Raw genomic sequence first — 236,767 nt, forward strand, 5'->3', positions numbered from 1 at the left:
TACTGCAGGATGGTCCATGAGGGCACTGTCTCTGCTGTAACCACCCTCACATTTCCAGGTAAGCCTCACTCATGCAAGGATGTGTTTGCTCCCTGACACTTCCCTCAATCACAGGGAATGGGCTACATGTTCACAAAATCATCGAATGGTTTGGGTTGGAAGGAACCTTAAAGATCATCCACTTCCAACCCCCGACACAGGCAGGGACACCTTTCCACTAGACCAGGTTGCTCAAAACCCCATCCAACCTGGCCCTGAACACTGCCAGGAATGGGGCAGCCACAGCTTCTCTGGGCAACCTGTGCCAGTGTTTCATGACGCTTGTCATGAGAAATTTCTTCCTTATATCTGGTCTGATGTTGGAGAACAAAGGAAAAAAAAATAACATCACAACCCAAAATGTGATGGTGTTGAACACTCACCACCCTGCCGTTTCCACATGCTCGCATCACCCAAGCAAAACTTTGACAAGGAAAAGAAACTGTGCCTATCCCATTTATAGAGAGGATGGTGGACGGAGATGCTAAAGCAACACACAGCAGAGCTGGAGCAAGCGCATTTCCTACACAGCACTTCCATCCCTTAGGTCCCTGGTGGGTGAGAGATGGTCATCCTTCTGTAGAAGTCCAGGCAGTGAAGGCAATGACACTGCATAGGGTCCTACTTTTACCAAGAGAAAGTAGGGATGGGACAAGGGGAAATGGCTCTAAACTGAAAGAGGGGAGATTTAGATTGGATACTAGGAACAAGTTCTTCCCTGTGAGGGTGGTGAGGCCCTGGCACAGATTGCCCAGAGAAGCTGTGGCTGCCCCATCCCTGGCAGTGTTCAAGGCCAGGTTGGACGGGGCTTGGAGCAACCTGCTCTAGTGGAAGGTGTCCCTTGCCCATGGCAGGAGGCTGGAACTGGATGAGCTGTAAGGTCCAACCCAAACCATTTTGTGATTCCACGATTTTCCATACCCTCAATGTATGGATGCTTGGCACAGGGATAGATTTCGCCTGGCAGAGCAGTGCTATCGCTCCAGTGGAGCGCTGTGTACATGGCCCCGAGCCCCGCGGGACGGCGGGTCACCGGGGTGAACCAGCTGGGGAGCCGCGGCGCGAAGCAGCGCTGAGTTAATACCTCCGGCAGAGCCGGGCGCGGTGTTCCGCCGGCGCGGACCGCCGCGCAGGACGCATGGAGAAAGGGGAGGACGAGGCTCCGCACCGCATGGCGGCGCCTGCAAGCAGCGCGCGGCTCTTCCGCGGCCGCGGATGGAACACGGTGGGGTGGGGCGGGGCGGGGCGGGGGGCGCCCTTGTGCGCGCTCCTGCGCGGGCGGGTGACGCCACAAAGCGCCCCGCCCCGCCGCGCCGCCCCACGTGCGCGCCGCCCCGCCGCGGCAGTGCGCAGCCGGCGGCCCCGCAGGCAGGTGGGAGCGCGGCGGGCGGCAGGGCCCCCGCCCCGGCCGGCCCCCGCCCCGGCCCCGCCATGGGCGCCAGCCCGCGCCGGCCGCCGCTGGCACCGCGACCCGCCGCCTGAGGCAGCCCCGCGGCGCGGCGGATCCGGCCCCGGCCGCCACCATGGGGGCCGCCGCGGCGTGCCCGAGCGCCGCCGTGTTCGCCGGCTTCCTCACGGTGAGTGGAGCGGGGGTGCCGTGCCCCTCCGTCCCTGCGCGCTCCGCGAGTGCAGAGGTGCCGCCGGCGCAAGATCCGCGTATCCGCGGGGTGGGGACGTGCTGCAGTGCGGGACTGCCGCCCGCCCTTCTGCTCGAGAGAGTGTGTGGGGAGTACTGCCTGGCTGGGGGGGGGGCAGGTGGGCAGGGGTGTGTTTTGGGGGTATGCAGGTATTTGGATGTCACCGTCTCTCATTCAGGGGCCCGTACGGTGTGGGTGCTCCCCTGTGCTATCTCTGGGGGATGCTGCCATCCCCAGCCCTGCGGCGAGCACTGGCTGGGTGCGACATCCGCTGCTCCATCCTCGCCGTCCCCTGCAGCATCCTTCCCGCAGCCTTCACCCAGGGCTGCGCCCCACCTTGAAGTCTGAGCAGCTCCGTGTTTTGCCCCCGTGTCCCGCTCCCACTGTTTGGCGCTGGGCTGGGATCCATCCATCCATCCCCTCCTAGCTGCTTTTCTCCACCTTTTGGACAGGCAACAGAATTCACAGCTGCAAACTGCAGGCGTTTGTCCTCACTTAACATAAGAATATTTTCCGGCAGGTTCGCCTCCAGGTTTACCTGCCCGGGTAGGGCCCTTCCCAGTCAAGCGTTTTATGGCTATGTCCTGTTTCTTTGGGAAGAGATGGTAATTCAGTGTGTCAGGCACACGCCGCAGCTGCTGTGGCTGGGTTGTGTAACCGGGGAGTGCACTTGCTCTTGAACTCAAGGTGGATCTTAGCAAGCTGGTGCTGGCTTGACAGGAATCTGTGTAAACAGAAAATAATCTAAAGCTGCGAGAGCATTAGGTGGGAAACAGCCTCCTTGCTTTGAAGGCAAAGGGTTCAGTCGTGGAGCAGCCAGGGTCCGTGCACCATGCTGGCTGGGTGCTCCTGACTGCTGGTTTCCTGCTGGGAGAGGCGAGTGCTGCTGTGTGTCTGGAAGATGAGATGCTGATGGGGACCTTGAGATATAGAGCTCCGGCTGGAGTCCTGGAGGTCAGTCGGGAATGGCTGGTATGGAGGGAAGGGTGGGAGAGTAGCGGGGGAAGTGTGACACAACGGTGTAGGGAAATACAACGGCAATTTTGCAGAATGAATCTGAGACTGAGCAGGCAAGCACAAATGTTGTTTGTGCATGGGTGTACTCAAACCTCTGTGTGTGCTGATGGGATGAGCAAGCGGGCTGTAAGGCAAAACTCCCGTTCGCTCGTGAGCTGGCAGGATGCTCCCATAGCCACCAGTCAGGGGTTTCTTCATCCAGCATCTTCATCTTCAGGATTTTGGGCAATCTCCGTTGTCCTTAGAAGGAATTAATGTCTTTCCAGCCTGATGGAAGTGTTTAAATCAGTAGTTGGTGGGTCTCGTACTGGTGCAGCAAACCTGAATCCGCTTGGCCGCTTGTTTTTTGAGCAATAGCAGCTCAGCAGAGATTGCATAAGTCTGGTGTTGGTCATGGTTTCCCTCACTTGGTGAACGCTTCAGGCTCCCGCTAGCTGCTGTAAGGTAGTTTTCACCATTTCTCTCCATGCCCTTGCCTCAAACTAGTGCGGTGTCACCTTGCTTTGACTGGGGGCTTTTGGGAGCCTGAGGGATTTCATCAGCTTGGAGCACAGCTGTGGCTGCCAGGGGTGCTTTTGAGCCTTGGTCTGCACTGGCTGCAGGGAATAGCTGCTGGGTTTTCCTTCATGGGGACCAGATGTGCTGCTGGTGCTGCTGTTTTGGCAAGTTTGGCTGCTTGAGTTTCGAGATGTAGTAAAGGGACTGCTGAGCAGGGTAAGCCCTGGACTTTTGGTTTCATAAACCCCAAACCAGCTGAAATCGCTGGTTTGCATTGCAAGAAGTAGAAACTTGCTTTGCTCTTCAATACTCTCCTCACGGGCAACTTTTTTGGAGTAACTTGATCCTTTCTACAGTGAGCAAGGCAGGAGGTGGGCTGCTTCTGCCTGCAAAGTTACCATAAAACTTCCAGAACAGTTCATTTGTCTTTCTAGGTTTGGTTTTCAGTTTTTGTCTCTTCTCTTAATGTCACAAGTGACTTCCTGGTGCTGATTAGCAGGGGGTGCAGGCAACCTTCAGGAAGGGTGGCAGGCTGTGCAGCCTATACCTGACCTGTGCCAAGGCATTCCCATGGAGCCTGCTGCCATTTCTACCAAAATCTGCTGGGTTTGCTTGGAAATGGTTCCTAGAGCATCAATTTAGCACTCTTGGTGCTTCTCCTGCTCTTCTCTGCCGGGGGTGCCCTGTGTTTAGCTGCTCGGGTTTCTTTCTTTTCTCTTTCTTTCTTTCTTTTATTTTTCAGGTTTATGGCTGCCTCTCTGCAGGGCTGGCAGCAGGGTGGCACTGTACACAACCCAAATCTATGACTGTCTCGAGGTGTCACCCTGTTTCAAGACACAGATATCTGTTGATCCACTAACTTTCTGCTGGTGTTTTGACTCACTAAGCAGGTTCGGGTCTCAAATGAGCTGTTGCATTCCCAGCCACATCCCCCATTTGTGTGCCCAGGAAGCTTGTAGCCCCCTAAAAGCTATTTACTGTGTGAATTGCCCACTGGGTCTCTCCTGCAGCATGCAGTTATTTAAGAGGGTAATGGAGGCATGGTGTAGATGTGACCATTGAGATAGGGTCATCAAGCTGGATGATGGCAAGGTGGGTCATGCCCACATCTGCTGTGGGGTGCTGCTGGCTTGAGAGTTTGTTTGCAGTGTTTGAACATGAAGATGCCCTTGTTTGAGCCATTTCCCTGACCGAGCCTGATCTGCTTTCCTCGTGCCATAAAACGTCCATGTGTTGGAATAGGTTGAAATGGGTGGGAAGTGTCTTTGCCAGTGTGGTGCAGGGTGTTGGTGCTGAGTTGGGAATGCTTTTTGGGATCATAACAGTCCTGTCCCACTTAATCTTTTTGGCTTCAGTGTTGAGACGTGCTCCTGCATTGGGCACAGACAGCAGCACCGAAACTGCTTGAAACCAAATCTGCTTATTAGTGTTGTCTTGCACCCATTCTTTTTTTCTGTGTTTTTTCTTGTTACTCTATACACTTTATTTAGTATTGGAGTAATGAACTGAAATGCAGTGGCTGAGCAGAGCTTGCTTCATTGCTTTGCTGCTTTCACTACTGAAGCTGGGTGTATCAACCAGAAGGGTTTAGTTTTGCATACGGCTGGATAGTCCTGAGGATGAGGGACCAAACCAGCAGACACCCCTTTTTGTTACAGACATCCTCCTGCTCCTGGCCCCTTCTTTGACAGATCTGAGGGGGGCCAGCCATGAAACCTGAGCAGCTGGGGTATTTTTTAAAGGACTAGAAGTGCCGAACTGAATAAATAATAGATGCTCAGCGTTGCTTAGCCTCCCCTTGTGGGGACTTGCTGCTGTCCCTAAGCTTGCAAGCTTGTCCCTTCAGCCTGCAGCTGAAGAACTGGAGATGTGTGAAAGTTTCATTGCTGCTTTGCTTGAGATCAGGTTAAAAAAACCCAACAACCCAAAAGCGAACAAAACCAAACCTGGTGCAGGTTTGTACAGTACTGGTACAGTAGTGCACGTCCCACTGGCTTTAGTTACCCAGATGAGTGATGGCATGATGGTGAAGATGAAAAGGGAGAACAGGGGGGACTTGAGGCACATGCAAGGTTGTCTGTGGGTTTCCTGAGGTCTGGCTTAATGCAGAGGGAGAAATCAGGATCTTAGACAGCAGCATGCAGGTCATCCCCAGCAAGGCAGGAGAGCTGCTGTGTGTCCTCCCTCTCCAAACACCCTGTCTGCTTGGCACTGTCTTGGGGACAAGGATGAGTGACACAGGTAACCCCCCATACAACCTCCAGCGGCTGCATCCTGCTGAATCTGGTTTGCTAATGCAGGGTTGTGTCATGAAGATTATGGGGGGGGGCAGGGGCAGCGGGCAGGTTTCCTCAGAGCCGTCTAAGCGCTTTGTTAAATAGTGTCTTAGGGGAGGGGAGAAATAAAATACCTCCTGTAAGCCTTTGGTGCCTGCCAGGGCAGCCCTGCTTCGTAATTTGACGTGCTGTAATTAGCCTGGCCGCGGCAGGATCCCCATCAGCTCCTGCGGGCTTGCCTGCTTCTGCCTGCTCTGTAATTGCTGCCGCTTCGGGAGAAAAGCAAATAAAACACTGAAACTCAAGGTGTTTTGTGCAAATCCCGAGCTGTAACTTATTGAGCAGGTGAAACAGCAATGTGCTGTGTGTTTCCAGGAAGCAGCAGACTGCACCAGAAATGCCGCGGCGAGGCTTGCGGCTGTGCTGCGATGTGTCTTCTGCAGAGTCATGTTGTTGGGAGCCTTCTTTTGCCTTTTTTTTTTTTCTTCTGAATTTATTTTTGTTGGCTGGTGGCCCAGAATAGGTAGCAGAGCAAGAGGCGAAGGCTTGTGTAACACAGCCAAGCGATTTATGTGCCTGGCTATGCAGTTGGAAAGTGTTGGGGTCTGTGGTCTTTTTACCTTCAGTGTAGAAAGCAGCTTTGGAAATTCAAGGTAACGTTGGCTCATTCCTCTCTCCCTCTTCTAACTCAGCCTGCTGATGTTTGGAAATGTGCTTTCTATTGATGCCTGCTGTGTGAGGTTGTCAGCCTTTCTTTCGAAATGCCTTTTGTTCTTAGTATCTTATCTCTGCTGGTGTAACTGACATTAAATCTGTTAAATCTGTGGACAAGAAGTCTTTGGCAGGAAGCAGAGGTCTGACTTGGAAGATGGAGTTTCTCTTAGGGATAGAGCAGCGTCGATGCAGAGGAATTGAGGGAATAAAGCCTTGGAAATGTGAATAGGTGGAGATAAACAGATTTGTAGCCATCAGGTAGCCAAGCCCAGCTGGGTGCTGTTTAGTGTCTAAAAACTGGAGACCTTATCTGATGCAGTGAGGAACTGAGCTCCACAAAGAGCTTAAAAATAGCATCAGGTTTCTCTCCTGTTGGTAATGCATCTGATTTAAAGTGGGTTCAGATGTAGTTGGAGACTCAAAGCAGAGCATCTCACCAAACCTTACACAGGGTCTTAAAACTCATGGAAAGGCAGAGGTGCTGAGAAATAGCCCGGTAGTAGCTGCTAGCCTGGATTTTATCACTGTTCGTGTTATTTATTAAAGGTAACTATTTGGACAAGTGCAGATTAACAGATGCAGAGGAGGGAAGTTTTACAGGTCAGAGCTGCCACGGGCATGTGTTTTTGGTGTTCTTGGCAAGCGCCTGGCTTGTGCTGGAGAACCTCAGCCTTGAAATGCAAAGCTGGTCTGAATTCTCCTGAGGTGGCAGGTAGCACGTACCGCTGAAACACAATTAGCGATGTTTACCACCCTGTCAGGGTTGCAGTGTAAATGGTGCTTAGTGTCACTTAGAACCATGGTGTCAGATTTAAGGGATTATAATTGTAGCTGGTGATGTGTTTGGAGAGCGTGGTGCTACCTCTACTGGTTCTCTTCCACTCTGACCCTGCTGAGGTTGCTTCCCTGGGTGTAGTAACACTTCCAAGGTCCCAAGGCTCTGGGACATCCCCTGTGACCCTGCACGGGATTGCTGGCAGAGAGGGCTCCCATCTCATGCTGTTGCTGACTAATATCTCCTGTCTGTCTTCCAGCTGCTCATGCTCCTTGGCACCGCTGATGGTCAGTTGAAGCTGACCTCCGAGCAGAATGCCATCAGCCTTTCCCCTGGCAAGTACCGCCACCTTGACCGTGCCACCAGTCAAGAGCTGATCTGTGATAAATGTCCTGCAGGAACCTATGTGTCTAAACACTGTACAAAGAGTACCTTAAGAGAGTGCAGCCCTTGTCCAGATGGGACCTTTACTAAGCATGAGAACGGCATAGAGCGGTGCCACCCTTGTAGAAAGCCCTGTGAACTGCCGATGATTGAGAAAACTCATTGTACTGCCTTGACTGACCGCGAGTGCACTTGCCTGTCTGGTACGTTTCAGACGAACGATACCTGCGTCCCTTACACGGTGTGCCCGGTCGGCTGGGGCGTCCGTAAGAAAGGAACCGAGACGGAAGACGTTAGGTGCAAGCCGTGCCCTCGTGGTACCTTTTCTGATGTGCCTTCTAGTGTGATGAAGTGCAAAACATACACTGACTGCTTTGGGAAAAACATGGTGGTCATCAAGCCAGGGACAAAGGAGAGTGACAATGTCTGTGGTTCTCCAGCGTCTCTCCCGAACACGTCTTTGACTTCGTCCAGCACCGAAGTGGGTGAAGAGCCCTATGAAGCTCCACCCACTGCTCAGCTTCCCAAAGGTAATGTCCACCACTGAAACACAGATGTGGTTTTGGTTGTGGTATTGCGTTTCCGCCTCGGTCATGGTTGGTTTTAGGCTGTTAAAGGGCAACCTGGTTTAAATTGTGGGTGATGCTTTTGCTTCTTGGCCAGAAGGCAGCTCCAGAGTGCATGAGATTGCCCTCGCTTGTGTTAAACTACATTCAATAACATTTTCACTGGGACTGTAGTAATGATTGAACTTCTGGCCATCCTACTGTTTGAACTGAAAGGACATTACATTCCCAGCCTCATTTCCTGTCTCTGTGTTGTGCTGGCTCAAGTCTCTGTCCATTTGTGGCAAACGTGAGGTGGGATGCAGCAGGAAAACCCATAGGGGAGAGGAGCTTTGTTCTACCGGGCTCCTTCTCTGATGAATTCACTGCTTTCATGCCCATGCTTCCCTTGCTTCATTTCCCCTGTGTATTGGCGTGAATGGGAACCATTGCTAAATGAGCTGCCCAGGAGCCTAGCCTGTCCTATAACATTTTTTCTTCAGAATCTCTAAGATTTCCATTAGTTATCACTGGTGGGGAGGCCCAGGTTAAATTCCCTATTCTCTTGCTTATTTGGAAATGGTACATCATGATAGTCTTTACTGAGATGTGGCTAGTTGCGTTGGTGCTGTAGGACCCCATTTGAGGCAGTGCTCAGCATTCCCTGGGAAGGAGTTCCTTACAGTGTCTTGGATAGGGCATTCTAATTGAAAAAAATGCAACTTTTGATGGTCTGAATGCCTGAGTTGGTAAATACAATAGGGAAGTGTTGACAGTGGTAGACTTCCAGTGACTTTTCCTTGTTAGGTTTCAAAGCTTGATAGTATATTGGTGTGTCATTGGGAAAGGCCAGGAGGTGTTCCCTGAATGTTGAAGTCAACTGTAGACAATTAGGGAAAAGTTAAAGCATTTTCGCTGTTCACATCCTTGTCAGAATGTTTTGGATAACCGGCTCAGAGGCACAGTCTGGTTAGTGGTTACAGCCGCTCTGGCTCAGATGGGATGAGACGTGATCTTCAATTTCCAAAGTAAGCTCTAGTTTTTTGCCACAGCAGCCCTTCCTTTTCTCACCCTGCTTCTATCTGGCTGGGACCTGAGAGCTGTTGGTTGATAAGAAAACTCAGTAAAGATGGAAAGTAGCTCTTCGGAGGAAGTTTGGTGTCTTCTGTTGCTACAGAAACCTGTTTTGTAGTTGATGGCATCCACAGCTGCTTGCAGTGCTGATAAAGAAGCTAGTGCTTCCTTAATAAAACCCAGTAGAAGGATACTAGGCCTCCAAACTGTCCTGTATTTTTAGCCCCCAAAAAACCAAATTCCACAACAGGAGTAAAACTAATGTCTGTAAACCTAAGAAAGAAAAAACTCCCTCAGAAATACTGAATGTGGGACAAACACAGATTGACAACATGCCTTTAAGAACTCATTTTTTTAATTAGCTGCCACTAGTCTTAACCAGCAAGGGTCAATTTTACCTTGAACCTATCTCTGTAACCATACCCATCTGTTCCCAGAGTCAAACCTCAATTTCACCTCTTCCCTTTCTCGCTGTCTGGCGTTGGGTTTCTGTCTGCTGGCCAAGCAGATGCTCAGGCAGGTCTTAGACTGTGATGTGATGCCGTATCGCATCTCCGGTGCTGTGGCACTGAACTCTCTTCTCTTTTCACAGGTCTGAACTCTTCAGTTCCTGGTTTTGTCCCCTCTCCAGTGCCACACATGTCCAGCGGCATGGCGGCCAGCTACTACAATGAAACCTCAGCCAACGAGACAGATAGCGCTGGTGGGACCCTTGCTGGCTCTGGTGCCACCAGCCAGGCACAGAGCTACCGGCACAAGCAGACCAGCCAAGGGTTGGAGAAGCAGCCATCATTAGAGATGGTGGGGGGTGAGAAGTCCAGTGTCCCATACAGACCCCCCCGGCGAGGTCCACCGAATGTCCACCAGCACTTTGACATCAACGAACACTTGCCATGGATGATCGTCCTCTTCTTGCTGCTGGTCCTGGTGGTTATCGTTGTCTGCAGCGTAAGAAAGAGCTCACGGACTCTGAAGAAGGGGCCCAGGCAAGATCCCAGTGCCATTGTGGAAAAAGCTATTATGAAGAAGTCCACCACCCCGACGCAGAACAGAGAGAAGTGGATCTATTACTGCAATGGGCATGGTGAGCAGTAGTGACTGGGGGCCACGGGGGGCTGTGTCCTCTTCAGTGTCCTGTGCGGTGCTTTAGAGGGGCTGACTTCACATCCAGTGACCTGTCTTTTCTAACTTGCTGGGTCTTGTTGCAAGGACAAAGCCCATATACTGGTTCCTTTGTTTCTTCATCTTGGCTTCTCCACCTTCCTGTTCCCATGGTGTGTGTCTGCTCCTGAAGGAAGGGTTAATGGAGGCGATGATACCTACTCACTCCAGCTCCTCTCCTTCTTCCCACCATCTTTGGTAGAAAGGATGTTGAATGAAGGCTCATTTTCCTTCCCCTCTATACCTCTTTCCATTTTTCTTGTTTAGCATACTCCTTATTTTCTTGGTGACTCAGGCATGGATCTGGTTGCCTTTTGTGTCTTCCCTTTTCCCTCACCCCATCTGTTTCTGGGAGGCTGAGTCATCCTGTGCCTCTTGGCAGTGCCTGAGTTTCAGGTTCTTAGCCCTAAATCCTGACTGCTGGCCTGTGTCCCCAGCCCTTTGCCCATGCTGGAAGGTTGTTCTTAAAGGTTCTGTCACAGCTCCATGAGTGCTGTGAAGCCTTCCTGGAAGCTCTGCTTTGTGATGCTTTCTCTTCTTTTGGTGGATGACTTGCTGTCAGCTTTTGATGAGGTTTAAAGATGACCGGTTGTGGTCATTATATTGAAATTTGTAAAAATCAATGGTGGCATGTACATGAACACCAAGGAGCTGTGATCTCCCTAGTAGGATGCATGGTTCTTCCTCACAAAGCTATAGAGGCAGTTTTGCCCCCCCCCCCCTTATCCTGTGTAGACAGCACTGATGAGTCTGTACTTTAGGTTGAGGTTGCTCAACCTTAAACATCCGTTCACAGTTAACCTTTAGAAAAGCACATTTAACAAGGGGGAAGCAAATAAAGAACGGATTGAAAAAAAAGATTGGAAGATTTACAAGATAAGTCTTTGAAAGTCATCCTTGAGTGCTTAAGTACAAAGCAAAGGAGGCTTTGAGTAGGGACGTCTTATGTCATGTACTCTCTTCTCCTTCCTGTTGATTAATAGACGTGCCCTTTGTTTGCCTTCATTAGTGCATTTATGGAACCAGTAAGATCTTGTTGGAATTAGCTTTTTGACTTTTCCTGTGTTTGTGCAACTTGCCAATTTCCTTTTAAATCTTTTGAATTCTTGAGGTGAGGTTTCTTGAGGTTTTTTCCATTTGTGGTAATTTTTTCCAATAACACTTGCACCCTATTGTCTCTAAAATCTGTGGTACCCAAAGCATGGTCCATGAGGCTATGGTGAGTGATCTTCAGTGGAGTTTTAAGCATTATTAGACATCCTTATTTGTGGGCACCACCAGAAATACTACATGGCTTTGGCCATGGTTCACTGACTAAAAGCAGCAGCTTGTTGCTAACTTGTAGTAATATTTTTTTCCTCCAAGACCTAATTACATGTTGGTTGAATTTCTGACTCCTTCCTGATTTTTGGAGCATGTCAGAGCAGGGGCTGAGTTGTATAACCCATTTAAGTATAGCCCATTTAGGTATAACCCCACCTCCCAGCTCTTGTCATCCTTTGAGGGACAGCATAATTCATGGGTCATCCTGTGCTTCCCATGATCAGTCTTTGTCATCCTTTAACAGCTGAATTCAGCTAGTGCATCAGATTCACGAGATAGTTAAGTTTTTCCCGTTGTCTTGGGAAATAAGGTGGATATAACAAAGCAAAACCACACTTAGGTGATAAACTGGCCCAGTTTCTGATCAAGTCTCTCAGGTCTGGAGGCAAATTGCCCTGTTATTCTGGGTTCCTGGCCGGGCAGTTTTTCACATCCCTCCCAGTCATTCTTGCAGCAGTCACGCTGTTTCCATGTTGGCATGGGTGGCTTCATGACTTCCTCATGCCACTGAATGTCCTCAGTTGAACTTTGTGCAATGAAGGCAGACAGACAAGCACAAACCAGTTAATGCTTTGTCTTGCTTTTAGTGCAGCTCTGGTGTTGCCCACATTCTGTTGCATTTGGCAGTCCTGGGGTAGCGGTTGGATTTGGTGATCCTAAAGGTCTTTTCCAACCTAGTTTATTCTACAAGTAGCTGAAAGGGCCTTGCTTGTTAGTTCTTACTTGGTGGTTGTGCTCTGTTATGTCGGATATGGAAATTGCTCTGCTCCATGGTGGTGTATAAATCCCTCTTTGGTTTTCTTATTGAAACGTCTGGCTCTTGAAACTGTTTACTTGAAATGAGAGAAGATGTAATGCCATGGGGAAATTGACCTTTTACTTAATAACTGCCTGTACAGCTAAGATGTACTGCAGAGCTGCAGCGTCATAGCTTAGGTTTCTGCTGCTCTAGCAGTGTTTGTACCCAAGTCATGCTTCATCCTGAAGCAGTGTTTCAGGCAAGGATGAATATAGCTAGGAATAGGCTTCAGGCTATTGCAGAGAGGAAGTCTTTTCCCTCCGGTGCTGCCAGCTTGGATCCCTCCATTGTAGGCACCCAGAGCAAAGCGTCCATAATGTGAGGACCACAGCTGCTCACCACATCTTCAGGCATCAACCTGGTTTGTGGTTGCAGTAGGGGTGTGGAGGGCAAGCAGTTTGGCTTAAATCGTCTGGGGGTGAAGGCCCAGGGTCTGGTATTGGCAGTGCACCCACATCAGTATGACCTCCCTACCTGTACATTGGCTGGCCATGCCGACAAGGGGTTGGGGCACGCTTATCGTCAGGGCAAATCCTGTGTGCGTAGTTGTTGCACAAAGTCTCCCCCCAGCTTCTTCCTAGTTTGCCATCTCCTCCCTCCTAATCCTTTCGGTAAACAGCTTTAACCTTTGAAAGGGAAGACAGAGTCTGACGTAGGCACTGCAGCCTGTGCGTGGAGGAGCTGTACTTGGGTGGATGCCGTTGCAACAGCATCCCACCAGATGGACCTGCAAGGCTTTGCCTCTTTGGAGGATTGTGTTACTATTTGCTTCAAGCCCATCAGCTCTGGGTGAAGCATGGCCAGGGTGGTACTAGCACTGCTAGGTGCTGGAACAAAGACATCTTGCTGTGATTGGGCTGCTTTCCCGAAGAGGCAGATTTTAGGGTGGCAGCAGTGGCTCAAACTCTTGCCCAGTCCCTGAAGGCACTTGCTGTACTGACTTGCTTAAATAGTTGAGATAGGTGTGCAATCCTGAACAGCAGTTGTTGTCATGGGGCGTTTCACTTGTCCTCATCTCCCCGTGCACTGATGTCTCTGCCCTGTGTTCTCTCTAGTCATAGTACATGCCTTAAATAACAACCCAAACCTAAAAATAGCAGTAGCTTGGGAGGCTGGTGTTAAAACTAGACCTGTGTCCTTAACGTGGATATATTCCAGCCAGGGCAGCAAATGCTGACGATTGTCACTGGATTAAATGGCTCAGAGGTCTAGGAAGAGCTTGTGATGACTAACAGCCTGAGTTAGCAGCCAGCCTACCTCCACATGTGTCCTCATGTCCATCTGCACAGCAGGGACACGTAGATAAGCCCCAAAGTCTCATCTATACGGGGTTGAGGAGGTAGAGCAACACCAACAGTGCAGCTGTGGTTGGAGAAATTAGATCTCTTTTGCTGCTTCAGCTGGCTCTTGCATTGTAGGCATGCAGATGGGAATCCAAAGGGGAAAAGCAGTTTGCCAATGATTTCCAAAGAAATTATCGATGTGGTGCCTGAATGACGTGGTACTGGGCTGATAGTGCTCTGTGGTTTTAACCTTGTACAACTACTTTCTTTTAGAAGATCAAGAATAGCCTACGAACTCGAAATGCTTTGTTCTAAGCAATCGCTTTATTTTAGCAAATACGCATTTCCTTTTTTCAGCTCAGGGTAAGGAATTGATCTTGCAGAAACCTTTCAGTCAAAATTGAGTGTTGGAGTCTGTCTCTTGAACATCTTGGAAATGCCAAATTTGGCATCAGTCTATGCCAAACATGAAGATGTGCTTGAAATCATCTTGCAGAAATTGCTGATAGTTTGACTTTTGACTTTCACCCATTGAGTAGCAGAGGATGAAAGGCAAAGATTGTGTAAAATGTTATGGGTTTGGGTAAAATCTGTGTAGAAGGAGCTGCCTGAAGCGATGTGACAAGAGGCAAGAAGGGAGTTTGGTGATTTATTTTTTCCTGGAGTTGAAAGTCTGAAGAGCAGATCTTGGCAGCACTGGCCTGGCATGAGATTCCACTTCCCTTTAATTTTTCTTCAAGTCCTGTAATTGCACATTATTGCAGTGGGTGGTGAAAGCGAAGCGAGGAAGTCTCTTGTTAAATAATCAGAGAAATAAACTGTTCTGCAGAAGCTGTTTGCAGCTGAGATGGAGCTGAGGCTTGACTATCAGTAGAAGACCATATACTGAAAATGGCTCAGTGGGGAGTTGAGGGGTGGTGCTGGAAAGATGAGGAATGTTAGGATCTGAGGACCTTGGTTGCTCAGTTGTTGGGATGCCTGGTTGTCGGCACACTGGGAGCTAGAATCTTCTTGGTTGGCAGCTCATAGGGAATAGTCCTTGGTGTGCAGCTTGTTTGGTGTAGAACCAGGGCTAGGCTTGAGCTTGTTCTGCTCCCAAGGAAGTCATTGAGGGTGTTGAAGAGGGTGTTACCTCCTTGTACCTCAGAGAACCTGATGCTGTAGGTCTGAAGCTTCCCCTTGTGAATATAACCAATGTGTGTGTTTGGCAGTATGCATCAAGACATCTGGGTCACTGTGGGTTTGTCCTCATGTGGAATTAGATACTCATTTATGGTTAGTGTTGGAAGAGGTTTACTGCTTGATTCTTTTGCTTTTAAAACAATGGCACCTTAACTAAAAAAGCTCACATGTAACTAATCTTTTCTATAGATCACCTAATGAAGGGAAGCAAGTGCATGGAAACAACACAGCAGGGGATATTCTTTCTCAAGCCTGGTGTCCCTCACTATTCAACTTAAATAAGGAAACATGGCTGCAGGCATGGCATCTGCAGCTCCACAGGGTTACAGCTCTACAGAGCTCTACAGAGACTGGATGCTACTTGAGGACCCCTCCTTAGTGCTTGTTTTAGTAAATGAGATGAAAGCCACTTAGTGTAGTGATTTTGTTTTGTAGAGGTGGTTTTCCCTTCTATCAACTCCTGAACGGGTCACAGCTTGGTGTCAGGAGCATCACACTGGAAGGCAGGGTGAGGATGGAGGAGCTGATGTGGAAATGCACCCCTGGGGACTCTGTATCACAGTATCACAGTATCACAGTATGTTAGAGATTGGAAGGGACCTCAAAAGATCATCTAGTCCAATCCCCCTGCCGGAGCAGGAACACCTAGATGAGGTTACACAGGAATGTGTCCAGGCAGGTTTTGAATGTCTCCAGAGAAGGAGACTCCACAACCCCCCTGGGCAGCCTGTTCCAGTGTTCTGTCACCAGAACCAGTTGTCTCCTCAACACATCTGCAGAGCGTAGGGATAAGCAATGGGATTGAAAGCTTCGCCAGTCTAAGACTGTGGTGGCCTCATGGTTTTGTGCCCAGGTAGGGAAGAGATGGCCGGCAGCATCTAGTGAGGGCAGGTCCGCCCATTGCTGTTAATGTAATTTGGTAATTGCTCTTACGTCTGGAAAGGGGCAGCCCTGGGCTTGTGTGTGAATCCTAATGTTTGCACTAGCAGACAGAGCATGAGGTGAGAGCTTGTTTGTCTACCTGCCAAAACAGAGAGACAGAAGGTGTTGGTGGTCTTTGAATGTCAGCCTGTCCACCTCTGCGAAGTGAGACCTGAGCAGAAAGGGAGCTTATTAAATTGGAAAGGGCAGGTATGTACTGGGCACCATGATGAATACAGATGCTGTGATACTGCTGAGCCTTAAAACAGGAATGCTCCCTCACTGCAGCTTGTTCATCTGCCCTGGAGCTCTGCCTTTCATGCTGTGTTTGCTCCAACACAGGTATGATGCTCTGCTTTGGGGTGGGATGAAGCAACTCCTCATCTGCAGCACAAGCCTCTGCCTTGGGAGCTTTGGGCTGACATCTGATGAGTTCAAAACATCACCTGCCTCAAACTATTCAATTCTGCTCAGGTTTGCTCCAAACTCATCCTTGACCTTTTGGGAAGCTCTGTGGTTCCCAGAGGGTGTGTGCAGGAGCTGACCAAGCTTCATGGTGAAAGGGAACCTGGGGAAATGCAAATGATGGAGGCTGCTGTTCCTCTAAGAGAGGAGGAAATCTAATCATGTGCAGATCTATCATATCTCGCTTTTCAGCCTTATTGCATTAGTAGACCTGAAGACCAGTGCTTGATCATTTTCAGTGCATGTATCTCCATGAGCCATCTATCCACAGCGTGCGCAGGGCTGTGCGAAGCTGCTATGAGAAGCTGGTGTATTTGCTCCAAAATCTGCTAAAAAGCAAAATTATCCCATGGCCAAAATTCCTGGGTGGTCCTTGGATTAATTTAATAAGGGATCAGGATTTGTGGCTGCGTGTTAGGTGTAGGCCTGAGTGTCGGAAGCAGGGCAGCTCTGCTGCAGAGAGGAGTGTTGTCCTTGTAGAAAAACACACTGAGCACAGGGTTGTTTTGCCAAGCCCCGAGCACTGGTTTCTGTGCTGGGAGGGCTGTGATTTCTCACTTCAGCAGGGCTTTTACACATAACTCCTCGAATAACAAGGCAGGCTTTTTATTTTGATCCTTTCCCTTCACTGGCCAAGGCTTTGTCTGGGTTGGGGGGAAATGCAGGAGGCAAATTTAATCCTCAGGTTGGCATCCACGGATGTCTGGATATTTATATGGCTGTGGCAGTGTGCTTGCTCAGGGTTACCAGCTGTCCGAGAGGGTTATAATGGAGATTAACTCTGTGCAAGCCGTTTAAAATTTTATAATTACATAAAATACTTATGATGGACGTTCCCTTTTAAACTAAAGGAGGAGCAAGTCTGCTCTGCAGGTCCCCAGTGCCATCACGGGGACGCAGAGGGAGCATCACGTGGTAGTGGGCAGGAGCACATAGAGGTCCCAGGAGGGCTGGACCAAGGGTGCTCTTATAGAAGTGACTTTCCATGGAGGGAAAGGGAAGTCTTGTCTCCTGCTGACCGTCAGGTTCCTCGGTCTGAGACATGTTCATAACCACATGTGGCTGATCACAGATATTCCTCCACTGCCTGGTTTGGTTGAGTTGTATTCCAGAGTGTGGGAAGTCTTTGTCAGGAGTCCCTTTCCTGCCCTGCAAGATTTTTGTTTTCTTAAAAAAACCCCACAAACATCACCATTTAGTGGTTTGTTGCTCAAACAGTGGTTGCTGAGGATGTGACTCACTGGCTGCTGGGAGGGTCTGATACCAGCACTGTCCTCTGTGGAGGAAATAGCAAATTGCTAACAAGTATTCTTACATGTGTCCTTTCCTTCAGTTTGGACAAAGGCTCCTGTTAGACTTGTGAAAACACTTGTGTTGGAAGGGACCTTAAAGCTCATCTAGCTCCATTGTCAGGGACACCTTCTGCTAGACCAGGTTGCTCCAAGCCCTGTCCAACCTGGCCTTGAACACTGCCAGGGATGGGGCAGCCACAGCTTCTCTGGGCAACCTGTGCCAGGGCCTCACTGCCCTCACAGGGAAAAATGTTTGCCTAATACCAGGTGTAAATCTCCCCTCTGTCAGTTTAAAGGCATTCCGCCTTGTCCTATCCTTACATGCCCTCGTAAAACATCCCTCACCAGCTTTCCTGTAGGCTCTCTAGGTACTGGAAGCTATTCTAAGGTCTCCCCAGACGCTTCTCTTCTCCAGGCTGAACAATCCCAAATCTCAGCCTGACACCATAGCAGAGGTGCTCCAGCCCTCTTGAGCATCTTTGTGGCCTTCTCTGGACTCTCTCCAACAGGTCCACATCCTCTTTATGTTGGAGGCCCAGAGCTGGGTACAGGACTGCAGGTGGGGTCTCATGCAAGCAGGGAGTATCATCTCATTTGACCTGCTGGTCATGCAGCCCAGGATGTGGTTGGCTTTCTGAGTTGTGAATGTGCATTGTGGATTCATGCCCAATCTTTCATCCACCAGCATCCCAAGTCCTTCTTGGTACAGCTGCTCTCAATCCCTTAGTCCATCAGCTTGTGCTGATACCAGTGATTGTCCTGACCAATGTGTAGGACCTTGCACATCTTTAAAATTTTCCCCTTTTAGGATCTGGAATATATCTGGCAGGGCAGTAGCAGGGGGGGAGGGGGTACTGAGTTTCCAGCAACTGCCCTTTTTTGGTGGAGGTTGGTGACATTTTCACATTTTGGAAAGGTATTTGTGTCAGGGATTCGGGATTTCTAAGTCCTTTGGCTGAGCCGTTGTGTCTCATCAGCTGGAGTTCGGATGTGCCACATTCTGACTTGCTTGTACATGCAGTCTCTTCATTTGTGCTCAGAGGTAAAAATAGGCTGCTGTGGCTGTGTTTCGCATGAGTCAAGAGGATACTTGGAGGAGGTAGGTGGGCTGAGCTCAGGAGCAGAGCTGAGTTTGCAGTGATTTGGAGCCCTTATCTGAATGTAAGGGAGGGTTTGGCTGCATCACTGTGGTTCTCAAATTTGACTTGCATGTGCCCTTCAGCTGTGCTCTCCACCTGTGATGCTTCATCCTCAAGGTCTGTGCAAGTGTCAGAATCAAAAATCGGGATTTGTCACTGCGTGTGGCATACAAATTAATATCACCTATCTCTGGAAAACCTGTCTCAGTAGGTAGGTGGTGGAAGCTCCACGTGCTCTAGCTCAGATTGGTACTGGGATGCTGGAGGTCAGTTCCTGCAGGTTTTGTGGGTAGACTGGTGGGACTTGGCCCTACTGAAGAAGGGCTGGAGTGTGGAATCTCCAGAAATCCAGCCTTTCTGAAAACTCAGGAACCCCAGCAGATGAGCTGCTGCTAGATGAGACCATGTGTGCTACAGATCCTGGAGAACCTCCTGAGTTTTGCTTCCCAGCTGTGTAAGACAGCCTGTAAGTATCATAGAATGGTTTGGGTTGGAAAGGACCTTAAATCATCTAGTTCCACCCCCTGGCGTGGGCAGGGGCACCTTCTTCTATACCACGTTTCTCAAAGCCCTGTGCAGCCTGGCCTTGAACATTGCTAAGGATGAGGTATTCACAGCTTCCTTGTTACTCACAGCATCACTTGAATCGATGTGTTAGTAGTTTTCTCTGTGCTATATCCCTTCATTATTTATGGGATGGGAGGACCTATGGTTTGGAAGGGCTCTGTAGCCTCGAGATTTCCCCTTCAAGGTGGCAGCTCCTCAACAAGCACTCTTCTGAAAAGAACAAATGAACGTTTGGCTAGAGCTCCAGAAATGAAAATGATGATGGCTTTTTGTTTGTCAGAGGGTGGGGAGAGGAAGGAACCGAAGCTCCCCTGTGGCTAGGCTGTGGTTAGACTTTGCTGTATCTGTTGCCAGGTGCTTGGGTGTAGCATTCTGGCTTCCACTCCTCGTGAGTTTGCTTGAAGAGATGAAAAATGTAACGGCAGAAAAGAGAAATAGTCTCTTGCAGGTATTGTACATAAGCATGCCAGTGCTGCTGGTCATGGCCCTGTGCCGCACTGGCCTCCTGCCCCACTTGAGGCCAAGCGATTGCTGAAGAACTGGGTTTGTGTCCAACCTGTAAATAGCAGGGGTATGGGAAGTGAGTGAGGCTTGTTCAGAACAAGCTCATGAGAGTCATCAAAGCTCAGCCAAGTCCCGTGTGCGTGTGTGGTGACTACTTTGGTGATGTTCACGAGTGCAAGGAGTGACTGTTCTGTTCACACCAAACTGTGTACCGCAGTGAGGCAGCAGCCAGCTGAAGGAAATGGAAATGGGTAGGAAAAATCTTAAACCAGGCTCAAGGAAGTCACTGAAATAAACTGAAATGCATTTATGGGGAAGATGGGGGTGAAGATGAGCAATGTGTTTAGAGAGACCTGCCTATAGATTGTCCCTACCTCTCCAGGAAGGTCCTCCCTTCAGCGTACACTGCTGGATGTGTGTATTCAGCAGTGCTCTTTGCTTTTGCTGTCTACAGGCATCTGTCTGCTCTGGACTTGTCTCCATTTGTCTCTGTTTGCTCTGGCTGTAGACATGCCTGGTTGCGCCCATGTTCCTTTGTGTGTACATTCATCTTTGGGCTTTACATTTGCCTGTTCAGAGCATGCTGGCTTTGTCCTGGCTTGAAGGGGAGTTCTTCATGGCTCTGGGGTTATCACCACTTTAAAATATTGGGTGGTTATGTGGATTAGCCCATTCAAACATTTAGAGAAATCCAATGTTCAGATGATGGCAATTGAAATGCCATCTGCTAAGGTGCTTAAGACGTGCATGGATGTCTTGGATCCATCAGATATTGTTGTTGCCTTCTATGGGATGGCCATGGCACACACAGCTCTGCTGAAAGCAGCCATGGGGGTTTCACAGCAAGGGCTCCTGTTTAATTCCAGTGTCGGAGGCAAGCAAAAGCTGGGTGATAAATGGTGATGGTTCCCGGTGGTGGTGATGGAGAGTGTAGTGATGCCTCCTACATTAGCAGTACAGTGGTGGCAGCTCTCCCAGGCTGTTTCCATGGCCCCCAATAAAAAAAGGATGACTCAGGTTGTTCTCTGGTACTTGCCAACTCAGGGCAGCTTTAGCATCACACCGGTGTGGCTGTAACCAGCCTTGTGTGGGAAGCGTGAAGTGGGTGAATTAAAGCACTGTCCCTGCTGCGCTCAGCCATTTTACTTGGGATTGGTGGGGTTTGGAGGGCTTTGAGCTTCATCATGCAGATGAGCATGGTAGGAGAAGGTCCAAACGGTTTGGTGGCAGGGGGGACCCAGGACCAAAGGTGGAGCTGAGGTTTTTTGCTCTATGCAGTCTGGTGGGCATCTTCCCATCCCAGCGGATGCTCCAGCACTGTTACTACTCTTCAGAGTAACTTACAGGGCTTCTGGAAATATGGAGGTAGTAGGACTGTAAGCTCATTACAAGCATTAACATTTTCTTTAGTTTGAGCAGTAATACTTGGCAGTGTGCAGCCACAACTTGTCATATAATGGTTTTAAATCTTATTTTTCAAGAACAGAGGGAGCAATGGTTTTCTAACTGACTGGAGCCAAAGCTGTGCTCACGTCTGTGTCTGTTCTGTATCTCTCTGTTTTGTTTGCCCGATATTGTAGTAGTTGTGGTGAACATATGGGACTTAAATTCATTTAATAGTTGCAAGAAAATGAGTTTAAGGTTCTTATATTATTAAGGTAGACGTTTCCAAATTCGTTTTTAATGGAACATTTGTTCTCCAAAGATTATTACACGCCATTAAATCCTCTGCTGCCTGGTGCATTCTCGTGCCCTGGGATATTATTGCCAAGGGATATAACATGTTTATGGGGCCACTTTGTTGAACAATGAGATTAAATATACTGAACTTGACAATGTCGGCAGGAGCATGAGCACTCTTTCATAAATCTTGTGCAAGAACATTTGGGCATAAATATCATGCCACCGCATGAAACTGGTACAAGTCAGGTTGCGACCAGCTGAAGACTCTTCTCACCAGTACAGCAGCTGTAAATAGTGGGATTTATCAGCATGAAATACGTAGATGGGAACAGGTAGTTTATAGGCTTTTCGTTTCCTGGGAGGACTAGGTGCACCATGCAGGCATCATAAACCAGCAAATTATATTTTAATGCTTCTGTATGACTGACACACATGGGTGTAGGTGGAGCTCCCACCCAGCTCTAATGCTTCATCTCATTGCAGGGCACCACAGGGGGACTCAACCCTGCTTATCTCGTGTGTGTGTGTGTGTGTGTGTGTGTGTGTGTGTGTATATGTATATATATAATAGGCAGCATTATCTATATATCTGTATATATCACTCAAGCCAGGAAAACGTAACCCCTAAGTATGAGAGTAGAAAAAGCTCTGCAAGATTAATGCACTACTATTTATGCATTATCTAGAGATGTATCTCACTGCATTAATTGCTACCTATCTATAGATATATATAATAAGTAGTACCAGACCTGCTCATCCCTCTGCATTGCTGTCACTACCTTGGTGCACAAGCCTTGCAAAGCTTTTTCTATCCTTGTATTCAGGGTTTTATTTTGTTCCCTTGGGTGGCTGGGTGATAAAATTAAGCGTCAGCTGCATAAACCTGGCATTTTGCTGCTTTTATGTCAACAGCAGTGGAATTTGCTGGTTTAAAGGATCCAATTCAAAGCCTGAGTTGGCTTTTGGGCTTCTTGCTGACACAGGGTGTGATACCCAAAGGTGCAGGGCTTGGCTGCTGGCATGATTTGTGTTGTCTGCCCTACTTGAGCAGGACTGATGGCTAACCCAGATGCAAAGGCATCGAGTTGAGAGAAATTGGAAGCCTGGAACCTCACAACCTTGAACTGAGGATTGTTAGTCTTCATCTGAGTAATGGGAAGAGTTAACAAGACCAGGCTTAATTCCTGCTACATAAGGATATGTAAAAATATATATCTCATCTATCTGTATATATATACGGACATCACATGTATAAAGAAGGCGATACAAACTGTACAGCCTGGTACATATTTATATATACATATATTAAGATATATCAGTATATCTCTATCAGTTTGTATAGCTTATATATATATCTATATCTATCTATCTATTTGGCTGTATTAGGGCTGTGACCTGAAGGTTTGATCTAACTTGGTCTAGAAACTGTTAAATTTTAGGCCATTGGAAAAGACCTTGCCTCTGATATTCTTCATAAGCAGCTGCTTTTGCTGACACAACTGTGGTGCCTGAGGAGGGAAAGAGAAATAGTCCCTGTAGCGATGGAAGTGGTGCTGGCTTATGAAGAAACCTGAGGTGTGGTTGCTTCTCTGGAAAAAGTGAGTTTCTCTTTGCAGCTTGCCTACACCCAACCCTTCATGTGGTTGCTGGAAACAAGGTGTTGCTCAGTTTGATAGAACAGGGTTAATTAGCTATTATGGAGGAGCTATGGCATTATTTGAAGGTTTAACTCCTGGCCTCTTAGTAGTTTCAAGAATAAGCATGCTGTTTGCATTGCCCCTGAAGCTATGGGAAGTAAACCCTCACTGTCTTGACCCATCATGTCTCAAAGGCTTTTCTGAGGGAAACCCTTCTTTTGCTCTTCAGATCCCCTACCAGACCTTGCATTCACCCAATGCTTCTGTCCCATAACTGAGTCATCCGACCAGTCTGCACTGGAAACAGCTCTAAATGCGATCTGTTGTGGAAATACTTGTTTGTATAGAGATGCTTTGATGACTCACCTGTTAATCCAGCTCCCGTTTAAACTGGTGGCTGCAGTGCAGGTGTATGGGCAAGCACGTTGCCATATCCCCTGTTCCTGCAGCCATGTGGTGGCTGAGTACAAGGGGTTTTTCTGTGCCGAAGAGTGCAGGAAATTAATGTGGTTAATTTTAGTGTGTGTTTGCCTTGATTGGAGTGACCTATGGGTCTGTCACCCTTTACATGAATGGCAGGTGGTGAGGACATTGCAGGTGCTTGTCTGCAGGGCTCATTGCAGCCTGGACTCATGAACAGTCTTAAAAATAATGATAATATTAAAATCTCCAAACAAAGACCAACCAAAGAAAAACAAAGCAGGGATGGGATGGGGAGAAGCTTTGCTAAAGTTTAGGTCTGCAGTGCCAGGAGGCTGCAGACCCCTGTGCCTCACCTGTAGCTCTTCTGCCCCACAGGCATTGACATCCTGAAGCTGGTGGCAGCCCAGGTGGGGAGCCAGTGGAAGGACATCTACCAGTTCCTGTGCAACGCCAGTGAGCGTGAGGTGGCAGCTTTCTCCAATGGCTACGCGGCTGACCACGAGCGCGCCTACGCCGCTTTGCAGCACTGGACCATCCGCGGCCCCGAGGCCAGCCTGGCGCAGCTCATCAGTGCCCTCCGCCAGCACCGGCGCAATGACGTGGTGGAGAAGATCCGAGGCCTGATGGAGGACACCACACCGGTAACGATGGGCTGGGTTTTGTGTGCTCTTGTCTGATGCAGTGCATGTCTTGTCTGGCTATGGCAAGCGTGAGACCCCGACTGCATCATCAAGCTTAGCTCATAGCCAAATAGCTGGACACCATCTCCCCCTGGAGCTTCTCAGGGGCTTATAATTAAGCTTTATATTACTTTTGAGTTTTGCCAAAGTTTGCTCAAAACCTTGTCAAAGTTTTGACAAACTCTTGAGTCCCAGGTGTTGTGGTTTGCATGTAGTTTTGAAGGTCGGCAGGAGAAGCTGGTACTTGAGCCCTTATATTGGGGATGATCAACCTTAGGTGCTGGCCATTGCCCTGTCTGGAAGGTCTTGGACCGGTTGCTGTGCTAAAGCAGTATGTGGGATGTAAAAGCGTGGAAGCACCCCGGGGTGCAGACTCAGCATGGTAGCACATTGTGCACCCCGGGGTGCAGACTCAGCATGGTAGCACATTGTGTTTCTGCAAGGTTTTACTTGCTGTAACCTGTTTGCCTCCTCCCCCTGAACTGGCTGCTGCACTGTGGATGCGGGTGGTGATAGAATGGCCCTGGGAGGGATAGAGAAAGCTGTGGAAAGCAGCTTGTGCAAGGGAGGCTGAATCCCTGGAGCCTCATGCCAGTGGCTGAGCTGCACTACAGCATCCAGATTGTGAGCGGATGGGGCAGCCGACTGCTCAATGCGTGGAGCAGGCAGGGAGATTGATTTTGGGTTTTTTCTAATCTGCTGGTTGGAAAGCCTTTAATTAGTGTGAATTCCAGTCTGACTCAGTGATTTGTCTGTCCAAATGCAGACAAATCAAGGCAGTTTCTCTCTGTACCAAACCGGTTTGATCCGAGTGAGCAGGTTGACCTGTTGTTGGTGGCACTTTGTGCTGTGGAGGAAGTGAGGACTCTCATAAGCAATACAAACACATGCATGCTCCCTGTGGCTAAGGGGATGATGCCCTTGGGGTAACCAAAGCCAGCAGTGAGCATCTAATATGTGTCAGTGTGTCCTAGATGAGTTCAGGAGGGATGCACAGGTGGCTATGCTGTCCGTGGTGCCTTTGGCCCTGCTTGGCATCCCTGGGAGCAAAAAAGGGTTTCCCCGTCAGTCCCGATCTTCCTGTGTCCATAAGAAGGGAGCAACACCCCCAACTTATAAGTAAAAATTGTGTTATTAAAAGATGAAGCTCTTGGACAGCAAATACCTAAACCCAGCCAGCCTCTCTTCACCATCTCATCTGCTATCATATTCTTGCCCAAATCATTTATCTGGCATCTGACTTAAGCCTGCAAAACCTGCAGAGGCAAAGCTGCACTCTCCTGTTGTGTCCCATTCCCTCAGGCAGCCCTTTGAGCTCTGAAATCCAAATATTTACAACCCCTGATAGGAATAAGGGAATTAATGGGAGTCTCTGGAGTGTTACGGTACATTGCAGGAACATTTTCCCTCAGGTGGGGAACAGCTCCACTGAAGACTCGCCAGCTTTTTTAGCTGTGGGAGATTATGCTGGTTTTGCATCGTGCTGAATGAATTTAGGTTAAAACGAGATTAGCCTTCTGAATCGCTTTGCTGGGGTTTGTTTTCTGCAGTGAGCTCAGCAGCTGTGAGAAGGTTTCTTGGGGTGCATTTAACTTGCAGGGCTCCTGTTTCAGGATTGCTCTGGCCACGAATACTTCTCAGCCTCGAGGTTTGCAGAATCTCTCCCCTTGCAGCCAGGCTTGCTGGGCAGCAGCATGCGAGCCTGGGCGCTGTTCATTGAGCACAGGCACACCCCAAATTAGTGCTGACAACAGCAAAAATGCAGGATAGAAGGGCAAAAGAGGTTTTTCATTGCTATCCCAGGGAGCTGCAATTCTCCATTGTGAGGTTAAAACCAGAAAAAATCAGTGCACTGGGCTATGGGCTTTTTTGGGGGTGCATAACAGCATTGTGCAGATACCAAGGGGTGTCTGTGCTTGCCTGGGTTGGCCTGGAGCATTGCTGGCACAGCTGGCTGTGTTGGCTACTGTAAGTGTCCTGCCGTGAGCAATGCTTTAAGAGCTTTTTATTTATGGCTCTGCTGGCCTCGGCTGAAATATTCCAGGGGAAGCAAACAGCCTTGCTCAGGGCCTTCAGCAGCACAGCCTCAGCAAAGCTTATAAAAAAGAATAATAAATTAATAAGGCATATGTTGAAAATGGAGAGGAGAAGGCTGCAGCCCTGAGCCCAGCGAGATTTACGTCCGTAGCTAGTTGCATGCTGCAGATAATTCCATGAATCAGCAAATATATCAGGGCTAGGTCTGGTGTGAGGCTAAGCAATAGGGGTTTTGGGGGTGCCAGAGGAGAAGAGGATGTGAAAGCAGCCCCGTGTCCAGGCACGCAGCTGTTTACTTTTGGCTCCTTCCCTTCCTCTTTTCCAGTTCAAAACCCTGAAGGTCAAGAGCCTGGAGCAACATTCCCCAAATTCAGCCCCCAGCAGCTCCTGCCCATCCCCTTTGTTTCCTCTTTTGACAAAGCTGAACTGGGCTGAACAAAGTAATTAGCAGTTCATTTTGTGCTTTGTTAACTTCAAGTGTCAGCAGTGGAACAAGGGTTTTGCTGGAGTAGGCATCCTGTTTTACTCCTGGTTTGCACTAAATCATGAGTTGATTTTCAGCAAGCCAGGGTTGGGTTTGAACCAGGCTGGAGAGTGTCCAATAAGAAAAAAAATCATGATTTATGAAATAATATAAAATATAAACAATAGAAACACAAAAATATGAACTTTACAGTTTGAGGTTTCCCTGCTGTGATAGTCACATCTCCTAGGGTTCATGTTCTGTGTTTTTGTAGTACAATGGGCTTGGGAGTATAAAATGAAGCTAGAAGATGGTGGGGTCATAACAGGCTGAACTCAGTAGTGACTTAGCCTGTAGTTGACTTTGGAAACCCTTCATCACGCTTCATCATCTCTTCTGCATGGTTTGAGTTGAAAAGTGGATGAGCAAATCCACAGAAAGGAGAAGGCTTTAGAAGCTCTCATTGAGACACCGTCTTCTGCTTAGAGAAGCACTTGGCCCACGGATGGCCAGGGCTGATGGAGAAGAGCTGCTTCCTCTGTGTATGGTTGCATGTTGGTCTTGATGTCTAAACCCTCCCCAGACCCAGCGTTGCCCATCCTGGGTTGCATGGGGCTTGACTTGAGTAGCTCTTTTCCAGGGCTGCTTGTGTTGAGGGGTGCTGGCTCCACCATGGAGGTGGTGTTGAGTGCTCTTCCGAAACCTGGCCACCAAGGTGAAGGACACAGAGAGAATATTTGGGCTTTCCAACCCCAGGGTGCTGAGCACCCCTGTGCCTTTCACATCCCAGTGAAGGGCTTGCCTCCTAACTCTGCAGCGCCTTCCCACCATTGCTGCATCCTTCTACCACCTCAGTGAGACCTCGTGGCCTGGCCAAGTGGTGTTTCACCTTCCAAGGTCTGGTCTGCCCTGAAAGTGGACCCCCGAACACCACAAGCCCCATGAAGCTGCTCATCCAAACAGATCCTCCTTGTGCCTGTTGGGACTATAGCAAGAGCAGCATTGCAGAGCTGCCACCCAGCCCACCCTGCTTCATGTGCTGGGGTTCCTCCTCCTGCATCCCTTACGGAAGCATAACAGATCTAGGAATAGGGCTGGTGTCAGCCGGGTGTCATCTTTTGTCAGGGAATCCGGGAAACAGCCGCTTCAGTGCTAAATTTGTCCCCGCACATCCCAGGAGAGTGCACAGCCACCCTCTGCAGCAATAAACCTGCCACCAGCTTTTATTACTGCCTGGTTGCTGTAGGAAGTATTGCCCAAGGGAGGGTTTTTTTAATGCCTCCGACTGCTCCTTCCTAACATTAGCACAGCAGCTGCGGTTGCTGTTGACCAAGTTGATCTTTTATTGCCATACAGTAAAACGAAGCAGAAACTGGGACCAACTAGTTCAAACAGAGCTGTTGGGACCAACTGTGAAAAGAAAACAAAGCCAAGCTTATGTCATCTTGTGCCCCCTTTTCAACCTTCAGGTACCCTGAGCTGCTTTTAGAGCATCCTCCCAGATGCATTGGGATCCAAGAGGATGTCTGCTTGAGCTGCAGTCTAAAGCTACACAGGAGCATTTAGGATGCTGGGGTTCTTTTTTGGCATTGCAAACCTCTTGCTGCGGTGCTCAGAAAAAACCAAAATCAAATTGGCAGGGTGCCCTGGCTGGTCGCAGGAGGCTTCTGATGCGTCAAAGCCGCCGCGGCGCATTCAGTTTTCATGCTGGACCATCCATCTAACAGTTTCCCATGTGTCTGTCTCTGCAGGTGCAAATGCAGCCTCAGTGGCAAGCGCAGGAACCCTGCAATGATGATGGAAAGGTGAGCAATTTGGTGGCTCTGGAAAGGCAAAAGGGCTGTGGAGGGTGGTTTTGATTTCTTTTCTTGTTTTCTTTTTTCCCTGGCCAGAGCTGGGTTTCACTCGAGCACCACTGTTAATAAAAATAGGAATGGCCAAGGTGGCTTCAAGCAAATGAGTCATGGGCTATGAATAGTGTGTTTTCACACCTATTCCACAGGCTTCACCTTGCAGCAACCTTTTGCTTTCCCTGGCTTCTCAAAACCCTCATTCCCACTTGCTTTCTTCCTGTGGTTTAAATATTAACACGCATCCAAGCATCCTGTTTGCTTTGCCTCAAGCTCGCTACCGTTCAGCTATTTGGAAAGCTTTGGGCTCCCAGGATGCCTACAGTCAAATAACCTCTGGTGATTTTTTTTTCTCCTAGTGTGCTTTAGCAGCTGTTTAATTAAACTCCAAATGACTCACTTCTGGGAAGGGCTTTTCCCCTCTGCTGGGAAGGCAGAGCTGGGGCAGATGGCTGCTCCCTGCCCTCCCTGTAATTGCTTCTCAGATGTTGGGCCACTTTTTGGAAATGAGGAGGTGTGTTTGTGGCTGGATCTTAGATGAGTTTGCATGAGGAGAAACTCACCCCTAAAGCCTGTCTTATTTTTAAAGGTGAAATCAGAGTGTGTTGCTATTTAGAAAGTAGCCAGCCACTCTTCTGCTGCTTCCTTTGCTTTTCCCCCATAAATGGCAATGGGCTGATTCCCATCATTGAGCCCTATTGGAAAGGGAGCTTCAGGAGAGAGGCAGATTCTGTTATTTAAAAATTAAAGCTGACTTTTATTTTTAATATGCCTATTGCATAATATGCTGAGCTAGAACAAATCCCCCCCTGTTCGTTTTCAGTGGGGGGCGAGGAAAATAAAAACCCTTTCATACTACCAGAAACAGGCTTCAATGTTAACTTAATGTGAACTAATGGGCGTCTCAGCAGCCATGTGATTTGTGGGTGGCGAATTCCTCGACATGGATGAGGAATGTGCCGGCACATCCATGCCGACGCGGAGGTGGCTCAGCAGCTCCCTTTCCCATAGCCTTTAATCCGAATTTTGCATTTTAATCCCTGGGTAGTAAGCAAAGCATGTTAGCCGAAATAGCCTGGTCTTGCCTCTGTAAAAGGAGAAAACAGGTTGGGAGAATGGGTTGCATGTGGACAGGGCTTGCAAATCTGTTCTCTTGCAAGTCAAACAGGGATGCAGGCTTTGGGAAGAAGTTAAATATTAGGTGGTCCTTAAAGCAACCTGCTTGGGGGGGACCTGGTGACATTCAGAGGAGCCCAGACTGCCAGTCAGGGATGTGGGATGCTGCCCCAAGCCTCTCGTCACTGCAGGGAATGGGAACCAGAAAAGCTTTGCTTGAGATTTGCACCCTGAGGGATGCAGAGAGGCAGAGGAGGGTAGATAATGTTGGCTTCTGCCATGCATGTGGGAAGGAGATGCAAGAAGGAAGATGAAGAGCACCGTCAAATTAGGAAGCAGGTTCACACCAGCACCCATGTGTGCAACATGTCCCAGCAGCGCTTGCTGCTGCCGCTGTGTTTGGAACTGTGGAGCCAAACACTTGCCTGTGGCTCACATCAGGGTATCATAAAGCAAGGGCACTTGGGTGACACTGGGGTCAGTGCCAGCCCTTGCTTGTCCTTCTGGCCCTGAACTTGGAGTCTGGTGGGGTGCATTTGTCCATCACACTTTAATGGGATACTCATGGGAGCAAGGGTGAGACTGGGCAAACAAATCATTAACGTGCAGTGTGACCAGTGTAGCTGGTCATGGGAGTGTGCTGCAGTGGAGGTCTCTGAGGGTCTCACAGCTCTCACCCTGTAGCCTTGGCACTGGTTGGAGGCATGGAATCAGGCTATGCCTTGCTTTTAGCAAACAATAGCTGTGGAGCAAGATATCTGGGTGGAGCTTACCTGCTTGGGCATCATCACCTGATGCCCCAAGAGCTGAGAATGAGAAGGAAAGCCAAGTTAAAATGTTCTGCTCTGGTTCCATGTGCCAAGCTGGTGCTGCGGTTACTCCTACGAAGAGCATGGGTTATGTTGCCCTTCCTGTCTGCTGAGCACTGATGTGCCAAATGCCATCACTCATGTCCCCTTGTGTCACCTCCAGTGCCTTTCTGGGTCAGCATGACCCCTGGGAGGAGGAAGCCACCGAACATGGGGACCTTTTGCCAAGGATGGGCTGGGGTGTGTTGAAAGCCAGCATGCAGAGGAATTTAAATGCAAGCCCATTGCATACCATCCCCTGAGTTAATTTTCCTTCTCTTTCTTCTCCCCAAAGCTGGAAGCTGACAGACTGGCGCTGCCAGTGAGCCCCAGCCCGGTGAGCCCTGCGCCCAGCCCCAGCCCAAAGCCTCCTGAGGCAGCCGTCCTCACCGTGGAGCCCTCTCCTTCAGAGAAGAAATGCTTCTTCGTTGATGAAGCAGAGCCTCTCCTGCGGTGCGACTCAACCTCCAGCGGCTCCTCTGCGCTCAGCCGGACAGGCTCTTTTATTACCAAAGGTACCAAAATCAGCCCAGGGGGAAGTGGGAGGACCAAAGGGTTGCCTTGGCATGTCACATATGTTTAGCACATGCGGTAGAGCTGCCCAACATGATATCATTGAAGTAAATAACTGGGAAAACTGAGTCTCCAGGATACATTCATCACATTCTTGTTCCACACCAGGATATCCTGTTAGCAAAGACGGCAGATTTGAGAGGGGAAAACACCTTTAAAGCCCTTTAACAATTTGTGCTGACAGAAAAGTTGTAGCATCCCTGGATGTCTGGGAAGGTTCTCCTCACTTTTGGCTGTTGCGTTGCCCTGTGCTTTATTGCGTGAGATGATACCAGGAAAATGTCATTTCAAGACTGAATTAGTATTTTTCACCCTTAATCCTGCTTGCTGCAGCATGTGACTTGAGATGTAAGTCACCATTAGTCACCTCCCTTCTTCTTGAGGGGGTTTAATTTACTGCATTTAACCTGCTGCGTTTAATCTTCTTTAACTTCTGATGAAGGTGAAACACTGAGCTAAGTCAGTCTACCCAATGTACACGTGGGTGTGGAAATGAAGCTGACCCAACAAAAACAAAAGAGCAGAATTCAGCTTTTTTGGGCTCCCCTTCTGCCTTCACTTTTCTGTATTGGCCATTCAGCATTTATAAGTGCTGTGTTTGCTGTAGTGGGATCCTGGATTAGGTGCCTCAGCAGAGTGGCTTCTCCATCTTCTCCCCTCCCTGTCACTCCTCACCCTCCATCTTTTTCCTCTGTTTTCCTTGTGACATGTACCTCTTCAGAGTTAGCAACAGGAGATGGACAAGGAAAGCAAGCCCTGTTTAACGGATGTTTCTTGAAGGGTTTCTTGACCTCCGTCTCTTTTCCTCCTACAGAAAAGAAGGACACTGTCCTGCGCCAGGTGCGCTTGGACCCTTGCGACCTGCAGCCCATCTTCGATGACATGCTGCACATCCTCAACCCTGAGGAGCTCCATGTGATTGAGGAGATCCCACAGGCTGAAGACAAGCTGGACAGGCTATTTGAGATCGCTGGAGTCAAGAGCCAGGAAGCCAGCCAGACCCTCCTGGACTCTGTCTATAGCCACCTTCCTGACTTACTGTAGACTTACTGGGTCACCATGCACTCTCCAAATATCTGCTAGAGCTAGCTTGGCACTCGTTAAGACGACCGACAATACACAGGCAGGTTTTGTTGTAGAATATATGGCCAGTATTTTCATTGAGGTGTCCTTGGTTTTTGGAGGGGGGGCAGTTTGCCAGCGTTGCACCCCTCTGTTGTAACTCTATCGCTCAGTCCAAGTCTTTGCACTCTCTGCCCCCTTCCCGAGCCTCTCTTCTCCCTGTTCTTATTCCAGTCAGATCAGTTGATGCACTTTAAAAAAAGAATAATAATATTGCAGTTAACAAACTAAAAGACCATGAATCTGGTGTAATTTAACACATTGAATCGGGGATTGCTCTATAACCCGCGTCTTCTGTCAAAGCTGTCGCTCGGAGTGACTGTCTCCCACCACCTCCCTTTGCCTTGGAGCGGTAAATGGCAAACACACACAAAAAAAAACCAGTCGTGGCTGGTTACTGTCTCTTAACACAGCTAAGCTTCCCACCCGAGCTGACTTTTTTTAATGTACTATTGTATAGCTCGTATCCATTGCTGAGATTTTACTAGCACGGTTATTTATTGTATGGTTTTCACCCGGACAATGCATCACGCTCCTATAAGCTAAAGCAGAAGCGCTTTAACCGCAAAGAAGGGGTCAGCCCCACCAGTCTTCGAGGCGATGAAAAGGTCCTTTGCCTTCAGTCGAATGTAAGGAGTTGTCTTGCCTTGCTGCTTGCGGGGATGGAGGGGCCCTGAAGGGAGCCGGTGCTGGACATGGGGAGGCGAAGGCGGCTGCCAGTGTTCTGCTCTCCTCATGGTGTAAGACTTAAACCAAGCTATGCTTTTACACTCATGTCTCTTGTTTTTTATACAGACGTGGCCGATAGGTTCTCCAAAGACCTTACCTGGTCTTAATAGTCTCTTCAAATCACACTTCACTTTTTATTAAGAGAAAAGAGATTGAGGGGTGGGAGGGGGGGAAAGCTGCATCGTAAGAAGTCTGTCTGATTATATTTGCAACTCTTATGCTCTCGTAACAAACAGTCTGTACTACGCTCAGTTTGAAGAAATCGTGGTATGAGGGTGGCGTGTGCTGCCCCATGGGAAGGGGTGGGAGTGGGGGAAGAGGGGAATGAATTGAAAAATTGCCTTCCAGTGTACTAATTTATTAATAAATACTAGGTGTTTGTTACTTGACATGATTCCGCGTTAACCTCCTTAACACCTGCCTCTGCTTAGGGACACCAGGGTTGGAGCAGGGGCTGCTCAAGGTGTCCATGGAGGGGTGAAGAGGGAGATTTGGGGGTTTGAAGGTGGTGAGGGGTTTGTCCTCTGTAATTTTGAGGCCAAATGTGGCTGCTTTCTGTTGACAACACTGCCTTGAGTCCTCATGGTCTACACTGGAAATGCTTCCCCCCAAGGCAGTCCCCGCACTGAGCCGGGGTGGGGGACATGTGTTAATCCCCATAGTGATGAGCAGATAGATGGCTGATGGGGCTTCCAGGGCTGGTTTTTGCAAGCTCTCAAAGGCTTTGCAGGCACCTGGGGGGGCTGAAGTATTAATTTTCCAGGATGCAGCTGCTGTGCTGAGTCACTCCTAAGCGGAGGTCTTGCAGTCACAGCGTTTCTGTTGTCCTTTTACATTACCAGTGTCCTTAACATCTCCACTTCCAAATAACTCATCCCTTGTTATTCTGTCTATGAATGGAAATGTTAATGGGACAAATGCTTCTGGTTTATAATACTGTCATTTTGTGTACTTAGCTCCAGTGTTTTCGGTTAACTCGGGTAGTGTGTTTTCCTTCTGGCTGGCGTTGAAAATTGCTGTTACAGGACTATACATAGGTACAGGATTAAAACTTTTCAACACATGGACATATCAAATACAGTGCAAAACAGCAAGAGCCTTTACTGGGAGCACTGGGGTGGGCTTTTTCCTCACTGGCAATGCCAGATTGCAGCCACTGAAGAGCTCAATGCTTCAAGGTGCCTTCAAAGCACCATGAAGAAATTGTGAGCATGGCTCATGTTCCTGGCATACACCCGGTTGCTAAAAGCAGTATTGAGGTGCAGTCCAACACCACTCTGGCAAGTGGATTTTTTACATCCCCATATTGGGAGTGGTGGTGGTGGTTGCTGTTGATGTGCCCAGGCAAGAATTGACAAGGGGAAGGAAGGTGTGTGATCATGGGTTCAATCAATAGCTTAAGGCAAGCACAAACCACTGGCTTTAAATTATCCTTAGCAGGCTCTTGGAGTGAGTCCAGCTGGGAAACTGGGACTTTGTCCCTTATAATGATGGTTCAAGTTCTTCCAGGTACAGACATCGATTGCAAGCACCAGAGCCATTGTGCCACCCTCCCAGGGCACCAGTGTCATCATCCCACAGCTCTGCTTCCCATCCTGAAAGCTGCTCGTGCTTCTGATGGGCATTGAAGGTAAAGTGAAACAAAATGGTCCTGAGAAGAGGATTTAGCAGCCAGCTGAAGAAATCAGAGAGTCACAGAATGGCTTGGGTTGGAAGGGACCTTCGAAGGTCATCTAGTCCAACCCCCTGCAATGAGCAGGGTGATCTTCCAACTAGATCAGGTTGCCCTTCAGAACCACATCCAGCCTGCCCCCGGGTGTCTCCAGGCATGGTGCAACAACCACGTCTCCGGGCAATCTGTGTCAATGTTTTACCACCCTCATGGTGAAGAATTTCTTCCTCACATCCAGCCTCAATCTCCCCTCTTTTAGTATAAAACCATCACCCCTCACCCTATCACAACAGGCCTGGCTAAAAAGTCTCTCCCCATCTTTCTTGTAAGCTCCTTTTTAGCACTGAAAGGCCACAACAAGGTCTCTCCGGAGTCTTCTCCCTGTTGAACAACTTCAACCCTCTCAGCGTTTCCTCATAGGAGAGGTGCTGCATCCCTCTGATCATTTCTGTGGCCCTTCTCTGGATCCTCTCCAACAGGTCCATGTCTTTGCTGTACTGCGGACTCCAGAGCTGGACACAGTATTCCAGGGAGGGTCTCACCAGAGCAGAGCAAAGGGGCAGAATCACCTCCATTGACCTGCTGGCCGTGCAGCAGGCATGGTGTGGAGGCCAAGAGATTCTGAGGAGGCACAAGGAGGCATTGGTGGGTCTCCGGGCTGTGTTCAGCTCATCTTGGTGGCAGGTTGTGGGACAGGCCAAAATTTGGCTCCATCTGTGCTGTGCACACTTCCAGCATGGCTCCCTCTGCTTGCACCGGGATCCATCATTTCCCATTTCCAAGCTGTGCTCTCTAAGCAGCCCTTTGCTGTTTGCATATGTGTATTTGTGCAATATGCATATTTGCTAGGCACAAATACTGTATATGAATATATGCTACATTTTTCTATATTATGTTATATATTTTAAAATTCCTTTTATGTACGTATATATGTGTATAAATATATGTTTGTATTTTATGCATCTGGGGGTGTGCATGGGAAATGCCTGGGAGCAGCTGAGCCACACTGAACCCCACATACAGGTGGGGTATTTCCTGGCAGAGTGGGAGGTGTGAAGAGCCACAAGCCCCATGCCCCCACCCTTCCTCTGAGCCAGCTCTAAGGCCTTGAGAAAACAAACCAGGCAGGTAGGATCGATGGGTTTGTGATCTGGAGGCATAACCCTACAGAGGAGAGAGATGGTCCTTGTCCTCTTGTGTGGCTTATTTGAGGCATCATGGGCAATACACAAGCCTTGCACACTGCAGCACTGGTACAACTGTATGGGTGAGGTTTTGAGCTAAATGGGTTTAGCAAGGTTAAGCTGTGACTATAAAGACCTTTATACATGTATCTAACATGCATAAATGTGCATTTTGCATTTTATGTAAAGTATGCAGTAAAAATGTACTCCAGTGTGCACTGCAGGCGAGAGGTGGGGTGTGAAATGCACGGCTTTGCTTTGCTCCTTGTCTGGCCCTGCTTGCTCAGTTATGCTTGCTCCTTATGTGCTGTTCTCTACCTAGGGACAGACAGTATGATTGGGGATTTAGGTGCTGGGGTCGCTATCCTGGTTGGGACAACCTGTAAAACAACTGGGGGGACAGAAAGCAAAACAAGTGCAGCCCTGCTCCCCTCTTCTGCCTGCTGTGGGTATCTTGTGTTAGAGCAGAGACCGCATTTCTTCTGTAGGTCACACAAGAAAACATCAGCCGCTCTAGTCCTGCTTGCTGTGGGCCTGGACATGAAGTGTGAAGATTGCATCTCCCACCAAGATCACAGTGTTTGCTGGGACAAAACTCTCTGGAGATGCCTCCATCGTGGCCTAGCATCCTCAGGACTGGATGGCTCTGCTCTTCCCTGGTCTTTCAATTCCTCCAGTGCAAATGAGGTTTGGGATTATTTTTATTATTCTCTTTCTTTATTTGCTCCACAAATTGCAGGTGCTCCACGCAGAAGAACAAGGCACCTGGTGCACTTTCCTCCTACCCCAGCCTAATTGGAGTTTATCCTAATTGTGAACTAATTGCAATCCTCCAGGCGTGGCTGCTCACATCCTTCCTTGGAAAAGCACCCAAGTGTTCTGGGAGGTTATTCACCCCTCTTACATCAGCTATTGTCTGGCTGAATTGCGACACAGCCTGTGCGTAGGAGGAATCGTCTGTGCAGCCTTTGTGTGAATAACCTGCGGGGAGATGGGTAGCGATTGCCGCCCAAGGATGCCCGCAGGCTCGGCGCGGGATGTGGGGTTACCCAGGGGGTCTGTGCCCGTCCCGGGGCTGCGGAGCCAAGCTGTGCAGGGTGTGGGAGGGAGTCAGGTTGGCACAGGGATGGCTCATGCCAAAATCCTCCTCTGGCATTGCTGGGTCATGAGTTTCAAGTCATGAAAGCTTTGCAGCTGCTTTTCTTCTCATGGACTTTGCTCCTGTGAGTACTGCGATGGGGGAGTTTCCAGGGCAACTGGTAGGAAATAGGGAGGAAGCTGGAGGAGAAATAAGAGGAGCCATTATTTATTTGAGTACATGCCTAGTGGTGGCATCTCCCAAGGTGTTTATCAAACCAGCTTTTAGACATGGCTGCTCCTTCACCTCGTGAGCATTTACAAGGTTTGCAGTTTCCTTTGGACTGTTGTAATTTAATTTTCCCTTCCAGCTTTCCTCCCTTTCTCAAGCATTTTCTTAACCAATATAATGCAGGAAAAGGGGAAAAAAAACCCAAACAAAAATGACACCAGAAGCATCCAAATAACATTGGATCAGCTGTTGATGAAGATGCTGTCCAGCAGCTCAGGCAGTGAGTTTGTGGGATTTCCTAAACTTGCACCAACCCCCCTTCACGTTTGGGTGCTGTTACAGCCAGGCCAGGTTCTATTCTCTGTTCTTCAGGTGCCCAAATTGCCCTTGGAGTAGTTGGCGTCAAGGTCACTTAAGTGATGTTGGAGATGTTCCTCTCTGATTTGCTTTGGCTACATGATTAAACTGTAGCAATGATCAAATTAAAAATCAGAAGCTAGTCTTATGATATAACCTTTTTCCTCTAAAAATATTAGTTTATAAAATGTTGTGATCCTGTGCATTTAACTTTTTATTCTTTAAATGTCTGTTCAATATTTCTTTATTCCTTTTTTTGTGTTTCCCGGATGCTGAAGAAGAGAATCTCATGTTTCGGGCATGACTGAAGCTTTGCTACCCCCCACCCCCAATAAACTCACAAATGGTAATTTACAGACATGAATGCACAAATTATGGCACTTTCTCACTAGGCTTTTCTTCTCTGAATGCACGTGAGCCCCTAACTTGGGGACCTCACCCTTAGAACAGCTGAAGGTGGAGGAGATTAACCATATTTAGTTCTAACACTGGGAATAAGCTACCCTGCATAGGCAGGAGCTCCCTCATGGTGGTGAACAGCCCCTTCTCAAATCAGAGACCTGTCACTAATAGGGTCCGTCAGGGACTGATATTGGGCCCAACACTGTTCAATGTCTCCATAAGTGATCTGGAAGATGGGATCAAGTGTACCCTGATGAAGTTTTGAAGTCGACACTTAGTAAGGGAGAGCCACCCTGCAGGGTGACCTGGATAGGCCTGTTCTAACAAGAACCTTGTGAAGTTCAACAAGGACGAATGTAAGGTCTTTCACCCGGGTAAACACAATCCAGGAGCGCAGCACAGGCCGGGATCAACCATTCTGGGGAGTAGCTCCATAGAGAGGGACCTGGGGGTCATGGTGGACATGAGCTCAATGAGTGAACAGTGTGCTGCTGTGGCAAAGGAAGCCAACAACTTACATCAACAGGGCGTCACCAGCAGACATGTAGATGTTATTAGATAAGAGCAAGATAGCGTTTTATAAGAGTAAGATAACGTTTTATAAGAGCAAGTAGTGATAAGACAAGGGAGAATAACTTTAAACTGAAAGAGGGTAGATCTAGATTAGATATTAGGAAGAAGTTCTTTACCATAAGGGTGATGAGGCGCTGGTACAGGTTGCCCAGAGAAGCTGTGGCTGCCCCATCCCTGGCAGTGTTCAAGGCCAGGTTGGACAGGGCTTGATCTAGTGGCAGGGGGTTGGAACTGAACGATCTTTCCAACCCAAACCTTTCCATGATTCTATGATTTCTGTCAGCCATGCTTCTTGCATTGAACCCTGAGCCCTTGTAGCTTTGCAGTGCTCAGCAGAGCTGAGCCAAGACACCCTTGTGTGTCTGTGTTCCTGCAACCCCATTTCTGCTGCAAGCCCCACAAGGACCCCTTTTCTGCAATGCCAGCTTCACCTATCTGCTGTCTTTCCACTATGTATGAGATTAGTTTAGCTTTAATTTAATATGAAGGAAATGAGTTACTCTGCAAGCATGCTAATCTCAAATACATTTCTGGACACAGGACCTTTTGCCAGGACCTGTCAGGCTCAGTGGGAAATCAGGACTGTGGGCAAGACATTAATTGGCCTGACTGTTTCTGGCAGCTCAGATCTTTCCAGACTACTACTTGGCTAAAATTAGATTGATTAAATCATTGGTCTTCCAGGGTGCTTCAGTAGGCTGGTGATTGCTTTTGGTGGAAACTGCTTCTTCTCTTACACTGATAATACTAATTTATTGTAAGAATAGCTAGTTGTCTTACAGCTCTCCCAGTGAGCGGAGCTCCAGGTACGTTACAGCTGAGGCTGGCAGTGTTACTGTCATTTTACAGGTAAGGAAACTTGAATGATGGAGATAAAACTCCCCATCAGAAAAAAAATCAGAGTGAAATTCAGAGAAACCCCATCAGACCCCACACCATCCTCTCTTGAGAAGTGTATGGATAAGACTTGGGGTTTGAAGTGCTGAGCCCCAGCAAGCAGAGAGGGTTGGGGGCAGTGTTCCCAAACAATGTTTTCCATTAATTAATTTGCCAACTAAATTTTTTTTTAGCTGGAAAATAATCTATGGCCATGGTGGCTCCCTGGTTAGACCATTTGCCTTCTTCTTGTTCCAACTCACAATGTGCAGCTAGGAGGAAGTCCAGACCCAGAGCTAAGCCAATAGGCTCAATTCTTTGTTCTCTGCCCTCTACCGTTTCCCTATTCTCTCTTGCCTTATGCCCTAGGCTGTCCTGCCTCCCCAGAGCAGGGATATTTCTTCTCTCTGCCCTCTGCAAGTGCATGGCATGGCAGTGATACCCATACAGCTGTCGATGGAAGACGGACATGAAATGGGTAAGCAGAGCTGTTGGCATTGCAAGCAAAGCAATTCCATGGGGCCAGGGGATTCACAACTGGAAATCACAGCTGTCCATGGTGACAACCTTCTCATCTAGTTTCCTCAAGGGAGAGAAGGGAATTAAACCTGTTGAAATGCAACATAGCAAATAAAGATTCCGGTTGCGTAACGGCAATCAGCCTTTTCCGCTACCCCTGCTGTTGCCATCTTCTAAAGTTTCCTTTCTTAAAATGACATTTAATCCTGAAAACAGATTTCCTTTTTATTTCTCACCTCTACTTTTTTCTTTTTTTTTTTTAATGCTCTAATGGCTGTGAAATTTCCTCTAATTAAATGTACCCATGGACAGATAATCCTGTTTTGCTCTAGTGTCAATATGGTCCTTTAGCTAAATTAGATGTTTTCCCTGCCTGATGTTTGTCCTTCCTTGTCTGCCCCTTGGCTCCCTCCTGGAGGTATTTGAAGACCATGATCCCATTACCTCCTTTCTTTCTTCTTCTGGGCTCAGAAAGTCAGGTTTTCTCAGGGTTTTGACTCATGTGTGGTCATTTAGAGAGCTCCCATCCTCAAGCGTCTGCTCTCCCTCTCTGAATGTTTTTACCCCTGTAGCAGTGGTGGGGAGAAGAAGGCAAGAACTGACTCCTGAGAAATGCCACTCACCACTAGTCTCCACCTGGACATCGAGCTGTTGACCACAACTCTTTGAGTGCAGCCATCCAGCCAATTCCTTATCCACCAGGTAGTCCATCCATCAAGTCCACATCTGTCCAGTTTAGAGACAGTGATGCTGTGTGGGACACTGTCAAAGGCTTTGCGCAACTCCAGGTACATGATGCTAGTTGTTTTTCCATTATCCACCAACAGCGTGTAACCCCATTGTAGCTCTTTGCTATTTGACACAGCTCCTGGCTAGTCCCCTCTCCCTTCCCATTGTGGACATCCATGGGAGGGCCCCCATGGCTGGGAAACCCTGGTTACTTTGCAGTCTTGTCATTTATTCCTAATATCCTTGAGATGGTGAGTAAACTTAAGAGCACCAGGGCCAGCTAGTACGTTAGCTCTCATCCTCTTACACAGGGTGGCCCTGTCCAGATATGCCCCAAGGACAAGGTGATGTCCCTTACCCACCACACTCCAAGCAACACACAGGAGGCCTTTGAGAGCTCTCCTGGGCCAAAACCGTGCCAGACACAGATGCTCCAATGACCGGTGGCATTTGCAGCCAGGCTCTGGTGATGCTGTTCGTGAGCTTCGCATTATTGAAATCAGGAGCCTTCGTCATGGCCCTGCATTTGCTTATGTTTTCACTTCACTGCCATCAACCACCTTGTCTGGATTAATGCAGCCTTGCTCTCCTAAAGCTTCCTGTGACTGTGATAAATAATTTATGTAACAGGCTGAGTCAGGATTTGTTCCTGGGATAAAGTGCACAGCCTTCTGCAAAACATGCCTTGGTCTTGCTGTTAGCCTAGAAATAGGGCCACTAATGTGTGAAACATGTAGCAGTCCTGGCTTTTCTCCCTCCTGCGGTGACACAAACTGGGGATGACACTCAGGACCTGCAGCTGTTCATTTGTGCCATGGGTGTGCGGGATGAAGTGCCAAGGAGACGAATCTACAAGGTTTATTGGATCTGGGGGGGAAATAAAAGCTGGTCCAGCAGGGACCAAATCCTGGAGGATCTGTGGCAGGCTTATCCTTTGAACTCACAAGAAGCAGCTCAGTATGTCTCCAGGATACCTGAACAATTCCATGGGGGGAGGAGGGGGAGAAGCTGTTTTGATGGGAAAAATGAAAGTAACCTGGGTATTCTGCACCCCATACTGAATGTCCCCCTACTCTTTACTGTCCTTTCCCACTCCCCTTTGTTCTGCTCCACTTTCCCCTGCTCTGTGCCGTACAGTAGCGCCCCTAGAGGATCACAGTGTGGAAGGATCTGGGGTGGGAAGGGCTTGGGGTGGGGAAAGGCTGTTTTCCTGCATCCACCCCAAGGTGATGCACTCTTGTACATGATCCCCATGTATGAATAACACCCACAGTGGTTTGCTGCCATGGATGGCCACTTGGATCTCAGTCTGAGCCTGACATCCCAAGCTACAGTTGCTCTGCCCCATTCAACATGCTTCTGGAGGAACCAACCTAGGATGGCATGCCAGATTTTCAATGAATACACATGTATCTGTGGCACAGCATCTGGCTTGCATCCTAAAATAGCATTCAGCATCACTGATTTTGACACACTTGCCCCAGTGTGCAATAGCCACAGGGGACTTGACCCTCCAGTTTGGGGTTTGGACATTCAAAGGGGTGAAAATGCTTCTTCTGAAGTCAGAAAACCCTCCCTTTGGGGTTAACACCCCTAATGCTGCCCTGGCCGTTGGTGCTGCCCTGGGACTGGGGCTGCATCCGCAGGCTGGGTCCCAGTTATCTTCTCAACTGTCACCCTCTAGAGTCTCAGTATGAAGCCCATAGGACTGTGTTCCAAACTCCGTGAGTGTTTCCAAACTAGACTGATGGGTTAGTCACCATAAAAATCCAGCTCTGCCATCATACAGCGACCTGCGCTCGGTGGAGATGGACAGACCTGGGGAAGCTGCATGATGGACAAGTCACCCAGAATAATGCCTCATTTGTCTGGAGTCCCAGCAGCTCATGGGAAAGGAGCTGCACCATTAATACTGCGGCACCAACACCTGCTGATGCAGCACTGCTAATTTTAGAGCCGAGGCTCAAGCAAGCACAGCACAATTAGCATTTCTTAGATGAGCAAGAGGCAAGACTGCTGCTCAGCTCGCCCCAGGCGTCCTCCAGCATAAAGGGATGCCTACTGAGAGCTGTCCTGCCATGGTGGCAGTCCTATGGCAAACAAGCACGGATTTGCACCCTGCTGTTCTGAGGGTGATGTTTGGGCTCAGAGTCCAGCCTTTAATATTGGAGCAATAAATTGCATGTGGCTTTCAAAGGAAGGCCAAGTGCTCCTCCCTGGTAGGTCCAGCAGGAGGCAGGGAAGTGGTGAAAGCTCGACATTAATGCTTGCAGCGCCTGTGCTCTGTGTCATTCGTGTTGTTCCCTGAGGCTCTGTTAAAAAGCACAAGGTGTAATTGGAGTGCTGAAATGCCAGTGTCTCACCACCACCCATCTCTAAATGTACAGCCATTTCCTCACAGAGTGATTCGGAGAAATCTCCAGGAACTCGCCAACAAAGTTGAAGTTGACAAGCATGTATTCTTCATTGTGGAGTCAGGAGACACTGGGGATAGCTCCTCCTAGCGTGTCTCGTCCGAGCATCAACCAGGCTGTGTTTATATTGTCCTTAAACATACATATTCATTAGATTACATTCATATTCATTGAGTTACTTATACATTACATCATACTTCTAGAATTCCTCCTGCATGCACACTAAAATGTGGTAGTGGGCTTTGGGACCACTGGTGGTTATTTCTTCATCATCTTCCTCAATTTGTTTTAGGATTGCTGTCATGTCAGTAACCACCAGGCTGGTTCTGGCTGGTTCTTGTGCAATGCTTATGTTAGCCATTTCCTTATCTTTATAGTTGCTAACAAAGCCTAATGTCCTTGAAGTTACTTATTTACAACCCTATTCTTCAATCAACCCCATTCTTCAATCAACCCTATTCTTCAGAGGATACGTTTTTCTGAAGATATAAAGAAATGCTTATTTTGACCAGAGAAAGCAGCTATTTTCCTGTGCTTGCTGGTTTTCGGAGCACTCAGCAAGCTGGCATTGCCACATTCAAACTCTATTTAAGGTAATCCTCACTGCAGTGTCCAACAGACCTGCCCATCCTTGAGCTCTGAGAAACCTTCATGACCAGCACCATTAAAGCACCTGAAATTCCTTATTAAAGGCCTGGGACAGTCCCTGTGCCCCTATATATGATGCCAAACATCGCTGCGAATGATGCCAGCCTGGACATCATTCGTTTGAGGAGAGTTTGTGGAGATTAAGTGGCCTATTGAGATAGGACAAGGAGTAATGGTTTTAAACTAAAAAAGGGTAAATTAAGACTAGATATAAGGAAGAAATTTTTTATGATGAGGGTGGTGAAACACTGGCACAGGCTTCCCAGAGAAGTGGTAGATGCCCCATCCCTGGAAACATTCAAGTTCAGGTTGGGCAAGGATCTGAGTAACCATGATCTAGTTGAAGATGCCCATGGCATGCGGGGTGGATTAGAAGACCTTTAAAGGTCCCTTCCAACCCAAACTATTCCATGATTTCTGATCAATGGGTTGAATGGGACTTAGAGGATCTCCTCATGGGATGTAGGTGCTGAAGTCCCATGCCAAGGACTTGCACCCAGTATCAGCTGGGGAAATGGTACCATCAGCGGGGGAAGTACCATCAAGTATCCTGGGACACATGGTGGTTTAGAGGTCACCACTACAGAGAACAGGCTCCTTGCTTATCCCCCAGCTTGCAGGCCTGGATCCCCATGGCATTTTGCTGGGCTTTTAGGATGAGCTCAATGCCCAGCATATTGACGCATCACATCCCATGCCTGTGCATTTTCCCACTGCTTCCACCCCAGCAGCTCTCTGCAGTGTTAGAGCTGGTTAATGGGTTCAGCTGAAGAGTTTGATATTTAACCTGGTTCCAACAGCCAGGCGGAGGGAGGAGATGTGACCCAACAAGGTCTTGCTCTATTTCAGCCAGGAAAATCACGTCCTGTTCTTTGGGCAGGAAAAAACTTGGCCACAGGCATATTGCATCTTGTTGTGCACTGGAGGCATCTGCTCCTCACCCAGGCTTGTGTCACCTCATGTAACCCCTACAATGACAGGCTAAAAACTGGCACAAACCCACTGGCACAGCATCATATCGATGCACTTAGCTGCCCTGTCGGCAGTTTTAAAGGGTGACCCACATGGCTCTTGTAATTTAAAAACAACTCACCTTGTACCTGGGATTGGGCTTGCTCCATCTCACCCCAGCAACAGCTTTGGGTTTGTGCCTGCCTGCAGGTGCGACTGCACATCCCCATCACAACTGGTTTAATGAATCTGAGCAAACGAGCACAAAACCATCGAGCCGCACTGATTTTATATCACTGCCAGATTTTGCACTCAGCTTGGGAAGTGGGAGCCATGGAGATAAAATACAGCTCATTCTGTTGATGCCAGCGAGGTTTAAAATTCAGGACAAATTAATTGCATCTGTATTTTTTGATTGGTGAAGGCAATTTTGTGAAGCATTTGTTAAAGATGCCACTTAAAGAGGAATTTCCTAACTGCAGAAGTTAATAACTTTAAAACTGCTACTCAGGCTCCCTGAAAATGAGGCTTTGTACTGCAAATCTCTTTGAAGCTCATAATTCAATCCTATTTAGAAGCAAATTTCTTAGATTTAGAGCAATGAATATTTAAATGCTACCAGTTGAAACATTTTCAATTTTGAGATCATTTCAAAGCCAGGAGAGTTTATAACATTCGGCTACTCCGCAATGATTTAACGTCTGAATTGATCTGAATCTTAAGCAGCTTAAACAGCTATAAAGGGTTAGAGTAGTTTAAAGGGTTAGGGTAGTTTAAGCAGAACACCATGTTTTCAGAGCTTTGGTTGAAGAAATGGGAGTTCACAGGCTGTCAAACCGAGCAGCTCTAGATGAAGGACCTGACAAGCATCGTTAGAAAAGCTCTCTGAAGCACTCATCATGTTCTCGGCTTCCAAACCTTGTCTGCTTTACTTTTTTTCTAGGAAAAAGGAAATGAAACAAGCAGTTTTGAATGTTCACACAAAATGCAGAATATAGGCAAAATGTTTTGGAAGTGCTGTGAACATGGGTTTGTTCTGACAACAGGCTCCCTGTATTTGACACTCTTTTTTTCTTCAGTACAAACCACTTCAAAACACAGCAACGCTCTGAAAAGTGGCAAAGCAGAAAACACATGGGCTTTGTGGTGCTTGTGTTTGGCCCCTTTAATGTCAGATATGTGCAAATTAAAAATTGAAAGATGAAGCTTTTAGAAACTCTTTTGCAAGACTGTTGTGGTTTAAGCCATCTGGTAACTCAGAGGTTCTGCACAAGAATTTGGCCAGGACGATTATTTTGGATGGGAAAGAAGACCAATGGAGAAGGAAGTAATTTTTTTGGTAAGATACATTTATGCCATTCCTAGCCATAGAAAAAAGCAGCTGTGTACCATTATAATTTATTCCTCTCAACTAAAAGCCATGCATATTCCAGTATGGCTGCTCCATCTGTGCTGTTAACGCTGGACTGTGCAAAACAAACCAATTCAAGATTTATTGGATACAAGAGGGAGCTGAGGCAGAGAGAAGACTCCTTAGCTTGGTATAACACAGACAGATTAAAGCAGGGGATCTGATTCCACGTGTTTCTCCAACTGGACTGGCATAAGGACAGCGTCTGTGCTGGCCCAAGCCACCCATGCCTGTGCTGCAAAAAATAAGGTGACAAACAGTGGAGCAAAGGTGAGCCTGCAAAGGCTCTGCCCAGGGCTATCGCTGCTGCAGCTTCTTTGAACCGGTCGAAGGGGTTATAAGAACAGGACAGGACTGCTGTACTGGGTCACCCACGTTCCAGTCACCCGCAGTTCTGTCCCTGACACTCACTAGAAGATGTTTGGAAAGGCACAGGAACAGGTACTGATATTTTCTCTGCAAACCCTCCTGTCTCTGACCATTTGTGACCTGGGGTGACCCTCCATAGTTTTCTCTTCCATGACCACCTCGGCTCCTCCAGAGAGAGCAGGACGAGCCTTTGCTTCCTTGCCAGACTTTGTACCAAACACAGGCTGATATGTGTGTTTTGAGCCTGCCAACCTCAGCTGACGCCCTTATCTTTCTATTTGTTTGTTGTTTATTTGTCACTGGATGAGGCAGTGAACAGCCTGTCCTCTCCCAGTTTCATAAGCCCTACTATGCTTCCCCTCCAGCCATTTCTTTTCAAAGACAATGTGCCCTGACCTACTCATTGTAAGGAGCTGTTTAATCTTTCGTGCTTTGAACTTCTCCCCCTCTGCCCACGGTGAGCTGTGGTGCCAGATGAGGCAGGAACACATCCGTATCAGGATTATACCCTGGCAGCATTATTGGTGCAGAAAAACATCATTGCCACAGAAGAACATTATTGCCAGCCCTGACTAAATGTCCCCTCAGAGGCTATTGCCAAGGACTTCATCACAGTAGAATCCAGGCAATCACTCAACTGGAAAAATAACTCAGGTGTTGTGTAATGAGATTTGACAGAAACATAGCAGTAAATGATTTAATTACTCAGCTTATTTCAGTGATGGTGCCAGGATGGGTGCAGAGGTGCTGGGTCCCTCCAGCTGACATCAGCATCCTCCCATAGCCCAGCAGCAAGCCTGGGGCAAACCTGAGCTTGTGGCCTCCCACCTCACCATAAATATGCTATAGAATTTAATAATACTATAGAAAGTGAGTATTCTAAAAGTATAGATGATATGTATGTATATAGATACTGAGGTATTTCATACACTGAGGCCCCCAGCAGTCCTATTTCTCCTTTGATAACCTTCCTCAGCTCCATTTCTCATCTTACCCCCAAACTGCTCCTATCCCATTCCATCTTACCTCTGTACCCTCTTAAATTCCATTTTTTTCAGCTGTGAGGCAATATCATCTCTGCTCATGAGTATGATATTCCTACCAGTTCTTACTTTTCCAGTTTCTTTGGAGACATACAAAAAGACCTGTTTTGTGAAGCAGATACTCAGCATTTCCCAGGAATTAGGTCTCTTCAGCAAGTGGCAATGTATGTGTTGTCCTCAAAACCACCCAGTCCTTGCTTTAATACCAGCTGTCCTGTGACTCATTTCTCCATCACTTAGACTGATGGTTAGAGCACCAGGATGCTCTGATTGAGCAGGATTTCCACCCCCTCTGAAGCTGGCATGTGGCAGAGCCCTTTCTTTTCTTAAGCACTTTGCAAGGAAACTTCTTATATATTGTACTGAATAGGAGCATAACTTCTGCATCAGCACCATTAGGACTTCCCTGCAACGCCCAGGGCTCCTGGCTTGTGAACCAGCTCCCGGGACAAGCCACTGAAAACTTCCCACCTGACGTAAGGCACCGGACGATTGCATCATCCCAGAAGCTTTCCAGGAAGCCCGGACTCAGTCAGGAGCTCACGTTCACCTTCTCTCCCCCAGCCCATCGCTCTGATCTCTGCAGCAGTGGTCACGCTTGGGGGCCGGAGACGTCATCATGGAAAAGGGCCGGAAAACGCACGATCTGGGGGGGAATTCCTTATCACGATTCTTTTTGCTGCCCTTTTGCAAGCAGATCACCTCCAGCTTGGCTGGAGCTCTTCCCAGAGCCTTTTTGAAAGGTTTTCGCCCTCTGGAGGCTAACATTAGGAAAGCAAATGCTAGGGAACTAAAATAAAAAAGGCTCAAATCTCACATTTGCAGAAATGCAGCCCCCATGAGAATAAACCTGCAAGGAGTTGGTGAGCTTCAGAGAGCTTCTACTGAAAAGCTGTTCATGGGCAAGGACAACTCTCACATGACATTGAAATCCTCAGTGCGACCCAGAGTCATTTTGCTTAGCATCAGCCTTCTCCTTCTAAATGCAACTGTACTGAGTAATGTCCAGACCATGTTGAATCATCCCCTTGACAATTCCAGATAAAACCTGCTGATTTAGTTAATTTTACAATTATTTTATTCCCCTTTTATTCTTCCCCATCTTCGCCATAGATTGTGCATTCCAATATCTGAAGGGGGCCTATAAGGATGCTGGAGAAGGATTCTTCATCAGGGACAGTAACAACAGGACAAGGGGCAATGGGTTGAAACTTAAATAGAGTAAGTTCAAGTTAGATATAAGGTACAAGGTCTTTACTGTAAGAGTGGTGAGGCACTGGAACAGGCAGCCCAAAGAAGTGGTGAATGCTTCATCCCAGGCAGTGTTCAAGGCCAGGCTGGACAGAGCCTTGAGTGGCATGGTTTAGGGTGAGGTGTCCCTGCCCATGGCAGGGGGTTGGAACTTGATGATTTTAAGGTCCTTTCCAACCCGAACCATTCTATTATTCTATGATTCTATGGTTATGAAGTACTACATGGAGGCTAAAATGCACAACATTTCTAAATTTTAAAAATTAAATGTCTGGATATCCTTTGAAATTCCTGCAGTTTGCCCTCATCAGACACAGCTCCATTCATTTGCCTGCAATTAGAACCAGGGGATAAAACCAGCAGGGTTTTTTTTTTGTTGATGAAAAACTCTATGGGGAAAAGGGTGACACAGAAAACCTGAGCTCAGGTTTGGTTTGTGCCGGGCTTGGCCTAGCAGCATCTACCTATCTGTGTGATTTTATTTCCCTATGTCTTTCTGCTGTGACTTTGTCCCCAGTTCCCTGGGGAGCCTGATATCTGTGCAGTCCTCCTGTTTCTCTGGATTTTTCTTACAAGCCTGTAGTACATCCTCTGTCAAGCTAACACACAGCTCAGCCTCGAGAGTCTCAGAAAGAACACAAAAAGTGCTGTGCATGGAAGCACAGTGCCAAGATCCAGGCATGGGTGATCTGATTCAGTGGGCTAGAGGCAGAGATGCAGAATGTCCTCTCCCTGTCAACAAACCCATGCAAGACACATTGTATTTTGTGTGTGGTCTCTTCCAGTCAGGACTGCCTGTTTTTGCATGTCTGCCAAAACGATAGCTTGAAGCCAGATATGTGAAAGATAGCTAGCAACTAGCTCCTACTGGTGGCATAAACACCCATAGATGCTGACACAGGTTAGGAGCCTGTGTAGGAATGATGCTCCTAAACATCCTTGTAGACTTGGATCTTGTTTCTAGAAAACAAAGCACATAACAGATATGCTTCATAACCAAGGATTTTTAGATTTTCACAGCTTCAGAGGCATTTACTCGCTGCTTCTCACACCTACTGCACGTCCATCTGTGAGGAAGTTGCCCACCTGTGATCTATACACCTCAAGAGCTCAAAAAATGCCCACATTCTGCCAATATGTCGCAGGTTTACATCACACTCATGGTTGGAAAAGAAGATGTGCAACACCATGAAGCAGCCAAGTGTCCCTTTGTTTTCCTATCCAGCTTCATGCCCAGTCTTTACAAGATGCCCTCCTCCACCTCTGCAACATTCAACACTTCTGTATGGGGTCAGTTCCATCCCACAGGGCTGCTGAAGGGAAAGGCACAGCCTTTTGCAAGGGGAAAATGAGAGATTGTAAGAAAACAAAGTCCAGACAGGAGAGGGATGATGAAGAAAACCTAGATGGGATTGGCCATAGTGACTCCTTCTGCATTTGAATAGGTCTGAACTTGGGAAAAAGCCTTCTACATGGCTAACCAAAGGCAGTTGTCCTGATTTTGGCTGGCATAGAGTTAATTTTCTCCCTACTTGCTGGTGCAGTGCTGTGGTTTGGCTTTAGTCTGGGAACAATGCTGATAACACACCAATATTTCAGTTGTTGCTCAGTAGCGCTTATCCTGATCAAGGACTTTTCAGTCTTTCATGCTCTGTCAGTGCAAAGGGGCACGGAAAGCCGTGAGAGAGCAGGGACAGGACACCTGACCCAAACTAGCCAAAGGGGTATCCCATACCACAGCACGTCATGCCCGGTACAGAAACTGGAGGGAGTTGACCGGAAGGGGCCGATCACTGCTTGGTGGTGGGCTGGATATCGGTCAGAGGGTGGTGAGCAATTGTATTGTGCAACACTTGTCTTTCTTGGGTTTTATTCCTCTATTTTTGTTGTCTCCCCTTTAATAATAATTATTATTTTAATTATTATAACATTTTGTTCTATTTTAATTATTAAATTGTTCTTACCTCAACCCAGAATTCTTCCAGTTCTCCTCTCCATCCTACCAGGGTAGGGGGGAGCAAGAAGCTGTGTGGTACTTAGTTGCTGGCTGCAGTTAAACCACGACAGCAGTAAATTACTTAATGATTTCATACTGTGCTCTACAGTGGAGGTAAATACATTCTGATGGAGGAGCGGAGGTAAATGAATTGCCTTGTTGGAGTACATCTGATGTGTACTGAAGTTACCAAGTAGGATCAGAAGCAGAAGGGCACTTTCACAGTGTGTGGTCAGAGGGGTGCAGTCACAGGGATGGGCTCATTACTGCAGATTTGGGGTAGGCTTTGTCAGTGCATTACAGGGAACCCAGGAAGGCGCCAGAGCTGTTTTGAATTCTGTCTGCAGGGCTGGGATTTGTACAGCTGAACAAGTTTTAATGTGATGTTTTCCAAGGCAATAGATGTGGCAGCCCAAGTGCCGCTATTACAAAACTCCAGTCCAAGCATAGGCACATTTTAAATAAGCAATAAAGATGCAAGAGCAAGTCAGTGCAAAATAGCAATTCCACTGAAAGATCACAGAGCCATGACCAGGCACAATCCAATATTTTTATGCATGTTAAAGTAATTGGAAAGTTGCCTTTTGCTTGTTCCTCATCATATTAAAGGGCCTGCTGCTATGAGGACACGTGGAGTCATTTTTTGTTGTTGCTAGCACTCTGGACAATTACTTGGCTGGCTTTCACAGTGTGCCAGTAAACAGTTACCTGCTTGCTTACTGGAAAAACAAGGATTTCAGACCCTCTTTAGAAGATGATTTAATTTTGCACTTGGATAAGCAGGTCAGCAGCCAATGCTTGAACCAACAACAGGATCTGCCATCCCTTACCTTCTGCCTTGACCAGCACTGGTATGCAGGAACAAGGAAACCAAGGAGTGCTATCACATGGCTGTGTCCCTGCAGCGTTAGCATGTTTCCTCATGCCTGATGTGCACATGCCATGTTAGCAAAATGTGTACATTTGACTCAGCTTGGCCTACACTGAACATGAGTTGGAGCCCTAGCAAGTAAACAAAAAAGTCATTCTCCCGCTGAGTTGCCAGGAGGCTCTTCAATACCTGGGGAGGATTCAGTGGATGCCACACTACCAGGCTGCATTTGCAGCCTGCTGCTAATAAGAAAACAACATCACAGTTTAGGTCTCCTTTGGCTCACGTCAACACACATGGAGTACCAGTCCTGCAGACTGATTCTCAGCTGGCCCAGCCACAGGAGAAAGAAAGGGAAGTTCATTTTAGAAAAAGCAGCACAACTTTGCCTTGCCCAGCCTGCGGTTGCTCACGAGGAAGAATTGCGCCATGCCCCCGTGTCCCCAGTGGGTTACATCAGTGACATACCACATGACGTCCAGCACATTTCGGGAAGCAGTCAGTCCTTCAACTTAGTCCCAAAACCTGACTTTTGCCCTGCTCATGCTGATCAGTGTGTTATGCCTGGTCAAGTTATCATCCACTGGTAAGCATACAGGTTACCTCTGAAGTCATAACTGAGTTAGTAACTCCAAACACAGGCTTTCTCAGCTGGGCAGCTCTTTGCCTGTACAACAGTAAGAGGAATCAGGTCTGTGTATGAAGTGAAATCCCAAACCAGGAGGATGAAGTGGTGGTTTCCCACATGTCTAAGCTGGCTCTGACCCATCACCATTTTCTTGCTCAGTCCCTGTGTGTCCACTGTGAAAACTGAGTGAAGGCAGGTTCCTTCACAACTGCTGGGGTGCCACGGCTAATCCAGCTGCTGTCACCCCTTGGCTGGGAGCTGCAAGAGCCAATATATTTGGGTAGATGGAGTTTTTTGTGAATATCTTACCCATACCTCCCATCCTGAATAACATCTGCACATCACGTGTGCTGTTTGTCTGCCCCATGGACGGAGTATACGTGGTGAAAACACCACTTGCAGCAACAACAGGGGCAGGAGGAAAACAACGTAAGAAGGGTAGAAATGCTGATGGTGAAGCAAAGAAAAAATATAAAGGAAACTATGAAAGACACAAGGAATAAAAGAGAACCTCTGTAGAAAGCTGCAACAGAGCTCAGCAAGATGATGGCACATCTCCCTCCTGGTTCGTTAACCACTAATAGAATTTATGAGAAGAATTTGTCACACTCTTAGGAGCATTTAGAAAAATGAAAAACTAATCTGGAAAGAGTCTTACCCCCTATAAACATCTATCCTAATGAACCTTGTGCTTGTTTAGAGTGGAAATGTAAAAGGAGCCAAGTGGAAGTCAGCCAGGGTCTGGTTTGAGATGAAGCCCCTGAGATGTATAAGGCCCTGCAGTCCTTGCCTCCTACAGGTACTTAGGGCTGTATGAGGTTCCCTGAACATCTGGAATGGCCTCCAGCCACCACTTAGTGGCTGTTGATGTCCCATTTGTTGCACCTGAAGCCCGTATCTATGTCTGTGATGCCCATAAGCACCTCGGTGATGCCTGAGGCCTTCAGTGAAGAAAAGCAATGGCGCTTTCATGGGCTTTTTGGCAGGGGTGCTGCAAAATATGGGCCAGGCTCAAGGCAAGAAGAGTCATATACAGCTGTGGTGAATGCCGCAATCTAAATGGACTGAAATTGTCCTCTGTACCAGGGACAGTTCAAAATATCTTCTGGGGATCCTGGAGATGCTCACCCTTGCTTGGGGAGAGAAACTCCAGGCAATGACCTACCCAATAGAAACTGTGCCACCAAAGCCAGGACTGGGGAAACTGAGGCAGTTTCACAGAATCACAGAGTGGTTTGGGTTAGAAGGAACTTTAAAGCTCATCCAGTTCCAACCCCTTGCTACACACAGGGACACCTTCCACTAGACCAGGTTGCTTCAAGCCCCACCCAGCCTGGCCTTGAACACTGCCAGGGAAGGGGCAGCCACAGCTTCTCTGGGCAACCTGTGCCAGAGCCTCAGCACCATCATACTGGAAAATTTCTTCCTAGCATGTAACCTAAATCTGTCCTCTTTCAGTCTAAGTTTCTGTTGCATCCCTGACTCCCCCATATTGCTGAACTCCTCAAGGCCTTCATCAGTTCCTCTGGGCTTTAGGAATCTTAGATGCAAACCAGTTAAGTAATGCCCGAGTCATTTTCGATGCCCTAAGCAAAACCACCCTGATAATCCTCAGCTTCCAACACAAGATGGCAGGCTGTCCCCAAGATGAGGAGCAGCCAAGACAGTCGAAGAGGAGAGAGACTCTCCTTTCGTATCACAGAATTCAAATGCTGCTCCTTCTTGTTACCTCTTAGAGGAGGGAGGACGGGCACAAGGTTTCTGTGCGACTTGTAGTGACTTAGGGAGAGCCCTATGTGGTGAATGAAGGCTTATTGCTGTGAAAGGCTTCTTTCAAGCCTGAGCTCTCACCCAAAACAACCTACCAGCTTGGGAGGAGGGTGACTGAGGGATGCCACAGGCTGGTTATGGTGACGATGGGATGCTGCTGTGGATGCATCTCCTCTGCCTGTAAGTTAGGTACTGGCAGCACTCAGGGTTCATTTCCTTTAGTGGTTTGGTTACCGGGACTTGGGGCCAGACCTGCAGCAAACCTGCACCAGCCTTCTTGTTAGGGGAGAAATGACAGCAAGGAAAGTGCCTTTGAAGGTCTCTGGTCAGTGCAGACAAAGCCCTGGCCCAGCTGTCCAGAATTACCATAGGGCTTCACATCACTATGGTGTGGGGGAGCTACTTGCTCCCCATCGTCCAGGAATGCAGCTCCCACGTGGAGCACACAGCTCCCTGCAGAGCAGAAGCTTCCCGTGGCTCATGGAGCTTCTTGCCATGAAGTTTATTCACAGGGCAATTTACATTATATTACAGAGTGACCAAGCATGGTGAGACCATGGAAAGAGCAGTCTAATCCACCAAGTCTTACATCTACAGTAGCACTAGGTGACTGGTGTGCTACCTTTGACGCTGGTCTCAGAGCTTGGGCACACCACACTAATGGCTTGATGCTTTGTCAGCCCCATGCCCACCTGAGAGCATCCACAGTTCATTAAGCCTATTTGCATACAGCTCTATATAAAGTCATTAAAAAGTGCCAAGCGCAAGAGCAAAACTGGATGAAAGCTTCATCGGTGGGAACAATCCAAGGAAATCCCAGTGCTCGAGTTCCAGTTTGCCTCAACAGAGGGGAATTCAATTAAGGGCTGATGTGATTTGTGTTGCTCAGAGAAAAGCCAGCTGACTGGGTGTTGGACATATTTTGGCATTGAATCAGCCATAAATACCAAGGATTATTTTAAGCAGACTGAAACAAACATGCTGGACCAAGCCCATCTCCAGCTGCCAGCTGGGGAGTCAGAGTGGGCAGCAAAGGAGGCAAAATTGTACCTCACTGATGGAGGGCTGCTGTGTAACTGCTTGCAGGGATTGGCTTCCCCACACAGCCCTCTCTAGGAGGAGACCCTACAGATTTCAGGAGTTCTGGATATGTCCTTCCCTCCCTTGCAGCTTTCTCATGCTGTCCAACTCACGCACACCACTACACTGTGAGTTCTCAGAGACCTGCACACATCACTGTACTAGAGATGCACCTTCTGACTTCAAGAGCTTTTGATCTTGCAATTGCCTCCCTGGGGACACTGAGATAAGGGCAGTAACCAGTTATGATCAACCTTTGCAGAAGTGATTAGGTATCCTGTGTTATTCATTATCTTCCTGTTACCGTTTTCTTTTCTTCCTTTGAAAAAACACTGTTTGTTAAATCAACTGATTCATCCTTTGCCAACAACACACCAGAGGAGCAGTGCCCGGGCTGGTTTCCTTCTCACAGGTTTCTGGCTGGGTGGACTCAAGATGGATGGTTTCTTAGTGATCCCCCACATCTCTGCTGGGTACCTCTTAAACCCTATTAACTGCTGTCTACCCTAAGTCCTGGGGGAATCCACCATCCCCTTGAGTGCACAGGGAACTTCAGCTCTTGCATTCAAAGAGCTGCTGCACTAATAACATTAATGCGAACCTTGATCCCTAAACACAAGGGCCTGTGTGCAGCTTTGCTGCTGCATAAACACAGGCAAGCTCACGCAACTCCCACAGGGACCTTCTCTGTCCCTGGGGTCCCTTTGTGCCCCAAAGTGCTCATGGACCTGTGGCACCAGGCAAGCTCCAGTTCCTGCTCATGCTGGGAGCAGACAAGCTGCATCGAACTGCCTGCAGCTCCCCAGGAGCTACATCCATGGAGCAGGATGAGCTGGAGTTGCTGCATGATCGCGGCAAAAAGCATGGGGCAAATGAGCAGCCCTGGGTAGCAGGGAACAAGCACCACTCAGAGACTAGCACAGGTAAGATGTTCATTAACTCCCTTAATACTTCACACATTCACAGGGAATTGGAGGATCCTTCTTTAAGGAAAATTCATTTGCAGTACAAAGCAGTCCATTGGGTTGACAACACAGGGCATGTTTTCATTTGCCCAGGGATCAAAATGGAGCTGCACAGCTCCAAAAGGGGGTAATGAACTCGTTTAAAAGGATTTGTCCTTCACGTCTGAAGAAAGTCATTGGTGCTGTGCCTGAGGTCACATGAGAAGTGTCTATGTAAATCTCTTGCTTGTCTGCATGAAACAAGGACTTCTTGGTAGGACTGGCCAAAATTCCTCTCTAAATAAAATATTTAACTGGGTAAGATACCTTTTTTCTGCAGAATTTTTCTGCTGAAACCACTCAAGCAGGAAAATTCCAAGGAGTGAGTTCAGTTCACTTTTTCTTCTCCCCTGTATGACACATAAAGTCTTGAACAGAGCTAATTGTCCCTTCCCCTCGCACTCTTTGCCATGTTCCCTCCTTGTCCCCTGCTCTGTGGCATCCTGAGTGTTCCACCAGTTCCTCCATCTGCTGCTTTGCTTCATCCCACTATGCTGGCAAAAGCCAGCTCAAAACAAAACCAAACCAGACCTTCCATGAGGTTTCCTGCCAGCTCAGTCCAAAACTGTCACAGTTTTGGTAGAAATTCTAACATAAAAGTGGGCAGTCAGGCTATCATTAACCAACTGCAGCAAAAGCTAAACCTATCTTTTTCAATAGTTGGCAAAGACTGCATTTAATACTAAATAAATATTGCATTCTTGGAACCATTTCCCTTTCAAATGAGCAGGCTGGATGAAAGGCTTCCCTGGCTCTCCCAACTGCATAAAAAGACAAGATTTATTTTCTTGCTTGGCTGAGCAATGCTGGTGGACAACCATACCTCAGGTTTTCCTTCCTGCTTCTACCATGTCTGATTATCAGAAAGGATCACCTGTTTACTCAAGATAAGACAAACAGACTTTGCTCATTTGAGGTCTCTTAGAGACATCCTACGAGCATCCTTTGTAGTCTGAACCAGACAACCTGCAACCGACAGCTCTACAAGCACACAGCTCAGGCTGGCCAGATTTGCTGGTGTTTTGAGCTACATCAATGTGTGTTTTTAAGCAGAACTAATGTAAAAGCTGGGCTGTGCTCCACAGGGAGCATCTGACCAACTCTAAAACTTTGAAACAGGAGAAGGCAAAAGCTGCTCTTCCCAGAAAGCAGTGGGCACTTGTCCCATCTGACCTTGAATTTAGCCATGGGAATGGACATTGTGGCCAACAGATCTGTGTTGCCCGATGGCCCTTGGCAGTTTGAAATGAATAAATGGGTAAGCTTGGGCTGGTAGCAGCATGCAGTCCTTGATCTAAAACCCCTCAGCAGCAAGTGGCTCTACTCTGTGCTGGCTAGTGGGAGAAGGAATGATGCTTTTCCTTTGGGACACATCCTACAACAGACAGCATCAGTGGAGAGAGGTCCCACAGCAATCACAGCCCACCCATCTACCACAAGAGCACAAGCTCTGTACAGTCAGCAGTGCCAGAGGGATATGTTTAATGAGGTCTGTGCTCAAAGCACCTGCACATGCGTCTCCCAAGGTCGTGGCTTTGCTCCAGCAGCCTCCATTGTGTATCATATTGCCCCCTGCCTCATGGTGCTGGGACCATGAGGATGGTGGATTTGGATGAGCCAGAAGTTTGCTGAGCCAGCTGCTGTGCAAGGGATCTGGGGAAAGGAGATAAAACAGGGGATATGCCCCATCCATCCAACAAAGTCCCCCTACGCTGTGCCTCTTTCACCTGCTGCCAGCAGCAGCATCTCACCCCCTGGGAGACCCCTCTGAGGTGTGTCGGGTGACAGCACATGTCCCTCCACATTCCTTGCTGGGGTTAGCATAGGGCCAGTGCTTTCAAGTGTAGACTAGTCCCAAAAATTTATCTTGCCAACTTCCCTTTCGTAACAGGAAGGATAGCGGGCAAACAATAATTGCCGGAAATGTACAACTGACCCAGGCAAAGGTTTGCTCTGGATCAGCCTCGTGTGCAGATGGGAACAGGGAGAAAAGCCAGTGCTGAAAGCCTGTGGGTCTTCTTCGCGGACTTTTTGTTTGGTTTTTTTTAAGTGGGGAATATTATTTTATGACAAATTAAGTCTTGTGGAAATGTGTCTGACTCCACAAAACCATGCAGGAAGCACTGACAGGGTTATGTGTGCTGGAAACCAGTCTGCTTTCTTACTGCCTCTGAGACCTAGCCACCATCAGCGGTGCCTCCAGGGAAACTCTGCCCAGCAAAGCTCTCTCATGCTGAGGGTCCTACAGTGTCTCAGACCCCTGCTAGAGATCCAAGGCATCTTAGATCCACATCTTGGACATCTGGGACACTCAATAAGCAACAGGAACTACTTCTGGGCTTGGTGGAAGGTTCTCAATGCCTTTGGCCAGGGCAGTTTTCACCCAGTGCTCAAGTTCTGTAAAACTCTGACTACTTGAGTATTCACTAATCTTGAGTATTCATTAATCCGGCTGACTCCTAGCAAAGATGAAAGAAACCATCAACATGGATAAGGCTGTTTCAGTCCCAAGGTCATTTATCAGATAAATGGAAGTATTTTGTTTATTTCAAAACATTTTTCCTATATTTGCTTCTCTTAGAGACTCAATTAGAGATCCTTGTTTAAGGTCCCAGAGCAGGATATGATGTGATGAATTTTAGCTGGAGGGAAAGTCCAGCTTTCAACCACATCTAATCTCAGCTACTTTTCAGCTTCCATTCCTCAGTCCCTCAGACAGATTGGATACACCAAAAACTGGATGGGGGGAGAGCCTGCTATGCATCAGCCTTTCTGTAAGGATCAGTATGTTCAGTGATCTGGGACCTGAGGAGGAAGAGTCCCAGAGGAGGGTGACCACCTGCCGGTCCACGGGTCTGGTCTTCCCCTCCGTCCACCGTTGGCGCAAAACTGGTATGAGAGGAAAATCAAGCTGAATATTTGCTGTCCTTTCTGTTCAGCTGGGACTAGTGGGAAGGTCAAACCTGTGCCCAACATCAGCTGAGCTTAGTGAATGCAATCCTTAACCCAAGATCAGGGTTTATTTTCATGTACACAGTCTACCGTTGGTATTTCTTCCTTATTTTTGTGTTAACAATCAAGAGGGAACCACTTTTGTGCTGCACTAATAAAAGGGCCAGGTGTGCTGGTTAATAAACAAACCAACCAACCTTTTTTATCCAGAGATGGCATTTTCAGGTTTTGTTAACCTGACAGTTTGGTGTTGCCCTGTGCTGTGTTCCCTTGTATCTTGAAGTGTTTTGGGGATGTGCAGCAAGGGTTTTCTCTCCAGATCTGTTCTACAGGTGATATATCTGTAGTGGGCCACAATCCCACAGGTTTTCCAGTCATTTCTAGAGGTGAGATCTGAAGAGTTATTGAGAGGAAACAAGTCTGGAGCAAATCATAAAGCACACACGCAGCCCCAGATCTTTGTCTTGGCCAGGGACAGCCTGTAATCCTCATAAATGCCTCCTTGTGTGGATGATGTCTGGAGCTGGTCCAGGCTGAGTTCCTCAGGAAGGGACTGAGAAACCTGTGAAGCTGAACACGGCACTTAGTTTTGGCTAGGGAATTGCAGACTTTAAAAATCACAGGGACTTTCCAGCAAAAACTTCCAAACTGTGTTGTCAGACACAGCACCTCACACCCGTACCTGTTATACATCAGAAATACCAGTACAGTGCTGTCTCAGCACATCCAAGAGATGTGAATGAGGCCGTGCCACTACACTTATCTCACCCAAACCCTTTCAGGTTCAGTTTGCAGCTGCCCAGCAACAGCTGCATCAACTCTGCATGGGTGGCAAAGATGCCAAGCTGAGCCTAAGGGATCAGACCCAGTATGACTGTGTACTGCAGAGGCATTTCTGGCGTTGACAAATAAGAGAGCTCAGTGGACAAACAAAAGCCAAACTTTGGATTGGGGAAATGAGTTGCAAATCAAGGTTATGTCTGGCATTTGATCCTTTTGGCATCTACTCTTTTGGCCTCTAACACTGATTTTCCTTGTGAATAATTGGGGTTTTTCAGTTGCTCAGTTCTGGTTTTCTCTATTAGTCTCTTTTTCTTTCTTTTTCAACACAGTAAGCACAGAAAACTGAAGCCGTGAGTGCAACTGAGGCCCCTACCTGGGGAAAACCTTTAAGTGAGGCTGCTAGATATGATGCTCCCATATCTAGCAAGGCATAGAAGATTTGGTACTCAAATACCATCCTGTTCTACAGCATTTCACTCTTGCTTCAGCTGGATTTGAGACCCAAGGCAACTAGTCCTCCTCATGTGTAAAGGCAAGCCTGTACACTGAACTGAAGGCAAAGTGTTATGGTAGGAACAGATGCTGAGAAGGGAGGTGTTGCCTCTTTTTCCACATTGGGTCTAGGCATCTTACTGTTTTGCAGAATAACTGCATCTATACACACTGAAGCACTATGGATAGTCATTCCCTATGGATTCAAATGTCTAAGGGCAAGTACCATGGTCCTGAGAACACTAACAGGCTTTTCAAGCTTTTAAGTCCTCTCTCTCAGGTTTGCTTGCTTCTACCCAAGGTTAGCTCTGCAAAGGTGCAGCTGTGTAACCAGAGATCAGACTGCTGGGGAAAAAGCTAAGGTGTGAGAAAAGGTGGGAGACAACTCACTGCAGACCCCACCTTGGCTCAGGAACCACATTTAAATGGCTCTTTCCTTGGCCAAGCCACATCGTCCATCTCTGTGTGCCCAACCTTGTACCTTGCTAATCCCAACATCAACTTGCTGACATGACTCCCAGCTTCACCTTGGACCTGTGTCTTCACTATGGACTCATTTGCGGATGGGACTGTGGCTGAACCCAGTCACTGTGACCAGACTTGATCTGCTTTCCTTGTTCAGATGCCATGGGACTGTGCCCACCAGTGAGCACGCAGTTCTGCCTGCTCCCAGCTCCTGCCATGTGGAGCAGCAAACCTCTTCTGCTCCCTGGAGCTGGGTTTCTCCTTCACCTGTAGGCTAAGCATTTACCCAGGTGGTTGCAAGCCAAGTCCTAGGTCGCTCAGCAAGTGCCTTTCCATTGGTTTTCCTGGGAATTTGTCAGTCTTTGGAAACACGCTACTGCAAGTCAATCAGAAGCTATGCTGGAGACTTCTATGCCAACGGAAACCACTTGAAGATTCAGGGTAACGTTATGATATCTGCTGGTGGTTCCAATCTGCAGGAGAATAAATCAACTGAATTGTTCTATGGCCCATCTATCTTGAGTAAAAAGCAACTAATAGACTGATGAACACCATGGATCAGGCACAAAGCAATCACACAATCACATAGCAATGTAATAGTGCAATAATTCTACCAGGTGGTGGATGAAAGAGGAGTGCTCTTGGGAGGGGTGGGGGTGGCATTTGTCAGCATTCCCCCTGGTAGGCAGCTAAATTGTATAGATGCCTTCCACTCTACTGAGAAACAAACTGCACCCTTTCTTAATGCTGTTACATGGTAGTTTCCCCATTTCACAAGGCTGTAAGCAAACAAGGAAGTCTCTGTTATAAGATGGGAATTCAGGTGAACCACCTTTCAGTAACACTGATAAAAGTCTGCTTAAATACTCCTGCAATGGAGCCAGGGTGCCTTTCTCCACTGCTCTGGCTCCAAGCTCATCCATATCTCACACCCAAGACATTGGATTGGACTTTTCCTTCCAGAGTCTTTAGGATGCAGGAAAATTTGGGATTCTTCAATAACCTCCCACCTGCTTAGCACAGAACTGTAAAAAGATAAAGTTGTTTTATGAACCATCAAGGTAATTAATTTTTCCCCAGCTTTATTATCCAACACCTTCTACTGCAACATTTTGGGGTCCCACCATATTCCCTGTAATACCATAACAATACTCAAGCCACTGCACCTGCCCTAGACCCTACTATACTCCTTCTGTGTACTTTCTATGCCTCTGTTCCCAACTGTCACCTGTACTTCCAACAGATCTATCACTTTTCTCTCCACAGTGACCCCCGATTCCTTTCTATAATGTCCATCCCTTTCTAATATGTCAACCCTCATGTCTTTTGTCTGGCTCAGCCTGGCTGTTAGCCTGATAAAAGTCAGCAACCATTTATCTGGTCTTTGAGTAGCTGGGCATCTTTTCTAGCTGTTGATCAGCCAAACAAAACACACTTATACTTTAGGTATTTGTACTTTAACCCAGCCTCTGACAGGAAGCATACAGGTATTTATTATAACTGAGATTACATGATTGCAATATCTCACACAGAGAAACCGTGTGATCAGACTAAAAGGTGATAAAAAGGAATTAACAAACAGTGCAATATACAAAGCATACTCATGGCTAAAATAACCCCTCTTCCTCAAATTAGTTTGCTTCTCCCAGTACACACAGGCTTGTCTCAGAAGTGTCACAGTTATCTGGCCAGGGAACCTCTGTGGCAATGTTGTCTTCTCTTCGACAGCAGAAAGAGTGCTTCTTGTCCCAGAGCAAAGATGGACAGCAAAGAATTTGATTTAATAGAAAACAGGTCTGGGATCTGGATCTCTGAGTCAGGGGGAACATATATGGTAAAGATGTCTCATTCATGTCTGCAAAGGAGAGAAAAGATCTGATTCACACAGGAAAAGTGCCTTTCACAGGGAATTGTAGCAAAAACAAAGGTTTCGCTATAGCCAGAGTTTCTATTTTGCCTAGTCATTTTCTATGCAAAAGAGGAAACAGCTTACTGAATGAATGGACTATATATATCCAAATATATATATGGACTGTCTGCAAGCTGGAATTCATAAATCCTTTTTGTATTTGTTTTTCTTTGGACTCAATTACCTCTAGCTATCCATGTGGTGACTCCACAGCTCTCACGGAGGGATCTGACCTTTGCTGTCTCATGCCTGCTTGGGATTTGCAGTGAGCTAAAGGGTGTTCAGGACAGAAGCTTCTCCGAGAAGCAGCTGTATGACCAGAATGCTCTTTACCAGTAACCAGCATGATGCCTAAACATGTTCTGACTGGCTGAAAAGGTCTTTTCACTGGAAAGGGTACACAAATCCATGAACTAAATATACATACCCACTGGCAGGTACTTTGGCCAGCACACATTAAATATGTATCAGTAGGGGTTGTACAGTCCTTACTCTTCCACCTTGGGGCCTCTTACAGCTACCAGATCCCTTCTTCTTCCCCTTCATAAGCATGGAAAATACCTTGGAGGACCTGCCTATGGTATTGCACCTTAATATCATACATGACATTTGCTGTCAAAGCAAGGCTTTTAAATCCACGTCTTCCTAAGCAAGTTTGTTATCCTAACACCTACCTGTATCAGGCTTCCTTTCTCTTGTATATAAAGTGCATACTAAGTAAGTAGAGTACTAAGTGAAAGGAGCGTGAGAACATGAAAAAAGGCAGTATAGTATAGCCCATATCCCCAGTGAAGAAAAGCTCCTGGAGCTCTTTCCCTACATCTTACCCTTTGCTTCAGGAGCAGATTTTTTTTTGATCAAAATATAGCACATCCTTTCCAACCCTAACAATTCTATGATTCTACTACTTGTCTTGCTTTTTGGAACAGGAACTTTGGGTCTGTACATCTTCAATACAAAGGTTGTGTTGTTGCTATTAGAATCTCAGAATGGTTTGTGTTAGAAGGGACCTTAAAACTCATCCAGTTCCAACCCCCTGCCACGAGCAAGAGCACCTTCCACTAGACCAGGTTGCTCCAAGCCCCATTCAACCTGGCCTTGAGCCCTTCCAGGGATAGGGCAGCCACAGCCTCTCTGGGCAACCTGTGCCAGTGCCTCACCAGCCTCACAGGGAAGAATTTCTTCCTAAGATCTCATCTCAATCTACCCTCTTTAAACCTTTTGGTTTAAAGCCATTCCTTGTCCTGTCCCTAAGGCACTTGTAAAAGTCCCTCTGCAGATTTCTTGTCAGGCCCCTTAGGCACTAGAAGCTGCTGTAAGGTCTCCCCAGGGCCTTCTCTTCTCCAGGCTGAATAAGCCCAGCTCTCTCAGCCTGTTTCTGTAGGAGAGATTCTCCAGCCCCCTGAGCATCTTTTTGGCCTCCTTTGAACTTGCTTCAGCAGTTCCATGTCCTTCTTATGTTGGGGCCCCAGAGCAGGATGTAGGACTACAGGTGGGGTCTCTGAAGAGCAGAGCAGAGGGGGAGAATCACCTCCCTTGACCTGCTGGTCACTTTTCTTTTGATGCAGCCCAGGATGTGGTTGGTTTCTGGGCTGCAAGCACGCACTGCCAGCTCATGTTGAGCTTCTCAACAGCCAGCGCCCACAAGTCCTTCACCTCAGGGCTGCTTTCCACCCATTCTCTGCCCAGCCTGTATTTATTCTTGGGATTACTTCTGTTAACAACTTTGCAGATAATCAAAATATGTGATGATTCCTCAGCACACTGCATTGTAGGGAATCCTTAAGCCCCATGTTATGTAGCATACAGCTTTGCAGAGCACTCCACATACAAACACTCCTGTTTGGTAATACACCATTAAAAAGCATTTCCTTCATTGCACATTGTCAGAAGAAATGACAGGAAAATAGGCCATTGCCTGGAGCCATTCAATTTAAACAAGGTCCAGCTAACCAAGGAAGCTGCTTGAAGTTTCAGAAAGGGATGGGTGGGTTGCACTTTGTGGGTAGGGACTCAAAAATCCCTGGAGGAATTACTGAGTGTTTTCTGGTAGGGGAAATCCAACAATCGCATGAGTACAAAGGCTACCAGTTACAGGCATGTCCACTTCCTTTATTGGTTTTCACAAGAGCTCAATGAGTTCTCCATCGTTCTGCAGAAGTCCCTACTTTGGCCTGGGTCTCTGCACTGGGATTTCCTATCAGCTATGAAGGCCCTTTGTTGCCTATTGTCAAAAGTGCTTTTAGTACATGAAGCTTTATATAACCCCAGACAAAACATGTTGTTAAAACCACAGCCCACTAAAGCACCTAGATCCCTCATTTAGTAATAAAGAGCTTCAGGAAGTCTAAAGGCTGAAAGAGCTGGTTATGTATGAGGGTTGTCAAATAGCTGTATGTCTATCTAAGCCCAATAATGAAGAAAAATGTAACACCTCATGTAGGAAAGCAGCCAGATATGATATGAATGTGTCAAGTACTGAATCACACGGAAGTTTTCTTGTATGGTTGATACCTGGAATTATTAAAAACATGAAGTTTTGCTTTTAAGTTGGATTTGTCCACCTTCAGTTTCCAACATTTGATTCTTCTTTGCTTTTCTCTAGAAGATTAAATAGCTATTTAGGAGTTTGTGCCTTTTCAACACAGTGATTACTACATTATTGTAGTCATCGTTCTCCTATAATGAAATTCATACATGTGTGGTAATTAGCCTGAAAACCCCACATTTTAAACCACTGAAATCTAAAATAAACCTGGGCAATGGCAGCGTATAACTGAAGTATTCTGATTACCCAAATTAATTGTTCTATCACTGCAATGAATTCCTGGTGCTTCAGTAAAAAAAGTAATGTTCAGGGGCCTTATTCAATAAACAGTTTTAGTTGACCATTGGCTGCAGTGAGACAGCCCAGAGCATGTCATTCCTTTTGGTATAAAACCACACAGTCTGCAGCACTACTGTCAGTTCTAAATATATTACTCTAGTCAGTTGTATAATGAGACATTTCATTACTTCCTTCCTTCTCAGCATATTAGAGCAAAGCGAGTCAGGATTTTCTGTCCTGGGTATGAGCAAAGGTTAAGTCTTTGCTCTCTGCCAGGATCACCAGAACAACTGAAATATCCCTTTACTGTCCCTGGGCACGTTAGAGCACTGCAGCTTACTGACACTCCTTAATGGCAGGACAGGCTTGTGAGATAACTGCTGTATCATCCTTCTAGTGACCTGTGGCTTTTAATGATTCATTGTTGTACTGAGATGCCCCAGCCATCTTCAGAACCCTATAGTGCTCGGGGTTAAAATTAAGCCTTGTCATGCAAAGACAGAACACAGGATATAGAAAAAAAGATTATAGGACTCTTTTGATGTCCTGCAAGCCTTTCCTAATCTCTAAAACAGAATAATCCAAACCTAGGCATAGCTTGCATTTATTCATGCCTGCTCAACTATCCAAAGTTCAGACTTCTCTTGCTCCGTCCAAAATTTCTTTCTGGCCTGAGCCTCAGTCTGCACTCTGGCAAATGGAATTGTTGGATGATGCTGTTGTTAAACCATGCCTGTCAGCTCTTATCTTGAAGTCCAAGGAGCCATTCCATTTTGCATAATAATAATGACCCATTGAAGGCAACAAGGTCTTTCCACCCAGACTAGTATTCATCTCACTTCACTAGAAATTACAACAATGTAGATAACTGCTCCTAACCTAGTCTTTGAGGTTCCCATTAGTCAATAGAGAGAATAAGCATCTCTAGTCTGAACCGATCTAGATATTTTCTCCTGAGTCATTTTAGACATTTATTTAACCATTGTCTGGATTACCCACTTCTCTCCAATTCCCAGATGTGACAATCCCAGTTTTTAAATTTATCTTGATGTTGAACTGGAACAGTTCTGAAACCTTGGAAATTGCCATCGGGGTAGAAGTCATGTTCCACCAGCCACCAAACTCACCAGCAAACTGCAACGTAGATGGGAATAAAAGTCAGGAAAACAAGCCTGAGCAATAAACATAAGTGCTTTCTATATACTTTAAAAAATAATCTCTCAGGTGCTCTTGTATAAAGAAATAATCATTCTGTCACTCTAAGCAAAGCATTGCAGCAGTACTTTTGAGCAACCTGCTCTAGTGGAAGGTGTCCCTGCCCATGGCAGGGGGGTTGGAACTAGATGCTCTTAAGGTCCTTTCCAACCCTAACTATTCTATAACTATGATTTTCTTTCCTAGATGCCCCAACCATCATATTTTACTTATCCCAGACAACAGAAGGAGATGGACAGGAATAAAACTTCCAGCTCTAGCCAGACCAAAAGAAATGAAACTGAAAAGCCCACTGCAAATGAAGTGGCTGCTGTTACATGTAAAGGCTGCCATTAAATATAAGAAATATGGATGACACTCATTAATCAAAAGCACATAAAGATGGGGGACACAGCTCTCCTTCTCTGTCTCTTTCTCTCCCTCTCTGTGAAAATGAAAGTGTATGTCAGTGAGCATGTGGGTGAGATGTATTCAGCAGTGAAATGTCCATTCTTGTTTTTATAGTATGAACAGGATAAAGTAACTAAAAAGTGATCCTGAGTGGAGATACCAAGTTACTAAAATAAATTCTTTTGGTGTCCAGAAAGAAGGACACTATCAGCTGTAGAGTCCATTATCATATATACAACTTTCCATGTTAAGGCATCCTCAGAAGGATGGTTCAGATAGACTACACTCAGACCCTGAAACACAGACTAGCTGTTCTCAGCTACTTCTACGGTGGAGAAGGAGATGCTGATACTTCCAGAGACCAATACTCATCACAGATGGCATACGCCCCGTGCTAGCTGATGGGTTGATTGATGTACCACTTGCAAGTGTTATCTTGCATGAACATCAGAGGTGATGCAAAGCCATGAGAGACAAAAGAAAGAAGGCCATTTCAGTTCCTTCATTTTACCACCATAATCGGGACTCAGCTGTGGAGAACCATCTCCACCTTCCTGGGGTGCAGTCATTCGGCTAGTGCATTAAAATCCCACTCTGATTGCCCCAGTGGGAGGCAGCTGGGCCTGTACAGCACAGTTTGGGGGTTATTCCAGGCATAGATGTCCTTCTGGATGCATGAGCCTGCCCAAATTTCTTCTGCGCCTTGACAAGAATGCTTTATGCCATGGCTTCATCACTGGGGTGTTGCTGAAGACCAGCTCCCTGTGGAAAGGCTCTCCTGCATTAATTTACAGAGCATCTCAGCACCTCTTAGCATGAACGGCACCACAGCTGCAAGTCCGAGAAACACCCACACAACGGAGCTCACTGTGTATGGTGACAACTGAGGCTCTTAGAACATTTACCTTAGGAAAAAAAATAGCAATTTCTTTTAGTCCTCTGATGACCAAAAAAGTGTTTTCCTCATCTTTGCAGTTGCAGTCCCCAGCAGCACTGTTAGCACCCCCACCCAAGTGTCTCTTGCATCCATTTCCCCCACACACACACAGCAGGAAATCACTGAGAAAATATTTCCCAGGTTCCTTCCTGGCTAGAGGTCATCTCGGTGTTTCGGACCAGCAGGAATCACCATGTTCTCTGACACAACAAACGGAGAAGGAAGATCTGCCCTGCCCATCCAGCACTGCGTTTTCAGGCTTGTGTTTTTTAGCTGCAGCTCCACCCCGTGCTGGTGGAGAAGGGAGCTGTTCCCACTGATCGCAGGAAAGGGAGGTCACGGTGTTTGCTTGCTTAAATCACCACAAGCCAAAAGGTTCTCTCTCTCGTTTACTGAGAATTGCTCACAGGCTGTTTAATTTGTTCCAAAAAGAAAAGCACAACAAGAAACAAGCCCCAAGCCCAACAACCAACAGCACACACGGAAAAGCAGGTGTGTCTCCAGATCTTGGGAAAACAAAGGGCAGAGACTGAGGAAGGAGTTGACACTTAGATGGGAGGTTCCCTTCCCAGCACAGGAGGACAAGTTTGGAAGAGGCTCGGACACAAACAGTACTTGTTGTCCTACAGGTATGGATGATGCGTGTGAAATGTGACATTGGTTTCCTCGTGCGGTTCAGCTCTTCAGGGCAGGTAAAGGCTGATTGGAGAAGTTTTCGGGGACAGGTTGTGACATTGAGGTGTGAGCTATGCGTGACCGATAAACCTGCTGCAGGTTCCTACTGGGAGGCATGCGATCGGCACGTGTTTAATTTTGTGGTGACTAGTTGACAGTTCTCTGTAGGATGCTTTTGGCTTGTGAGGGTATGAATTAAGCCATTCAGATGTTGTCAAAGTGCTACTGTCTGTTAGCTTGGCTAGTGAATTTTAATAGAGGCTATGGTTAATCTAGTTTAAGCTTGGGGCTGTGGAGGTAAAGAGGGATGTACATGGAAATGCTGTGCTAATCTGGACTGCATTTATTACCTCCTAGGGCAAGCTACCTAGTTTCAGAAAAAAACCAAACAGATCAACTGCAAAAGCATTTGTATTTTTTTCACTTTGCTTTATGGCTACAGTGGCTGGGATTTGCAGTGCGGGTAACAGGCAATGTATTCTTGTCAGCTATATAAAACGGTAGGTTTGTTCCTTTTAAGAGCAATTACTTGCATTCACCTTCAGTTTTCATATTAGATGATGCCTGTTGACAAGGGAGAGGTACTTGGAGCACCCATGGCCACAGGCTGAGACACTGCTGTGTAATGTCTTTGAGTGTCACATTTATCTTGTTTCCATTCTTTTCTACCCGTGTTATGAGCTGCCTAAATGAAAGCCAGTTTTATGGTGTTATGTTTGAGTACTGAAATGCTGCTGCCAGTGCTTGTGTCAGGTGGGATGCAGGGATGCTTTCTGATGCTTCCACCTCCAACAACACCTATAATCATGAAAGTTCGGCTCCATTCAGACATGTCTGCTGCAGCAGTATCTACTGGATGCTTAAATGATTGTCATTCAGAAAAAACACAGTTGTGGTTTGACTTTGTACAACCTTGTTTCTCTCCCCATCAGTGAGAAAGTGATGCTCACCTGGGTGCATAAGGAGCTTTCAGATCTGGGGAAGAAAGGTGTTATTATTTGCATGCTGGAACTATTGTTTTCAGTGACAGTTTTATGGGAGGCAATGATCTTGTAACAGGCAAGGGAATAGCAAGGGAAGAGATGTTGGAAATTTGAAAGCCTGAGGCTGCATTTTTCCTTTCTCCATCACTTGCTGTTGCATGGCGAAAATGGCATTTCTCAACCCATAGATCATCCTGTCATCCAGAAAATTCTTCATCTGTTTCTGTCACTGAATCTGTCTTGTGATGTCTGGTAGCACTGCAGAATGAAGTGATACGTAAGGAAGTTCAGGGGCAAATTTTTAGCATCTGCATAGCAGTGACACTTGACTGAACTCAGTAATGGCTCGGCCAGCTTGGCAGGAACCTGGTGTGACTATTTGGCATTTGTCATTATTTAACTTCCCTAGATTCCTCTGAGTTTGCCTCCGGTGATCCAGGTTTAAAAACCAAACAAACAGAACATGCGCAGGCTCTGGGGAGATATCTTTGTCCTCATCTCCTTGATTATTTTTATTTTTTTAACACCTCTTAGACAGGCTTCGTGAAGCAGTTTACCAAAGTCTGAATTGGAGACGTGGGAAATTCCTCAAACTAGGCAGAGCTTCCTCTTATTGTTAAAACACAAAAGAGCAGCGCAGCCTTTACTAGAGTTCCTTTTTTAACCCATTCATCTTGATCAAGAAAGCCTCTCTGATGCTGTCACCGTTCATGGCTGCAACCCACAGTTTCCCAGAAGAAACAAGGGCTTGCAGCAGGCAGGCATTGTATCACCCATGAGGGCATCAGTAGCTTTGCGGCTATGTTTGCACATCATAAAGGAAATGTACTTGAACTTGAAACTGAAATTATTTGCTGCTGGAATTCACCTCCACCTTGTGCAGGAATCATGGCTTTTTAAGACCAAGCTACAATAGACCCAAATACCTTTCAGAAAACCATTTCCAATTTTCCAGGAAAGAGTTTCTTAGGGCTGTGATCTCAAAGAGGGGTCCCATTGTAATTTGTGAACTGATCCACTGTAATTGCATAATTAAACAGTTTATTTCTCAAATGATCCTGCTTTTGCTCAGGCTGCCCATGGGCAGTTGCCAGCCATCAAATAATTTGATCCAGCACCTGATGTGTGTGGTAAGAAAGCAGCAGCTTGTCCCCCTTACCTGTGCTCGACAGCATCCTTCATGAGGACTGAGCCAGTGCTGGGCAAAGGCAGAGACTTGGGGGCTGTGATCGTGACCCTGCAGTGGGCTGGAGGGGTTGGTTTAGGCATGAGTGTGAGATTGAAGGCACAAGGTAGGTGTTCAGGAACAGGGAGCATGGGAAAGAGCTTGCAAAAGGTGATTTGTAATGGCTTGTTTCTCTCTGACAAAGGAATGATCTGCTCTATGTCTTTTGCAGTTCTTGCAGAGCAGCTAGTTCACTGTAGCAGTTGTCTAGTAATAACAGCACTATATTTGTATGTTATAATGCTGCACCAATGGACTTTGTTAAGGAATTTTTGACTACATTTGCAGCCTTATCTGCAGGTTTGTCTGCTAAGGGTGGTGGCCTGTAAGAGAGGTTTCATTCTGACAACCACCCTATGACATGGCATGGATGTTATAACGTTAATTCACCATCTCTACTCTCAGCTCCTATCTTTCCTGCAAACTCCAGTTTATCCCTGAGGAAACCTGTAATGAGTTCCCCCCAGAGCCCTCCCCTCTCCATCATAACTCCCTTCCAAGTAAGCCAAACAAGAAGGGTGTACTGGGTCTGACTGGGATGGAGTTAACTTTCTTCATAACCGCCCCTAAGGTGCTGTGTTTGGGATTTGTGGCTGCAGCAGTGTTGCTAGTACATCAATGTTTTAGCTATTGCTGAGCAGTGCTTGCATAACATCTAGGCTTTCTTTTCTTACCACTCTGCCTCTGTAGTGAGCGGGCTGGATTCTGGGAGGGACTACAGCTGGGAAAACTGACTCCAATTCACAAATAGGCTATTTTGAACCGTGTAAGTTCATCTTCAGCAATAATAAATAAGGATGGGGACACGGTTGTCTTCCAAAATGGTCATTGCTTGGAGACTTTCTGCTTGTGGGAGGGGATTAGTGATGGCCTTCATATCACTTTTTTCTTTCTTTTTTTTTCCCTTATTAACCTCTATTTATCTCAACCCATCACTTTTCTCACTTCTTCTCATCCTATTCTCTCCCTAGTCCTGCTGGCAGGTGGGGTGCTTACCTGCAGAACAGGGTCAACTCACCACAACAGGGTATCTAACCCACCTTTTAGATGCTTTTGAATAAACAGAGGCTGGCATATAAAATAAATAAACCTGGGCTGGCAAAAACCTTTAACTGCCTTGTGTTATCTCAATCAGCTGATTTCTTTCGTTACTGTGAGGGTGGTGAGGCACTGGAACAGGTTCACCAAAGAAGTGGTAAATGCCCCACCCCTGCCTGGCAGTGTTCAAGGCCAGGTTGGACAGAGCCTTTAGTGACACGATCTAGGGTGAGGTGTCCCTGCCCATGGCAGGGGGTTGGAACCAGATGATCTTAAGGTCCTTTCCAACCCGAACCATTCTATGATTTACACAAAATAATATTTTTTTTTTTAGGAAGAACTCAAAAGATCACCAAAAATTGACCAGTCTTGGCACTGAAAGCCTTCCTTCTAGCTGAAAGGGGAGCTGTGTCTCATTTGCCTTTGAGGTATTTCTACAGCTCTTGCTCTATCAGACTATTAGTGCAAGCAGTTATGGCTTATTCCTGCCCCAGTTTGTCTCTAAACACCCTGTCCCAAAGTAGGGACAGCTAGTACCATCCTTGATTGGCAGCAAAGAACAGAAGCACAGAGATAGTGAGGGTCTGCTTACATGGGTAGCTGATGTCAACCCAAGTCCCACTTAAACCCACCTCAACAGGAGGGACAATGCAGTGGAAGGCCAGGTTTGATGATGCCCATGAGCAGCAGAGCTGTATGTGTTCACCATTTATATCTTAATATGAAACATTAATTTCCAAATGCCTTCCCCAAAAACATAATAGAGCTGTGATCTAGTATGTAATTTACTGTCCTCGGAAATTCCTCAAAACGGCAGAGCTTCCCCCAATTGTTCATATGCAGAGGAAAAACTCTACTAGAGTTCCTGCTTCGGCTCACTCCTGTGACCACGGGCTTGGCCCTCAACAACCATCAGACAAAGTGTGTAAAAACCATCTTCATTCCAAAGCTGTCCCTACGTGCCTTATGACAGGCTGTTCACAGCTTGCCCCTTGCTCCTGAGATTGTTCTACTGTTCATTCTTGGGGAAAAATTCTTTAAATTCATGCATGGGGTCCCTAAAATCCGGGGTAACTGATCCTATGGCTGAGATCCCGGAAGAGCCTGTGCATGCCTTAAGTCTCACTGGCTGTAAAGCAGGACCGACGGAACTTCCTTCCTTCCTCTCACTATCCATCCTGTTTCAAGCCTACAGCTTAAAAAATCCAATTGCTGTTCATAAACACTGGCCCTTATTTCAGAAAGGACACATAAGATGTTAGTCATAGAATCACAGAATGGTTTGTGTTGGAAGGAACCTTACAGCTCACCCAGTTCCAACCCCCTGACACAGGCAGAGACACCTTCTGCTAGACCAGGTTGCTCCAAGCCCCGTCCAACCTGGCCTTGAACACTGCCAGGGATGGGGCAGCCACAGCTTCTCTGGGCAACCTATGCCAGGGCCTCACCACCCTCACAGGGAAGAACTTCTTCCTAATTTCTAACCTAAATCTCTCTGTCAGTTTAAAGCCATTCCTCTTTGTCCTGTCATTACTTGCTCTTGTCAAATGTCTCTCTCCAGATCTCTTGTTGGCCCCTTTAGGCACTGGAAGCTGCTGTAAGGTCTCCCTGGAGCTTTCTCTTCTCCAGGCTGAACAACCTCAATTCTCTCGGCCTATCTTTATAGTGAAGGTATTCTGTGCTATTATTTCCTGGTCTTGAAATGTGCATTTTACCTGAGGCCATACTAGGATTAGGAGAAATATGTGCAACAGCAACAGGGCAGCATGACAGCCTTGTTCCATCTGTCAGGGCAGAGCTCACCTCCCTGTGCCTGAACTCCTTTTTTCCCTCTGAAAGGCAGCTTAGGCTGTGCTGCCGACAGGAAACAGCCCCTGACCCATACTGCTCTTTGAATAATTTCTGTGAATCTTGGCACTGGCATTAGTTGAGATGGGGAACAGATTCACTGGGTCTCCTATAAAAATAAGGCAGAAAGAGACCTCAGCAGGCCATCTACTCCAGCTCTACATCTCATGGCAGGTGTTTGTTTAAGCTCTCCAAGGGCACTCTGGGGCATGAGAAATGCCACTCAGCTACGCAGGGTGGTGTTGGATCGCATGAACAAACCTGCCATCAAGTGCAAGTTGTCTTCGCATTGCTGTGATTTTACACCATGTGAGCCCAACATGCAACACAGGGTTCACAAGTGTGACGTTATTTTGAACCAGGCCAAGCATCTGTCTGAAGTCTAATATTCCTTAAAGTCTTCTGAACATTAGTAAAACAAACTAGTCCCCTCTGTGCTGATGATGTTCTGTCTTGATCTTACACCTAATGCCAGTGATGAAGAGTAAAGTGTTCTGATGATTTTGAAAGCATTATAGACCAGTGTAGCTTCGAAGAAATTTAATACTGGCACTATTTAGCATTTCTGAGTTATTCTGTGCTCTGGCAGACAGATGAGTACAAAAATAGTAAGATGGAGGTAAAATCAGTGGAACAAAATATAATGATCAGGCCTGATCATTAGAGAGGGGAATTATGAGATATGGACAACAGAGACCTGCCTTCACTGATCTGGGGGATTTCCTTCCATTTAGATAATTCTTTATGCGGAGGGTGGATGCTATTTTGTACGTCTACATTTGTGTTGCTAGGTGTGACAGGCCAGGCCTTCAGGCAGGAAACTCCTGCTGTCCAGAGTGGGATTATGCAAACTCCAAACGGCTGACACCTACACAACTCGCGGTAGCTTCCTATACAGCCAGCTGCGCCTGCAGCAATAACAGGAAGAAAATCAAGAGGTTAATAAAATGAAACGAGCAGGAAGCATGCAGTCATCAGGCTTTCTAGTACTTCAGTCTATAGAAGTAACCCGTGGCTGGCCTGACTTAGGGATCTAATCCAAAACTCATTGAAGCCCATGGAAATTCCACTTCAACGGATGTTGTTAGACCTCACTCTTTACTATATTGATATGGGAGTACATGGAGAGTTCCACCTTCTCTGTACTTGGTGCTGAGCTCCAAATATCTTGCATCATTGCTGCTAGCTGTGAGATAGGCCTGCCACTAATAACTCCACATGCTCCAAAAAGGTTGAGGAGACGAAAGGAAATATCATGGCTACAACTTTTCTCTCATCCCAGCCATCAGAGGGGATCAAATGTATGCTGGTGTGTGCTTTCCCACAGCTGTTTAAAACATATGGTACTCAGCTCCATGCAAAGAGCTAGAACAGCAGAGTGGAGCTCATTGTGTTGCATTTTCTTTCTTTCTTTCCTTTTTTCTTTTCTTTTTAATTTGTTCTTTCTACAAAACTCCAATACAAAGGTCAAGCAACAGCCATTAGCTGGAGTTCAGAATCTTCACATGAAATTAAAAGCAGCTGTATTGAGTGTGATGCTCTCTTATAAACATGAACTCCATACTTGTTCCTGCCTTCTTCATACTTTATACTGATAAATACCTAATTTTAATCAGTTCATTGCAAAAATGTTTTTCTTTGTCAAGTAGAAAATTATTATTTCCCAAGCAGAGGTAAGGAAGAAATGCCAGGAAGAAGGCAAGAATTGGGTAGGGCTTTCTTTTTCCAGTGAAGTGCTGATTTTTTTTCACTTTAGCAGTGAAAAATGCCTTTTTCACTTTGGTTTCAGCGACCGCTGTTTTCAGTCTGACATATTAATGTCCCATATGGCATGGGGAGCATTTATCCCTTCACTTATGAGTGCCACAACATTCGTTTGCAGAGAAGTAGCCCACACAAAACTAAAATAGCCCCTGTAAACAGAACCTCTGCTCAATTTCTGCAGATCCCTCAGTGCACCCGCTAGCTCAGCCTCCTGCACCATCACGAAGCCGGACTAATACAGTTCCTCAAACATCACAGAGAAAGCATCTCACAGCCTGTTTATTGCCTGTTTGAATCCTTATCACTCGAGTGGTTTGGTTTGGAGTCCTTGATTAATTTGTGTTTATTTTATTTTTGTTCTCATTCAGATGTGTTATCTAAGGTCAGTGCAACTTCCCCTGTCCCCCCTTTCCCTTCTAGCCAGCTCTCCAATGAAATATTGTTGTGCCTGGGTGTGTTTCTTAAAGTCATTGTGTTTTTTATGTCTGAAACAAACATTGTCTGATCATCCAACTTATTACGCACTACCCAAAGGTCATGTTTTATGCACAGAAAAGAAAGCTTTTCTGTTGTGCCTGAGGAATAACAAACTGAATGGTCACTGAAAACAAGGGCTTTAGCCCCAGAGACTAAGTCTCTGAAAAAATGGTCAGTGGTCGTTTGAGATGGGTAAACCAGGGCTCAGCTGCTATAAGCTACTGGGCAGCTGTAGAGCTTAACTGTCTTGTGCCAACCACGTATCTCCTCCTTTCACACCTTCTAATCTTTAGCAGCTCCTGGTTCCTCTCTCTATGTGCCCTTCACTTCCACAGATCTCATGGCACCATAGGCCTTTCATCCAAAATGCCTTAAAGGGAGGCAGAGCTATTTAGGCCACAATGCTGGCATGGTGACAAATGAGCTTAATTAAGTTCAAAAAATGATACAGCCTAATTAGAAAGATGAAGAGCAGAACAAATACCAAAGATGTGGGAGGACTGCTGTGCTAGAATGACATAGACAACTGATGGGGAATATAAAAGTGATGTATGCTGCCATGAGGCCATAGAGCAAGTGTGCCGTCCAGTTTGATAATCAAGACCCTAAAGAAGGGTAGATTCAAAGCAAACAAAGGAGATTTAGAACTCCTTGCTCCTGGACATCATGGATGCTGGACACTCTCCTAGGTTTCCTTATAGTTTGCTTCATTTTGTGTAGGCTTAATAGGCTATTAAAAGGGCTGCTAAACACCAAGGTCTTGCCTTTGCCTCCAGAAGTCCTGTACCTCTGATAGGCAGAAGGGGAAAGAAAGTTCTGGAGATCTGCTGCTACATGCTCACTTTGCTTTTGTAAAACTCTTCCTAAGGCTTCTGCTATAGCCTATGCTGGATAAGAAGCAAGTGGGCTAGAGGATACTTGCATCCAACCAAGTACAATTCTGCTTATGACATTAAGCAACACCCTCTAGAGAGGTTGGGGGATGGTCTGTCAGTGTGCACAAGGGAGTAAACCCACAGAACTACCTGCTTTTACAATGAGGCTTGACAAAACTCTAAAGCAGAATAGAGGCCATCCACACAAGGGGGTCATAACCTCAGTGATCCAGGGCATGTATTGCAGCCTTAGGAGAGGGCCACAAGCTGAGGCTATGGACTAATATTCACCTCACAAAGAACTTTGCTTTGTTGCAGATACAGAGTTGTTTATTATCCTCTTCCTACTGGTGCCAAAGGTGTGTCCATCTCTACTTCTGCACAAAAGGGGCCATGTTACCAGACACAGAATACAGAAAAGTTTCAGCCAATAGGGATAAAATACCTGTATCTGGGATGGCTGCATGAGGATGGATAGCTCTATGTCCAGAAATGCTTGTTTCAACTTACACTTCTGCATTCCCTCACCAAAGAAACCATTCCAGGGTGGGTGTTTCTTCAGTTTCTCTCATCAGTTATTTATAGACATTGACTAGGTCCCCCTGTGCCTTTCCTTTCGCAGGATGAACAGCCACATTTCTTTCAGCCTCTCCTGGTGTAAAAGATGCTCCAGCTCCTTAGTCTTCTTCATGGCTCTTTGCTGGACTCACACCAACGTGTCTATGTCTCTCATACTGGGGAACCTGGTAACTGGACACTGGGCTTCAGATATATCCAGAACCAGGAAATCTTCTCATCATTAAGTCTGGTATCATATTAGAAATGTTTTCCCAAAGAATCTAGAGAGAAGACATGGCTGGGCATGCTAAGAGAGGCTATCAAATGTGTCTGCCTGTAAGGGACAAGAGAGTGGAAATCAGGAAGTCAGAGAGAAGGATAAGGTAGAATAAGGCAGGTCCCACTGAGTGAACAGTGGTCACCTGAGCTAGAGAACCAGTGTTACAAGCCACAGGCCTGCAAGAGAGTGGAAGAGTGTAGAAGCAGCTTGGCCACCAGACATGAGCTACCAAACTCTGCTGCAAGTGTGGCAGCTTCCCAGACAGGTTACCTGCACAGACAGCCTGCAACTGGGACAGTGCTAATGTCCCACCAAATGCAGCAGACTGTTTCTCACCTTTCTTGCTCCCTAAGTTAATGCTTAGCCAATAACGGCTGCAGTTAATGTGTATTTCCCCTCACTACAAGAAAAACATTGAGGTGCTGGAACGGCTCCAGAAAAGGGCAACAAAGCTGATAAAGGGTCTGGAGGATAAGTCTTATGAGGAACAGCTGCGGGAACTGGGTTTAGTCTGGAGAAGAGAAGGCTCAGAGTTGACCTTATCAATCTCTGCAACTACCTGAAAGGAGATTGTAGTGAGGTGGGGGTCAGTTTCTTTTTCCAAATAACAAGTGATAGGACAAGAGGTAACGGCCTTGAGCTGCGCCAGGGGAGGTTTAGATTGGAAATGAGGAAAAATTTCTTCACAGAGAGGGCAATCAGGCATTGGAACAGGTTGCCCAGGGAAGTAGTGTAATCACTGCCCCTGGAAGTGTTCAAAAACCATGTAGATGAGGCCCTCACTGGTATGGTTTAGTAGTGGTCTCAGCAGTCCTGAGGTAATGAGAGGACTTGATGATCTTAAAGGTCTTTTCCAACCTATTTGATTCTGTGATTCTATGGTTCTATTCATGTCAGAATACCTTCACTTATCCAGCAGATGGCTGCTCTCCACTGACAAGCAGTATGTCCAACTGTGAACTATTCTGGAGGGGCTAGGATGACGTTCCAGGGCTGGCTGATATCATCCAGAGTATGCTGAAATGCTCATGAAAAGTTCCGTTGGCTTCTCTCATAGCATTAGGAATGCTTGAAGGATCTGATAATTTGGTCATTCAGCTGGACAGAACTGGGGTTGCTTTGTCTGAAGAAGAGAAGGGTCAGATGGGACCTTATCGCTCCCTACAACTACCTGAAAGGAGGATGGAGCGAGGAGATGGCTGGTCTCTTTGCTCAAGTAACAAATGATAGGATAAGAGGTAATGGCCTTAAGCTGTGCCAGGAGAGGTTTAGACTGGATATTAAGAAAAATTTCTTCATAGAAAGGAGGATGGAGCGAGGAGATGGCTGGTCTCTTTGCTCAAGTAACAAATGATAGGATAAGAGGTAATGGCCTTAAGCTGTGCCAGGAGAGGTTTAGACTGGATATTAAGAAAAATTTCTTCATAGAGAGGGTGATCAGGTATTGGAAGAGGCTATCCAGGGAAGTGGTGGAATGACCATGCCTGGAAGTGTTCAAATACCGTGTAGATGAAGCCATTACTGACATGGCTTAGTGGTGGCCTTGGCAGTGATGGAGTAATGGTTGGACTTGATGATCTTAAAGGTCTTTTCCAAGCTAGTCAATGCTACGATTCAGTTATCTGGTTGAGTGGTTCCTATTTCAGTTACTGTGCCTTGCAAACATGAGTCTTGCAGAGCTATATTTTTCCTTGCAGGAAGCCCTGCTTGGTCATGCTATGATTTAAGCCTGATCTGCAGATAGCTGGACTTAATGATTTTAATTTTCCATGTATATTATTTCAGTATGTTAAAAGGTCATCACCAATTCACGGGGAGGCTCACAGAGGAATAGAGGAATTTAAAGTCATAGGTCAAGAAGGAAAAGTATATTCTCAGTAAATAAGGATGGAAAATGTGACCTGATGTAGAAAACAGTGTGAACCAGAGCCCCTTTCTGGAAATACCATTTTGGGGAAACTCTTGATAAGGCTGTAAATACAGTTCACCTCCTCTGCGCTTAAACCAGTGGAAATGTTGTGCCGGAGAGGTCCAGAAAGGTATTCCTAAACTTGTCTAAGATATAATCATTTAGTTTGGAAAATACCTTTAATATCATCTAGTTCAACCGTTAACCCAGCATTGCCAAGTCCACCACTAAACCATGTCCATAAGTGCAATTTCTACACGTGCTTAAATGTCTCCAGGGCTGGTGATTCAACCACTTCCCTCAGCAGCCTGTTCAATGCTTGTCAGCCCTTTTGGTGAGGAAATTTTTCCTAATATCTCCTGGCACAACATGAGGCTATTTCTTATTGCCTTATTGCTTGTTGCTTGGGAGAAGAGACCAACCGCACCTCACTACAACCTGCTTTCGGGTAGTTGTAGAGAGCAATAAGGTCTCCTCTGAGCCTCCTTTTCTCCAGACTAAACAACCCCAGTTCCCTCAGCTACTTCTCTCAGGATTTGTGCTTCAGACCCTTCACCAGCTTTGTTGCCTTTCTCTGTACCCGCTCCAGCACCTTAGTATCTCTCTTGTAGTGAGGGGCCCAGAACTGAACACAGGATTTGAGGTGCAAGCTCCCCAGTGCTGAGTACAGGGTGATGGTCACTGCCCTAGTCAGTCCAATCTGAGTTCTGAGTACAAAGATTGGTGGATTGCATGTCTCCTCTGAATCTCTTTGAGCTCACTGATTGCATAGAAATTGAAGTAGTGTAAAGAAACTGAGGTAACTGGAAGAGGTCAATAAACCATCTACCTGGTACCCCTTTTTATGCAATTTTGTTGCTTATTCTTAAAACCCTCCAGTGAAGAGAACTTTGCAGCTGCCCTGGGTAGCTTTATTCAGTGCTTCTAACCTTTACAATTACACATTTTCTGTAATCATCAACATATTTAACTTTGCTTCAGATTGTATGATGCCATATCATCATTCACCCAGCTGTTGCTGTGAACATTTATGTCAGTCCTTTACCAAGTGACAGACAAGTTAGTGTGTCCTTACCTGAGTCTTGTCCTGACTACACTGAACAGCCTTCAACCTATTCACAAGGTTGTGTTCTGCTCATGTCTTAGCATTCACATGGCTCTCCTTTGGATGCTCTCTCATATAGCAACATCCAGACACAACACTGCAACCAAGGCATCAACAGCATCAAGTAGAGCACTTTTGTTACCTTCCAGGTCTTAAATTAAAAATCTTCAGAATTAGATCAGCCTTATTTGCAACATCATCTTGCTGAGTGTATTTAGGTAGCAATTTGCTAGGAGTTCATCCAGATTCTTTTCTACAAGACTGTGGTAGGCAAAACTATATAGTCATGTGAGAGAGATAATAAATGAAGCCCCAGGCATCGCCAGATTCATCCCCAAACTTTTTATCTAAAGTAATCTGCCTATTAGTTCAAATATGCTCGGGATTCATTCTGTCTTTCCATTTAAAAAACACGTCTCTCTGAGAGGCTGACCATGCAAATTCAGAGTCCAAAATAGTAAGAACAGCAAATGGTGTAAGAACCTGCAGTGTTGCATCCAGCTTCTGAGAGGTTTTGCCATCTTTCTTCTGAGTCTGTAATACAACATGAGTTCAACTCCAGGCTTTCCAACGGACTATACATGAGCTCAGTGAATCACTGTCTCACACACATTGCTGTGGAAAGAAATTCCATTGATAAACAGCTGTGACAAAACACTGTAGGGACAAGGGCCCCGCTCTTATTTGGACAGATGGTCCCTGCTTGTGCAGTGGGTTTCATGGCTCCAGATTCTCTTCAAGGTAGAAACATCAGTAACACATCAGAGTTTCTCCTGGTTTCTGGGATTTTCCTGCTCTTCCCCACCTTTCAGAGTAGCTATCAGAGCCGTAGGTCTGCATCTCTGCAACTTCTCCAAGGGCATCAACGCATATCACTAGTGCCTTCCAGGTCCAGCCCATAGCAAGCATGCTGCCAGCACGTATAGGAAAACTTGAGGGTTTTCCTCTCTTTTTAATTTAATCAAACCCATAGACATTTAGCTATAGCTGCAAAACATGATTTTACTGCTTTCAGTCTTCAAACACCTTCTTTTGTTAGAAGAAAGCAGGTGAGTAATAGCAGCAGAACAAGTTAGTCCACTTGATTAACCTGCAGATAAGAGCCTGAATGACTTAGATCAGTGCAGGGGGAACTAATAAGTACTACCTGATGGATGGTATCAGGAAATAGCTCCTCTTAAAATGCCTTGCGGGTTTTCTGCAGTGGCATCTCTGGTCATAACATGTTCAGCTAACTATACAAGTTCTTGTGTCTTGATTTCCCTCAGAGAGTAGACTGGGCTGTAGTAGAAAACAGAGGATGTTTAAGATGGATGGATGAAGGTCTTCAACTTGAATCACCTGAGAAGGTAAAACAGGTTATATCTCTGAGTAACATTTTTATTTTCTAGAAGATATGTGATGGTTACTATTGTGATTTATAAGGAGGGTGTAATTATTTTGCAACATTCATGGAAAAAAGAAACTTACAGAAAAAGTAAAGAGGAGATCATGTAGATCACCTCTGTCCTGGGTTAAAATGACAAGTTGCTATTTACCTCTAGGAATCTTCTGCACTTTAAAGATAACTTTAAACATTTTTTTAGCCTGAATGCCATGAAGATGCGATTTGATAGCAAACCTGGGTTTCTGTAGCATATTGGGTCTTAATAAGTGGAAGGTATTTATTGCCTCTCAGGAGACAGTTTGTATGAGAAATGATGAATGTGTCCCCATACCTTCTGTTTTACCAGCTGAATGTAGATAGATACTTTAAGAAATTGCCCACTGAAAAGTTTACAGCAATTCCTTTTTTCAATGAAAAATTAAATGAACAAGGGGAGCAGCCACATTACTTGAGAAGAACATTGATATTTTCCCCCATTTGCAATTTTATATTTGTCAGTTTTCTGGCTTTCTAGATACTGGTTTGAGTACTTTTAAATAGCTATCAAAGACTGAATAGCAGCACAGTTCTCAATTAACAGGGCATTTGCTCTCGGCTACATGGTTGCACAAAGGGTGCATTTGAAAATAGAGGCTGACCCACAACATTTGAATATGAATGCAAGTTTGTGGACAGTGCAAGCGATACATGCAAAACTATAGCAGATGCTGTGTAGCCTCATCATAAATTTTGTTTAACGGCTTTTTTTCCTTTCTGTTATCTGTTCCATCAACCCGTTACTAATGAAATACAAGTTCTTTGTGCAGATTAAGCTAATGTATCATATGCTGGAAGCATACGTGCATATACAAAACTATCAGCAATCTTTCTTTTGTTAGCGTTCTACTAGTAAGTCATGTCACTATCTCAAGGATCTGTGTCACAGCTTATAACTTGAAAATGTTTCCCTCTTGATCCATTTTGATCCATCTCAGTTTTAGGATTAGCCAGATCCATGTAAGTTTGAGGCTGTCACAAGTGGATAATTTCTTCAAAATAGTGTCTTTTGTGGAATGCTGGATATAGTGCTGGACATGACCAGGAAAGTTAAGGAACTTTTCCCTACTTCGGTCCCTACCACTCCCCACCCCCGAATTCTGACAGCCATTCGTCCAGTGTATTTTATATATATACATACGTATATATATATCCTGAAACAATCTTCTTTTTAATGGATCTTAGGGTGGGGTGGGAAGATAATTTGAATCAGCCAGATGCCTTGCTTTCTGGCTATCCCTACAAAGAAGCATAAGAACAGCCGTGCTGAGTGAGCTCAAATGTCCAGATACTACATGGGGGTTATAGGGTTTGGGGTTTTTTGTGGGTTTGGGGTGGTTCCCCCCCCCCCCCTTTTTTTTTGTTTGTTCCCCCCTCTCTGTTGCTGACCTAGAATATCTTAAAATGAATTTTCCTCCTTTAATTGCATCTCAGAATTCTACTGACATTTCTTCAGACCCCATTCTCTGAGCGTTAATAGTCAGCTTGGAGTCCATCAGTCCATCACAGAATGCATAACATCAGGATCGCTTCTCTCTTCTTTATACTTATCAGTGCTGAATTCCCTGGATTTCATAACTCAGTCTCTCAGTAATCTTTGATCCTTACACAGTCTGCACAGGCAGACTTTGCTTTTCTTAGTCTCAGTCATTCAAAGTGTTCCGCAGTGTTGTATCTTTAATCACTGCCTTTTTCAAGTCACTTGGGAACCGAGGATAAGACACAGGCTTACACACATGATCCTGCAGAGCTCTGGTGATGATATCTCTCTATTGGAAAAGCAAATAATTTCCTCCTACTTTTTTCCCCTATCTTTTGATCAGTATCCAGGTGAAGTCTCATTGCAGATGAATTGCTTGAAGAGCCACATTTGGTGAGAAACACTGATACATCCCTGCCGGATATCTGCGTCAGTGACATCAAGCATATTGCTTGGCTATAAGCTCATTGCTGTCGTCTATCGATTCACAAGGTGAGAGCTCAGATTATGTTCATATTGTAATTTTCCATCGTGGGCTCTTCTGATCTGGAAAGTCACAATGAAGCCCCCTGTCTGCTTGTGAGCCCCATCTCTGATATGCAACATGGTGGCAATCAGCAGTCATTGCCAATGTTCACTATCATCTCAGAAGGTGCTGATATTTCTGCTTTCCCCTAGTGATTCACAGCCTTTCACAGCCAGGTCTTTAAATGCAGAAAGATCATAACTGTACAAAAGCTCATTATTTTAATGAAGCTGATGTTTTCCACTCAGGTACTGTTCAGTACTATTCTTGAATTTTTTCTCAGTGCTTTTCTTTCTTAAAATGATTCTCATAATCTGTTTGGTTTCTTCCTTTCCTGTACCTGTACTAGCTGTTCATTCTGGAGCTAGGAAAATGTGCTAGAGGCATGTTTTGCCTCTGTTTTTAGGAATAATCAGAAAGTGTATATTCATAGGAAAATGCATATGTTCATGTATTCTTCGGCTCCTTTCTCTTTCGTCTGGTTGCAGAAATGCATCAAGACCTGTAATAAGGGTTCATGCACGTTTTGCCTTTCCCATTCTGTTTCATCATCCAATCTATTACACAAGTAAATTAGCTTAGGTACGAATGAGCTGGAAAAGGTTGGGGGTTTCTGGGTTTTGGTTTTCTGATTTTTTTCATTTCTTGCTTTGCTGTTCTGGTGTGTCAATATTCTTGTACTCTAGGTTATTTATTTGTAAACTTCAGTGCAATTAATGGTAATGAATGCTAAAAATTCAATGTTACAAGGATTTTTTCAAGAAGATATCACTTCTCATTGTTTCTCTTGTTAGCCAAGGGGTAACAAACACACAGAAATCTCTAGCTGAATCCATGATATTACTACAGCTCTCTCCAGAGTGAGACATGACTGGTAGCAAAGCTCTCCCTGCTGCAACAGGACAGGCCCTCACAGCAACATTCCTAACTATTCCCTCATGTTCTGGCTGTGCGTTTGCCAAGTACCACTGTGAGAAATATCTGAAGATCCAAAGTCAACTTTTCTCATGGCAGATGAATTTTTAGCACCTCATTTGTCCTTGTTAGGCATCTACTTGTGACTCTGCCTTCTCCGGGTGATTTCTTTCTCCCTCCTTTTTGAGTAGGTACAACTGATGTGCAGAAAAATGAGATATGAGGGAAACAGTCTGGTGACAGTGGCAGAGCTTGTTCCATGCTCTTCTGGATGGAGAAATCAAACAGAGGGTGCTGAAAAAGTCTGAACACACTGGTTTTGTAGAGTGGTGTTTCCTACTGTGTGAGTCAACTGAAAATCCCCTGGTGCTTTTGCTTCATTTTCTTTTCAGTCTGTACAGCAAAGTCACTGGACAAAATGCCATCCCTGATTACTGAAGGTCTCCACTGCCTATTTCTACTGGTCACAGCATGTTGCCAGACATCACAAGACTCAAACTTTGAGCCATTCATCCGATATGTGGTGAGTATCATTTCCCAGCCCCATTAGTTTTCATTTGGTCTCTAGGTGTAGCACCCAGCTACAATCGCTCTCCTTTTTATCCACAAAACCTTAGAGAAAGTCAGTGTAAGATCAGGTGGGGAAACTCAAACCAGGTAGGGAAACTTTTACCCAGTGTGTAAAAGAGATGGAGAAATCCAGGAACTGGGGTCTCTTTGCTTCCCAGTTTTACTCCTCTCCAGAAGGGATTGAGCAAAACTGGTTTCTCACTTGTGTTAGTCCACAACAGATTTAAATTGCTGTCCCTGGAGCTAAATAACAGTTACATGAGCACTGTTCCTGAGTGGAATTTACCTGTCCTGTGAGAGAGAGAAATCAAATAAATCTTGCCTAGAAGTGGTGTGCTAACAAAACTAGCTGAGGCACGGAGGTGCTTACATGTAGGTGACAGGAGTTTTCCCACTGTCTTGACAGTAGGACAAGTAGATGATCAAAATGCCACTCCTGAGAGACCTGTGTTTAGGCATTGTGCTTACAGTCAGACTTCACTTCAGTTTCCCACTTTTTCAATTATCTTCCCATACTGTCTCTGCTTCATCAATAGTGTGAACTATGGAAAAACCATTTTGTGCTTTGTCCTGTATGTGGTTTTATTAATAGACAGTTTCTGCACGAATAGTCCCTAACTGGAAAGGAAAAAAAGGAACAGAATAAAAAATGGTATGACCAAGTGGAAATTAATGTAGTTTGGTAAGGAAAACTAATGTACAAATCCACCAACTCTTGGTCTATCACAATTATTATTGGTCCAGAAAATGCTTCTTTCCTCTTCTACATTATGAACCCTGTCAAGCCAAAACGGACTCCAACATATATGCTCAGCCCCTACCACCACAGGGACCTTAGTTTTGATGGACTGACCAGAGCACAATGTAATTTTTTTAGCAGGTTGAAAAAAGGTGTGCAAACTTGAAGAGGAAGGTGGGAACTCCTTAAGCTGTTCCTGCCACCAATCCTTTTTCTTGGCAAGCCAAGATACAGCTGATGCCAGCAGCCTGATCTGCTCTTTGGCAGATGTATAATAGTGACCAAGTATCTCGTTTGCTCTGTTTTTCCAAACTGTCTCCATCTCAGCACTTAGGCATTTTCATTAAGAGTAACACCTTGCTTTTCAACATCATTGATGCCTATTTCAACCTGCAAATGAGTCATCATTTAATGCTGTGAAATATGTGAAGTATTTAGCAATGTAGCAATACTCTGCATTTCTTTGGGAGAATAATTGAAAAGGGAAACCACTTAGTCCAAACCTGGAGGAAGACATGGATCACAGCGGGCTTTCTGTAACTCTCTTAGCTAACCTCTGAGGTGAACAGCAGTACCCCAGCAGTGCAAAACTGCCAGAGGACTTTGGGATCTTCACTGCCAGCACAGCTGCAATATGAAGCCCAGCTCTAATCACACACCAGATGGTTCCTTTATGTGAAGAGATTACATAAGAGCTGCCAAGCTATTCACCCTTTCTGTAAATAAAGATTTCAGTAGGAATCAAGAAACTGGCAAAGCTGTGAATTTCCTGCCTGCGCCTTTGCTTGTTCTTCAGCCTTTCTTGCTAACTGTGATGCCAGTGTATTTTTAGGGCATGATTAAAAAAATAAGATGGTCTGCATCTCACTTGCCTGCACCCTGCGTGAACCCAGTCATACTGAAGTTGTGCCACCACTGCCCTAGTCAACCTTGTGCCCGCAGAATAGCTGACCTGACACCTGAGCTGGAGCCAAGACATTTCAAACCCTTTTCTACTCCTACTCAGGTTGGCTTTGCTGCTGCAGAGCTGGAAGCTCAGAGCAAAGAGGAAAGCAGAGGGTGGCATGAGTCCATGTTCTGGATTCAGAGGCTGAGTGGCTAGGTTTCCCAAGAAGTTTCCAAGGCTTGCCATGGACTAAAAGCACTGAATCAGCTCCTTAGCTGATGAATTCCTGCTAAGCTGAGGCAACTGCCTTGCAGAAATATGCAAAGAGACACCTACACACTCAGTACATCCCTCAGGTGGTGCCTTACTTTCCTACATGGAAGATATATATATTATGTTTAACGAGGAAAACCTATGAGAGGCTAAGATTGCTGGAGGGAAGAAACCCTATCTACGTACTTTTTCCATCAATTCTTTGCCAACAACAGCAGCTAAAGCTTCACTTTGTTTTTTCACAGAGCTTCACTCTCTTTTTTTTTCCCACAGATTGACAGTGAGCTAGTAGAGGAAAACTTCCAATCAGACATGCAAAGGCAGAAGCGAAACAGTACGTACACAAACGTGGTAACAGCATGATTCTAGTAAGCCAAGGGTGAAATCACTATCGAGGCCAGCACCTCTTAAGGTACTTTGACTTGCTGAGTCAAAGGAGAGAGGATGGGACAGCTTTTCTCTGTATCTATTATGCCATTTGTATCGGCTTCCTATTGTCCAAAGACCGAAGAAATCTGTCTTTTGTCAGACAAGCAGCAGATAAAACATGTGCAGAATATGTGCTGAGTAGGAAACAAGATTTCCTAAGCAGAATGCCATGCTAAGCAACAAAGATCCCAAATGCTGAAATGGAAGCCATCAATTTCTGATTTTCCCTCACACACAGCTTAGTCTCATGCTATTTCTCTTCTCTTTCAGTGCTTATTTTTGACCTTCCCCCTCTGGAGTACACTGTTGACATTGAAGTAAGCCTCACAGATTCATCTTTCCTGGAACCAGTCAAAGACTATTTCAAAAATCTTAATCTTCCAGTTTCAACAAATGTTTCAAATGTAGAAATGACAGTTTCAAACATCAACATTACCACAGGTGGGTTGGTTATTTACTTTTATATTCCGCTTTACTTTTATATATTATGCTTTTTTTGCCAGTAGTTGATCTCTTCCAGTTTCACCATCCGTCATGCTTGGGAATCAGCAGAACTGAACTGTCTCTGCTGTGTACGGAAGACCCATAAAGACTGAAGCTCACAACAGCATGTTTTGTTATCTGCATCTCTCCACTCCCCTTTATATAATGTTAGCATTAGGAATAGCCTTGACTGATTTTCTTTTCCTAAGGAAAGGACAAAGCCAGAGGAAGCCGGAGCCAAAGGATTTTGCTCCAGTTTGACTAACTGACAGTCTGAGTTACTTTCAAGTGTCAGGAAGCTGTGACTGCAGTTATCAGACTGTTTACTTCCCTCCACTTGCATTTGAAACGTAAATCGCTGTAAGAGGCTGTACTCTGACCCTAACCAAGATAGGCTGCATGAGGTGCAGTCTTTCCCTGGTATAACTTTCTAACCATGTTCTAACTGGACAAGATATCAGACAGGTTTTATTACATGAGCTGACCCATAAAGCAGTGAAAGGAAGCATTCATTGCTTCTCAAAACAACATGCAAATGGATCTTCTAGAGGTCTTCAGGGTCATATGCCATGTGTGAAAATTAATACCTTATTTTGTCAATGGTACATTAAGAACAGAAAAACTGAGAGTGAAGTGGTTTGGAGGTTATGTTTTTATTTTTTATTTCTTTTATTAGAGAGAATGTATGTCTTCAAAGGACTTTGTGATAATGTTACCTTCTCTCATGCAGCATCTGTCAGAAGACAGTCAGAATTAGACAGCACCTCACTAGTCACCGTGTAATGACCATTATATGTTTTTTAAATCTTTAAAACCCTATACATTTGCTTCCAGCTTAGGCAATATAGAAACATACAATCTGAAAACTATCATACGACCCTGGCCAACACACCAGGTAAATTTTTATGATCAGGGTTCACATCTGCATTCAATTACTTAAAAGTAATTAATCAGACTTATCACTGTACCAGTCTAGTCCCCATTTCTGGTTAGTCATTTGTCATTAGTATAGTAAGGTTTGCAAGGTTTCAGATCATCATGTTTGCATCATTCAAGTGAACTCACAAGAAGGGCAACATTTAGTTGAGATCACTGGCATAAAGGTACACAGGGTGAATATATATCATGCAATACAAAATGCCGTGTTTACCATTCTCATAGTATTTCTCTATCTGATACTAGTCTGTCTGCCCAGTGGTAAGAACAGTAGCTGTTGTTCCTGTGAAGATGGATATGCCTGGCCAAGTGCAGTGTGTGGTGACTTGATAACCTGCCCTTCTGTCAGCCTAGGACCTGATCTGCCCTGTGGCTACATGAAGGAAATGCCTTACTCTGGGCCTTACTGTGAACCACAGACTAAAGGTAAGGAGAAACAGTGATGAACTTCATCATTCTGATGTGGGTCCACCCTAACCCAAGTACTTGCAGATATTTAGTGCCATACTGGAGCCCCAGCTTCCGGAATCACTCTCACGCCTCTTCAGGGCTTCCAGCTTCTGCTAAGTAAAGAAAGCTTCATCTCATCAGATTTTCAACAGAGAAACTTACAAATGTGACCAAAGTGTGTCACAGTGCTCAAGAGAAGAGAAGGAGCAAAAATCTGGCATGAATCTTTTGTTTGGCTTTATTTCACGGCTCTTGTGACAAGATGCCCATGGTCTTTTAGGAACCTGACTGATGACTGGGCACTTAGGCTTGGCAGCACTGTGGTGGAACTCTGCTTCTTGTCTCTGCAATCCAAGACAAACATCCATGAGGATTTTCCTCTGATTTGTGATGGAGCAGCATACAGAGTCATCTGGAGGCAGCCCTAGAGCTGGAAGCAGTCCAGTGTTGTCAGCATACCCGTTCTAATCAACTCGGCTTGGAGGCAATGTTTTTATCACAGGGCAGCCCCATATCAACACTGCTGTACTACTTCCAGAACTAGACCTAGTATCTCTTCCATGTGGAAATCACATATCCCTTGGAAGGCCAGGGCCTTTGGTACAATGCTCCTCCACTGAATGGTATGGACATGCCCTTAAGTGGACCCAACTTAGAAAATTCCAGTATCCCTTTAAGCATTTTATATTATTTTGTGCCCATTGATGGGTTTTCACCCAGAATATTACCCTTCCAAAGTCACTGAAGATTTTTACATTAATTTCAGTAAAACATAAGTGGATATTCGTCCTGTGTAACTTTCACTATGTAAAAGATAAGTATTTGATCAAAGTTATTAATACAAACTCTCTATAGCTAGAGCAATGTAGTAATTCAACCACTGTAGGAAAGCTTTTTATCACCTTTTGAAGGTGTCCACAGTTTTGCATAGATTTCTAGCAGATGCCAGGCATCTAAATTAGATCTAAAAAATCAGGAGAATCCCAACTTTCCTATTGTACAAATGAACCTTCGTTAGTTGTCAGATTTTGATTTAGGATTAAGATAGCTTTACCAAGGGCAAATTGTACCTGACTAATCTAGTGGTCTTATGGGATGGACTAACTGCATCAGTGGACATGGGAAGAGCTACAGATATAATCTACCTAGACTTCTATAAGGTCTTTGATATGATCCTGTACAACATTCTTGCTGCTAAATTGGAGAGATATGGGTTTGACAGATGAAATGTTAGATGGACAAGAAACTGGTCAGATGGCCATGTCCAGAGTTACAGTCAGTGGTTCAATGTCGAAATTGAAGCCAGTTACAAGTGATGTCCTCAAAGATCTGTACTATTATATTCATCAATGACATAGGCATTTGAATTGCGTATACCGTCATCAAGTCTGCAGATGACACCAAGCTGAGTGGTGTACTTCATTCACAGGAAGGAAGGGATGTCATCCAGAGGGACCTTGACCACTTGAGAAGTGAGCCTGTACAAACCTCACGAAGTTCAATGAGGCCAGGAGCAAGGTCCTGCAACTGGATCAGGGCAATCCCCAGTATAAATACAGGCTGGGGAGTGAAGGGATTGAGAGCAGCTATGCTGAGATACTGGTGGATGAAAACTGGACATGAGCCTGCAGCGTGCACTCACAGCCCAGAAAACCAACCATATTCTAGGCTGCATCAGAAGAAGCGTGACCAGCAGGTAGAGGGAGGTGATCCTGCCCTTCTACTTTGCTTTTGTGAGACCTCACCTGCAGTCCTGCATCCAGCTCTGAGATCCTCAATGCAAGACGGATGTGGGCCTGTTGGAGCAAGTCCAGAGGAGGCCACAAAGATACCCAGAGAGCTGGAGCACCTCTGCTATGGAGACAGGCTGAGAGATTTGGGCTTGTTCAGCCTGGAGAAGAGAGGGCTCTGGGGAGACCTTATTGTGGCTTTTCCATACTTAGAGGGGAAAAACAGTAACGAATGATGCCCCTCAGGGATCAATGTTAGGACCAGTCTTGTTCAACATCTTTGTCGGTGACATGGACAGTGGGATTGAGTGCGCTCTCAGCAAGTTTGCCGATGACACCAAGCTGTGTGGTTCGGTTGATACGCTGGAGGGAAGGGATGCCATCCAGAGGGACCTCGACACGCTTGTGAGGTGGGCTGATGCCAACCTTATGAAGTTTCACCATGAGAAGTGCAAAGTCCTACACCTGGGTAGGAGCAATCCCAGGTACAGCTACAGGTTGGGCAGAGAAGAGATTCAGAGCAGCCCTGCAGAGAAGGACTTGGGGGTGGTGGTTGATGAGAAAATGAACATGAGCCGGCTTTAGTGTGTGCTCGCAGCCCAGAAAGCCAACGGTATCCTGGGCTGCATCAAGAGGAGCGTGACCAACAGGTCGAAGGAGGTGGTCCTGCCCCTCTACTCTGCTCTCGTGAGACCTCACTTGGAGTATTGTGTGCAGTTCTGGTGTCCTCAACATAAAAAGGACATGGAACTGTTGGAACAAGTCCAGAGGAGGGCCACGAGGATGATCAGGGGACTGGAGCACCTCCCATATGAAGACAGGCTGAGACAGTTGGGGCTGTTCAGCCTGGAGAAGAGAAGGCTGCGTGGAGACCTCATAGCAGCCTTCCAGTATCTGAAGGGGGCCTATAAAGACGCTGGGGATGGACTCTTCATTAGGGACTGTAGTGACAGGACAAGGGGTAATGGGTTCAAACTTAAACAGGGGAAGTTTAGATTGGATCTAAGGAAGAAATTCTTTACTGAGAGGGTGGTGAGGCACTGGAATGGGTTGTCCAGGGAAGCTGTGAATGCTCCATCCCTGGCGGTGTTGAAGGCCAGGTTGGACAGAGCCTTGGGTGACATGGTGTAGTGTGAGGTGCCCCTGCCCATGGCAGGTGGGTTGGAATCTTAAGGTCCTTTCCAACCCTAACTATTCTATGATGCTATGATCCTATATAGGAAAGACAGAAAGAGTTTTTACCAGGGCCTGTAATGACAGGACAAGGGCCAGTGATTTTAAACTGAAAGAGGGTAGGTTTAGATTGAACATAAAGAAGCAATTTTTTACAATAATGATGGCGAGACACAGGAACAGGTTGCCCAGAGAAGTTGTGGTTGCTCCGTCATTGGAAGTATTCAAGGTCAGAATGGTTGTCCCTAACAATGGCAAGAGGGTTTGACTGGACAATCTTTAAAAATCTCTTCCAACCCAACCCATTATATGATATTATAATTCTATTATTAAATTAGAAGAATAAGCTAAGAAATCACTTTGTAAGCATTGATTTTGATTGTTTTTTACACTAATTTGAATGTTTTTCCTTACAGATTCATGTGGTATGGGAGAGCCCGTTGTAATGAATATGTCAGTCAGACTTGACACAGACTTTCAGGATGATCTCAGGGATTCTTCTTCCAAACTGTACAAACAATACAAAGCTGACCTTGAAAAAGCGGTAATGACTTTAGTTTTCCATCTCTGAAGGAAGAAAGCCCTCTAAGAAATATAGTATTTACCATAAGTGTCTGTTAAATCAGGTGTACTGTCACTGTGTCTGGGGGTATGTGTCAAGTATGCAGCGGTGGTAGCTACAAAGTGGGATAAGGCTGACCTCCGTTGAAAGGCAATGACAATATTCCCATTAATTTTACTATGTTTGTCAATATAAAAGTATTTAGGAATGTTTTGCATCAAAAGCATGACAAAAATTAATCACATAATGGGTCCCAGCTTAAATCCACGTGAGCACACATAGAATGAGACTATCAACACAAACTTATCCCATAAAAGTGGGGAAAACACCAGGCCTATTATATCAGATATGCTATGTGCCCTTACATCAGTGTGGAATGGAGAGTTTCCCATTTTAATGTACAGAGGACTAGAGCAATGTACAGAGGACTTATGTCATGTGATATGTCTTTCTTTACAGTTTAATGCTAGTTACAGATGTTTACCAGGCTTTGTATCGGCAACAGTGACTGGTTTCTGGTAAGTAAACAATTACATTTTTTCATGGAAGACACAAACCCTTCTGTCCAGTCTCAATGAGACACCAGTCAGCAAACACTACATTCACTCTGGCTAGAACCCACACTCAGTATATATATGCTGAATAACAATATAATAGCTGCAAAGGAAAGGCCAACTATTAGCATGGAAATAGGATTGTGGGTAAAATTCACTACTGTGCAAAATTCCAAGAAACATAACTGTTCTCCATCTGGATCAAAGCTTTTTATGGGAAAGACTGAATTCCACCCAAAAGGGGAAATAGATGTGAGTAAACCTAATATTTCCTAGATCATCAGGAAGATGAATTAGTACATTGACTCTGGATATAACACTGGATCTGAGTAACAGAGATATAATTTATGTCCACTCATATGTAAATGTAGCTGTATTTTAGGTATCTAAGAGAAGTTTAATAGAGATTAACAGCAAGCAAAGGAGATTTCACATAGAGGTGTTCTTACTTTGGGAAGAGCTGTAGCATAACCTTCATGTATTCCAGATCAAGTCTTGAGTTACATCAGGAGCCTTCAAAGGAGAGCCCCGTGAAGCCTTCCTAGCCACACAAGATGGGTCAACACAACATAGAAAACCACTAATATGCAAGGATATTTAATCCTGGTGCTTCTCTCGTTCTTGTATCTGTTCAGGCCTGGAAGCGTTTTTGCGAACTATGAATTAAAAGCAGGAGCAGTAAGCTTTGAACAGCTAGCAAATGCCAACAAAGTTACACCACAATTTCTAGATTCATCGTACCAGCTAAACCCAGCTACGTACACAGCAGAAATAACTAGTAAGTTTTAAGTTGTCTCAGTGTTTTCCTTCAACCTTTACTTTCGTATTTCTAGCCTGAACCATGTAGCTGCCTTATACTGTTGATTATTTGTTACTGGACCTTTAAAAACCATTTATTTCTCTGGCTGTTCTGTTTCATCCTGTACCACCAAAGCTTAGGAATTACATGAGATGACCATGCATGCAATACCTTGCGCGGAAAACCAAATCCTTCTAGATACTCCACTGAATTTTTATGCAGTCCATCCATGGGAGACAGCTTGAATATCCTCAAGTTCACCTCCCGAACTGAGACAGCTGTTAGCACATCAGGCTGCCAGCACTTCCCACATCTTCAAACAAAAGCAAAGCCTCTTGCAGCTGACATGAGAACAGGTTCCCCCGGCTTCCTTGAAACATTTTCATGTTGCTGCTGGACAGTGTGTTACAAATCAGTTGCCTGATCAGGCACCCAGAGGTGCTGTATTCTCAGTGCACTGAGCACTGGTCTGTCGGTCTCACAGGATTACTTCAACCTGGTTGCTTCTTTTCTCAGTTTATCTACTTAGATAATAGTGGTGGTGATAACATTTCTGGCCCTCTGTGTAAAACCGTCTGGGATCTTTGGCTGACAAAAATAGTAGAAGAATATGTTGAGGGAAAATTGCATACCTTCTATCAGAAGTGGTGCCCTGCAGCTGATGTTGAGTGTGTACTAGCTGCGAAGCACCTAGGATTCCCATGAGATGAAAGACGTATGAAAGATGAAAGACGTGAGCTGAAATGACAATAGCGCTTGAATGTTGCTCTTTGTCTTCCCAGATCAGACAAACTTCACTGTGAGTCCTACAGACATTTTTGAAGGGGATACAGTAACATTGATTTGTGAGATAAATTCAACATCTAAGAATGTGACCTGGTATCACTTCGATCAGATCATCTCAACCTCCATGAGGTATTCAATGGAGAAAAAAGTTACAACGAAAACCTCAAGGTCGACTCTTAAAATTGCCAGCATTATGATGAAGGATTCTGGTATGATTTTCTATTGTTAAAACAGCAGATGTAAATTTCCAGTGTGGTTAGTTCTATAAAAAGCAAAAAGGAATGCAGTGACTGCATTTTCCTAGGGAAAATGTGAAAAATAGAATCATAGAATCATAGAACAGTTAGGGTTGGAAAGGACCTTGAGATCATTTAGTTCCACCCCCCTGCCATGGGCAGGGACACCTCACACTAAACCATGTCACCCAAGGCTCTGTCCAGCCTGGCCTTGAACACTGCTGGGGATGGAGCACTCACAACTTCCCTGGGCAACCCATTCCAGTGCCTCACCACCCTCACAGTAAAGAACTTCCTCCTTAGATCCAATCTAAACTTCCCCTGTTTAAGTTTTAACCCGTTACCCCTTGTCCTATCGCTACAGTCCCTGAAGAATAGTCCATCCCCAGCATCCTCATAGGGCCCCTTCAGATACTGGAAGCTGCTATGAGGTCTCTGCTGTCCCTCATAGTTTTGGGGTGCTTTTATTTACCTTTAATGAACTATGTACTGACTGGACTGACATTGCCAGAAAGATGTGAAATGATTGAAATTATTATACAGGCTTAGGTATTCTCAGTACCAGGCTTCACTGCCGTATCGCAGGAGACAGCAGTGACTACACGGCTGTGGGGCTTTCTCACTCTTTTGGTGTGCTAATTTGAGGCTGTGGTTGCATTTGTCCTAGATGGCCCTTGCCCCCTTTGCAAATGTCACCTAACCAATCAGAGCTCACAGTTACAGTTTTACATGTTCATGTTTAGGGCTTTTTGAAAATCAGAACCAGTTAAATTGTGGCATTTTGCTGGGAGGAGTTGTCAGGGGAGTTATCATGTATTATCAGAGCTTTGACTCAAGCTCCCACTCATTTTTTTGGACCATAAATTTTACATTCAACTTCAAAAAAGAGAATCTGTAACCAGGTATTTGGGCACACATACACAAAGTAGGAGCTATGGGTCCAAACTTCTTTGGGCTAAGGATGCCCTGAACCATGGTGTCTCCACTCCAATGTAAGTGGCCTACTCACTTAGCTATCCCAATAGGGAAAGGGAACCCACACACCTAAAGTATGAAGGGAGCTGGGAGCTGTGATTGCCAATTTCAAAAGGAAGCATGGCTGCATCCAGAGGACAAGTACCTGAGAATGTGGCTCATATATACTTCATGCTCTTTGGCAATACCTTCTGAGCAGCATATGTGCTTACCCCTAGAGTGCCAGCTGTTCTGGACTCCACCCTGGACACCTATCTCTCACCCATTCTGTGTAGGAACATTTTGCACAGTCAGTCTATATTCTTACTATGACATATTGCTGCCATGTGGACTATAGGCAATACACAGATCCCCAAAACACCAACTCAGCCAGATTTTAAGTATTTCACTCCCAGACTGCTGGTCTCTTTTCAAGTACTCATCAACACTGAAGCTGGCTAACCTGGACACATTTGGCACCAGGAGTCTGCAGAAAGCATACTGCGGACGACTTGAGGGTACATTTTAATTAGCAAGTAGCAGAGCCACTGCAGAGCAGGGAGATGTGAAAACCAGGGACAGTAGTTCCCACCTCCTGATTCCACATGTAGAGAAAAAAACCAACAGAACATCTTCTCAATGCTAAGATATTGCCTATGTTTTACAGGTTCCTATAAGTGCACTTTCACAAACAGCGATCAGTTTAACACACTGATATACAAGGCCACGAAAACAATAGCAGTGTCTCCGCTATACATCACTCCAAACTTAAATGACATCAATGTTACATGCAACAGTCCTGAAATGCAGGCAAATGGTCCTCTGCTGTCCTGTTGTATTGACGAACACTTACCATCACTTACTGGTCACTGGGAAGTAAATGGAGCAATCAACATTACAGGTAAGATTAACAAAGGGTTGTCTTCCACCTGCTGGGTTGGTTCGTTCTTCAAAGATTTCCTCCTAATTGGCCACCCCGAAAGCCAAGTACTGGGATGAATACAGTGTATGTTTCAAAGGTAGGGGGCAGGAGGATGATGGATGGACAGCATGGTACAGACTCCATATGTGTTGTGCCAGAGCCAGCGGGATTCTGGGCATCTGCATGTACTGTGGAGACATTAATGCTTTAAACTGTGCCATCCTGGATGGACACAGCTGCCTGGAGCAGCACCACACCAACTTTTCCCAAAAACTTTATTTTGGTATTGTCTAGTTTTGAGAGCAAGGATGAGTGCATCAGTCTCATCTGCTATCTCCCGAATCATCCATGGGGAATGAAAAGCTTCCATGTACCACATACCAAGATCTGGCAACCAAGAGAGGCAGGTGCTACACGTTAAACCAGCTGCAGCATAGCTTAATACTGAGTGCACAGTTTCCCTCTCCACCTGTAGCTGTGATATATCAAATGGCAGTAACATCCCACAAGGGTATACTTATAATGTAAATATAAAGAGTTAATAAAGCACAAAGTAAATGTTTTGCAAAGAGATACTCAAATATCTCAGATAATGAGGTTAGGCCAAACCAGAATACTCTTAATTTTGGCTTATCCTGAGCTAGCCAAGCAATGTTGATGCTTTCAGACTGATTTGAGCAGTAGGTGCCCAGCACTGTGCAGACAATTAGGCCTTTGGAATACCACTGTGAAAGAGTAAAAAATGTGCACAAGCTTCAGCAACGATGTGCCAAAAGTGCCATGCTATCATATAAACCCACGAGGTTTTCCTTAGCTGGAGTGATTGCTTGTGATTGCTTATGATTTCCAAAGCCCAGGTATTTTTTGACATCCGGAGCCCTTCAAGGAACGTTTATTTCTCTTTAGGAGTCTCCAGTTTCAGTGAAAACTGCACTGAATACAAGCTGAACATCAACGAGTCACTATGCCCACCTGAAAAGTCAGGTACAGTGACCACATATACATGTGAGCTACAGACTGGACATGGTGCCAGGCGCAGTGAAAACATCAGAGTGACGTATTTCCGGACAGGTAAGAGTCAGGTAGCATATAACAGACCACCGGCACTGTAATTCATAGGTGGTCTCTTTGGGACATGTCATTTGCAAGGATTTGATTATAGCAAGTGACTCTCAGTAATGTGATGTCTGTCTTGTGTTTTCTTAGCCCATGTAACAATATCTTCAAGTGTAAACTCCGCAGTTTCGGAAGGATATGCATTCAATCTAACATGTGAAAGTGATGTAAGCAATTATGAGAGTATCAGCTGGAAAATCCAATCTGGAAATGACACGAAAATAGTAGACTGTGATGCATGCATCAAAACTAGCAAATTTCCAGCTACATCTGTGCTCACAGTGAAGACTGCCACGCAGGACTGGAGCGGTGAGTGAACACGGTTTATACTGGCTACAAAGGCAATGAAATCTCTGCATCATTTATAGCATCCTTAGCCCTGCAAATCACTGTGAAGTCTGGCCACAGTAAATTACAGCAGGAGTTAAAGTTATAACTGCTGGAGGACAGCAAGACATGATGCTGCAAACAGCATTGTACTTGCTCAGTTTAGGGCTCAGGACCTACAAACTGAGAAGCAATTCCACTGACTGAGATATGTTTTTTGTGTTACTCCTTTCAGGCACCTACATCTGCACACTGTCCCAGAAACATGCAGACAGTTCTGCCAATGTGACAATTGAGGTTATTTCCTTGCCTCTGAAGCAGAATATCCTGATAGACCCCATTGCAGCACCTATGCGATGCAAAACGCAACAAGCCCTCAAGTGCTGCATCAGTGCTAACACCAAGGAAGATTACATTGTTACATTTGTGGTTCAACAAAATGAATTTCAAGTTGGTAAGAAATCATAAACTTGCAGAATCATTAGTTGCATTATGTGTCACAACCCAGTCCTTTGGCTTTTTTTTTCAGTTAGGTCTCTGTAACCAATTCAATCTTATTGCTATTACGACAACTCATAAGTACTTCTGAGAGTGGTTAGGTTACCGTGCCTGTGGAGCATGGCTGAGATTGACAGAAGAGCAAATGAATTCATTGCTGTAGTGATAAATACTAAATAGGTAAATTCAGTGTTTGGTCTGCCTTGCCAGGCAGTGAGAAGTGAGCATCCTCACCATTGTTCAGATTAGAAATTGCTGGACTGCATTTATTTGCTTTTATCTTCCACACTGCCACTTTTTTTGACTATCATGGAAACATTACTTAACAAGATCAATTAATCAAAAATGTAGAATAACTCATTAAGAATGCAATCCAAAGAACTGTTCTGTTTTCTTCAAGGATACAGGTAACAGATCTTTAACAGCACAAAAGCCTAGGTTTCTATGTCTTCAAATTTAGGGCAGTTCTACAGCTTCCCTGGCACGTTTTTATAGACTAGAAGTTTTTAAATGGGTTACAAAACAGTTAATTTGAAAACAAAACCAAAGGCCCACCTAAACTAACCCAGAAGATATGGCGGAGTGCAAGCCCAGGCTGAACTGTAAAGCAGGTGGAGACTGAGGGATCCCTTGGTTGCTAACAAAAATGCCGAGATCTTCTTGGAAGATATTGCATTCATTGACCCTCACGCACAGGCATACTGAAAAGCAATTGAAGTATGGTTTAGATCCCAAGTTACAAAGAACCAGATGAAAGCAGCAAAAAAGTATCCTAGCCTAAACGAAACACCTGTGGTAGAAGCAGAAGCTGGAAAAAGCATTCTCCAAAACAGTTTCTGAGGCAAACTCTGGTTCCTGCACCGCAAAGGAGGGTTTGGGCAGGATTTGAAAAGGTACTGATCACACAACAGCTGCCAGAAGATGTATTACATGGGGAGTAAGAGACAGAGATCAGTGTTCAGAAAGGAAGTTTTTCCACAAAGGAAGTTTTTTTCTCTAGGACCCACAGAAAAGAAAGTTTTGCTGAAGCTTTCTGCTGTCTGCTAGCTGATTGACCCCAAATCTGCATTAACTTATCTTAATCCTTCCATACAGAGAAAAAGAAAAACAGAAATTTGCTTTGCTACATGTACAATTACACAGAAACAGAATGCAGCAAGACAAAAGAGCTCAGAGCACATTGCAAGTTTATTAACCGCATTGGACAGGAAGTCAACAGTGAAAGTATAAGACTGCATCTGATAGCTGGTAAGAAAAAAAAGTTACTATTTAAAGCTTTTAAATAGGAAATCCCAATATCTTTGTTAAATCAGATGCCACAGATTTATCACTGGTGACTCCTAACAGGAGCAGGTTTTGTTAGCCAAGACTTTTTGTCTCCTTATTTGATGAGGAATTTTGAAATACAGAGGAAAATATCAATTTTGCTGTAATTAAAAAAAAGAAAAATAGACAACATGTTTTGTCTTCACTGTATTTGACAGTGGCCCCAGTATGTTCCCAAGCAGTTATAGTTCTTGTATCTATATCTATATCCATATCCATACACTTATAGTTATATCCATATAGTTGTAGTTATAGTTACAGTTGTATTTCTAGTTACAGTTACAGATTTTCTGTTCCTACTTCTATATGGTGCAGCGCACACCACCAAGCTTCATCTCCTGTTTTGAAATGTGATCAAGCAGCTCCCAGCTTGCTCCAGCAATTTAGCAAAGATAAAAGACTGTGATGCCTCAGGAAGAAGTCACCTAGTTCAGGAGGTCCTCCCGTGGGAGAGCATATCCGCTTTAAACACATGGATAATTGCAATTCAACTTTGCTAAATCCAGTTTCAATGTTTAGCTCTGACCAGAGTTTGAATATTTCCGTTTCTAGTCTAAACTGGAAAGAAAGAAATGTTGGACATCCCCATAATGTAGAAATTTTTGATTTTTCCACAGTAGGGGTGCCTAATTTGAATCAGCGCATCTGGCCAGATTTCACTGCAGGCGCTTTATTTACTTTAAGCAGCAGATACTTACTGATATTACAAACCAAATGAAACCAATTAGCAGGACTCACTCTTCATCAAAAGCTGTTGAGATCTCACAATCAAAGTCTTAATGAATTTCCTATTAGTGATGCAGCAGCACAGAGATAGCAGAATAAACTTTGTGTGAGTTACTGTTCACATAGCGGTCAATATAATCCCACTCCACCTCTATCTAGCCCTGTACTATAACAGACAAATCCTAAAACTTTGGGTATTGGTTTGTTGATTTAATTCAGTATTCAAAACCAAAGAGCTTTATTAAATTTAATTTTCAATTTCATGATTCAAAAAAATTGGAAATGCAAGACATAGACCCTAAAAAGTAATAATCAATGAAGAAAGCAAGCTGAAATCCTCACCAATTTAAAGACGTTTGAAATTCAGGATGTCACAGTTTTGATGGGTGTAAATTATTCATCTCCCTGCTTCCTAGTTTTCCACCTCCATGTCTTTTTCTCAATCCAGATAAGGAAGTTTCCTGCTCAGGCAGCTTTGGGATTGGAATAGAAGGAGACACATTAATAAAGCCATGCTGTGAGTCGGATGATCCATATGGTTTTACCCGAGGCAGTAAAAGTTACAAGTGCTCTGGCAAATCCTGGAAGCTTGAAAGGAATGACTGCCTATCTGTACCAATAAGCAACCTGCTGACTAGTGCTGAGGTAACATTTGTGAGTTTTCTAGAGGTTGGGGTGTGGGAGTGGAAGAGAGCAAATATTTTTGTTGGGTGGTTTTTTGCTTAACAGATATAAAATAATGATAATATAAAAATATAAAATATATGAAGCATTAAAAAATCAAATAATTAAAACTATGTTCTGAAAGATATAAAGAATGGTACCTATATCTGCACAGGTCAGTGAGGCTAAGTACCCTTTTCTGGCCCAGAGGGCACATGGCATTGCATGGCTAATGTCCATAGACATGAACACCCTCTTCCCCTGGCAAGGTGACCTTATTCATAGCATCACTGGCCTGCAGTGTTCCTTGAACCATGCTCAGGCGGGAATGCTGTTGCCACAAACCCAAAGCATGCTACAGAGTACACTAAAAATGACGCAGTTGGGCCACTACCCAACCTCAGATCCAGGCCCTGTTTAGCATTTCCCCTCAGCCACTACGCTTCACAGATAAGCGCTGGGCCTTGATTTGCAGCCTAGGTATCCTATCATAGTGATATTTGCTTGTACAAACCATCCAGAGTGACCTTTCCCTCAGTGAGGTTAGATGAGAACAATTATCTTTCTTTCATCAAACACTTCCTATGTTTATCTTAGTAAATTAGGCACAGCAAGGTCCCAGGTAGAGGTACAGTACTCAGTTATATATTTTTGTCATTTGCTAGATTTTGCGCCCTCATATGCTTCAGCCCAGGCAAACTATTTTTTCCCCCAAAATTACCTGAGGGGAATTTTTTTCCTGGAGTCTGTGAGTTAGCACAGACAAGAGACTATTCTCTATCATGAAGACACCACTCTCCATAATACCCTAGATATTAACCCAGAACAGGTTAGGATGCTGTGCTCTGGAGGGTCAGACAGTTGAACATTAACAGCATGTCTAGAATGACCCTGGCTCTGGTTATTTTACTAGTGTAGGGGTAGCCATTATGTAGGAAGATGAAGCTCTAGGCAAACTGCAAACATGTGGTATGCTGTTTGTTATCTTCTATTCCAGTCCTTAGTCAACAGTCCTGAGGCAAAAGCAAACCTACCTAACTACCTTGCAGAGCTTAAGGAAAACACAAGAAAGGAGCAAAACATAATAAACAATTCTCCTGCAAACCTGGGCGCAATTGTTACCATCCTGGATATGATCTCCTCTATTCCAGCAGATGCAGAGGAGCTCATTATTCAAGTAAGGTTTTATTTTAAGTCTTACCTATTCTTACAAAGCCCTTTGGCCCATTTTGTCACAGGGGATGACGTTCTCCCTGAAGAACTTCCACAGTTACTTAGTGTCAGGAACAGGAAAGTATTAAGAGAGCAAAGATGAAATTACAGCAAAGATACAGAAGAGTTTATAAAAAGTCAAAATTATGACGACAAGAAGCCTGTGCATGAAAGAGAGGATGTGATATGCTTAGCAACTAGAAATTGGACATGAGTACACAATGTGCACTTGCAGCCCAGAAAACCAACTGTATTCTGGACTGCATAAGAAGAGGCATGGCCAGCAGGTTGAAGGACAAGATTCTCCTCCTCTATTTTGCTCTAGTGAGACCCCACCAGGAGTACTACATACAGCTCAGGAGTTCCTCAGTATAAGAAAGACATGGACCTGCTACAGCAGGTCCAGAGGGGGGCCTCAAAAATGATCACAGCGCTGGAACAACTCCCCTGTGAAGAAAGGCTGAGAGAGTTGGGGTTGTTCAGCCTGGAGGAGAGAAGGCTCTGGGGAGACACTGTAGTAGTCTTTGAGTACTTAAAAAGGGTTTATGGGAAAGACAGAGAAAGACTTTTTGCCAGGGCCTGTAGTGACAGAACAAGGGGCAATGGTTTTAAACTAAAAGAGGGGAGATTTAGTTTGGATATAAGGAAGAAATTTTTTACAATGAGGATGGTGAGATATAGGAAGAGGTTTCCCAGAGAAGTTGTGGATGCCGCATCATTAGAAATGTTCAAGGTCAAGATGGATTTCCCTGCCCATAGCAAGGGGCTTGGATTGTTCTTAAAATGTCAAAACCTTTCCATAATTCTATGATTCTACGTATAGAAGGAGAAATAGAAAAAAAGTTTGAAATACAGTTGGGGAGAGTGAATTCCAGGCGCCATGATCGAGCAAGGAAAATCAGTTAGATGTTACAACAAATTATTAGCAAAGCAAATCTTAGAAATACTTTAAAACATCGATTGTGAGGTACAGAGGAAAATCACTGCTCTTCCGAGCAAAGAGATGACGTTTTGTACCTGGAGAACCCTACATGATAGAAAATGACAAATTAAAGATAGCACAAACCCTGAGAAAGAAGGAAAAGAAGGCTGGAGAAGACAAATACTAAGTAATATGTGGGGGGAAAAAAAAAAAAATAAAGCACCACACAGCTCCATTTCTGGAAACTTTAACTTGAAAATAGAGCATTCAGAGGGTTAACAACTGTAGGCTTCACATGGATTGAGCAACATAAGAAAATGCTGGGCTTTTTCAAAAGGCAATTCTAGGACCACACAGAAATTACCATCAGAAACAACAGTGATTTGTATGAGATTTCAGTAACAACATTAATCTTTTGTTCCAGAATTTCCTGTCCACAGTGGACTTCATTGTTGCTGATTCCACAGCTAAAGTTTGGGAAGACCTGAATAAAGAAGAGATACTCAAAAGTTCTTTGTTACTTCAATCAGTAGAAAATTTTTCTCTGCGTCTCCAACCAGTTAATAATACCATTCCTCCTGTCTCTGCAAACAGCCTTCAGCTACAAGGTATAGTTGTCACAGAAAATAGCAACATGGATTATAATAAGAACTTCCGCAGTACAGAAAACCTCACAGTTAATGTGCTCATTGATGAAACTGAGATTCAGACTCTAACCCAAAATTCAACCATTGTCAGTGTGATGTACTCAAAACTTGGACATATTTTGCTCCAAAATGAGTCTGAGTATCTGAATGGTTTACTGCTATCAACAACAGTGAACAGCAACAGAAGCCACAAGTTTGATATCAATATGACATTTGCAAAGAAAAACTTGTCTCTAAAGATGCCCCGATGTGTCTTTTGGAACTTCACACTCAACAAAGTTGGAGGGGGCTGGGATACTAATGGTTGCACCCCCACAGAGGTAGAAGATTATGTCATTTGCTCCTGTAATCACTTGACATCATTCTCAATTCTGATGTCACCTGATAAATCTTCCCAGTTAATCTTTGAAGATTATATTACCTACATTGGCCTGGCTATTTCAATCTTGAGTTTGGCAGTCTGCATTATAGTTGAATCCTTAGTCTGGAAATACGTGACAAACAACACAACCTCCTATATGCGCCATGTCTGTATACTCAACATAGCTACATCACTTCTGATTGCTGATATTTGGTTCATTGTCACTGCCTCCATCAGTGACCAAAACCAACAGATGAGCAGAGGTATCTGTTTAGTGGCCACCTTCTTCATCCATTTATTCTACCTGTGTGTCTTTTTCTGGATGCTCAGCCTGGGCCTCATTCTTTTCTATAGACTGGTCTTCATCTTGCATAACACAAGCAAGACCTCCCAGAAAGCAGTGGCATTCTGTTTGGGATATGGATGCCCCTTTGCCATTGCAGCCATCACCATTGCTGTCACACTGCCAAGGAACAATTACACCAGAAAGGATGTCTGCTGGCTCAACTGGAAGGACAGCAAAGCTCTCTTGGCCTTCGTCATACCTGCCCTGATCATTGTGGCTATGAATTTGTTCATCACTGCAGTTGTTATAATAAAAATAATGAGGCCAACTATTGGGGATAGGTCAAACAGGCAGGAGAGGAACTCTTTGTTTCAAATTGGCAAAAGTGTGGCCATCTTGACACCCCTATTAGGCCTTACCTGGGGATTTGGTCTTGCCACCATCATCAAAAATAGTCATCGAATCTTCCACATCCTCTTTGCTCTTCTCAATGCTTTGCAGGTGAGTTGCACATGCGTATGGTTTTGTTTACTGTATGACCATTTAACATGTAGTGACATTCTTGTAGTGCTGTGTTTGGAGAAGAGTAAAAACAGTTTGGGAGAGATCAGGTTTACCTTACACATCCTTATTCCCAAAAGGCTCTTTGGAAAACCCATTCCAGGAATTCAGCAGCATTTCATATTCCCAGCTGCCTTAACAGATGTGCCTTATAGATAAAGCTGACATAAAGATAACTTACAGCTTTGCCAGTACCTTTGGGAAGAATTTCATTCCTGAAGATCAGGAAAATAGCCCTGTTATGTTCAGGTGGGCAAGCTTCAGCTGCCTGGTTTCATTTAGTGCATCTGGAGGCATCATATTAAGCTCTTGTGTGTTCAAGAAATTAGCATGAAGAACATGAAAGTCACCAAGAACAGATGAATAGTATTAATAATAAAAAGAATACACATGATTGAGAGTTTTAAGTCAGTATGATTTTTACAACAACATATTTAGGTGGCCAGTAGGATCCCAATATAATGGGATTTCTTAAGGACACAGTAGTTATGTGTACTCTGTCTCTAAAGAACAGCATTAAAATTGTATGCTTCAGTCCAAACTGCAAACTTATCTGGGAAACAGAGGCAGGGCATGTCTTCCATACACAGTGGTGCCTTCTTCTACATGTGTTTAGTACTGGCAAACTATCTGTGCCACTTCTACAGAAGAGATATACACCCAGTTTAAATAGGCCAGGCCAGGAAAACTCCTACCATATTAACACTCCATTATGTGAGATGCAGTTAGAAAAATGTCCTCTGTCAAAGAGTTTAGAGTTTAAATAGCATGGACAATGTTTGAAATAATTATTAAGTACTGAAATTAAAAGGTATCATCAAACTGCATGTAACTGTCTGTCTCCTAGGGATTATTCATTTTGGTGTTTGGGACTCTCTGGGACAAGAAGGTAAGAATTCAAATTATTTTTTATATTGCATGAACATACTGTTGGAATTTGAACATAATTCTGTGTTTACCAATTGATCATATTTTTTTTAACAAATAGATACAAGAAGCCCTGCTGAAAAGGAATTCAATGTCCAAATGGAGTTCTCAGCAAACAAAGGTTAGAAGTATGACCTAAGAATGTATTTCAGTTACTGCTGAATAAAAGAGAAGATACTAACAGCATAAACAGACCCACATTTTTGAAGTTCATTGTTTCACCTATAATTAGTAAATAACTAGAAGAAGGTTGGTGGACATTTGATCTAAATTCCACAAGACATAAACCACAAACTATAATGGAAATCATATTTTTTTAAGTTAGAAAACAGAAAATTTCAGTGGCCCTATTATTTATTCTCAATCTAAGGGAAATACAAAGGGAACTTCTTGGGGAAGATGCCCTTCAGCTATGAGCAGGAAAGGATGGAGATATTGCAACTTGAACACTCTCCATGCGACCATCCAGCCAATTCCTCACCCACCAGTCCATCCATTAAATACATACCTCTCCAATTCATACAGACGAATGTTGTGTTGAAGGCTTTACAGAAGTCCAGACAGACAACATCCATAGCACTTCCTTTGTCTGGTAATGTAGTAACTCCAACATAGAAGGCCACTAGGTTGGTCTGGCAAGATTTGTCCTTAGCAAAGCTGTGCTGGCTGTCCCGAATCACCTCCCTGTCCTCCATGTGGCTTAGCATAGCTCCTAGAAAGATCTGTTCTATGATCTTCCCATTCACAGAGGTGAGGCTGACAGGTCCATAGTTCCCAGGGTCCTCCTTTCTACCTTTTTAAAATGAGTATGATATTGCTCTTTTTCCTGTCACCAGAGACCTCACCTGACTGCCATGACTTCTCAAATACCATGGAGAATGTCTTGGCAACTACATCAGCCCACTCCCTCAGGATACTGGGATGTATCTCATCAGGTCCCATAGATCTATGTATGTTCAGGTTCCTCAAATGGTCACAAACCTGATCATACAGTGGGAGGGACTTTGCTTCCCCAGTCCTTGCCTTGCAGTTCGCCCACTCAAGAGGTGTGGGGAAAGAGCCTGCCAGTGAAGAATGAGGAAAAAATGTTGCTGAATACCTCAGCCTTCTCTTTGTCTGTTGTTATCAGTTTTCCAGTCTTGCACATCAGGGGAGGTATGGTTTCTTTGACCTTTCTCTTCTGGTTGACATACCTGTAGAAGCCCCTGATATTCTTTCCATCCCTTGCCAAGTTCAGCTCCAGCTACACCCTGGCATTCCTGATCCCATCTTTGCACAACTAGGCAGTGTTTCTTTACTCTTTCGAGGACAATGTCCATGCTTCCACTGCCTGTGCATTTCCTTCTTGCCCTTTAGTTTGATCAGCAGGACTCAACTCAGCTGTGCCAGCTGGCATTCCCTACCCCATTTCTCACACCTGGGGATCACCAGCTCTTGTGCTTTCTGGAAAGCATCCTTAAAGACCTGCCAGCTCTGTTCTGCTCCCTTGTCCCTGAGGGCAGTTTCTCAGGGGTCCTATTGACTAACTCCTTAAGGAGCTAGAAGTTGGCTTTCCTAAAATTCAGAATCCTGACTGTATCCTTTGGCTGTCTCACCTCCCTCAGGACTGTGAACTCCATGAGTGCATGATCACTGCAGCACAGGCTGCCTCCAATCTTGACATCACCAGTTAGCTTGCTTGCACTGGTGACCATCAGGTCCAGTATCACATCCGCCCTGGTAGGGCTCTCTATTACCTGGTTTAAGTGATTATCAATGCACTCCAGGAATCTCTTGGATAGCCTATAGCTCACCATGCTACTTTTCCAGCAGATATCAGGATGGTTGAAGTCCCCAAGGAGGACAAGAGCCTGCAAGCATGATGTTTCCTGCAAGCTGAAGTAGGAAGGGTTCATCAGTAGTACTCTGATTGGGCAGCCTGTAGTAGACACCAACCATCCTTTTTTGCCACACTCTCTGATTCTTACCCTTAAGCTTTTGACCTGCTCTGTGGATATCCAACCACAGAGTCATGTATTAATGGACTGTGTCTGTCTATTTGTTCTCATGTTGCTGCCCAGAACTGGAAGGAAAGAGGAGAAAATAATCTGTACTTCGCATCCCTTACAAGCCTTGATTTACTTCATGTTGTGTAAGCTTAATAGGCCATTAAAGGCTGTTAAACACCAAAGTATTGCCTTTGCCTCCAGAAGTCCCTGTACCTCTGAAAGGCAGAAGGGGAAAGAACATTCTAGAGAACTGCTGCTTTGCTTTTATAAAACTCTTCCCTAGGGCCTCTGCTATAGCCCATGTTGAATTAAGAAGCAAGTGGGCTAGAGGATACTTGCATCCAACCAAGTACAATTCTGCTTATGACATTAAGCAACCAGTACCCTCTAGAAAGGTTGGGAGACAGTCTCTCAGTGTGCACAAGGGAGTAAACCCACAGAATTACCTGCTTTTACAATGAGGCTTGACAAAACTCTAAAGCAGAATAGAGGCCATCCACACAAGGGGGTCATAACCTCAGTGATCCAGGGCATGTATTGCAGCCCTAGGAGAGGGCCACAAGCTGAGGCTATGGACTAATATTCACCTCACAAAGAACTCCGCTGGTTGAAGACACGTTGGGACTACAGAGTTGTTTATTATCCTCTTCTCGCTGATGCCAAATGTGTGTTCATCTCTACTTCTGCACAAGAGGGGCCACATTCCCAGACACAGAATACAGAAAAGTTTCAGCCAACAGGAATAAAATACCTGTATCTGGGATGGCTGCATGAGGATGGATAGCTCTACGTCCAGAAATGCTTGTTTCAACTTACACTTCTGCATTCATAATCCCTCAGTAAAGAAGCCACACAAGGATGGGTAAGGGATTGAAGGCATCAGAATCTAACTACTGGCATTTATAGTGGAAAAAGTAAATGGTAATAAATGCTAGCATCATTCTTAAATGACAATAGAGGTTAATTTTCTATCAGTATCTGAAGATTGTACTGGTTTAGAAAAGTCTGCACAGGTATTGCTAAAGAACTAGGAAACATACTTAAAAATGAGGATAATTAAGACAGATGAGTACATATGCTCAAAGGAATTAAGGCATCTATTAAGGCTGGACTGTCAGCTCAGAGAAGCAGCATTGACTCAAATCAGTCCAACTCCCATGAAGTCACGGAATCGCTGAAGTTGGAAAGTACCTCCAGAGATCATCTAGTACCACCCTCCCCCTCAAAGCATGGTCAGCTATAGCTCAGAGTCATGTCCAGCTGGATTTTGAGTAGCTCCAAGGATACAGACCCCACAATCTCTCTGTGCAGCCTTTTCCTGTGTTTGAACAACCTCAAAGTGAAAAAGTTTCTTCTTAAGTGGGATTTCCTGCGTTTCTGTTTGTTCCCAATGCCTCTTGTCCTTTTACTGGGCACAAACAAGAAAAGCCTGGTTCTGTCTTCATTCCCACCGCCTCTTGTCCTTTTAGTAGGTACCAAGGAGAAAAGTCTGGCTCTGTTTTCATAGAATCACAGAATCATAGAATAGTTAGGGTTGGAAAGGACCTTAAGATCATCTAGTTCCAACCCCCCTGCCACAGGCAGGGACACCTCACACTAAACCATGTCACCCAAGGCTCTGTCCAACCTGCCTTTGAACACCTCCAGGATGGAGCATTCACAACTTCCCTGAGCAGCCCATTCCAGTGCCTCACCACCCTCTCAGTAAAGAATTTCTTCCTTATATCCAATCTAAACTTCCCCTGTTTAAGTTTGAACCCGTTACCCCTTGTCCTGTCACTACAGTCCTTAATGAAGAGTCCATCCCCATCATCCTTATAGGCCCCTTTCAGATACTGGAAGGCTGCTATGAGGTCTCCACGCAGCCTTCTCTTCTCCAGGCTGAACAGCCCCAACTTTCTCAGCCTGTCTCCATACGGGAGGTGCTCCAGTCCCCTGATCATCCTCGTGGCCCTCCTCTGGACTTGTTCCAACAGTTCCATGTCCTTTTCATGTTGAGGACACCAGAACTGCACACAATACTCCAAGTGAGGTCTGGTGAGAGCAGAGTAGAGGGGCAGGATCACCTCCTTCGACCTGCTGGTCACACTCCTCTTGATGCAGCCCAGGATACGGTTGGCTTTCTGGGCTGCGAGCGCACACTGAAGCCGGCTCATGTTCATTTTCTCATCAACCACCACCCCCAAGTCCTTCTCTGCAGGGCTGCTCTGAATCTCTTCTCTGCCCAACCTGTAGCCGTGCCTGAGATTGCTTCGAGAGAGGTGTAGGACCTTTTCACTTCTTTCCATTTAGATGGCCCCTGTATGCCCTGGTGCACAGGGCTGTTCCTCCTGAGGGACAGGAGGACTTTGCATTTCCCTTTGTCAAACTTCATAAGATTCCTGTCATCCCATTTCTCCAGCCTGTTGATGTCCCCCTGAATGACAGCAGAGTCATCTGATCTATCAGCCACTCATTCCAGTTTTGTATCTTCTGCAGACTTGGTGAGGGTGCACTTTTCCCATCATCTATATCATTAATGTAGTGACCTCTCTTCATGCTCCCTCCAGCAACATGCTGAAGGCCCAGAAGGAGACAGAGCAGCTCTCTGAGTTTTAAGTGCTCAAACCATCAAAGGGAAAGATGCAGTTTCTGACTCATTTTTCTTCATTTAGGATGCCCAGAATAATCCACATGAATTTTTTTTAACCAGTACTCCAAGTGTCCCATTGCTTTCTGCAGGAGGATTACTCCTGGGAACTCAGCACTATTCCTTCTTTCTGACTTGAAAAGGACATGTGCTGTATGTGATGCTACTATGACTATGGGAAAAAATTCTTTTTTCTCAGGATACTGGAAGGAAGGCAGGAATAACTGATACAGCTATCATTAAGCATGTCAGTTTCTTCATTCTGTCTTATACTGACACATCCAGCAGAATAAAGTAGAGATAACAAGTCTTGGACCTCAGTTCTGAATTCCTTTTCAGATACTTCCAACTCTAGTTGACACTGTGGAAGCTGCCCCAGTGGGAACTGGCATATTTCCTTGGCAGTTCTGCTGATAAGGAACAAATTAAGCAAGATCAAAGTCTTTGATCAGACTTTTTAGATATGATTCATATCCCTCTACCACCTTATGATACAGGTGACAATACACAAAACTGCTTAATTTCCGTCACCATGGTACAACCTAACGAACAGAGAGGAACTGAACAAAAAAAACCCACGTTTTCCATACTTTTTTTTTTTTTTTAACACATCTTTAGAGGAATCCCAAGCCACTCCAGAACAAAAAAAGAAACTTCATTTTAGCAGCAAACGTTTCTTCTTTCCCATCTGGACTGTAGAGAGTTGTGTTCCAATGCCCTCTAGTGTGCCAAGTTAAATTTGCCTCTGATTATCTCAGGCTATTGACATTCAAGGACCATCCCTAAGCACATAAATCTCAGCTTTTCTGGTTGCCTTAATGGACATATTCCCTCAGATAAGGGACCAGAACTCTGTACTGTCTGGTATGGTAGACTCTGGAGCCTAACCCATCTTCCCTGGCCAGCAGTTAGAGACAGGCTGTTTGTGTCCTGCCATTTCTTTGCAGCTTCTTTCAAAGCTCGTCTCTTTCATTGCCATCATAAACATGCAAATTGGGTGAACTTGATGCCTCTCAAACATCTAACTTGTCCATTGGTGGGTTGCCTGCTTGCACTACTGGACACCTTATTGTTAAGTTTTATATTTTTCCCCCATCAATGTGGCTGCAAAGAAAGTTCTAGGCTTTTGACAAAAAGCATTTTTTTTTCTCTTACAGTCAACCTCTCTGATCCTGGTGACACCAATGCTTGCTATGAGCTATCCATTTTCAAGAACCTTTAATAACTTATGTGGGAAAACAGGTATGTGACAACAAATCTCGCCTACTGAAGCACAAATAAGGTTTTGCCTGCATTCTCACTCTCAGGGGCTGTCTATTCTTTTATCTATCAATCTATCTGTCTATCCATCCATCTGTAGATGGCATTTAACCTCCTAATACAAAGGAACTATAGTAAGCCATTGGTATCACTATCATAATTGATTGTGATTGTAGCATAATGCTAGCAGCATAATCATAGAATCAAAGATTCATAGAATCACAGAATGGTTTGGATTGGAGGGGACCTTAAAGCTCATCCAGTTCCAACCCCCTGCCACAGGCAGGGACACCTCACACTAGACCAGGCTGCTCCAAGCCCCGTCCAACCTGTCCTTGAACACTGCCAGGGATGGGGCAGCCACAGCTTCTCTGGGCAACCAGTTCCAGCACCTTACCTCCCTTGCAGGGAAGAACTTCTTCCTAATATTTAATCTAAATCTACCTCTTTCAGTTTAAAGCCTAAAGCAAGTATTGGAGAGTGGTATGCTTCATCAGTTCTAAAACCCACTGACTGAGTTTTGTTTTGAGCTTAATCATACCCTGACACAGTGCTCCTCATTTCATTTACTGTTCATGTACTCTTCACCACCTTGAAGCTATATCTCTTCAAAAGTTCTCTGGCTGTCATTTTATGGATGTCAGCATTTCAGTTATGACTTTATCTTGTAAGATGCATTGCTGGAAATATGAGTAATTTCTTTCGTGAGTGTGTAATCTTTGCATCCAACCATTGCTCAGAGAAGATGATTGTGACATTTGGTCAAAGTGGGATAAGGAAGAATTTAATGTAGGCAAGCAACTGCTTTTTAAGAGACAGTTTATTAGTCAGATAATGGAAGGAGAAGTTGGTTTCTTACTCTGCTACAGTAAGTATACATGAGTACAATGCCCAGATACAGAAGCCTCCTACCCCAAGAAAGATACTTGCCCACAACTGCCTCCTATGCTGCTGCCACCTGAGACTCTTGTATTATCACTACTCTCTTCCACACTCTGCTCCTGGGTTCTCTGCACTTGGGTCTTAGTTTAGAGTCTCATGGTCACAAAAGGGAGAGAGCTGGGATTCATCTCAACCATGCTCAATGAGGACCACTAAGTCCCTGCATTTGTGTGAGTAAATTACTACCCCACGGCATAATCATCAGTTCAGGCTGACATATCCTGGTTATGTCACCAAACACATTGACTTCTGTGGTTGCTTGTACTGCTGTAATGCAGCTAGTATAAGGGCTGCAGACCAAGCCAAAGACAACTGCGTCATCAAGGCAGTCTAACTGTCCTTGCTTTGCAGTGACAACATGTCCCAAGCTATCTGTCCGTATGCCTAACCACTGTGCTTTGTTTTGCAGGAAAATACAGAGTATCTTCTTCAGAGCCATCCAGCTCTTCCTCTGAAAACACTTCCAAGGCATATTCTTTGCTTAACTGAGGCAATGCAAATGCTAAATCACATAGCTCTGAAAGGACCTCTGCCCTTTCCAAGACGCACACAAAAAGTACCTGTGAGTCATCAAGAAGTGGACTGCTTCATCTTGAGTAAACTGCCTTGGTGCATTCTCCTGGAATAATCGTTTCTGGTTAACGTGTAAGGCAGGGAAGCTTTGAGAAGTGGAATTTTACAGGGGCTGCCAATCCCAGAAGAGATGACAAGGATTTGAAGGCGTCTAAGTGCTGGAAAAGACATTTGGGAGTGAAGAATTCTCAGCCTTTAAGAGGGTGCTTAGCACTGCGCAGTACTGAGCCATGAGTTGCAGTTCTATAAACAGCTGTTGTCCAGTGGTTTTAGTATTTCCCCTATCAACTCTCAGACTGATGCCAAAAGCCTGTGTAGATAGATACACGAGTACCTCATAGCTTGTCTCTTGCCCTCATATAAGAGTTTGGAAAGTCCATAGGGTATAGTGCTCTCCACTTTCTATTTAAGACTTTCTGGAACTAAAGATTCACAATTAAGAAGGTCCCTTTCAGATCTTCACTTTTAACTTGGGTAAAACGAAGACCATGATGATTCCTGCATGGTCTTCAGATGGAATGTACTGAAAGCTCCATACTGAAAGCTCCATGTGGCACTATTTTAGAAGAAAAGGAAGCTTTATATCCTTAACTATAGTTGTCCTTCCCTTGATATGTGGTAAGAGGGAGATGGTTGCTGCCCTCTACCACAGGGGGAACTGCATTTATCTAATGCATAGTAGCGTTAAGTATGTAAGGAATCTATTGTGTAAAGTCTGTATGTTAGAGGGTCCTCTCAGAGGAGCATCACACTTGGAGGGCTCCGAGAGTCAACTCCACAGTGAATGTAAACCACCATGTGCCAGGCAGGATGAAAGGTTTTATATAAATTGTTGCTCTAATACTACATTTTTGGAAACAGTTATTTCCAAGCCTGTATACCTTTAAAGGCAGGATTCCTGCCTAAAATGGAGGGCTATGAGAGAGCCTACAAAGTATTTATAGTGCACAAAGATGTTACAAAACTTAGTGTAAAATATAATAGGTGGAGTCACGAAGTTTTAGATTTGAGGCCATTATCAAATACTGCTGTTGAGTGGTACAGCCCCATATGGTCACTGGGGAATCAGGCCTATGTCTACCAGTGGTGAACCCATTCCCAGGACTTTGGGATGAACCAGGATGTGAAACTGTTGACTACAGTTAAAGGCATGTGCAATGGGTTGGTATGGGCAGGTAATGACTGAAAACAATAAACAAGTATCGATCAAATGTACTATTTATATTGAAAGGAATTTCTTTTTCCTCGAAGATGTAGATATAATACTGGAACTTGAGTACAGAGATCAAGAAATATTTGAAAATCAAGAATCTCTTTGAACTGCATGGCCAGTGGAAACTTGAAAATCAGACCTTTCCATATTATTCCAACCAATATTTGCCTTTGGACAGCAATTTGATCTAACTCACTCTGGAAGTAGCTTGTGCAATACTGACCTGCTACAGAATCATACAATCCCATGGTGTGGGACATAAGCTCTAAAGTACAAGTCTGTGTAGACAGCACAGTCCCACCTACTTTACCTCTGCAGACATTTCATCCCTGAGGTTTCACCACACTGCCCAGTTTAGCTAAGCCTGGGTCTTGACTGTATGTGAATGAGAAATCAGGATGTGATGTGATGCTGAGCTGTCTGGCACTGAAAGCTATCTTTGGGTGGATCTTGAAAGGCAAGGTCCTTGCCAGCATTACAAAAGCCATGACAATTCATGAAAGAGAAGTAGCTCAGAAATTAACTGTGCTGGTCTTAAACGCTTGGGGCCAAGGCTTCACTTGTATTTATACATGGATCAGATATAAGGGAAGAGAAGGAAAAGTGGAAGGAAGTGCTGAATGGTGGAAGAAGGGAAAACAAATGGCAGCAACAACACTATACCCCTCCCAGCAGCAAGAACCAGGCAAGGTGAGAAGTGGGCTCACCAACAGTTTGCTCTCCTCGGGAGTCTCATGCTTTGGGCAGCTGGCCCAGTCCTTCCCTTTGTCCTGACCAAAGCCCAAATTCCTGCATTTACCTCCCTTCTTGAACTCAGGGCTGTCATGGGGCTTGTTTCCTGATGATTCTGTCATGTATGTACCTCTCCCTGCTTAACTGTAAGGCACTGAGTTAAAAACATTGCAACAAAACCCTACCAGGTTCCACTAATCTCTAAAAGGGATTATTCACCTTTTATAGCATTGGATGGAGAACAGTCACTGCCTTGACACCTTCCTCATATATTCCAGATCAGAAAAAATAGTAAAGGAGGGGACTGTGACATACAGGTCTCTGAAGAACAGGCATGCCTTTTCTCACATGCCCTGCATAGAGGTTTTGGACTGTGATGGTTGCTGAACAGCTCTTATATGTGCTTCAAGCTCAGATTTTACCCTTCATTTCTTAAAGACTTTGGGAACCTTCGATACAAACAATGCAAAGAGCCGAGGACCATTTCATCCATGCTAGAGTGGACAGTGAAAATCAATGTGACCCAGAACTGGGGTTTACAGGTGTGCAGTTCTGATACCTTTTGTTTGGGCCATGAAACCAATTATCTTCTGATCTCTGATGTTTTGATGGCTCAGCAGTCTGGCCAGCATATTCACTCCTTACACTGTCCCAGGAAACATGTCCAGGAAACAGATGCATTTTGGAAAGGTCAAGTTGGTTCTCAACAACTAACAGGATTCAATGCCACTGAGATGACATGGGGCTGACAGGCAGATTCATACATGGACTGTGTCATTGCCTTAGTACTTTCCTGTTAGAAAACCAGGGTAAAATATACAAAACAACCTACATAAAATCCAGGATAATTTCTTCTAACACTTTAACACTCTTTCCAAGTTCTTTTTAGCTTTTTCCTTGGGATAAGTAGTGCTAATCCTCCTGCAATCTATTCTTGGATCACTCCTCCCTTTGCAGGGTAACAAGCAGTGCACATCTCAGCACATTAGGTTTGGGGTTTTTTTTTGTCAGGCAGGAAGGAGGCTTCGCTTTGTTAATTAAACTGGGGAGCAAAAATCAGCCCCAAGGGAAGTGGATAGAGCTGCTGCACAAAGGAAAGAAGAGCTGTGTGTGAAAGGCTGTGTTGGCATCATGGCTGGCAGGTCCCTGCTCACCTGCCTGTCCTGCCTGCAGCCTGGGTGCACCACGTCAGCTGTATCCTGTGCTTTACCCTGGCTTTCTAACAGGGAAGTGCTAGAGAATTGCGTGGTCTGGGTGTATCTCTGCCTAGCTGCCATCTCCTTGAAAAGGGTGTGTGCATTGCACGGGGTAACACTGCTGACTTCTTGTCGGCATTGTCCACTGTGCTGCAGGCAGGCCAGGCAGCTCCCTCCCTTCCTTGGGCAGCAGTCCACATCCCACAGCTGCAGATGGAAGATAAACCAATGAGTGGGTCAAATGAGAGCTTGCAGGATTTTTTCCACATGCTGCTTGGCAGCAGCAATCGCTTCACTCGAAGCAGCGACCTCAGGAGAGCCTCCTGGTTGCCCCCGGTCCAGGACTGCTGTAAGCATTGTCCAAATCATTTAGCCTGCAGCAGGGCCAGCCAGCCCTGCACTGAGAGCCCCTGTTTGACTGTGTCTGCAGCAGCCAGCCGTGCTGGGAAGATGAGGTGTCATGTTAACAACAAAGTAAACGTGTGTCCACGAGAACGGTCTACTTCCCGTCCCAGCCTTGGACAAGCAACAACCACGCAAGAGCCGTCTCACTGTGATGCTCTGAAGTGTTACAAAGTGTCTTACAGCAGCAGATCTGGCAGCGGGTCGGGAGCAGAGATACATGCGGTTGTTCGCAAGCACCCGAGTCTTTAAGCTGGAGTCTGAAATGCCCTAGAAATCACTGTGGAAGTCTTCTCTACCCCTTTTGCCCCATGGAGCCTGGGCTGCAGACCCTGTTTTGCCCTGGCTGAGTAAGTGAACGAGGCAGGTTCACACCTTTGAGTGGTGCCATTGCTGATTAGAAAACTCAAAACAGAGAGGACAGACACCTTGCTTGAGAATTATTGCTGTGACAGCTCTTCCTAGGGGATAGACTAAGCTTAGGGCTGGGAGCTGGCCGAGCTACGCTGGCTTCTCTGCTCCTGCAGTCTGAGCTGTGCCTTTCACATTTCTCCCCTGTAGCCAAGGGCTGCGAGCAATGCTGATGACACCTGGTGGCTCCAAAGGATCTTCCGTAGGTTACAGGGGTCTTTTGCAGAAACTGAAAGGATGTGGTGTCTGCATTCCCTATGATCCAGACCTCCAGTCTCCATTACCTTGAACCACTGTTGGTTCCAGTTCAATGCTGTGAGGTAAAATAGGTGGGTAAGGCAAGCAAAGGATCAGCAGCTTCAAACCCACTCCAGGATTGTGGGTCTGTAATGCAGCTCCACCACCCATACAGACCTGAGGCACACAAGCAAGACTGATGTTCTGCACTGAAAGCCTGTGGGTGGAGGTTAGAGAGAAAGGGATTTGTTATCCCACAATGGAATTCCCAGTTCTCATGCAAGTGGGGGGAGTTAAGCAAGGGACAATTGGAAACAGCTCTTTGCTTTTAGGAAAATGAATGCCCTAAATGCAAGTTTGAACAGGAAATAAAGAGCTACACATGCTTTGGCCTCGAGCAAAAATGACCAACACTTCAGCTACTGTTTGTGTTTGCACACAAAGCAGATCTTTTCCTTCATACAAGTATAAAAATCTCATATAGAGTTTCCAAAAACCACTTCTCAGAGTGATTTCAGATGGCAAGCCAGGCTTATTATAGTCCTTCTCCCGAGGGGTCAGAGTTAGGAGGCCTTCCTGGAACTGACCTGTATTCAGAGGTACAGATCAAACAAGGTCTCACACTAGAAACTACAGTTAATCAATGCTTTTGGGCAACTTCAGTACAGGTCTATTTAAGGAGTCTAAATATAGATTTTCAGAGCCTTAGAAAGTCATTCTTTCAATATTGTGCTCCAATAACTGTGACAAAACTGCCTTTATCAGATGTGATGTTTGAGAGCTAAGAGATGCTGTGAGCTGCATCCTACAGTGACTGATCCCAGGAAGTGTACAAGTTAATTGTAACGCAGGCTCACTGGAGAGAGGAACCACCGAAGACTCCAGCGCTTAGCACCTGACTTTTCCTAAGCTCATGGGCTGAGTGCAGTATTTGCAATTTACCCATGGTGATTACTTTCATTTGAGCTCCAGGAGTTTCCAAAAACTGCACGTCACCTGTGACCATGGCACCTTTCATCCACTCCCAAAATGGATTTCTTGAGCAATTTCTATAGAAACATTTGTAGAACCTTAACATATGTGCTTCTGTGTGACTTTTTCCAGTGTTTTGAGAGGTTCTACCAGTATTCAAGTTTGAGCTGTGGTTGAGAGTAAATACATGGACTGTCAGCATTGTTGGACTGCTTGCTATTGGATGAAGAAAAGAAACATGCAAAGAATACACAAGGAAGGCAGTGTATGAACTTTCATTAGACAACAGTTCTACATGATGTTCTTTAACTGTGAAGTCTTACAGTGTAAACAGCTATTTGCTTACATCATACATACACACATACATACACTGACTAGTCTTCAACAACTGTATTCATAATTTTTCACTGAAACCTGATGTCTCATGAACTATGGAATAATACCAGGCTGTGATTTATCCTCCTGCAGCTCTTTATCTTCTCACCATCATGGAAATGAGGACAATGGTTAAGACAATGGTTCCAGCAATTCCACCAACTATCAGTCCCAGGATGTTCCCATGGACCTGCCATGACTGACATCTCTCACCAGTAAAGAAGAAAGCTTGTCCTGATGGGCACCTGGGAAAATCAAGTACAGATTAACATGGATCAGGAGTGTTGTCCTGCCCTATAGTTCCACACCAAGGACCTCACACTCACTATCCTGGGTGGGCAGTTTCCATCAGAGAGGTTCACGTCACAACATCCCCGCCTTGTTTGGAAGCAATCTACATACCCTGGAAGCACCAGAGAATGGGGTTTCTTTGCCTCCCCTTATGGTTGCTAGTTAAAACTGGTCACTGCAGTGAAGTGTTTTGCTCCTACTGTTCCTTGAAAACCTACTGGCTTAGACCTCTGAAATGTGTAGCTCTGGATACTTAATAGCTGCATCATTTGCTTAAGAAGTGTCATGGTTTAAACCCAGCCGGCAACCCAGAACCACGCAGCCACTCGCTCACTCCTTCCACTTCCTCCACCCACTCCCGGAGGGATGGTCAAGGCAAGGCAAGCAGGGAAGAGGTCTGTGGTACCTGCAGCTTGCTCTTCCTTTTACATTCACACAGACTCCATCATTCTGGCAAGGGTTTGGGTCACATGGATCTTGCAGATAAGGCAGCTGGTCTTCAACGGGCTGTATATCCTGAGCTGCTCTCTTCTGCCTTTCAAGAATGAGACCTTTCTTGAAGGCAGTTTGTTCAGGTTCAACAGGAACTTCAGTGTTACTGAGGTGACTTAGGTCTTTTAAAAAAGGAAAAAGAGGAGACAGACATCAGACAGGAGTGACGCTATACGTAGTATTCTTCATACCAGGGGCTTACAGGCTGCTTTGTGAACTAGAGGGTACTTCTCCATTTTCCCTTTACAGAGCTCTCGCCATACAGAGCTACTGCCATACCGCAGCAAGTTCTTCACATTCAAAGCACAAAGTAGAAAATAATAGTTAGGTATATCAGTGGTATTCTGCATTTCAAAAAATTATGCCAAGTGTGGCTGTTCTGTTTGAAAATAAGAACAGGGATGGCCTTTCAGTATGTTCAATGCTTAGAAACGGACACAGCTACTGGTTAGGGTGCTTAAAGCTGTCTTAGACGTTAACCTTCAGTAACTTATTGCCATTTAGATTCCTCTGAACTCATAGTCACTTTAATTATCATCACCCACCTGAAACTAAGACAGAAATGCTTTTAAAAGTTGATCCCCATTAGAAGAGACAACGACTCAAGTGGCAATAGTTACTTGGATGTATGAAAAGAGATAGAAAGGATCACCAATTTGCTTTCGTAAGGAGAACCAGGAAGAGGGTCTTTACCATTAAATTCTGCAAAAATAATTAGGTCATCATTTTTCAGAAAGCTCCTCCGTCTTAACTGGCTGTGGGAGATGAAGGTATTCCACCCCAGGGACACGCTTCTATAGCAGTTGCATGACACATCAAAATTTCCAACAATTGATGGTTTTTCCCATATTGAGGTTTCATTATCATCTGCAAAGAGAATATAAGCAATGAACAAGAGCCACAAAGTCTGCAGCTGGAAGTATGACATGCCTTTTTTTCTGTATTACAGTGTTAAATGGGACTTCTGCTGTAAAATCAAATTTAGATCTGAAATACCCAAACAAATCACACAGGACTGACAAATTATGGGTGCCAGCAGATAGTCAGATACGGTCTGCATGAAGACTCTTAGTCTATGTGAGGGCATTGAAATTCCACAACTTCCATTTCCTTAAGGACTAACCAAACACAAGTTACCTCCTCATTGTCACCAGCTAAGAAAGAGCTCCCTTCTGTGTAAGGGCACTCTTTACTGTTTTTTTAAGTACCTATGGTTTAGAATTTACCAGATTTTGTTCATCGCTATGGTTCTGTTAAACATATTCACACCTAAGGCTTAAAAGCTCCTACTGAAAAGGTGTGTACTGAGCTTCCACTGGAAAAAGCAAAGAGGGGTGGAGATTCATCTCTAGTATTTTATTCTGTACAAGCTCACTATTGTCCTGTTGTTCTTGCTTGTTTGAATTAACATACCCATGGGACATTCTAGGGCTGGATGTGGAACTATGGTGCCACATGCTATGTAAACATGGAATTAAGAGGTGAAGTGTGAAAGTGTTCATAATCTGCAGCCTACACCCAGCCAAGCAAGACAGGCTTCAGGTGCTGCAGACTGATCTCACAGGTATTTTTTTCTTAAATACAGCTACAATGTGAATGCTGTGAATTCAGACCATGTATGCCCAAATTAGCCAAGTCTCCAAAATGCAGTTTTAATTTAAATTATTGCTGATTTAATAATGAAATACAACACCCTGCTGTCATTACACCATCCTGTGGTGATATGTCACCTATCATAATGGGCAAAACACAGGTAGCATGGGAATTGCCAGCTCTTAGAACTTTGTATTTAGATTCAAACTCAGATATCCCAGGGACAATTTACAATAACGCCAACCTTCTAGGTGTCACTTTTCACATTAGCTGATCTTTCACAGACAGGAATTCTGAGTCACATGCAAGAAAGTGTCCCAAATTGGGAAATACAGCCAAAGTTGCTCAACTTTTGAGTCCTATGTTCAATCCTCTGACCCAGGTTCCTTGGCTTTCATTTTCATCATTTGTCCAGGCAGACATCACTTACCTGAGCTAACATAATCTGCGCTTGTGGTGAAGCTTCTGCTTGAGGACATCCTTTTCAGGATGTCAGGGTCCTGGTCCAGCACTGTGATTACAGCTTGGCGGTTCAGGGCTGGCCACTCCAGAACACCGTCGTTCTCTCCACTGCACAAGTGAAAGGCGATACGACTGTAGCCACTGGTTCTGGAGTGGGGATGCAAACTTATACCAAAACCATAACCCTCAGGGCTATAAAACCTGGGGCTTTGAATAACATCACTTGATGTGTTTTCAAGGAATTGGCTGAAATTCCGAATGATCCACACAGCTGTGGGACAAGGAGTCTCTGTCAGCGTGACATCGTCGATAGCAATCCCACCAGATGAAGAGCTAGGGTTGCCCTTTACTCCTTGGAAGAGGTAACGGAACTTCTTCTGAGCATTGAGGGTTACATGGGCAATTTTCCAGTTATAGTCATCATCCGCTTTGGTAAAAGGAAAGCAAAACATTGCCATCAGCATGATTAGTGCTGCGATGAAACAGCTTACCCCTAGCCACCCATTCCAACTGCATTTTTGGACAACTGGACCTCTCACAGAGTCCTGAAGGCTAGAGATCTTAAGCTGGTATTGTGATTATAATACATTCACATTGCCTTACCATCTAAATGCTTTGGAGACATTGTGTTAGGAACTCTTCACACATTAGTGAATGTCAGTCTCTAGTGTAAAGGGAACAGGCTAAGGGCCGAGTCATAACAAGTAGATAAGACCCAATGTGTTAGAATTAACTGTTGTTGCCACTTTCACAGGGACTTTTCCTTCCCTGCAAACTGCTGCAGGTTGATACAGGCAGGTTATCACAGGTCTTGGGATTTGACATGTCAAAGGCACAGTGCCATGGCTGAATTTGTCCCACTTAGCAAAATCACCCAAAGTGGGAACTCAGTTCAGATTTCCAGAACTGCATATGTTTTTATATTTCCAACCATGTAAAAATCAGGCTGGGATTCTTAATGACTGCAGATGAGCACAGGTATTTACATCTGACCAGCTCACTGGTAGATAATATAGCCAGTGGAGATCTAGTCAACAGATCTCTTAGCAGAGTTTGGGTCCGTCTCAGTCACTGAGTGTAACATTATTAAGAACATTGTGACTTCTGCTGTCGAGCATCTAAATTACATTATTACAACCCATATTTTCATTGCTAAATGCCCTTACACAATGCCAAAATCCATAGCCAATTGCAAGGTATTCTGGTAGCTTCAGGAAAATCTCTCGATTCCTGTGCCAATCCACTTCATTCATGGACTCAGTAAGGCAACTCTTCCCTCCCCATCTCTAACACTCTAAATATTCCTCATATTAGCACAATTACCTTGAAAGGTTTGAATTTTCCTCAGCTTGCGAACATTTCCAGTGCCATCATCCTCTTTAAGCCAGACAATCAGCTTGTCAGAAAGGCTTCCTGTGGTCTTATAGAAGAACTGGAGGCACTGCTGAGTTCTCTTTGGATAAAGAATTCGAGACTCTAGGATTGCCACATCATCTGCCTTGCCAGAGCTGGTGCTGAAGTACATGAAATAGCCAGCATCTGCAAAGAAAGTGTGGTGTTACTGTCTCCAGATTTCCTATGGCTGCATGGAGCAAATTTACCATTTCAACTTCACTCTTTTAGTAGGCATAAGTGTAGTACTTAACATGAATAGTAGAGGAAATAGTATGTGATAACCATCCAAAACAGACCAGGATAAGAACAGGACTAGTAGTTTGGCATATATATGGAACTCATTGCTGGCAGCTTATGTCAATGTTGCATTAGTTGGTCTGGTTGGATGTCTCAGGAATGTCAGAGATATAAGATAAAGTGTTCAGTGCTGACTGCAAGTAATTAATAGATGCATTTTTTTTTTTACTTGATTTATATTCAAGATAATCTAAAGATAAGATCTTAGAGATCGTATGCTATATTATCTTGTAAAGAGTAAGATAACTTCTCACCAGTGATAAAGGCAATAAAAAAGGCCTGGGTACAAAACTAGCACTCTTCTGAACTTGCACATGAATTTACAGCTTGCCCAAGGACATTTCAAAACTCAGTTTGAGGAAAATATTTAAGAGTTATTGCCCCTCTAGTTTAATTTCTCACTAACATTTTCTGTAGTGTTTTTACTTTAAATTTCAAGGGTCTACTTTTATCCTGACATTTACAAGAGATTCACTGTTGCGCACATATCTTATCTTGGTATCACATGAACTTATTATAGAATCATGGAATAGTTTGGGTTGGAATGGACCTTAAAGCTCATCCAGTTCCAACCCCCTGCCACAGGCAGGGACACCTTCCTCTAGACCAGGTTGCTCCAAGACCCGTCCAGCCTGGCCTTGAACACTGTCAGGGATGGGGCAGCCACAGCTTCTCTGGGCAACCTCACCGGCTTTAGGCCAGGATTCCGCCACTTTGTACGTAGGCAAAATTTAGCAGAAAAGGAACTCTTTTTGGAGCCTGTAGTAGTTTACCCTGTCTAAATAATGACAAATCAGGCCCTTGCTTTTCAGAATTGCCTATTGGGATTTAATCTTTATTCTCTGTTGTAAGCCAGCACCCTGCAGCTGTGACTGGGGCTGACTCTACCTTTTTCTTCCTCTGAAAACCAGAAAAATTACCATATGAAAAAGAAAATTACCCTTAAACTTCTATCATAAAATACTTTGTAACTTTCTTCTACCTCCAGAAACAGCACTCCTCAAGCTTAACTTATCATTCGCTTTGCAAACAGAGCGAACAGAACATTTATAGGTGGCTATGAGCGCCATTTTATTCAGTAACCCAACTCTTACTCAGACTTTGGAAGTTGCAGTGAATCATTTTCCAGGTTATATTTAAAAGGCCTTTAGTTAAGATTGCTCTTTGTCCCACTTTATCTTGCTGGTGTGGAAAACATTCCACTATGTTGAAAAAGATTAACAAGAGCAGAAATGCAACCATAAACTGACACTCACAGGGCCAAGACACATGAAAAGGAAAAGGGCTTTTTGCTTAACTAGAAATGCTACAACTCTGCTGTTTGCTAGGTAGTATCTTAAATACGGTCCTATACTCCTGTGTTTTCAGAGTAGCTGATGCTGGGTTTTCTCAAGGGTTGACTACAATAACAGGTTCAGAAAAGATCTTAAAGATGCTGTATTTAAAACATACTATACCAGTACAGACATGCACAAAGGACCATTACTCCAGCTAACCCCTTTTCCACAGGAAAGCATTCTGTTTGGTTTACCTCTACAACGCCCAGAAAGTGTATGGTCTTCCTGCCCTGCAGCACTGCTCTGCTGATGTACCCAGTCTAAATCATCTTTGGTTCCCTGAATCATGCCACAGATATTTTCAATCTCAAAAGAACACTGGTCCAAAAAAGTGTGAGTTGAAGCTGAAAAAAAATGCACACACGGTTACTTTAAAAGTAGTGTTTCATTACAATTTCTGCTCCAATTTTAGGGTGTTTTGTTTAAAGCAGTACAGACATCCAGTACAAAAGACAACCCACAGCACAGGCAAGCCCAAAGACTCAAAAGAGGGCAGATATGATTCCTGGAGGGATTCCCTGCATAAAGGTAACAAGAGTTGACCACCTTGCAGAAGGTTAAACTCCCATGTGGCAGCTGAAACACAGTGAGTGCTGGTGGCTGTCTTTGTGCCTGCTTGCAAGCCTTGGAGAAACAAGCCACTTTGTGAACAGTGCTGGTGTATTCAATCATTCCTCAGCTGGAGGTTGTGGTTCTGCATGGCTCACTTGTCTTCTTGGTGAGTACAAGCGCTGTTCTTCCACTTCAGGCAAAGTCCACTCAGTTACCTTGGACCAGTCCAGCTGAGTTTGCCTACAAATTGATGCTTCCGTTGGCAGATCATGGGGACAATAACTCTCACTAATAATCACATGTGGTGATAACATCTTCAACCAGCTTAGCAATCAACTAAGCAGTGTCGAACTCTAGACTTAGCCAATCTCAGGTGCAAAATAATCTAATAAAGACCAAACATCAGTAACAAAAGGAAGAAATATAGTTGTATTATAGTTATATTCACGTAAACATGTGAATGTTTTGAATGAATGTTTTTAATTCAAACACAATGAAGCCGCCCAAACACAAGCAGAACACAATCACACATCTGAACCTCCAGAAGCAACACAGAAGAAAAGATGTGGATGGATTGGCTTTCATTGAGTAATCAAACTTTTACAAAAGTAATGAAAGTTAGCAGAGCCAAAGAGAGGGATGAGGAAGGAATAAACAGTTTGGGTCTTTATACCACAGGTCCTCTCCCATACCTCCCCACGAGCATCCGAGAACAGTTTTTGTAGTTTTAGAGACATAAGGGAGGTGAACCAGCCAGGTTCAAGTACCAACAAAGAAACAGTTTGCCATGGTTACATTACGACTTACTGCAGTCATACATGCGATTCAGTCTTTCCAGGTCAATGGCACTGAAGTCTAGACGTTGTCCAATTACGTTATCAAATTCTGGTATCTTTGCTGTGATTGTGGGGATGCTTTCATTTTTGTTAAATGAAAATGGTTGATAGTGCATTAGTGATTCGTAGTCATAGGGGGTGTTCAGGTCAGTGATAGAGCTGTCATCGTACTTCACAAAATTGTGCTCTTTGTCTGGTAAAAGAACAGAAAAGTGCTTCATGCTTAGAGAAATTGGAAAGAAAATGGCTTTAGCATGACCCCTTGGATACAGTTTTATGAAGCAGAATTGATACATCCAAAAGCAGTTACTTTACAATGAAATATTCAAATTTAGCAAGATTTGTTTATGAAGTCATTTGGATGACAAAGCAGTGTCTTTAGATTGCAATTCTGCACTCTAACATGTGTCTTCAGTAAGTTCAAAGTCAAATATCAATGTTCTGTAAAGAATGGGATATTTAGGAGGTCAGATTAGATGGTCTGATAGTAAGCATCCTAAATAATTGAATTTAAGGATTAATGTGCTCCAATCTAGAGCCTGTGAATATTGATGCAAATATTTCCCAGGATATTAGATCACATACGGACAAAGAGAGGCCCTGGAGCCCTCCAATCATTAAGGAGACAGGTATGACACTCCTGGAATGGCTCCAGGTTCTGTTCTTATTTGAAGCAAAGAATACATTAGCAATGGAGGTTGGGGGGATGTTTTTATCCTAGACTGACAAAATTGCTATGATATTTCCATTGAAATGTCTTTTAGAAACATGTTTCTCATGGTTTCTTGGTCAAGTAATTTCTCCTTAGGAAAACTTTTTCATTATGAAGGTGTCTGCTAGGACAAAGAAACTGAGCCATTTCACATACTTTGGTATGGAAGTATAAAGAGACTTTCTCCAAGAACAAACAGCACACGACTGGATTGGTGGATAATTACAGCTTCCCTGTGTAAAGACTGCCCTTCCCTTCTGCAAATCCATTCTGGGTGTGAAGGTCTTCAGTCCAAGGTCTGAGATTGTATAAGAGCTTGGGATTGTCTTACAGATACTGGAATCACATCTTTTATCTGAAAGAGTGAGAATCTTGCTGATCTACTGCTATCACTTTTAATAGCTGCAGAAAATATCTTGGCAGAGCACAGGCTTGTGTAATGATCATTATCAGGCAAAGGGTAACTTCTATGTGTTTTTAAGAGAAATAAACCATAGTGCAAGGTGGCATTTTCATTAGGCTGTCCTGTGGGTTTTCTCTGAAGTCTATCAAGCTTATTAGATTTTCTGTCAACAGCAACATGAATAGAGGATCTCCTCTTGCCAACCAGCTATCTGCATTGCAGTTTATGAGAATTCATTATGGCAAAAACTGCTACCATGCTGTTAAATCTGGGATTGCTGATCAGAATTATGGGAACAGATGTGCACAGCCACACACCAGAGAGCACAATCATATCAGCCTTATTCCCTTTTAGAGGAACAGGCATCTTTTAAATGACTATAGGAGGAGTTTTCTACTTAACAAACTTGCCTAACTGGAAAATGAGCTTTTATAGTAATGGATAGAAACCTACAGAACTGACTGTAGGGATATCAGGACAGCTCCAGGACTCCATTCAAAATAGAGTCACACTAAAGTCCATCAGCTTTATCATTTTTTTAGTGTTCTAGATTTGTGACTACTGAATACACCACAGATACATTAGGAGGATTCAAGGACATATTCTTTTGGAGGAGGAAAAAAAAAAAAGCATGTAGAACTGGCACTGTTTTGTAGAGCTCTTCCATACCTCTGTACATCATGGAGCCCACCAAAGTGCATTATAAGTACATTGTAAAACTTCTTGCTTGAGTTAGTTACAGTGCGCAGCAAAAAGGGGTCCAAAAGTCAGAGTCTAGATACTATTAACATCATCATTATCTTCATCACCACAACCCAAGGTAAGATCAAGTTAATAATAACCTGAATTGATTTTAGTACTAATCCTAACAATAAAAAGGGTCTGCAAAATCAATATTCCCATTTTATCTACTGCTTAGCCACCCCAAAATACATTACAGACTACAGAGTAGAGGCAAGTAGTAATGCACAAGACCATTCACTTGGAACAATTTAAAATATCAGATACTGCTCTTAGAGGTCAGCAGAAACTGCTCATACCAGTAGTTCTTACCTATCCAAAAGAGAACACAGCATTCCCTGAATCTTGTTCCTTTCTGATGACTATTTTTCATGTAGTTTTCACTTATTTGCAAGGATGGTGAGTGTCTAACTCTGAAGACTGAAGAGATGAGCTTGTCCATGCAGAGTATGAGCAATAGCAGGGCACCTTTGCTGCACTGCTGCCATTACTGGCATTGCAAAGCACCACCACTGAGAACAAGAGTTTACAGTTGGTGTCTTTGCCAGCATGCCTTTCAGATTTTGTTATAGACTCCCATTCACTCTTCTTCAAATAAGTGATCATTAAGTTGTACAGAACCAGTTCTCACGGGAGACAGCAGGACAAACTGCCTGCGGACAAGGGGAACTGTAGAGACTCTGCTGAAACTCATAAAGCCACTGAATCGGATGATACTAAACCTGAAAGCAAGATCCTGCAGCAGTAGAGCAGTAGAGAGCAGGATAAAGGCCTGGTTTATGTGTCCCATCTGATGTAATAACTTTGAGGCTTCTCCATGTTCAAAGTAAATCTTTCCAGTTTCAGGAAAGCCTGAGTCTGAGTATAAAAATCTGTCATATTTTGAGAGGACCTTTGATTAAAGAAAAGCCACCTCAAAGCTCACCATCCCAGTAAGTTTACAACTTACATTACACGGCAAGAGAAAACAGACTCACAGGGAGAGGAAGCAATTTGTTCAAAATCAGCGAGCAGACCAGTCCTGGAGCCAAGGGGAAATAAATTCCTCTGACTTCCAAGCAGGGCCTCTCTCTTCTGGCCTTAGACAGTCTCTGGTCAAAGACCAGAGAAGTTGTAGCAAAATCCTGCTACATGTACAGACTGATTTACAGGGGTCTCAGGTGTGGCCCAGTCTTTCTAAAATCATAACTTTAAGAAGGTCTTAAAATCTAGGTGGGAAGCTAAGATACCGATGAACCCGCACTTGACAAAATCTGACTTGTAGGTCAAAACCCACCTGCAATAATTTCATCCCACCAGATCGTCACATAGTCATCCCGGTCCGTCCTCGACTGCTCGTGGTAAAATCCTAAAGCATGCAGGACCTCATGTTCCACAATTGCCCTGTGGTCACACCCTGCCCCAATAGAGAGGCTCTGTCCTGTCTGCTGGTCCCCCACTAGGGACCAACACCTGCGAAAGAGAAAGATCTTATTGTCTGTTAAGTAGAGTTTTCTCTCATCTATTTAAGTTCTCAGACTCCTCATTGGATTTAAAGTAATATCCAAATGTTTAAATATAAAAGAAGTTACATAAATCATTATTTAGATGCTGAACTTGATATTTTACAGATACTCTACTCTGAAAACAGACTAAACCCCTAAAACATACTCACTGTCGCTTGCACGAGGCTAGCAATACTACAATAAACTGGCTTCCACAGCTTTTTTTGAACTGTTTTCCAAAGATTTCAAAACCTGAATTTTGGTTATTCACATCCTTGGTAAGTTAAGAGAATGGATAAGGGGGTCAATTCACCCACCACTGAAATGGAAAGCAACCCTAGGCAGGAAAGTGGAAGCAGTTGGTGAAAACTCAGCAATGCTGCGATTCAGCTCATCAAAGAGTAACCATATACCCATTCCAAGTTCATCGTCTAAATATCCTCTGCAGTCAGCAGAGGGAGGCAGCTGCTTGCAAGCTTTGCATCTAAGAAAGTAAGATGGGTTGCTCTCTTGATGGCCTCTTTTTCTCTGCTGACAACAAACTTAGACTAAACTTTTAGACTCTTAAACAAAATGAATTTAGACTCTTCAAACAAAATGAACTCCAGGCTGATTCTCCACAGCAAAATTAAGCAGAAGTTGGTATAACCCTTACCCGCTCTCTTTTGTAAAGAATATGAAGGTGCTCTCTCCTTCATAGGGCTTAAAATCAACGCAAGACTTCAGACGAAACATTTCAAATGCCTGGAGAATTACTCCTTTGGCATTCAGATCTGGAAAACATGCATCATGAGAGTATCTTTAGTACAATACACAATGCAGATCATTCATTCTGAAGAGGTAAAATATGCACACAGATATACATGTAGGACCAAAGAAAGATTATTGAAAAGCAAACTGGAAAAGAAATATTAATTTGATTAAATTATATTTTGTTATGATAGCTGTAGAAGAAAAAAAATGGGTTTGGTATAAAGGAGCCATCTAGCTATTAGTGAATTTTAATGTGAGAGAACCAGTTCTGAAAAAGACAGGGGTTTTTTATCACAGTGACACCAGTGCAGATAAGGATGGGAACTAAAATCTGCATAAAGTATTTGCATTACCTAGGTTATCAGCCAGAATATAGGGAATGGGGAACTTCCATCTGTAGCTCTCATTTCTTAGTGCATTTAACGGTTTTATCTGAAAAGGGAATTAACAGCTGGTGATGAATCTATGGTGGGGATATAGGCTGATTTGTACCAAAAAAATACAATTAAGATAAGTGATAAATATAAAGTTTTTAATTACTTACAGCGAGCAAGATATCACCCTGAAAGAGGTCCAGTCCAGCAGCTGAAAAGTAATTTGATGGAAGATAATGTAAATGAAATATCAAATATTGACTGCATTTCATCTCATAAACCATATTGAGCTTACTAATACAAGATATATGTCATTGGGCATTTACAGACAATAAAGAAGGACCAGCATCTTCACACTGAAATATAGGGACAGGCCTAAAAGTAACAGTAATTTCTACTCAGTATTTACTAGCCAGCATGGCTGCACTTTTGGTGGCAGAAATCTGGTGGGAACTACTATCCTAGTCTGGTTTGATAACCTCTAGCTTGCTATCAGTCAGTCATACCATGAGACAGTGCTCTAGAGTATATGGTAATATTGAGTAATGCATCAGGAAGAATATCATACAGTGCAAAATCATCAAAGGATATACGGAAATTAGTATTGCAAGAAATATAAAACCAGAGGAAGACAGTAGTGTTGTCCTGTTAAACCACAAGTGTGTTGTGTCTTTTCTATTTGATTTCCTTACCACTTATTCAGAAGCTCAATAAACATGTAAGATCTTTTCCACTTTGTAGAACTTCTATATAGTTATATAGAAAAAAAAATAGAAATGGGGGAAAAATCTAGTGGAACTTAGAGCTTTTCCAATCAATACAGTGTGATACTGCCTTACATCATGGATTCTGTCCAAACTTCAGAAATGAAAGACATGTTTACATAGAGTTACAGTACTAGGATAGATTTATACGTTATACCCAGAGGATGGTAATTCAGAGCTCACTTCATTATATTTCTCCTGTTACCATGAACTACCTGACCAGCAGTCACCCATGTCTTTTTTACCACACTGAAAAATTCATCATTTTGCTTGCAATTTTTCAGGTTTTACAAGAATTTAGATACGAACTCACCTAAGTTTATGTCTGGAATGTCTTTGATTGTCTCACCAGCATCAATATCTGCTGCTGCAGGACAGACAAAACATTACGTGTTCAGATGTGGTCGCACACAGCAAGCAGATGAAAATGCTTCAAAACTCAAAACAGCTCACAGAGCACTTACCAGCTTCATGAGAGAGGTGCCTGACCTGAAAGAGAATAAAATACAACCATTATAAGGTATGAGATGTCTGTGGACTGAAAGGAGCCTGTAGAAGTCAGGTTTCTACTTACAGAGACTGGAGTAGCATAAAGAAAGTGTAATAGAAGCACTAGGCAGAGTGGGAAGATGTTGGAGCTCATTTTTGCAATGGAAAAAGGAGCTGGTCCCTCTCATCTCTTGCAATATATAAAGCATGCTGCTGAGCTTTCCACAGAACATCAGCCAACCAGCTTCTATCTTTCCACCTTCGTAACATTATTATAACATCAAGATTTTCTTTGTAAATGGCACATGATGGCATTGTTGTTATTGATTACCAAAGTCCACTTTGGAGGAATATTACAGAGAGGAATGTGATAACTTCATGTCTTCAGTGCACTTGGTGAAAGTCTTACCCAGACTTTGTGTACAATCTCAATTTGGTCCAAAGTTGCTGACTCCTTCCACCATGCTTGTTATTTGTTAGCATTATGATCTCAACTACACAAGAGGAAAGCCAAATGCTTAACCAGAATTATTGCAGGTTTATAGCACTCCAATGACATTAGAATTTGGCCCAATGCTGTTTTCAAGTAATAATTAACATCACATTGTAAAGATTAGAGATTGTAGAATCATAGAATAGTTAGGGTTAGAAAGGACCTTAAGATCATCTAGTTCCAATCCCCCTGCCATGGACATAAAAGAGAGATTATTATGAATGCCCTGAGAGTGTTTTCCCACAGCTGATCCCATCCGAGGACTGATGCCCCAGTACACAACTGACCATTCTTTGCCTCCATAGATGGTTACATAATCCTTGGCCTTCCAGCCTGATGTTTCTTTCATTTGTGGTGGGCTTCAGAGATTATAAACTATTGTCCTCCACTTTACTATCTTCTTTCTCAGGAGCATGTATCAGGGAAGGTGTATGGGCTAACCGAGCAAGGCTCCAGAAAGCTCTAGATCTCCCACAGGTCCTGCATCATACCTGTTATCCGCTTGCAAATGTCCCATGTTCCGTGGAGTGTCTCAATGCCTTCAACTTAGGCAATTGAATTCTATTTCCTCATTTCACATCTGAAATTACAAGTGATGAAGGTGAAGATGTCCACCTCCGTGCTCAGCAATAAAGTAGGAAAAGGCTTGTACCACGACACAACCACCCACAGCACAATAGAGAGAGCTTGAGTAGGAAGACAAGAAGTGCTGTGGAAGTGCCTCACACATGGCTTCCACTACCAGCAAAAGAGAAGCATTTCTCAAGATAAATCATGTAAAGGCTGTTTTCATAGTTGAGCAAAGAGAGTTAAAACACAGCACAAAGTCCATGATTTGCAGATATGTAGCAGTAAACATGAGAAAGAAACTGGAGCAAAAATCAGAGTAGCCTTAAAACATTTGGGTTTTAGTCCCCTTAACTTAAAAATTACCCAAAAAACTAAAAAGAATGTCTATAAATAAGTCATTCTGTAGGCATAAATTTGAGTTTGTAGAAGACTATGGTTATGCAGCCATCTCATGGGAAGAAGGAGAAACTGGAAGGGCAGAGAGCTGCAGGCATGCATGGCAGGGGATCCTGGGGTTACTGAGCTGGAGGGCTACGGAGGTGATAGAGCAGAGGGCCTGGGTCAGAAGTGATCTGAAGCAGGGCTGGGAGGTGAGGGGAGAGGGTGGAAAGGTTTGTGGAGAAGTAGGAGGCATGGAGCAGACCCCCAGTTAGTTGGACAGAAACAACTTCCAACCTTCATCAGAGGGCAGTGTAACACTGTCCCTGGTATCAAAATGAATATTCAGATGCAGAGACTAGAACCTTATAAATGTGACCATATTCAATCTAATATCTAGAAATTAAGCTGAACCCATTTATAACTGGAGACTAAATGCAGTCTCCTAAGCAGTCATTGAAATTCTTAACTACAATTTCACTCAGTAGCTGCAAATGTTCTGGAGGACACTGGCACCCCTTTGACACAGTGAAACTGAATTTTCCATAGTGAACTGCTCCTGGTACAAAGCACTGTTCAGGGAAAGCACAAAGAGCCCTCAGCTGCTTTTCTTATTGCTGAAGGGGACTTGGAAGCACTGCTGGGTGCCCTACATAACCTGCAGAAAAGCTGGGCCATTCTGTACGCCAGAAGTGTAGACTGCCCTTAGCATTTTAGTAGGCAGCACACGTCCCTGGTTGAGCATTCATGGGAAGCAACTTTCCCATCTCGCAGTTCTTGCCATTTCAAAAATTTCTCCATTCTCTGCTACAATGAAAACAAAAACTTTGCACTCTTTTCCCCCATGAAAAGCAAGGGAGAAGTTCTCCTGCCAGGAGAGTTCACAGCCTGGCATTCACAGTCCGTGGTCATGAGGAGAGTGGATTGTCATAGCGTGCCCTCAACTGTCGTCTCCTATCTCAGACCAGTGCTCTGCCCCCTGTACTACAGTCAGGTCTGGTTTAATGATTAGTTACTTATACAGAGTGTTTTCACCTTGCAGTCACTGACATTTTCCAAAAGAAATTTACTTCAGAAGGGTGATAGATTCATCCCACCCACCATAAGTCAGCAGTGATGTATTACTTCACAGCCAGTAGAGATGAGCCCATCAGAAGAGCAGTGCGTCACAAGTATCTCCTGAATCTCATACTGGAACCCTGAAACCCATACTGGAATTTGGTTTAGACACCAAAGGGAAAGCTGGCCAATTTCTAGTGGTGTTCTTTGTCAGCTGAAGAGCATCCTGTGACCTGTTTGCTTGGATGGTGATTGTCCGATGCCCTGCACCCTTGCTAATCTGGGAACAGTCTTAAGGAAACTGCCTCTAAGCCATATTCTGTTCTCAGGGGCACTAACTCTGGAGTTCCTCAAGAGAAGCAAATGAAAGTTAGGTTTACACCAGACACTTGATCAAACTTTCATAAGATAAACCACACCAGTGCTGTATTGTGTCAAGGTTTGCCAGCAGTTCTGATATGAAAGCACACTTTCACTTACATAAGGAAGACAAGGACCTGTTGGAGCGAGTCCAGAGGAGGCCACAGAGATCCTCAGAGGTCTGGAGCACCTCTGCTATGGAGACAGGCTGAGAGAGCTGGGCTTGTTCAGCCTGGAGAAGAGAGGGCTTCAGGGAGACCTTAGAGCAGCTTCCACTGCCTAAAGCGGATGACAAGGAAGCTGAAGAGGAATTTTTTTACAAGGGCATGGAGGTACAGGATAAAGGGGAATGGCTTTAAACTGACAGAGGGGAGATTTAGATGAGATATGAGGAAGAAGTTCTCTGTGAGAGTGGTGAAGCCCTGGCACAGGTTGCCCAGAGAAGCTGTGGCTGCCCCATCCCTGGCAGTGTTCAAGGCCAGGTTGGATGGAGCTTGGAGCAACCTGGTCTAGCAGAAGGTGTCTCTGCCTGTGTCAGGGGGTTGGAACTGGATGAGCTTTAAGGTCCATTCCAACAGAAACCATTCTATGATTCTGTGATTCTATGATTCTATAATCTGTACATTCCAATTTTAAATACGATTCTTGAAGAAGACTGGGCAAATACATCAGTTTCACCTAAGTACCTGAACATATCCCCTCTAATGGGAAGTGTCTCTCCTGGCAGCAAGGATATTTTCAAGCTGCATCACACTGGGGATTTCTAAATACCCTGTTGTTGCATCTATGGGTTTGCGCTTTTCTGTCAGTCTGGGAGCCAGCTGATACAAACAGCAGAGACCATGTGGAGAACAATGACTGAATGGCTGCCTGACGCTGCCCTGAGCTCCACTGCTGTTTCCAGCTACGTGCTGGTGCTTGGATGTGATCCCATAAGCATTGCAGTCCTTCTGCAGTAAGTTCCCCTACAAATACGCAATAACGCTGTTTATTTTCCAGAACTGCTGATGCATTTGCTCTCAGCAAACTTCTGAAGGCTGACTCCTTACATTTTAAACATTTTTTCTTCCCCCTCCTTGAAGCTGAGCAGTTATTTATCTGTCACTAGCCACGAGAAGCAGGAAGCCACTGTCAGCTCCACAGCCACATGCTCCATCACACATCCAGAGCCTTTACAGTGTCAGCAAACCACACACCCTGCAAACTGCAAGCAAGCAGCCCATCAAACAACAGCCAGATGGACTTGTTCTTCTAGAAACAAGAAAGTGCCAATGACAGGACCAAAGCAACCCTCCTGTTCATTTTGCTCCCTGCTCAGAGGGTCTTCCAAGTGCTGGTTTTCGCACTGTGCTCCTCACTGGGTTCACATCTGCCCTCTCAAACACCACGTGTGAGGAGAACAGGAGCACTCCCTTGCCCTGCCTGCTATGCACCTGCTCTCCTCCTGAAAACTTTGTTTAACCCCAGGATCTCTGAACTGCAACCAAAGGCAGCGTTGGCAGCAAACATGATCTGCTACTGCCAAAAGCCATCTCTCGCTCCCTGCCCCCTGGAAATGGCTTTGTTTTCTATTCAGTACTTTTTAACTCCCCTGCTCTGTGAGACACCTTAGTGACTAGCCACTTGTGTATTAGGAAGCAGATGTGAGCAGCTAGGTTCATGACGGAGACTTCCAAAAGAAACTTTTTTCCTTGAGGATTTCTGGACTGCATATGTGATGCTCCTCTGCAGTGCTCCATTTTCTCCCCACTGCCTTTGAAAACAAGAGACCCTACTTGATTCTTGTGTCCTGGCAATCAAAATACTACAGAACTCAGTACAATCATATTTGTTCAATACATGTCTAAATCACTGCAGCTGGGGCCAAAGGACCCCATTCAATGCTCTCCTTGGAAGAGGGGAAATCACGCAGGGTTTCCTTCTTATACAGTCTTTCAGCCTCCCTCTGTGGTGCAGCTCACAAAGAACAAACTTTGAATTACCAGCAGCTACACCCTCCTGATACGGTTCTGCATCATACTGCAACCCCTCCTTGAAGAAGTCTTCTGAGGGTGGTTTCCTGCTGCTCCATGACACATCGCTGAAGTTCAGCTTCCTATTTTGATGGCCCTGGATTGGTTTCAATGTCAGAATTTGTCTACAGACAAAATTTGTGTCTTGTGATATTTGCTTATGCATGTCCTTCTCTGGGGATGCCTCAAGTGAACTCCCTTCATTTTAATGGAGCTACACTAGTTTACAGCAGCTAAGTCTTGAACTGTAATTTCTTCATGAGATATTGCAATGTAAAGAGAAGATTTAAATAAGGATTCATCATTTCAAATTAATATTATTAGCCTTTCTACCTGGAAATTCAAGAGTCATGTTTAGCATGAGGTATACAGTGATTACCATTAATAGAAGAGTATTTCTAGTTACTTCTTTATCTCTGTATATCTTCATTCGTACATCTCACAAAACCACGGCAAAGTCTAATGACCATCTAAAATGACACTTGTTACTGACAAAACTTCCTACCAAAGTATGGTCTTCATCTCCTGGTTTGCTCAATCTATGCTCCCAGTGAGCACGATCTTGTCCACTGTGCACTATCCCACATATATTGATGTATTCGGAGGAGCACTGGTCCAAAAAGGTGAGGCTCAAAGCTGCTGGGAATAGAGTACATATTTTACCCTGTTCATTAATATCAAATAAGGCTCCCACTGCTAACCCTATTCTGGAGTGTTTACATACAGCACTTAACATGAGGAAATATGTTCTTAATACAGCTGAAGACTACACAGACTTTCACATCTGCATCTGTTACCTCACATAAATGATGTTTTCCCCTGGAAGAAACATCTCACCTCTTTACCCCATTCTCGGCTGGCTATTTCCTTGTGTGAACTAGCTCGGAACCTACGTGTTAGTTTTCCCTTTCAGACACCCATAATATTCTCTAACCCTGCCTGGGATAGGCTCTGTGGCCCATTTCTCTCTTCAGGGTGCCAATCAGAAGTAGTCCTGCTGTAGCTAGTGGCAATATTCAGGTGTATGCTAACACAGCATGTCAGTACTGTGTGGCATGTTGAGTATTCACCTTCATAGCTTTGCCAGTGGAGTTGGAAATCACAATCATCCCCATTTGTGCTCCTGACAGTTTTGCAATGACCATGAGCATGGCTGTTGTTTATGTGTATGTTTACCAAAGTACCTAAATAAGTGGCCAACTATTCAAAGACGCTGAGCAGTTTCCAGGGAGCTCAGGCTGCATTGGCTTCCCTGGTTTGGCTTCTAAGTACCAATTTAAATCCTGATTTAAGAAAAGAAAAGCTGCCCCAAAATGCTGTCACAAGTGTACCCATGCCCAGGGGCAGATCTAGACTGGATTCCTAGACACAGATGCTAACTGATGTCAACAACTTCCTGATGGTCCTCCTAAGCAAGCAGGAAAATCTCCTGACCTAACTTCAGACATTCACAGTGTTGGCGTCCACCACTGTGTTGGCTTCCTTGGCACCTTTACAGTCCCTGAAGAGTAACAGGCATTTGGGACGTGAGTCACCAGACCTATTTTAGACTTCTGTTTTAGATGAGATGGTTTGTAGCTTGAAGAGTTACCTCCTAAGTGCAAGGCAACCCACAGTGACCTGCACAGTGGTGGAGGTTGTTGGCTTCAACTCAACTACAGCTCAAGTAAACCCAACCCTGCATCTGAAAGCAAGGATGCTCACGCATCATGCTAATGCCAACACATTAATGACATACCCTGCCCCTAACCAACAACAGGAGGAAGTTACTTGCTTGTTTTGCCTAGAAGAGTGCCAACAAAGGGATTTATTTCAGTAGCTAGGATGCAAATGGAAATAAAATAGTCTTTTCAATGCAGATAATACCTTTGGTTAGTCTGTTTGCATCAGTTTTAACTCCAGTGTAATACAAATAAGCGCTGGGACAGAAATGTGGCTCAGATAGTTATGTCCTTTGTACAAACAAGAATGAAAATTAATGTCTTCTAAGCTGGAAAAACAATCATATCAAACAAAGTGGTACAAAACAGATTGCTAATACAAAATTACCCATCCAGCTTCTCAAATCTCAGGCAAGTCTGCTCTCCTTCGTAGGGCTTTAAATCAACGCAAGACTTCAGCCTGAACATGTCAAATATCTGCAGGATAACAACTTTAGCATTCAGATCTGAAACAGACAGCAGAGAGTAACAATAGCAGTTGTTTTGCTTTTATATTATTGTAAATATCTATAATTCTAGATAGAAAGTATGAACAAGCGTGCATTAAAACTATGAACACGTATAACAAATATCTACCTGCAGGAAAGAGCAGAAGGCTGTTAGCAGAATTCCCTGAATGAAGTAATTTTGGCAGAGCTCACAGAGAGAGATAATATTGTGGATAAACTGATAGTGCTGAAACAAGCAAACAGGCTTTTGGACATCCAGGGCATCGCTCATGTTTCACTGGGCAGTATTATTGCATATTACTATGTAATTTTAAGTATTGTAAACTCTGAGCTCGGGGCTAGTAAACACAGGAGAAATGTGCAGGATTTTAACACTGATTTAATATTAGATTTTACTCTTAAATTGTTCAAAATTTCAAATAGTGCCTAAAACTAGCTGAAAACAAGAAGGGAGAATGCTCTGAACTTTTTTACTTCTAGAGCACCTGCATTTCCTTTCTGCCTGTACTGAGGTGGGCCTGCTAAGAAGAGATAAGGCACAAAGGGTGCAGTAGTTCAACATGCCTTTTCTTGAGATTAGGATTTCCTGACTTCATTATCTAGAGATGCACTGATACTAGTCGAGTTGGCCACTCATCAGCATCTGGCTGGTCACTGGGGCTGTTGTATTGAAAACAAAGTGTACTGGGGCAGAAGTGCATTGTTCTATCTGGCCAGCAGTAACAAGGGCAGCATAATACAGCCCTTGTTATTAAATTAATGCAGCATAACTCAATAGCAAATGAAACAAAAGCAGCCCAGAGAGCTGGACAAAAAAAGGGTATATCTAATGCAAGTAATACCATGCTACCGTAATAAAAAGTCTTACTACCCAGGCTGTCAGCTGGGATATAGGGGTTGGGAAATTTCTATCCGTAGGAGTTGTTTCTCAGAGCATTCCTCTCCAGCTGTTAATGAGATCTGCATGTTTGTGTTAACATTTTAAGCCCAGTCTTAGCTGATGCTGGTTTAGAGCAGCAGCACATAGTGGTAAGATAATAAATCAACTTCAAAAAGCTTCCTTCCCGTTTCTGAAATGAGATAAACAACCATTTAGGCCAGGGTAACATATCAAGAACTACAATATATGCTTTTTCAAGGACCACACAATTAATCAGGCTGCCTCATCAACCAGCCCATCTCTCTCTAAACAGCAACTGCCCAGAAAGAAGCAAACAACCAACCATTACCACACTATAACATGCCAGTTCTCTGTCTGCAACTAAGGGGATTTGGGGTTGAATAAAGATTTCTGCAACAGTTTAGTAACACCTGCCCAGAGGAGATTTTATTCTTTTTCTCAGGCTTGTATCCTGAAATAACTGTGGACTTCTGAACATTGACACTGATACACTGGTGGAATGGATTTGTTTGGAAGTTGGGCACCTAATAGCCTAACTAGTTAGCTAACCTAGGTTAATTATATGGGATTTCCATGTGATCAAAGGAGACAGACAAGGATTCTGTAGAGGGAAGAGGTTGAGCGGAAACCAAGCTCAGATTGAAGCAATTAAATCTATGTTCTCTGTGTCTCAGATCCCAGTACCGCTGTGTGTTCATCCAGATGCCTAAACATAGGTGTCTGATGCCATTTGAGATGCACAAGGCTATCCATGGGCCGGTAGATGAAACGCTTGAGATATTTCTTCCCTTCTACAGTGGTGCTGGGGGGGACTGGCAGCAGACAATGCTATTTTAAGCAGCTGATCCACATCTTCCATGCTTTAAAAAGCATTTGAAGATCTAATTTTATACCTTTATTTTTTGTAAGGTGCCAGATTCCCCACACAGAGCTGAGGCCAAACCCCAGACACTGTATGGTCCTGCTAGTGTAACATTTTCATTTAGTGCCCTTGTACAAGCACAATCCATGCACAGGCAGTTAATTTTCAGCCCTTTTGTGATAGAGACAACTTATACTCTCCTCACATACATATGAAGAGAAGAAGAAAACCCCTAATGCTGCCCCACATTTTCTGTTCTGTCACCAAAACCAGAAGAAACTTACACCAGATCATAAAGCAGAAAATGGGCAATGTCAGAAAATAAAAGCTCTCAGTGAAATGTTCTGAAGCCCTGCGGCAGGGATGAAGGTACTTGAGCTTCATATCTTGGTCACGGATCACGTGTAACCAACCAGCTCAAGATAAATTCACATCAACAAAGCAGAAGTTGGATTAGAGCCACTGCCAAGGTTTCTCTGGGAGTTGTGCTGCAGAAGAGCACGGGGGGGATGTTGCTGAGCCCTCCTCAGGAGCAGCTGAATGTATTTCCAAATTTATGATGAAGATTTTGGGCTTCCTACACATTTATAATATTTAAAGAGTAGCTCCTGCATTTATATCCCCCAGAAAACAAGTGCATCCTTCTGAAGAGAGAGAATGCTGGTGGTTTATTTCATGTAGCTGTATAGCCATTTGCTGGGTTTAAATTTTTTCCTGATTACACCAGCCAAGATCTAGTTTGTAACTGTGGTCCCAATGTGCAAGGTCCAAAGTACAAGGCCCTGTACAAACTCGAAGTCTATTGGCAGTCCATGCTCTACAGAGCTTGACACAGCTTGACACACTTTTCCTGTTAAAAATCCACAGTTTCCAGGACTTAAATTTATTTGGAAGCTTTGGAATATTTCAGTGTGGCAGGAACCCAGCATGGTCCCATCCCTAAAGCTCTTTACATTGCTAGCAAGTGTGTTTTGAACCCATGCACAGGACTCATGCTTATTTTTGCCCTTTTCCTTTATATGCTTCAACTTCAACCTTTAAAAGAAAGTTCTGCTCTTCTTTCAATGCCCTCCCCCTACCAAGAGGCTCTTCACTTAAAATTGAGGCACGGCCATTAGGAAAGCTAACATAGATCTCAGTGCCTCTGGAGGATCAAAATGAACTCCAGTTTCCAGCATCTTGGTTGAATTTTACATCTCCTGGTCTCTCAGATGAAAGAGTGACTTCCCTGCCTGTGTTTTGCTGAGCAGACCCCTCCACACGAGCATCACAAGTGACAAAGGGACAGAAGAACACAGATCATGAATCTTGACAGTGATCAAACACGGGACAGTCACTAAATCACAACATTGTCCATTGCAGAAAAACATCTACATTGTTTGTGCTATCCAGCACAGCTCTTGCGAACTGAAATTCAAATACTGAAGACAGACACTGACACCAGGTAAGGGAATACCCAGCACATTTACATTCCTGCACCTGCCCTGCTCTGAACAGGAGCAGCACCAAAATCCCAGCCCTCCTCCCTGCTCTATAAAGCTCCCTCACATGACAGTCATAGAACAGCAGTTGCTAACCTGTGTTAAGCATTGCTGCAACAACCTACTTTTCCAGCGGAGCATCACCATCCATCTTGGAGGATGAATATGTGCTACTCTCGAGAAGAATTTAATGTTACTTCATATGATACCCTGGTTATTGTCATCGTCACATTTCAGGCACTTGCTGGCACGTGGATAAATGCTTTCATCATTTCTGTGATTTGTATTTCTTGGGTCAAAAAGAAAAGCTTTAACTCTAATGAGAAGGTCTTGCTGTTTCTAGGATGCTCCAGGTTTGGGTATTTGATCGTCACATGGGTGTATTGCTTTCTCGCAGTAATTTATCCCACATACTTTTATGTTCACCCCATACCCCAAGTAATTGTAGCTGTTCAAAGCTTTTTAAGTTCTTCCAGCTTGTGGGTTTCTGCCTGTCTGTGTGTTTTTTATTGTGTAAAAGTTGCAAATTTCAGGCACTCCTTCTTCCTCTACCTGAAAGTGAAAATTGACAGGATTGTGCCATGGCTGTTGCTGAGTTCAGTGCTTTTATCTCTGATCATCTGCATCACCATCTACTACGTCTCTGACAAGGCAAACTGCAGCCACCCCAACTCCACCGCCCTAGAAAACTTCTGGAAAATGGATGTCAGAATGAGTGAAGAATTTTTTCCTGTTTTTCTTATCAACGGCTTTGGATTTGCCACTGCATCCATGGCAGTCATCTTTTCTGTCCTACTCATCTTTTCTCTCTGGAAACAAAAACGCAAGATGCAGGTCAACTCAATGAAGGAGCTCAACATGGATGCCTATATTAAAGCCATAAAATCTATTCTGTCCATCTTCATCATTTACAGCCTTAATTTTATATGTTTGATCTTGACACTGATTTATGCCACAAAGAAGGAAAATACTGTGTCATTTCTCATTTTCATATTCCAGTATGCTTTTCCGTCTCTTCATTCCCTTACTCTGATTTTCAGCAATCCCAAACTGGAAAATGCACTGCTAAGGACTCTGCAAGTGTCCACTAAGTGCAAGGTTTGCAAGAAGTAAGAACTGCAATAAAAGCTGAAGCCCATTAAAAATGTCAATATTTTGTTACAAAACCCAAGTAATTTAATCTCTAATGCAACTCTCCAGTCAGTGTAGATGACACAGATGTTCTATCTTCACTAAGTTAAGAAAGCTTCATTACAATTCTTTCAATTATTCTGAGTTAAATAAATTACTATTATCATTTATACAATTCTTTGTGTTAAATTATTGTCAATAACAAAGTAAATCAGACCTGGTACATGGGCTAGATGCAAAAGCAGAATAACACTACTGCAAACCTCCTAAAAATTTGGTATCTGCTGATTGAAACTACTGAACTAAACATGTTTATATCTATTTGTTGTTTTACATTTATTTCTGCTTTCACTGTCTGTAATATGAGCAGTATCACTATCTTGCGTTGGTTTATAACACAAGTGTGAATATGTTGATCACTATTACTCACCAGAGGTACTAACTGGCTTTAGCAATGCAGAAATGGCCTCAGGGTGGACAGGTGGGGTGAAAAGCTCCTGTACCACACCAGCCTTATGTGTCCTCTCTCTGCCCCACTTCATGTGAAAACATGATTTCCCCTGCCCTGTGTGACTGCGCTCCTGCTCTGATTTTTCTTTCTCATGACATCTGCTGTTACCAATGGACTCTGGAGCAGTAAAGCACCGAGGACAGTGGGTTTTGTGCAAGGTGTGATCTGGGATGAAGTCAAGCTTTCTTCTTGCAGTGACCCACTGCAGTTGTACACAGTGTTTGTGCCACGTGCTGGCAGCTGTGGGGTCCATGGGAGCCTCTCTGAGGCAAGGTCAAGGCTGCCCCATGCCAGGGAAAGCCAGTTCCATACAGTTCCAATGGACCCACCACAGGAGATCATAGGGCAGCCCATCAGCGGTGCTGGTGGTGCCTCTGGGAAAATATCTTTAAGAAGAGGAAAATCACTGCCCAGCAGTGAGGAGTGAGGAAAATGGTGAGAAACAGTCCTGCAGCGAACAAGGTCAGAGAAGGAATGGGAGGAGGTGCTCCAGGCGCTGGAGCAGAGATTCCCCTGCACCACATGGAAGTCCACGGTGGAGCAGATATCCTCCTGCAGCCCATGGAGGACCCCATGCTGGAGCAGAGGGATGCCCCTAAGGACTGAAACCTGTAGGGAGCCCACACCGGAGCAGGCTTATCCTGAAGGACTGCAGCCCATGGGAGGGATCCATGCTGGGACAAGGGAAGAGCTTGAGGAGGAAGAAATGGAAAAGACAATAAATTATGGACTGACCGCAACTCCCACTCCCCATTCCCCTGCACTGCTTGAGGGAAGGAGGTAGAGAAGCTGGGAATGAAGGAGTGAGGCTGAGAAGAGGGGGTGGAAGTCATGTGTTTTGGTTTTGTCTTTGTTCTTCATCATCCTACTTTTATTTTCAATTGGCAATAAATGAAACTGATTTTTCCTAAGTCAAGTTTGTTTTGCTCGTGATGGCAAATGGTGAGTGATCTCCCTGTCTTCATCTTGACCCATGAGCTTTTTCACCCGTGAGCAAAAGACCATTCCCTTCCCTCTTCCTCTCTATCCCCACAAAAATGAAAGGGGAAGAGCTTAAAAGGAAAGTACAAGGAGCTGTTTTCAAATCATCAGCTTTCACTCTTCTCTGGCTTTTCCTGCAATAGTAAAGCAAAAAAACCCCAAAAAACAAACAAACAAAAAAAACCCAAGAAAAAATTACATTTGTGTTGTTCTGTAATAAAGAAGAGTTCAAAGGGTTTGATTCATCTGATCAGACACTCAGAGGACACTGCCTTTAGCTGTTTGCCTTTAGCTGTAATTGCGCTTTTTAGATCAGATGCCAAACTTTACAGAGTCCCACTTTGACAGCAGGAGACACCACACCACTCAACCTGTTGAGACACTCTGTGTCCAGACAGAGGCAGATCTTAAACACCTCATCCAGACGCACGTCTGCAGCTTGAACTACCACACCTCCCTTCTTTCCCTCTGTTCTCATGCAGTTGATCGTTTAATGTGACGGTCCCAATCACAAGACTATCTTACTCCCTACAACCCATGCAACATCATCCCTCAAAACTTCACATGCCACAAAACTCAGCACAGAAAACCAACATCTTGCAGATATTATCGCACAAAAAGAATGCAGCCCAATTAAGCCATGATGAAGATACCTTCTTCCACCTCCATAAACCCCTCGTGAACATGATGCACAATGCAGCATCACCCTCCAGTTTCCAGCATCCAGCCCCACCCAGCTGGCACTGGAGGAGACAGGTTATGAAACAGCACAGCAGCAGTGCACAGCCCGTATGCTAAAGGTGCTCTCTGGAGAGATGCAGTGATGTGCCCAGCTGCAGGGAAAGTGTTTCTCAACTACAGGACACTTCACCAGCTGGCCTCAGGGCTAGAAACAGCCCAGTTTAGTTTATCAGTGTGGCAACAGGTACTCTGTCCAACACGTGTCTCTACTTGCACTGTCACCAATTCAACAGTCAGGCCAACTGTGAATGGAGTTGATGTCTCACATGGCTTGGAAATTACAAATCATAGAATCATCGAATAGTTAGGGTTGGAAAGGACCTTAAGATCAAGACAAAGCTGGGAGCTTGACTCTTTTTCCCAGTAGCCTTCTTGACTCATCTGGGATGCCTAAGGTACCTGAAACATCTGCATGGGGTTGGGAGCTACAGCACAAGATCTTCTGTAGACCTGCAGGGTCAGTCTGGGTATTTGAGAGCATCTCTCGTGGCTTAGACACCTCTGTGTGGACGGCTGAATTAATCCCCGGAAATCTAGAAGAGGGAGATGGCTCACAGCGCTGTTGGTTACAACTGCAGTGCTCAAGTGCTGTGCGAAGGACACCTGTAACCAAGGCACTCCAGAAGCACAAGGTTTGGGCAGTGGAAGGGAAGCAGATGGGGAAGGGAGGCGGATACACAAAAGCAGGTGAAGCAGACACATAAAAGATGTCAGAAGTCAATACAAATGGCTGCTCACTGCTGGCATGGAATGGAAAACTGCTTTGGGTCAAATCCAAACTCTTTATAATTGAGAAGTGAAACAGTTAAAAATTATTTTCCCATGAAGAGTGTTGAAGTGCAGAGGGACAGCTCAGGACCAGCTTCACAGCATTCCTATGAGCACAGACATAAAAATGGCTGGGGACACTGCTAAAAATAAGGCAGTGCTCTAACTGTGTTGGCAGCCACACATGCCTGAAAGAAGCAGTGAGAGTAAAAGGTCAACATCAGCACCTCCCCTTCAGCCAGAAGAAACAACTACACCCCACTCTCAAAGTGAGAGGCACCACCAGAGGCTACAAGCCCCTACAGAGTCTCCTGGTGACTCAGGATGACAGCAAATAAGCAAAGGCCATGGATATCAGCAGAGTGAGCAGAACAGTCCCAGGTGCTTTCATTAATCAGTTAGGAGCAAAACCATTTCCCTCTCGGACAATATAAGAAACTGCTGTCATTTCTGTAAATTTATACATTTCAGTGAATTCGAGTATAAGTGTATTTAAACATCCGCTGCAGTTTTCTAAGATCTGACACATACAGACACACAAAGAGGCACTTGTACATGCTCACTATGAACATAAGTATTTACAGTACATCACAGGGATGCATCCTTGTGGCCATCTGCTTCTGTTCATCCATATTTCACCCTGGAGGTGCACCTGAGGCCTGTCAGGGTCTTTGCTCTGCACTGCAAGTTGTCAGTGGCACCAAATAGGCAGGGCACACTACTGCTTCCCCCTTCTTTTTGGACTTTTCTTCTGCGCAAAGGATGTATAGTTCTTCCAAGAACATGGTGGGTTTCTCTTAAGTTCTTCTTTCTTGAATTCCCAGTCTTCATCAACCTGGTCTAATGGGATTCCTTTCGTTGCGGCTGTCCTGCGATAGTTTCTGCTCTCCACCTCCGCTCTGGAGAAGAAAGCAAGAGAGCATCTTCAATGCAATACTGGGCGAAGCACAGTCACACCACCACTCATAAGCAGCCCATCTACATCGTGTATTGGTATGTTCGCAACACTGTTGCCAGCAATACATAAGAAAACACTGAGGTTCATCCCAAATCTAACAGCATTCATCACCCCATGCAACCAGGTATTTACTCACTGAGAGTTGGGCTGAAGTGGGAAACCTTTGGTAAGGATCAAAGATTGGACTTTCACCATCGGAATCATAATTTTAGCCATCAAAGGTCTCAAAGACTGGTCTTGTGAATGTCTGTGGTTTTAAATAGGCTTAACCACATTTACTGCAACTGTACATGGTATATTAACTCACTGCAACATTTCCAATTTCTTTTATTTTTTTTGTACTGCTCATTCATAAGTACTAGAGACTCTTAATGCCAAATGACAAGTACATCTATCTTTCACTTCCAAGTCATACAACATAGAATCGTTGAATGGTTTGGGTCAGAAGGGACCTTTGAAGGTCATGTCAACCACCAAGATTTAAGTCACTAGTTCTCTTTCACTGGGCACTCTTAAGTGTAAATCTTGTCCAAAAGAAGACAAACCCTTTCCTCCTACTGCAGAGGACTGATTTTTGTAGGTACTCAGTGTTCATGAAGGTCTGTCAGAAATATCACTAGATATCAGGAAAAATCCTTTTCTCTGTAATACAGCAGCTCTGTCACATCAGTGCAATGCTGTTCTGGCTGAAAGCAAGGAGCAAAGCCAATGGCTCCACAGAGATGCACTGTCTTACTCTCTCTATATACACAAATGCTTGAGAAAGATGGGCAATGCCCCATTCTCTGACAGTGTTTAAGAGGCATTTGGACAATGCTCTTAATACATGCTTTAACTTTTGGTCATCCATGAAGTGGTCAGGCAGTTGGACTAGATGATCATTGCAGGCCCCTTCCAGCTGAACTATTCTATCCTATTGTATTATATTCTGTTGTATTCTCTTCTCTTCTGTTCTAAAGTATCTGCTACCAAGTGCAAGAAACCTCTTTCTGGGCACTTTTTATATATGTATTTTGTGTACACACACACACACACACACACACACACACACACACATTATGAATGTATATATGCCCTGGGCTTAGAATAGCTGGAGCCTTTGGCACATTCAACACTCAGCACTTCGCAGACAGCTGGTGGCAGGCACAGGCAGCGTCTCTGTGACAGCTTGGCCCCATCCTCAGCAGCTCTCACAGCATCCAGGGCAAAGCCCTTCTCATGCAAAAAAAACCTGATGCAAATCATGTGTTTGTTATCCAGAATCAGCCGTGTTTTGAAGGCTGTTTCCTGTCCTTTGCATGCCCATGCAAACCTCCGTGAGTGGCAGATACTCTGTAGCAGAATACTATTAATATTTGCATGTTAATAATATTTACATGTCAATACATGTAATATTTCCATGTTGATGTGCAGCTGGCACACCTGCGGTCAGAGACGCAGTGTGCAAGGATCATGGTGGTGCTAGATGGGGCTGAACTGGGGTTTAGGAAGGATTTGAATGCTCAGAGCCCTGTTATAATACACATGTCTGCATTTGGCACAGACCCTCAGATTTTAAAAAAATTGCCTTTTCTCTCTTTTTGCATGAGAGGCAAATATCCAAAAGCTCTGTAACAAAATACCCCTCATATTTACATACCGATAACATGCACACCATGAGCGGAGGGCAGACCTACTCTGTGCTGCACAGTATTAGTGTGGAGACACACACTTCATTTTCTGCCTGCAGTGCCCATCAGTATTGCCCAGCTCCCGTCGGAGCCACAGAGTGCTGCCTGACCATGGCCATCACCTCTGGGACGTTCTGCACAACTGAAAGAGCATAACTGTGATTATACTACAAATGTCAGTAATTCATCCTGATTAACTCCAAGTTTGCTGACGTGAGGATGCAAAACTGCTGCATGAGGGTGAAGGTGTTCACTATGGTTGTAAATTATAGTGGTCTGATTTAAAAAAAGGGCTTCTGAGCCCCAGTGATAACTCTTGGCTGCCCACAGGCTGTGTTATGGCTGTGAGGTGATCTCACAGCCTTCAAGTGTCTTATACAATGTCCTAGGCATGGGCACTCAAAGCATCTTCCCAGTTGTTAAACTGTTCCAGCCATGCTCCTAGATGAGTCATGCAGCAACAGGGCAAGTGAGGCCAGCATGTGGGTCTGAGAGACAAGTTTTCCACCTCAGTCAGCCACCTCAGAAACCCCTCCATCAGCTACATGAGTCATAGAATCATAGAATCCCAGCAAGGTTTGAGTCAGAAGGGACATTAAAGCTCATCCAGTTCCAACCCCCTGCCACAGGCAGGGACACCTTCCACTAGACCAGGCTGCTCCAAGCCCCGGCCAGCCTGATCTTGAACACTGCCAGGGATGGGGCAGCCACAGCTTCTCTGGGCAACCTGTGCCAGAGCCTCACCACCTGCACAGGGAAGAACTTCTTCCACATAGTAAGTACTAGAGTGAACCTTGCCACTGAGCTTTAAGTCACACTTTCACAAGTTAATATTAAACCCACTTTTGCTAATACCTGTGGCGGTGATTCTTTGAGCGACCCTAAGCCACTCATTTGTGACCTACAGGTGTAGTCATCAGGATCCTCAATGAGGATTTGTGACAAGCCCCATCAGCTGCTGCAGCAGCACTGGCCATGGCTACTCACCTTTCTAAGAACCTGGAGCAGTCTTGGTGACCGTAGATTTCCGCAAGCCTCTTGGGAGTGTCACCAAAGAGGTCGGCCGCATCCATGGCAGCGTGCAGGGAATGAAGGGTGCGAAGCACACCCAGCCTGCCTGCCTCAGCAGCAAAGTGAGCTGCAGTCCAGCCCACCTCAGTCCGCAGGCAATGCCGGGCGCCGTGATCCACGAGGAGCTTGACCAGCTCCGACTGCCCTTGCGTTGGACAGCAAAACAGGGAGAGAAGATGCACATGCATTAGACCTTATACCTTCAGGATGCTGAAGACGGTCACACGCAGCTGATCATAATACCTTCACCATGCAATGATGGATTTTACTCATGACCTGGCCATGATTTATCAAATAAATGATACTCATTAGAAAATGCTGATTTTTTCCCCCCAAACTAGACTGCTTCCAGAAGAATTCTGCAACAAGTCAACAATACAATAAAAAAGATTTCTATTAATTTCTGAACAGCACACCTCAATTAGTCATGGACCGTCTGGCTACTGACTATTTCATTGCTTCGTTTTGAGTTTTAGTTCAATGCAAACTAAAATTTAAACATTAAAAAAATGAAAAATCTGTGAATATCTTTACTAAAACAAAGGTTTGTTTGAAAGGAGATAGAGGAATTACTTGTTCTCATTCACCTTCACATTTTTCTAACTTGTGGAATTGCTTAAAGAAGAAAAAGAGTTATTTCTACCCAGCTTCACACTGCCTTGACTGAACTAGATTGCTCCAATGGCACCGAAGCCATGCCAGTCTCCCATCATCATTTTCTTAAATAGCTCAGTTCCCTTTGCTGATGCTCAAACAAGTAATAATTCACCAGGGCAAAAGTAAAACATGGTGTCAAATGAAAACCAGCAAATCACATACTTGATTTCTGAGCAGAGACAGACACCATGATGTGAGGTCCCAACATGGAACAAATGCCTTAGCATGGAGGAGGACACTGTGTACAATTACACATTATATATTGTTGCATTCATCTCTTTTTTGGGCTGCAAAGGCATATTTGACTTTAACAGACACTTCTGACAGTGAAAGACCAAATGGGAGCTGCAAACAATTCTGGTCCTGTGTTGTTCATTCAACCAGGTGGGATAAAGGGAGGGCAATGTAAAACAGACTGTAATTATTTTGTTCTATTGGGTTTGATAAACACCTGGTACAAATACAATGGGTTTGACTTTCTGCTCACTCAGGCAGATGTACATGAGAAATCACTCCTCTGCACTGTATGAAGCCACCTCCTTGAAAAGTAATGTGGGGGACAAGCAGACATGCTATATGCACGTATCATGTAAGCTAAATTTTCACATGATGGAAAAAGCCCTAAAAAAACACTTTGATGGCCATCCCATAAATTATTTTGGAGGCAAATTTCCCATTTAAATTTTTATTTTCCTTTTTCTCGCTTATTAAAGGCAGAATGACCAGATACAAGCTGCAACTAACACCAGCATTAACTGCCATCATAGTGAGATGTAATTACAATCAGCATCACCTATGATGCCAGTTTGCAGAGGTAACAAAGCAAGGGGTACCCTTACCTTTTGCAGCAGCCCAGTGCAGCGGGGTCCTGTCGTGCCAGTCCGCATCCTTGTGATTCGGGTCGCAGCGCCCTGTCCTCAAAATCTCATCCACCAGGTCGTAGTCCCCCACAGCCACAGCTTCGTGGAGCTCTGTCATGCTGCACACTTCAGAAAGGTGCCTGGTAAAAGAGTGATGGTTGATTAGTGGGTGTTCACTGATGTATCGGCTCCTCTCAAGAGTAATTTTAACAGATCAAGCAGCATCTATATTAAAAATGAGACACGCACTGTGAGAAACCAGGATTTATCCAAAAATAAGGAAAAAGGGATGAGTGGGGAAAACGGAAAACAGTTTATCCAGACTAGTGATCACAGACTGACAGTTATGTTTGGTTTGTAGTCACGGAAATCTGGAGCAAAGTGCAGCCCTTTATACAAAGGACTTCTACATAAAACCACGTTGCATTTCTCAAGGATGTTGCTAACAAACAGCCAGCTCAGGCCAAACATTTGCTATGGGGTCTGTTAGTACTCAGTACCATAGAAACTGGCTCCTCCCTTGCCAGAGCTGCAGATCCATTATTGGTGGTACTTCATTGCAATGAAAGAAATGTCAGTGAAGGTATCTCATGATGTTCTTTGGTGCAAATAATCAAGCTATGACATGTTGCTTCGATATCCCATCTCCATAGCCTTGCTTTGTGTTTTGCATTGTATTTACTCCATGGAGTAATTTTCACAGATTGAATAGAGTGTGATTTCTCCACTGAGCATGTTGGAAAGGACCAACATGGGAGCTTGCAGAGGCTGATGTGAGGGAAGGTTTGCAATCCTGGGGTCTACATCCTGGGAGCCAGAGGTGGATGGGGCCATTTCCCTGTTCCTAACTCCCACAAACATCCCAACCACATCCCAAATCCAGGCTGGAGGGACACACAACCATCCCTACCCTGCTTTCTTGTAAGAAAAGGATGAGATTAAAAAGGTCAGAGGGAATCACCAAGCAGGTCCCCTTAGGTGGTTAGACTGTGTAGCCCAGATACAAGACAAAGACCCATACATGACATTTACTGAGTTTAACTCCTGCATATCAGGGAATATCTGAATATTGAAAGATATAATAAATTTTGGAGCTCCTCGTTGGGCTACCAAAGTATAATTGGCTTTGGCATGTCTCTGTTGCTTTAACCACTTACGCACTGTCTCCTCCTCATTGTCTCACACTAACCTTGAAGAACCTGTCGCTTTAGATTAAATAAAGGTCTTCAGAGTTGTTTTTCAAGACCTTTCGTCAGCATTAAATCTATCTTGAAAATGTTATGCTTTAATGCATCCAGTCCATCACCGAAATGAATGCTGGACAAAAGTGCAGGAAAAATAGCAATAATCTTGGACCTTTTTATGCCACTTTCTTGTTCTTTTTCAAGGAATTGCCAACAAAATTCATAGTATAAATATATAACTTAAATTTCAAGCACCTTTGTGATCTGCTAGCTTCAGTTTATATCCACACGTGTATATGCAAAGGGGAAGAAGAGAAACCAACAATCCCACCCCCAGAGCTCACCCACTCTCCAAGGATGCAGCTTCATAAGACAAACTTTACCTCCTGTCCCTCCCCTGCTGCCTCCCTTTAGTGGCCTTGAAGCTCAGATGGCTGTTTCATCATCTGGATCAACCTGTTGCTCTTTCGGAAAACTGATGTTTTATTTTTGGTGCTGGTTTGGGAGTTAATTCCCTAAACTCGGTGTTATCGAGGGGCAAACGCCAGGGCTGCGTAAAGGAGTAGGGGAGCAGGTGCAGATCCGACCAACCGGTAGGGACCTGCACTTGATCCATCTTAAACTGCTCAAGTTGACCCAAAAGTGAGATTGTTTTCCCTAAAGTGTTGTTATCCCCTTTTCACGAGGCCAGAGGAAAAGATCTGGATGTTTATGGAGGTACCTTGATCCAAGGGGTAGTGCTCTCTCCCTGCTGCAGGTCCCCCCCCTCCTCACCCAAAAGCATCCCCTAAGCGTCGCAGCTCCTCTGCAGGATGTTGCAACGTGGCTGGGTGGATTTCCTCACTGGGATCCCAGTGCTTGACCAGACACTTCGGCAGCACCAGGGGAAAGCCAGGAAAGCTCACAGCCGCATGCCAGCAATCCCATGCATAAACCCGTCACTGCCGTGCAAAGGCACAGCCCAGCGCCCAAGCAGCAGCGGGGTCCTGTGCGGCGCGCAGTGATTTTCGGGGATGGCTCCATGCCAGACGCTCTTCCAGGCCCAGCGACGGTCTCTCCCAGGAAGATTGTCTCATCTGAACACTAAGGCAAAGTTTGGTCCCTCCCCTTCAGGGAGAGCCCGGCCGCCAGTCTGCCCGCGAGAGAGACGTCCTCCTGCGGGGGCAGCCGCCTCTCGCCGGGCTCCGGAGGGACGACGGTGGCCGACTGGTCCGTCCCGCTCCTCCAGCCAGCGGGACGGGAGCGCAGGGCAGCTGGGACACTGCACGCCAGGTATGTGGAGTGCGAGGCACTGCTACAGAGGGAAGAAGGGTCCGGGGATAGCATGGGGAGGAGCAACCGTGGTGCAAAAGGGATTTTAAGGAGCTCGGTAGTTTCTGTGCAGTCCCCGGCACAGCTTGCCAGTGCTCCTGCTCCCTGGCTTCAGCCTGCTCCTCCCAAAGCCTGTCCCAAATCCTCACCGCCTCAAGCTTCTCCACTTCCTCCCAGCCCCTTATCCGACCCCAAATCCCTGTGTGTCCCTGCAGAGGGGTCAGGTTTGCTCTGGGTGAGCTGCATGGGGGGGGTCATGGTGGACATGCCCCTTCCTGCTGTGTGTACAGCCAGTGTTCAGAGGAAAGGTGAATGGACTTTTCCTGCAGGAAAGTAGCCCACCTCCTGACATGGACATGCCCAGCGTGGGGATGAGAAGCAGCAGTCCCAGCCTGCACCAAGGGAAACTCAGACTAGATGGAAGGGGGAAAAATAAATCACAGCAAGGGTGATTAACCTCTGCTTCATGTGTCCAACACTGAGACATGCAAAACCGAGGCAGCCCTATATATACCCTGCTTCGAGCCGGGCTTTGGACTACGTGACCTCCAATGGTCCTTCCCAACCTAAATTCTTCTGGGAGGCTGCAAGGGACACAGAGCATGAGGTTGTGGATGCTCTGCATTATGGCATTCATCTCCCCCAGACCCAGCATCTGCAAGGTGGGACCCTGCACCCTGGCTGCTGTTGGAGCTGGCAGGTAGAGAGATGGTGAGTTTAGGATGTGGTTTCCCCTGGTGTACTTTAAGCCCAATGAGCTCAGCTACAGGTGACAAGGTGGTGGACTGTAACGTTAACAGAGCCTGCCTGTACTTTAGTCTGTGACACAACCACCTCCAGGAGCAGTAGTTAGTGGCTCTTCAGGGCAGGAACCAAGGGTGGCAAAGCCATCTGGGCTTGTACTTCCCAGCCCTGCTGACATGATGTACAGCAGCTGAGAAGCTGTTGTGACTTGCTACTGGGGGCACGCAGGGTCCTCTAATGGGTGGATCTAGGCAGAAACAGGAGATGCTCAGATCTCCATCTCTGGAGGTTGTTAGTGGTTTGCCTCCCCTTTTGCTCTCCCTGCTGGAAGTGAAACAATTAATGTCTTCAAAATCAGATAATATAAGGGGGGAAGGGACCTATCTGCAGTGGAGTCGTGCTTGGGGAAGTGAGAGTGGTCATTCCTGCTGAAGGAGGTACACTTGAATTTAGCCCTTGGATCCAGAAGCCCCAGCGTGTGGGAAGACTGAACGCAAGGTGCCTCCTCCCGCTGATTCCAAAGCTGCTGCTTGCTACTTCCACCCGAAGTCCCCATGTCCCCCCCCCATTTCCCAGCCACGCAGCAGACAGGTTTTCCACCACCCAGGTGCTGCTGCAGGCCCAAACCAGCAGGCAAAGGGTGAGAAGAGTTGCTTCAGTGACTAAAATGAGGCAGCTAAGAGCAGGCACCAGAACTGGGGCTTTAAGGTAAATGCTGTCATAACTCTTATGAATGCTTTTCCCCCCAGACCTAGTGAATATTGAAATGTTTTGATGTCTGGGGTAGGGACTACAGTGATCCCATGCCCCAGTGGTGAGAAATTGCTCTGGTTCAATCTGCAGTGCCAAATCAGGCAGGGAATTACTGAAGAAGGCAGTGACACATCCATCTGCTGCTCAGCATCTCACTGGGGAGTGCTACTGAGATGAGCACATGGAGACATGGCTGGAAGGACCTGGCCTAACCTGGGATATAGGAGCATCACCTGAAAGGCTGGGAATCACCCAGCTTCACCTTTGCTTCTGTGTCTCCATTTTTCATCCTGAGAAACCATGTACCCTCCTTCCCCAGCCTAACGTGCCATCTGTGCTCATGGTGATGCGCTGTCACTGAACTACTGAGGTCAGCACCGCCCCTGCACTAAGCCACACCAAGATGTTAAGAATCATGGAATCACAGAATAGTTTGGTTTGGAAGAGACCTTAAAGCTCATGCAGTTCCAACCCCCCTGACACAGGCAGGGACACCTTCCACTAGAGAGGTTGCTCCATGCCCCGTCCAACCTGGCCTTGAACATTTGTTGGATGGAAGCAGCCTTTAAAAAGTGCTGTGTGCTTGTTTACTGGAAAAAGAGAAGTGTCTCACATTTGCATCTCAGTGACAGCCTCAGCCGTTTGCACTCCGCAACACAAAAGGCTCAGTATGAAGAGCTCTCTCTTTCTGCTCCCCCACATTGGCCAGGCTCCGCTCCCCTGCTTTCAAAGCCTTCAAATAAAGGACAAGCCAAGGTCAGGGGAAAACAAAGAGGAAAAAAAGTAAAACAAGGAGGGAAAAACCCCTCTAAAACTGTAGGCGCTGGTAAAACCTCCCCTGCTGCTGCCCACTGTCCAAGTGAGAGCTCCTGCATAGCAACTGCTCCCTGTTTGCTCTTGCACTGCTCAGACCCCGCTGCAGCTTCGTCCTCCCTTGCTGGAGAAGCTGGCACCTCTCCATCCCCCAGCTGCTGGGATGGATACTTACAGAGGTGGCAAAGATGAGGTTTTTTCAGGCACAGGGAGAGGTCACTTCAACACCAGCACCCCCATTCTCTGTTCTCCTCCACCAGTAACTCCCCACAGGCTGCATGGAGATGCTGAGCAGCCTGAGGAATGGCAAACGCAGTGGGGAAGGTGCCAGGAAGAAGCACAGTGATACCCACAACCCTGTCCTGCTGCTCTCGTGTGCCTAAGCTCTCCCACTGCAAGCCCCCAAAGTGCTGGAGAGGAGAGTTTGCAGGATCTGGCCCCCAAAAGCACAATGCCAGACTGCCTCCTCGTGCCAGCTTACACAGACCCAGGGAAGCCACTGCCAATTTATGCCAACATTGGATCCAGCCTTGGAATTTAAGTGCCCAGAAAGGCTGTTGGAGCTGGTTCCTGTGCCCTTCCAATCCCCAGCTCCAGAGCTGCTGCAGGAACTGCCTGATGACAGCCACAGCATGTTGGCTCTGGCAAACAAACTCAAACCCATGAACTACAGGCCAAAACTACCATTACACATGAGGAAGCCATCATCTGCCTAACAGCATTCATAAGCACCAATGTGGGCACGCTGCTGTCAGATGCAACTTCAGCTTCCATTTTCACGCTGAGACAACACCCTGTTAACACACTTGGAAGTGGATCCAGTATTGTCCAGGGCATGCATGGACTCCAGTTGTTAAAAACCTAGGAGCAGGACACTCATCTCAAGACATCACCTATTGTACAACCAGCTGGGTTGCAGGATACCAGGCTTAAGACGTACACAGACTGGGGTAAAGGTTGGACTTGGTGATTTTGAAGGTCTTTTCCAATCTGGCTGATTCTGTGATTCTATGATAAACACACAGCATAACAGTCTATGATAAACAGCCTGATGCATTTCTTAAGTAAGAAAGTAAGAATTTGATTTCTAGTACTGCAGGAGGAGAGCTGGCATGATGGATGCTGTTATCTCACAGTATCGGTAAGAAAATCAATTCTCAGCACTTAATTTAACAGCTATAGGGTTTTGGGTTGTTTCTTTTCTGCTACAGGTGCTGGAGGCACATAAATGATGACAAGTTGAGTTAGCACAAAAAGAATAGGCTTATGGTGTAAACTACAGAGGCTAACAGGATGCAGGTTCAACATTTCTTTTTCTGCTGTTCCTTTCAGAGGTAGACAAACTGGGCAGAGCAGCACTTTAGCATATGAGTAGTAAAATGCCCTGTATAGGGCATGTTGCTGTGCTGTTATTTAATTCTAAAGGGGGCCTACAAGAATGCTGGAAAGGGACTTTTTACAAAGTGACAGGACAAGGGGGGATGGCTTTAAACTGAAAGAGGGGAGATTTAGATTAGGTATTAGGACGAAGTTCTTCACTATGAGACCCATGAGACACTGGCACAGGTTGCCCAGGGAAGCTGTGGCTGCCCCATCCCTGGCAGTGTTCAAGGTCAGGTTGGACAGGGCTCGGAGCAACCTGCCCTAGTGGAAGGTGTCCCTGCCTGTGGCAGGGGGTTGGAACTGGATGATCTTGAAGGTTCCTTCCAACCCAAACCATTCTGTGATTCTGATCCCCCCAAAAGAGTAAAGCGGAGCAAATACACCATTTTTACCTGCACCTGAATTAGGCACCTTTTGGATTTCACAAGAAATTACATTGGTCTAGACTAAGGAAAGTCACGCTCCAGGTACAAAACATCTTTTCAATTTGCATTTCTTACCATAAGCAAGGTGCATGCCCCAAGAAAAATGCTAAGGTATTACAGGTGATATTTTACTGAAATTCAAGTATAAACAGGAGTAGGTCGAAAGATAAGCAATGGAGTTTTCCCACCTCTTTTTTGTCCTTTTCTTAATATCTATTAGTGCTTTAAAACTTAATGCTCTGCTTATTTGGCTTATGAGACTAGTAGGAATTTTAACTGTTTGCTTTTTAAAAAAACAGCCATAGTATTTTATAGTTTCTGGTAATTTAATGCCCCCAAACCACCCCTTTTCTGTTCAGAAAAGCCAGGCCCAGGGCGGTGGCTGCAGATGAACTCCCTCTAGAGTTCATCTCTAGCCTTCTAGACTTGGGACGGGAAGTCACAGCTCCACTCGTAAACCTACTGCCAAGTCCTTTTGTAGCCCTGGGTAGGAGAAAGAAGGCATTTCTGCCAAAAACCCCCAGTTTATAACCTAGTAATAGCCCTGTACCTATTAAAGAAACCCCAAAAGGTCTGTAGCTTTTTGACAAACAGAGCTTATTAGAATATTTAAAAATGAGAAGAAACTCTCAGAGAAACTACATCATAAAACAGCACACACATTTCTTCAGTTACTTGTAACAGCTGTTCTATGTTTGGTTTTGTGCTCTTTATTTCAAAGGGGAATAAACTTCCCAACAGCCCCACAAGGCCTGAGGCTCCCCTTAGGTACCGTTTCGCTTCTGTGCTAAATGCAAAAGTTCCCCCCAGATTTGCAGTTCTAGTTAGGGCAGCTTTTGCCCAGATGCCTCTCCAGTTAGATCTGGCTCCATAAATGATGCCTAATTGTCAGCTGGAACCCTGTACAGCAAAGATGCTGAACCCAGAGCATCAAACTTCCCTTTACAATTTCACATGAAAATGAAGTCAGCTTTTTTTATTGTTTGTATTTTTAATTCCATTTTTGGCTAAAACTTTTATCACAGTTCCAGAAATGCAGTACTCGGCCTCCCTGTTTACTGCTGACGCCACACAATCTCTGCCTTTCCCCCATATACGCATTCCCTGGTATTAAGAGGAAACCCAGGAGCAGCTCCCCCAGTCACTGAGCCAGCTGCAGGAGGAACTGGCAGGGCCATCTCTTCAAAGAGCAGCAGCAAAGCTGTCAAGCTCAGTCTTAAACTCAGTCCTCAGCTGCGCTTAAGCCCTCTTCCAAATGATGTTAGTAGCGGTCAAGCATTTAAACCCAACCGCATCCTCTCCTGCCATCAGGTAAGGCTCCCTCCGAGCAGTTTCACTTTATGGGAATGTATGAAAAATTTCTTCACAGAGAGGTATTGGAAGAGGCTGCCCAGGGCAGTGGTGGAATCACTGTCCCTGGAAGTGTTCAAAAACTGTGTAGATGAGGCCCTCAATGATATGGCTTAGTGGTGGTGTTGGCAGTCCTGGGAGAATGGTTGGACCTGATGATTTTAAAGGTCTTTTCCAACCTCGTTGATTCTGTGATTCTATGGAGCTGGGCTGTCCAGTGTTTTCTCAGAGCGACAGATGTGGAACTTTCTCTATACTGCTGAATGGAGTTGCTAGGTGCAAAGGGGAGCTGGGAGCAGAGCAACACAGTACCAGTGGTAGGTTTCCTCTTTGCTCCCCTTTCAGGTATGTTGAGGGGGGCTATACATCTGATAGTGGTACCGCCGTGTGTCTTTATTGCCCATGGTGTCCTAAGGAGTGGGGCAGAGGCGTGCGGGCAGCACAGGCAGGGCAGGCACCGCATCCCTAGGCAGCCAGGTCGTAGTCGTCGCGCTCCTGGTTGTAGTCGAGCACCTTCTGCCGGAGGCGAGAGGCGTCCACCCAGGTGATGAAGTCCTCCACTGCGCGGGGGATGAGGATGGCAGGGTCAGTCACCACCTCGGGCCCCACGCGGACGTGGCCCTGCTCCACGAAGGTGACGGCGTGGCGCAGGTTCTGCGCCATCCGCAGCTTCACCAGCAGGCAGGGCAGGCGCCGCCGGCAGAACGCGGCCGCAGACAGGCTCTCGCAGACGGCCAGGGACTGCCGCCCGCTCACCAGCCCCAGCCCGTACAGCTTCTCCAGCAACGCGGCCGCGCAGCGGGAGCGGAAGGCGGCGCTGGCCGGGCCCAGGTCCCGGAGGCGCCGGGCCAAGGTGCGGACGGCGCGGGCCAGCGCCTTGTAGTGCACGTAGTCCTCCCGCCGGCCCAGCCGGTAGCGCCGCAGCGCCTTCACCTCGGCCAAGCTCCCCGCCGCTGCCTCCCAGCTCACCAGCTCCAGCCGCCGCAACAGCTTCTGCTCATGGTACTTCAGCTTCCGCACCATCTTGACGGGAACGTGCAGCCGGCAACCACCGCCCTTTCCGGGGAGGAGCGGCCGCACTCCGCCCGCCGCGGCCCCTCCCCGTCCGCCCCGGAGGGCCTAGGGTCTGGCCGGGCTTCTCTGTCGGTGGGGATATGGTTCGCGGTCTGGGATACACCGTGCCGGGGCTGCCGCTGCCACCGGGAGAAGGAAAAGAGGCTGGTCAGAGCCGCGGCGGTTGCCGGAGCAGGGGGGCTGCTGCCTAGGGAGGGATGCGGCTGCTCCCCGCTGCTCTCTGCTGGTCCCCAGGGCGGGCCTGGCTCCGAGGGCTCACCCCCAGTACGGGCCGGCTTCCCGACAGCGTCCCCTGCACGGACAGGCCGTTTCTTTCCAGTGATCGGATCCAGCCCTCATCATCCCTCTTGAGGAATGCCCCCGGCCCTCGGTTTTCTCCGTGACATCCTTCTACCCCGCTGCGTAGGCTTGTTTTGCTCACCGAGGAGCTGAGAAATCTTCGCTCTCTGCCGGTCTGACTAGGAGGAGCAGCTCCATGTCGTAGCCTGGTGGGAAGGGAACTGCCTTCTCAACTGAAACTTGCTTGCTCTTGAGCTTGATCTTCCCTCTGCGTGCGCAAGAAGTGAGGCTGCTGCTGCTGCTGCCCCGCACCGCAGCTGCTCGGCCTCCTGAGTGTTGCCACAGCGCCCACAGCCAAAGGATTCCTCCCTGCCTTTCTGTTCAGTGCATGGTGTTCTCTGATCCTTGGGATTCAGGATACTGCTCCAACGGAGCCCCCCAAAGGAGCGTGTCAGGTTGGTGACTCGGGATTTCAGATCTCTGATTCTCATGAGCAGGTTCTTGTATCAGCTCAACCTTGAATTTTCTGCATCTTCAACATGCTGCATTTTTGTCAGGGTAGGTGATCTGTCACACAGGACGTTGCAGTCTCTTGATTTGCTTTGTGTTTTTCCCCAGGTTTGTCAGTGAATGCACCAATGGAACCGGGGAGCAGCAGCGCTGAGAAGTTTTATAGGATCCCTAAAGGAAAGGGACCACACTCGGTTGGATGCACAGACCTGATGACAGAAAATGCAGTTGAGGTAAAGCTCTCGGTACTTCCTTCTTAGGATTAAAGCCACAGTGTTAGTGAAATGACTTGCTATAGTTGTACAGATGAATCAAACAGAAGGTCTTGTCTGTGTGCAGGAACGCTCCATGGCACACACTCAGAGCTGAGCTTCCTATCCTCTTTGTCCCAGTGTAGCATGTGTACTGGGCCTTTACCAGATGGATGTAAACTACAAGTGTCCCCTATAGCTACTCCCTCCCTCCTTCCTAACATCCTTGCCTTCCTGGCTTCTCTAGGCAAGATAATGCTGACCAGCTTGTGTCCTCCTGTGACCCATGGGGTTCTTTGCATCCATCCCACTGCTCCTTTCTGCTTTGGCTGCTGCAGGGACTCCACATGCAGTCTCCGAGACTGTAGCTGTTTTCTCATCACAAAGATCCCAACAGGGTTTGGCAGGGCTGGGTGATGAGGGTAGGCAGTGTTTCAGCCACAGGGTAAAGCATGAGATGTCTTCCTAAGGTTTTATCTATCTGTAAAAGAACAGGATGTCAATTCTGTAAGTGGTTAGTACAGAGAGAAGCCACGGTAAGGAGATGGGGACAGAAAATAGGCAGCTAATGAGGTCACTTGTGGGTTTCCATTTCAAATTCTGTTACTTTTTAATTCTCCCATGAGAATGTGCCTGCATTTACACTGTGGTTTTATTCCTCAGGCTAGCCAGGTATAGTGGAACTCGTGATCAGTCTGTAGTGGTTATTCATATGTTTTTCTTTACTGAGCTTACTCCATACTAGTATAAAATAAGCAAGCAATTAGTTTCTCTTTGCAATCAGCCTGTGTGTTTTTCTGAGCTAAGCAATCTGTATAATTACAGTTCTCTCAGGTATAGGTAATGAACCTCTTCCCCTTTCTGGTATGCAGTTAGTCACCTGGGGAAGTTCACTGGAATCATTCTGGGATCAAATTAATATCACTTCCAGTACGGATGAAGATGATTTCTTCTGTAATGGTCTTTATGTCAAAGCTTGATTTAAGTTTGATGACTAAATAGAATCAACCTTCATTAAACAAGTTTTTGGTGCATCTTATGTATGAAGCCGATAAAGTAGCGTTCAAGAAACCAGAGTTTGTTCCAAAGCTCATGTTCTTTTTGTCCCTAGACTTAACTTGTTAAAACAAAAGTACAGTTTCAGCAAGACAGGGAATTTGAATAGTGTCACAAGTTTCCTTGCAAACCGAGAAGTAAGAATACAAGTTACACAAAGCTTATCTGCCAGGAGGTCTGCTCTAAGGTGTGCCATGGTACAGTGCTGCTGTCTGCGTAGAAGGAATCTTGGCAAGGGGCTATGGAGGATCTGTGTAAACGTGGAAAGCTTGGGTGGTTTCCTGGAAGACCTGGAGTGCAGACAGTAAAAGAAGATCCAAACTGGTAAGAAACAGAGGCAGTTAAAACACAGGTTAACAAAGTTGTGTTTAGAAAGATGAACCACTGCAGACTTGTAAACATCTGGATGAGGAGGAAGAACAATACATTGCACTCCTTTGCTGTGCAGCTGCCGAAGACCTTTTTTGACTGCCTTTTGCTCAGCTGAGGCAGCCATACTATAGCCACATTGAGATCATGCCCATGACTCTGCCCACATCTTCTCTGCTGGACCACGTGTCCAGAAATGAGTCTCAGGGTAAAATTTGTCTTGCTAACCTAGAGGAAAGGTGTATTTCTAGGAGGGTTCTTTTTTTCCCCAGTTATCAAGCTGAATTGTGTCAGTAACAGCTGGAAGGGTGAAGGGAAGAGTCACCCCTGTTAAACTGATCAAACTGCAGCATTGTGCCATTCCCTGAAGGGGAGGCATAGTGAGGAACACAGAAAAAATGATCCAGCAGTATGCAGAAATGGAGCAAATAGGTAGTGTTTGTAATGCTTAACTTCATGAAATGGAGCATTATGAACTAGCCATAGGATAACCTAGAGAAGGTGATGTATATCTTTGCCTGGATGCCAACAGTTGTGCTACTTTAAATTCATTGCAGGAACAGAAAGATAGTGACCCAGGATTGGCATCAAAGCGTATCTAGGATAACCATTTTCTTATGAGTTAATTCTCTTGAGCTGTCATTCTTGTATCTGAAGCCCTTGGCAAAAATGTTTCTGCTTTTTCTTCACAGGGAAGCTTCTTGCGCCTATATTATCCATCATACAGTGCCACAGATAATGAAGAGGCACCATGGATTCCAGATAAAGAATACTATCAGGGACTCTCTGACTTCCTTAACATGTATCGAGTTGTAGGAGAAAGGCTTTTCCAGTACTACGTTGGTAAGACTGGTTCTGGTTTTATTCCTTGACTAGTGCAAGGGCACGAGCTCTGTACACTCAGTTGTCACCTCAGTGCTCCATGAGCCCTCTGTTACTGCTGCAGGACTGAAAAACAGCTTTTCTCAAAGAAGTGTGTTTGTTTGGGATGGGTTTATGTAGTGAGGCTTAATGCTGAACGTGACCCAGTTCTCAGGCAGATCTGCAGTGTCTGGCTGCTCTGAGTAGGAATGGCTGGGCAGTTTACTCTAGGAAGAGCTTGGATAAGCTGCACCTATGTGTTGTTATTTAAATCCCACAGGAAAATGTGTAGATATACAAAGGTCAGATAGATCCTAAGGTCTGAATACAAGCTAGACTTGGATGTGTGCCTATCCCTATAAATCTTTTTTCATAGGGTTTAAGAGATATGTAGGGCTTGTGCTAGGCTGTGGATGGGAGGAGGAGAAGAAAGTAACTTCTTTTCCCGAGTAGAAAGTGTTTTCAGAGTCAGATCTATCTTTGTCTTCTGTATTGTAAGGATGAGATTTGGTACCTTATCTTTAGATAAGAAATAAGCAGTCACCAGATTCTCTGCTTTCAGTAATAATGACATATGCTTCAATTTTTATCTAGGTTCAGTGACCTGTCCTGCAAAGTCAAATGCTGCTTTTAAGCTGGGAGAAAAATACCCACTCCTCATTTTTTCCCATGGACTTGGAGCTTTTCGGTAATTCCGCAGATTGCTGACAAATTATTTTTGTTGTCTATGTAGACAGCAGCCTCCAAGAATGGTTCTGAACAGATTTTCAGTAGGGGGGTGAGATCTCTGTGGTGTTGAAAAAGATAGGAACAGGCTGCTGTGTATCAGTACCCTTCCACTGAAATCAACATCAGTAAATAAAAGCAGGGTTGGTGTACTTGTTTGTATTTTCCCTGTGTATTTTAGGGGTGAAGGTATTTCCTAATCCATGAGCATGTGTGAAGATTAACTAGTTGATTTTTGGACAGCTCTTTGAAGATGTAAATTGTGATATTGTTGTTAGTCGATGAGAAAATGAACATGAGCCGGCTTCAGTGTGCGCTCGCAGCCCAGAAAGCCAACTGTATCCTGGGCTGCATCAAAGGGAACGTGACCAGCAGGTCAAAGGAGGTGATCTTGCCCTTCTGCTCTGCTCTCGTGAGACCTCACTTGGAGTATTGTGTGCAGTTCTGGTGTCCTCAACATAAAAAGGACATGGAACTGTTGGAACAAGTCCAGAGGAGGGCCACGAGGATGATCAGGGGAGTGGAGCACCTCCCGTATGGAGACAGGCTGAGAAAGTTGGGGCTGTTCAGCCTGGAGAAGAGAAGGCTGCGTGGAGACCTCATAGCATCCTTCCAGTATCTGAAGGGGGCCTATAAGGATGCTGGAGAGGGACTCTTCATCAGGGACTGTAGTGACAGGACAAGGGGTAATGGGTTCAAACTTAAACAGGGGAAGTTTAGATTGGATCTAAGGAAGAAATTCTTTACTGAGAGGGTGGTGAGGCACTGGAATGGGTTGCCCAGGGAAGCTGTGAATGCTCCATCCTTGGCGGTGTTGAAGGCCAGGTTGGATGAGGCCTTGGGTGACATGGTTTAGTGTGGGGTGTCCCTGCCCATGACAGGGGGGTTGGAACTAGATGATCTCAAGGTCCTTTCCAACCCTAACTATTCTATGATTCTATGATTCTATATGTGCTACTTGTTTAAAATCATTAGCATTTTTTCTTCTGAATAGATAGTAAAACAGTAACAGGGTTTTGTGAAAAGGCTTTGGTGCCTGGCATACAAAAGCCTGCTCTACTGGCTAGCAAATTCAAACAGAAGAAATAGTAAACCTATGTATGTGAACCACACATACATAGTGTGGTCAATGTTTAAAGAGCAGTCTAACTGAAATAATGACCTATGCACATGTCTCACCAGGATGTGGTTTTGATTGCAGGACCATCTATTCTGCTATTTGCATAGAGATGGCTTCTCAAGGCTTTGTAGTGGCTGCTGTGGAGCACAGGTGCGTATACTGCACGTTCCTGAGTTCTGATGGAAAGAACCTTTCTCACATTAAATAAGTTATAAAGAAGAACTTACTTACATTCTTCAGCCCTGTCACCCTCCTCACACGCTATTCCTCTTCACCCCCTCTGTTTCTCAGCTTAACTCTTTATCTAAGCAAAGGGGAGGTTTAGATTGGATATTAGGAAAAGTTTCTTCACCATAAGGGTGCTCAGATATTGGAACAGGCTACCCAGCACAGTTGTGGAATCACTGTCCTGGTAAGTGTTCAAAAAAACATGTAGATGAGGCCCTTAGTGACAGGTTTAGTGATGGACTTGGACTCTGGGATAAAGGTTGGACTTGATCTTAAAGGTGTTTTCCAACCTAGTTGATTCTAAAGGGGATTTGCTCAGATAAGCCCTTGAATGAGAAGAATGAGATGTCATTTATCATTCTTCAGGCAATCTGTTTTTCTCTCTCTGCTAGAACCTGGATAATAACTTCCTTGGGTGGCATGGTTTAGTGTGAGGTGTCCCTGCCCATGGCAGGGGGGTTGGAACTAGATGATCTTAAGGTTCTTTCCAACCCTAACTATTCTATGATTCTATAATATGAAGAAAGCAGGAGTTTTGGTGGGGTTAATGCATTATTTAGAAAGTCTGTCTACGCTCAGTTGCGATTGCAGCAGCATTGGTTGGTAGCTGAATCTCTTGAGATAGTGAAATTTAAAACTTCTGCCAACTTCATTTCAAACATCCCCAGAAATAACCTTACGTTGATATTACAGAGATGAATCTGCTTCAGCAACATATTATTGTAAAAAAAAGTCCATTTCTGAACCACAGGAAGAGTCTACGTCAGGCCTGGAGAAGGAGTGGATCTACTACAGGAAACTAAAAACTGGAGAGGAAGAGCGTTGTGTGCGCCATAAGCAGGTACTCATCCTAAGTCTGGGCTCTAGGAAGTGAGGCAGGAGTGGTATGTTGAGGGCTAACCAGCAGACTCTTTCCCTTTGACTATGTCTGCAGTCTTTTGCTATGACTCAGGGCATATGCAAAAATACACCATGTCCTGTGTCCCTGAAGATGGGAAAGCCAACAACAGCTTTCTTCAGAGCATAAACTGCTTCCTCAACAAAGCTTTCTCTTGAAGTTGCACTGTTGAGCGTAGTCAGCTGTTTTCACCCCAGGTTCCAGTCAACTTTCTGTTTCTTCTCTGTGTGTTCACACTTTTGCTGCCCAGCCCGACCTTTAAGGGACACAGAATTCATTTCAAATGTTTGTGTAGCCTTAGGCTTGCTTTAGCTTTTGTTTACTGTTGGATAGCAAGATGAATCATGTTTGCTTCATCATCTTCAACACACTTTAATGTGGTTTATAGCAATGTAGACAATGCAGACTTCCTGGTGATAAGCAGCATCTGTACTAGATGTGATAATGGTCATACTTGACTTGACCTTTAAAATAATGGGAGTGTTTTCTTCCCACTAAGGCAGACTCAGCCAGGGAGGTGTTTGTCTCCCTGGGCCATGCAGACAGCAGTACAAGAGTCATTTCCTGTGCGCGTACAACATCCTACTTACAAGTCTAAATGCATAGTGTCTGAGCTTGCAAATAACCTCCAGAAGCTGTTGCCTGCGAATTTCAGTAATGGATAAGTCAGGAGATTGAGATTTATTTGAAATTCAGTGATGCACACATCTTGCTGCTGCCTACACACTGCAGTTCCCAAGGACAGCACTGTTCTCTGGCTGCTTTTGAAGCTTTTCTTTTACTGATATACTGAAGTCAAAACCACTTCTTATTCTGAACAGTGAGAACCTTTATTTGCAACATCTTTGTACAGTTTTCAAGAATGTGTATATACATATATACAAGAAGACTGGCTTCTTGAGTGTTTCTGGCTTATCCAGTGTAAAGACAGTTTCAGGGGTGTTGTGCAGGTGAGGCAAGTGATGTATTGACATTTGCTCATCAAAGTGAGCACGAGGAGGAGTAGCGAGTCAGCATTCCTTGTAGTTGTGTAACTTAAGCTTTTGCACACCCCAGCAACCCCTTCTCTGGGTAGCGACAGGATGAAGCATTGGAGGTCTTGGCACTTGGATATACATGTGCATGTAGATCCTCCATGTGCAGGGGATCTACACAAGAGCTTCAACTCTTTGGACCTCCGAAAGTCAGTTGTTGATCAGACATCACAGTTCCATTCTGCAGTTCAGAATAGTCCTTACAGTATCAGACACAAAACGTAGGGGAAAATCAGACAGTCTTGTTTCCAAAGCCCTGCAAGCCTAGTGGTTGTCTGAAAATTCCTTCCACTGCTCTGTCCCAACTTCTCTTTCTCCCCAGGTGCAGCAGAGAGCACAGGAGTGTATCAAAGCTCTCAATCTCATTCTTAAAATCAATTCAGGAGAGGAAGTAACAAATGTGCTAAATTCAAACTTTGACTGGAATAGCCTAAAGGTGAGTGAAGGGCTGTGGCTGCATCTTGTTAAACACCTAATACTCCTTCTGGTTTCCCTCTTCCATTTCTAAACTGGTGCCTTTAAACTATTCTGAAGATCACATTGTAGATCTGTGAAAATATTCTCAGGTAGATAGATAGCAATGGAGCTGAAATAATACTTTTCCTACTTCAGTAGGATCTATTGCCTAAAAAATTATTCCATTAAAACAAAAACAAAACAAAAAAAAAACCAGAAAACAGAAGTTTGGGAAAGAAAGTCTCTTACAGCACCTGGATTTTTTTGACAGGATTCTGTTGATACTAGCAGAATAGCTGTGATGGGACACTCTTTTGGTGGTGCTACAGTTATTGAGAGTCTCAGCAAAGAAATAAGATTCAGGTAAGTATGCAAAACAAGGCAAGAGACATTTGGCACTTAAGAGGTCTGGAGCAGGGGACCTTGCCTAAGATCCCCCAGCTGCTGATTAGCTCTTGAAGAAGAGGCTTGTTTGGCATGTCTTGTTTTCTCAAGTTGTGCTTCTTTCAACCATGGGGATGTGGTGGAACACAATAGCTGTATCATATTGAATCATGTACCATGATACTGTGGCACCCTGATGAATCTCCTGTGCTGGGCTGCACCTGGCAACGGAGACCATGGATACTGCAAGAATGGATTAATTCTCTTCCCCCAGAGGAGAAATAATTTTGAAACAAAGTGATTCATTCATCTGTTCCCCTGTTCAGTTTTATAGAGCGTTTCTCTGCCATGTCTCCTGCAAATCAAAGCATGCTGAGAACTTCCATACAAAGCTTCCTGCTTCTGTAACAGTACTCAGTTGTTTTTGACAGGTGTGGCATTGCCCTCGATGCGTGGATGCTTCCAGTAGGAGATGACATTTACCAAAACAGTGTCCAGCAACCGCTGCTTTTTATCAACTCTGAAAAATTCCAGTGGGCTGATAACATCTTAAAGATGAAGAAGCTCAGCTCCAATGACACAAACAAGAAAATGATCACTATCAAGTAAGTGTCCAGGATCCATCATTTCTGTGGTGCTTACTCTCTTGTTGAAGATGTTCAGTTACATAAGAGGGATGTGGACCTTTTCGAGCCAGTCCAGAGGAGGCCACGATGATGCTTCAACAGCTGGAGCAGCTCTGCTCTGGAGACAGGCTGAGAGAGCTGGGCTTGTTCAGCCTGGAGAAGAGAAGGCTCCTTAAGAGGAGACCTTAGAGCAGCTTCCTGTGCCTAGAGGGCTGACAGGTAACCTGGAGAGGGACTTTTGTCAAGGGCCTGTAGGGACAGGACAAGGGGAAATGGCTTTAAACTGGCAGAGGGGAGACTGAGGTGAGATTTTAGGCAGAAGTTCTTCCCTGTGAGGGTGCTGAGGCTCTGGCACAGGTTGCCCAGAGAAGCTGTGGCTGCCCCATCCCTGGCAGTGTTCAAGGCCAGGTTGGATGAGGCTTTTCGTAGAAGGTGTCCCTGCCTGTGGCAGGGAGGTTGAAACCAAATGATCTTGAAGGTCCCTTCCAACTCAAAACACTCAATGGTTCTATATAACTGCAGAAGGACAGTCAATACTTTCTCATGGCCCAGGTTTTCACTGCATGTTTAAAATAGATAGCAATATGTCCTCATACTGGAGACAGATACTTCTCAAAGCTGCCAGTAACCGTAAGTTTATGATACCCCAAGGTGTGCGTTCCTGCCCCAGGCCGCAAGTTTTGCTCAAATGTAAATCTGCATTTGAACACTTTAAATAGCCTTCTTGGGTGCATTTACACACTTGCCTCATTAAGGTACTGCGTGCAGCAGAGTTGATGGCTCTATAATTAACTTTATACTCGGAGCAGAGAGACAACTTGAAGTTTTGCCAAGCCCACTTCTGATTGCTGTTGCAGTGACTACAGTAAAACATGTACAAAACTTCTTCCCTTCTGTGGTTAGGGCAGAATTCACTACTCATCTTCCATGCTCATGAGATTAACCTGCTTTATCTTCTGCTAAAAAATACACTATAAGATGTGTGACTGCCTTTGAAGATGCCTGTGCAACCTATGGCATCTTTTAATCAGACATTCTTAAGAGCTTGGGGCTCATTTTTCTGTTTGCAGGGGGTCAGTACATCAGAGCTTTCCCGACTTTACCTTTGTGAGTGGAGGACTTATTGGAAGATTTTTCAAACTAAAAGGAGAAATAGATCCAAATGAAGCTATTGATATAAGCAATCACGCATCATTAGCCTTCCTGCAGAAACATTTGAGTAAGTATCTGTTTACATCCAAGTATGAAGTTAATATTTAATTCCTCTGAGGCTTTCTATATAACTATTCAGTTTAGAACAAGAACAGAAGCAAGCAACTTAACATGAGCCGGCTTCAGTGTGCCCTCGCAGCCCAGAAACCAACCGTACCCTGGGCTGCATCAAGAGGAGTGTGACCAGAAGGTTGAAGGGGGTGATCCTGCCCTTCTGCTCTGCTCTCGTGAGACCTCACTTGGAGTATTGTGTGCAGTTCTGGTGTCCTCAACATAAAAAGGACATGGAACTGTTGGAACAAGTCCAGAGGAGGGCCACGAGGATGATCAGGGGAGTGGAGCACCTCCCGTATGGAGACAGGCTGAGAAAGTTGGGGCTGTTCAGCCTGGAGAAGAGAAGGCTGCGTGGAGACCTCATAGCAGCCTTCCAGTATCTGAAGGGGGGCTATGAGGGATGCTGGGGATGGACTTCATCAGGGACTGTAGTGAGAGGACAAGAGGTGATGGGTTCAAACTTAAACAGGGGAAGTTTAGATTGGATCTAAGGAAGAAATTCTTTACTGAGAAGGTGGTGAGGCACTGGAATGGGTTGCCCAGGGAAGCTGTGAATGCTCCATCCCTGGCGGTGTTGAAGGCCAGGTTGGACGGAGCCTTTGGTGACATGGTTTAGTGGGAGGTGTCCCTGCCCATGACAGGGGGGTTGGAACTGGATGATCTTAAGGTCCTTTCCAACCCTAACTATTCTATGATTCTGTTATTCTTCCCTCCCTAAAACGTCATGCTTCCCCTGCTTTGCCAAGTTGGTTTCATTTTTCTGTGTAGCTTTAAAAAAGCCAATTACTTAAGTCATTGCAACTCAGGCTTTCTTTTCCCCATTTTATAGGTCTTAAGAAAGATTTCGATCAGTGGGATTCTCTTGTGGATGGCATAGGACCCAATGTTATTCCTGGTACCAATATTGACTTACCTCCAGCTGAACCTGAATAAGGAATACAAAGAAGTACTGAAAATGCTGCAGACATCACAACACTAATATTGGCCAGACATTGCTCAGACACGTGGTGACATTGGCCACCTACACAGCTTTTGGGGTGTGGAACAAAAAAAGAAAACAAGAAAAAAGAGATAAGGCATTAGGTTATATTATCTTCAAAATGTAGAGGTTTTAGTTCAAATTAGTCAGTGGGATTCTCTGAAACACTGCAACAGGGTAACTTCTGCTTTGTAGGCAGCCGAGCAGAAATCATTTGATGGTAATTTAAACTCTCTGGTTTTGATTTAGAATCATTTTTGCAGAGAGACAGTTAAGCTCTAAGGAATTCAGCTGAAGTTGCGCTTACCAAGGTTTAAGTCAATCTGCATCCAGCAAACTGTTTTTGCAGTGTAAGAAAAAGAAATCTCTGATTTGTTATTAAACCACTTGGTATTTCAGCTGTGCTCTGACAACAGTAGAAAGTTGGAGCAGGTTTTTGCTCCTCCTAAATCAGAGGGGCAAGCCCTAGTAAAAGCTACAGGAAATAGCTTAATGTAACAGAAGTGTTTGTTCAGACACAGGATTTCTCATATGAGCTCAATCCACTTATATTTATGATCTGTGTTTACTACCGTACTCTGAGGCTGTTTCCATTCCAAAAGCTGCTGAAACAGTCACTCTTCTTGTAGCAACTATAATTCTCCTTAGTCTAGGCTCCAGGCAGTGCCCCTCCTGTTCCTGTCTGAATTACCACTGTCAGTTTCTGTTGTAGGTGAAATTACAGAAGAGATGTTTCACTTTTACCACTCCCTTTAGAAAGGAGTAATTAAGCATTGCTTGATCATCTTGATGTTTCTCTCATGGATGTACTACTCAGACACTCATCTTTGTACAGGTACTCGCTGTCTGTCAGTAGAAGCAGTTGACTGTGTGGTTTGCTAACAAGCTCTGGGTTTTAGAGCAAAACTCCTTGAAGCTGCCACCTGGAAGAGTGACTTCTAAATGAATAAACCTTGCAAAAGGGGGAGTACTTCTAACTGTATCCTATTTGTTTCAAAATCAGGTGACAAAACTGAAGCAAGTAGAACAAGCAGAGCAGTTAACAGAGTAATTAAATATTTATATAATCTGTGAGTTTAACATGAGATTACAACCTCTACAACCTGTTTTCAGAATTAAATTCTCTCCAGCCTACTAATATGTATTGTCTCTATTAAGGGACTAGACACACACTTGTTTCTTCTTACTGTGTAAGCACTAACACTGACATCTACTGTGATACTCACCCGGACTATTACATTGTCAGAGATCTTGACACAGAACAGGACTACAAAACAGAAACCTCTTTTCAACACATGAGGAGGAGAATAAAAGGTGAGATAAGATGTGGCTGGTTTAACAAATCCTTACCCCACTGTACACATGCAGAGCAAAACCATTCTGCTAGGTCTGCTTCATATCTGTAGGAAAAGTTTTGTCTTTCTTTAGTGCAGTTAAGGCCATGTCATAAATACAAGTTGTATTTTGTACATGACTGATATTTCAGAGCATTCACCACAGCTCAGTGGTCTAGAGAGCTGGTTAGGGTTAAAACAGAACCAGGATCTGCAGAATGTGCATAGCTGCATCTAACTGCAGTAGTAGAGTTGAAAAAAGATACTTGCTATGCACACAACATTTGGGCTTATGCTTGGGGAAAGAACACAGGTCATTAACAAAACAGTATACACCAGCCAAAGCTTTATTCCAGCTTCTTCCATTGCTTTCTAACAGCACCAAATGCAAGACTTCAACCTGAATCAACCATGTTCCCCCACAAAAAAAAAAAAAACAAACACACTCCTCCCCGCTCAAAAAAATATACCCTCAACAATTTTTTAGAGAGAACCCCCCCAAAAAACACTTAACAATGCAACTTTCCTCAAAACAAACATCAGAAAGCAGTATTGTGCACCACAGTGACCTATCCAGCAACTCAAACCTCTGTTGAAGAATCATCCACTGGCAGCTGGATAACAAGTACAGAAATGAGAAGCCAAACAGACAGTAACAGTCTAGTAACAAGTACTACTCGTTGACAGGGAAGTATGGTAGCAACAGACATTTGCTCCATTATGTTGAAGAAACACTCAGTGCTTTGCCTGTATTCTTGTTCCCATGAAAACACATTTTCAGAGGAACGCTTGTGTACACAGGTACTTGTTGAGCTTCATGTGGTGAACATGTCGCTTCATTTCAGCAATGTTGGAGAACATGAGGGATCTTCAGCTAAATGTGAACTGTAGCCACTTTGCTTTTCTACAGAGAGTAAAAATAGATTAGACCCATCAGAATGTTTCTATAAACACATAAATGCATTAATATTTAAAGTCTAACTCAACAAGGCTTTGGACTAAATGTCATCAACATATTGCACCATATTGAAAGACTATACTCAGGCAAAGTTATCATTGTAAGGATAAGACAGTTGAAACAACAGAACTGCCCAAGATGAAGCAAGCAGTGCTCCCAGATTTTAGTTACAAGTTCAAGCCACTCCATTCCTCAGTGGTCTTAGGGTAACACATTGCAGGAGTTTTTGCATCCTGTGGGTACATTCTACTCTAACTGCCTTTCCAGGCGGCGGCCCACACGTGCAGCAAGATCTACATCTATGCCACGTGGTTGCATGACCTTAACTTACATTTTCTGTACTGTCTGCCCAACAGGTAACTAGATCTCCATTGCAGGCTTCGTAACTTGTTACCCGAGAACCAATCCACTTTCCATACAGGTGTACCAAAATGAAATTACCAATTCAACTACTGAAAACACAAATGCAATCTCTACTCAAGCTTAGTTCAGTCTTCACCAGGCAAACACTGGAACCAGTTTCCCAGAGAGGTTCTGGAGTCTCCATCCTTGGATAGATTCCAGACCTGGAAGGAAGGTCCTAAGTGACATGCTCTAGTTGACTTTGCTTTCAGTGCCTTCAAAGGTCCATTTCAACCAGAACTATTTTCTTTGGTACACAATAGGTGTTTGCTAGTAACACCTCAGAATTTAAGTAATAAAGACATACATGGCACTATTCACAAACTACCCTTACAACAACTAAGATGCTATTATTACGGGTTTAGATTTATAGATGAAGACCTATTAAGGAATTGGGGCATTCAAATACCAAATTACAATGCTTAGTAGAGTCTGCCTAGGAGTTGCCCACATTTCTGAGGCAAGGCGAGCAAGAGCAGCATACTGGTGGCCAATGCTCAAAACCCTACCAAAATCTGTAATGTAGGTGTACCACTCCAACTTGTCCGAAAGGCTCAATCCACTAGGCTGAATAAATAAATACTAAACTGATCTCTAATCAAGACAGTAGCAGCTTACGTTACAGATATTCACCATTAAACTGACAGTACATAAGCTAATGCTAAGAAAAATCAGACCAACAATAGTAAATACAGAACCTAAAAAAAGTTTCAACTGTAGTTTCCTAAATAAAGCATTTCCTAGAAAATTAGAAAGCATCCAAACATGGAGCTCGCCACCTCTTTGGGAGTTTAAGGTAGTCTTACCTTGAAGTGAGGACTCCTCTGGTAATAACTGCAAGTTTCCTGTTACAGGGGTTGCTGCCCAAACAAAAGGGGATTCTGTTAGGAAGATGGCACTACTGCCAAGATAGCTTTCAATTGAGGCGATTCCTTTAATACTAGACTAACTTTTTTCATCAGCACTTGCGGGACTCTGATTTACCACTGCTCTGTCCCCTTATAACTCACTACAGAAGACTTCTGCCCACTTTTTACTTCGATGGAAGAACTGCATGTGAACAATAAACTGGAAATTCATTCTGTTATCATCAGTAGGATGGCTGACAACCTGAGTTTCGGGTTCCAGAGATGAGTTTTTCATTTGTTGGTATGTCATGACAAACACTGGTGAAAAATCTTACTATAATTTCACAATTACTTAATAATAGAAGTATTTTTCATAATTTACCAGTTATTTACATGCTCTACTAGCATGATCTGTCAAAAGCCACATATCAGCATTGTTCTACATTTCTTGATTAATACTAGTCTTCCCATAACATTTCTTCCTTCAAGCTGTTTTCATAAATCTATTCCCAGCCTGAATTCACAGTCCTCAGGCCAAATGGCTGACAGTTTATAATTTATGTAAACTATTTATATGGATTTGTATATCTGTTATATAATACATTAATACAAATTTCTATAGTCTCCATAGTGATCCATAGAGAAGGAAGGATAATATGAAGTCTTAAAGTAAAATACTGCGCTTCTAGCAGTGGGCATGAATACACAGATTTAGATTAATGCTACTTTGCCTTTCTATTCTCACGGTGATCCAGAGAGAAGCACAACTAAACTCAGAGAGCCCTTTCTAAAAGACAGTACTGTGCTGCCCAGTCCACTACCACACTGCCTTACCTCAGATGACCTGTAAGCCCAGTCAGGAACACCATTCCAGACATTCTCTGGATCCACAATCTCCTCATTGCCACTGGAGAGATTCAAGACCTGTACAGACAGCACCAAACCACATCTAACACAGCAGTGGATCGATCCTGAGAACACACTCAGCAAATAAGACATAGTAGGAGGAAAATACAGCTGAGGATTCCCTGCCTTTGAGAAGGCTTTCAGTCTGTATCCAGCAAGGAAGAGCAAGTTAACCTCTAATAAAGCTGAGTATCACTATTGAATCTGCTCAAGGTTCTCCTGAACTTTTAACCCAAGTATAGTGAGAGAGGAAGGCTGGAAAACACGTACTAGGTCAGAACCAGTAGGAAACAAATCAGGAGGGATATAGGTACATACCCATACAAATCAGGAGGGATATAGGTACATACCCATACTCATCTGAATATAGGCTGAGGTTAGTTTTAGATACCCAAGGAATCCACTAGTAAAAGAGATAGCCTTCATGATCTCAGGCATTCAATCTTTCAAAAAGTTACTTCTATGAAGTGATCTTTTGAATCTGCAACCTTAAATTACAACCTAAAGGCCCTTTTATGTTAAGTATAACATCTGTGCATTTGCGTACATACACACACACTCCCCCTGAACCAGAGGAAGACTATCCCGTAGCTTAAAGAGCAGTAAAACACCACAGCCCATTAGATTATAATCTGTTAACTCCCATCAACCACTAATTTAGTACCTTTCACTGAAGCAGTAATAGTCGTATATTCATTATTAATTACAATATAATTTAGGTTTCTTCGCAAGCTTATACTGTTCTAGCACCAATTCCTCAGTATAAAACACCAGTAAAATAATGACAAGTTTCATAAGCATTTAATGGTAACACAGCTCCACAGCAGAACATTAACCTGCAGGCCAGACAAACATACACATAAATATGTATCTCAAACTGGAGCCAGATCCTTCAGTCTTCCTGTGAAGGGAATATCAAGTATTGACATATAGCATCCATTCAGTTTGAGACTGTGCTGTTTCTATGAAGTCTGTAAGTGCAGAATCAACCTTAGGAATACTGAGTCTTAAATTCTGTAATAGACTTCCCAAAAATATTAAAAGCTTGGAGGAAGACCAAAAAAGGACCAGATCTTAAGTATGCAGAAAGAGTATTCAAACCATACTTACCCTGGTACCTTTTTCAGATACCTCCAAAATGCGAGCCTCGCACCATTTTAGAGAGGTCCTCACCACACATTTGGAACCAACAGCAAAGCCCTTCAGATGACAGGTATACTCATTGTGTCCTATAAAAATCATGTATCAGCGAAGGAGGAAGAAAATAAAAGCACAGAAAAAACCCCAGACAACAAAAACTGATGTTAACACTAAAATATTAACTTATTAGGCAATAAAAGTTAGGTTCCTGTAAGAAAGTGATTCTCATTTGAATGTGCACAGCATTTTGATTATTTAACTCCTTAAGAACGACTCTGATACTTTACCTGCATCACATGCAGCCAACTTCTTGTTTTGCTTTTCTTCTACATCATCATCCTCAGGCTTACAGGCTGAGTATTGCACGTGTGTATTTCCACATTCTTTAAATGAGTCAGTCAAGTCTCGTTTCATCCATTCTTCCACATAACAGTCATCTTTCTTCTGCCACTCCTTATGTTTCTCAACCTTGCAGTCACATGATTTTACAGTGCAAACAGACCTCCGATTCATTAAGTCTTCTGTAAGAAATGAGAATTGACTTCTGCTATTTGCAGAACTTTGCAGTGCAGGGTGTTCCAACCCTAACAAGTCCTCATCCCCATCCTCCTGAGATGGGTGCACATCAGGCAGCACCGGTTCCAGAAGCTGCTCAATTTCAGCACCCAGCAATGACAGCATGTCATGGGTCTTCAGGTCCAGTTGTTTTTCAGATCTACCATTAGACAAAGACAGCTTTAGGGAAGGAGGCTCTACTTCTATCCAGTCTTCTTGCAAAGACTCCGCTTTATGAATTCCAGACAAATTCAATTCTGGTTTCTCTGCATTCTCTCCCAAAGAAGGCTGAATATCAGACGGAATCAGCTCTACTGTGTTCTCTCCATTGCTAACCAAAGGCACTGAATTCTTCCCTTCATTAAGTGATGGTAAGAGTTCAAGAAAGTTCAGAGCTGCCAACTCCACTGTGTCCTCACTCACGACTGACAGTTCAAATGATGCCTGTTCGAACATTTTTTCTCTTGCTTTGACACCCAAAGCTGTCCGCATTTCAGCTGACTCTGTTTCCAGAGCTTCTGTTGTTACTTCAGCAAAGAAGGGCTGAACTGAAAGTGTCTCTAGCTCCAGTATTAACTCTTTTAGATCATCATATGAACATTGACTTTGTAATTGACCCAGTGCTCCTAACATCTCTGTTTCATCACTTGAAGATGACTGTAGCACTGGCTCTCTTTGCAGTTCTTCTTGTTTGTTTTCTAGGAAAAGACTGGCTGCTGAAGCACTGCCTCTCAGTTCTTTCAGCTCAGCATCCTCTTGAAATGTTTTTTCAGATAATTCTTGTTCTTCAGCTTTCATTTCACTCTTCAAAACATGAAGACTGCAGCTTCTCATTGGTTCTAGTAATAAATTGTTACTGCTGTCTCCTCCAGATAGAGGTACATCTTTATCAAAGTTGCTTTGATGCTCAGCTATTTCACATCCATCATCAGCCTTCCCAGACATATACTCAACAGCTTCAACTGACTTACTTGCTTCTACAGTATTGAAACACTCAGAAGTTACACCCAAGAAAGGTTCAGAACAAAGTAAAGCACTTTCACTTTCCTCTTGAGCTAATCCACAAGCACCAGGAGTTCCTCTTTCCAGACAAGGACCCGTATCATTCTTTGAACATCTGTTTTCCTTTAAGCGGTTCCCAAGATCTGAGAAAGCCTTGTCACCAGTTCCTTTATTAGCCTTCCAAAAAGACTTCATCTCTTCATTAATACTCTTACCAGAAGCTTCCAGCTTGACAACAGACAGAGGGACTTCAGAAGCTTTGCATTCTTGAGTTTCTATTACTTTTGCTTCTAATAAGACATCTTGGGTCATATCATTAAACTTTTCTTTTGCTTCACTAAGCCATGAACCCTCAGAGGAATTGAAATCTGACAGACAGCAAGCAAATGCTTGATTAGGTACCTGGATCAATTCACACGGAATCTGTCTGATCAACTCTATGCTAATAGTTTCCTCACTTCCATAGTCCACATGTCTAACAGCTACTTTGTCACCTTCTACGCTGCTGACTTTAGCTCTGTAGAACTTCCCATCTTGACTATATTTTGCTAGACAAATATCACCGCTTTTAATACAAGCTCCACAATCATCCAAAGATTTTAGTCCAATGCTTTCAGCTTCCTCTATTTTTTCCTCTATGTACTTCATGTCTCCTGTATCAGCACTGCAACTCCAGAAGTATTCCGGACCAATTCCCACTGTGACATAAATTTTTACAGTCTGGCCTGCCTCTGGAAATTTCCAAATAAATGACTCAGAGTTACTTACACAAGGAGTTTTATTTTGTGCCTGAGGCAGCAAAGGCTCACACTCAATTATTATGTCACTGTTCTCTCTTTTATCAAGTATTTCTATTGAACAAGATCCTTTGCTACTTGCAAGATTTTCATCAGCTAAATCCACAGTTATTATACCTTCATGGTCACTGAGGATAACCTCCCATTTATCCTTAACCTTCTCGACAAATTCACACGTTAGCAGAACTTCACTTGTTCTCTGGATGAAGTAAAGCACAGCTTTCTCTGCCCAGTCTGTATTTTCTTTGCATTTCAGTCCACCTAGGAAGCAGTGAATGCTTATGGCTGGAACAGATGACAAGCCTTCAGGGAGTCTGTGTGCTTGACCAACATTAATTACTGAAGTATTACCATAATCAATATATTGTATGCTTATCAAATTATCAGAAGTCTTCTCTTTCACTACAGCTCGATACCACAGGCTGTCTTCTGAATAAGCAGCACTGATTAAGTCTCCCACTTGGCAAAGTTGTCCACAAGGGTTCTTTCTTTGTGTCATATTATTTAAGCTTTCTGAAATGCTGTTAAGCTGAGCCTCATCACTTTCTAGCTGAACATAAAAATCCAGTGGATCATTTACATAAGACACATACACTGACACTTTAAGACCTGGCATTATCTTCTGTTGCAGTAGACCAGATACATTTTCAAGCACCATACTCCCACCTTCAGCATCAGACTTAATATCTGACTGTGTATTCATCTGGACGGAGAGCAAAGACTCCTTCCCAGCTTTATTTAGCAGAGAAGCATCCTTCTTACTGCTAATCATTTCATCAGATTCTAGTAATCCATCTGCCAGATCTCCCTTTGTAGCAGGCTGGGAAAGGTTTTCATCTTCTTTCTTGAAGTGCCTTTTGCTATCCCCTCCTTCTCCTTGGGCTTCAGATCTGCTCATTTTCCTTTCAAGAGTCCTGTGTGCATCTAAAGTGGATTCTGCACTCCCATTCCTCTCTATCACATCCGTATTTCTAGAGCATAAAGTTACATTTTCTGTAGGCCCAATTCCTGTATTGCTCATTAAGCTTAACTCCTTCAGTTTTGCATTAATTTGAGTATTACCATCAAACAACTCAACCAACAGTTTACCATCAGATTCCCTTGCTACAATGATCACTTTTAATTGCCTTTCTAGGACAGCTTGTTTAAACCATGCTGTAGCTTCTTCAGGAACATGAGATGTATCAGGTAAGGAACACTTTATGGCCTGCATTGGCAAAAGCAAGATATCAGAAACATCACTGGGTAAAGGAAGCAGGTTATCTTTATCTACTGTCTCTGTGTTCCCAAAATCCACAAAGAAGACTTCCATATCAGGTTTCCTTTTCATAATTATTCCCCTGTACCAGTGATTGTCAGTATACTTGGCTAGACACAAGCTCTCAGACTTCTGCAAGGTTTCTAAGCTGCTCATTTTTTCACTTAGGCGACCAATGTTATCGGTAAGTTGTGCTAAGACATCTGAACATCTTTCGAGTTGGCAGTAAAATGTCCATGGATCCTCAACATGTGTAATATAAACGTCTTCCTCACTCCCAATTTTGATACCATGCATAGAATAATAGTAAGAATGAAGATGAACCAAGGATGACAGAGGCTTTTGAGGAGATAAAGGTCTGGCTACACCCCTTTCGGTCAGAAACTGGCAAGCACTCTGAAACGGTGTCATTAAATCTACAATGTTAAACAGCTCCTTGCTTATTGAAGCCAAGGCAAATACCGTACACTTCAGTTCAAGATGAGATGAAGAAGTATCAACAAACTCCTGAAAAGCCCGAATTGCTGCTTCATCCCAAGCAAAAGGATCCTGACCATTTGGTTGAATTAAGTTGTAAAGGCTGCATCTGAAAGCCTGAGCTTCTAACTTACGGAAGCGTTTGTGAATTGAGCGGAGGTTTGCTAGAGAGACCAGCTCTCTGTTGCCATAGTCAACATATATGACTTCTACTTTTTCTGCAGAAGGAACTTCACTAATAACTAAAGCCCTGTACCATTTTTCATCCTCCGAGTACTTGGCTAAACATAGAGAATTTGGCCAAGCATGTGGGTGGGATGAATTTTCACAATACTCCTGAATTTCAGACATTAATAACTTAAGGTCTTGGCAATTTTTACTTAGCTGACACCAAAAATAACCCGGATTTTCAACATATGACACTACAACATTAACTGTAGTTCCCACTTCTAATTGACCTCCACAAGAGGAGCTTAGCTTCATTTTGTCATAATTCTGTGTACAGGAGATGGGCGAATTATCCTTGCCCTCACACTTCTGAGCAGGAAGAGATTTACTACCTGCAGAATTGTGAATGGGTGCAACAGGGCTCCCTCTGACCACTACAGCTGCATAAGGATTAAGTGCCCTATCACTTCTCTTTAGATCAGATTCCTCTCCCAGCCTCTTCTCTGCTTTTATTTCGTTTTCTTCCCCAGCATCTGAGGCCAGGCTCACAGCCATATTAGGTGATTTCTGGACACTCTTGGGTATTTCAGACCTCTGGTATTCAGCATACCCTACCTGAGCCATGAGTTTACTTACATTTTTCTCTCCTAATTGGGACTGGTCAAAAATTTCAACTATGTACTTGTCACCCTGCACACTCAAAAAATGAACCTTTAGTCCCTTGTTCAGTACAATCTCTCTAAATGCAGACACAGATGCTTCACTCCAACTCCCTCTCAGAGGACAGACATCTGCCAAACAACACTTCAGAGCTAAAGCAGGCAGTTCTCTGAACCGAGGGAGCAGCTCCTTCACTGCACACCGATGTACAGTTTCTGTATTGCCTCTGTCCACCAGGTATATTTCTACCTCACTGTCCAGTACCCTGGTGATCATTGCTCGATAAAAGACACCCTCTTTCCCACTGGCACAACAAAGGGATCCAGGTCGTAGATCCCACCTAGCACCATCCAGCTTCATGGCATGTGAATAGAAATCCCACATGCACTGCTTCAACTGCCCAATGAGCTGCCAATGCTCATAGAGCTGCAGCCAGAACTCAGATGGGTCTCGGAGGTGGGAGACCTGTGCGTTGTAGAACGTGCCCAAGTTCACGTGTACATCAACTACAGGAGCAGAAGCCAAATCTCCATGCGCTATAGCAACGGGAGGTGCTCCTGGAGGCAATTCCAGTTCAGCCGTGGATTCTTCTACTTCCAGCTGCTCCCGACCCTCAGTTTGACTCACCTGTGTATGGCTGCTGACCAGGCAGCAAGCCTGCAGCCCAAAAACATAGTTCAAGTTGATGCCATTTTCCCCATACAGGTTCACATAATAGAGATGCTCAAAGGAGTTAAAGGCTTTGATGTGAGCATTCACTCCTTTGCCTAGCACTAATGCTTTCAGCTTACTGATCTGCAATGGGGACCAGGCACAACTCCCATCCAAGATACCCTGAAGAGCGCATGCGTAAGTCACCACAGGTATGTGGAAACACTCAGGGGGCAAATGGCACAGGTTAGCTCTGGTCACAGTCTCCTTCCTGCCATAGTCCACAAAGATCACTAGAGCCAGCTGCTGGTTTCTCTCCCCAGCAATAAGCTCCAGCAGGAGTGCACGGTACCACTGGCCATCTTTGCCACAGGCAGCACAAGGTGAGCCCACTTTGGGTAATGGCAAACAGGAGCAGGATTTGTAAGTGTGGTGCATGGTATTAGAAAGGCAACGGATCTCCTGGGACAAGCTCTTCAACTGGCAGTAGAAGTGGTGTGGGTCAGAGACATGGGTCACTAGGACAGGCTCTGTCACATCCAACTGAAGCTGTGGGTAAACATAATCTAAAGGAGGTGACACAGGCTGATACGAAAGCAAAACATGGGGAAGCTGCGGCACTGCAGAAGATACAAAGGAAGATGCTGAAGGCTGTACCTTGGGGTGGCTCCTTGGGTGGCCATAAGCCAGGCACTGCCCGAGCATCTGGCAGAACCAGCTAGGAGTGACCCGCCTGGCCAGGCCCAGGTGATGCATCTGGGACACGAGCTGGGGCAGCTCAAGCACTATGAGCTGCGGCGTAATCACCTCCTGCACCCGTCCAGACATCTCCTTGCCATGCAAGAAGCTCAGGAACTCCATAGCCTCCACCGTCCAGTTGGAAAACGGAGCATCCCCACAGGCTGCCACCTCGGGGCTTCCAAAGGGCACAACATCAGCCACAATACAGCCCAGCACCTCCGGGGGCAGGCGGAAGAGCTCCTCGCAGCCCTGCGCCAGGTAACGGGCGGAGGTGACCACCATGCAGCCCTCATCAAGCAAGAACACGCGGTAGTCCTGGCCGGAGCGACTCACCACGCAGCAGCGGTACCACAGCCCAACCACCTCCACCAGGCCCAGGTCTCCCGTGCACAGCTCAATCCCGCCAGCCACTGGGTCGGTCGGTTGCGGAGAGGCAGCTAGGCACGGCCCCGCCGCCGCCTGGATCTGACGGCGGAGGCTGATGTAGTCGGCGCGGCGGTCCCCCAGCAGCCCCCAGATCCGCACGACGGGCACCTCGGGGCGCAGGCCCACGGCGCAGACCCGCAGGGTCACGGTGCTGCCGGGGCTGAGCATCCCCGGCCCAGCGCTCCGCCCGGAACTCATCCCGCCCCCAGCGCCCACGCGTCGCCAAACCGCCACCCGCAGCCGCTTTCAAGCAGCACGCGCCGCCCACGTGACCCGCACAGAGCCGTTGGGCGATAACTCAAGTGGGCGAGTCCACTTTGATCCCCGCGGAGGGGGGCGAGAGGGAGGGGGAAGTAGGGGAGGGAACAGGAAGGACGGAGCGGGCTAACACATAGGGCCGAGCCTGCTAAATAGACTGCTCCGAGGCGCCACAAAGAGGAGATAACCGTGGCAAGCTGGATCCGCAGGGCTCCGCCCACAGCCCTCTGGATCTGCCTACCCCCGAACTGGAGCGCACCTCGCCTGCTGTGTGGCAGCGGCACGGCCGGGGGGCGGAGTGAGAGGGAGACGCCTCGACGGCCACTTAGCCTCCATTGGTCAGAGCGGGTGTCGGGGGCGGGCAGTGCGTGCAGGGCTCGGCGGCTATTGGTTATCACGGGGCGGCGGTGTGAGGGCGGTGTGAGGCGAGCCTGCCTGCCGTCGGCCGTGAGGGGTGGGCGCTGCCCAACGGCGCTCAGCGGCCCGCGGCCCCGAGCCCCAGCGAGGCAGGGCCCCGCCGGGTCCCCCTCTGCCCGCAGCGAGGGCCCAGCCGCGAGCCTGCCCCATGCTCCCCTCAGGTGGAGATCGCCCTCCCCCGGTCACCGTCTGATCCGCGCCCTCCGCGGGCTGAGGGACAGCAGCAACCGCGGCTGTCCTGCCAATGGATGGGGCAGCCGCTGGCAAGCACCACGTCTCAGGGCCTCTCGGGGGAAGTGGCAAATGTGCGTGCTCTTGGGTGGCCCCATCCAGAGAGCCTGGACTGACACATGGCTCTGTTTCACCTCGTCAGCTCTGCAAGTATGAGATTCCTCCCTGGTTTCCAGGCAGACCTTTGAGGTATTGATGCCTTCCAGCTTTTAGGGACAATGAGCAGAAATGGATGGGTGACGAAGAGGAAGGCCTAGGACTTCACTGAGCCCTTCTTAGGGCGCAGGAGGGGTAAGCCCAGGAACATCAGTGACATCCTTTGGCTAATTTTTGGTTTTGAAACTGATGCTGTTAATTAAATAACGATGTCCAAGTGCTTTATAGGGTGGAAACTTCTCCTTGAAAGAAGGGGTTACAGAACACTAAAAGGTAATGCAGAGTGGCAAGTTTTGCTATTCAAATTATTTATAATAAAAAATACTAGGAATCATCATGGTTATGAATCTCTTTAGTGCTCCCTGATCAAAAGGAAGTTTCATGAGTTTTCTCTTTTTTCCACTTTTTCTCTACAAGACTTAAAGTTGCTTTTGTTTTTTTAATTCAATAGATGAGGTACTTCTGCTTATCCATCACCAGGGTTATCTCAGTAACAGGATTGCAGCCTGGACCACTTAGGATGCAACTGAAGAAGCAGCTTTTGCTGCTGGTTTCCAATTGCTGGTGATGCAGGAAGGAGGGAACTCAGAAGTTTCTCAGGCTGACAGCTAGAAAAATAACAGTATTTCTGCACGACTTCTGACCTCTTAATATTGGTGAGACTAATTTTTTCCAAGCTGGAATCATACAAATGTGTGCCACCAAAACGGACCTACAATATGATCAGAAAGTACAAATGCAAGCCAAGAAGATGTCTAAACTGCATTTAATCAGATATTGTCACACTGAAGGTACTAGTTGCAAAGAGTAATCTAGAACTGGTGCATTGACCCTGGCTGGAGGCCAGGTGCCCACCAAAGCCGCTCCGTCACTCTCCTCCTCAACTGGCCAGGGCAGAGAAAATATAACAAAAGACTCATGAGAACTAAGCCTTGTACAGACATTGCACTATTAGAGATTGCTAAATCAAAGCCAGCTTTGTTCTGTCTATGTTATGGTTGTTTTTATACTGCATTTTTTCCTCATGATTGCTAAAGATAAGCCTAGAGACAAAGCAGCAGTCCCCTTCCCTATGAAATCTGGAAGCTTTAGGTTTGAAAAAAAAAAATCACATTAAAAATTTTTGTGGTTTTGAAGAGAACTTTGTATTTCCACCAAGGTTTAAAATGGGCAGAGTGCGTATTTCCCTGGAAAAGTGGTACCTTAATGACCCAGTCTGCCATGTCAGCACTGGGACTCTCAGAGTACAAGTAGTTCAGCTTGGTCCTGTGGACTATGTGTATTAGAGCCCTCCAAGAGGCTTCAAACAGGCTTTTGTTTCCTGGGCACAGGACTGCTTTTCACTTTTGGATATTACTCATGGTTGAGTGAAGAGGTCAGGCGGTCTCTGAGAAGTAAGAGGAGGAACACAAAGCTTTCCACCTTTTGCGCAAAGCAAATTTGAACTCAGGTAAACTGCTTTAATCTTTCTTTCAGTATCTAGCACTATAGACTTGGTTTGCTGAGGCATCAAATGAGAGATAGTCCTTTATGTGTGCACAAATGTAGTGATAACAGAAATTCCCCAATAATTTTATATACTGCTAAGTCACAGAACATGTTTAGTGCTGCATTGTTCAACCTGCTCTTGTCCTTAATAATAGAAACCATCTGTTATCACACAAACAAACAGTATTATATTCTACTTGCTTGGAAGAGGTTTTTTTTACCTCTGCTTACTGTTTCAGGAAGCTGATACTGGCTGCAAATTGAAGAATTACTCTGACATTTTTATCCTGTGGATAACTTAAGTTTCATAGAGCAGTATGACAAACAAATGGTGTCCTTAAGTCGTGGCTACTCCTAATCCATAAGGACTGGATTTGGGGCAGCAACCTATAGATGTGATCCTACTGCCAGTGTCCTAAATAAATCAGTTCCTTGTAGGGTCGGGGTGCCGTGTGGAATGATTCAGTTTTCTGATTCTTCTTTGTTTGTGTATATTGAAGTGGTTTCACAATTTTAAAAAGAGCTGACTCCACAAATCCTTCTGATTTGTTCGTATGTAAGCCAGAATACCAGTGACCAAGGAGCCTGCGAAAGCAAACACTGAACTTAGAGGCTTAAAACAGATGTGACCTAATAAATAAACCCATTAAACTGTCTCCTCTTAAAAATCATATCGTCAAGCTTCATCTCATATTATGAAAAATTGTAGTGTTGCATATGGTTAGGGCTTCCCAGTCCTTCACAAGACACCTAAAACTTTTTATTTGAGCTTGCCAACCCATAAATGACCTGAAATGTTTCATACTTGAGGACTACTTCAGGCTGAATGCTTTTTAACGTTTTTAAAGGTTACAGCCAGCTGGCAGAGTCTAGGCATAGTCATGCTGTTTAATTCTTATAGACTCATCTAAACTTGCTATTGGGAATTGTCCCTTGCCCAAAGCCAAGTTTCAGTTCCCAGGCTCCAACTGCTGCTTGGCTTAATTGTACAGATGTAGCTTTAACAGTCCAGCAGCATGCAGCAGAAAGCTGCCAGCCTGAAACAGGGGATAAAAGTGAGACCCTGGGGTGGAAAAGTAATAAAGCAGTTTGGGGATCAGGAGAGAAGGAGGAATGAAAGTACAAGGGATTCAAGGGGAGTCCGGTGCTGGGAGTAAGAAGGGAACAGCAGAGTTTGGGGAAGGGAGAAAGGAGAGAGCCTGAAACTGTAAAAAAAAAAAGCGAGGAGAATCACTAGTAATTAAGGACAGTTATGTTCCAACATGGGGGAAGTGACACTGCATGCAGTTGTGTCGTCAGGCACCACATTCAGTGATGCTAACTGTAAGTAAATAAGAGACCCACAGTTTTGAGAAAGTGCTGGCACAGACAGAAGTCACATTTTAATGCCAAATAATTAAATTGTCTAGTGAAGAGAGTTAAAAGGCACTTATCATTCACATCCAGGTTGGTATAAAGCCTTTGTATGAGACATAAGCCCCTGTTTTCTCGTTTCTCCAGCCTTTTGAGGCACCTCTGAATGGCATCACACCCATCTGTCTACCAACTACTCCTCCTGGTTTTGCATTGTCTTCAAATGTGTTGAGTGTGTGCAGGGGCAGGCTGTGAGAGCACTTCCTAGGTTTTTTTATACTTGGTGAGTTCTGTACATAGTGTTGGTGTGATACTTCCACACACGCAAATCAATCTGACCTCTCTGAAATGTTTTCTGACATTATAGTGATATTATAGGGGCCACCAGCATGTTTTTAACTGTCCGTTTGACCTCTGAAGCCTTTCTCTGCCCCTCAGACACTGGACACACATCCAGCCTTTAATGAGATGATCTCAGGCAGGTGAGAGATACCTTTCATAGGGCTTACTGCTTCAGGTGACACTTCCAGAAGTTTCTTGCTGTCTAACTAAATGAAAACTGTATGTGTGCAAATTGCAGCCTCTCTGCTTTGTAATCTTGATATTGCCAAAATTACTTGTTTTAACTCAAGAAAGTGACACACTGCCACAGAGCCCCTGGCTGTGTCCCTGCCTGCTTGGGTAGCCTTCAGCGACGGGTGCGAAGTTCGGGGATTTGGCACAGCAGCATCTAAGTTTTGCAAGCAGTGGAGCTGGTCCTCGTCCCAGAGCAGAGAATTGGCTTTGCCTTTTCCAGCACAAGTTAAAAAACAAGCCCCAAACTGGGCTGGTTGGTGCTTTGACATCTCGTCTCCGTGGCAGGGATCAGCTGGCAACTGATAAAGGACTCCCTGTTCACTGACGCGACCGCACGGGTGCTGTGGCAGGCAGCAGAGAGGCAAAATGGCTCTTGCCTTCCTCTTGGCAGCAATCCTGGGACTTCTTGTTGTCAAGGCTGTTTTGCTTCAGCTGAGAAACCCAAACTCCCCTCCTTGCATCGGGGGCTGGATCCCTTGGTTTGGAGCTGCGTTTCAGTTCGGGAAGGCTCCTCTGGAGTTCATAGAGCAAGCTAGAAGCAAGGTAATGGCTGTGGCGGTGTGCCTGCTCATGGGCGTGTGCTCAGGGTGGCTGCGTGCAGGGGAAAGCTGAGGAGAAACTCCTACATTAAGTTTGTCCCTTTCCTGTCACACTTTATAACATGAGGAGCATTCAGCTGGGGAAGGGTTGGCTTTATCCCAGTAACGTTGCTAAATTGTGGATCTGATCCAGACGTGAGGTCTGTGCTTTGATCATTGTGTTTGGACCCAGCCGCTCTGTTTCGCTGTTTCTGCTGTTTCGCTTTTGCAGTCTGGCTACATGTTAATCTTGGTTTCAGATAATGTGGAAAGCCCTGTGCCGGGCGCTGGGACCAGGAGTTAATTACTTTCATGCTTAAAGTCAGGTGAAATTGTTTGGTGCCAGCTTCTGTCCCCCAGCATTCAGGAGACACAGGCATGCTTGGCAAGTGACTCTTTTCCATCCTAATGCACTTACCAAACGCAGGTGTGAAGATTTACCCACTAGATGTGCTTTTCTTTCTCTGTCTGTCTGATAGAGAGAGCCTAAATGATTAATTTAGATTACATGCTTAATTTCTAGGTAGCTAATACTAGTTAATGTAAAACCCATTTCCCATTTTCAGTCAGTGATGGCAGCTGCTACTGCAGTGTGGTCAACCTCACGTGTCCAGTACTGAAGGATTGCACAGCCCATTGCTTGCACAAACTAGCTAAAAATGAAACCACTGCAACATCCTGAAATTTGAGAGAAAAAAAATGGATGCTTAAAATTTGCTTTCTCATTTTGAGCTATTTGATTTCATATATTTAAATACTTTTCAGCCATGGTTGTGATAAAGTCATGGTGTTAAATGAAAGCGGAAACCAGCCACATAATCCTTTAAACAATCTGGTCAAGCCTCACTTTAAAAAAAATCCTCAATGATAGTATTTATTTGACTCTTCAAATAGGAGGCTGTTAGAAACCTGCTTGTATTGAAAACGTCCTGCTGGCAACCAGATTAAAGCAGCTTGCCAGACTCTTTTTCAGTGCAATCCCTTTTGGGGACAGATGTTTCACCGTGACTTAAGCTTCCTTTAGTTGCCTTTTTTTCCCCAGGAAGCTTTTAATGAAATCTCTTAGAAGAAATTCTTAAAAAAAAAAAAAAAAAAAAAAAAACAAACCAAAACCAAAAACCTGAGAGAAGAGTCCTTTTGGGCATTCATTCACAGGCTGAATGAGCAAGAACTGTTACATACTGAAGAATCTGTGAAGTACAAATGCAGACTTAGTGGCGCTGGGTCTCTGGTTAATTTTGATGTTCATTTGTCCTTTAGGCAGCTGCTGACACCTCTGAACACACCAGAAACACCTGAAGGACTTTATAAACCACAGGTTTTATTGGGACAGAAACTAGAGTGAAAAACATTTCAAATGGGAGAAAACTCTGAATAAGGCAAAGCAGGAAGAGGAGGCTTTATTACATTTCTCCCCTTTAATGTGGGTTTGCAGATAGGACCTTTCCTTTGGCTTTTTTCTTAGTCCAGCGACTCAGCAGCCCTGTGACTTGACCTCTCCCTGTGGTCCCCCTGGTCCAGGAGGGACCTTTCTATCCATCACTCTCTGGCTGGCTGGCTGGCTGGCTGGCTGGCTGCCTGCAGCAGGATCTTACCCTCACTGCCCCTGCTGTCCTCCCCTTTCCCTCCATAAACACCTCAGGCACCTCTCCCTCCTTTCCCACCTCTCACACTGGGATGTGCTGAGGCTGGGAAAGACAAGCCTTTTCCTGCCTGCTCCCTGTTAAAGGAGTAGGCACTGTAGCAGAGTGCAGCCAAATAAAACAAGTGCTGCTGCTGCCAAAGGGTCATTAACAGTCATTACAAGGATTGCAAAATATATCTGCAATAATTCTAAGCTCCTTAATATTGCCTGAACAAGGTTAAGTGTCTTTAGTATGAGCAAGCTGCCCTCATAAAAGTGCAGAAACAGGAGGCTCTGGGCAGTGTAAAACCTTTTTGGCTCTGTAGGGTCATTACCTTCCAGGGAGACTTTCACAATTAGAAAATTCCTCCCTTGGATTAATTCTTCACTCTGTCAAAGTGACACTCATTTATTTCTTAAAGTTAGCTTTCTTATTATTGGTCCTTTCATGTATATCCTTTACTGCTTTTTCTCCTTCCACTGCTTCCATCCTGAGCTTTGCTTGAAGTTCATGGTTTCTGTTTTCCTCCTACAGAGCAAGACATGGGCTGAAGAATTGTCTGTTTTTCCCCTTGTGTCATCAGTGGGTCTGAAAAAAGAAAGATCCCCTGCCCAGTAAAATATTTAATCTCTGGTCTAATAAAAGATACCACCTCTTCCTCCTAAAGCTGCCTGATTAGTTAAAGTGATTTTGCAAGCAATCTGGGATGGGCAGGGTGGGTAGTTGGAGACACCATGCCACACAATATACAGGGAGAGCTGCTCAATGAAGGGTTCAAAGGCTGTGGTTCCACACTTTGCCATGGAAACATGGTAAGAGTTTATAAATTATAGAATCATAGAATGGTTTGAGTTGGAAGGGACCTTAAAGCTCATCTAGCTCAACCCCCCTGCCATGGGCAGAGACACCTTCCACTAGACCAGGTTTTGCTCAAACCAGGAATTTCAAATGCTTCTCATCAGTTTGTTAATTAAGCTAACAAGAAAAGCTCAGTGAAACCTATGAGATTGTTCTGCACTATCCATACATCACTCTCAGTATGTTGATTGTATTTGGGACATGGTGCCAGGACTCAGCTGGATGCCTCACAGGTTTATTGTCTGTATGTGGCTGCGGCTGGGATTGCTCACTGTGGTATCTGGCAAGGGACACGCATCCTGCCTGAGGTTTAGTGTAGGGGAAACAGGCTGGAGGAGAAGACAGGTTTTCTGGTAGAGTGTTTCCAAAGACAGTGTCCACATCTGAATTGGTAATGGTCTGTGACCCTGGTCCCATACACTGAAGACCAAAATACTAAAGTCCCTGAGATAGAGAGGAGACATGACACTGAACTTGTGCGTGTACACCAGAGGAGAGAAGACCAGCCCGGTGCACCTCCCTTCCAGTGTGACTCTTGACACAACTAGAGACTGATTCTTGCGAGGAATGGCTGAGGGAACTGGCGTTGTTTAGTCTGGAGAAGAGAAGGCTCAGGGAGGACCTTACCACTCTCTACAACTACCTGAAAGCAGATTGTAGTGAGATGGTGGTTGGTCTCCCAAGTAACAAGTGATAGGACAAGAGGTAACAACCTCAAACTGCACCAGGGGAGGTCTAGATTTGAAATTAGAAAAAATTTCTTCACCATAAGGGTGATCAGGCATTGGAACAGGCTGCCCAGGGAAGTGGGGGAATCACTGTCCCTGAACAGGTTCAAAAACCACTTAGACGAGGCCTTTAGTGACATGGCTTAGTGATGGACTTGGCAGTGATGGAGTAAGGGTTGGACTTGATGATCTTAAGAGTCTTTTCCAACCTCATTGATTCTGTGATTCTAACCCCAGGTGTCTCAGCTGAGAGTGGTTGCTCCCTGCCTGGCAGCACCCCTGGAAAAACAGGCTGTTTCCCCGATTTCTTCCTTTGGAACTTTGGAGAACATCCTTCTGAAGTTTTTATTTCTCTGGAGCATTACTTTCATACAGGCTCAGATCTGTGTCTCATCACGGCACTGCTGTTTTGTGCAGTGTTTCCCAGTCTTTGGGAAAACCAGAGCTTTCAGGTGAAGAGCTTTCAGGTGAAAAGCTTTCAGTGAAAGCAGCTTCATAGGCCCTAACTCCTAAAAGCATTTTTATTTTGCTTTCCATATCTCTGCCATCATGTCTCCTTAAACACTGTTTCAGACAGAGCAATAAATAGGGATGCACTGTTGGCAGGCAGCGCCCATGCTTCATTGTTACCTGCCCATACCACTGAGATGGTAACTGCAGAACTCTCTGACGGTTTGTTCCAGTAGCTAATTTTATTGCATTAGAACAACAACATAATTATACTGGGACAGATGAAAAACCTGTTTATTCAGTGTCTGTCTCGAATAGCAGCCACTGATAGATGCTCAGTAACAGTGTAAGGAGCGTGCCCAGCATGCCCGCTGCCTTCTACTCCCTCTTCCCAGCTTCTGGTTGTCAGCAGTTGAGGGACTTCCCAGGCTGGAATTTGCATCCAGAAGATCTAACTATGATAATCTAGTCTCTTTTGTTACCGTGTGTGTAATTTTTGTTCCACAGAATCTCACAGCAATGAATCCATAATTTAACCATGAATGATATAAAGTATCCTGTCTGGTTTTAAACCACTAAATAGATGCCCATTTGCATTTACATTATGAGAACCCAGGAATAATTGTTCTCTTTTCACCTTTCCATGGGATCTAAGTATCTTTCTATTGAAACTTTCATTCATACTTGTTGTGCATCCCTTTGCCTTTTCTGCCTCAGTATATCCTCCTGAGATGGAATGGGCAGAAACACATTAAACTGAAGATGTGGGCACAGGATGGGTTTAGATGTTTCTTGGCCTTTCTCCTCTCCTTTCCTAGCAAGATGAGAGCTCTAAATTAATTACTACCACTTGGAGTGATAATAGATCTTGGAGTCATTTCAGAATGTGATTCTTCTAGGCCTGCTTCTTTTCTAATATTTGTAGATCTCATAGTTTAAACTTCCAAATGAGTCCAGATCATGAGAAAACTTTTGATTCCTTCTTCTAATTAATAAATTAGGAATATGCTTAAGGCCACATATCCTTATGTCTTTCTAAGAGCTGTATTGGGCTCTTCTTCAGTACATCCTATTTATCAACTGCTAAACCTGATCTTTAATGATGCTTGTAAAAATCTGTTAAGTACTGGAATGACTGAGGTTTCGCAGGTCCTCCTTCAGGAGCCCTTTAGAAAGGTGCCATGTTCATCTGTCAATCCTCCTGTTGCTGAGGGTGATTTAACAGATCACAGTAGGTAGTTCTGCAACTTCATATTTCAATTCCTCTAGAGTTTGAACTTGAAATATTTATCACTGTTTTACCTAGCACTTGTTTAAGTCTATTCTACTTAATACTTCCTTTGATACAAGGTCTCCATCTATCACAATTGGTGAAAGGCTCCAGTGTGGGACTTGCATTAAAATGACATAAATACTTCCCCATGCGGTTTCTTTGCACCTTGAGCATTTATCAAGCTCAGCAACACATTGTGAAACTTCCTGCATCTTGAGTGTTTGGAAGGGGATTTTGGATTGCTATTAGTGGCTTGATCCTCAAACCTTCTTTAATATTTTAATTTTAAATGTAATTGAACAGCTGTCATATTTATTTGTAATTTCCTGTTGGGACACAAAATTCTCCCTTCTGAAAGATGTGTCTGCAAATATCCACCATCACTGCACTGTTCAATGAAGCTGACTTGTTCAGGAGGTCTTTATAGGGCTTTATTTTATTGCAGTTTCATTCAATATTGGTTTAATTCTTATTATTCTAAATAGATTGCAGGAAATTTGGTGAGATCCAAATCAGATTGTTGTAGGTGTTTACAGGTAAAACATCCAGCTTTAGTGATGAGCAGTGGACACAAAGCCAGTTCTGTCAGTGGAGTCTAAGGGCAGTTCAGCTCACCTTCAGAAATAGAGGGGTGCAGTAGCTAGTCAGGTGAATCATATTTTAGGCTCCCCTGATTGCATATAATGGAAGCTTAGACATCTTGCTCACATGTAATCATCTAAAATAAAGTGTTTTAATCTTTAATTGAGTGTGACCTTAATTGAATAATTAATTGTTATTGCAGGTGGCTATTAGTTCAAATTTAATTTTAATTTAAAATTGCTTTAAATACATTTCAGTGTTAATCTAAAATTTAAAATATCTAATTTAAACCCAAACACAGATTTACTGGGGTTTGCCCAGCCTGATGGTGAGGACCTGCTGTTGCCCATTAAGAAAGCAACTTTAGCAATTTAGCTATTATTAAACAGTATTTTATTTATTATCACACAGAGTTTAAACAGTCATTCTTTAATAATTTACAGTTGAAGGACACATTCAAAATTCAACTTATGTCAAGAGGAATCTTTTCCTTCAAAGAGCTTTTGATGGAGCAGGCTTTACAATACAGACACAGACAACAAAAGAAATGGTTAAAGTCAGTGGCATAAACCATGTGAGCAAGGAGGATTCAAGGCTTTTCAGTGCACCAAACAGATCAACAGAAAACAACTTCTCACCCTTGTCTGCAATGTAACCTGAAAAACAAAATCAAGTTCCTTGATGTGCTTAGAGATTTTGTGAAAGCCCTAAACCTTTCCCTTTGCACAGTAACTTTGCCAAGAGAAGATGGTGTGCCTATAAATGTAAATGCTGTGTTTTTTATCTCCAGGGCTTTTGCCTGCAAGCAGAAATTGCCTTGACTAAGAAAAAGATGCTAAAGATGCTCTATTTCCTAATTTTGATATTTTTTATGCCTAAATCTTACAGCCAGCAGACATTGCGCATTTGTTTCCTAGCTTAGAGTATCTACAAATATCAGTGATCTTTTAAATAATGTAGGAATTCAGAATAATTATGTGGATACTTACTGCTGAAAGTTCTAAGAGAGCTCTAGGCTATGACGTTAAGGGAAAATGAAAGAATGATTTATGGCATCAAAAACCTTCCCTGAATTTAACTCTCAGCAAACTCCATCTATTCTGCTCGAACCTTGCTAGTAATTTAGATACTAATCTTTAAACACCTGTACAAGAAAGAAATCCTTGGTATTAGTGGAACCTTTAAATAAGGAAAGGGAAAACAAAGGGAAAGGAAAAAACAAAATATTAAAAATAGGCAGGAGTGGGGTTTTTGTTAAAAAATTGCAGATTGAAATTGGTAAGATTATGGATTTTTACAATGTGGGTACTTTGCTATGGCAGCCAAGGGATGCAGTAGATAATCCATCACTTGGGTTCTTAAAAACCAAGTAGGTTGTACTGTTTGAACTGTAATGTAATTCAAATATAAAATGTTAATCTCAAAGAAGGAATCTCTTCTACTCTGCAAGAGGTCAGGTCGGGCAGGCACATGTCGTGTTCCCTTCTGGGCCATAAGACTACAAATTTTGGTCTGGTTCGTGCTGATCTTTGTGCGCTTCTGAGCCAAAGTGTACAGAGAGCAGGAAGAACCAGGTCCTCCCTCCTGAGCTCTCAGCAGCACCAAAGTGCCGTTCTCCCATCAAACTTGTTAACAGTACAGTAATATGAAATCTTTGTTTGTTCCAGCATGGGCCTGTGTTCACAATATTTGCTTTGGGAAAGCGGTACACTTTTGTGACTGAGGAAGAAGGAACTGAAGTGTTTTTTAAATCTGAAGACTTAAATTTTGAACAGGCAGTCCAACAAGCTGTCAAGAATGCAGGTAAATGAGACCTTGCTCTTTTTTAATGGAAACCAAATCTAGCTACCCAGGAACATTACTGCCCTACACAAAGCCCATGCTATGAAATGAAGGTGAAATGAAATTTATTCATGTGGATCCAGCACTATAAACCTGTAAACTGGTTTGGATTCAGCCTCAAGGGATCAAGGGTTTCTGATGCAGGGACTGTTATTACTTTTATCATCAATCAATCCCAGTTTGAGTTCAGGTCCTTTTCTGTGTCTAGACACTCCACCTATGTGTACCAGGTTTGCAGCAATAGTATGTTGCCCTATCATTTGAGTTGAAAATCAGCTTGTAGTAATAACTAGTTGTTACCCTGTAGTACAACATCTACTTCCCAAAACATTTCTGTTTCTTTTTTTTACTTAGTTTCTGTCCCTGCAGAAGCATTTTATCAGAACCATGGTAATCTCTACAGCATGCTGAAAGGAAAAATGGCACCTTCTAATCTGCACATGTTCATGGGCACTTTGTGTAAGGAACTATGTGAGCACATGACACACCTCGGTGCGGAGGGCACAGGTGACCTCAATGGCCTGGTAAGGTAAGGGAGCTCTGCAGCTCATCTCTAACGCATGGGTATCCTATGTGGAAGCAGAGATGTTATCATAGAATCATGGAATGGTTTGGGTTGGAAAAGAACTTAAAGATCATCTAGTTACAATTCCCTTCCACAGGCAGGGACACCTTCCACTAGACCAGCTTGCTCCAAGTTCCATACAGCCTTGCCTTGAACACTGCCAGGGATGGGGCAGCCACAGCTTCTCTGGGCAACCTGTGCCAGGGACTCACCACCCACACAGTAAAAAATTTCTTCCCTATATCTAAACTAAATCTCCCCTGTTACTGTAAAGCAGTAGAGCTCAGGCTTTTCAGCCTTAGAAAAGCTGTCAGGATGCTCATCACTGCTTCACATTTTCAGGTGATGCATGGAATGGACAGGGTTTCATTTAAAATCATCCCATCCTACTACATCCTTGATGCAGCCTCAGGGACAGGGTGTTCTTCCCACTGCCATGTCTGTCATAGCATCCAAATCAGCTGTTACTTGTTTAAAGTGTTTCAAAAAACCCCAGTCATATGCTGGATGGTAGATTGCAGAATCCAAAAAAGTCATCCACAGTAAATCTGGGGGGTGTGATCCGTTCTTATGGTTTTGCCAAACAAGGCAGGGGAAAAGAATTAGTATGCAATGCCCTGGATAATTATTTATCTGCCTCAGAATTAAATCCATAAAGCCAGCAGGTGGCTCCAACGTCCTTGTGATCTTCAGAAAAGGAGGAAAGTGGGAGAGTCGCTGCCTGAAATATATGTTTAGCAGTAGCTGCAACCCAGCGAAGACTGCATGAGGGTTTCTCGGAGCTAAAGAGGTGAAGTGGTCTGAAAAAGGAGCTCAGATTTGTCAGGTAACAGAGGAGCAATCAGGGGAGGGGTGAGACAAAAAGAAAACAAAAAAGCATTGTTCTGTCCAGCGAAGCTGCAGCCAGAGGAAGGTTTTGTTGGAGTGGCTCCTTGCAGAAGGGTTTGTGCAACACCGCAAAGGTCTGCATGGGCTAACCTGAAATAAGAGGGGTGGTTAATAGGGAGAAAGGGACCTCAGTGCCAAGAGCCTTTCTGCCACTGCTCGAGTGATCAAACACTAACTGATGAAGTTCAGCCATGTGAAGAGGACTAGCCTGAGATCTGTGTATCTGCCATCCTCTGCTTAAAATCTGCTGTGAGGGCATGAGTTATCAGCTTTGTGCCAGCCCTTCCATACTGGCATGACCCTTGAGTCCCACACCTTCTAGCGTTGGCAATTCAACATGCTGCGTTCTGACCTAAAACTGCTGCAACAGCCTCCCCATGGCCTGTAAGTCAGAGAACTTGTCCTTGCAGGCATGTCATGTATCCAGCAGTGGTGGACACTCTGTTTGGGAAAGGCATCTGCCCAACAAGTCAAAGTGAAATCAAGGAGTTTGAAGAACATTTTCAGAAGTACGATGAGGACTTCGAATATGCTTCTCAGATGCCTGAATGCTTCTTGAGGTAATGGAGCAGAGATGATGCTTGTGGTGTACCCATTACAGGTACCCATTGCATTTTGCTTGCTGGAATACCAGCCACGAGAGACGTTTTTCCTGGAGGATGATGCACTGTCTTTATTGATGGCGTGTCCTTGCATCAGGCTTTCAGCTAGATGCTTCAAAACAGTTCTGACCTTGTCTTGTGCATTTTCCTGGCATAAAGCAGAAACAGCTTTGCTTAGGTGGGATGAGTCCAGCTTGGAGCTGCCAGGGACCAGCAGAATGGGGCAAAGAGCAAAGGCTTGGGCCTAAATGTGAATCCCAAGCTGAGGGGCTCCCCAACAAGGCATCTCTCTGCTCTTTCCCACACCATAGCTGTTCCCAGCAGACTGATGCCAGGTTACATGGCTCTTCTGTCACAGAGTTGACCTTGGATAGAGGCAATCAAACCCTGAGGAAAGTGCAGAGCCTGTCGGTGCCCTCAGGGCCATAATAGCACCTCAAAATAGCCTTAAGAAAGAATTGAAGATGCTTCAAAAATGTGGCCTTGATTTTGTTAGAACAATTCTTGAAAAGATTGGCTTAAGCAATCTGTCCAAAGCCACAATGAAACAGATGTGAAAATCTAGGAGTCTTGCAGTCACAGGTCCTGGCTGCAAGATGAGGTCTGGCCAAGGTGAAGGTCCCGGACGTGCTGTTCCTCATGTCAGTGAGCGCTACTGTCAGTCAGACTGACACTTGACTATCCATCAACTGACTGCTGCCCAGGGCTTTTGGAAAAAAACCAAGAAGTACTTCTCATGGAAAAGGAAATGTTAGTTTGTGCTGCCTTGGTTAAGTGCTTGTTGTTTTGTTGCTTTTCTTTACAGGAACTGGTCTAAATCCAAAACATGGCTTCTAAAATTATTTGAGAAAGTAGTGTTGGATGCTGAAAGGACCAACCCTTCAGAGACCACATCCAAGGTAAACATCCGAGGCTATGAAATAATGTGGCTTCATGTGTATTCTGACTGAAGTGATGGAGGGCAAGAGTTATTTCAGTACTGGAAGGAATAAGCTAAACCTGTCAGCTTTTATAGCTACACCATAATTGTGCAGTATTGCTGTCACCTGCGTTAGGACAGACCCATAATTTTGAGTCCTACTCCTCAATGTATTTTATTTCCTACAATTGTGAGAATTGGCATCTTCCTCTGGGGAATTTAAAGCAAAGAGTTCAGAGCTGTGACCCATTGCCGGGCTCCAGTATCACAATTGCAATGAGCAGTCGAAAGAGGTGAAAGACCTCTTCAGTTGTTTCTCTGAGGGCACTGTGCTGTGAAATTTCAAAACCTTGCAGGTACTATTTTTAAACCCTGGTGTGGAGTGAGGAGATCCTCCAGCAGCCAGACTAGTAGAAAATAGCAGATTACTGGATTGGAAGCCAAGTACCCTAAATATCAATTGTGTGAAAGCTGTGATAAGTTGTTTCCCTGGTTATTCTCCTTAGCTATGGCAGGAATTCTGTCTATACAGCTGACAAACGTGACAGCAGACTGGCCTGGGAATTTTTCTCTACCAAATGGTTATAGAACAGACCATTAAACAAACCAGGTTTTATTTAGACTTTAAAAGCTTTATATGCCACAATTTCTTTCATAAAGTAAAGCAAAACAGTGGAAAGAAGAGGGGGCTGGAGAGGCGTTGGTGGGAGGTAAGGAAGTGCAGGAAGTAGGAGGCACAAACTTGGTGTCTTAGACTGGGTGGGAATCTGGGAAAAAGAGTGGTCATTTTTTATTCAAGGTTAGCCTTTTCCCCTCTGAAAAGCAGGCAGGAAGCTTTGCCTTGAATGCGTGATTGCCCTGTATTTAAGGAAATACTGTAAACAAAGCCGATCCTAGACCATTACACAGTTGCTATAGTTTCAAAGAATATCAGGCAATTGCAGTCACTGGTTTGGTCACTAACAAAGCATAAGGGAGTTTGCTGATGTATCACACCATCTCTTAGTAATAAGCACCTTTTTGGCAGGAACAGAGAGAATATATTCTTCATTTCCATTCATTCAACTTGTTCAGTCCCATTTTCAGGTTCTTTAGAGAAGTAAAGCAGGAATTAAAAAAGAATAGAGTTTTTTTTTTCTTTCTTCCACGTACAAGAAACAATGGGGAGTGAGGGAACTAAGTCCCTAAAATCTTGAAGAAAATGGAGGGCAGTGAAAGCATTTAGTAGGGATTCATGTAGTGCATTGATTTCTTCTGGCCTGCAGCTGCTACAAGTGAGTCTCATTTTCTCTTAACAGTTGTAATCTCTACTTTGTGACTGCAAAATCTCCATAACTAACATTACCTTGATAAACTAGTCTTATGTTAACTAGGATATGTTATATCCTTGAATTCTCATAAGCCTTACCCTAAACTATATTTTAATATATTTTTGGAAATGCACATTATTATCTTTTATTTATAACAGACATTACTGCAACATCTCCTGGATAACTTGCAAGGAAGACACCTAGCTCCTAATTACAGTCTTCTAATGCTCTGGGCTTCCCAAGCAAATGCTATCCCCGTAAGTACCTCAGCTAGAGAAACACTTTAACCGGTTCAAAAGCCTGTATTTGGGAAGCAAAGCCTTCAAACCAGAGGTCACACACACTGCGTATATTCCAAAGAAGAGATTATCACACTCACATGCATCACTCCAAATATACTCAGACTGCAATGTCACAGATGCCATGACAAGGAAAGTTCTTGTACTTTTCTTAAATTATGATGTCCCCTACCATAGCATTTCAGGATCATGTCTCATAGCTGTTAAGATCACAGTCTTAAGCTGTGAGGAGCATTCAGCTCTATTTTGAAGCACTTTGGCTGTATTATAGTTGAGACTCTAGTCTTCATGGCCTGATGTTACCAATTGTAAAGAATATTAAAAACATAATACAGAGTAACTTCATCTGTGTGTAAAACTTTGAGTGATTTTGGCTCTTTCACTTTGCGGGATCTGCTGTACAAATGCCAGTGTTGATTCCAGTGAAGAAAAGCAATAGTTTGATTCTACCGACACTTGACTTTTGTCTGTGTTAGAAACATATTTGATGGATTAATGGTACAGATATAAGCATGCTAACAAGTCCAATGTGTCTAACACAGCCTAGGCTGACCAAAGACATTTATAGGAATTTCTCAGATGAAAAAGCCATAGTAGCAAAAACATCCTTTATTTACCATGACTACTAAGCTCTTTCTAGCACAGTTATGTGTTACAGATGTGATTTAGAAAACGAATGATAGCAAGTTATTTTTGTATGTACTGCTAATGGATATATCTGTGGGGTTGGTAGATTGGATGTTACTACAATTTACCCTAAAGGAATTTCATCCATTTCAGTGAGGTTTTTGTGGATTCACGTGGTGGCATAAGTGAGAGGCATAGCCTGCTGTCTGTTATCGGGATAACTGACATTCCTTCCACAACACTATCATTACTTATTTCTGTAGTATTCAGCTGCAAATAGACATAGAGATATTTTGTTCTTTCTCAGAATAGTCATCGAATCATAGAATACCAGGTTGGAAGGGAACTTGAGAAGCACAACCACTGTTCTGGTGTCTGGAATAACAAAAAAATGGCCTTTTACCTTCCAAGGGGATATTTTTACAAGCATGTTAAACCCTTTTACCTGAAACAATTTGGCTATCCCTCCTTGGCCCATGGAGTGATGCCACAGCATCCAAGAGCTGTACAAGAAAATTAAGCTACCAGATTTGCTTTGCAGAAGGAGGGCTGCATCCACATGGGGCTATTTGGGAAATAACAGTAAGAGTTCTCATCCCTCACCAGCACAGATGGCCCATGACCAGATCTGTCTGCAGACTGCATCCCCTGCTAGCTCAGCAAGAGGAGAGAGCGATTCCTGGCAGTGCTGCAAGTCCTTCTGGTTTCATCCTACTTAAGAGGATTTTCTCCTTTCCTAAATTTCTTGATTTTCAACTTCATTGCATAATCAGTTAGTGAATTATTTCTAAAGGGGATATGCTACTGTTTTGCCATCAATTAAAACTTTTCCTGCTCGTTTTAGTGCAGCTCAGTGACAATGCTCTGCAAATTATTTAACCTCATTTCTGCTAATACTAGTAGGAATTTACTGTTGATTCTTTTTCCCATTCATGCGGCTAAATGTAATCACACTCGATGATTTAGTAATTCATTTTAACACCTAGTAATCTGAAATTAAAGAAGTCAGTGTTTCAAAGCTCAAAGCCAAAGCTATATAATATTTACTGAAGATAACTACACAGCAGATGACTAGACATAATCTCCCAGGATCTGAGTCCTTAGATGTGGATTTAACCAGGAAGCACAGCTCCCTGTGCATCCCAACTACAACAGGCACATACAAAAAAGTGCAAATGTTTTCACCTGCCCCTGTGATCTTCTACAAAGATGCTGTAATTCTGTTCCATAGTCCTGAGTTAAAGTACTTTCATCTCTGTTTAGATTGCCTTTTGGACCCTTGTTTTCATACTCGCTTGTCCTTCCATTTACAAGAAAATCATGGAAGACCTGGCTTCTGTTTTTGGCAAAGCAGGTAATAAATCCAGCAGGGTCCTTCTGTAACCTAGGAATCATTTATTCTGTGTTGGCCCACCACATGACACATTGGGTCAATAATAATATAATAATTATTCTAATATAATAATAATGAATAATTGGATTAATGAATATTGCTGCTAACAGTACTACTGATAACAAAGAGTCCAGCTCTGAATTTTTTACTCAACATGTGCTGAAGACGTATTTTTAAGTAAAACCACCTTAGGTGTTAGCAAAAGAAGGTAGGAGAAGAACTGTATGTATTTGTCTCTTCATTCCACACCTGTCATTTAGACCTAGATTTGTATTAGCTAGTCTTATGATTCTTTCATGCATCTATGATAGATAGGGTCAGGTGAGCTCTTTCAATTCAGCTGCTTTTCATGGTGTGATGTTCACCAGAGTGACAGCTATTCTGTAGAAGAACAGGCCAGGAACTGTTCTCTTTTCTCTCACCTGAGGCCAATTTGTCCTGCATGATTCACCCCCCACAAGACTAATCTCTTTCCCTCAAAAAGCAGTCACCTGCTGGGAGCAGTCATTCACATTTGCCATCCCCTGAACCATGGTTTCATGGAAGACTCTGAGTTGACATGAGTCAAAACCATATCAAGAAAGATGGCAATAATTAACCAATAAGGCAGATCACAAACCAGTGCTTAATTTAAGCCTTTCTCCTGGCCCTGTTTTATTTGCTAGTGTTAACATACCTCAAGAGCTCAGCCATGGCTTCTTGCCCTGGTGCCTACAGGCCCTCAGATTTCCGTGTAGTGTCCGTACATGTGCAGAAAAAGTCCAGCGACTCTTAATTTACAAGCTGACCTTTGTTTGCCGCCTTCTGGCCAATTCCACATCTACACCTTCCTTGGAGTTACTAAATAATCATCAGTGGCTTTTCTTAAGTTGTACTGATTTTTGGTCCATTAATTTGCTTTGAAATGTAAGGAAAATTTCTGGGTGAAAATGAGGTTTTGAAGTCTTGAAGGATTCTATCAGCAGCTCTAAAGCAAGATGTGTCAGCATGTATCAAAACAAGGATAAAATCTCATATTTACAAAGTCTTTTTCTCATGCCACAACAGGTGAAGATAAAATAGATGTCTCTGAAGAGGACCTTAAGAAGCTCCCTTTTTTGAAATGGTGCACTTTGGAAGCCATCAGGCTGAGGTCTCCAGGTGCAATCACCAAGAAAGTAGTAAACCCAGTAAGAATTCAGGTGAGGTTTGTTGATTTTTTTCCACCAAAAAAGATGCTGTATGATTTGTCTGGAAAGGGGCCTCCCAATAGATCTGGATAAAATTAAGATAGTAGAGATATTCCATAATCTGCCATACATATTCTGTTTGACAGATTTATTAATCATCATCAATGTAGTCATGAAGAATTTAAGAGTGGCTTTGCTTCCCTTTCTCACAGTCTTACCTTCAATTCTGAATTGAGCTGGAGATACTGTGCTGACAGTATATAAAATAGTAATCAGACACAACTGATATCGGAGAAGGGATCACAATTTAGTAACAGATAAAACTCCCTCTGTTCTGATTATCCTCTTCACTGCCATTCAGAAGGGAAATGCCAGCATTCAGGAATCTCACAAATAAAAGTTTGGAAGAAAAAAACTTCAAGGAATCAGTGCTCATGCTTATTTAAGAAATTACTGAAGTCGCATAAAGGTCTGCTGTCATCTAAGACATTCTATGAATTTCTTTGCATTGAAGGAAGTGCTTAACAAAAGATTTAGAAAAAAGTCCCAGCTCACATGGGTACCTCAAAAAGCAGGAAAGACAGAAATAATGTTCCTATTATTTCAATACCTGAAAAAAACAAACTAGAACAGAAATAGTCTTTCCCCGTTCTCCACTGTTCACATCTTTCTCATGGGAAAAAATGGCATCAGCAAGAAGAATCTGTTTGAACATACTGTGCCCACAGTGGATGTATCACATTCACTGATCCTTGGTTAGGATCTTCTGCTGATAGAAGTAGAATCATAGAATCATAGAATAGTTAGGGTTGGAAAGGACCTTAAGATCATCTAGTTCCAACCCCCCTGCCATGGGCAGGAACACCCCACACTAAACCATGTCACCCAAGGCTTCGTCCAACCTGGCCTTCAACACCGCCAGGGATGGAGCATTCACAGCTTCCCTGGGCAACCCATTCCAGTGCCTCACCACCCTCTCAGTAAAGAATTTCTTCCTTAGATCCAATCTAAACTTCCTCTGTTTAAGTTTTAACCTGTTACCCCTTGTCCTGTCACTACAGTCCCTGATGAAGAGTCCCTCCCCAGCATCCCTATAGCCTCCCTTCAGATACTGGAGGCTGCTATGAGGTCTCCACGCAACCTTCTCTCCTCCAGGCTGAACAGCCCCAACTTTCTCAGCCTGTCTCCATACGGGAGGTGCTCCAGTCCCCTGATCATCCTCGTGGCCCTCCTCTGGACTTGTTCCAACAGTTCCATGTCCTTTTTATGTTGAGGACACCAGAACTGCACACAATACTCCAAGTGAGGTCTCACGAGAGCAGAGTAGAGGGGCAGGATCACCTCCTTTGACTTGCTGGTCACGCTCCTTTTGATGCAGCCTGGGACACAGTTGGCTTTTTGGGCTGCGAGCACACACTGAAGCCTCCTCATGTTCATTTTTTCATCGACCAACACCCCCAAGTCCTTCTACCCAGGACTGCTCTGAATCTCTTCTTTGCCCAACCTGTAGCTGTGAAAGAGCTGTGAAGTAGTAAGAGGAGGGACTGTTTTATGATGTAAACCTGTGATTTTCTCTTTTCTTAGATTTTTTTCTCCTTTTCAGAATTTCACCATCCCTGCAGGTGACATGCTGGTGTTGTCACCATACTGGTTGCACAGGAATCCAAAATACTTTCCTGACCCAGAAATGTTCAAACCTGTAAGTTGCCCTCTTAGTGTGGGTATTCTGCTGTTTTTCCTCCACTTATTTCACAACAAAAGCACAAGGACAAATTGGCTTAAATTTGTTATCTGGAGGATGGTTTTGTACACAAAGATGTGCACGAAGAAGAGGAGCCTGTAGGAATAAGCAAGACTTCAAAAGTTCAGTTATATATTCCAAATGATTTGGTACTTCTTTATATCTCTTTGATCTTGATTCAAAGTTCACCATTGAAATATTTATTGAACCCAACTTGCTTGACTAACCTGATCTCCTTCTATGACAAGGTGAGCCACTTAGTGGCTGAGGGAAGGGCTGTGGATGTTGTCTAGCTAGACTTTACTAAAGACTTTGACAGTGTTTCCCACAACATTTTCTTGGAGAAACTGGCTGCTCGTGGCTTAGCTGGGTACACTCTTTGCTGGGTAAAAAACTGGCTGGATGGCTTGGCCCAAAGGGTGGTGGTGAAAGGAGTTAAATCCAGTTGGTATCTGGTCACATGTGGTGTTCCCAAGGGCTCAGTACTGGGGCCAGTTCTGCTTAATATCTTCAGGGATGACCTGGATGAACTGCCCCCTCAGAAGCTTGCAGATGATACCAAGATGGCTGGGAGTGTTGATCTGCTGAAGGACAGAAAGGCTTTGCAGAGGGGTCTGGACAGGCTGGATTGATGGGCTGTGGCCAGTGGTGTGAGGTTCAACAAGGCAAAGTGCCAGGTTTGGCACTTGGGTCACAAAACCCCCTTACAATGCTACAGGCATGGGGAAGAGTGGCTGGAAAGCTGCTCAGTAGAAAAGGACCTGGGGGTGCTGATTGACAGAGCTGAACACGAACAGTTTGTGCCCAGGCAGCCAAGAAGGCCAACAGCATCCTGGCCTGTATCAGCAATAGTGTGGCCAGCAGGGCCAGGGAAGTGATTGACCCCTTGTTCTTGGCATTGGTGAGGCTGCACTTCAAATCCTGTGTTCAGTTCCAGGCCCCTCACTACAAAAAGGCATTGAAGTGCTAGAGTGGGTCCAAGGAAGGACAATGAAGCTAGTGAAATGCCTGGGGAACAAGTCCTATAAAGAGCGGCTGAGGGAATTGAGATTGTTTAGTCTGGAGAAAAGGAGGCTCAGGGGAGACCTTATTGCTCTCTACAACTACTTGAAGGGAGGTCGTAGTTATTTCTCCCAAGTAACAAGTGATAGGACAAGAGGAAATGGCCCCAAGTTGCTCCAGAGGAGGTTTAGACTGGATATTAGGAAAAATTCTTCACCCAAAGGGTTGTCAAGTGCTGGAACAGGCTGCTCAGGGAAGTGGTTGAGTCACTATCCCTGGAAGTATTTAAAAGATGTGTAGATGTGGCATTTAGAGATATGGTTTAGTGGTGGATTTGGCAGTGCTAAATTAATGGTTGGACTCAATGATTTTAAAGGCCTTTTCCAACCTAAACAATTCTACGATTCTTTGATTCCAGGTACTTTCCTCTCTCTGTCATTTGTTTGTTGTATAACTCATCTCCACATATTTACCCAGGTTCATTGGTCTTTCCAGTCAGATGATTTCTGGTAGGTATTAGCTCTGCTAATTCAGTAGTTCATCTAGAGTTTCTTGATTATTATTCCACCCCAGGTGGCTGTGTGGGCAGGCTTGTAACTGCTCTTTTTAGCACCAACTGAAATAGAACAGTTTGTCTTTTTTATAGGAATACATCAAGAAGTAATTTAAACAAAACTTCCCTTCTAGCAAACTCTTCACCAATTTGAAATCCCTCCTAACAGTTCCTGCCAGTTTGAAATCTGAAACCCTGATGCAGCAGCTTACTTCTTTAGGAACTTTTTTCCTAATAAGCAAGCTACCTTGTTGTTTAGAAACTCAGCCTTTTTCCGTGAGGAAGAGGACACTACCATTCCAAGTGTGTTGCCTTGCTTCATCACTTTTTAATGGATTTTGATTCTAACAGATTTCCTCTTCAGAAAGCTCTAAACAACCCTGGCTGAAATGTAAACAAAATAAGCAAACACAGTATTACGTCTTCTCTAAGACAGCTTCATCAGAGGAGTTAGCCACCGTAAACTTGACAGGGTGTTATTTGAAGGCCTTGGTGTAATAGCGCTTTGTTTCCGGAGGGTGCTATAGTTTGTCACCCAGCATTCAAAGGATTTACTTTTGTTAGTGTTACCCACCCAAGCTTCAGCCCTTATTGCTTCATTCCTTATGTTGTTCCTTTTCTCTTAAAGCAACTCAGGATGGAGCAAAGAGCCCTCTGGGAACAAACAGACTGTTTTTATTGGGAATGGGCCCTTTTCTCACACACACTGGCTTGCACCTGAGAATGGAGCTGTGCAATCCTTGCCTTTCTCTTGTGTTACAGCTGCATTTGCCTGTGCACAGTATCTTGGAAGTGGTTTGTGTGCAAGATGTGCATGAGCCATTTGTGTGCCATGATACAATTTTGTGGCTGAGGGAAGGTACTGGTTGAGCAATTGCTTTGAATGTGCATATATTTAAAAGGAGAAAGTCATGCTTTTACGTTTTTATACACATTTCAATAGCTCAAGACACAGGATTTAGAAAAACGGGAAGGTGTAAGAAGAATGTGTTACAGGTGAGTTTGAAAAACTCTGCAGCACTTTGAGGCATCTGAGTATGATTAATTTCTTTCCCTGAGCTGGTCCTGACTTTTGAGTCCAGACTTTAACAGGTTGAATTGCAAACCCAAAAAATGGCATTAGTGCAACTTCGTATTGAGGATTAGCTGTCCGAGGTCATTTTTAGCCTGGAGAAGTAAAGTTAAGCTTTATTTATATAAGGCTGATTTGGAAAAAAAAGTTTCTTCCCACAGGATCGTTGGAAAGAGGCAAATTTAGAGAAGAATGCTTTCTTGGACAGCTTTGTGGCATTCGGAGGAGGGAAGCATCAGTGTCCAGGAAGGTCAGTGAAACAGCTGGGGTTTATTTATTCCCGAACCCTGCAGAGAACAACTCTCTTGAACTGGGCTCCTCTTACACTTGGAGATAAAGTGTTTTCATTGCCTTGCTCTTTGTCAGTCCATTAATGTTCAGTATTATCTGGACCTTGTTTAAACTGATTTGAAAGTGGTTTCATTCCTGGAAAAGACAGGTTAAGTCACAATATAAAAGAATCTGAGACTAGTGTGTATCAAGGGATATTCTCCAGGGAGGAAGGTCAGCCTAGCTCTGCTGCTGCTGCGGCATCTTTCCATTATGGGAGAGTTTTTCCACTTACCAATGTGCCAGTTTAGAGACATGGGCATTTAGGTTGCCATTAAACAGTTCTAAACTAATCTAAAGAACATTTCTGAGACTCTCCATCCTCTATGAGGCCACTGACATCTTTACTAATATCTTAGTATCTTAAATGGCTCCCCTCTGTTTGAATCTTGTCTTTGCATTAAGGCCCACGCAATTGTCTGATGGCTTAAATTGCAAATCTTGTCTCTCTTCACTCCTCCAGCAATGCCCGCCTCAATGCTTCCTGCATTCCTTCTGCTCTTTTCTCCGCTGTCCCTCTTCCTGTAACAAGTCCCAGGGAGCCAGCTGCTCCTCAATTCTGTGTTCAAACATCTCTATGCTCAATCTTCTGCTTTCAAAACCTGGTCTTCTCAATGAAGCAAATAACCAAGTATCCCTAGAGCTAGTCAATTTAACTCCCATGTGGAGCAAGGAATCTGGAGGGTGTTGCAGAGCATGTGCATTCCTGAATCTGCACCCTACAGCAGGCTGGACATGAGTACCAGACAAACTTTGTGAGATCGTTAAAGACATAAACAATATGAATAAAACTACACTCATGATTTAGGCCTGCCGGAGGAAAGTGCTCACTCACCTCCATGACTTGTACCATGTTCCTGAGCTAAATATGAGCACAGCCTCATTCCCAGCAAGGACGGCAGCAGGATTCACAAGAGGCATCCACCAGTTCAGGACAAGCTGCAAAATGATGTTCGTGAAAGCTGCTTGTTTTTATATACTGACATATTTCTTTGTTCAGGCTCTTCTCTGGACTCTGATAGTATCTTTAAAATAAATTTGTGGTTAGAAAGAAAATTATAACATTTCTACATAGACTTTGGATGGAGAATCTTTTTCTTGCTGACAGGCAAAAACTCCTTTCAAACCTTTGGCAGCCCACATGATAACACACGCCTTCATGCTTTTCAGCATAAGTCTAACATTACATCGAGAGATGTATCCAGATCCCAGGTTGCAGATTTCGTTGGTATGGCTGACTGAAACAATGATGTTTCAAGTTTAAGATGCATTTTCATTTAATTCCATTTAATTCAGTACTGGGATTTGTAAATGAAATGTATTAAACATTTAATTTCTCCATTGCAGATATTCATCATAAAATTAAAAGCTAATTTAATCAAACGGAAAGCTAGAAAATAACTTTCTTGGCAAATATTCTGGAAAACTGATGTGGGAAGAGCTCCCACAAAGCCATTTCTGTGCCGTCTATTTTACCTAAAGGAAAATTTGATGGCAGTGAAGCTACTTTTGTGTAACCAGGTGACTACTGTCTGTGCAACTGTGCTTATCTTGCATGGCTCCATCTGGTGTCTCCTATCTTATGCTGACATTGTAAATCCTTCAGCACAATGGCTGTGATTTCATTCTCAGACTCCATTTACCGCAGGACCTCAATCCCCAGCTGGGCACCAGTGTTCCAGCACAACACAAATATGTATCAGTGCGTTGGGGTCTGATTTAAGAAAGCACACATCTGTCCAGCCCCCTTGTCACTAAATAAAATGGGAATGCATCAGCAACTCAGAGTTTTTACAGGAAAACTGCTCTAGGACTCAGTCAAGAATATGTAAGATGGGTAAGAAGTAGGGGGCATTTAGCTGCTCAGTATGATCTGTTGTGGGAAAGAAGGATGCACTGGGACTCTGCGGTCCTACCTTTCACTCCTGGGCTGTCCCTCAGGCCACCCTCAGACATGCATGTTGCTTATCACCCTTGTGTCTCAGCATTGGTGTGTGCAGAGCAGAACAACAGCAGCAGCCTGTTGGGAATAGCACTTGGAGCTCTAGTGGTGGGAAGCACTGCAGTCAGTTATTGGTTATACCCATTGCAGATGAACCCCACTGTGGGTACAGAGGTGTCAGAGCTGGTCAGCCCACATCCAGATGTGCTTGGGTTTGAAGGACAGCCCTCGGTAAATGAGGCATTTCCACTTGCAGAGCAACCTAGAGACATTTGGGTGTTTGATTGCATCATGGTACATCTATGCCAAAACAGAAAGAATGGCTCAGAGGCAGGACATGAAGCACCAGGGCTCCAGGGCTGTGTTGTGCCAGTGGTGCAGTGATGGTAGGAAGCCCACCTTTGCTCAGTGCTGCCGGCACAGAGTTTGGGCTAGGAATTCCTGCCTTACCCAAGCTAATTTCCATTGAAATATCTCTGCACTGCATTCCCCCAAGCTCAAGGTCAGCAAAAGCTCCCTATCTCAAGGTAATTCCAAAGTGAAATCACAGAGATAATTTGAGTTATGAAGCCATGCCAGAACAAGCACAGATCCTCCCACTCTGGAGCAGGGAGTGGTTCAGCACGCAGATCTGGATGGCTCTGCAGGAGTCAGCTTGTGTCTCGTGGGGCTTATTAGCTTCCTCTTCACACCTGCCAGGCCAAATCAAGGCTGACGCCATGTGCAGTCATGTAGCCTTCTCCCCAGTGAGTTCTCCAATAGCTGTTCAAGTTTTCCAGCATCTCTCAGATGATGGAAAATAAACTGTGTGGAACAGCAAGGGAGTATTCTCATTTTCACTAGGTATTTTAGACTTCAGTCTAAATTCTGCAAGTGAGTAATCCCATGACGTGGCACAGGTGCATCCTAGCGCCTGAATGCTGAACGCTCTTGTACATGTCAGCTTTAAAAAATAATAGCCTGAAGGAGTTCACTGCAGTTACCTGAAATCTTCCCTGGACTGAGTAAAAAGGGCCTTTCTGAGAGTGTTACAGAAGCAAAAAACACACCCTCGGGTCCCATGCTGCATTCTGATGGTGATGCATTAAATAGTAACTCCCACTGTCACAGCTACTCTGATGTCATCAGGCTCCCAGCTGTATATATAACTTTATATAGCATCATTAGTCATATAGCCTTCTCCATGATTGACTGTCTTCTTGCTCCTGTGAAGTTATTTCAAGTCAGCAAGCGTTAGAACATTAATGTTTGTGCAGTGGAAAAAATACACATCATGATAACGGTCTGTTTTAAAATAGGGTGTCAGGGGGATGCTGTCAGTCTAATGTTTCACCAGAAAGAAGGAGTAGGCATGACATCCATGTTCTTTGCTGAGTAATGGAGCTGAACAAAGCTACAGCACGTTTTCCAACTGAAGATAAACTTCCAGGCAGAACTAAAGCATGGAATGTAATGTGCCAAAGACACCCTGTTTCTTATTTGATGATAACACACTTGAGATGGTCAGGCTGGATGGCCAACATTCTCCTCCATTTTCTTGCAGGTGGTTTGCCATCATGGAAATCCAGCTGTTCGTTGTGCTGTTCCTATACAGATATGAATTTGTGCTTTTGGATGCAGTACCAAAGGAGGTAAAAGATCCATGCTTTTCTGTGCATTCCACATCTTTATATTCCTCCTTCATCATGCTGAGCTGAACAGCCATGCTCAGCTGTGGTTACGTATAGTGAAGGAGAATTTTGAGGGGAGTGTTAATAAAACACAGAACAAATAACTCAATCTTTGTTGTAATTCAGAAAACCCCGGGTAGCTCCAGCAATGCTGTGGGGCTGCACTGCCTATGCAAAAAAGCATCTACAAGAATATTTTGTCTAATCATTGCCCAAACATTACAAGAGATTTTATAACTGCTCTCTGCCACTCACAAAACCAATTAGCATCTGGATTTTTAATACTTTAAAGATACGAAATCAGATGCAGCCCTCGTAGTGCTCTTCCACTACATATTCAGTGGTGGAAGATTAAGTGATTACACTAAGACAAGATGTGAAATAGATAGATTTTACCACTGGAAGAGAATGGTGCAGTCTCCACTCTCAGCAGTCATTTCCTTCTCATCTGCACTGTGTCCTTTTCACTTTCTAAAAATCATAGTTCCTCACAAACAGGGACTGCTGCTAAATGAGCATGTCTGCCTGTCACAACCTAAGAAGGACACTTATCTTATAGCTAAACTGTCAAGGAGAAGAGGGAGAATTTTAAACTGGCATGAGCTTTGTAGGACTGCCCTTTAGGCTGAAAGTTGGCAGCTTGGAGAACTTAAGTCCTCTGCTGTCCTTGAAGATTGTGATCTCAAGCAGTGGTGGTGAGTCCACCCAGAATATGAGGAAGGTTGCCTCTTCCTGACGATGGTGTTGCAATTCCAGCTCCCAATGGAGTTCACTGTAACTTGGCAATTATGCTGGTAAAGATATTCAAAATCATGAAGAGTTTCTTAAGATCTCGTGTGTCATCCTCTGTCAGAGTAAGTGGAATAAAAAGTCATCATGAAGGCCCTACACAGTGGCTTCAGCAAAGCCAAGAAATATTTGGTCTTCATCCTCTAAGACCAAAGAATACATTTATATCTTAATATTAAAACACAATAATTCCATTAACTGAACTAACTTAAATGTTTTTTTACCCATTTTCTTCTTTTTGCAGAGCCCTTTACATTTGGTGGGGACACAGCAACCCATGGCACCATTCCGGGTCCAGTATAAATGCCGGCAATGACAGCCACTGAGCTGCTTCTCTGTCCTACACCTTCAGATAGGTTCTCTGCCTTAACAGTTCTTAATTTCAACTTTAAATGCTGCACATACTCTGTGTTGTGGTGTGCCACAGCAGTATAGTTGTATTTGTGCTCCTCACCTGGTTGCCTACCTCCTAGTATTTAAAAATCAAGCTCTCCTGCAGCATTCATAACTTTCGGGCCAATTACTCACAGATGGTCCAAATCTGTGTATAAACTAAATTCACTGACTGGACATTCAGGACAAAAAGCTGCTGTGTTTGGAAATCTGCATGGCCTGCTCTGTCTGCAGTTGGTGCAGATAAAATGCATTTGTAATGGAAAAAATTGCAAGCAGAGGAAACACTGGGGACTTCTTCCACTGGAGCACCTAAAATTTCTACTGAGCTTTAGTTGCTCCACAGGATTCAGAATCAGTCCTTGCATGAATATGAATAAAAGTTGAATTGTGATATTTGGTTTCTAATGAAAAGTGATTGCAAGAAAAGCTATTGCTATTCATTAGACTGGTTGTCTAATATCTGGAACATTTTTGCTTTCACTTTAACATGACTTACTTACAGAAAATAGTGCACAAATTAAAAATATTTAAACCTATGAAGAATACCTAGTAAAAGTTGTTCAAAGAAACTGTCAAGTAAGTTCAGATACCAGCACTTTAACTGCTGTCAGGTTTCATATGCGATAATAGCTGGCATGTAATTTTAGTCTTTTAAGTAAAGATTATTCATCATCTTAGAAATATTTGCAAAAAAACCCCAAACAAACCAAAACAAAACACAAGGGGGCTTTCAGCAGCAGTAAAACTATGGGAAGAATGTCCATAGGAAAATAACACATTGTATAATTGATTACACAATTGGCTTTCCTCAGTTATGGATACAACAATTTAACAAATTTGAATGATGTACAACTCAAAAAAGCAAAATTCTGTAATGGCAAGCTTGACTTTAAAGTAACATGCCCCTAAAGGAAAGTATAACCTAAAGGTCAACATCAGTGTGGTTACAATGAATTAAAGGCATTTGAAGACATTAGTGAAGATTTACAGACATCCCACTGCACATGGGTTCTAACCTGTCCTAAATACAGTCACACGTCTAGTATAGCTTTGGCATATTGCTGGGTTTTTCAGACCTGGTATGATCTTGTGTCTGCTGAGAAGTACCTCCTTCTTCCTTCCACATCTCACAAGAATAGTGTTGGGGTGTGATAACAACCATGTTCCCCCCCCATACGCAGAGGAGCAGAGAAGAAAAAGCCTCGCCTCTGTTGGGCCACTGGATTTAGCAACTCCTCACCAGTCTAGAATAATCATGAGAATATTTTTCCTGAAAGGCAGGACATATTTGTATTGAAGTGTAGGCTTTTGGCAGGAAGGAGTTCTTGACAGCCAGAGAGATACCAAGCAAGCAAGTGAAGAAAAGTGGGCTTGACTTAGGGATCCCGTCATTGTGTGGCTGTCACGTAGGGGATGACAGCTCCATGCACTCACCATACTTACCTACATAGAAAAAAAGAAGGGAGGTGGATTAGTAAAGCAATGTGGTGGCCAAGTGATAGAGCTAAATGAGGTCTTCTACTTGGGAATTCAGAAGCTTCTGGGGAAGGGAAAGACTTTCCCACTGGGACAGGGTTAAACGGGTATTAAAAGGTCATCATGAAACCCTGATCAGGAGTGGATTAACAGTATCTAAAACATTCTTATGAAGTGTTTGTGCAGTTTGCTTTTAAATACAGCAGTGCTAAATTTCCCTGGGAATTTGTCCTCATACCCAACTCTCCCCACTGTTAGAAAGCTTTTTTACAGCTCAGCAGCAGAAGTCAGAATGAGGTTTTATTCATTCCACTACTGCAAGGGTGTATGAAGCAGGAGATTTTTAAGCCCACGGAAAAAAAAAAAAATCATTTCTTTTGGCCTATCCTTCTATTTCTACCTTCTGTATGAAGTGTGGAAGTTAAAGGGAATGCTGCAGGGCATCCCTCAGAAAAACATCTTTGAAAATGCAATTGCTCCTCCTCCAGATGTGTCATAGGCCAGACCTACCTGAGCAAAACCCACGGTTGAGCTGGCCAGGACTGTATGGTGGTCATCATTTATGTTGGGATAAGTAACTCCTGTGTCTAAGCCAGAGAAACAAATAGTGAGAGTCTGCTTAACAAGAGAGAAGAAATTTAGAGCTAGAAGTGAGCTATAAAACTCTTTGAAATCAAATTTCCTTTAATAATTTTATTATATATTAAGGAACAATTTCAGGATAAAACAAACAACACAAACTATCACATTGCAGCCAAACCTTTTTTGATATCTTTGAGGAAAACATAAACATCTTCCCTGCAATCATAAATTTACTGTGGAAATATATAATTTGACAGAAAACTCAAACATTTTGAGTTAAAATTATTGACCAAGTGAATCTTTTTCAGTCAGCACAGTGAAAAGATCACCTCTCCTATGAACAGCCACCTCCCAGAATAATCACAGCTTCTTTTATGTCTCCCCTCTAATGAGCCTCACTGAAGGCCCCTCTCATCTGTACTTAGCAGTCAAGTATTTCAAGTGGTCTCTTTCTTTACACTAGTAACGGTATTCGATATCTTTTCTGTGCCACTGATTGTCACAGAAACCAGAAGTTTAGGCTTAGCACATATACCTCCTGAAAATAGATATTTGGAGTCTAAAAGATACGGCTGTAGCCAGTGAGAGGTGAGCTAAAAATAATGACTTCCTTTCAAAAAGAAATTAATTCTAAGACCCTAGCTCTCTGCTGTGCCTAAGGCTGTGCCAAGCAAAACTTGACTTAAGCATATGTTTGGCTTTAAGCAAACACTTCCAATGGATTTGCAGAATGAGACTGGATTTCAGTTTAAGCACAAGCTTGAGTGCTTTGCTGAACCAGGGTCCAAATGTCTCAGTCACTAACCTGCTGTTTATAGTTAGTCTTGGCATCTGTGTTGTAATTTTGAAGATATACAAGGGTAAGTGGAAATACTGAGGTAGCTTTGCTCATTTTAGGTGAAACTGGCAAATGATAAAGTCACATTTATAGCATAAACCAGTAGGCTTTACTGGCAGCAAGCATCTTTCCCAGTTATTTGGTACATTCTAAATGTGTGGCTCATCGCATGGCAAAAAATATTTCCTCTCCACCGGTATGCAGTGGAAGAGGAATTAGACACAAGAAAGGCATTCAAAAGATAGCAAGTATTTAATGGAGACAACCAAGGAGAAGCTTTCATCATGCAGCCATTCAGAATGACATTGGACATGTGACTGATTGGCATAGCATTACTTTTTTTTTTTCACTTTGATCATAAAATTACTAGGAAAGGCTTAATGGAGTTATAAATATCTTGTTTCCATGAGAGTCCTGGGAAGATAATTATAGCACTGAAGTCTTTACAAAGATAGAGCATTTATAAAATTATATTATCTAAGGACTCCAATGGATAACGCAGGGAATTCTGCACTCTATTCCCAGCTCTCCTATTGACTCACTGTGCTTTTTGGGCGAATCACTTCATCCCTCAGTGACTCAATTTCCCCATCTAGGCATTGGGGTAACAATGAGAATTACCCACTGCTGTAAAGTCCATATAGATTAAAAGCTGTAAGTATTGCTCATACTCCTCAGAGCACTCAAGCCTGCTTACTGATGGTAAGGGATGTCTTTAAGACTCTGCGTAAGCTATGTGCTGTCCTGAATTGGAACTGTCATATTTGTGTTACTGGTAAATGACATTGTAGAGTTACTGTCAAAATATTCAGAAGAAATATTTTAAATCTCTTAGTTCACTCTTTTTAGAATGCTGAAATTCAGAAATATTTTAGTTTTAATGCAAAGCTTGGAATTTAAACACTATGGACAAGTTTCCTATTGAGTAAAAATATGTCTTTTCATAGAGCAACCACTCTGGAGGAGTGTTACCTAGAAGGTTGGTAGCAGCTACCTGTGAGATAGGAACTACATCTATACTCTAAGTTTCCAAAGCTCTACCAGGCTTTTTCACTCATGTGCTGCTTTTACTGCATTAGAAACTTGATACATCAGCTTTCCCAAGTACCAAGCAGAGTACTGGAGCAACAAGCATAAAAAGAGCTTTAATGTCCAGGTACAGTGCAACTATTGCTGTTCAATCTTTGCAGCTTTGAAAAGGATAAGTGAGGAAGGAGTCATATCATACATAGTGCCTGAAGGTGATAACATGGATTTTGGATCCATGAAAATGAGAACTTCCATGCTGGAGAGGAGGAACTACATCTCACACTGATAGCACTGTAACCGCCCTGGCGGTTGCTGATAAATTTGAGACACATCAGAGCTGCATCAGAAAGTTGATGAAAATGTTGCTAAGCCTCTGAAGCCTTGGAGTTGATCTGGTTAGCTTAAGGAAGGGAATTCTGGCTCAGAAGTGACTTGAGCACCAGCTGAGCATACCAAAGTTCAGTATGGATGGGCATTTGGAGCTTGCTGTACCTTTCTGCAGTGGACTGAAGAGAAAACGAGAGGATTCCCACCTGAAATGAGATTTTTGTCTCATTCTGAAAATGCAGATCAGGAAATGGAATTTCCAGACTCCTATAGCTGTGATGTCTTGCACTGGTAAAGTGTGCTCCAGGCTGAAGACAGAGTTCTGTCACTCTTCCCCATGTCGAAGGTCTCAATCATAGCTAGACTTGACTCTTCCAGATTAAACACAAAAGTTTCAGTGGGTTCATAATGCTGGTCTTTGTTACTGCTGACACACATACATCCAGAGGCAATTTCAAGGCACTGGCCTTTTATCTGGCCTTTATTCTGAAAACCAGCATTGCTCAGAAAAGCACTGTGTGTCCTTCTGTTTGCTTGATATCAAAAGAAAATCAAGTGCTTTCCAGTATCGTGACATGCCTGCCCAAGTGTGATTCCCAGGTTAAAAATGAATAGATAGAACAGTGCAAGATACTCAAAGAGTTCTACTTTCATTCTAATTACTCCCTAAGTAATTCGTTATAGCTCAAGGTACTGCCCAAATGATGGTATTGTCATTTACCATTTTAAGCTTGCTTATACAACTGGAATAATATACAGATAAAAAAGGATCATTACAGGGGTGTTTTCAGGCATTAAACCTGAGGTTTGAATTTCATTTTTCTGAAAAAGTAAACCAAAGAATGTTTTACTGTCTGAAAACCTGGCAACTGGTCTTTGCTTACCATGAACTGAAATGAAGAACCACTTTGTTAAAAGCCAGTCTCATCACAATGATCTGGTTGTTTATTAAAATAACAGAAAGACCTGAATCAGCAGGAGATGGTTATATTCTGTCCTTTGGGTATTCATCAACATATTCAGCTTTGCTAAATTTTTCTTACAGACTCTGGCTATGCAGTCAGGTTGAGAGGTTTTTGGACATGAATGGTTTGCACATGTAGGCACATGGGTCTGTAGGAACAAACTGGGTAATGAGTTCTCAACATACCCACAAGCCAGGACAAATGCAAGTGACAGAACATAGCAAAAGTTGCAATCGCTAAAGCATCCTGAGCTACCACACCTGCCAGCACTTATCTGCACATGACAAGATACATTCATCCCTCCACATGGAGATGTGCCAGTGTTGGCATCTTTGTACAGCGGTCAAAGGTGGAAGCTGGGCAAAAGGTGGGAGCTGGGGCTGTCTGACCTTCTGGACTGAGAACTTCACAACCTGGTGCTGTGCCACTGTACGTGCTGACGGGCTGGTTGCTGCATGGGACACCTCTAGCAAGGCCCTTTCTGCAGATTTACATGATGAACTCACAGCGGAGCAGGCTTCCTCCAGAGGTGGCACGGAGCAGCCCTGGAGCAGCTCAAGAGCAGAATCTAGACCAGAGGATCCATTTCTTCTCTCCTATTAAACTTCCCTTTACTGTTCCCATCCTCTCTGGTAATTTCAGTAATGCCCTTTTTCCCCTTCCCAGCTCAGCTGTAAACCCAGTACACTTTCTCCTTCAGGATTTTCAGATATCCAGGTTGCCCACTATCTGAAAAGCTTGAAGTTGGAGTGCAGTACTAGAAGGGTATGACTGGCAGATTGATTCTTAGGTAGGACATAATGACTGGATGGACTAGCTCTCTCTTTTGGAGCTCTGTCACACTGCTGAGAAAGCAGGAGGAAGGGGTAGAGACTTCCCTCTGGCTGATGTGGCAGAAGGACTCTCTTCAGAGATTGTTCTGCTGCAATGACTCAGTGTTGTGGAAACTATGACTGCCCAAGAATATCTGTGTCACAAAGACCATTTCCATTTTACTATCTCCAGTGTTCACCTTGCACAAGGGCGGGCAGTTTGTAGGCACTGGCACCATCTAGGGGCCAACTCTCAATCACTGATGCCATAATACATAAAAATAGCACTATATATAAGCATACACTAACATAATGTGTCTAAACAAAACATGTCAGAGTAGAAGTGTCAAAACAGGATGTGTGTGTAAGTTTTTACTTCTAGGCATAATTCAGATACAAAATATAGTCTCAGTTGTTAATTACCTGCTTGAGCTGCTTATTCTCTATTAACTGAATGTGCATCTGATGTCATGTGCTGACCAATAATCCATAATTCACAATCATAGAATCATAGAATAATTTGGGTTGGAAAAGACCTACAGAGGTCATCTAGTCCAACCCCCCTGCAATGAGCAGGGACATCTTCAACTAGATCAGATCCTCTGCTTCCGGTGATATTCCAGTTATGCCTTCAACAGTCACCTAGAAGTATCAAAATAATGGAACGATGATTTCACGAAGAAAAGAAAACACAAAAAGCCTTAAGACTATGGATCACACTTTAAGAGGATGAAACATATAAATAATTTTTTAAGTTCTCTCAATATAAACAAAAATCCTTAATCTGACATTTTAAAATGCATTTCTGTGTCAATCTCTGCAATTATGGATAAAGATTACTAAAAAGGCAAAGAAATCTAGTACAATGGACTTCTCCATCAAAACTGTCTAGCTGTGCTCCAGAACTAGGGCTTCTGAATTCCACTTCTCAACAATTAATTAATAAACAGTAATTTCCATGCTATTAGCTTTATAGGAATAAATGTTTCTCACAGTTAATTACGCTCTGTGACTTCCTAAATAAATAGTATTTGTAGTACCTTTATTTTCTTAATTATTTACATTCTGAAGCAGATTAAATAACGAATTCAGCAGCTCAGTCTGTATTTACATGCCTACATAAGCATCTTGATTTTTCAGAGCACCTACAACTCTCAGAGTTGCACAGTGCTTCTGAAAATCAGGCCATTTTTTTAGGCGTCTATATTTAGGTTCATGAGTTTGAAGCGTTTGGCTTGAGGTCACACAGCTATGGTTCATTGCTTTTTTTTATTTCCATTTGGGTCACAATGGGCAAGTCACTTCTAATAATTCTCATCACAAATCTAAGAACTAGCACGAGAGGTGGTAAGAATTACTTGCTAAATACCATCATGATGCTCAGCACTTCCTCAAATACAGGATGTTTCCTGCTTGGAGAATTTCAGTCTAAAAAATAAATCAGTGCATCAGAAAGATGAGACATGTTCAGAAGCTGAACTTATGTTCTGGTTAAACTGTGCTCATTTCCTGGATTTTACTTGTCTGGCATTTTTGTCATTTCCTCTATAACCTTATGATCATTTTGACAAGTCAGATGTTTTAGCTCCCTTAATTTTGATTAGGTAAATCCTAGAAACCAAGTGCTTCTACTTGTTAACATGGGGCAACAAACCACAGTTCATTCTTGAAGAACTGGAGCTGACATTAGCAGTCACGCTGTTGAATTATGACTATAGCTCCAAGACTGCTTTTGAATTTGCATGGTAGCTTGCACAGGCCTTGACCTTAGTGAAGCAGTTACAACAGTTTGAGATTCTGCAGAGAGAAGGTCTGCAGAATCTCAAAGGACATCAAGAGGAAAGAAGGACATCAAGAGGAAAAAATAATCTTTTAAAGAAACAAGGAAATCAGTTTCTTTACCCTTCCACCTCTGCAGTTTGTCATCCCTCTTCTCCCCAAAGTGAGATGGTCGTAGCTTTGGGAGCAGATCTGTACACAGAGACGCAAGCAGCACTGCCTTTATTTTGTATAGGGATGATAATAACTGAGAAGAAACAGGCAACACATAAGTGAAAACAATAATCTTAAATACCTCGTGTATTTCAACAAAATTAAACCCTCCTCATCTTCCATCATCCTCATTCAAATGTGAGAATATGAATCTGGCTGTAATGTTTCAGATTTGAGAGAACTGTACTTGTACTTAAAGATGTTATTTGTTACAGAACATAAGGCTTTTTTTCTTTTTTTCTTTCTTTCTTTCTTGATATGGAGATTGTCTTAAAAGTCAATGAAACCCATTTTGCCCTTCAATCTATCATGCATCTAGGCTAAAAAACAGAAACCTTAACCAGAAATCAGGACATGGCATTTTTGTTGTTTTCAGAACTGAGGGTTAGCTGTAAGGTAGTAAAGCTCTATTTTGTGGCACTTTATGTTAGATATGGAATTTTTGCAATGTCAAGTCATAAAGACTTTTCTTCAGGCAACCCTCACTCTTAGTAGCGGATGGAAGATGTGAAGACTCTGTTCCTATTCTCATTGCCTTAAAAGACATGAGCCTCCTGCCTGGCTCTGAAGATGCTCAGGAACAAAAGGGTCATACCAGAGAAAGGGTTTAGGGAGCAACAGAGCCAGATGCAGGGCCTGTCCCACTGCAAGGCTAGAGGCTCAGGGGTTCCCAGAGTGGTGTCGCAGGTTCTCCCCACTTGCCTGACCCCCACATACTTGGAGAGAAGCAGCATCCCTGTGCTTTTCTGCATCTCCAAACCCCCACAGAAGGAAACAGCCCTGCTCCATGATAAACCTGCTCATGGAGTATCGTGCAAGGGCATTACAGGGACTGCAATTTTACAGCAAACAATTCTTATCTGCAGCAATTTTGCATTTGTGCAATTATTATTCTTGTACCCGAAGCTGCAGAATGCTCTGTAGAGAAATGGAAAAGAAAAAAAAGAAAAGGGGGGGGGGGTGAGGGGTGAAAAGAGACAGTCTTTGCTTTGTGCATTTCTACTTAAACATCTGCAATATGTTGTATCTAAGCTGCTTTGCAGTTGCTATATGCATGCAGGATAGAACTAAAGAGGTGTTGAAGCAATGCTGTCTCACTGTACTGAGTGACTGGGTGATAAAATAGCAGATGAAATTCAGCAGTGATAAGTGCAAAGTAATGTACATGGGAAAAAATAACCCTAGCTCAGCATACATAGACCCTGGTTTGAGCTATCACTTTGCTGCAGGAGATCTGGAGGTTGAAGTGGAAAGCTCTCTAAAAATGTCTATGTGGGGCTAGTAAGTGGTCAAAAAGGGGAATGGAACATTCAGAATTAGTAGCTCCCCTCTTAGGTGACAAGAGGACTCCCAAAGTCATCAGACTCATATGCTCAGAGTTTTTCTGAGTCCTTCAGCCACACAGCTCTTGCCTATTCCAGATCCACCAAAATTTAAGTCATTTTAGTAGAACTAAAGTTTTAAAGAAAGTAGTGTTTTCTAGTAAAATCACAAAGAATAGAGAGGATGGTGGTAAAGTTTCACACTGGAAATAGAGAAAGATGCGTCAGCTTGAAAGAGGAATAGCTGAAAGGAAATCCAGTTAAAGTCTGCAAAATAATTATGGTGAGAAGGTCAAATAAGAAATTTCATTTACTGCCTCTACAACAAAAAAACCCCCATAATAAAACAATCAGGAAGACTTGAAAATGTTCTTACACAATGAAGAATTACCACAGCACACTGAGGAAAGCAAAAGCAAAAACGGGCTCAAAAAGACTTAAGACAAACTCTTAGAGAACAGGACCACTGTTAGCTACTAAGCATAGTAGCTTGGATACAATCCTAAGTTCCAGAATTCCTTACCTCACTAGTTGCTGGAAAACTATAAGGTAAATAGGAGAAGAATACATGGTCTTTTTTTTTTTTTTTACACTGTTTTACTAAGCATCTAGTCTTGGCTGCTGGAGATAAGATACAGAGTAGAGGGATCCAACAGTATTGTTATATGCTAAAAAAGTAACCGAAACAATCAAGGGTATGCTAATGCTGATAAAGTCAACACTAATTTTACTTGCTTTATCCACTCTAATCTCCAGACTCAGACATTTGCAAGAAATCATCATCCATATCTGGCAAAAGAATTTGGGATTATCTCAGTGAGTACAAATACAAAAGAAGCATTCACTTCTTGAGACTCTACAGATTTTGTGATATTACTTACTCATTTCTGCTGAAAAGAGAAAGCTCTTGTCACCAAAGCTCCTGCAAAGGCTGCAGGACTGAGTCAGTGTTTGTATTTTGATGATGAGAAGCCAGCATAACATAGAGAGGAAAAACGTTTTGGTTGCAGTACTTCAGTTGTGTTGAAATTCACCAGGGTTACTTCAGTACATTTGAGAGGCCACTTTTGCTTACAGATTCAATCTGGAGATAAGAAGCAGGTGCAGAGTGAAGATAATGAGCAGCTCAGGATTTGGATGAGATGGGCTAAGCCTGTGCTCTAAGGTATCAGTAACAAAACTCCCACTCATTCTGTGGGAGCAGGACTACAGCACTGCTTGCAAATCTTGCAAGCAGCAGCTGTTTCATCACCTCCTTTGGTATTCTTCCCAGAATTTCAGCTTCCTACAGATTTTGGCACTCTACGATCACTTGGGTTGTGGGACAATGCCCACAGCATTTAGGAAGCACAGGTTGCCTACTGGGTCTGCATGGCTTGAATAGCACTGGGGCCTAAGTGAGTAAATGGTGTGACTCCAAAGAGGCCAGTCTCTTAGGTGCTCTTACTCTCTTATTTTTGCAGTGCCATTTTTCCCTGTCTAAATAATGTATTATTTTGTGACCTTTCCTAATAGAAATGTTTAATGCTTGCAACAGGGGATATTAAAGCCCCTGCAATTGTTGCCATTCTCATTATTACCTAATCTGAAGGCATTTTTACTGCAATTGGTGGAATTTGTTTTTTTCCCTCTTCATCTTAGAAACAATGTCTGGATGCATATAAAAGTCAAAGTACTGATTTAGGCATTCCTGATTTTTCCTGAACATGGGTTAGCTTGTTTCCGTAACTGTAGAGATTTCCGTTTTACTACAAGGAAAGCATACAGTAAGGCAATATCATCACAATGAAAATATTCTTCCCAATATGAAAATATGAAAAAGAATAAAACTTGAGACTGGCTACTGTAAACAAGACACAGCTAAGAGGCATGGGGATAAGAAGACACAAGGAAATTGTGTAACATAAAACGTGGGACAGTAAAAGCTCCTCCTGTGCAGAATATTAAAATAAGAGATTATGCAAAGGGAACACACATAAATGGAGACAAAGGAAGATATCCTACCAGGTGTAATTCCTAAAACAAAACCCAAGATGACACAACATATAATTTGATTTAAAACCTGGTTAGTTTGTATTGTGACATCTTTGGTTCTATAGCTTGCTTTCTCTTCTACGCAGTGCCTAAAGCAATAAGACCATGGTCAGGGATTCACATTTTAGGCACAAGGCTAAAACAAGAAATAATAACTACTACTATCAGTTACCTATTGTATATTAAAAAATAAAATTAGAACCAAAGAAGAAAGCCTGGAAGGTGTCTAAACCAGATATGCATCAAGGTATAAGTCAGTTCTTAGTTAATGGGACCAGGAAGAAACTCTTCTTTTGCAAATACAACAACCTACAATGTACAATGCATTGCTCTTACGTATTTGCAGAGATCAGGTGGGATACGCTATTGATCTTATTCATTACAACAGTTATTTTATGCTATTATTGGAAAATGCTGCTATAAATGGCATACTTCTTTTTATATATTTTTAACTAATGGAGAATTATTCCTTCCATAGATCTTTTATAGAGTATTTAATAATTATATGAGAGTCTTCTAGTTCTCCATTATATTCTATAGATATTCAAAGCTATCTTTACAAAAACCTATTTACATTTCTGTATCACCCTATTGATTAAATCCCTCTCTATTATGTTCCAAAGTGAAGACTGCAGAAAATCAGCATTAGCTTCTGATGCTTGGTAGTCTCGAACACACGGCTGGATGAGAGAACATAGACCATCCTTTAATAAAGCATGCCTTGGGGGCATCTAAATGCTTTCTCTTCTTTTTAAAATCATGAGCGTGACAAGCCTTTTTCTGCTGTAACTGTGATGTTCCTTAAGCATCCTACAAATGTACCTTCTGGCCCCATCTCTGATGAGGAGGTACACCTTATTCACCTGTTAACCTGAAGAAGGGATGAACAACTGGATCCATTCGAGATGGAGCTCACTTCAAGGGCCAGTTTCCTGGTTGGTGGTCAGATGTGGGAATGGTGCTTGTGAGCTCCATACCCCAGAGGCATCGCAGGGCATTCAGAGGTTTGTCACCGTGTTGAGGTGCGCTGGCATTGTGTGAGCATCCATCCCCCTTCTTCTTTCTGTAACCCACCATACCTCTGCCCATCCCACCCCACCCCACCCCACCCATCTCATCTCTCCCCTCTCCCACCCTACTGCATCCCACATTTCCCTACCCCATCCCACCTAACTTTGCCCTATCACGGAATGGTTTGAGGTGGAAGGGACCTTCAACCTCATCCAGTTCCAATCCCCTACCACAAGCAGGGACACTCCAGACCCCATCCCACCTGGCCTTGAACACTGCCAGGGATGGGGCAGCCACAGCTTCTCTGGGCACCCTGTGCCAGAGCCTCAGCACCCTCACAGGGAAGAACTTCTTCCTTATATCTCATCTAAACCTATCCCACCTTTCTTACACCCATCCCACGTCTCCCCGCTGCACTGCACCTCACCTCACCCCTCATCACCTCACCCCCCCCACACCTCACCCCCTCAGGGCAGGGGGACAGACACCCTTGAGAGAAGAAAGCTTTGCCACGCACTGGTAAGACGACACAATCCGCTGCCGGGTTCCTGCCCCTCGCTGTGCACCGGGGCCGCCATGAAGCACCCGCTGGACTCCCCTGTCCCCACACAGACCAGAGACCACTACCGGCAACCGAGACCCGGCGCGAGGCGGTGGGAGGTGAGGGGCGTGGCCAGGGCATGAAGGAGGCGGGGCCAGTTTGCTCCTCGCATTCTTATTGGTGGTTTTCCCTTGTCCGTTTGGGCGGAGGCGTTTATTGATTGGCTTGTGGCGCCGCGTTAGCGGAGCGGGCAGTGAGAGGTGTGTGGTGTTCGCCGAGGAGTCGGTGGTGCGGCGCAGTCCGGTCCTCGGGGCTGAGGGGAGGCGGGCGGGAAGGCGCAGGACGGTCGAGCCGCAGCAGGTAAGGGTAGGGCCGCTGCAGCGCAGGAGCTCCGCTTGCAGCCCTGCCCCGCCGACCTGGCGCCGTGAGCCCGCCGTGGCGGGGTTATGTAACTGCTCCGCCGGCTCTCTCTGCGGCGCCCGCCGCCCTGCCCCTTCCCCGGGACCCGCGCTTACCTCGGGGCTCCTTTCGCCGGAGGCCTTTCGGGTTCTGGGCGAGCCTGAGGCTTCCGCGCGGTTGGCGGTGGGGAACCGTGCGCTGAGAGAGGTGAATCAGCCGGTGCGGTTAGGAGCAGCGTAGTGAGGTTCTGGAGCACCCGCCGCATGGGGCAGGCGGGAAGCGGGTCGGGGCCGTGCGGGAGGCGATGGGTGCCGGCTCGGGGCAGGTGGGTACTCGGAGCCCTGCTGATCTCTCCCGACTACTCGTGCACCTTAAAGCTGGGGTGCATGCAACGAAGCTCGTATCTCTGAGAGAGAATCTTCTTGAGCTGCTTTAAAGTTGTCCAGCATCGCGTACCGATGTTTGATGCTTATAGGATAGGTAGCTCTCCGAAGTTGTTGATTTGTTTTTTACACAACTCTCCTAGATTCTTTTGTATCCCTTTAAAGTTTTTTGTCTTTTTACTACTTGAGTTTGGAGCTTAATCTGCTTTCCTAAAAGGAAAATGCATGATAGGTTTATACAGCTGAGAGAAATCATACAAGTGAGAACTGTAGTTTAATCAAAGGTTATGCTTTACGTGAGCTGCTGTGTTAAGCTTTCAAGTTCCGCACTTACAAATCGGTTTGCTCGCTGTTATTTACCTACTTAGAATGGTTGCTCTGTGGAAAAGGAAAGCTCTTTTTCTATGGAAATACGTAATTACTGTAACGAAACACTGCTGCATTTATTCTTGCAGTAAAACTGAATTATATGGTCACACATCATTCCTGAACAGATGGAAGTCTGAATACTGTGAGAGTATAAATCTCAAAACCTACAAACATAACAGTCGAAAGGACAGAAGATTACTTTATGGAGATAATCGAATTTGCTATCTAGTGAGTGCTGCCTTTTTTGTCCCGTTCTCCTTAAATTTCTGAGAAGGTTGTCAGCTATGTGATAGAGCTGCTCTGCTGCTTTCCATATATTACAGTGTTTACTCAGATTCAGTGGCTTGTTTTGTCTTGAAAATGCTTGTCAGTGCATTGGTGTCCTTGGTGTTTAAATCACTTGTGTGTACCAGCAGAAAATCCTTTTCAAGGAAACAATGACATTTTATTCCAAGTCATCAGTGTTGAGTACCTTCTAGGAGTTAAACACTGTGAACAGCCCCTGTTGCATGTGGTACTGACATACAGGATTTCTTCCTTTTTTTCCTCCTAGCAGGGAAGAGGGAAGTAGGTCTTGGTAGGAGGTGGGGTCTAGTTACGAATTTCACATTACAAGCTAGAGGGCTATTAAATGTGTTCCACTGACCTCTGTGTGAGGTGACAGGTCTGGCTGCAGGCCAGCAATGTTGTAGTGCTGTGTGTCCCTTATAAAACTGGCTTGCTTTAAGTAGCGTAGTGTACAGGCCAAGTGAAGGTAATCCAGAAGCTTGTTCTGGTTTCTTTAGTTTGGGGATTTTTGTTCTTTGAATGCCTTAATGTTACCATGGTAACTATAGTGGTCGATTAATCATGGCTCAGCTTCTTGACTGTAAGAACAGCACATAAAATCTTCACGCCTGGCATTGGTTGCTCATAGTATCATCTTCCCATTGTGGAATGGTACTGGAGTCTTGGCTTAGTAGGGTTGAGCACTAGTGTCTGCTGGCTTGTTTTCTCCAGGGCTTCAGGTACAGACTGCTTGGCAAGCCAAGGCCAGTAGAGTTCCTTTACTAGTCATAGGATACATCCTTGGCATGGGAGTCACAGTCTTGAACTGCTTGAGCTGGCCAGCCCTGCTTTAGATGAATAAAACTGAATAGTCCCTTTGGATGCTAAAAGCTTCCAAAAATAGTTACAAAGTCTCAGCTAAATTTAATACGACTAGAATGTCAATGGAAAGGATTAGAACATTTGGGATTTGCACCAGTTAGCATTTGAAAAAATAGTAATAAAATCCTCTTCCTCTTATCTGCCACTTCTGCAAGAGCAATAGTGGAGGTTGAGGCTATTTTTGTGTGGTGCTAACCAAACTGGAGTTAAAAATGCAAGTGGACTCCACAGTACTAGTAACTTTTATTACTGTAAGGGGAATAGTCCGTGTCCAGGTGGGAGATGTAGAGATGCAGATTGAGGGAAGGGGTGACTATAGTCTATGTTGCTTTTGAGACTGCAACACCTCATTAATCCTGTCACATGAGGTCTTGTTCTGCTCTCTCTGAGGAAAACACCTCAATTTAAGTGCGTGGGAGCTTTCCACAGTGAAGAATTACCACCACATAAAAATAGTACTTGTCTCCAGTGTTAATTTTGCAGAATGGAATGAAATTTTAATAGGCTACTATTATCTGAACTACATGGATATATTTGTGCCTTCTGCTGAAGTCTTCACTGTGGGTCCAGGTGCTTCAGCAGGAGCTGCATCCTTAGGCTGACATGACAGGAACTGGTGACTGTGCTGTCATTAATTCAGTGAATATTTAAAGACTGATCTTGACACACCCAGCCCACCCCCCTCAAGACTGATAATGCCCCCCTTCAAATTATGGTAAAACTTGCTGTTTGGTTTTGTGCTTTCAGGAACAGAGGTAGAATCCCTGTACCTTTTCTGGACCCTTCTAGAAAAACAACTGCAACTTTTTTTGCCCCTTTTTATTCTTTTTTTCTTCCCCAAAATTTTCTTAATTTCTGTAGATTATGGTTTCCAGGTTTGTACTTGGGACTCAATAGTACTTTTAGTTTATAGTGATTATATTTAAAGCTTCTATTTGTACCATTTTGTTTGCTTTATTCTATTTTTAGCCATGCTGTTTATCATGGCAAGCAGTGTTTAATAAAACAAAAAAAAAAAGTAAAGTTTCTTAGCAATTTCAAAAGATTTGTGCCTGTTTCTTGATGGCCCTCAGGGACTCTTCCTAAAACCTCTTAAAACTGGAAAATGGTCGCCAAAGAAATGCCTTATTAGTTTCCATAAATACAGTGGATAAATCTATACGTGCTTGGTGGTATATAAAGCTTTGGTCCATTCAGACACTTTATGTGCTAAAGTTGTCTTAATTCAGCAAAATTTCAGCTGCAGTTCTTTGCTCTGTAGGGGTCTGACTCCATCACAAGATGTACATCTTTGCCTTTTTGGTTTAACAGTGAAAAAGCAATACTTTTTGATAACAATTTTCAGTAAGCTATTTGCCAGTGAATATAATTTTTTGCTTGTCTCTGTTAATTTTAGTTAGAGGTATAGCATGCCTAAAAATAATGAGGTAACAGAGTGAATGCTTAGCTCCCACCTGGAATCTCTACAGAGCTTTCAGTTATAGTATCTGTGGGGTTGAATACTGACATAACCTAATTGTTCCTATGGGAAGGGTGTTTGCTTCATGGTTTGTCACAAATTTCAAGCTCTTACACCCATTGACCACAGGAGGAGAAATTTCAAGTAGTTTAGTATTTTTCTGATGTGAAAGCTTAAGGTCAAAACCCTACACCAAATACAGAAATAGTATAGAAACACAGATTGCATATTGGTGAACTTTATTTACAGGGGATAAATGGATGTGGCAAACAATCAGCATTAGGTTACATGGACTTGGGCTCAGGTTTGTGTATATTTCTGTCTTCGAAGGGGAACAATCCTGCTATGGAGTTTACTAGTGTGGTCCCTGTTAAGATCTTGGTGAATTAATTTAGCATCAGTATTGGGGCTGGATGATGGCTTAGTGTTGCTGTATAATTTATGGTGTTGCGACTTCTTTTGAAATTCTGGATGACAACTTCTGGTATCTTAAGTGTTAAAAATATCCTGATTTGGGAAGGGAGAAGCAAATGCACAGCTCTCTTTGGAGTCATTACATTTTAAATGCAAGATGACCATGGTTTACTCTTATTTGGATGTCTTTCTGGTTGGGTTTTTTTATAAGAGGGAAAATAGGAGAGGAGGAGTTAGCTTATTTTGTCAGCAGCTGTGGAAAGGAGCTTTAATATAAATGGGAATGTGATCACATGATTGTATTATAGTTACATAAAAGATGACTTGTAATTGGGTTTATTTTATATGACAATGCAGTTCATGGATTGTACATGATTTGGAATTAATTATTTTAAGGGATTTGAAATGTAAATTCTTCTGTTCCAAATTAGTAGAATAATCAGGAAGAGAATATTTTTTGGCAGAGGACTAGCTGTGGCTAAGTAAATGCAAAGAAGCTACAAAATGCTACCAACAAAAAAAAAATACCTGAGCCTTAAGTTGCTTGACAGATATAATAAAGAATGTGTAGTTATTTGTTTTATATATGTGTAAAGTTATTTATAATGCAGAAAAAGGTAAGATTTCCAGTTCATGACTGGCTGAAGATAATGTCCCATATGTGACTTATTATGAAGTTTATATGGAGCTGTGAAAACTCAAGATTATAATTTCATGAATGCTTTAAGTAGGTTAGTTGCTGAAAGGTACAATTCCAACCTTTGCTGTTGTCTCTCTGTTCCCAAACTAGGCCTAAGTTGGTTGCAACAAATATTTACACAGCTGTGAAGTGGATCAGGTCAGTTACCTACTTTATGCATAAAATTAAACCCAAACTTTTTTCCTTAGGCCTGGTGTTTTAACTATATCAGTTTGGTTGTGCCATGAATCAGAGCAGGAGATGCTTTCTCCACTACAAAAGATGGTGTGGGGCAAAAGATGGTGTGGGGCCCTTCTCTGTGTATGAAAATGACTGGTGTTGGGGGCAAGAAGCCTGAAGTACATGACAGACTATGTTGCATCTTTTGGCAGAAGTGCTTGTTTGTCCGTTCAGTCTGAATTTACAGCCCAAAGCATTGAAGTGTGCTAACAAATGTTGCTGATTCAAGTATGTTTGTCCCCTGTGATTGTCATTGAGCTGAGGCTCATGGGCAGTTTATTGCTTTTAGGGAATATACATGTCTTTTGTTAGATTTCTGTTTTAATTGTGGTGTTGTGTTTAAAATTGTGCAGCACATGGCCCTTTCATAGCAAAGTAAAATTTGTGAAACGATAGTTATTCCATGCAAATGTTCTTATCTGCACAGGTCCCATCTTAAATTGGGCAGAGATCAGGGTACTGTAAGTTGACTTGGTAGTGAAGGGAACATTGGCAAGAATTCTGGGTGCATTAAGTGTAGAAGAGATGTGCATGTACGCACACCTCCCTACAAGTCTTAAAGAAAGAGATGGTCAAAGGCATGAGAGGCAGTGACTTTCTTAAGAAGACTTGGCCAATACCGAAGTCCCACTGAGCAAATCTGTCTCAAGAATTGCCTGAAAAAGGGAGCAAGCTTTTCTTGATAAAGAGCTCTAGCAGAGCAAAATGACTGCCATATAATGTAATTAACTTATTAATTTCTAATCTCAGATGGAACTATATATTGTAGAATTGCTTGCTATAGTGTATGCTTATTCCCTTATTGCCAGCTAAGGTGGTTAGAGACTTGAACTTCATGGTTGTAACTCAGAATGCTGTTCTGTTTTGTTGCTTGTCATAGTGGTTTTGCTGAATTCTTAAAAGCCTCCTTTCCTATCTAGTACCTTATAATATGGAGAAAACAAGAAAAAACTCAGCAGTTTAGTGAAGGAGCCTGTAGACCTGACTCATGTCTATACACTTTTCTACACACCCTAGTAACTTTGGTGTGCATTGGGGAACAGGATAGATGGAACTTGTTACCTGCCGTGAGGTTATTTTTTAGCATTACTATGGTACTTTACAGTGAAAGTTAAGCTTATTTATTAGACTAAAAAGTACATTGTATCAGTTAATATAAATAGTTTTATGGAAAGCAAATCAATGTGTTGTATTGCCTCTTGCTCTGCTTTGCCTCCAAGTTCCATTGAACCAGCAGATCCCTCTTTCATTATATCCTAGGCCATTCTTGTAGGTCCTAAACTTTGCTACTCCCAGTTTGGTTTAATTTTCCTCTTCTCACTAGGATGCTTATTGAGTGTTAATTCATAATCCAAATTCCTTCAGCTTTTGAGTATCAGCTTGTGTCATCTTTATCCTTTTGAGTCTGTTGTGTAAAGTTGGCTTTGAAACATCCCCATCTGCTGACTGGACTCCTCCAGCTTAATGCTTGGGGTGGGGAGGGAAGGTTCTTGGCCAGTATGACTCTAAAATAGTATCTTCACTGACTGTAAGAATGTTGCCTGTTGTGAATGAAGTATTTCATACTCTCAGGCATGTAAACTTTATTTTTTACCATATTGGGCTTGAAGTTTATTTTCATAAACCTAGAAGCAATGAATCTCAGCACATGCTAGACATGATGGTAAGCATGTTTAGAGATTGTGTTTGAAGTGGAAGATCTATTAATATTCTCTGCCAGAGTGGAGATACATTCTGAATTTAAGTGTCTTACCCAGTAGTGGCTGCTGTGAGTTTGGCTTTTTTTTATGGTACTTACTTGGGTGTGTTTACACAGAAATTCATGGTAATACTAAGCTCAAGTGAGTTGGCTCAATTACCAGAGGTAGTATTGCTGTGACGCTGAGTTCCTACTACATTAATGCCTACTGTTGAAGTAGGCATTTCTTTTGCTGCTTGTTTAGGCTTTCTTTTCAGTTAGAATTAAATTCCTAAACTGAAATTAGTTGGAGATACTTGTGCTAATACCAAATTGAGCTGGTGAAATTACTGGTGTGCATGTGATACTCTGTCAACCTAAGGACAGGTTTTTAGACTAAAAGGAGGTAATTGGCCTGAGGCTTTCATAATATACCGGCTTCCTTACAGTACTGCACTCTTGCTTGTTTTAAACCCCTCCCTCATAAATCACATGCATGGAATACAGGACTAGAAAACTATTCTGTTTTTAGCTGTGTAACATACTTTGGTACCTGGAAAAGGAGGACAGTTAAGATCTTGTGACCTGCCAGCTCTCTTCAGATCGCTACATGTGCTCTTGAGTGGTATTGCTGTACAACTTACCTCTGGATAAGGTCCTGAGTTATCCTGGTCTGACCTTGTGGTTTGGACTAGATGACCAGTCCAGGCCCCTTCCAGCCTTAGCTGTTGTGAGTAATGCTGGCTAGTAAATCTGTCTCTATTATGTGATTTGAGAGTGTGGTAAGTGTGGACTCCGTGCTGTAAACTGATACTTTTGAGCATGACTTCAGCTTGTTTTCTTGAGGACTTCTGTTGTTAGCCCTGAGACCTCAGCAGTAACAATTATTGACACTTCTGTAACCTTATGTCATGGAATGATGTGCTCTGTCAGCGGCCAAGTATCATTTCAGACCACCAGCAGAAATGAAGTTATATGAAAGGCACAGGCATGGCAGACTAGCTCCATAGAATTGTGCAGATTTGAAAAGATTTTTAAGATTTTTTAGAGAGCAGACTTTGGCCTCTTTAGGAACCTGCTTAGTAAGGTTCCATGGGATATAGTCCTAGAGGGTGGGGGGGCCCAAGACTGTTGGTTGTTGTTCAAGAATCACCTACTGCAATCTCAGGAGTGTTGCATCCCAACTAGAAGAAAGTGCAGCAGGAGAGCCAGGAGACCTCCTTGGATGGATAAGGAGCTGCTCAGGAAACTTCGAAGGAAAAAAGAGGCTTATAGAAGGTGGAAGCAGGGACAGGCAGCCTGGAAAGAATACAAGGATGTTGTCTGGGAAGCTAGGAACCAGGTTAGGAAAGCTAAGACCCAGTTAGAATTAAACTTGGCTAGGGATGTTAAGGATAGCAGGAAGGGATTCTATAGGTATGGAGTGAATAAAAGACTAGGGACAACTTGGGCCCCCTACAGAAGCTATTGGGAGAACTGGCTACCCAGGATTTGGAGAAGGCTGAGGTTCTTAATGACTTCTTTGCCTTGATCTTCACTGGGAAAGGCTCAAGGCACACCACCCAAGTCTTGGAAGGGGGACGCAGGGACTGTGAGAATGATGACCCTAGGCCCACTGTAGGAGAGGACCTGGTTTGAGACCATCTTAAGAACCTGAACGTACACAAGTCCATGGGACCTGATGAAATCCATCCGTGGGTCCTGAAGGAGCTGGCGAATGAAGTTGCTAAGCCACTGTCCATCATATTTGAAAAATCATGGCAGTCAGGTGAAGTTCCCGACGACTGGAAAAAGGGAAATTTAACCCCCATTTTCAAGAAGGGGAAAATGGATGACCCAGGGCATTACAGACGAGTCAATCTCACCTCTGTGCCTGGCAAAATCTTGGAGCAGATCCTCCTGGGAGTCATGTTAAGGCACATGAAAAACAAGGAGGTGGTTGGTGACAGCCAGCATGGCCTCCACTAAGGGGAAATCCTGCCTGACCAATTTGGTGGCCTTCTATGATGGGGCTACAGAACTGATGGACAGGGGTAGAGCAGTTGATGTCTTTTACCTGGACTTGTGCAAAGCCTTCGACACTGTCCCACATGACATCCTTGTCTCTAAATTGGAGAGACATCAATTTGATGGGTGGACCACTGGGTGGATAAAGAACTGGCTGGACGGCCGCACACAAAGAGTTGTGGTCAATGGCTCAATGTCCGGCTGGAGACCGGTAACGAGTGGTGTCCCTCAGGGATCGGTGTTGGGACCGGTCTTGTTCAACATCTTTGTCGGTGACATGGACAGTGGGATTGAGTGCGCCCTCAGCAAGTTTGCCGATGACACCAAGCTGTGTGGTTCCGTTGATACGCTGGAGGGAAGGGATGCCATCCAGAGGGACCTTGACACGCTTGTGAGGTGGGCTGATGCCAACCTGATGAAGTTCAACCACGCCAAGTGCAAGGTCCTACACCTGGGTCGGAGCAATCCGAGGCACAGCTACAGGTTGGGCAGAGAAGAGATTCAGAGCAGCCCTGCAGA

General features: G+C 44.4%; 9 protein-coding genes across 9 annotated transcripts; 5 read left to right on the forward strand and 4 right to left on the reverse strand.

The window, feature by feature from the left end:
- Positions 1–1,562: 1,562 nt before the first annotated feature.
- TNFRSF21 (TNF receptor superfamily member 21) lies at positions 1,563–32,870 on the forward strand (the record flags this gene model as incomplete). The annotated part of the gene is made up of 7 exons (XM_080616355.1): positions 1,563–1,616; positions 7,216–7,870; positions 9,552–10,043; positions 23,714–23,979; positions 28,270–28,323; positions 30,628–30,847; positions 31,720–32,870. The coding sequence occupies 7 exons, from the start codon at positions 1,563–1,565 to the stop codon at positions 31,947–31,949; spliced, it is 1,971 nt and encodes a 656-aa protein (XP_080472481.1). The 3' UTR covers positions 31,950–32,870.
- Positions 32,871–85,282: 52,412 nt separating this feature from the next.
- Positions 85,283–114,226, forward strand: ADGRF5 (adhesion G protein-coupled receptor F5; the record flags this gene model as incomplete). The annotated part of the gene is made up of 20 exons (XM_080615267.1): positions 85,283–85,387; positions 87,606–87,666; positions 88,032–88,202; positions 89,427–89,606; positions 92,950–93,077; positions 93,555–93,613; positions 94,285–94,427; positions 95,231–95,443; positions 97,092–97,325; positions 98,253–98,417; positions 98,553–98,771; positions 99,025–99,243; positions 100,383–100,535; positions 101,788–101,984; positions 103,000–103,179; positions 104,561–105,931; positions 106,839–106,880; positions 106,980–107,039; positions 112,693–112,777; positions 114,147–114,226. The coding sequence occupies 20 exons, from the start codon at positions 85,283–85,285 to the stop codon at positions 114,224–114,226; spliced, it is 4,065 nt and encodes a 1,354-aa protein (XP_080471393.1).
- A 5,719-nt stretch (positions 114,227–119,945) lies between these two features.
- On the reverse strand, positions 119,946–143,256 carry MEP1A (meprin A subunit alpha; the record flags this gene model as incomplete). Its single annotated transcript, XM_080615937.1, has 16 exons — positions 119,946–120,093; positions 120,546–120,753; positions 121,325–121,498; positions 122,655–123,113; positions 124,010–124,225; positions 125,910–126,059; positions 127,075–127,296; positions 130,236–130,411; positions 131,099–131,216; positions 131,550–131,628; positions 131,741–131,781; positions 132,648–132,701; positions 137,666–137,792; positions 139,142–139,196; positions 139,745–139,862; positions 143,235–143,256. The coding sequence occupies 16 exons, from the start codon at positions 143,254–143,256 to the stop codon at positions 119,946–119,948; spliced, it is 2,367 nt and encodes a 788-aa protein (XP_080472063.1).
- A 12-nt stretch (positions 143,257–143,268) lies between these two features.
- Positions 143,269–144,222, forward strand: LOC308220150 (taste receptor type 2 member 40-like; the record flags this gene model as incomplete). Its single annotated transcript, XM_080615938.1, has 1 exon — positions 143,269–144,222. One exon carries the CDS (start codon positions 143,269–143,271, stop codon positions 144,220–144,222), a length of 954 nt encoding a protein of 317 aa, XP_080472064.1.
- A 3,737-nt stretch (positions 144,223–147,959) lies between these two features.
- On the reverse strand, positions 147,960–152,575 carry ANKRD66 (ankyrin repeat domain 66; the record flags this gene model as incomplete). Its single annotated transcript, XM_080616965.1, has 3 exons — positions 147,960–148,140; positions 150,857–151,085; positions 152,437–152,575. The coding sequence occupies 3 exons, from the start codon at positions 152,573–152,575 to the stop codon at positions 147,960–147,962; spliced, it is 549 nt and encodes a 182-aa protein (XP_080473091.1).
- A 7,461-nt stretch (positions 152,576–160,036) lies between these two features.
- IMP3 (IMP U3 small nucleolar ribonucleoprotein 3) lies at positions 160,037–161,443 on the reverse strand (the record flags this gene model as incomplete). Its single annotated transcript, XM_080616031.1, has 1 exon — positions 160,037–161,443. The coding sequence occupies one exon, from the start codon at positions 161,441–161,443 to the stop codon at positions 160,886–160,888; it is 558 nt and encodes a 185-aa protein (XP_080472157.1). The 3' UTR covers positions 160,037–160,885.
- Positions 161,444–161,537: 94 nt separating this feature from the next.
- On the forward strand, positions 161,538–173,504 carry PLA2G7 (phospholipase A2 group VII). Its single transcript, XM_080616613.1, has 11 exons — positions 161,538–162,228; positions 162,392–162,516; positions 164,652–164,802; positions 165,415–165,508; positions 166,748–166,816; positions 167,588–167,735; positions 169,149–169,262; positions 169,554–169,645; positions 170,098–170,271; positions 171,363–171,511; positions 172,388–173,504. Exons 1-11 carry the CDS (start codon positions 162,162–162,164, stop codon positions 172,489–172,491), a joined length of 1,287 nt encoding a protein of 428 aa, XP_080472739.1. The 5' UTR covers positions 161,538–162,161; the 3' UTR covers positions 172,492–173,504.
- Positions 173,505–173,805: 301 nt separating this feature from the next.
- On the reverse strand, positions 173,806–185,028 carry TDRD6 (tudor domain containing 6; the record flags this gene model as incomplete). The annotated part of the gene is made up of 5 exons (XM_080614807.1): positions 173,806–174,775; positions 176,038–176,091; positions 176,904–177,003; positions 178,096–178,214; positions 178,413–185,028. 5 exons carry the CDS (start codon positions 185,026–185,028, stop codon positions 174,708–174,710), a joined length of 6,957 nt encoding a protein of 2,318 aa, XP_080470933.1. The 3' UTR covers positions 173,806–174,707.
- Positions 185,029–189,705: 4,677 nt separating this feature from the next.
- On the forward strand, positions 189,706–214,935 carry CYP39A1 (cytochrome P450 family 39 subfamily A member 1; the record flags this gene model as incomplete). The annotated part of the gene is made up of 12 exons (XM_080616526.1): positions 189,706–189,882; positions 197,101–197,236; positions 197,630–197,804; positions 199,139–199,288; positions 200,136–200,229; positions 201,718–201,816; positions 203,749–203,839; positions 204,926–205,059; positions 206,651–206,746; positions 209,577–209,665; positions 213,231–213,318; positions 214,391–214,935. 12 exons carry the CDS (start codon positions 189,706–189,708, stop codon positions 214,460–214,462), a joined length of 1,401 nt encoding a protein of 466 aa, XP_080472652.1. The 3' UTR covers positions 214,463–214,935.
- Between the last annotated feature and the right edge of the window lie 21,832 nt (positions 214,936–236,767).

The sequence above is a fragment of the Psittacula echo genome (genome assembly GCF_963264785.1).
Source record: "Psittacula echo genome assembly, chromosome: 4".
Taxonomy (NCBI): Eukaryota; Metazoa; Chordata; class Aves; order Psittaciformes; family Psittacidae; genus Psittacula; species Psittacula echo.

Bases quoted from the DNA above. Each gene is read 5' to 3' on its own strand.
- PLA2G7 (XM_080616613.1), top strand. From the start codon at position 162,162: ATGGTGTTCTCTGATCCTTGGGATTCAGGATACTGCTCCAACGGAGCC. The intron at 162,229-162,391 runs GTTGGTGACTCG...GTTTTTCCCCAG, and splicing joins CCCCCAAAGGAGCGTGTCAG to GTTTGTCAGTGAATGCACCA. The intron at 167,736-169,148 runs GTACTCATCCTA...CTTTCTCCCCAG, and splicing joins GTTGTGTGCGCCATAAGCAG to GTGCAGCAGAGAGCACAGGA.